Raw genomic sequence first — 288358 nt, 5'->3', positions numbered from 1 at the left:
ACCCCTTCCTCCAAAACCAAGGGAAATGCGCTGCCCAAAAAATTTTGCCCTGAAGCCGTCTCTTTGCCCTCTTTGACTGATGCCCCTGACAGACATCATAGCACTCTATTCTGCCAGGTGATAGGAGCGCTATGGGGACGCAGCACATAGAAATAGCAGAAAACTCTCCAGCTGGGTCCTCCCTAAAACAAAAGTTATATTTAGGGTGGACTTAAACTCGACCACTTCATCAGCTGTGCACCAGCTAACTTAGGGCATATCTACGGCTATAGTGGCACACCTGTGCCACTGTAACATCATAATGTAGATGCTTCCTACATTGACAGAAGGGGTTTTTCCATTGATGTAGTTAATCCACCTCTCCAAGAGGCAGTAGCTAGGTTGATGGAAAAATCCTTCTGTCAACCCCAGTTTAGATCTGGATAGGTCAGGTTGACCTAACTACAGCACTCGGGGCATGCAATTTTTCACACCCCTTAGCAACATAACTAGGTCAACCTAAATTTTAGGTGCAACCTAAATTTTCATGGAGCTCCTACCCCATGTCTGCACTCTCCCCAGCCCTGTCAGGAGTGCTACCAGACAGCTATACATCCCCACAGCTACAATAGACTATTGCCCTCTTCTACTTGCACAACAGACATAACTCAACACAGAACTGAGGGGTTCCTGATTCTTTTGGGTGCAGACACACCTCTTCTCTTATTGCAGCATGAGCTCTGGCAACCTCCTACAATTAATTTTTACCCCAACCGATAGAGCTGTCCCTAACATAGTGAAGGGCATTTGTATCTGGCTGGTGAATCTTGCCCATATGCTCAGGGTTTAGCTGATTGCCATATTTGGGGTCGGGAAGGAATTTTCCTCCAGGGCAGATTGGAGAGGCCCTGGAGGTTTTTCGCCTTCCTCTGTAGCATGGGGCATGGTTGACTTGAGGGAGGCTTCTCTGCTCCTTGAAGTCTTTAAACCATGATTTAAGGACTTCAGTAGCTCAGACATAGGTGAGGTTTTATGTAGGAGTGGGTGGGTGAGATTCTGTGGCCTGCGCTGTGCAGGAGGTCGGACTAGATGATCAGAATGGTCCCTTCTGACCTTAGTATCTATGAATCTATGGATTGTGTGGAGACAAATTCTTACACCCCCATGCCCCCCCCGGGGGTTCCCTGGGAAGGCAGATCAGCACTGCATATTGCTAACGCTGTTGCAAGCATTGCAAAGAATTTTGGGGAGGGTCAAAGAATTTTGGGGAGTGGAAGATTCCTTTGCAGGCTTCAAGAGGCCAAAGGAGGAAGTGAGCAAAGAATGGGTTAACTCAACACTGCAGCTAGCAAGCTCAGTCCGACAATAAGATGCTGGCCCCAGTTCAAGGTCACGGCGCTAGACCAAACGTCTGTAGATGCATTTATCTCTCACCCAGCCACAGCCACCCACGAGAAAAGAAAAAGTACACTGAACCAGGGCTGCAGAGATGGAAAACACAGGCAAGACGCTGAGGAGGGGAGCAAAGCTTTACGTCCATGGAGCCGGTGTGTTTTTAAAAAAGCGAAGGAGACCACAATAAGCCGGTTTAGACCAGTACAAAGAACACCAAAAACAAAGGTGGTGGAATGGAACACCTCGAAAGGAACCCAGGACTTAAAACCCTCCTGAGAGCTGGAGCAATTTGGAGATCAACAGCGGACCCTGAATGACCTATGCGCACAGGACAGAACTCTCATCCACCCTTCCCCCTCTTTTTCTTACATTACACCCAGGCCTGGTCAGCCTCGGGTAGTGAGTGTATGAGTATGAAAGTGGGTTAGGCCATGGGGCACTATCACTTTCTTCCTTCCTCTAAGTAACCTGGGGAGCACTCATCACTCTCCGCTGTTACTTTATAATTTTATCAATAAAGCTTTAAAACTCAGTTACATGATGTGCTCTGTCATCTCCTCCCTAAAGATCCTGTGGCCTCAGCCTGATCACCAGAGGCCCCAGGCAGATTGGTAACATAAATCTGTCACAAAATGACAGAACACAATTCTATGGAATATATCACTCCCCATAAAATGGTTCATTTACATAATGATTCTTCATGGCTGTCTTATCATAGGGCAGCCCTGCTTGATACAGACCTAAAATATATTCCCAGTGACTCTTGCCAGCTATACTGGGCAGAGTTAAGATTGCAACCTGGTAGGGCTGGTGTGTACCCTAACTCTGTGTTGTTAAAGCTTTTGGATAGAGAATTAATTATATACAGTGATAGTTAAAGAAGAATAGGAAGAGAGAACATCAGTTTTAGTATTGAAAAACAGATCAGGAGAAGAAACAATGATTTCTTATTATTCTTTTCAAAGGCAAATGGCATTTGAAAAGTCATGAAAGGGGAACCTTAAGGATATTTTGACAGCATATAATTAACTGTAAAGGATTTCACAGGGCCATCTCTACAGATTGTAAATGTTCTAGGTAACATTTCTAATGGCTTTTTTTGTATTCATGTGCTGTAGATGAAATAAAATGCTATAGCAGATTATTTAAACTACTTTTCTGTGTCCCCTCTATCTCTGAATAGGTTCCAAGATTTTTGTTTCTTGAACTAAAATTTCTCACACAACATACTTTGCAAGAGGTTTTTAAACAGTTTTCCTCCTCCTGTTAGGAAAATGACAATGGTGACATCTACTGTTCAAAGAAAAAGAACTACTTAAGTAAGTACTAACCTCAAATGACTTATCCTTTGTACTTGTTAAGTTATTAACAATTTTATGCACTATAACAATCTGAAAACAAACGTGGCATAATAATAAACTAAAGGATTTAAGTAATGCTGTGATATTTTAGCCCTAGTGAATTTTAGGTGCAAACACATTTATGGAAGGTTATACTCGGCTAATCTAATATGTTACAATAACAAAGGTACATTCAAATTGTACACATTCATTACAGGTGAACATTTTCTTTCTCTTGGGAGACCTCTAAGGACACTTAAACACTAATTTCCTTCTAGATTTTAGGGTTTTTTTTTTCCTGATTAGGTTTTAAACTGCTCCTTTCATCCAATTAATACTGAAATCTTGCTTCTCATGCTGAGAGACTTGATGTGCAGATAGGAAATATGTTTTATTTCCTGAAGCAGAAAAAGGAAGAAACTGGTGCAACTCACCCCACCCAAAAAAAAGATTGCAAATGAAGATTATAAATGTGTTCATGACTCTGCTGTGGTATCACTGTCATTAATGACACTTAAGTGGAAATTGTGAATCCCTTATTGTGTACATTTTCTTAACCATCTTATGGTGAGGATAAACTGAAGCAGCAGACCAAAGAGAACACAAAGAGGGAATGGCAAATAATAGTATTGGTAGAGCTAATGGGTATGTATGCATTGTAGAGGTTAAAGAACATGCCACATTTTAATGCCACCCACAATATTGAGCATATCATTTTAGTTATTTTGTCCATTTCATTCCTCAAAGTTTTCTTCCAAATAACAACAATAACCATAAATCTGCTAGTTTGCCAAATTTTTTGAGATCATCAAATAGAAGAGTTTGTATGTGGTGAATACATGATTCTGTCCCTCACTGTCCTTTTTATTCTTTGCTTTCTGGATTTAGGGTGTTTTATTTTATTTTTATTGTTGGAGGGTAGAAGTGGTGAAAATGGACTGTGCAAATTGTTTTTTTTATTGATAGTTAATTGCTTTTTGAGATGCCATATTGAAGCTATGAGCAATTTATTAACTGGCAGTAACAGTTATTTTCACGAGTATTTCTCAGGAATTGCTGCCAAATTACACATCAAAGAAAGGCAGTTACCATGCTGAGATAGTACCCTGTGAATGGTCTTCTGTGATGGGCAGACTATTTTTCTCTTCTAACTCAACCCATATCCTTATGAAAAGTTATGGCCCTGGTTTTCCTCTCATGCAGAGCTATGTAAATTGGAAGTAACTTTATTGTATCCAGATATAAAGTGTATTTAATATTTTAAAGAAACAACAAAGTAAGGACTCGATGGTTGATTTAACCCATGGTCCATGCTGAAGGAAGATGGGACCGAGCCATGCTAAAGCTCCAGAGACAATTCTGGCAATTACAGGCCAGCGAGCCTAACTTCAGTACCGGGAAAATTGGTAGAAACTATTGTAAAGAACAGCATTCATACACATAGATTAAACATGATTTGTTAGGCAAGAGTCAACAAGGCTTTTGTAAGGGGTACTCACCACTTTATTAGAATTCTCTGAGGGCCTCAACAAGCATGTGGACAAAGGTGATGCAGTCAATATAGTTAAGATCCAAAAGCTCTTAATGAAACTAAGTAGTCATGGGATAATAAGGAAGGTTGTCTTCTCATGAATGTGTAACTGGTTAACAGAGAAGAAATAAAGGGTAGGATAAATGGTCAGTTTTCACAATGGAGAGAGGTAAACCATGGTGCTGTTCAAAATATTCAGTAATGATCAGAAAAAGGGAGCAAACAGTGAGGTGGCAAAGTTTGCAGATGATACAAAATTACTCAAGATGGTTAAGTCCAAAGCTGACTGTGAAGAGTTGTAGGGAGATCTTATAAAACCAGGTGAGTGGGCACCAAAATGGCAGATGAAATTGAATATTGGGGGGGAAAAATAATCCCAACTACCCATATGTAATGATGAGGTCTAAATTAGCTGTTACTACTCAAGAAAGAGATCTTGGAGTCATCCTGGATAGTCCTCTAAAAACTTCTACACAATGCACAGCAACGATCAAAAAGGGTAACACTATGTTAGGAACTATTAGAAAAAGAGAGAAAATATCACAATGCCACTATGTAAATCTATGGGGCTCCTACCCTTGAATACAGTGTCCCGTTCTGGTCACCCCATCTCAAAAAAGGATACAGTGGAACTGGAAAAAGGTACAGAAGAGGGCAACAAAGATGATCAAGGGTATGGAACAGCTTCCATACAAGGAGAGACTACAAAGATTAGGGCTTTTCAGTTTTAGAGAATAGATGAGTGAGGGCGGATATGATAATGATCTAAAAAATCATGAATAGTTTGGGAAAAAGTATATGCAGAAATGTTATTTACTCTTTCCTACAATATAAAAACCAAGCATCGCCTGATGAAATTAATAGGCAACAGGCTTAATACAAACAAGACCAAGTACTTCTTCACCCAGTGCACAATTAACCTGTGGAACTCTTTGCCGTGGGATGTTGTAAAGACCAAAACTATAACTGGATGCAAAAAATAATTATATAAATTCATGGAGGATAGGTCCATCAATGGCTATTAGCCAAGATGGTTAGGGAGGCAAACTCATGCCTGGGGCAAACCTAAACCTCTGACTGCCAGAAGCCAGTAGCAGAATCCAGAGGTGAATATTTCCACTCTTGCCTTGTTCTGTACAAGACAAGGAAAGGAGAAGTATTTATATTATAGTAGCAACCCCAGGGCCCTAACTGGAAATTAAACCTCATTGTAGGGGGAGGTATAAACACTGAAAAAAACCATTCCAGTCCTGATGGTCAGACACTCTAAAAGCATAAATAGACAAAATAAGGATGAGGATACAACATACAACATACAAGCAAATGAACCTGGTGAAGAATTGGCCTAGCGTTGTTAGTTACAGGGATTGGGGTTTGGAGGTGCGGGTTTAATCAGGGGCAGAGAGAGGAATGGAAAGAAGGGGAAGAGGAATAGTCGCAGCTTGTCACCCATCTAGTCATGATCAGGCTGGGTTTGTGGGCACCATGGGAGACATGAATCTTAAGGAGGAATTTGAAGGAAGATAAGGTAGTGACTGACTGGATTTTCTGAGGGAGATTTTCCTATTCATACGGGGCAGTGTGATAGATGGCATGCAGTTGCATAGCTTCTGTCCTCTTCTCCCCATTCCCACTTTTGCACCCATGGAGAGCCATCCACAATCTAGCCCTCCAGTCCCTGTCACAATGCTATTGGGATAATGACCTCGTTCTATCTACCATGCATACATGAACTTGTCCGTTACTGTCTGAACATCAGTGTATATAGGATCCACTCATCCCCTCTGCTTTTGTGGGTGAAGTGGACCCAGACATGATGGAGCCTGGAAGTGGGGAGTTCTAGCTTTGTGTTTTCATCTGGGCTACCGTGGATGCTTGAAGGAGCTGCTCTGTGGAGATTCACAGATTTGGGGCTCTGTGGAGTTTTGAGGGCAGGGCCTGTCTACAACATTCACACTTCCAGTGTCAAGGAACTCGAGTGGACGCCTGAGTTAACAATGCCAGATGTTGCACCTGCAGCTCTCTGAGAGGAAACATTTTGCTCAGGAATAGGGTGGCTGTCTTCTCCCCACTAAGAGCATGACTCTTGAAGGGAGACAGAAGGACCAGAGAGACAGCATAGAGAACCCAATCTTCTGTGGGACCAAGGATCTCCAGATTTCATCAGAGTGGAAGGCTGCATGGCCCTGCCCCAGACTCCTCCCTTTTAGGGCATTTCAGAAGGAAGTTTCTTCGTACCTCTACTCCCTTCCCCTGGATAGTTCCATGGGAGGTTGAATTTGGACTTCAAATACCAACAGAGAAGGAGCAAGCCCTTAGTTTGCTCACAATAACATTCACATACAGGAGCAGTTAGACTGGCACGGGAAGCTGAATAGTCTGGGTACTTATGTGACCCACAGCAGGAAACAGCTGTGCTACCAGCAGGAAACAAGATGACAACTAGTGTGATCGTAAAATCAATGCAACAGATAGGGCTTAATCTGAAGGGAAGCCCTGCTCTTCAGATCATAATATTAAAATAAAAGCAATAGTTGAATAAATACAGTACAGGAAGAAAGACCGAGACAGATGCATTTCTCTCCCCCGTCCCATATTTTAACAAATATCACTCAAACTCTCATCACAGACCACAGTAACTTAAAAAGGCTGACCAATTGTTATGGGAGAATGACTACATGAGGAAAATATTGGTACAGATCCTGAGCTGCTATAAGTCAGGGTAGCTCCTCTGAATTCAGTACTCCTACAATTTACATAGGCGCCTTCCAATTTCACTGACATTTGGTGAAGAAGCAGATAATTCAAGGCAGTGATATAATCCCACTATAGCTTTTAGTGTGTGGGGTAATGAACATCTTTAGTTCTTAAAGATGCTGTGCAAACCTGCAGGGCATGTGTGAATGCCAAGATTTTTATGAAAAGGGTGGTTTTACTGCTAGCAGACTTTAAAAAAATCCCAGCAGTTATATTAATAAGAGTGGATGTTATTGCATTTCAGAAGTTACTGTGATTTATAAAGTACTTCCTACGCAGTGTGTACTGAAAACACTTGGCTCTCAGTTCCAGTAACTAACAGCGGATGATAATCACTTTATCTCAATAGCCAACTTGACCTGGAACCTTCTATCATTTCTGGTGATTTTAGCACTGCATTCGGCTTTCACCTTTTGCTTAGGATAGCTTTGACATTTTTTTCCAGTTTGGACCCCCCAAAAAGTAATTCTTACAACAAAAATAATTGCAATATTCTACAATGATGATGCAAGAATGCAGTGTTTTGTATTGTTTTGCATAAGGGTTGCTTTGTAGATTCAACCTGTTCTCCTTTCTAGAATTTGACACACACCTTGAGGCAAAATACCAAAAATGCAGCAAAAGAGAAAGGAAGGAAAAGCATAGAAGGGGGATGATCAGTTTGAAATAAAAGTGTAGGCTATGTTCCATGGGCCAGAACTAGTGCATTCATTCTAACTGTGCTTCACATCAAAACAGGTCATAGTGCTAAGAAAGAGTGTTAGGGAAAAAGAAAAGAATATGATTGGTTTGGAGTACTGAGCCTTATTCTAGGACACCTTTCACATTCTGAACAAGGTCATGTTTTTAGATGGTTGTATACATTGGGTCAGATCTCCACTATACTGTGGCACCTTTGTGCCAATCTCTTTGGTCAAATAGGCTGTATACCCAATGGATCTGGTCAACCAAGGATTCCCCCAATGTGGAAGAGACTGCAGGTGCAATACGGCTGCTGGAGTTGCTCTTATGTCACCACTATCCCCCTGGCCCTGGCTGTAGAAGTGTGGCTGGAGTTGCTACATCCCAGCAAACCCTAGCTGCTGGTTATGGCCTCTTGGTGCCATGGGCAGCAGGCATAACTTGTGATAGCCCTAAATGCAAAAGTAGAGGGCTATTGCTCTGGGCTTCCCCAACTGAGCAGGAAAGCAGACAGGATCTGGATAGTGATCACTGGGTAACAAGAGGAACCCACATCACCCCAGGAAACAAACATCAGAAATGCCCATGCTATTAGGATGGGTCAAGGCAATCTTTCACATCATTCACATTGCTCTTGCTCTGGCTAGCTGCAGGAGAAGTGTTGCCAAAAAAGAATGTGCACCAGATAAGGGGCCACTGCAGCATTCTTTGTCTGAAACAGGATACACGTCCAATAAAATGGGAAACTCGCTTCAGGAAACACCGATTACCTGCATATATCATGCTGAACCTGGGCACACAGGTACCCACAGCATGGTAAATTCTAGACCGTTTTGCATGTGGAACATTAAATAAGGGAAGGATAGGATCTGAAAGATACTCTCCCCTCATTACTGACCCATCCAGAGAACAACTAGGGTGCTACTTGCAGACAATGCTACTCAGCATTCCCCTGCCCACCAGAAATCATTCTACACCATGTTCAATGAGTCACCAGCCAAATTTGCACTCAGGTTGTTTAAAAGGATTGTGCCCACATCACAGCGGAAATAAAGGAGGGTATGAAGGAAGCCATGGTCAGGCAAGGAGGACTGATGGTCTGAAAGATAAAAAGGTATAACAAGATCCAGTGACTGGAAGTTGAAGCTAAACAAATTCAGACTAGAAATAAGGAGTATAATTTTTAACAGGGAGGGGGATTAATCATTGAAAAGGATTCTCCATCACAGGCAACTTTTAAGATTGGAATTTTTTAAACATATGCTCTTGTTCAAATGGAATTATTTTTGTGGAAAGCCTATTCCCTGTGTATGGAGGAGACCAGACTAGATTATCACAATTGTCCCTTCTGGCCTTTTGAATCTATGACTCTCCTGGCCACGCAGATGTACCAGAAATTTGCTTATTTCAGCAGCAAGAACAGGTGATGCAGCCCCATGCAGAAACCCAGAACTCAGACCCCTCTGTCTTCTCCTGACTTGTTTTGGCTGGCCAGTTGCACACACTGCAGCTCCTCCTTAGCCTTCCCTCCTACCTCTTCCCCCCCGACAACACTTGTTCTCTGTTCTCTCACTGAATCTGGCTGTCTCTTTACACTGTCTCTATTTGGGGACTTTTTTAAACATACAGAGATTGTGTGTTGTGTTATGCAGTGCAGGTATAGAGTGCCTGGCCTTAAGGGCTTAATTTGTGCCGGCAGATGTAATCCTACTCATGACATGGCTAAATCAGAAGCACCTCGGTGACCCCATGGTTCTTGAGCATTATTGAAATAGCTGACTGAGCTAGTAGCTCCTTAAACATGGCCCAAACCACCACAGAGCATTTGGGGAACTTAGGCACAACTAACAAGCTGTTCTAAAACTCTGCCGAGCACCAGCTGGAATGCTCAACAGGCCCACCCAAACACTTGAAGATACTGGTTCTAATCCTTCTGTGGCTAAATTTCCACTTTGGTAATGGGAGGCTGGATATTTACCAGCCTCACAGGCATGTGACCAGCATGGTGATAGTGACTGTGGAATGCTCAGGGATATTAGAGAGGCTATACAAATAGACAGCTCCAAAATAATGGGGGATTTGAACTATCCCCATATTGACAGTGTACATGTCACCTCAGGATGGGATGCTGAGATAAAGTTTCTTGATACCTTAAATGACTGCTTCTTGGAACAGCCAGTCCTGGAACCCACAAGGAGAGAGAGAATTCTTGATTTAGTCCTAAGTGGAGCACAGGATCTGGTTCAAGAGGTGAATATAGCTGAACTGTTTGGTAATAGTGACCATAATATAGTTAAATTTAACATCTAGGGGGGAGAGGGGGGAGTGGCAGACACCAAAGCAGCCCACCACAGTAGAATTTAATTTCACTAAGGGGAATGACTCAAAAATGAGGGACCAAGTATTAGAGGGGTAGCCATGTTAGTCTGGATCTGCAAAAGCGGCAAAGAGTCCTGTGGCACCTTGTAGAATAACAGATGTATTGGAGCATAAGCTTTCGTGGGTGAATACCCACTTCGTCTGATGCACGTGGCATCCGACGAAGTGGGTATTCACCCATGAAAGCTTATGCTCCAATACGTCTGTTAGTACATTTGTTTAGTCTATAAGGTGCTACAGGACTCTTTGCCAAAAATGAGGGAGTAAGTTAAACAGAAATTAAAAGGTACAGTGCCAAAAGAGAAATCCCTGCAAGCTGCATGGAAACTTTTTAAAGACACCATAATAGAGGCTCAAATTAAAAGTATGCCCCAAATTTAAAAAGTGCCACTGTGGCTAAACAACAACGTAAAAGAGGCAGGCAGAGGCAAAAAAGCATCCTTCAAAAAGTGGAAGTTAAATCTTATTGAGGAAAATAGAAAGGAGCATAAACACTGCCAAGTGAAGTATAAAAATATAATTAGGAAGGCCAAAAAAAGAATTTGAAAGTAGCTAGCCAAAGATTCAAAATAACAGCAAAAAAAAAATTTAAGTACATCAGAAGCAGGAAGCCTGCTAAACAGCCAGTGGGGCCACTGGACGATTAGATGCTAAAGGAGCATTCAAGGAAGAATAAGGCCATTTAGGAGAAACTAAATGAATTCTTTGCATCCGTCTTCATGGCTGAGGATGTGAGGCAGATTCCCAAAACGGACCCATTCTTTTTAGATGACAAATCTGAGGAAATGTCCCAGATTGAGATGTCATTAGAGGAGGTTTTGGAACAAATTAATAACTTAAAGAGTACTAAGTCTCCAGGACCTGATGGTATTCACACAAGAATTCTGAAGGAACTGAAATGTGAAATTGCAGAACTACTAACTGTGGTACGTAACCCATCATTTAAATCAGCTTCTGTACAAGATGACTGGAGGATAGCTAATGGGATGCCAGTTTTTAAAAAAGATTCCAGAGTCGATCCCAGCAATTACAGGCCAGTAAGCCTAACTTCAATACCGGGCAAATTAGTTGAAACTATATTAAAGAACAGAATTATCAGACACATAGATTAACACAATTTGTTGGTGAAGAATCAATATGATTTTTGTAGAAGGAAATAATACCTCACCAATCTACTAGAATTCTTTGGGGGTGTCAACAAACATGTGGACAAGGATGATCCACTGGATATTGTGTACTTAGATTTTCAGAAAGCCTTTGATGAGGTCCCTCACCAAAAGCTCTTAAGCAAAGCAAACCATCATGGGATAAGAGGGAAGGCCCACTCATGGATCAGTAACTCATTAAAAGATAGGAAACGAGAGGTAGGAATAAATAGTCAGTTTTCAAAATGGAGAGAGGTAAATAGCGGTGTCCCCCAGGGGTCTGTACTGGAACCCATCACTGCTCCCTCTAAGCTATGCGCATGTGTATCCTAAACCCCGCACACACAGCAAAACACCACACGCACAAAAATCTGCACAGAAGCACAACAATTTGCACAGAAGAAATTTTTTGCACACACGGCCTGTCAAAAATTAGAGGGAACTTTGGAACCAATACTGTTCAACATATTCATAAATGATCTTGAAAAGGGGGTAAACAGTGAGGCGGCAAAAATTTCAGATGTTACAAAACTACTCAAGATAGTTAACTCCTAAGCAGATTGCGAGGAGCTACAAACGGATCTCACAAAATGGTGACTGGGCAACAAAATGGCAGATGAAATTCAATGTTGATAAATGCAAAGTAATGCACATTAGAAAACATAATCCCACCTATACATATAAAATGATGGGGTCTAAATTAGCTGTTCCCACTCCAGAAAGAGTTATTGTGGATAGTTCTCTGAAAACATCTGCTCAATGTGCAGCAGCAGTCAGAAAAGCTGTTGATGTTAGGAATCATTAAGAAAGGGGTAGATAATAAGAGAGAAAATATCGTATTGCCTCTATATAAATCCATGATATGCCCACATCTTGAATACTGCGTGCATATGTGGTCACCCCATCTCAAAAAAGATATATTGGAATTGGCAAAGGTTCAGGAAAGGGCAACAAAAATGATTATGGGGAAGGAACAGCTTCCATATGAGGAGATTAATAAGACTAGGATTTTTCATCTTGGAAAAAAGATGACAAAGTGGGGATATGATACAGGTCTATAAAATCATGACTGGTGTGGAGAAAGTAAATAAGGAAGGTCATTTATTCCTAAAAACACAAAAACTTGGAGTCACCTAATGAAATTAATAGGCAACAGGTTTAAAATAAACAAAAGGATGTAGTTCTTCACACAACACACAGTCAACCTGTGGAACTCTTTGCCAGAGGATGTTGTGAAGGCCAGGACTATAATGGGATTCAAAAAAGAATTTGATATGTTCATGGAGGATAGGTCCATCACTGGCTATTAGCCAAGATGGGCAGGGATGCAAAACCATACTCTGAAGTGTCCCTAGCCTCTGTTTGCTAGAAGCTGGGAATGGGTGACAAGGGATGGATCACTTGATGATTACGTGTTCTGTTCATTCCCTCTAAAGCACCTGGCATGGGCCACTGTTGGAAAATAGGATACTGGTCTAGATGGAGCATTGGTCTGACCCAGTATGGCTGTTCTTATGTGATAGTACCAAATTAACAAATGCTTGTAAAGTATTTGAGATCCCTGGATGAAGGAACAACCCATGTAGAAAGTATAGAGATGTAAGATATAGTTACACTATATATTAGTAATACTGTATAATGCTATAGCCCAGCTGGCATTATTCACATTGGAAATAGGTCAGAAGTCAGCACAGAGGGAAAAATACTGTGTTCTAGGGTCTAAAATACCCAGGAAGATTTGGCCCAGATCTTCAAAAGTATTGAGGCGCCTATCTCCCATTGAAATCAATGGGAATTAGGTTCAGATGGCAGTTAGGTGCCTGCATACCTTTTGAGGATCTGAGCCGTTTGTACCTTCATCCATTGCGAATGTGACATAGCAAAGCTGGGTAGCTCAGGGCTAGAGTAGAAGTATAGAAAACGCTATTCTACAGAACTATTATAGCAACCACAGGAGACAAATACAGAGTAATTTAAAGCAAGCCTTCCTCTAAAACATGAACGGGGAGTGACCACAGATGCTTATTGGAGATGTAATTGTCTTTGTCAGCAAAGGTCATTATCTATATAGAAACATATGTGCTGCTTTTCAGCATAAAAGTGCATATTTCAAGAGACAGTTTGAAATCTGAATCTCTTTAGTGTCAAATTAGAGAAGTCTGGCCTAATTTTAACTATACTAGTCAGTTACTGCCTATCTATTGTATTGTGCGGAGCAATGAGGATCACACTGCTTTCCGAAGCAAAGGAAACAACGTTGTGAAATTCAGTATGCAACTGTGATCCCTATAGAAATGTCAGCACTTGACATGACTTAATGCATCTTAGTGTGGCAAATAGGAGTCCTTACAGTGATTTCAACGGGCTTTTTTGATCAGGTCCCTAGAAAAGGATGTAATTGTGGAATAACTAAATAACTTTGTAGCATCTCAGCAAATGTTGCCTTTTTAATAGTTTCCTCTGTCTTATTAATGTAAAGGCTCATATATATATAAATAAGCAGCCTGGTTCTCTGTTGTCCTTCACATTTAGTCATTTACAATAGCAGAAGCAGGTATGATGCTACCCGCTCACTACATTCATTCTTCGCTGGTATAAGTAGCTGTACAAGACCCAAGAGGAAGAAATGATTTCCTCTGTGCATTCTGGCATGGTGTGTCGGGAAAACAGGGAGTAGTCAGCTATTTCCCTAATGACATTCGCCAAATAAATGAATTTCCACCCACGCTTGATGTGAAGCATAAACCTTTTTCTTAGTAATGATAGAGACCCATGTGCTTCAAAGAATGGATGTGTTTAATGTTGGGAGTGGGCATAGAAAGAAGAGCCTTTGAAGTATGAATTGAAAGATAATGGGTTGGGCATGGAATGAGAAGCGGGAATATCCTGACAAGCAGAACAGGTTGAGTGAAAAGAGGGAGGGTGAAATTTTTTTAAAGCTATACTTTCAACATTAACTCAGTACCTGCTCATGTCTCTCTTTGCTGCCTATTCAGATTTAAAAATATTCATTTATCAGAGTTCTAATGAATGGATGTGTACTCTAGTTAGTCAGGTGAGTAGATGTGGGTGGGTGGGTGTGATTTATGCCGTAGTGGCGTTGCTAGGAAAGTTATTAATTGGGCAAGTGATTGTCAGGATCCAATGATATTCTCCACCCTCATGAGCAGAGGTCAACTGAATCAAGCTGGGTCAGGAACAAGGGAGTAATTCCACCTCAAAAGCATATTCCTCCTTTCTGTCCCAGCCCAACTCTCCCGTAGTCCCTCTGCGCTTATAAAGGCAACAAGACAGGCAGGGGACCAGCAGCTCTCCAAGGCATTGTCCCCCTCCGGTACCCTGTGGAAAATTCCAGGCCAAGTTAACAATAACCGTGTCAGCATTACCTTACATAACCTCTGCAGCATTGAAGTTGCTTGGAAGCAATGGTTGACATGGGATAGAGTGAGATATACAGGAGAGCTTGGAGTCAGTATGGAAGAGCATTGCCTCACCTTAGATAATCCAGCTCTGTGGCATCCCTGACATTCAGGGGTTTATATCCCCCACAACACAGACTGAAGATGAAACTCCACAAGTACAAACTTTTGGGGCTTCTTTTTTTCCTAGAGCTGAAGAGTGTACCTAAGGGAGCACTGGAACTTAAATTAGGGCCAAGCACTCCCTTTTGTTAGCTTTTCCCCACAAATGGGATGGGAGTCAGTTTCATTAAGCCTTTTCTCTTGAGGTGAAAAGAGGCAGAAGGAACAGACACGGAGGGACTCCATGCAGAGAGCCTGCCACCTAGCCCATGGTGGCACATGACTGACCGGAGCTGTGTTCCCTTGGACTCCCCCAGTGTCCTCTTCCCTCAGTCCATCCTCAAGGGGAGCAGGTAAATGAATGTTGACAGTGACAGCATTCATTCACTCACTGCTTTCCCAGGGGGTAGGTGGGAAACGGCTACTGCAGGTACTAACCAACCCTACCTGCTGTCTCTCCACCTCTTCCTTTTATCTTTGATCAAGAATGTGGAAGCTCAGGAAGGATTTAATATTGTAAAATACATTTTAAGGTTTTTAGGTGTACACACCCAAAAGCCTCAGAGCACTTTAACAAACACAGCATTTCCAACTCTCACAACTTCTGCTGTTTGGTGGTTTCGGTAATTACATGACTCCAGGAGCTGAGGTTTTATGAAGAATCTCAGCTTTCATTTAAAAAAAAAGGTTTTGGAGGAAAGCTCAAAAACCTAACCTTAAGAAAGATAACATAAAATTTTAATTTGTGTGTGTGTGTGTGTGTTAAATCTCCATGATTTTTATGATAATCTAATGCAGTGTGAATACTTGGGTTCAGCAACACTGGAAACAACAGAATTATATGGTTAAAGTCTTTAAACCTTCCCCCCCCCCAGAATACCCCAAAAAGAAACTGATCCTACAGTTGGCTTGTATGTGGATTGTTACACACTTGAGGACCCTACACAGCTCTCCTTGCACCCTCTGCAAGTAAGGTTGACAAAGCTTCAGAGTAATCAACACATAGGGCCCCATCTGCAGTTCTTACTCAGACAAGACTCCCTTTCAGAATCAATGGAAGTTTTGCTTCAGTGGAATCAGAGCATCAGTTAAAATTGTTTCTCAGAACTCCAGTGTCAACTGCCCAATCTATTGTTTTCTAATATGAAAAACAGGAGAGTGTGTGTGGTATTGAACAATACCTTGTTACCAGATCAATACTGCACATCAATACTGCCTAATGAATCTGGCCCACTTTTACCACATATGAAAGAAAATACTCTTAGAAGTCCCTGAGTCATTATTCAATGGGCAGCTTAGATCTTGTTCAGTGTGAACTTCATGCATGGTGCTATTCTAGTCTAAACAGGTTTTATACCACACTCTTTACCATAGCATCTGAGCATCAGTACTTGTTTCTTTCATGCATATTTTTATCCACTCTCTTACCCAGAATTTCAGTACTGCCCAACAAAAGTATTCACAAGTCAATTCCCCCCAAAATCACAACATTTTAAAAAATACATTTTGGGGTTATTTTTCTTCTGATGTTCACACCCTTAAGGGTCACAATTTCAAGCTTTTCCATCTACTATGAGGGCCAAAAACTTACTTTCCCTCCTGCACGCTCAAATAATAGCTGAGTTTCATAACTCCAGGTCTAGGGTTTGAAGAAAAGCCCCAAATATCAGAAGACTAGTACTAAAATCACAAGAGCTGGCAAGACTGTAACACATACAAGAATAAATATAAAACCAAGACCAAAAAAGAGAGCAATAAACAACTATTCTATTTTCACTGGTTGTGGGGAGCCATGTCTCAGTCTTTACAAGTCTGACCACGCAAGCTGTTGTCCTGTAAATTCACTCCATGGAAGTCTAGAATGAATCTGGACCTACTGAAATCAACAGGAGCTTTACTATAAACTTCAATGAGAGCAGGGCCAGGCCACGCCTGTGGGAGTCCAGTATTGGTGACTCCAAGCCAATCTGTGTTTTTTTTCCTTGTGGGAAGTCCTTCCTGTCTCCTCTGGCTAGTAGAACTGATGTAGGGTCTCATGGATAGCAGACTTTTCAAACTTACCACCACTTGCATGACTACACTAATAGCTTTGTAAGGTCCCTATCCTGAATTGAGAACAGTGCAGAGTGGACTCCTGCAGAGCATCATAAAAGCCAGTGCAGAGGGACAGGAACAAGTTGCAGGCTTGAGGCCTCAGGGGAGGAACTGATCAAGAAAATACCCTAGAAAGGGGAAAGAATCAGGCTTTACTGCGCCTTAGAATACTCCATGTTCTCCCCCAACCTTCCACACCCTGAGCATTGAAAGAGACACCAGAGTTAAAACAGTGGTAAGACACCCAACCAAATAGATACACAGAGTGAATGCAGAAATCCCAGGTTCAATGTGCATACTGATTTGGTCTAGGTGCTTGCTCTTACCTGCAGTTTAGACAAACAAATCAAACTAAATACATATTAGATTAACGTGGGTATGTGGGAGAGAAAGAAAACAAATACATCTTGGGCCTGCTGCAGATTGCTCTGTGGGATGAATGGCTTTCCCACCGATATGAGTGATTAATAACATTTTGATTTTTCCTGGTATTATGTTTTTCTAAGGCTCAAAAAAGGGACTGGAACTTTTTTTTTTAAACCAAAACAACCATTCAAACCTCCTTTGTGCATCATATTGAAACCAAAAAAGGCACAAGACTAGTTTTAAAAGGAAATCCTCTGCAGGTCACCTTTACTGGACTTAGACCATGGATTCCAACTACTGTAGCACTGTTAGCCCCAAACATTCAAAATCATGAGTCAGGCCCCTAGAATTGTGAGATTGTCTTAAAAATCATGAGATTGAGAGAGAGACGGGTACTCTCCCCTCCCCCCCTTTCTGATTTTTGAGCCTTTATGATGCACATGGATCACATTGTCAGGTTTTTCTGTAAACATGAGTGCTAGAAATTTACATTTTTAAACAAATGAAAGCTGAGATTCTCACATAACCTTTTGCATCCATGAGCTAAAGTGTTAAGAAAAGACCAAAAATTGTGAGATTTTCTATTAAAAAAAAATCATGAGAGTTGGCAACAGTGTAAAGTTATCATGGTAATTGCTTTCAGTTATAAATCCAGATGGCCTTGCATAGTAGCAGCCTGTGATGCTTTGCCCCTCTCATCACCCAGTGTGCTGTTGGTGTGTAATATTTTATCATTTAGTTAGTTTGTAAGATCCTAGAGGGCAGGACTTACATCCTTGATGTTCGGTAAAGTGCACTGTTGATGCTCAGCAATCAGTAAATAATGTGCCAGAAATAACAACAACCAAGAGCCTATTGTCCATAAAGGAAGAAGTATTTCTGTTCTAAACCTCCTGTATCAGCATTAATACTGCGGAAGCAGCATGGTCTGGATGATAAGGCACTGGGCAGATCTGGGAGATATCTGGGTTCTATTCCCACCTTTGCTACTAAACTGCTATGTGATCTTGCACGAGTCACTTTACTTCTGTTTCCCTTCCAACAGTCTATCTGTCTTGCCTATTTAGACTGTAAAGTCTTCAGAACAGGGACTATCTCCTGCCATGAGTCTGTAGAGTACTTTCCACAGTGGGGCCAAAATCTCAGCTGGGACCTCTAGATGCTACTGTAATAATTATTATTATTATAATTTTGTACTAGGAAGATTCTATTTGCAATATTGGATTAGTCATTGCCCTGATCATTTTCACAAATATGCAGTTTGTCCAATCTGCCCAGATTCCAGTAGTAGGGCATTCACCTTCCCCCACAGCTGGATGACATTCCAGTCCAATTATAGTCCAGGTAGAAAGTCACACGGATCCTAAACAAAGTCATAAATCTTCTGAAATCCCACGCTTGCTTGATCACCTATGTGGAGAGTTAGCTCAGAGCACTTGGAATATTTGGCGTGCCCACTGAGCATTAAAGGTCTCTGTGATAAAGAGAAGATTTATCAGGATGACAACAAATAAATTTGGTTTGCTGGCCAGACATTCATAGCTCAGGGCTGTACATAGTCAGTGGCTATCAACCTTATTAGTGATATTATGGTAGAGCTGGGGGACACCAGTTGAAATCAGTGACCCATTGTGCTAGGTATGGTACCTTACATATACTAAGAGAGTTTCTGCTAACAGACAAGAGGGATAAAGTGTGGGAGGAGAAACAGAGGTGAAGTTTGTTGCCCAGCGTCATGCAATGGCTCAGGAGCAGAGCTAGGAATAGAATCCAGATCTCCTGATTTTTAGGCCAGTGCCCTATTCACTGGATCACACTACCTCTCAACGCTATGTTCCACTCAAGCCCTGAGTAAAACATTATATTAGGCCAGTAAAAATTGTGATGGAGATAACTTCAAATTTTACCCAACCTACTTTATCTCTTATTGATTCTTAATAATAATAAATGTAGGGTTGGAAGAGACCTCAAGAGGTGATCAAATCCAGCCCTGCACTGAGGCAGGACCAAATAAACCTAGACCATCCCTGGCAGGGGTTTGTCCAATCTGTTCTTAAAAACCTCCATGGGGGGGGGTTTCCACAATCTCCTTTGGAAACCAATTCCAGAGCTTAAATACCCTTATAGTTAGAAAGTTTTAATCTCCCTTGCTGCAGATTAAGCCCATTACTTCTTGTCCTACCTGCAGTGGTCATGGAGAACAATTGATGACGGTCCTCTTTATAAAAGCCCTTAACATATTGGAAAACTGTTATCAGGTTACCCCCCTTAGTCGTCTTCTCTCAAGTTTTTTTAACCTTTCCTCATAAATCAAATTATCTAAACATTTGATCATTTTTGTTGCTCTCCTTTGGGCTCTCTTCAATTTGTCCACATTTTTCCTAAAGTATGGTGGCCAATATTGGATACAGTACTCCAGCATTGGCCTCACCCCTGCCAAATCGACAGTTACCTCTTGTTTGTTTCTTACAACACTTCTGTTAATACACCCCAAAAGATATTAGCCTCTTTTGCATCTGCATCACATTCTTGCTGAAGTCTGGACTGAGTTACTCCAGCAATGAAACACTGTCATTTGGCAATAATGTCATGTTGCTTTTGCAGAGGAGGTACGTCTCCTGCCAGAGGGGCAATATGAGGCTGGTTGTTTTCAGACACATTTACTTAGCATCTATAACGTGGGGAAATTGGCTCATTGACATGAAAGTGATGATACAATTAGATTAACAGACATGGGCACAAACCATGAGATTGCTTCTTTCTTATAAGTTTTTAGGTTGGGGACAGGACTCCTGGTTGGGAATTTTCAACCATAAGAGGAAAGCATTATAATAAACCTCCACCTTCTTTCACTCTGGGCCAAGTGCAAGGCCATCTCATTACAAACATTTGCTGGACAGCCTGATTTGCTATCAAATGGATACTACGGACATACAAATGCATTCTGAGACCTATTCTTACCCTGGTGATATTTCTGCTGAAGAAAGTCTTTACAGGCAAAAATCAAAGTCACTTGTATCTGTTCCTTTCCCAAAACCCCACAACCCCCGCTACTTTTGCTAAGCTGTTGTGAAAATTTAAATTTAGTAAGAGATAACCTCAAAGGTTATCAATTTCGGATGTGCTAAGGAAGAGAGAGATTGTTCCTTCTTCCCGCCCCACCCCCCTGGCAAGAATACGGCACAGAAATGGCATCGTTCTGTGATTCAACTCAGACAACGTGATTTAACTCAGACACCTCCAGGGCAGGGATCACAAAATGCGTAACACAATATGTTCATAACAACTTAACTAGATGCTAAATATTATGAGACACAGCCAGCCCTGCCTTGAGTAAAATCACTTAGAAAGGGAGGATTGCCTCAAAACAAGCAGGGCTTCTCTTGCCTTGAAGTGGTGTTACATTCTTCCCTCTGTGAGGCCGGGCTGGAGTTGAGAAGGAACTGGCAGGGCTTGTAGTCTGTCAAACATGTGGATGCAGAGGATGTGGTGGAAGAAGCAGATCCCAAACCACACGGACCTTGGGCCGTGTGCCCACAGCTGGCACCATAGCTGGCTCGCTTGCTCTGATGTTACTAGAAGGGCTTGTATACTTCTTGGATGACATTCTGAGGCCGTGTCATGGAAGTTTAATGCTGCCTTTGGCAATATTATAAACTGGCTTTTCCAGTGTAACGTGTGTGCTGCTGGGGGAGTTTGGGAATGGAGCACTGCTCTGTGTGGGCTGAGCCTTCCCAGTTAGAACCTGGGCATGACCCAGGGATCTCCTACCTGGGCATCTGACTGCAGTGTCAGTCTTGCAGGGTGGTTAGTCTGCTTTCACCCACACAAGGGATCTTCAGACTCATTTTGTAGCAAGTTACTGGAGAAGTCTTTCCACTGCATTATAAACCTGAGAGGATAATATGATCCTGTGGGTCTGCTAGGTTCTTCTGGGCATATCCTATCTAATCAATTTCCTGCCATTACTGGGCCTCAGGTATTGGTGGTGATACATCGATCTCTCCTGTTCTCTGCCTGTGGCGCACAACCATTTAGTCTCCCAAGGAATTAAATATTTTAGTGTAACTAAAGATAATGGCAAAAAGAAAAGGAGGACTTGTGGCACCTTAGAGACTAACAAATTTATTTGAGCATAAGTTTTCATGAGCTATAGCTCACTTCATCAGATGCATTCAGTGGGAAAAAAAAGATAATGGGGTCAATATAAGGATAACTGGGTGAAATTAATGTCCTATGTTATACAAGAAGGCAGACTAGATGGTCTAATGGTCCCTTCTGATCTTAAACTCTATGAATCTATGAAAGTACACATGGCCCTCTGTGTGTTCGCATATCTTATGTAAACAGTAGAATTAGTGTAGATTTTCTACTGTTGAACTCATATTCTAAGAGGGGTAGAGAATGAACTGTGCAGCCAGTAAAATCCTGAACCTTACTCGCCTTTCATTAAGTGCCTGATCTGCAGTGCTGAAGTAAATGGAAGTTTTATGACTGACCTAACATAGAAACACCACAAAGAAATAGTGCTGCACTCAAAATGAAACAGTTAAATTAGGAAAATTGAAATTGCTCCATTCAAAATAAATGTAAAATCTGTTTGGCTTTTTTCACTGCTAACTAATGCAATGTAACTCCCAAGTTACACATTCTTAATGGCCAAAAGGTGGTATTGGCCATACTTTGTCAGTGATGTCAGATAGAACTAGCCAAAACTTTTTGAACTTTAATTTTTAGATTGAAATTTTTGTTAAAGACTGGTATTTCAGCACTGTGATCTACCAGGGTACACTCCAGACTAATGAGCAGCTGTGTTACCCCCTGCCTGCAACTTTGGGTGCCTTACAATGCCTTGCTGAGCTAACTCCCACTTCAGCTGCTCCCAAACAGCCTTCCAGCAGGCAAGCCACATCCTGAGTGTCTCTGTGTAACTGTAGCCTGCCCACCATTCTTGGATTACACTCTGGCTCTCGCCAGCCTTGGTTATACTGCAGGGTGACTCCAACACATCCCAGTCTTAGATTTTTACCCCCAGTCATGAATATCCTATACTGCCCAGCCCTCTCCTGGACAATACAAGTTATATTAAGTCTTATTTCCTTAAAATAATAGTATGCACACAGTTTGTTACCACACATGGAGTTTCCCAGATGTTTCAATTTAAACACACTGTATTAGATAAAATCTCCCTCTTTGTAGTTAATAAACTTGTTTGATTGTTTTAAGTGAGTACCAGTAATGAGGCAGAAAAGTCATAAATGAATACAAGAAACATAAAGATAAGACATTTACTAACACCTCGCTTAACAAACTATATCAGATTCAGGCAAAATTTCTTACCACATGCTTTTAGCTGTCTTACTGACCAAACCCTGTAGGTCAGGACCCCTTCTCCCAAAATCCAACAAATCTTTTCTTTGACATTTCAGGTGCTGTGAATGTGATGGGAAGGGAGAGAGGGAGGGGTCCCTTAGGGTGTTTGTCCCTCCTTTTCATAGTTTGTCCCCTTCTTGAAAAACATTTCTAGCTGAGATTCAGGAGATAACAAGTCATGTGGAAGGATGTTCCCTGATGCTTTTTATCACCTGTTTGAGCTTCCTTTGTTTCCCATCCCATCCTCTGTTTACTGCTTAAATGCAAATTAAGCAGAGCATACATTTCTTTATTCAGGGTCGATCTGTTTACCAAGTGCTGTTTGGGCAGGGCTGTGGGGTTTGGAACGTGTGTTAATAACATCATACAGGGAAATCTTATAACTTCACTTACAGGGTTGCCACACACATTTTATCAGGACAAACCATGTTCGGCCAATTATGAGTTTTCAAATGATACTTTACAAGGCATACTTTGTACAGAGATTATTATAATAGTGTGTAGGGTGTGAATACAGGTGTATATTCTGTCACAAGCACATACACCATCTTCTCTCCCTCCTGAAATATGTTGATAAGCTTTTTTTTCATGGTTTTTGGCAAGCTGGTTGAAATTTTTTAGGTTTTGAAAAATGTCTTTGAAATTCAATTTTTGTTAGTGATTTTTGAAATCGAAAAAGGTTTTTTAAAAAAGAGCAAATATTGTTACTCTCTAGATGAGAGTAGCTAGCAATGTTAAGAAGTGCATCTTAAAGTCAGTTTATATAATTATTTGAAAATGATGGGTTTGGAAATGTAGTAGCAGTTGCAATGGAGATCAGACGTGTGTGTGTGTGTAGTTAGTTTTAGTTATATAAAATACAGATAATACAAGAAGTCAAAATACATGGGGCTACTTTACAGTGGTCCTGGAAGACAATGGATTGCCTTATAAATGTTACAACATGGTTCACATGAAAACTGATGCTAACGGCTATTATTGGCAGTCTCTGCAGAAAAGTCAATGATCCCCAGTTCAGCAAAGTACTTTAGCACGTGCTTAACTTAAAGTACATGAGTAGTCTCATTGGAGTCAAAGGGACTGACTATTCATGAGCGTGAAGGTACTTAAACATATGTGTAGCTTGCTGCTTAGGGGATTTAATGAGCAAGAAAACTGAATTACCTTCTTGTCCTTAAAAGGAGCCACAAAAGGTTAGCTTTAAGGAATCTTGACAAGCTGGGTGAAAGTTTGTGTTCCCATATTTGGGATTTTAACTCCTAAATTTCCATAGAGGCTTTAGTCTTGTGACTCGTGGCTGTTAATCAAATTTTTGAGGTTAAATCCCAGTCCACCTCTTGGAAAATATAAGAAATCACCTGTACTAGAAAAATATGGTTTATAATATTACACACAAGAAATCCCAGCTTTCGACTGTTAGAGCATATCTTACCCTGAGAAGCTCAATGGAGATCAGACCTTAAAACTGCTACAGCTCCAGGACTGAATATAACAAATATAATTATTAGTCCCTGCTCTTGCCTGATCCCAGGGGCCACCTGTGAAAGAAGGGAAAGGTAATGTTGGGGTTTTGTTTGTTTTTGTTTTTAAAGGGATGGCTATGTAGAAACGTTGATAAGCTGAGACTGTTGCATGGTGTCCCCACAGAGCTAGGTCTGTGGGTAAAGTGTAGGTGAGAAAATAAATATGTTTGTTTCATGCTTAACACACCCACATACTGACAAACAAACGTATACTTAGAAAACAAAAAGCAAGCTACCAGTGCACATTGGTGATGTGTTACTCATTAAATATAATGTAACAGCTAATGTATCATGTTTCAGATGTCTATTGAATTTCCTTGATTATACATGGAATTAAATATACATTGCCATAACTATATATACACATGAAAAATGATGTTTACTTATGTGTGTATACATATAATCTTGTGTGTGTGTGTGTGTGTGAATATATGGATTTTATTAAAGGAGCAAGTTTCAAAATGAACTGCCCAGGCATGTGACCAACTAACAAGATTTCTAGCTGTGCTTTCTAAGCTAACGTTAAGTATAATGGTTTGGAGCATAAAATAATTGCTTGTAAGGGCGAGGAATTATTTATTATTGGTATTGCAGTAACACTTAGGAGACTCCAGTCATGGACCAGGATCCTATTGGGCTACACACTGTACAAACACACAAAAAAAAGACAGTCCCTGGTGCAAAGAGATTACAATCTAAGTATATGACAAGAGACAACAGACAGAGATGAGGGAAGTACAAGGAAAATAAGGCAATATATATCAGCATAGAAAATATTGGTTTGGATACATTGCTCCATACAGTGTACTAAATAATTGGTGTAGTGCATTGTTAGCAGTTTCTTTGTCTGTGAAGCATTAGGCACTGGCTACTTTCGGAGGCAAGATGCTAGACTAGATAGACCACGTTTGAAGATAGGCATCTTTATATCAGTGGCCTTTTTTTCAAAGGGCTGAGCACCCACACCTCCCATTGCTAACCTTAAGCACTTAAGTTTGAAAATTTTGGCCTCTATTTCTATATCTGCTACTATGGTAACTGAGCCATGTCTGCTTCTAATCTGAGAAGTTATAGGCCCAGAGCTTTGGGCAGCACAGAAAGGGTAGTGTGGAAAAGTAGCGATGGCACTCCCCCAATTCTTGGAGCGGCTCTATACTGGGCTGGCTCTCCAGAACAGCTTCCCCTATAATAACATAAAGATTGAAGATGCTTTAACTTAAAGTTGCCTGCCATTGCTGCCAATGGCATCAGGGCTGTTATGGTGGCCAAGGGTCACAAGTTAACAAGGAAGCCTTGCCCATGTCTCCATGCCAGCAGGACTGGAAGGAGTTACTCTGGCTCTATTCCCCTATACTGGGGTGAAACTCCTGAGGCTTGTGACACCGGCTTTGTGCCTATGGTGTAGTGCAAAGTGCAACAACATAAAATGAAGGCAGTAATGTAAACATTATACAGAATTCCACTCTGTTTATCCAATGGTCATGGTGTGCTCCCTAATAAGTTAGTTGAACTCAAAGTAATTAATTGAAGTGGAGCCCATGTATAAGTGTTTGTGTCCACAGTAATTAACTGAAATGAAACACGTGTATTACTAATCTTGCACACTGTGTTTAAGATAGAAATGAAGATAGCTATCAAATTGAATATTTCTTTATTAGCAAGGCTCAGGGACATTTTTACAGCTATGTAATTAATTTTCATTACGTATGTGAGCATCTCCTATTATAGGTTTAAGTGAGATATTATATCGTATTCTGGGAGGAAGGAAATAACTATTAATATATAAGAAAGTACACAAAGAGTAAAGATTTAGTGATCTGATTTTCTTTAATGTTTTCTTTGATTTTTTCCAAGGTAATACAAAGAGAAAAATCCTTCGTGAGTATGTCTTTCTTCACTAAATAAGAGATCTTTGTACATTAATATGTTAATCAGACTGTACTGCACAGTCTTTGGCATACATTCAACAAGGTAAACAGGACAGGAAATTTCATTGGAGGAACTTCAACTTTTGTATTTCACATTTTTTTCAATTAGAACAGTAACTTAACCTTTGCATCAGTATTTTTTGCAATTAATTTCCCTGCTTTTTTTTTTAAGGACAAGGTTAACAATCCCTGATAACTGTGTTTGGGATTTAATGCAGCACATCCATTTAAACATAGTAAGTTGGCAATAAGGCCCCAGTTCTGCCTACATGTATCATTGGCTTCCATGAGATTATTCATGTGAGTAAAGTTAGGCATGTTTGTAAATGTTTGCAGGATCAGTGTCAAAGGCTCAGATATTTAAAGGTATTTAGGCATTGCCCCACTCAGCATTGAAATACCTAACTAGCTTAGGAACCTAAGTTTCATTGAAAATTAATGGCATTTAGGTTCCTAAGTGCCAATGTCACTTTTGAGAATGAAGTTAGGCTCCCAAGTTTGTTAGGCATTCCAATGCTGAGCAGAGAAATGCCTAAATACCTTTGAAGGTGCTTATGGTGATATGACCCATTAGTTTCTGATTCTGAATGGTGTCCAGTATTTACACCTCTTATTGAACCTCCTAGGATCAGGCCCCTAAGGTAATAAATGTGCTACTATGAAAGGCCACATGCATGTGCAGGGCATCTCTATTGGTCGCATACTCAGAAGTGTTAAGCATTGGCCTGACTCTGCTCCTGTTGAAGTCAGTTAGGCTAATGTTGAGCACATTTGACAATCCAACCCTGAATGTGGGCAAATACTCTGACTTGATGTAATTTTCTGGTACTCAGACACTATAGCCAATTTTTTGTTATTTGAAGCTTTAAATTACTAGCCAAGTCATTATTGTTTTCAGATTTGGTTCTGGACTTACTCCTCAGTACTGACTACTTATATGAGGACTATTTACCAAGTCTGAAAATTCATCTTTGAGTTACCTATGCAAGAAGGTAGTGTAGCTATATATGTACCATATTAGAATGAAGAAAAGAGGGATATTCCACTCTGGCTAAATTAAAAAGAAATGACTGAAGGGGGATTGTTCAAAGTTTCAACAACAATAATCTTTGTCTAGAGCAGTGGTTCTTAACCTAGGAAGTGACCTACTTCAATGATTTTTGATAAGGGGTGCAAGAACATATTTGAGAACCAAAGGGGTGCAGGCTGCAGTAAAGGTTAAGAACCACTGGTCTAGAGAGATCAATCATTAAAAAAATTCAACCTAAAGAGTAAATTTCTGAAAGTCACTGATACCAAACAATTATCTTCTTTGCAACCCTTTCTGTAGCATTCACGACCAAGTGCATATCTCTAGATAACTGCTATATTAGAATTCTTCCAAGTTTTTTTTTCCCCCTCCCTAATTGATGTGATTTGGAATTACTGCAAGAGGAGATACGGCTAGGTACATTTTTAAATCAGGTGTTGTCTTTCTGGTTCAGAGTTAACATAGATTCCAAGGCCAGAAGGGAGCACTGTGATCATCCAAGTTAAGATTTGGCAAACGGTTTAGCTTGTCGGCTGAATTGATGTCCTACTATTTTTTTAAAACAGGGGGAAAAAGACAATGATCTCAACCTATTGGAAGAGCATGTCTATAAATATACCTAGTATCTATGAGACATTCTGTAATGTATTCTCAGTGAGGATATTTACGATCACTAATATTCACTGGCCACCTAATTTTGGTCCATTTACATTTATTATCCCATCCTTGATTTCATTAGGTAGTGTGCAACCTTTAAATATTCTGAGGGGGATTTTAAAACACATGAATATGTCCACAGAGAGGTAGTCATAGCACAGAGAGTAGGTCTCATAGCTTTCTTCTGTTCTTGTCTCTGCCATTAAAATGCTCTGGCTCCTTGGAGAAGCCATTTAACTTCTCTGCACCTCTTTCCCCAGTTGTAAAATGGGGCAAATATTTCCTTATCTCTTCAGAGCGTGGTAGTGCTTTGAGGTTCTCCGAAGAGCCTGTAGTAGTATAAAGCATTAATCTTTATATGCAGCATGAATATGATTGAGAAGCAGTATGGCTAATGGCTTGAGAACTGGATCCATGGATCTCCTCAATTCTAATTGCTGCTCTGCCTATGACTGTTTGACTATGGGCAAGACCTGTGTCTGCTGCTCCTCCCATTTGTAAAACAGGGATAATCCTTCAATATTCCACAAGATTATTAGTTACTAGCTACATACTAGACTATTAGTTAATATCTGTAAAGGGCTTCAATATAAAATGCTAAAATAACTGCTAAGTATTATAAACAAACACGATACATAATTAAAGCTGCACTGTGCCCTTTCCTTTTGCACAGAAAACGTTTACTCTGTATTCCAGCCTTCACTGCACTAATGAAATACCACCTAAAAGTGACAAACTATGCTATATTTCTAATTGCAGCCCAGCTTCTGATCAGATGTGTATTTCTAAAAGAGAACTGTGGCTTTGTGCGTATTCTGTGTTACGTTATTATTCAGTAAGTCCTAAACCACAAAGAGCTCCTAGGGGAAGAGTCATGGTAGCATTAAGCACGAGAGACGTAGGGGCTGGCTCACTAGCAGTCACAGGCAGGGTGCTTTTGTGTTTTTATTTTGCTTGTTGGTGGTGGTAGTGGGGGGGGCGTGTGTGATAGAAAACAGTTTGACATACAGTTGCATGGAAAAAAAATAAAGAAGCGACTGACCGCAGACTGAAGCTGTGCAGCAGAATGGAGGTTTTTAACGGCTCCCCTCCGACTTCAAACATCTCCCCAGTGTGCAAAGAGCAGCCACAATGTAAACTTATCAGTCTGATAATCATCTAGAATGAAAGGGTCTGGTGCAGGCTCCTCTCTCTCCGAGAGTTCCCCTTGCCTCAGAGCAGTGGCATGCACAGAAGCAACTCATCTTCCCATCTGCCCTTTTACAGGAACTTTTTTCCCCAACATGCCTTACTGTGACTGGCCCCTTAAATTAAGGCTACAGCTGCTTGGCAAGAAGAGAGTCCGTTTTGTAACTTGCTGCTGTTTCCCACATCTTCCTCACTTTCAGCTAATAAATATTCTTAGAGAGGCTGTGTGCTCCAGGGGAAAGAGCACTCAGCTGGGGATCAGCATTCTGTCCTCAGCTCAGCCACTGACCTTGGGCAAGTCACTTCACCTCGGTTTCCTCTCCCATCCTTTGTCTCTTTTCTCTTCGGGGCAGAGGCGGTCTATTCACAGCCGGAGCCTCCTGGTCATCGGAGGACACCTGGGGGTCATAAAACCCACCTCTCCAAGGAAGCCTTCTTGCCCTATCACATCTATCCAGATGTGGAAGATTATGGAGGGACTTCACAGGGGTCTGATTTTTCTGTGCCTATCCCTCCGCTCCAGCATTTCAGCATGTCTGGACAGACTGGCACCATGCGGATCCATCCATCCTTTGCAGCCACTGGGGAAGAAAGAAGGAAATATTTGTTACTAGTGAAAGGAGAAAAGCAGAAAAGCAGAATGGCCACACCAGCATTCCCCTGCCACTTCCTCCTTAATTTTAGGAGGTGCCTGTGCAGCTTTCCGTCCTCCTTTGTCCACTTCTTCTGAAGAAGGAGAGTGTTAGATTGCAGGTGCTTCCTAGAGCAGGAAAGGGGTTGGTGCAAATTGTGACATAGAAAATATGAGCAGCAAGCTGCCTCATCCACACTTAAAAAGAAAAAAAAAAGGCATTTCCAAACTGTGGGCTGTGCTGAAGTTATGTAGCCCTATTCTGATGTTGGAATGGAAGGGGAGGAAAGGGCCATACAGAATCCTAGAAATCCAGGGCTAGAAGGGACCTCAAGAGGTCTTCTAGTCCAGGCCCCTGAGGTGAGTCAGGACCAAGTAAATTCTCAATCCTTTCTCATTTGCAGACCCCTAAACTATTTCAAATGGAGATTCAGACCCCTTTGGAAATCTATTGCCAGCATATATAGTTGAATTCTATACAGTTTTCAGTCTAAGTCTTTCATGGACCTCTTAGACATAGTCTGCAGATCCCGGGAGCCTGTGGACCACTGATTAAGTACCACTGACCTAGACTATCCCTGGAAGGTGTTTGTCCAACCTGTTCTTAACAACCTCTGATGATGGGGATTCCACAACCTCCCTTGGAAGCTGATTCTAGAGTTTAACTACCTTGATAGTTAGAAAATTTTCCCTAATATCTAACCTAAATTTCCCTTGCTGCACATTAAGCCCATTATTTCTTGTCCTACCTTAAGTGGCCATGGAGAACAGTTGATCACTGTCCTCCACAGTCTTTTTTTTCTCAACACTGAACATGCCCTGTTTTTTTAATCTTTCCTGGCACAACAGATTTTCTAGATCTTTTATCATTTTTGTAGCTCTCCTCTGGACCCTCTCCAATTTGTCCACATCTTTCCTAAAGTGTGGTGCCCGAAATTGGACACAGTACTCCAGCGGAGGCCTGACCAATACTGAGCAGAGTGGGATAGTTAGCTACCATGTCTTACATATGAAACTCCTGTTTAATGTACCCCAGAATGATATTAGTCTTTTTTGTAACTGCATCACATTTAACTCATATTCAGTTTGTGAGCCTTTTCAGCAGTACTAGCCAGTTATTCTTCATTTTGTAGTTGTGCATTTGATTTTTCCCTTCCTAAGTGAAGTATTTTGCACTTGTCTTTATATCCTTATATGTAATGGTGAAGCCATTGTGTTCTGCATATTTTTCAGATATCTTGTTGCACTCTGATTAAAAAGTCTCTCTGCAAAACTTCCAATGTGGCAGGGATTTAGGGTAAAATTTTCAGACATGCCAAAGTAATGTAGGAGCCTAAGTCACAATTTTCAAAAGTGTCTTAAGCACTTTGGGCCCAGATTTTCAAGGGTATTTAGGTACTTGAATATGCAGATAGGTACCTAGTGGGTTTTTCAAAAGCAACTGAGCATGTGGGGCGCTTTTGAAAATTCCACTGGGAGCCTATCTGCAGTTTTGGGTGTCTATATACCTTTGAAAATCTGGCTCCCAAAGTGCTTCAGACACGTTTGAAAATTGGATTTAGGCATCTATATGACTGGCATTTTTGGAAACTTTACCCTAAATTTCACTTTCAAAAGTGTCTTAAGCACTCTGGGGGCCAAAGGTATGTAGACGCTTTTGAAAAACCCACTAGGCACCTAACTGCATATTCAGGCACCTAAATACCTTTGAAAATCCAGCCCTTGATCTTTTAAAAGGACTCATGCTTGAGATGTATATGAAGAAACCTGGTACATTATAGATCTTATGAAACTGTTGCATTGAATGAACTCAGAAAATTACTTTATGTAACTCTGACAAAGGAGTGGGGTGTAATTCTCTATATATACACATGTACATTTGTGCACATTGCTGGATAATATCCACACATCATAATCATCAAAACTGCATTTATTTCAGAGATTACCAGGATTGTGCAGGGGTAGAATTTTATAACACCCTATATAGTAACATACTTGAAGTAAAATCCTGACTTCATTGACTTCAGAAAGCCCAGGATTTCACTGCTTGGTGTTTTAGGACCCAACCCTGCCAGCTTAATTGCTACATGTAGTACTATGCTGTGTGAGTAATCCCACTGATTTCAATGTCCTTATTGCATTCCTGGATCTGGAACAGTAAAGGTTATTTTGGGCAGAAATTCAGTGATGTCTGTGGCCTTGACAGTTTCACTGTATATCCACAACTCTTGGCATTTTATCTTGGCATCTGATTTCCCTGTGATTTTACCTTGAAAACTGCCATGATCAAACCCTCAGCTAGGTTTCAGCATAAACAATAAAGGGAAGTTTTATAATGGTTTTAGACCACGAAGCCTTCAGGCTCAGGACTTTTCTTCACTCTAGTTTCCGAGAATCGAATCTATTTCTTATCTACTTTTCATTAAGATCTGGATCCTGCACAGAGTTCTCCATGACCACAGGGACATGGCTGTGTGGAGCAAAGTATAGATTTCAGCTCAGGATCCTGTTACAAAAACATTCTAGAAATACTGTGAGCAGAAACCTCCACTAAACACCCTCTCAAAAGTAACAAATGGACTAATAAGCATATAGGCCAACATTTTCTAAAGTGACCAGTGATTTTGGGTGGCTCAGTTTGTGGGTAGACCTTAAAAAGGTCTGATTTTCCAAAAGTGATGAGCATCCACCCTCTGAAAACTAGCCCCACTGAAGGGGTCTCAAACTGGGCATGCAATATTGGAGAGATCCATGGTCACTAATTACTTTTTAAAATTTAGGCCATAATCTCACTAAAATGATAATAAAAAGGGAACAGGTATGTTTCAGACAGTGTATTATAAAATCTATTTAAGTATGTCTGGTTTTGAGAAATAACAGAAATGCAGTGGTGTCATTGCATAGGTTGTTCTTTTGGCTAAGAAAAAAATCTTTATGCAGGGAATTCCATAGTTTCAAAAATAGCTGGTTCCCTAATTTGTGTCTTTTTTTAAAAAAAAAATACATCACTTGTGCATTACATTTTATTGATGTTATTGTAAATACATATTTGTTTGCATTCCTAATTGGGAAAGCACAGATGGCAGTGGCTTCTGTTAAAATGATATGCTCTTTAAAATAGCTGGCAACATTACAGAAAAGTATAGTCGTTAAAATGACTGTCTGTGCGCCTTGTATGGAGCAGGAGTTTCAGTCTCTGGAACAGGATGCTATCTTATTTTAAGGAAGTAGGCCTTGATTTAACCCTTGTTCATAATAGTACTTGAGACAGTGGACTAAATTCTGAGCTAGTATGAATGGGTAGAACCTCACCGACTGTGTTTCGTTTGACTGAATGGAAGACAAGCATCCAGGATGGACTGAACACTTTTCTTCACATATAACACTGTAGCTGCACCATTGTAGTGCTTTAGTAAAAGACACTACTATGCAAATGGGAGAGCTTCTCCTGAGTCGTAATTAATCCACCTCCCCAAAGACGGGACCTATGACAATGGGAAAAGCTCTCCTGTCGATATATTGCTATCTGCCCACGGGGTCAGGTCAGTATAACTACATCGCTCAGGGGTGTAGATTTTTTTTCAAGTGATGTAATCATACCAATATAAGTTTGTAATGTAGCCCTGGCCTTAGCCAAACTTGCATGCATATTGTACATAACAGGGCTCTGGAGTTGATTGTTTTTTTAATTTAAATATGCCTTGGTACTTTGTTCCTTGCATACAGAACAAAGTAACAAAGTATGGTGGTGTCTTGTCCCCCTCAAATGGTTACGTCATAGTCATAATGAGGAAAAGATAAAAGGAGTTTCAGTCCAGGAGATCCTCTAAGCTTGGCCATTGGAATATCCATCGTGTCTTTACAACTGGAAAATCAAGTGTGTAATCATGATAATTCATCATCTTCTGAACAGAAGGGAAGAAAAATCATTAAAAATTATCAAAATCAGGCTGTCATGAGTGACCGTAGCACAGATGAGCAGCATTGTAGAGAGCATCTGTACTCTACTCACATAGGTGCAGATCCTCAAAGGGATTTAGGCACTTAACTCCCATTGAAATCAATGGCAGTTAATCGTCTAAGTACCTTTGAGGACCAGGGCTGTAGTTGTTTCTTCTTACACAGACAACAAAATGGGGAAAATCCCCTTCTCTCTATTAAAAGAAAAGACGAGAGAGAGGCAATGTCTGCAGGGAGAGGCCTCTGAGTCTGAGAAATTCCACAGGGTATCATACACATCACAATGCTTGCGTTCCCCACTGCAGTTTCCTGTTCCCAAGGCTTGCTTGAATTGATACATTTTATGATTGTCTCCACTGTACATTTCCTGGAGCAGATTTCAACATCCAACTCTGAACACCAATTCTGACAGACATTCAACCACTATAAGAGGGTTCATATTTCAACAGCCTTCATCAGAGTCAGGGACTGTATGATTTTTGTGCTCTTAAAGGTCCTGATTCAGTACAGTACTTAAGCACATGCCTAACTATCAAGCAGGTGATTAACCCTGTGGTCCTTAATAGGCGAGAGCTTAAGTACTGTGCTGTACCCATCTGCAAAGCCACTTCATTATCCACCTTCAAATCTCTCCTCAAACTTTCCTTTGCTATGATGCCTACAAAAATCTTGCAACTGTTAGATTCCTGATGAGCTAAGCCTATCATACTGACCAATATTATCTCATGATTTATTTGTGCCCCTATCACTCTATAGCAATTTGTTGTCACCAGTCTTATACTTAGATAGTAAGCCTCCTGGGACAGGGACTGTCTTTTTTTTCTCTGTTTTGCACAGCACCTAGCGTCATGGGGTCCTGGTTCAGGACTAAAGGCTCCTAGGTGCTATGGTGATACAAATGATTCATAATACTAATGTGTCAGGCTCCCTGACTTCCGCCTCTGGGGAATTTTTGAGAAAGAGCAAGGAGTTAATGAATGTGCACTCACACATACAGTTGTACAGTTTTTTTTTATCTTAAGATCATCTCCTAGTGTTTTTGCAGGAAGCTTGTGTGAATAGCAATGATAACAGTGAAGGGATAGAAAAAACTAGATTGGTGGGTTTGCAGTATACCCTGCTCCCCCAAGGACTAGACTGCCAAGGCAGTACAAGCCAAATTCAGTGTTGCCAACTCTTGTGATTTTTATCAAAAGTCTCACACTATGTAAGTGTTCACAAGTTTTGGAATGTAACTCATTGACAGCAGACTGTGGTTTGGATATACACCAAAAAGGTCTATTTTCCACTTCTGGTTCAAATATGGCCAATGTTTCAGGAGAATAACTAAGACTGGAAGGATGATACTTTAATAATCCTAGCTCAGATACCTTTCCTTTCTCCCTCACAGCAAGCAGTGCTCTTTCATGCCAAAACCAAGGAGTGCAGCTAAGTACAGCAGGACGCTTTGAAAATATGTCTCCAAGCTTGTACAGCAAGAGGGAGAGACCAGGCTGGGGGGGAAGGCATGCAAACCATGCCACCCCACTTCCTCCCCACTAACTGCACTACTCCCACCTTGTTGTATTTCCTCTAATGGAAAAAAAACTGCTATATAAGAATTTCTAATAACGGGGTTTCTCTTCAGGGGTTAGAAGCAGTGTTGAATGTGCCATAGGGGGCACCGTGTTTGTAAACAAGACTCATTGTTTCACATAAAGTCTGATTTGTTGACAAGTGTTTACTGTCTGTGGCTGGATTCAAGAACAGGGAGGGGGAACAGGCAAGTGAACACTGGTGAAAAGAGCACTTCCTCAGAGCAGCACGGTTTTATATTTGCATTTTGGAGGGGGAAAGTGTTTAAACGCTGGGAGGAGGTGCGGGGAGGTGGGAGACAGGAACTTGGGAAGATGTTTGAACAATGAAAACCAGACCATCTTCATTCACATGCTATTGCTATATGATCCTGAGACCAGAGAGAGGCAAAGAATTTCTCTGGATTAAGCTGTGAGGCCCAGAGAATTACTTCTCCCTGCAATGCACTCCTGCTTTTAATATAAAACCAGCTAATTTTTGTGAGGTGAGAAAAAGATTGGCATGAAAGAGGGAGAATAGGAAGTGTTACACTGGGTACTGCTGACACTGTATCCAACTTACTAAAGGCAATTAATGCACATTTAAAAAAATTAGCATCCAAGTAGCAGAATTTCATTGTGTAGTTTTTGAAATTTCCTTCTTTTATACAGTGCAATGCATGTGCTACGTTACAAAGATTTGATTCTTATAAGATTTGCAAGTTTCACAGCATCGCTACGTGCGCTATATCCCACAGCTGCTAAAAATGTGTTGCTTTTGATGGAAGAGTGCACCGAGTTTGGCAACTTGTCACACACACACAGTGGATCAGCAGCTGTCGTGACAAACCAGTGGCATTCAGATGTTGTCTAAGACATCAATACATTTGCAGTCAATCTTATAAAAAGAAAAGGAGTACTTGTGGCACCTTAGAGACTAACAAATTTATTAGAGCATAAGCTTTTGTGAGCTACGATGCATCCGATGAAGTGAGCTGTAGCTCACAAAAGCTTATGCTCTAATAAATTTGTTAGTCTCTAAGGTGCCACAAGTACTCCTTTTCTTTTTGTGAATACAGACTAACACGGCTGCTACTCTGAAACCTGAGTCAATCTTATAGTTAATGCTGTAAAGAAAAGAAAAGAACTATGCTCACTCAATAGGAATCTTTCCATTGACTCCATTGGACTTTGGATCAGGCCCTTTTAGTCTCATGGAAGGCGAATAGTCAAAAAATTAAAAAGGAGGCAAAGAAGCATTCACAGTCACATCTGCTTTTATTTTTTAATGACAGTGTTAAATTTCGCCTTGGGCAATAGCTGAGGCTTGTCGATAAGGCATAGGAATGCAAATATAGAGCCCCCAGATATGGAAAACATGGCTATCTGAATTTTTCAAGATAGCCAACTCACTGCTTGCAAATTAGGAGCTTTGTAGCCTCCTTAATAAAATGGCCTTTAAACATGAGCAGGTTCCTCTTGAGCAGAGGGCTTAAATTCTCAAAGAGTATTTCCGGGAGCCCCCTCTGAGAGGCGATGGGGCTTGGGGTATCAGTCCTGTGGGTTTAAAAATATTTACCAGAGCTCCACTCCACAAAGCTTCAGCTGAATTTAAGCCCTGGCTAATATGATAAGCAGCTTCCTTCCATGCTCACATGACAACTGAAAGACAGGAATGCAGTATAACCTATGACATAACTTACGCAATATTACTCCAGGGTTGAACTTTGAACGCTGGTATATAGTCTGTGTACAATCACTTACCCATACGGAAAAGGCCCGGGATGTGTAAAACAAAGAGTCAATGGAAGACACTTTGTGCTTCTAGAGTGTCTCATAATGAGTGTATTCACATCCATTTATTTCTAACCAGTGCTGCCACATTACTTCAACAAAATAAAATCTGAGGCCATCATCTTTATACATCATTAAGAGCCCTAAACCAAAATACTTTAGTTTTGGCTTTGCAGTTCATCTCAGAACAAAGGGAGCTATGCCCAGGACTGTAGGATTTACCATACTGCATCAGACACTAGTCCATCTAGACAAGAAAGTACCAATGGCTCGATTTCTGAAACTAACTGATGTTCCCAGCTGAATCAGCACAGCAGCACAGAGTGCAGATACAAATTAAAACAGGTTTGCAAATATTCCAAGGTGATCATTAAAATCTCTAACAAGGGGGGGAGTGGGTGTGGACGTGGAAAATTCGTTCTCCTTTCCCCACCATGCATCACAATTTCTTAATTGATTTAGCTTTGTTAGCCGCTGCTACCCTTTCCCCTTCCAGGGTAATCAGCTGGCACAAATCACAACTTGAGTTCCACCAGTGTGTAAATTAAACACCAGGTGCAATTCCAGGCGATGAGGAGAGAGAAAAAAACCGGCAAAATTAAATGAAACCAGATTAACTCTTCAGTGATGTTAGCAAGTTTCCAAAGTACATGCATGTGTTCTCTGTATCTTAGGACATGTCTACACTACAAATTTAAGTCGACTTCAAGTAAATCAACATCCAGCCACAGTAATTAAGTTGGTAGTGCATGTCCACACCACACTTCTTGTGTTAGTGGATTGCCTCCTCACTAGCAGCGCTTGCATGAATGCAGAGAGCAGTGACCGTGGTTAACTATCCCACAGTGCAACTCGCCGCAGGGGGTTTTGAGAAGGGCTTGCATTGCCTCATGGGTCCAAAACATTCTCGCAGGGGAGGACTGGGTACATGGCTTCAACATCCCATGATGCAGTTTTCTCCCTCCCTCCCCTGATTTCAACTGCAACCCATAATATTTCACACTTTTTTTTAAAGGCTGGCATAGCCTTGTGTACCCCATGTCCCGAGAAGTATGGACCCCACTCAGCTGTGCACTATTGTTGTGAGCATTACAAACACCATGCCCTTTATCCTGCGGTATTTCCAGTCACGCAGCAGCTGAACATGGTGGAGCACCATTTCTGGTCCCGAGAAACAAGCACAGATTGGTGGGATCACATTGTTATGCAGGTATGGGAGGATGATCAGTGGCTGCAGAACTTTTGTCAGGCACAAGGCCACTTTCCAGGAACTGTGTGTGGCACACTCCCCAGCCCTGCAGCGCAGCCACACTAAAATAAAACCTGCTCTGACAGTGGAGAAGCAAGAGGCAATCACTGTGTGGAAGCTTGCAACACCAGACTGCTACCGGTCAGTGGGAATCAATTTGGAGTTGGTAAATCCAGTGTGGAGGTTGTTGTGATCCAAGTGTGCAGTGCAATTAATCACCTTTTGCTAAGAAGGGTTGTGACTCTGGACAGCGTGTATACGATACTGGATGATTTTTCCATGATGGGGTTCCCTAACTGGGGTGGGGCAATAGATGGCATGCATATCCCAAACTTGTCACCAAACTACCTTTCCAAAGAGTACATAAACAGAAAGGGATACTTTTCAATGATGTTGCAAGCACTGGTGAATCACTGGGGCCATGCTACCGACATCAACATGGGATGGTCAGGGAATGTGCATCATACACACATTTTTAAGAACACAGGTCTGTTCAGAAAACTGGAAGCAGGGACTTTCTTTCCCAAATGCAAAATAACGATGGGTGACACTGAAATGCCAAAAGTGAGCCTCGGAGACCCAGCCTACCCCTTACTCCCATGGCTCATGAAGCCGTACACTGGACACCTGGATAACAGCACAGATTGGTTCAACAATAGGCTCAGCAAGTGAAGAATGGTGGTTGAATGTGCCTTTGACCATTTAAAGTGTCGCTGGCACAGTTTGCTTACTAGTTTAGACCTCAGTGAAAGCAATATTCCCATGGTTATAGCTGCCTGCTGTGTACCTCATAATATCTATGAGGCAAAGGGAGAGATGTTTCCACAGCGGTGGGGCATGGAGGTGGATAGGTTGTTTTGAGCAGCCGCATACCAGGGATATAAGAAGAGCTCAATGTGAAGGATTGAATCTCAGGGAGGCTTTTGAAAACCCGTTTCAGTAATGACCCACAGTAATGTGCGCTGCTTCTCTGTATTGGGCCTTCCTATAGTGTGAACCTAGCTCTGACTGCTGGGTTTTTCTTTCCAGCACAACCCCTCTGTTGCCTCAGTTTCCCGGTCTCCTCTCCTCCCTCCCTCCTGCCTGATAAAGATAATTTCATTCACAAGACATGGACTTTTATTGCACAAACATACTGAAACTTAAAGATCGCAAAAAGAATTTAACCTTGGAAACAAGGTGGAATAAAATTAGAGAGGTAAAAACACATTCATCTTGTCTTTAAAAGCACAGTGGCCTTGCCAGTCACACATCATTGTATGTGCAACTTTTATTCTTAGGACCCTCCTGCGGGGTTGAGTGGAAGGGATATTGCATTTCCCCCCCTCACTTCCTGGAACATTTGAGAGAGGGAGAGGGGGAATATAGCGATGCTGGAATGCCATTCTGCAGGGGCTACAGAGGGAGCCTTGCCTCCAGGTCAGCCAGACGCCTCAGCATGTCTGTTTGTCCCTTCAGAATCCCCAGCATCTTCTGCTGCGTGCTATGTTCACTCCATGCTCTCTGGTTGGTGTCTGCTGTCCCAGAGGCATTTATAATCTCATTAAACATGTCCTCGTGCATTCTCTTTCACCTTCATCTTATCTGGGAGAACCTCTCTGCCAGTGTTGAGGAAGAGCTGAAGACCACACTTTCAGCTGTAAGCCATGGAAAGCACAAAGCAACCTTGTCAGTGGAGAGCCAGGGTCTAATGCAGAGTTGCCATATAGAAATCATTCCCTTATTTTACAGAAGTTTAAGGCAGAACATTTTCATTGAACCAGTTTACTGTCCCAGCCATTGTGAGTACAGCCCTAGATCCTGGGTGCTGGACCTTCAGCAGCACTGGGTGGGCAATCCGCAGAAGGACTGGAGGTGGGCAAGGGGCCGTGCCACCTTCCCTTTATAACATGGACATTGTCTGGAGATCAGAGACCAGTGTTGACCCACCCAAACTGAAAGCCTTGGCAGAGGATGCACCTGAGAGTGCTTGTGGCAGAGAGTGGGCACCACAAAAATTCGCTTCCCTTCTTCCCCACTACAGTGCTGCTGCGGCTAGCCATCGCCCAAGGCTTGCAACTACTAAGGTCACCGCTGACCCCTGCCGCCCAAACCACAGCCATGTTTTGGAAACTGGGTGAAGGGGCAGAAAATCACAATGGATAAGGGGGAGCACAGTCACTGGTTGTGATTCAAGCAGTTGAAATGAAAACTATCATCGTCTCCCTTGGTGACCCTCATTGACCTCGATCTCCTGAGGATAACAGAGGTGGCAAGGGAACAGATTCTGCAAGCACCCAGGTATAGACCGGGTCCTATGCTGCCATGATGCGATGATGCCGGATGAATTAATACGGGAGTGGCATAGGAAAATGCCCTGCCATGGTGGAAGAAATAAGGCAGCCCTCCCCAGAAACCTTCTGCACCAGATTGCAGAGTACCTCCCCAAAAGTTTCCTGGAGATCTCTTTGGAGGATTCCCAGGCCATCCCTGTGTGCATAAACGGTCTTTTTTGTGGGGACCTCTGCCTAGCTGGTGCGGGCACTGGGAAGCAGATAACCACTGTACCTCACCTTGTTAATTTTAATTAAAAATAAAATATAAGAATGTGTGACCCCAAAATATTATTTGGAATTGCATACTCCCCAGAAGTTCCTTCCACGGCATCACGCTTGGCTACGATGCTGTTCTTCAACTGGCTGGACTGCTCTGGGGTTACAAACAGCTCCTGGCGCTCTGGGAGAATGGATCCTCCACTGGCCTGTCTCCTATTCTCCTCCTCCTCTTCCTAGTCCGAGACCTTGTCCTTGGTGTTGCCTGCACTGGCCCAGGACTCTGGCTCTTCAGAGATATCCACGCTGCTCTTGGGGGTCCTGCTGGGGTCGTCCCTGAGAATCGTGTGTAGCTCCTTGTAGAAGTGGCGTGTGCGCTGTGCTGCACCAAAGTGACTGTTCGCCTCCCTTGCCTTCTGGGACGCCTGCCACAGGTCCCTGATTTTCACGCAGCGCTGCTGCATGTCCCTGGTGCAGCCCTTCTCCCCCAGGCTCTGCGCGATCTGCTCAGAGATGTCTACATTTCTATGGCAGGATCGGAGCTGTGACTGTACAACCTCTTTTCCTCACAGATCCAGAATATCCACCACCTCCCATGTACTCCAGGCTGGAGCGTGCTTGGCGCTTGGAGCCACCATGATCAATAGAGCAGAGGAGCTCTCCATGGCGAAAATACAGGAAATGGACATTCAAAAGTTCCCAGTCCTTTAACAGGGGAGGGGCTGTTTCCTATGTACCTGACTGCTGTGCAGCAGAGATGAAAATGTTTACCAGAGCGGTCACAGAGGAGTATTGTGGGACACCTCCTGGAAGCCAGTTAAGTCAACATAAGCAACAAAGTGTCTCCACTGCATCTACATCAATCTAACAATATCAAATTAAGCACTACAACTCTGGCGGAGATGGAGTAATTAAGTCGACGTAGCTGCCGAGTTACATCGGCAGAAGGGAACTGGTAGTGTAGGCACGTTCATTATTAGGTTGACATAAGGCAGCTTACTTTGACCTAACGGTGTAATATAGACCAGACCTTAGTGTCTGTGAGGAGAAGGGAATGCGGGACAGACCTATTACAGAAGAACATAACAAAATTCTCAACTCTGCATTACTGTGGGACGCGTTCCTTAAAAACCTACAAAATCTTATCAAATTTAAAGACTTTCTTTTTGTTTGGAATGGAAGGTCAGATTCTCTGCACAGGCTCCAGCAGCATAAAAGAACTAGGATCTGGTCACAGCTGCCTGGTTGAGAAATTCCTCAGCTGGAGGGAAAGAGACCCATCCACTGACATACACATGGCAGAACCAGTTTCTATGCCAATCGCTGCCCCCTTAATGTAGGGGGCAAGCTAGGTGCAGAGCAAAGCACAGCCAATTCTGACAAGTCATAACTGTCCTGGCGTTCCCTAGGGAGAGCAGCTAGTTGTCATAAATTAGAACATCCCCAAGGCTGCTCTAATTTACATCAATTCAGGGGCAATTTGAGAATCAGGACCAGAATCAGGGAGCCTTAACCAGTTCCCTGACAGCTCTCTCCCCCTTTTATGGCTCTCTGAGCAGGCAAGAAGCTAAACTAAGCATGTATTTTCTAAGTACTTGTCATCTTGTGGCAATCAGAATCATAGAATATCAGAGTTGGAAGGATCCTCAGGAGGTCATCTTGTCCAATCCCCTGCTCAAAGCAGGACCAATCCCCAACTAAATCATCCCAGCCATGGCTTTGTCAAGCCTGACCTTAAAAACCTCAAAGGAAGGAGATTCCACCACCTCCCTAGGTAACGCATTCCAGTGTTTCACTATCCTCCTAGTGAAAAAGTTTTTCCTAATAGCCAACCTAAACCTCCCCCACTGCAACTTGAGACCATTACTCCTCATTCTGTCATCTGCTACCACTGAGAACAGTCTAGATCCATCCTCTTTGGAACCCCCTTTGTCTGGAGAAGTGTGTCTTTATTTGAATCCCCAGATGATGCTCTGCAATTGACCAGCTTTTATTCTCTTCCTGAGTTCTTCCGCCATTCTTCTCTCTTCCCCCAGCCCTCACACATATCTTGTGTCTTGGGCTGAACTTCAGAGTAGAACCTACGTGAGTCTCTTTCCCTCACACTATTATGACAACAAACGAAATGTCAACTTTAAAAGTTGCACATGGTGTTTGAGTGAGATGAGTGAAACATATTGTTGTACTCTGCTACACAGGCCTGCATCAGATGTTGTTGCTCTTTGCTTATCTGTACATGCTCTACTTCTTTTCACTATTCATAAAATGTGCATGTTCCTTTCAAGCTTTGCCTACATTCAGAACTGCAGAGTTACAAATTGCACCAGCAGAACTGAACTGGTGACAATGGTGTAGTGCTACCAAACTGCCCACCCTGCTTCAGATGCAGACAATGGACCACACCTGCCCAGCATGCTGTCTGCAAGCATTGCGGGGCCTGTAGAGTCTTGCACATACTCCAGTACTTCTCTCTAGAGCAGGTGCACCATGTCTGTGGCCCACGGGGTGTATCTGGATCTGCTCACACTGTTTGGTTTGGTCCAGTGGATTTTTCAGAAAGGTTCAGTCCTGCACTTATATATGATGAAGGGCAGAGCCTATGCCCTGCTGAAGCCTGACACTTACAGATGCCATGGGGGGTCACCAAGCTATTGGCAGACAGACAGACTTATATTATTCCATGGTGCTCGTGCTTGAAGATTTAGGAAGCTTGAATCTGTTTGTTTTTCTCCTAGAAACATTATTAACAATGCTGGATTTAACTTATTTCTCTGTGTCTGTCTCTGCTGCTCTGTGATTTGTATGAGGGGGAAAATGGAGAACTGAAGAAACAAAACCAGCCGATTAGTTGCTCACCTGAACTCAAACTTGCCTTGAACAGGTTATTGAGACTGGGCAGAGCCGAGAGCAGCTGACTGCTTCAGATGCTGTCGAACTGGCCAGCAGCTGGTAGAGGAATAGCTTGATAGGTGACAGTGACAGTGCTCTGAGCTGTCACCAATGCAATGGCGGGACCACAGTGGGAACTTCAGTGAGAGAACTGATTGCACCATTACAGCTGCAACACTTGTGTTTCCTGGCCCCTTTGGCTCTGTAAAGGCACTGAGTGATGCCTTACATCTTGCAACAATGGTGAACCTTGACATGTTCCCTATTGCAAGGAGGTTTGTGCTTAGATGCAAGATGTGGAACAGGTATGTAAGGGGCTTGCAATGCCAAAATACGATTGGTGTGGACAAGGCTTTAGAATGGATGGGGCTTAATTCAAACACCCTCCTTCACCTAGTTGTGTTTAAATGAACTGATCTCAAAAGGAGCTAGCACAATTAGGTTCTAAACGCCTATAGACTCCTTTGAAAATGTAAACCTAAATGTCTAGCAAGCATGTTTAATTCCTTATAAGCAATGCTTTTTCTTTTTTCTTTCTGTTTCTCACTCCTCATTTTCATCTTGTTTTTCTCTCTCACTCGCTGACCTGCCATCCTCATTGACAATCCACTCCTTTCCCCTCCTGAAACACAAATGTCCAGAAAGCAGTTCATGCATCCCCTTAGGTCCTGCTCCTTGAGGAATTCTTGTGGCACCTTAGAGACTAACAAATTTATTAGAGCATAAGCTTTCGTGAGCTACAGCTCACTTCATCGGATGCATTATGCATTATGCATCCGATGAAGTGAGCTGTAGCTCACGAAAGCTTATGCTCTAATAAATTTGTTAGTCTCTAAGGTGCCACAAGTACTCCTTTTCTTTTTGCAAATACAGACTAACACGGCTGCTACTCTGAAACTTGAGGAATTCTGCAATTGAGTCTAAGGTACTCAGGTTACTGTCCCTCCTGATGGAGTTCTCAAAGCAACATGTGTTAGAGTTTAAAGTCTATGCACGAAGCCACTGCTTAAGAGAGTTTGGTGTTTTTTTGCTAACCACAATTGCAACGGGAAAGAAACTAATTGGATACAGTTAGCATTGCAAGCTAACAGGTGTGAAATAACATATGTGGGAGATCAACATCCTCTTTACCATAGCAGCTTTGTGGTGGTTTCAGAAATACTAGACACTAACTTAATTTTTACCCTTTGTGCTCTCACAAAAGGCCTTCACACATATTCACTGCAGCCTCCTTCCCAGCCCCCACCCTGCACGGCTTGAACAATGCTAAATTGAACAAAAGTTAAACGGTTAAGATTTAGAGGCACAGTCCAATCCTAGAATTCATATAAAAATTGCTCCAAGGTTTGTTTTAAAATGCATCTTTCAATCATTTGGGGGTGGTGAGGGAAACCCACAAATTCTAAGATATTAATTCAAAATGCTAATGACTCAGCTGGTCAGAATTTTCCATAATATATCATCCTCTTATTCCTTATGTGATCACCTGCTACTTCATGCAGCAGGAGTCATGTACATTTCACTTTAATATCTCCCTAGTACAAAATGCAGCAGCCAGGGAGCTCCTGGTTTTGCTCATTTTCATGATTTTTATTGCAAGTCTCGCAATAGTTTCTTATTTTTCTTAAAACCTCGGCTCCTGAAGTCATGTGAATATGTGAACATTTCTCTGTTCATTTAAATAAAAAAGTAAGTTTGCAGAGAAAATTTTAAAATGTGACCTGACCGTACATCTAAAACCAGAAGGCCAACTATTTTGCCTTAAAAATCAGGTTTGTTTTTTTTGTTTTTGTTTTTGTTTTTTTATCTCATGGCTTTTGGGGTCTGACTCCTGATTTCTGAATGTCTGTGGTTGGCAGTGCTGAGTGCTGCTAATCCAAACAAAAGAAACCCACTTTATTGACTTGCATGGAGCCCATTCTGAGCATCACGCAGACCAAACATCAGTGGTAAGGTAGCTGTCAGGTTATATTTCCACAAAGAAAGAGGAGAACATTTACTTTTGGTCTAAACTCTCTATCATTGTTCATTAAAGAAAACAAGAAAGAACAAAGGTGAAGTCTCTACCACCCAATTAGCATAGAGCTCTTCTTTCTCTCTGAGCATGAGGCCTGGTCTACACTACAGAATTAGGTCGAAGGAAGCAGCCTTAAGTCAACCTGTTAATATATGAATCTACACTACCACCGGGTCCTTTACGTTGACCTAAGTCGCCTCTGATATCGACTTCTGTAATCCACCTCTGAGAGAGGCATAGCACTTAGTTCGATTTTCATGGGCTGACTCTGCGGTAGTGCGTATGCAGCGTAGTGTAATTCGATTTAATTTGCCTCCAGGTGGTGGCCCACAATGCTCATCTGTGACCGCTCTGGAGATCATTCTCACCTCTGCTGCACTGCAGCCAGGTATACAGGAAACAGTTCCTCCCCTGCTAAAGCACCGGGAACTTTTGATTTCCCATTTCCTGTTTGATCAGCCTTGGGAATGTGCCAGCTTGAGCACAGCTGATCATGGAGACTACACACTCCAGCCTGGTCTGCACAGGAGGTGGTGGATCTCATCGCTGTGTGGGGAGACGAGTTTGTACAGGCAGAGCTCTGATCCAGCAGAAGAAAGGCTGACATCTGTGCAAAGATCGCTCGTAGAATGCGGGAGAAGGGCTACATGAGGGATCAGAAGGCATACCAGAAGGCAAAGAAGGTGAACAGTCGTTCTGGTGCTGAACCCCACACATGTCAATTCTACAACGAGCTGCATGCGATTCTCAGGGGGTGACCCTACCAGCACCCCCACAAGCAACATGGACACCTCACAGGCGTGTGAGTCTAGGGACAACAAGGAGGATGATATGGTGGATGAGGAAGAGGAGGAGAATGTGAGACAGGCGAGTGGTGGATCCATTCTCCCCAAGAGCCAGGAAATATTTTTAACCCTGGAGCCCTGTGGGTTGCAGGACATCACGGTGGCTGACTGTGATGCCAGAGAAGGCACCTCTGGTGAGCATACAGTTACAGTAAAAGTCCAGATAAACTTTAGCGGGCGCACAAATTCGGTGGTATTGCATGTTTACTGTGAAGAAAAAGCGAGGTGCCGTGGTTCTCTGCCTACAAGAGGCTGCTCCAGCTACGCAGAGGGTGGCCCCCGGAAAAGACAGTTTATGTGGACTGGGATAGCCTGGGAATCCCCCATCGATATCTCTAGGAAACTTTCATGGAGGTACTCTGCAATCCTTTGCAGAAGGTTTCTGGGCAGGGCAGTCTTATTTCTTCCACCATGGTAGGACACTTTCCCACACAACTCCTGAATTAATTCTGCTGGCATCAGTGCAGTACACAGCATGGCAGCATAAGGACTGGGTCTATACCCAGACACTTGCAGCATCTCCTTCCTTTCCGCCTCTGTTACCCTCAGGAGACTGATATCACATAGGGTGGCCTAGGGGAAACGGGGGAAGTTCTCATTAAAAGTGCTCTAACGTGGAAAAAAAGGGCATGTCGGCACACCCGGCCCTGCCATATTCCAGATCGCCAAACCACACAACCACTAATATGCCTTTACTGTGCTTGGCATGGTCGGCAAGTAGATTGGGGACTGGGGCCCCACATGAAAGATTGTGAACATTCTCCCAAACGCCATTCACAAACAGCTTCCAGTGATGCTATGAGGAAGGGCCATTGTTCAACTAGCTACATCTGCTCCTGACATAAGCCTGCCATAAACTTCATTAAAAGTGTGGTCACCCATGACCTGGGGGACCTACTCACCATGGCTGGAGCAGCAAAATGGCACAGTGAACGGTTATGGATTCTGATTATGTTATGGCTGCACCGAGTGTAATAAGCTGTTTTACTTTTATGAAAACGGCCTTGCTATGGAAACATTTGATTCATGTACAATGGCTCCTTTATTTTTCCCCTGACTGACAGCTGGAAATGTGTCCTTCAGCAGGTCATCAACACCTGAAAGCAGACTTTCGGTGATTAGAAGGAGGAGAAAGAGAATGCGGGAGGACATGTTGACCAAGAGAATGAACACCTCAGGGAGAGCTGACACAGAGCTGAAACTGTGGAGGATTTCACTGTCCGAAAAGTTAGACATGGACATGGAGAGCAGGAAAGCTTCTAATGAGCGAGAGTGTGCGGTGCAGGATGAGATGCTTCGGATTATGAGGGACCAAACAGACATGTTGAGGCATCTGGTTGAACTGCAGGAAGAGAAGCAGGAGGGTAGAGTCCCTCTGCAGACCCTGGTGGACAGCCAGCCAGCATTGCCTGGCACAGAATTACACTCCCCCAAGGATTCCATGAAGTGTGGGCAAAAAGTCCATTATCCCTTTCACTTAACTCGGTGGGGTGGGGGGTACAAGGAATAGAAGGCTCCCATTCACTGACCTCTGATGGTCTGGAATGCGGTGTTATGTTACACAGCTGAAAATAGAACAGGAGGACTTGTGGCACCTTAGAGACTAACAAATTTATTTGAGCATAAGCTTTCGTGAGCTCCCATTTTACAATCCCTTTTACCCAAGATTACCTTTTCTTTCTGTTCTTCCTCTTTACTTATGTTTGTTAAATAAAGTAAATGGATTCGAGAAATAAATGTTCTTTATTGAGTAGAAGCAGTGGGCTTGGATGGGGGGTTGGCTTTACAGGGACAGTGATACAAGCCAGGTGAAGGTTTGGGAAAGCACTTTGCAGACAAGCAGCTTACATTACTGTGACTCATTATTGAAACAGCTTTTCAAAGCCTTGAGGATACGCAGCACTCCTTGCTGTGCCCTTCTTCTTGCCCTGGTGTGTGGCTGCTCAAAAATGGCTGCCATGTGATCTGTCTCAACTGCCCACCCCTGTGGAAAATTTCCCCCCTTTTTTCACAGATATTATGGAGCAGACAGCAGTCAGCTATAACCATGGGGATGTTCTGTTCACTAAGGTCCAACCTTGTTAGTAGACTTCTCCAGCGCCCTTTCAAAAGACCAAAGGCATATTCAACCACCATTCTGCACTTGCTGAGCCTATAGTTGAACTGTTCCTTACTGCTGTCCAGATGGCCGGTGTATGGCTTCATGAGCCATAGGAGCAACGGGTAGGCTGGGTCCCCCCCGGATAATTTTAGGCATCTCAATATCGTCAATGATAATTTTGTGGTCTGGAAAGAAAGTCCCGGATTGTAGGTTTTTGAACAGACCCAAGATGCACGCATCTTGAACCTTTCCCGACCATCCTAAGTTGATGTCGGTGAAACGCCCCTTGTGATCCATCAGCGCTTGAAATACCACAATAAGGGAACCCCATCATGGCAAAACCATCCACTATGTCCTGCACATTTCCCAGACTCACTACCTTTTGTAGCAGAAGTTGATTAATGGCCCTGCACACTTGGAGCACAGCAGTTCCTACGGTTGGTTACCTACTCCAAATTTCAGAGTAGCAGCCGTATTCACAAAAAGAAAAGGAGTACTTGTGGCACCTTAGAGAGTAACAAATTTATTTGAGCATAAGCTTTCGTGAGCTACAGCTCACTTCATCGGATGCATTCCATTGTAGCTCACGAAAGCTTATGCTCAAATAAATTTGTTAGTCTCTAAGGTGCCACAAGAACTCCTTTTCTTTCTACTCCAAATTGATTCTCCACTGACCAGTAACTGTCTGGCATTGCAAGCTTCCAAACAGTGAGCGTCACTCGCTTCTCCACTGTCAGAGTAGCTTTTATTTTTGTGTTGCTGAACTGCAGCACAGGGGAAAGCTCTGCACAACGTTTCTGGAAGGTGGCCTTCTGCATTCAAAAGTTCTGCAGCCACGCTCATTATCCCATCCCTGCAAAACGATGTGGTCCCACCAGTCAGTGCTTGTTTCACGGGATCAAAAATGGCACTCAATAGACTGTAGCAGCTCTGTGACTGCCAGCAGCAACTGTGAATTGTTTTTTTCAATGGCTTGCCACAGCGCTGCTTGCAGGACTTTGCTGTGTTCCGTGCGGCGGACCCGATTTTGGCTCTAGAAATACTGCAGGAGAAGGCGAGAGGTGTTTGAGATGCTCACAGCAAGAGTGCCCAACTGAGCAGGCGCCATGCTTCTGGGGTTATGGTGTACATGCAGCGGTTTTAAGAGGCGAAAACCACTGGGTTGTTTGCAGTTAATATGAGGGAGGGAGCACAGTGCATCATGGGATGCCGACGCAATGTTCCCATTCTCCCCTGCGACAATGGTTTGGTCCCATGCACAAACTTCCCAAAACACACTGCAGCAAGTTGTACTTTGGGATAGCTACCCACAATGCACTGCTTTGTGCATCGATTCAGGCGCTGCTAGTGAGCACGCACTCCATGGAGACAATGAGCATGGTGTGGCCATGCCCAATTGCCTTCATTGATTCGGGGGCTCAAGGTCATATTAGATAAAGTCAGCATCTTTTTGTAATGTAGACAAGCCCTCAGATTTGTTTGGCCTGTCAGCGACTGAACCCCCAAATCTAACACATGAGAAGCATTAGCTTACACCATAACTGTATACTATAGCAGCCAGGCATACCTGGTGTGGACGGAGCGTATACTGGCAAAACTGCACTTTTGGTAGGACAGATTATTTTGCTAAAACAGCAACAGTGCAGTTTTCCTGGTATAATGGCGTCTACTTAAGGGGCTTTTGCTAGCAGTGCTGCATCGGTCAGGTATCACACCTCGTCATGCCCCTGACTGACATATCTATGCCAGGAAAAGTCTGTAGTGTAGATGTGTCCTAACTCCTATAGCTGGAAGCAAACACAAATCTCTCTTGCAAACCAGTTGCTAAAAGAGGATGCAAACCCATCTTCCTGAGTGTTACAAGGGCTGGGTATGAAGAGCAATATCTGTGTGTGTGTGTGTGTGTGTGTGTGTGTGTGTGTGTGTGGTTAGTATATCTAAACATCAGCATCTAGTGGTATGGAGGAACAATATCATCTTTTGCTCATAATTTTGTTCATAATTGTTTATTGTAGGTTCAATAAAGTTATTGTTATACACAGCAAATGGCTTTCTGAATGCAACTCTTAATATCTAGTTTCTCATTGTATTACCTGTTGTCTCCCATCCTATGTTCTTTCCCCTTATGCACTTCCCATCCTGGTTCCTTGCTATTGCCCCTTCCTGCGTTGGTTTAGCTCATGCTCGCTTGGAGCCAGGAGGGACATTTTTTTGAAGGGGAGCAGAACTTAGGAAGTGGAGGGGGCAGAGTTAAAACTCCCTCCCCATTTCCCACGGCACAGCTCGAAACTCCTCTCCTTCCCACCCTCCTTCCTTTTTACACTTTCCAGTTGCTCCACCCCTTGTCTGCAGAAGTGTAGGGATTCAACTGCAGCAAAAAGAAAATGAGTACTTGTGGCACCTTAGAGACTAACAAATTTATAGGCTGTTGCCTGTTGTTAATTAAGCTAGTCTGTGATTAAATGCCTCTGTGGTATATCCCAGTCCAATTCCCTTTCTGAACAAAACTGGACTCTTAAAATGTCATAGGTGGGGCTCAGGTGAGTTTTACAGCTGCAGTTTGTACCATTTTTTGCAACATTATAATTTTTATAGAAAGCAAAGCTGGGGATGGGATTTCATTAAAATGGTGCTTCTTTCATATTGGCTAGAAGAAAAAAATTGAAGTAATCTTTACTTGGAGAAAGGTATTAAAACAACCTTCCTCAGGTCTTTGAAATCTTATTACTTCTGCATCCAGTTAGAACTTCAAGATGAGCCAAGTGCAATTTTATAGCCCTGATTTTTTTGATCCTTTGAAACAATACCAGCCTCTCTTTGATAAATGATTTAAATGATGGCAGTTTTTGTTGTTGTTGTTTTTAATGAAAGGATCACATTAATTCTGCAGCCATGCACCCAGTGTAAATCTATTCTTATGATTGTTAGCCTGCGGCAAAGTATACTAGTATAGCTCCACCAGGATAATGCACTAAAAAAAGTGATGCCTGCATGTAATTAATGCAATGACAATAGAAGTCTATCTGTGTAGCATTTCCTTCACATCCTTTGTGCTGTCAATGTCTAAGGACCACACTGTGTCCTTTTCTGATATTAATTCTAGTTACAACGGTGGTTTTTTGAAGAGTTATTGCAGCAAATATTATGGACAAACTTTGTAGATATAAGATTTTATTCATCCTCTGGCACTGCAGATAATGAAGTTTTATCAACTCCCTTTTATTACAGTGATCTAAAAAAATGTATCCTGTAATAGGATCATAAACATTTAATGAAACTCAGTGCTGTACTGAATTTAAAGAAAGGAGGGGGAAAAAGAGATTTTTAGGGTGGACAAGTAGGTCACAGAAAACAGAAATCAAAGTAACTCATGCACCATGAGTTCAGAACCCCAGAGTACAGTATCATATGCTAATTTATGACAGGACATCATGATTTATTGCATCCAGTCCCTCACTTTATTACTTAGTTATTCACAAGCCATAAACCGTATTAAGGATCTGGCTTAAAATGATGAAGGAAGTGCAAGGAGTTAAAAGTAGAACTTCAAGGGAGTCTTTTCTACTTTTCGCACATGTCTGTGAATACCATGAGTGTCAACAAGTGGTTTACCTCCCAAGAGAGCAAAACTAGAGCCCTTAAATCATTGCTTTCCTGAGTGTGCCTATTGCAAAGGTGGTTGAACATGAGATGATTCCACAGACAGCATCAATTGCTGTAGTGCCTTGGCATGTAAAATATGAACCCTTGAGTTTCCGACAAATGTTGAAGTCAGTCTCCATAATTTTGCTACATGTGCTTGGTTATTATAATGCAAAACTAAGGCCCCAATTCGGCAAAAGCTTTAGCCCATGCTTAACTATACAGGCTGGGAATGGCCCTGTCGATGCTCCCAGGGCATAAAGTATAGCATGCTTATTAGTCTTGGCAGGATGGGGAGCGGGGGGGTTTATGTACCCAGATTAATGAAAAATAAACATGTAATGCACAAAAGCTACTTCCCCCCCATCTCTCTCCTTTTTTCTCTTCAGATGCTGAATTGACTTCAAGTCCTGAATTGACGGCAAAAGAAGCAGTTGTCTTTTGCATATCCACAGAACAACTACGACTTAGGCAGTATGCTAGTTCAGGTTTTGCTATTCTGTCCTGCCAATGTGTTTCAGTGGCAACCTGGAGGAACCACCTCCATGAGAGAAAGGATGGTTTGGCCTCCATTATTGCTCAGGTCCCAAATCAGCAAAGCACCTTTGCACATGCTTAAGTCCCATTGGCTTCACTGAGGCTTTAGCACGTGCTTAAAGTACTGTCATGAAGAGGGCTGTTTGCCTGAATCAGCGCCTCAGGCCATGACCTCTCTGAAGAGACTTGAAACTAATGTCCGGTAGTGAGGATTTGGGCTGTAAGGCCCCACTGGGTCTCTGCATCTCAGTGCCATGTTAAATTTTTGTGGGCTCTAGCATCTAAAGGAATCCAGAGCACAAGGTATGAATGCTCTGAAAAGAGTTGTAGGGTCATTGAAGTAAATGGAGCTGCATCCATGTAGGTAGATGAGGATCTGTCCCTACAGTTCTTTTATTTTGTCTGCAGAAGAGTGAGGGGGGATTTGATAGCAGACTTCAACTACGTGAGGTGGGGGGTTCCAAAGAGGAGGGAGATCGACTGTTCTCAGTGGTGGCAGATGACAGAACAAGAAGCAATGGTCTCAAGTTGCAGTGGGGAGGCCTCGGTTGGATATTAGGAAAAACTATTTCACTAGGAGGATGGTGAAGCACTGGAATGGGTTACCTATGGAGGTGGTGGAATCTCCATCCTTAGATGTTTTTAAGGCCCGGCTTGACAAAGCCCTGGCTGGGATGATTTAGTTGGGATTGGTTCTGCTTTGAGCAGTGGATTGGACTAGATGATCTCCTGAGATCTCTTCCAACCCTAATCTTCTATGATTCTATTAATGGTATGGAGAGCTAGAGGCCAGAGTAGTTCATGGGGGAGGAGTGCCAAGATCTCTGAAGGCCTGGCAATGGAATAGGCCTCCTTCACTGAACTGATCTAAGCATTGGGTTTCATTTAGACCTATTCTTATTTTGGCTTCATGGAATCCATACATTTAACCTCCATATTCTTAAGTTTTGTCCATCATTGTTTGAAGTTCTGTGTACAGTATAATATTCTCATTACCTCCCTTCCTGTTCAGAAAAGCACCTAAGCATGTGCTTAAATTCCTACGAACTTCAATGGGACTTAAGCTTGTCTTTAAAGTTAAGCATATATTTAAGTGCTGTGCTGAATTCAGGCCCTAATCTTTATAATTGTTGCGATGCTCTAGAGTTTATAACCTTTGTTGATTAAAATAGTCTATTCTATGGATATCTTTACTGTATTGTTTCATCACATACTTTAAAAAAGAAAGTTTGCATGGGGTGTTAATTACTTTGCTACCATAAAAGGCATGAATTACTGTCTAACTGACTTTCCCCAGTGCATTTCAAAGAGCAGATGTATATTATTATTGCACGTCACTTACACTGAGTCTGTGCAGTTCCAATAGGAAAAACTGATAACAGACATCTAAATTACCTGACTCTCACCACAGAAAAAGAAAAGATAAAGTGTAGTGGAAAGTGTTTTGTTTTTCTTAAAAATAATTACATGCCTCCCCCCTACTCTAAACCTTTCAATGGGGAAAGATTTTTTTAGACTGGAGAATACAGCAACCAGCCCACACAAGACATAATTCTGCTTTGCTCACAAAAGAAGCATATACACAGTTATTGTGAATGTAATTTCTTATCAGAGGGTTTTATAGGGATAAATTCATGAATATGCTCAGATACTATGGTGATGGGGGGGGTGGGGTGGGCCATGTAATACCCTGGATTGACTGATCTTTAATTGACAAAAGGCCAAGTAAAGACAAATGGTGCAGTCATCAGTTGCTGAATTAATATAAGGTAAAATATTGACCACAGTGAAGTCAAAGGCAGAACTCCCATTAACCTCAATGTGTGGCCAAGATTTCATCTATATATATTACGGCCCAGATCTTCAAAGGTATTTAGGCCACCTATCTTTAGTGGGTGATATTCACCCATATCTGACCTCTGACCTTTTTCCTTTTCTTTCAACAAGTTTACAGCTTTTGGACTTCTGCAAGGCAAAACTGCAAAGATTTGAACCAGGACTCCTGTGTGTCTCATGCAAAAAATTACAGGAGAATTTACTATATTCTTTACAAATTTCTAGTGACTTGTCTAACAGAAGGGGAAATCTCAAAACCACATAAAATAATTTGCTATCCTGCCTTGAAAAATGCACACTTTGCAGAAGAGCCTAAAAGGGCCTGTCAATAATTCTCCATGGCAAGACTCTTGGTAAAGCATAAGATACAGCACACATCTGAGTTATTGTAACTATGGCCTTCACCATGCCATAGGAAGCTTGTGACATAATATATCCTCGTGGGCATATTATGGGCCAAGGCCATGTGTTGTGTTTGTTTTCACCACTGGCAAAAACACAAGAGGCCATAAAATTCTATAGTTCCTACTGCTGTCTCTTGATACAGGCTAAAGCAAAGCTGTTACATGATGCTTGGGTTATATTTGATATACAATATTGCGGGCAAATTGCCTGATGTAGGCTATGATTTTGGCCTTCCAACAGAACTATAAATGTATTTTAGCTAATATTAGTCCCACTGGTAATGTAACAATGGTAAAGAATCATGGAAAAATGCTTTCTTCTAACATTAAACAAAGGACTTTATTAGAATAAGGGAAACAAAATTCTCCCTAAAGCTACTTTGTGTATTTCTCTCTCTCTGATTCACTATTGATCTTTTGTCTAGAACAGGGGTGGCCAAATTTACTGACCTTCCGAGCTGCATAAGACAATCTTCAGAAGTTCGAGAGCTGGAGCACACCTACTGGGAGCCAGAGCTCGGGGCTTCAGCCCCATGCCTGCTGAAGCCCCGATCTCCAGCAGGTGCCCCCTGCAGGGCTGAAGCCCCAGGACTCTCGTCCCCCCTGGACAGAAGCTCCTACCACACTGCAAGGCAGAAGTCTCAACCTCCCCCATCCTAAGTCTGATAGGTGGAGAATGGAGGGAGGTGGGGTGGGGGGCTTGTGAACCACACTTTAATGGTAAAAGAGCCACATGTGTCTCACAAGCCACTGTTTGAACACCGTCCAGAAGCTTCTATAGTTTCCACCTGATCCCCTTGCTTCCTGCTATGCATTTAAAGAAAAAGTAAATATTTAGGGCTGGTTGAAAATATTCCATCAAAACTTCTTTTTCAAAGGAAAACTAGGGTTTCAATGACATTTTTCATGAAAGGCAACTGTTTCCCCAAAACATATTGATTTTTCATTAGAAAACCAAAAATGCGTGGCTTAAAAAAAAAAGAGATTTGCTTGGTTTTTTTCGTCAGTTTTTGGCTGAAAATCTTCTGGTTTGGCTTGGCAAAACAAACAAAATGGGGTGGCTGTTTTTTGATGAAAAATTGAAATTTTCCATTGAAAATACAGATGAAAATGATTGTTTTTTTGTATCTGTTTCCCATCCCATTCACTGCTCAGCTGTGGAATTACTTACCCTCTGTGGAGGTTCCTTCCCCACTCTGAATTCTAGGGTACAGATGTGGGGACCTGCATGGAAAAAACCCCTAAGCTTATTTTTACCAGCTTAGGTTAAAACATATAGATTCCATTCAGCACAACTTATTTTATCAGCCATTTAAACAAAACAGAATCTAACGCATATCTAGCTAGATTACTTACTAAGTTCTCAGACTCTATTCCTGTTCTGTTTCCGGCAAAAGCATCACACAGACAGAGAGAGACTTTGTTTCTCCCTTCCTCCAGCTTTTGAAAGTATCTTGTCTCCTCATTGGTCATTGTGGTCAGGTGCCAGCGAGGTTATCCTAGCTTCTTAACCCTTTACAGGTGAAAGGGTTTTGCCTCTGGCCAGGAGGGATTTAAAGGTGTTTACCCTTCCCTTTATAGTTACGACACCCTCACATATGTGAAGACGTATCCCTTTGTTCCGGTGGAGGGGAGCTAAGGAGCGAGGTCTGCATTTGCCTGCGAAAATAAGAGACGGAGAGGGAGATTTTCCTCGGCAGAAATCGCACTAAGGTTGCATCACTGCCATTTGTCCCTTAGAAAATTTCCCCCTGGGAACCTTCTGTCGCCTACATCTATGCAGAGATAGATTTCTAACTATTAGTTGGGCACTGATATAGGAGGGGAGTGCAGTTCTGGAATCTCCCCCATCTCTGAGGCAGAATTTCAGTCAAAATGAGACTCACAGGCAATGGAGAAACCCACAGGAAAGGAGGATTTTGCCCTAAAACTTATCTTTGTTTTGAAAAAATGACACTATTTAATGTTATTAATTAATTGTAATGTTATTAATTAATTTTATTTATTAATTTTAATTGTATTTATTTAATTAATGTACTATATGTTACATGCCAACGTGGTACCGCCCTTGAACACACAAAAGTCCCGTATCACAGCAGGGCTAGAGCTTCTCCCTCCTAAGATCGGGGTCCCATTGTGGCAGGCACTGTACGAATGCATCGTAAGAGAGAATCCCTGACCCAAAGAATGCACAGACTCAATACAACTTTGAGTTAAATCAGAGCTACATACCTGTATGGGCTGCAGGATCTAGCCCTCACAGTTACTTTATATGTAAGTTCTGTTTTTCTTTTTTCTTTTTTCAATATGGATGCAAACTTCATAGATTTTAGTGTGACCTTCTGTGCCATATAATTCCATCCAGTTACTCCTTTATTGAAACCAGCTTATTACAATAGCAACAAGGTAGTTCAATGTTTTAGGGTAAATAGTTTTAAAATATATGATGTATGTAAGATGAAGCTAGATTCTTTTTTTAAATAAACACCTTTCTATCTGTTGACATAACCTCTATGGACCAGATCCTCCGCTAGTGTAAACTGGCATAGCTATTTTTTTTTATTTCTCTTTTTCCAAGCTAAAGCTAATGACAAATATATTAAATCTCTCACTAGCCCTCATTTTCTTAAATTATATACTTGGTGCAATATAGACTGAAAAGAATGTTGTGTTGCTGAGAGCAGAGTTATGTAATCTTTATATCTGTCTGATCTGAAAATATCATATTTCATGGGTATTATAGGTTTTCATTTTTTTCCATTTTGTGAGTGTCTGGAACCAGGTGAACATCAAGTATTGTTGAACAAGAGGATAATTTAAAAATCTCATGTTATCTGGAGGTGTGAGCGAATGAATTATCAAAGCCAACTCTCAAAATATATATCTGCAAGTGTTACAGTCCCACACATACATCTGCAAGTGTTACAATTTCACACATTTAAAAAGTAAACCGTAGTAGTTTTAAGAGAAATGACTCCTGTTATTTTCCACCAAGGAACGCAATACATAGTACTGCCACACTTATGGGTTATGTCTACACTGCAATAAAATACTCACAGCTGGCCTGTGTCAGCTGGCTTTGGCTAGGGGGCCTATAAATTTGCAGGTGGGAGGGTCCCAGAGTCTGGACTTCAGCCTGAACCCAAACATCTACACTGTAATTGTATAGCCCCACAGCCTGAGCCCTGTGACCCCAAGTCAGCTAACCTGGGCCTGGTGGGTTATTGCAGCGTAGATGTACCGATGATGTCTGAGCTCCAAATTTCCATTATTTATGAATGGGCAGAGAGTTTTCACAGTAGAACTCCAATTTCACGAGGACTCTGATAGGTCATTTTTTTCAGCTAGCTTCCTTTTTTTTTTTAAACCAAATTCTGAAAAAAATTGATTTGATGAAAGAGAGAAAATATCATATGAGTTATAAATATTCGTAAAGGACACAGTTGTGACCTTTGCAACCCAGAACATATCATGTTCTCCTCCTTCAAATCGCTTCTTCAAACTCTCCTTTGCCATGATACCTACACAAGACCTACACAACGGTTAGGCAGCAGGTGTGCTGAGACCACTGCCTGGCATGATGAGCAGGTTTGTCTCATTGTTTTCTTGCGCATCCTCATTTGTCTGTATCCACTTATCATCTCTTGCGATTGAGCGGTCTTTGGGGTGGGAGCTGTGTTTTGTTCTCTGTTTGTACAGCACCTAGCACAATGGGGTGCTGGTCCAGGACTGGGGCTCCTAGGTGCTAGTACAATACAAATAATAAATAATTATTTATTTGGGTATCAGCAGGAGGGCAATTTCTGTGGGACTACTCCCACTCAGGTGGGTGGCACCTTGGATCTGCCTCTTCCAATCCCCCATTTTGATGCCCAGCACATAGGAGCCAGCATGAAATCACAAGCAATCTGTGCTAGGTATAGAGCAGGAGCCACGAGGAACCAAACTCTGATTCTGACTCCTGGTCCGCTCTCAGGGCAGTGCAACGATGTCACTTTTTTGTCCAAAATAAAAGCCTGCCTTGTTGGAAGGATGTTGCCAGTTAGGACACTTTGAGCCAGGGTTTAGTGTGCTGGTTTTTCATGTGTGTTAATTGCAGGTTTAGGCTGGATTTAGTGAAACACTTAAATAAGGGCTTAAGTGCTTTGCTGGATCAGGTCATTAAAGTGAAAAATTAGAGAAAAATGTCTATGTGCCCCATAATTAGGAGGTATGCCACATGACAAAGAATTTAGATAATTTGCTGGTCAGTCTAATACCAAAGGTGAACAATGTAGTTTCACACTAGAAAAGTAAGCGTTGAGGCAATTATGGAAGCATTGGTCATGAGTGACTCCATAATGAAGCTTGCATGGAAAATGCGGTTAAAATTGGGATTTATTCCGTTGATTAAGGAAAATAAAATATTTCTTCCCCAAACTCGGACCATTTAAGGAAGATATCCAGATTAAATTTTTATGTAAGTTTTAAGACATTCCACTGAATGTGTGAAAAATTAGAAACACATCACAGTGACTAAATCTTGACATTTTTAAAATGGTTTAATGTCTTCAGGTCCCTCTCATTTAATATTGAAGACGTGTAAAACCTGGACTTTCTGCCTACATGCAGATGGTGTACATAATAACTTTTTATCCACTAAAGGAATTTTCACCATATTGTTTCCCTCTACATCAGTGGTTCTCAACTGTGGTCCACTGTTTGTTCAGGGAAAGCCCCTGGCAGGCCAAGCTGGTTTGTTTACCTGCCGCGTCCACAGGTTTGGCTGATCGCGGCTGCCACTGGCCGCAGTTCACCACTCCAGGCCAATGGGGGCTGCAGGAAGGGTGGCCAGAACATCCCTTGGCCCCCGCCACTTCCCGCACTCTCCCCATTAGCCTGGAGTGGTGAACTGTGATTAGTGGGAGCCGCGATCGGCCGAACCTGCAAACGTGGCAGGTAAACAGACTGACCCGGTGCACCAGGGGCTGTCCCTGAACAAATTGTGGACCACAGTTGAGAACCGCTGCTCTACATCATGATCAACATTTAATATTTTCATTTAAGAATATTTTCATTGCCAAGTATATATGTCATCCGATGGATGCTCCAGAATCTTAACCTTATTCAGGCCTAGTACAAATCAGACTTGGAATATTGTATATGCCTGATGGTATGTGGATTTGGATACCACAAAGCAGGGCACATAACAGCTTACATGGCTGCAGATGTATTATCACAATATTAGTCTAAGAAGCTGAAATAATTGCTTGGTAAGAAACCGACTAGACCTCACTTTCACTGTGCCTTTGCAGAGGTCTTAAAAGGATTCAGTCTGGTCAATATTTTAAAATGTCAAACATTAAGTCAACACCATCTACTTCCTATATATCTGGGAATTGAGCTCAGTTTGTGCAAGTGTGGCTCTGTGCTATGACTTGCACCCAGACCAGTGTCCTGAGTCCTGTAGTTGGCAGGAGCTCAGTTTTCAAAAATGTCCCATAAAATTTCACACATGCCCATTTACACACACCTAACCTATGTTTGTGCACAGACATTGAGGACCCGAGTACCTAACCACTCATTTACAGGCACAACTGCGGATTTTGCATCTGCAAATGCCATGTTTGTGCAATTTTGTGGATTGGTTTTTCAGAAGTCGCTTTTGAAAATGAAATCCTCCAAGTTAAACAAGGAGATGTTGATCAATATGAAACCAAATAACTGAGAACCAAAGGGATAGATCTCCAAAAACAAGCAAAGAAATTCCTCATACTGAAAGCAATTTAATAGACAAAAACCCACAGCATGTGTGTGGGCATGTACTAAGCTGGGGACCTACTCATATTCTAATCATAACCCATGATCTCCTAAGGTACATATGGAAAATCCCAGGCCACTCAACAGAATGCGTTATATTTTTTAACATAAAAGCAATTTATAGCAGAAAGCCTGCAAAATGACAGATTTTTTTGTATGCCTGAAATCATGACTAGTTTTAAGAACTGAAAATCAATAAATGATGTGTAAGGTGTGCAGGGTGGCCTAATATTAATTTAATAATAATACTGTGAAGAGGAAGAGATTTTATTTGTCTCAATCAAACATGGTGGCCATTGCCTTTGTGAAATGACCTAGGACAGGAATTCATGTCTCAACATTCTGCAGCTGTTTAACCAATACTTTGTACATGGTTATACATTTTATCTCAGTGTAAACTCAAAATCAAGCAACCCTAGAAAAATCAAGTTTGCTACAGTAAGGCATGTTGCTATAGATTGTTAGGTGGTGTAAATTGTCATAGCTCCACTGAAGTTCCTGCTAGACCTGGCCCCTGACCCGGCCACTTTGTACTGTCAAACCCAACTCCCACCTTTCCCCATCTGTGCACTCTGTTGATTTGGTTTCTGTGGTGAAGGCAAATAACGTTCAAATAGCCACACCCAGAATGGGCACAGGGGCTCGTCTTTCTACCATAGACGCGATACCTCTTCCAGCTCAGCCCATGCCAAGAACTGCCTAATGAGTGGCAGAAACCAAATTAAAATAAAATATTTGTGCTAGCTCCATTCAAGTCAGTGGAACTCTTCTGATTTACCTCATCTGAGAATCTGGGTGAAATCCTCACACCACCCCTGGCTCCTTTACACTGGGTAAAGGGGCCTAAAGGGGCCTGAGGTCTAAAGGGGCACTAAAAGCACTGTATCTGGCCTTGGGAGGATTCCTCTCACCCAGGCAATGCAGAAGACAGTAAGGCTGTCTTCCCAGGACTCCCTCCCAAGCCCTGGCATAAGGGATGTCGTCAGGAGGGGCATGATGAGGACCAGGAGACAGCAGGCAGTACTGAGGAGATTCTGGGCAATGCTGTGGCCCATAGGGTAGTCCAGAGAAGCTGCTATAACTTAGACAGGTCCCCAGAGCTCTCTAAGGGTAGGCCCATGCTGTGTATGGGACCTGGGCTTGTGGACTCAGTGTTTCCAAGCCCTCGTTTGAGAGTCCACACTGCATTGTAAACCTCGATTTGCAATTGCTGGCACTGGCTCTCACAGCTGTGCTAACACGTCCATACTGCACTACACAAACCTTCTGAGTCAGGGCTGAGGCTTGACCTGCTTCGGCACTGCAAAATGAGAGGGCTTGGATCTAAGTCACAGCAGGACTCGGGCTGTGACCCACCCCCAGCAGGGTCCTAGGACCTGGGTCCTGAGGGCTTGCTGGTCCAAGTCAAACTCATTTGTGTGTGTACCAAAGGCGGGCTTGGGCTCAAACCTGAGTCAGAGCCTGGGCTTGGCATGCAGTATATCCATACTCCAACGGCTGCTCCAGTCCCCAGAGCAGCCCAAGACTGGGAGGACACAAAGGTGGTTTAAAGCTACCATAACCCCCCCAGCCTCTGAGCTTGATATTATTATAAAGCCGGACCATTGGTCTGTTGCCGCAGTGTTTTTAGTTGTCCAATTCAACTGTATACTTTTTTTTTAAAGTGAACAAAACCAAAATACACCTGGAACTTTTATTGTGATAAGTGGTGCAGCACCAGATCTCACCCTCTGCCTTTTGGGTCAGATTTTATAATACTTATGGGTGCATTTATAAATAGCTTATAAGGGTTAATAAATGACTTATAGCTACTGTACATGTCATGTAGTCATGTACACTACATGTTATAGATGATTAGAAGCACATTAGTAGAGAATTATCAGCCATGGTTATAAACAACGTATTGACCTGCTGGATTCTATAATAATTCATTAACCAGTTATTAAAATATCTACTAATAATTTATTAGCCCTTTATAAACTAATTATAAATGTTCCCTTAATATAAAGCATGACTGCGTTTTGATTAGATCTACAAATTAAAATGGAAAGCCATTTGCAAATATTAAAAAAATGTAACAGCATCAGTTTAAATAGGAACTATAGATCTGAATAAATGTTTAGTTAAAAATAATAAAACTGAAAAAGTAAAGCCCCGCTCTCCTAGGTAAGAATTTTATGGGCAGATCTGAATATGAGAGACAGAAAGGGAGAGAATGATTATTTGAACTTCTTTTTTTCGGTAGCTGAGTCGAATTAGGTAGTGCTGTAGGCAGGAATGAAAGACGACAGAATGTTAATGCGTACGGGTAACATTTTGTTGCTGCCCAGTATAAAAATTTAAGACGCTCGACACTGCCTGGCAACTGTGATAAGAAACAGGACAGCATTTTAAAGATCCCCTGCTTTAAATTTTGAATAATATACTATCATGCTGTTTTAAAATAGCTAAAGTGCACACCAATCACACAAGCTTAAAAGGGTGTACTGGTTACATAAAATATAATACAGTACTGTTCAGCAAAGTGACATGTTCCAGATAGACTATAAAGCACAATATGAAATCAGTAACATATAACAGTGTTGGGAAATGTTTCAAAGACCCGCCAGGACCAAGAAATAACAAAAAGAGCTACAGTCGGATGATACATGACATGTGCAGGAAATAAGAAAATTAGATTTGGGTCGGGGACGAATGGAAGTTATGCATGAGGGTTAGCCATAAACACTTCTAACCATTCCTTGAATCCTGCCCAGCTCTTGAACTCCGTGGCAATGAGTTCCACAGCTTAGTTATGCATTGAGGGGGGAGAGGGAGGGGAGTAGTTTCCTTTTACCAGTTTTTAATTTTGTTGCTTTCACTTTCATCAGCTATCTCATAATATCAAGTAATTTACCCTCTATGCCATTCATTGTTATGTACCCTTAATGTTTTTTTGCGCTAAGCTCCATTACGATGGGCTGCTCTGCCTGCTTGCAAGCCCCCAGCCCAGGAACAAAAGACTGAGTGGTGTCAGGCAGTGTCAGAAGCTTTCCCAAGCGTGCAGCAGGAAAAGATAAATCTCAGCGCCTGGTTCCCCTGCTCACCTTTGCAGAGTGCAGCACGGCAGGTCCGTGCAGAAAAGAACAGGCCTGTCCCAGTCACGCCTGACTACTTGGGGTGGAAGGCGTGGGAGGTGTGTGTGTGTGTGTGTGAGGGTATGTACACACACATGCTTGGGAGAGCAGCTGCCTGAGTTGGGGATAGGGGATCAGAAAGTAAGGAGGATAGACTCTTTCAGGCAGGGTGTACCAGGTATTATGAAACTCTGCTTCAGAGGCCTGCAGCTGCCCTAGACAATGTGTGTGTCCCTCCTCCCGTGCTCAGGGAAGGTGTAATAGAAGGTTGGGGATTTCTTGCCACAACCTAAAAGACTGGAGAAAATATGGGGCTACTTGTCTCCAGCTGCCTCTGTGGGTTGCCGTGTCCTGATGTCCAGGTAACTGTTCCCAGTGCCTGTTTCAGATTTCTGTGCCGCTCCATTCCTGCCCCCCGCAGCAGGGGGCTAGGGAGTGATGAGCGGGACAGTGCCCCAGAAGAGGGAGAATAAGTACTGTAATGACGGTTTGTGTCTTTATAGCCCCACCCCTCCATATAAGGCCGGAAGGTTCCTTGGGCACGCTAATTCAAATTCAAGCCAATGGTGCGAAGGAAGATACCTGTGGCCATCTTCCCAGCTCAGAGACTTGGTTCTGAAAGGGGCCTCCTTGCTACCAGTCCTTCCAGGGCAGCCTAGTCCAGGCAGGTGTCACCTCGGCCCCCCTCCTACGGGGATGAAAACTCTCGGCCAAGGAAAATATGAGCTGTCGTCGGGCTCCTTGAGCATCCCCGCAGGCTGCCACCAGCGGTACTGCCATGAGTGGGCACTATTGCAAATACGGGCCCTCTCGACTTGCCAACCCCATAGCCAAAGGGATCTCCCCGGAAAAGAGAGTGGGTTACAAATGTTTCACATGGATATATGGAGCTTGCTGCTTCAGGTTCAGACAAATCAGTTCCCAACGACCCTAATGACCCGATGGGAGACCTTGTGGGAAGTTCACCTATTGAGTCATCAGAAAAGTTGACTGACACTCGTGACTCCTGCCAGACCCTGTGGAAAGGAATTGGGGTCCTGTGGCAAGTTGATGAAGGCTGTAAGGACAACAGGTGGAAATACCGCTCTGCCAGTGGTAGCTGGACCAAGTGCTTGGCCAGTAGCTGCCCTCTGTGGCCTTAGCTCCATCTGCATGTTTCCCAGAGTTAGTAGAAAATTTATCCATGCTTACCTGGAAATGTTGTTTTTGAGTGATAAGATTCACAAATCCAGTGCACCCTGCAGACAAATGGATCATCCAGAATAGAGGTGGGAATTGACGTATAAAGATTTGGGTTTGTTGTCATTAGGGAGAGTTTTTCATCCTGTGCAGGAGGAGATATTGTTTTTTTTCCTTCGAACTACATGTAACATACTCCATAATTTAGGACAGTAGAATTGAATTATCCTTGTTGTGGAAGTTCCCACAAGTGGAGAGAACTTTGGGGGACGGGGCCATTCTCTGATGCTAGTGGCTGAGAGTCTGGGTGTACCCCCAAGCTGCAAGCTGGCTGAAGTATCCAGCGTAACACAGCTGTGGCCCTTATTACGGGAGAGTGGTGAAGCACTGGAATGGATTCCCTAGGGAGGTGGTGGAATCTCTTTCCTTAAAGGTTTTTAAGGTCAGGGTTGACAAAGCCCTGACTGGGATGATTTAGTTGGGGTTGGCCCTGCTTTGAGCAGGGGGTTGGACTAGATGACCTCCTGAGGTCCCTTCCAACTCCGATATTCTATGATAATCTGAAGCACAGATATTCAGGGGGAGGGAGCTACTTAGGAAGCAACAATGCCAAAAAGATACCTAAGTGGACAGCAAATCAGATATGTACTTGCAGTGTAATTGCAGAATACATGGATAAATGCCAATGTAATTTTGGACTATGACTCACATCATAGAATTGGGAGAGAACGGTTCTCTGTATCGCATTGGTGAGAGGGCACCTGATATACGGCAAGCACTTTGGCGAACCTTGATGGTAAGCTGTCTGCAACTAGAGGGAATTCACAGAAGAGTAACCAGAACGATGATTGGTCTGGAGAGATTGCCTGTGAGGGCAGAGTGATATTGGGAAATATGTTCAGCTGGGCTAGTTACTATTAAAGGCAGATAAGTTTTTGATGGGTGTAAATGTAACAGACCCTGCTTGGGGTAATGGGATCAAACTGAACAAATGAAAGTTTTTGTGCTGAAAAAATCATGAGGTCAGTTTGACTGGAATCACCTCCCAAGGGAAGCAATAGAAGCCCCATCTAAAATGGATGTGTGAGGAGACATGCTTTCAAGAGTACTGTGTAAGGAATGAATCCAAGGACCAGCCATCTGCATGATTGTGCCTTGCACAATTCCAGTCCAAGTCAATAAGAGTTGTGTGCGTACATCTAATAAGATGACTGGGCCAGTGCATTGTGAAGAGGAGGGGGACAATATGAGCAATAGGGCTCTCCCATCTCTAATTTCTGTGGTCCTACTGTAAAGCATGAATTATTAGTTAACAGCACCGTAGATGGCCACTGGGTGGCATCTTTGCTCTGTCAAAAGGCTGTTGGAGCACCACTTATCTAGAGTTAAGAAACTTACTCTTAAAGGATATCAGACATGATTCAGCTCCCACTGAAGATTGTGAAGAGTTTCCCATTAGAAACTATGGGGCTAGGCCCATAGTTCTGAAGATTGTTTTTTGGCTAGCCCTGCTCGTTACAAGAGCCATGCAATCACAGATAAGAGAATTGTTGTTATTATTACAACTTTAAAACAGGATAGGCATGCTATTTTATGTGGGGGAGCTTGCTGCCAGCTGGAATGGTCAACCAGATGCCAAGTCCTGACTCAGAAAAGATGGCTGTGTCCGTTTTAATATAAAATAATAAACAAGGCATAGCCTCAGGGTGATATTTTAAAAAAACACCTCACTGATGGCCAAACTGCTCCCATTAAAGTCCCCAGTAAATCTCAAAATTACTTCAATGGAAACAAAGTTAAGCCAAAGATGCATGCTTTTGAAAATCTGTATCTGGTGGCTCGCTATATAGAAGAAGTCAGGATGCCACAATCTAAAGTAAACAAGAGCCCTGAGAATCTTGAAGTGAAAATATCTTGTACAAAATTTCATAGGACACAATATATGATAACTTCACTGGAGGAATGTGATTCTGTTGTTGTTCTGTCAAGTTAACTCAGTATAAGATGGCAATCAGTTTAAAATCAGATCAGCTGAATATACCTGCAGCTGCTTTGTCTGAAAAATTGGACAACTCTTCTGGAAAGGTTCTATAGCATTTCAGAGAACATTACAATTTTAATTTTTTTAAATCATCCTATAGAATTTAATATACAATCAGATCCCTGATAGAAAATGCTACAGAAGAGTTAAAAAATACCCCAAAGATTTCATTTCTATTTAGATGTGTAAATTGTAAGACTGTTTTTCCACAGGGTTTCAGCCCTAATAAACTCCCGTTCGGCTTATCGATATGGGAAACTCTTGTGTAAGGTGAATACTCTTCAGCAATGGATGGATGTTATTGGAATGCCCAATGGCTGAAGCAGGCTAAGGGCAGCCCAGAGCTGTGATCAAGTGGTGCAGGAGTGGTCAGGTATCCAGGAGATTAATTGGTAGTAGAGGCAGTTCAAGGCAATGGTCAGCATTCTCATAGGGGGTCAGTAGCTAAGAGATTCAATCCAAGGAGCTGAATGGGCAGGTTAGGTGGGTGAGGCAGCAAGGCATGGTCAGGCAAGGCAGCAACCAGCAGGCAATGGCCTGTTGGTCAGGCAACTTCCTTTTCCAGTTGGGGTCTTTACAGAGTCAAGTTATCCAGTGGGAATGCTGCTTGTCCAGCCAATCAGTGACTTGGGCTGTGGCTGCTGTGAAGCTATAGTCCCTGCTGGTCAGGGGTAGTGAGTCAGCATTGCCATGGCATGGTGGCTAAGGGTGATGCCTAGGGGCCTGAGTTTGATATTGAGGTCCTGACAGCCATAAACTGAGACAGGCAACCCAAAGAGGAATTTCAAAGACCAAATAAATGGCCTTCCAGGCACAATGAAGGCCATTAACAAAGGCACAAGTCTTTTTATTTAGGTTCTGATTCATTACTGATTGAAGTCAACAGGAAACTTTTGACCTTAATGGACTCTAAATTAGGCCCTTAAGGATCAATCCTGCTGCTGCTGAAAATCAACAGGTAAAGTTCCTGTTGATTTTAGTGTTGCAGGATCAGGATCTTGCATAGAAAATTTGATTTCTGAAGTGTTGAAATTACACTTAATCAATGACCCTACAAGTCTAGGAAAGATGGACAAGATCTTGGTTAGGAAAATCACCACTACTGTCAATACACAGAAACTACTTGCAATTCCAGACATCAAAGACCATGATAGGATTTTGGCAGAAGTCAGGAAGAAAAGATTTGTTTTATATTAATAGATATGGACTTATGCTCTTCTCTGATTTGTCCTCAAAAGAAAGCTAAGAGAAGGAATTTCTGCCTTTAGAAAAATAAATGGTTACAACAATGAGATTTAAAGAGGTCTTTTCCCCCGAAAATTGTCTATGGGTAAGGTCTGGATGTAAGCAAATTTTATTTCTTTTCTGAAATAATAATAATTGTAAAAAATCCTCTGAAAAAATAAACTAATCCTTCTCACAGTATGATTCAGACTTGTAACAAAGGCTCTGAACCATTCCATCAACTGCATTGTTACAGAGAGCCAGCTGAATGGTTCACAAAATCAACATGCAGCTTTAAAAGGCTGTGGTCAAATATACTTTAATGTACTATCTGCAGAAGTGTCAAAAGAGGTTAATAAATGTTTAATTTTCAGGATCTGAATTGTTGCCTATGGTTAATTAGCATTAATGTGGCTTCACTTAAAAAATGGATGATTGGTGCATTTAATTTAAGGTGACCGTATCTTCACAGTCTAATGCCAGAACACTTTTGCGGTGACACTTTTTTACTGGCATGAAATATTCATGCAAAAGAATACTTAAAAAAAAAGTCTATCTTGGTACTTGTATGGACCCCCTTTACTTTATTATCTGAGCATCTCACATTCTTCCATGTGTTTAATTATCTTCAACATCTTTCCACTGTGGCAGGGAAGGGATGTCATCCCCCTTTTATAACTGAGGAACTGAGCCGCAAATGACTTTTCCAAGGCCACACAGGAAGTGTGTGGCAGAGCAGAGAATCTAATGAATCTAAGTCTTGCAAGTCCCAAAGTTACACTCTGACTATTGGACCATCCTTCCTCTCCTACATGAGGTGGTGTCATGATTGCCAACTTTTGACTCAACAGTGACATATGCCTGTTTCTCAGAAGGGAGTGTTTTCTTTCCGTTAATTTTATGTTCTGAATGAGTTTGTCCTGAAACACTGAGCAAGTGTCATTATCCTTCCCTTTGAGCAAAAGAATGGCTTTGATAGCATTTACGCTCATTCGACTTTTCACTGAAAACCCTTTTCATCACACCAAACACTCGTTCCATTGTGCCATTTGCTTCAGGTAAACAGAGTAATTTTATTCTTTAGAGCAATACGTCTTGACCAAATGTTTTTGTAGACATAAAAAGAAATGTTTTGAATGATGAAATAAAAAATCAGGACATTTCAGGTGTCCTGAAAGATGCTCCGGGAACACCAGGATATTGTCTGAAGAAGTGGAACTGTCCAAGTAAAACTGAAAGGCATGGTCACTTGAATTTAGTTCTTCAGGGTTGTAATGGGCCTTTTGGGTTAGAGTCAATGAGAACTTTAACTTTGCCTCCTAAACTTTTCCCCACTTTTAGAGCAGAACTCAAATTGCAATTCTTTTTGCTGGTCAGAAATGTTTGTACAGCAGGTGGTTTTATCGATTCTGGTTTCCAGGCAGGATCAGGACCAAAAGTACTGAAAAACCATAAATACGGTCATTCTTGCAGTATTTCTCTCCGCAGCCAGAAGAGTAAGTGCCAGATTTCTTTCAAGAAAGTCAATTCTCATTGTCTTAAGAACCCAGTTTGGTAGACTTGAGAAGTTCAGAACGGCTTTGTGACTTTGGATGCTTATCTGAACGCCTAACCTTTTCAGGTTCACCCAGAAGTCATCCTGTCAATAGAAGTGGAGTTCACCTTAAACAGAATTTTCAGACGAGACAAAATTGTGATTCAGTTCAGTTTCCATTAAACATTTCCATTGCACTTTCTGCAAGAGTATACATGTTGACATCTATAATTTGGCCAAATTCCAAGTTGGTTAATAATTGTCCGCCTACCAAAAAATGCCTCCTGGAACTCTAAATGGATTTGGTGCTCTTTCATATCAGATACTGTGTGATCTGTTGTGCTACCCTATTGGGGACAGTAAAATGCCAACTATATTTCACCCTAATGATAGTAACATTTCAAGGGTAAAGTGATCTTTATTTTTAATTATTAATATTATTATTTGTATTAAGGTAGTGCCTGGAGGTTCCATTCATGAACCAGAAGCACGTTGTGCTCGATGCTGTACAAACAAAAAGATGTTCCCTGCCCCAAAGTGTTGTATCTATAACTAGTACAGTAGTTTAAATTTGTAAAACACGTTGGGATCATTTTACATGAAAGATGCTCTATGCATGTAAGTTTATATATTGATAGTAGAACATCAAATATGTAGGTTTTTATTATTGATAGTGAAACATAAAATACAGCACCATAGGGACAGCACTTCCAATGAAGCAATTCGATTGGGCACTGAGGTACAAGGAAAAAGGCATTTCAGTGTGCATATGTATATTTATGTGCTTTATCTTGTCCACTTGACAAGCAATAATGCAATAAAGCAATAATGCATTTTCTGTGTCTCACACAGAGGATGTTGAATTCAGGTGAGGAAAATGCAGCAGAAGCCGGTGTACTTTTAAGAACCAAATATTGAGTCTCCATGAATAAATCTTTAACTGTAAAGGAACGAGAAGAAAAATACAGAAACCACAGGATATGCTAGCAGAATGTTTTACAAAGTTCCCCACAAAGCGTCGTTTGCTCTTGAAGGCCTAACTACCTCTAGTATGGGGAGCTGAGGAACTATTCACAAATTAAGGATTCAGATTCCATAATCTACCTTTTCCCCAGTTCTACATACAGTGTATGCATGTACAACAGTAATAAACACAGATCTGCAGCTACTGAGTTCTTTGAGCTATTATGAGCATTGTGCTTCACCATAAATTAAATATGTTGGTCTGGAAAATATCAACTGTTTTTAATAGGCATTAATCTATCGGGTTTTATTTCCGTGACTACAATGAGTACAGTATGTTGTGCCTCTCTCAGAATTAACAGGCTATAGCTTGCAGATATGCCAGGATGATCATTATTTTCTTTATAGTTCTCTTTATTCATGCTGGTGCATATAAATAAAAACCAGTGCCTTTGTGTCGTAAGAAGAGAGGAGTGCATAATAAATAGATTAGGGTTTATGTAGTTTTAGGTAGTCTTTGCAGAATTAGGTAAATAATAGTCTATGTATGTTCTCTTGAAAATATATTAGGACTTGAAGCAATTTGTCTTGTATGAATAGATGATTGATGATTCAGTCCAATAGTAGGTAAGGGAGGCAGTATGTCTCAGTGGCTTGAGCACTGGACTGGGTTCTATTCCCAATTCTGCCACTGGCCTGCTGGGTGACTTTGGACAGCTTTCCCTCCATGTCTCAGGTTCCCCTTTCTAAGTGCTTTTCATCAGTGGATCTCAGAGCACTTTGATAAGAGCGTGGTATTATTATAAAGCCGATCCATTGGTCTGCTGCTGCGTGTTTGTAGTTATCCAATTCAACCGTATACTTTTATTTTTTAAAGTGAGCAAAACCAAAACACACCTGGACCTTTTGTTGTGATAAGTGGTTGCTTGGAGGGCTAATACCTATTACATTGAATTTGAGGGCTGACATAAATTCTAATATAGATATTTTACCTATTGTTTTGAAGAGTGACTCCAAGAACTCCTTGACCTTACATAGCCGCATAGCAAAGGAGCATTTGGGGATTTATCTGAAAGAATTCTGACAGATGTTCGGAATGATTTTGTGAGTGTTGCTGTATATATACATAAAGGTAAAATCGTCTCTTCTATTCAGGTTCTTATGCTGGGCCTATCAATCGAATATTAAGTGCATTCCTGAAATGCCTTAATGAACTCATCCTCACAACAACCCTGTGTAATGGGGAAATACTATTATCCCCATTTGAAAGACGATGAAGAACTCAGGCACAAATATGGTAAGTGCCCATGGTCTCACAGGGAAACTGTGGCAGAGATCTCCTGAGTCCCAGTCTCGTGCCTTAACCAAAAGATCATTCCAACTGCTCCACTAAGTAATATTTATAAGTGCTTGGTGTAGAATATTATGGAAACTCTAGTCTCAGCTCCTAAATTAAGGCTGAGTTGAGGTTTGCATTTAGAGCATGGATTCTGCCTGTGATGCCAGGCAATAACTATAGGATTATGACTGAAAGATTTTAGTGTTCATGGTCCCAGATTAGATTAAACTGATTTTAAAGGCACATTTGTTCTTTTTTTACTTTTACTTTTGCCATTCTTTACTTGTTCAAAATTACTTAATGTTTGAGAAGTTCCAGGGCATCAAAAGCAAAAATAAGAAAAAATTTAAAATGATTAAATAAAAGGCCCTAATTTTCATCAAAATTTCAACAACAACAAAATTAGGAAGAATTTTTCACTTACATTTATTTCACCCCCTGCAGAGCTGATCAAAGTTTTTGAAATGCTAATAAAATTTCAAATTTAGAAACTGAGAAAAATTAATTCCCAACCCACCTCACCCGTTTTTGACCCACTCTAAGTATAAAGCTTCTCCATCTGGAGAAACAGTGTAGGGCTTGTCCACAAAGGGAAACTGACCAGCAGACCTATAGTGGTATAATTATCCAGCTGTAGCTATGCTGGAATCTCTCTCTCCCCATGTGGACACTATATTCCAGAATAAAAGTGATTTATAAAGAGCTGATTTTATAAAGTGACTTACAAAATCACTTTTATTCTGGAATAGAGTGTCCACATGGGGAGAGAGAGATTCCAGCATAGCTATAGCGGGATAATTATACCCATGTAGACAATTTCCCTTTGTAGACAAGACAAGTCTGTAGGTGTGGCAGTCAGAAGATCTGCTTTCTAGTCTCATCTCTTGACACTCAACATGGCCTTGGGCTAGTCACTTAATCACTCTATCTTTTCCGACATAAAATGAGAACAGTAAAACTTACCTACTTCACAGGTGTTTTGCAATGATTAATTAGCTAATATTTGCAAAATGCTTTGGAGGTATAAAGAGCTATATATAGATGTTAGCCTTAACATAGTGCCTTTGATTTCTGTAATCGCTTCTCTGAAGTATTGTCAATAAATTATCTTGATTCAGAGAGCTAGACAACAAGGTGCTTTACAGCGTAATAGTAATTTTTGCAATGCTATCATTTTAAAAAGTGGAGCTTGATTTGGTGTGGGATAGTTATGCTATCAAATCTGGGTGACTAGGATTGAGAATGGAAATACCAACTCAACATGAACTACTGAGTTTTAGACACCATAGGTTTCAGAGTAGCAGCCGTGTTAGTCTGTATTCGCAAAAAGAAAAGGAGTACTTGTGGCACCTTAGAGACTAACAAATTTATTAGAGCATAAGCTTTCGTGAGCTACAGCTCACTTCATCGGATGCATTTGGTGGAAAAAACAGAGGAGAGATTTATATACACACACACAGAGAACATGAAACAATGGGTTATCATACACACTGTAAGGAGAGTGATCACTTAAGATAAGCCATCACCAACAGCAGGGGGGGGAAGGAGGAAAACCTTTCATGGTGACAAGCAGGTAGGCTAATTCCAGCAGTTAACAAGAATATCAGAGGAACAGTGGGGGGTGGGGTGGGAGGGAGAAATACCATGGGGAAATAGTTTTACTTTGTGTAATGACTCATCCATTCCCAGTCTCTATTCAAGCCTAAGTTAATTGTATCCAGTTTGCAAATTAATTCCAATTCAGCAGTCTCTCGTTGGAGTCTGTTTTTGAAGCTTTTTTGTTGAGTATAGCCACTCTTAGGTCTGTGATCGAGTGACCAGAGAGATTGAGTGTTCTCCAACTGGTTTTTGAATGTTATAATTCTTGACGTCTGATTTGTGTCCATTCATTCTTTTACGTAGAGACTGTCCAGTTTGGCCAATGTACATGGCAGAGGGGCATTGCTGGCACATGATGGCATATATCACATTGGTAGATGCGCAGGTGAACGAGCCTCTGATAGTGTGGCTGATGTGATTAGGCCCTATGATGGTATCCCCTGAATAGATATGTGGACAGAGTTGGCAACGGGCTTTGTTGCAAGGATAGGTTCCTGGGTTAGTGGTTCTGTTGTGTGGTGTGTGGTTGCTGGTGAGTATTTGCTTCAGATTGGGGGGCTGTCTGTAAGCAAGGACTGGTCTGTCTCCCAAGATCTGAGAGAGCGATGGCTCGTCCTTCAGGATAGGTTGTAGATCCTTGATGATGCGTTGGAGGGGTTTTAGTTGGGGGCTGAAGGTGATGGCTAGTGGCGTTCTGTTGTTTTCTTTGTGGGGCCTGTCCTGTAGTAGGTGACTTCTGGGTACTCTTCTGGCTCTGTCAATCTGTTTCTTCACTTCAGCAGGTGGGTACTGTAGTTGTAGGAATGCATGATAGAGATCTTGTAGGTGTTTGTCTCTGTCTGAGGGGTTGGAGCAAATGCGGTTATATCGTAGCGCTTGGCTGTAGACAATGGATCGAGTGGTATGATCTGGATGAAAGCTAGAGGCATGTAGGTAGGAATAGCGGTCAGTAGGTTTCCGATATAGGGTGGTGTTTATGTGACCATCGCTTATTAGCACCGTAGTGTCCAGGAAGTGGATCTCTTGTGTGGACTGGTCCAGGCTGAGGTTGATGGTGGGATGGAAATTGTTGAAATCATGGTGGAATTCCTCAAGAGCTTCTTTTCCATGGGTCCAGATGATGAAGATGTCATCAATGTAGCGCAAGTAGAGTAGGGGCATTAGGGAACGAGAGCTGAGGAAGCGTTGTTCTAAGTCAGCCATAAAAATGTTGGCATACTGTGGGGCCATGCGGGTACCCATCACAGTGCCGCTGATTTGAAGGTATACATTGTCACCAAATGTGAAATAGTTATGGGTCAGGACAAAGTCACAAAGTTCTGCCACCAGGTTAGCCGTGACAGTATCGGGGATACTGTTCCTGACGGCTTGTAGTCCATCTTTGTGTGGAATGTTGGTGTAGAGGGCTTCTACATCCATAGTGGCTAGGATGGTGTTTTTAGGAAGATCACCAATGGACTGTAGTTTCCTCAGGAAATCGGTGTTGTCTCGAAGATAGCTGGGAGTGCTGGTAACGAAGGGCCTGAGGAGGGAGTCTACATAGCCAGACAATCCTGCTGTCAGGGTGCCAATGCCTGAGATGATGGGGCGTCCAGGATTTCCAGGTTTATGGATCTTGGTTAGCAGATAGAATACCCCAGGTCCTGGCTCCAGGGGTGTGTCTGTGCGGATTTGTTCTTGTGCTTTTTCAGGGAGTTTCTTGAGCAAATGCTGTAGTTTCTTTTGGTAACTCTCAGTGGGATCAGAGGGTAATGGCTTGTAGAAAGTGGTGTTGGAGAGCTGCCTAGTAGCCTCTTGTTCATACTCTGACCTATTCATGATGACGACAGCACCTCCTTTGTCAGCCTTTTTGATTATGATGTCAGAGTTGTTTCTGAGGCTGTGGATCGCACTGTGTTCTGCATGGCTGAGGTTATGGGGTAAGCGATGCTGCTTTTCCACAATTTCAGCTCGTGCACGTCGGCGGAAGCAGTCTATGTATAAATCCAGGCTGCTGTTTCGACCTTCAGGAGGAGTCCACCTAGAATCCTTCTTTTGTAGTGTTGGCAGGAAGGTCTCTGTGGGTTAATATGTTGGTCAGAGGTGTGTTGGAAATATTCCTTGAGTCTGAGACGTCGAAAATAGGATTCTAGGTCACCACAGAACTGTATCATGTTCGTGGGGGTGGAGGGGCAAAAGGGGAGGCCCCGAGATAGGACAGATTCTTCCGCTGGGCTAAGAGTATAGTTGGATAGATTAACAATATTGCTGGGTGGGTTACGGGAACCATTGTTGTGGCCCCTTGTGGCATATAGTAGTTTAGATAGCTTAGTGTCCTTTTTCTTTTGTAGAGAATCAAAGTGTGTTTTGTAAATGGCTTGTCTAGTTTTTGTAAAGTCCAGCCACGAGGAAGTTTGTGTGGAAGGTTGGTTCTTTATGAGAGTATCCAGTTTTGAGAGCTCATTCTTAATCTTTCCCTGTTTGCTGTAGAGGATGTTGATCAGGTGGTTCCGCAGTTTCCTTGAGAGTGTGTGGCACAAGCTGTCAGCATAGTCTGTGTGGTATGTAGATTGTAATGGATTTTTTACCTTCAGTCCTTTCGGTAGGATGTCCATCTGTTTGCATTTGGAGAGGAAGATGATGTCTGTCTGTATCTGTGCGAGTTTTTTCATGAAGTTGACAGATTTCCACTCTATACGGCTAAATTCAGTGCCTTGCATAATCACAGGTTTCAGGTAGCAGCCGTGTTAGTCTGTATTCGCAAAAAGAAAAGGAGTACTTGTGGCACCTTAGAGACTAACAAATTTATTAGAGCATAAGCTTTCGTGAGCTACAGCTCACTTCATCGGATGCATTTGGTGGAAAAAACAGAGGAGAGATTTATATACACACACACAGAGAACATGAAACAATGGGTTTATCATACACACTGTAAGGAGAGTGATCACTTAAGATAAGCCATCACCAACAGCAGGGGGGGAAGGAGGAACAACCTTTCATGGTGACAAGCAGGTAGGCTAATTCCAGCAGTTAACAAGAATATCAGAGGAACAGTGGGGGGTGGGGTTGGAGGGAGAAATACCATGGGGAAATAGTTTTACTTTGTGTAATGAATCATCCATTCCCAGTCTCTATCAAGCCTAAGTTAATTGTATCCAGTTTGCAAATTAATTCCAATTCAGCAGTCTCTCGTTGGAGTCTGTTTTTGAAGCTTTTTTGTTGAAGTATAGCCACTCTTAGGTCTGTGATCGAGTGACCAGAGAGATTGAAGTGTTCTCCAACTGGTGTTTGAATGTTATAATTCTTGACGTCTGATTTGTGTCCATTCATTCTTTTACGTAGAGACTGTCCAGTTTGGCCAATGTACATGGCAGAGGGGCATTGCTGGCACATGATGGCATATATCACATTGGTAGATGCGCAGGTGAACGAGCCTCTGATAGTGTGGCTGATGTGATTAGGCCCTATGATGGGATCCCCCTGAATAGATATGTGGACAGAGTTGGCAACGGGCTTTGTTGCAAGGATAGGTTCCTGGGTTAGTGGTTCTGTTGTGTGGTGTGTGGTTGCTGGTGAGTATTTGCTTCAGATTGGGGGGCTGTCTGTAAGCAAGGACTGGTCTGTCTCCCAAGATCTGAGAGAGCGATGGCTCGTCCTTCAGGATAGGTTGTAGATCCTTGATGATGCGTTGGAGGGGTTTTAGTTGGGGGCTGAAGGTGATGGCTAGTGGCGTTCTGTTGTTTTCTTTGTTGGGCCTGTCCTGTAGTAGGTGACTTCTGGGTACTCTCCTGGCTCTGTCAATCTGTTTCTTCACTTCAGCAGGTGGGTACTGTAGTTGTAGGAATGCATGATAGAGATCTTGTAGGTGTTTGTCTCTGTCTGAGGGGTTGGAGCAAATGCGGTTATATCGTAGCGCTTGGCTGTAGACAATGGATCGAGTGGTATGATCTGGATGAAAGCTAGAGGCATGTAGGTAGGAATAGCGGTCAGTAGGTTTCCGATATAGGGTGGTGTTTATGTGACCATCGCTTATTAGCACCGTAGTGTCCAGGAAGTGGATCTCTTGTGTGGACTGGTCCAGGCTGAGGTTGATGGTGGGATGGAAATTGTTGAAATCATGGTGGAATTCCTCAAGAGCTTCTTTTCCATGGGTCCAGATGATGAAGATGTCATCAATGTAGCGCAAGTAGAGTAGGGGCATTAGGGAACGAGAGCTGAGGAAGCGTTGTTCTAAGTCAGCCATAAAAATGTTGGCATACTGTGGGGCCATGCGGGTACCCATCACAGTGCCGCTGATTTGAAGGTATACATTGTCACCAAATGTGAAATAGTTATGGGTCAGGACAAAGTCACAAAGTTCTGCCACCAGGTTAGCCGTGACAGTATCGGGGATACTGTTCCTGACGGCTTGTAGTCCATCTTTGTGTGGAATGTTGGTGTAGAGGGCTTCTACCTCCATAGTGGCTAGGATGGTGTTTTTAGGAAGATCACCAATGGACTGTAGTTTCCTCAGGAAATCGGTGGTGTCTCGAAGATAGCTGGGAGTGCTGGTAACGAAGGGCCTGAGGAGGGAGTCTACATAGCCAGACAATCCTGCTGTCAGGGTGCCAATGCCTGAGATGATGGGGCGTCCAGGATTTCCAGGTTTATGGATCTTGGGTAGCAGATAGAATACCCCAGGTCCTGGCTCCAGGGGTGTGTCTGTGCGATTGTTCTTGTGCTTTTTCAGGGAGTTTCTTGAGCAAATGCTGTAGTTTCTTTTGGTAACTCTCAGTGGGATCAGAGGGTAATGGCTTGTAGAAAGTGGTGTTGGAGAGCTGCCTAGTAGCCTCTTGTTCATACTCTGACCTATTCATGATGACGACAGCACCTCCTTTGTCAGCCTTTTTGATTATGATGTCAGAGTTGTTTCTGAGGCTGTGGATCGCACTGTGTTCTGCATGGCTGAGGTTATGGGGTAAGCGATGCTGCTTTTCCACAATTTCAGCTCGTGCCGTCGGCGGAAGCAGTCTATGTATAATCCAGGCTGCTGTTTCGACCTTCAGGAGGAGTCCACCTAGAATCCTTCTTTTTGTAGTGTTGGCAGGAAGGTCTCTGTGGGTTAATATGTTGGTCAGAGGTGTGTTGGAAATATTCCTTGAGTCTGAGACGTCGAAAATAGGATTCTAGGTCACCACAGAACTGTATCATGTTCGTGGGGGTGGAGGGGCAAAAGGGGAGGCCCCGAGATAGGACAGATTCTTCCGCTGGGCTAAGAGTATAGTTGGATAGATTAACAATATTGCTGGGTGGGTTACGGGAACCATTGTTGGGGCCCCTTGTGGCATATAGTAGTTTAGATAGCTTAGTGTCCTTTTTCTTTTGTAGAGAATCAAAGTGTGTTTTGTAAATGGCTTGTCTAGTTTTTGTAAAGTCCAGCCACGAGGAAGTTTGTGTGGAAGGTTGGTTCTTTATGAGAGTACCAGTTTTGAGAGCTCATTCTTAATCTTTCCCTGTTTGCTGTAGAGGATGTTGATCAGGTGGTTCCGCAGTTTCCTTGAGAGTGTGTGGCACAAGCTGTCAGCATAGTCTGTGTGGTATGTAGATTGTAATGGATTTTTTACCTTCAGTCCTTTCGGTATGATGTCCATCTGTTTGCATTTGGAGAGGAAGATGATGTCTGTCTGTATCTGTGCGAGTTTTTTCATGAAGTTGACAGATTTCCACTCTATACGGCTAAATTCAGTGGCTTGCATAATCACAGGTTTCAGAGTAGCAGCCGTGTTAGTCTGTATTCGCAAAAGAAAAGGAGTACTTGTGGCACCTTAGAGACTAACAAATTTATTAGAGCATAAGCTTTCGTGAGCTACAGCTCACTTCATCGGATGCATTTGGTGGAAAAAACAGAGGAGAGATTTATATACACACACACAGAGAACATGAAACAATGGGTTTATCATACACACTGTAAGGAGAGTGATCACTTAAGATAAGCCATCACCAACAGCAGGGGGGGGAAGGAGGAAAACCTTTCATGGTGACAAGCAGGTAGGCTAATTCCAGCAGTTAACAAGAATATCAGAGGAACAGTGGGGGGTGGGGTGGGAGGGAGAAATACCATGGGGAAATAGTTTTACTTTGTGTAATGACTCATCCATTCCCAGTCTCTATTCAAGCCTAAGTTAATTGTATCCAGTTTGCAAATTAATTCCAATTCAGCAGTCTCTCGTTGGAGTCTGTTTTTGAAGCTTTTTTGTTGAAGTATAGCCACTCTAGGTCTGTGATCGAGTGACCAGAGAGATTGAAGTGTTCTCCAACTGGTTTTTGAATGTTATAATTCTTGACGTCTGATTTGTGTCCATTCATTCTTTTACGTAGAGACTGTCCAGTTTGGCCAATGTACATGGCAGAGGGGCATTGCTGGCACATGATGGCATATATCACATTGGTAGATGCGCAGGTGAACGAGCCTCTGATAGTGTGGCTGATGTGATTAGGCCCTATGATGGTATCCCCTGAATAGATATGTGGACAGAGTTGGCAACGGGCTTTGTTGCAAGGATAGGTTCCTGGGTTAGTGGTTCTGTTGTGTGGTGTGTGGTTGCTGGTGAGTATTTGCTTCAGATTGGGGGGCTGTCTGTAAGCAAGGACTGGTCTGTCTCCCAAGATCTGAGAGAGCGATGGCTCGTCCTTCAGGATAGGTTGTAGATCCTTGATGATGCGTTGGAGGGGTTTTAGTTGGGGGCTGAAGGTGATGGCTAGTGGCGTTCTGTTGTTTTCTTTGTTGGGCCTGTCCTGTAGTAGGTGACTTCTGGGTACTCTTCTGGCTCTGTCAATCTGTTTCTTCACTTCAGCAGGTGGGTACTGTAGTTGTAGGAATGCATGATAGAGATCTTGTAGGTGTTTGTCTCTGTCTGAGGGGTTGGAGCAAATGCGGTTATATCGTAGCGCTTGGCTGTAGACAATGGATCGAGTGGTATGATCTGGATGAAAGCTAGAGGCATGTAGGTAGGAATAGCGGTCAGTAGGTTTCCGATATAGGGTGGTGTTTATGTGACCATCGCTTATTAGCACCGTAGTGTCCAGGAAGTGGATCTCTTGTGTGGACTGGTCCAGGCTGAGGTTGATGGTGGGATGGAAATTGTTGAAATCATGGTGGAATTCCTCAAGAGCTTCTTTTCCATGGGTCCAGATGATGAAGATGTCATCAATGTAGCGCAAGTAGAGTAGGGGCATTAGGGAACGAGAGCTGAGGAAGCGTTGTTCTAAGTCAGCCATAAAAATGTTGGCATACTGTGGGGCCATGCGGGTACCCATCGCAGTGCCGCTGATTTGAAGGTATACATTGTCACCAAATGTGAAATAGTTATGGGTCAGGACAAAGTCACAAAGTTCTGCCACCAGGTTAGCCGTGACAGTATCGGGGATACTGTCTCTACGTAAAAGAATGAATGGACACAAATCAGACGTCAAGAATTATAACATTCAAAACCAGTTGGAGAACACTTCAATCTCTCTGGTCACTCGATCACAGACCTAAGAGTGGCTATACTTCAACAAAAAAGCTTCAAAAACAGACTCCAACGAGAGACTGCTGAATTGGAATTAATTTGCAAACTGGATACAATTAACTTAGGCTTGAATAGAGACTGGGAATGGATGAGTCATTACACAAAGTAAAACTATTTCCCCATGGTATTTCTCCCTCCCACCCCACCCCCCACTGTTCCTCTGATATTCTTGTTAACTGCTGGAATTAGCCTACCTGCTTGTCACCATGAAAGGTTTTCCTCCTTCCCCCCCCTGCTGTTGGTGATGGCTTATCTTAAGTGATCACTCTCCTTACAGTGTGTATGATAAACCCATTGTTTCATGTTCTCTGTGTGTGTGTATATAAATCTCTCCTCTGTTTTTTCCACCAAATGCATCCGATGAAGTGAGCTGTAGCTCACGAAAGCTTATGCTCTAATAAATTTGTTAGTCTCTAAGGTGCCACAAGTACTCCTTTTCTTTAGACACCATAGAATCCCAAAATGCAACATGAAAAAGTGATAGCTTTTGGCTGTCTTGGTAGGATAACAGCAGCCCTCTGTTAACACAGGTGGAGTGAAAATCCATATGTTGCAATCAGAAAATGTAATTCAATTATAAATAAAAGAAAATCCAAAATATCTTGCGTAGACCGCATAGACTGTCGGTCCTTCATCAGTTGAGACTGAGCCGATCACAACACGTCTTCCAATCTTCTCTTGCTCTGGCCATCCTTCGCCATGCTTGTCCATATCTCCTCATTAGGAAGTCAGCCCAGCTCTTTGGAGGCTGACCATGTGGCCGATTCTCTTCTCGCAGCTACCACTCAGATATAGCTGCGGTCCATCTGTTGTCGCTGAGTCGGGCCACATGTCCCACCCACCGCATTGAACTGCTTTCAACAACAAAGTCTCACACTCTAGACTGCTGCGTAATTATTTCATTGGGGATGTGATCGTGGAGCAAAACGCCCAAAAATTTTCATTCCATCACCCTCTGTGTGACAGACAGTTGATGTTCTTCAATCTTTGTCAGCAACCATGTTTCGCTACCATATAACATCGCTGGAAACACGGTCAAGTTAAAAATATTTGCACGAGTTGTTTTGCCAATCTTTCCTTGGAGGATGTCCTTGATGTCATTGAATGCGCACCATCCAGCTTTTTTTTCTGGGCAACAGTTCGCCTTTCTGATCATGACGCATGTTGACTTCCTGGCCCAAATAATCTTAGGAAAGAATTATTTCTGATGATGTTATATTAAAAGATGTGTATACACAATATTTGAAAGAAATTTTATGAGAAGCTCTTCATTATATTTAAATAAGCTGCTTCTCCCTCTCACAGTACAGAAGATAATAGCTGAATATTTTCTGAATTGCCTTAGAATAGTGGATGATATTATTTCATCAAGCATCAAATGCCTTTATATTCTATGATTTAGTTTTTCATAACACACACAATGTATTTTCACCCCTAAAGTGAAATCCTAGCCCTACTAAAAAAAATGGGAGGTTTGCTATTTACTTCAACAGGGCCAAGATTTTACCCCTTGTGTCAAATTCTGTTCACTTCCCTAACATGAGTCCCGCCATTGGAGTCAATGGGCCATATTCTGATATTACAGTAGTAGTACCATTGGTTTCAGAGTAGCAGCCGTGTTAGTCTGTATCCACAAAAAGAACAGGAGGACTTGTGGCACCTTAGAGACTAACAAATTTATTTGAGCATAAGCTTTCATGAGCTACAGCTCACTTTATCGGATGCATGTAGCTCATGAAAGCTTATGCTAAAGTAATTTGTTAGTCTCTAAGGTGCCACAAGTCCTCCTGTTCTTTTTAGTAGTACCATTATAACTCTCTGATTTACACCAGCGTCAATGAGATCAGAATCTGGTCCAATGAGAGTACATGTATAAAGCAAACAGAATTTGATCCTTAAAATGAAGAAAACATTATTTAATTTGCATTTTTATTTTATTGCTTATAATTAATGTCTCTCTATATACATTATAGGCTGCACTGATAGCACCACCGACAATTGCCTATCACTTCCCATTATAGTACCCTGTTTCCAGTTGCTTATACTTTGCTTTCAGCCCCATTTGGGCTGAAATTTTCCATACCAGGTGTCTGCCTCAGACTGATTTTTGTTCAAAGTTTCAAAGAATGAAATTTGGGGATAATATGTTGTTTTGCTCATATTGGAAATAATTCGTATGACTGTTTCGTTGAGAAGCACGAGTGGGGACTCGAAATTTGGCACGGGAAGTCTCCCTGGTGTCAAGAATATGCTGTTTCCTGTCCTTATGAAAAGATGCCCAAGTTTGGCCAAGTTATAAGTCTCTGAAAAAGTCTCTGTTCACTCATGCTCAGTACACATTTGTTTGACAGCTAAATTCTCTGAAGATTTCATCTTCACAGAGCATGCTTCAGCCAAGAATGACAGGGGCTGAGCAAGACTTCTCTGCAACTGCTGCTCCTGGCTGCTGGGGGGCCAGGCACCAAAACTGACCCCAGGGAGAGTATCTGTACTATACTCCCAGTTCTCCACCAGCTTTTGCCTAGGCAATGTGATGGATGGAGTTTGCCTGACCACAATGCAGAGGGCACAAGAGCTGCACCTGTGGGAGGAGGGGGAGGCAGCAGAGGGAGTAGATTGTGGCCAGGACCCGGATTAGGAAACTGAGGCGTGACGGGACTGAGATTGGCTGGACAAGGAGACTGGAAGGTAGGGTGGGGGACAGGGTGGGACACTACGATTGGATAAGGAGCCCAAGTGGGGGAACACTAGCACAGGGGATCAGGAGGTGGGGGTAGGGGGAGCCTGGGACTCAGTCCAGAACCATGGAGGAGATAACTGGGGCTGGGCCAAAGATGCAGCGGGGAAGGGTGGAAAACAGAGGACTGTCCCAGGGCAGGCTGGAGGGGGAAAGGGTCAGGCTTGAGGGATATGGGCACAGGGATCTGTGACCGCTAGCCAATAGTCCCCTCCGGAACCTGGAATGGAACCCAAGCTTCCTGAGTCCATAAACATGCATTCCGGAAACATACAGCAGTGTCTGTGTGTGTGTGTGTGTATTTTATATATGCACAAAGAGAGAGTGATACATACACACACATACACACACACACATAAATAAATAAAATATTTCCAAAATAAAACACTCCCCTGCACACACTTCATCTCATGGGGAGAGGATGAGAGATCATGTGACAGGTGGTAGTCCCATTGCCGAACGCACTGCTGGAAAACACACAGATAATGCTACGGTGCTGAGCACGGTATGAGAACCTAAAGAGAATGGACTAGAGCAAGGTTGGCCTCCCCTGGAATAAAGTCTCACATTGCTCTGCTGTCAGCAAATATCTGTGAAACCCTCTGGCGTCTCATTCTCCTCTGGTGTACATAAGGTCTGACAACCAACTACTATAGCAGCTACTCTGTTAGTTCAAGTGGCTGAGGGTGCACGGGCCACCTGAATTCTGGCATTTCCAAGACGCTGAGTGTTTAACTTTTCAAATTTAATGTTCTTTTAATGCAGTCGTGTGTGTAATACAATATACATAATACAATGTAGATGGCATATAAACAATAGCTCAGAAAGTAAGTGTGAATTGCCTCCTTTCATCTCACTGGACCATTAACCCTGACACCTAATGATGATATTTCAAAGTCCATCATCAAATTAACTAATTCAATATTGATCAAAGCATGAAAGAACAAAAGGAATGATCATGTTGGGCCTGACCCAAAATCCATTAAAGTCAGTGGAAAGACTCCCATTGTCTTCAGTGGGCTTTGGATCAGGCTCCATATCAAGACCTGCACAGTCCAAGGTGAGTGGCATCAAATTTTCACATATTATTTTAGCTTCACATGATGGTGAGGAGAATAGTACCAATTCCCCAGCTAACCAATTCCTTTCCCCATATATGACTTGAGGATGCTAAAAAAATGACAGGTTTCAGAGTAGCAGCCGTGTTAGTCTGTATCCACAAAAAGAAAAGGAGGACTTGTGGCACCTTAGAGATGAACGAATTTATTTGAGCATAAGCTTTCGTGAGCTTCAGCTCACTTCATCGGATGCATTCAGTGGAATTCACTGCTTGCATCCGATGAAGTGAGCTGTAGCTCAGGAAAGCTTATGCTCAAATAAATTTGTTCATCTCTAAGGTGCCACAAGTACTCCTTTTCTTTTTAAAAAAAATAATAATGTATCTCACACTTACAATGAATGTCCAAATAAATAATAATAATGGATTGAAACATTTCTCTCCTCTTTCTTTCCTTTTGTTTTTTTCCCCAGGCATTCTCATTTAGACTGTAATTGGGACAAAGCTAATAGACGAAATAGTTACAAAATTAAAAACCCAATCTAGGACAGTACATTGAAATTGTATGGGATTATGGGCACCAGAGATTGTTCAGTTTAAGGATTTGCCTTCTTTTTACTTACACCCCTATTTGCACAGTGCTATCGCCCTGTCTGTTACTCTGCACTGACACGAAGTGGCTGAGGTTTTCACGGCCGTTTAGGGGATTGAGACGCATAACTCACATTCATCTCAATAAAAAGAAAAGGAGGACTTGTGGCACCTTAGAGACTAACACATTTATTAGAGCATAAGCTTTCGTGAGCTACAGCTCACTTTTTCCACCAAATGCATCCGATGAAGCGAGCTGTAGCTCACGAAAGCTTATGCTCTAATAAATGTGTTCGTCTCTAAGGTGCCACAAGTCCTCCTTTTCTTTTTGCGAACACAGACTAACACGGCTGCTCCTCTGAAACCATTCATCTCCATGGAAGTTGTGCCCCTAAATCCAGTATCTAAATCTCTAACCCGGAAAGGCTCTTTTTCGTGCACAAACCACAGGCTCGCTCCTGCGGCTGTGATTGCACCGGGCGGAATCTGGGAGAGAAAGAAAGTTCAGAAACAGAGGCGCTGCATCACGGAGCCGCAAAGCAGGTCCCTCGAGGCTGCAGAAAGGCAGCCCCGGGGGGTGGCTCGGCTCCTTCCTCCCCGGCTCCGCGGCTCGAAACGGCTGTGCCGGGCGGGCAGCCAGGCGCACCTCGGGCGCGGGGAAGCCACCTTCCGCTCCTCAGCGGGGAGGGAGCCGGGAGGGTGTGCGCCGGGGAGCCGCAGCAGCAGCACTTGTCCTGTAATCGATTGCCGAGTGTGCTGAGCAGCCCCGCCGGCGCAGAGACGCGCTCCCAGATCCCATCCCTGCCTCCCTCCCCGGCTCCGGGTGTCTCTGAGAGAGGCTGCCTGGGTGTGGGTGTGGGTGGGGGTGCGTGCGGGTGCGTGTGTGCCAGTGTGCCTTTGCCAGATCGGTTTCTCGGGGTTTGACCAGCTGTCCCAGGCTAACCCTGCTCTCTGAAGATGGAGGAAGTAAAAGCAGGATTACCCTTAGCTACAGACCCACTGCTTACAGTTTCCATGACCAACTGCAGTGCCCAAACCCACAAGCGTTAGGCGCAGAAAGCAAGGGAGAGGAGACACTAATAAAAACACAACACCAAAGGGTGATGGAAGTGAGGTACTGCATGCACTGCTGAGGTAAATCTTCGCTTGGCATTTTGTTTTTCATTGGGGGAAGAAAGAGCTGTGGGTTATTTGTGTGATGGCTCATAGAAATCTCTCTGGTGACGTCTCTGCTTTGCAGGGGTGGGTGGGGGCCGTCTCGAAGTGTAATTATGTAGCATCTCTCGCGCTGTGATGTGATCAAATGACTTGTTGCTGTTAACCAATAATAATAATAATTAACAAATAAATCGGTCTGTATATGTGTGTTTGGAGGAGGGGGAAGATTAATATTATGTGTTGTAGGTTTAGCATAGTGGCTGGCTCTACGGGATAGGACTGGCAAGGGGTTTTGGGGTTTTTTTTTAATAATTAAAATTCTGTTTTCTGGGATGTTAATCGATTAATCAGTTCTCAGCTCTGGAAACTGACAACAAGGGTTTGAATTGCAACTTGCAGCTGCTTCCTATTTTAGCTGCAGCTACCTGGGAGAAAGTGATCTACATCCCTTTTTAGTATTATTCCTGGCATGACAGACACGATATTGAATAAGGCAGGACTTAAATTACTGTGACAGGTTGTGCCCTGGGCGGGGATTGACGGAGATGAAATTAAGATCTCTTCATTTTGCCAAGGGCCAAAAACAATCCTGTGAAGTTGGCCTAGGTTTATTGCTCTGTGTGGGTGGTTTTTTTTTTTCTTTTTTTAACTTCTCTGTTCCTCCCCCCCCTCCCCTCGAAGTCCCCCCTTTCTTCCTCTCCTCCAGTTTTCTTGTCGATTCTTAAGGAACCGGTGGATCAAGTTTTTCTCTCTCTCCTGGTTAATCGCATTGCTGTAGCACTGGCTGACCTCTCTCCCCTTCTCCCTCCCTCCCTCTCTCTTTTTGTTCTTCATCTTTCCTGAAAGTATGTGCCATTCCTGAGTGAGTTTCTCAACAAGACCATCCCAAGGGAGGGAGACCTCGCTCATTTTTTTGTTTCTGTTCAGTTTCCCCACCGATCCGTTCGCTCTGAATGTTCTACTTGTAAGTTTCAGGGGACAGACGGGGCGGGGGAGAGGGGATTTTAATTTATTTTTTTGTTAACTTTTCCCATCTCGCTATATCTTCAATACGATCACAACTATCTCTCCATTGGTGGTGGGTAGGAGGGGGTTAGCAGCTGGGGATTTGCCCTTACAGCTGGACATGGTGATCAAACTTTTTTTTTCTTTATTTCAAAGAATCAAAGAACATTTTCTTTTATGTATATTTCATTCCTTCCCCCTCCACCCTTCCCGTCCTTTCCTTTCTTTCCTTCCATTTCATTGGCTAGAATGATCTCCTTTCCCTGTTGCTTCTGACGTGTTCTCTTCCCCCCCCCCCGCCCCGTCTATCTACCTGTACTAGGGGAAAGATAAGGTAACATTGAAAGGGCTTGAGGAAGCTGCTTGTCTGGTTATTTATTTATTTATTTTAAAAAGTGGTCTCTAAAAGTTCATAGAATATCTCTAAAAGTTGTTACAATTGTGTAAAAATCAGAAAGAGTTTGATAGCAGCTCTCCAGTTTGAAATGTATGTGTTATGTGTACTGAGTGCTTTGGGAATTTGATCTGCCTTATATGAGAGAGGAACACCGAGAAAAGTTGTTTTTTTTAGGGGCCGTGAGGTAGGGGAGAGGGAAGTGGTTTTGGAGACAAGACGTGAAGCTGCCTGTTTTCCAGTAAGTAATGGAGAAATTCCAGGAGCCAGGGCTAAATATACTTGGCAATCAATACAGAAATGGCTCATTGTGAATAATTTAGCTGCTTGGTGCAGTGAGAGTTTTGAAACTAAAGGCAAAAAAGAAGCTGTAGATGGAGAGAGGAAATAAAATTCTTCTCTGATCATGTCAGTTTCTTAACTTTTCCACTTAAAAGAATTTAGTTACAATTATTGATTCCTTCCCCCCCCCGTTTAATCAAATGAAAGCTTGGGGGTGTCATCCAATACAGTTACTTGAGTTTCTGGAAAGTAATAGCTTGTACTATGTCAGCAAAGTGCTTCCAGAAACTTTGAGATTGGTACACACCACAAAATGCATGGTCTAGAAATATTAAATATGACATTCAGCCCATAGGATGATAGGTATGATTACAATGAACAGGTGCATGCACAGGTGTCTGGGTGTGTGAGTGAGGGTGTTCGATGGCCAATTGAAGACAAAAGGCTGTAATAACTCTGAAAGGAATATAGACAACACTGAAGGGTTTTATTTTAGTCAGAACATGATAAGCCATCATGGAATAAGTATGGAAGGGGCAATATTTATAGTATCAACATCTTGGAAGCCTGCTGTGGCTGTGAGAACTGATAAAGCATTAAAATCCCAGTGAAAACATATCTGGTCCAATTGGATCCTCAAAAAAAAAATCATTAAAGCATGTGGAACTGTAATTAAAAATTAAATTATAGTCTCAACACAGCTCATCAAGATGCAGACTTACCATTTCTACCCCCATCTGCAGCAGCTTTAGATCATTTGCCAAAAGAGTTCAGTGACTTTCAGTGCACGGTGTGTGCTCATTTGCATGTTTCTTAGGTGCTGGTTGCAGTGGCAGTAGCAAAAGAGGTAACTACTAATGACTTTAAATAAGTTTTAAGCATTTAATGGCTGATACTTGCAGGCATCTTTGAGTGTGTATTCTTTTGCCTTGTAGCACTGCACTTTGACTATGGAAGCAGAGGCTACTGATGGATATATAACATGTAAGTACTTTTATTTAATTTTGTTGGTTTACTTGTGAAATCTCCTTTGCTTTCCTTTTCACAATATCTCTGTAGAAAGTAACAGCCACAAGTATTCCTTTTCTTTTTGCGAATACAGACTAACACGGCTGCTACTCTGAAACCTGAAGAAAGTGTTATTCCTCCCCCCCCCCCCCCCCCCCCGAAACTCTTAACTTTCTTTTGTGCTGTTATTAAACTCCATATTGTAAGAGAACGGTGGAAAGATCCCATTTAACACTAAACTTTAGTAGTTATTTAAAAAACCACTATCTTGTATGCTTAAATATTTGCTTAAATATTTTCATAAGAGAGCAATGTTTATTTTATATAAAACATAAATGAGAAACAGGACAGAATCTAAATCATTTTTTACTGTGAGGCTTTTTAGTACTATGCATTGCTCCCTTCTTGTCCATTAGGGGAAAATACTTTACTTTGTTGAACTGTTATAGCTTAATGGCCAGCTACATGAAAACCATGAATCAAAATTGGAGCGGAAGATCCTTACAGCAGAATGATACACCACTCTGCTCCATTTCAGTCTCTAGTCTGTTAGCACCTCAGTATGTAGAAATGGGCAAGTAATTCTAAGTTCTGTTAATGGAGAGCAGCCAGAACAAGATTTTCACATGTACTTTTTATAATCTGTGAGGACTGGAGGATACTTTTTATTCTCAAAAATAATAATTCATGTTTGTAGTCACTAGGAAGCTAATTTTAGTTGACCGTGGAGGAATCTATTAAAATTGGAAGGAGGGTGGGTAAAAAAGAAGTTAGCAAGTCTGAATACTGCATAATTGGATAATTTTATGGAGCCATGGGACAGAAACCTAAGTGTTTTATTTTGTGAAAACAGGTGACAATGAGCTTTCGCCCGAAAGGGAGCACTCCAACATGGCTATTGACCTCACTTCAAGCACACCCAATGGGCAGCATACCTCACCGAGTCACATGACAAGCAGTAAGCCTTCTTTTTGTGTATTTCTCTCTAGCAGCATATTTGGACTAATTTAGTCTGTGGGGTCTTCATCTTGTTCACTCGACCAAAGCCACTGCCATAGATTTTGCTAACAAAAGAAGAAAAGGACGGGACAGATTTGATTTTGTTCATGTTAGTGTCTCTTCTAAACATGAGTCTGATTACTAGTCTGAAGTATCCCAAGGTGGCCTTTGAGAGCTGGTCCTTACCTGTACCAGGTAGGAAATGCTAGGTTTTACTAGTCCTTGTTTTGCTTTGACAGGTTTTGAAATCCAAACAGCTTTTTAGCAGGATTCCAAAAAGTAGTCTGAAATGGCTTTATCTAAAAAGCCAACAAGCTTTTATTTCCAAAAGGCTTGACTCAAGCAAAATCTAAAGTTACACTATGTGGGCTTGATGGCAGGATATATTTTACTGTTCTGAATGGAAACTTTAGCATCCTGTTCGTTACCTTAGCTTTGCTTTGAACATTTCAGAAAATGGCCAGTATAAATTGGTAATTTATGGAACTCTCTCACCGTGGAGTTTTTAACAAATTGAAAGGGTTTTGTTTTAGAATGGCAAAAGAGAAACTAAGAAAGTGCAGAGGGATCTGTGAGTCTAACACTGAGAGTCAGGTGTACTTAATATTTTGATGATGGATTTTTTTTAATTATTGTATTCAAAAGTAATTTAAAATGTATTGTTTCCAATATACTTTCAGTGGGTTTTTTTCTTTGTGATACTCATTTTTTCTCTCTCTCTTCCTCTCGTGTGTGTGAATATATACAGTAAAAAAAAAAAAAGTTGTACATTTCTCCAAATATTCTAGAAGAAAAATAAGGCATTAAGAATTAGTTTGTTTGTAATAATAACTGTATTATCTTCAAAGCCTTTTTCACTGGGAGGAAAATGTTACTTGTCCTTAACAATTTCTCTTTGCCTCCTGCAAATTACGAGTAAAATACAGATTTTATGAGCCTTTAAACCTGAGGGTTATTATGAAGATCTCCAATTATATACATGTTGCTAGAGAATGTGATTGCTAACACTCTGGGCTGAACTTTACGTGACACCCTGTCCTAATGAGCAGCTTTAGACAATTCCAATCCTGCTGCACTGGGATTCTGATTTTTTTTAAATTATTTTATAAACGTTTTACTACTCTCTTTGTTTACATTTTTATTAATGGGAAGGCTTCATCAGAGATAAGATTTAAACCAGTGGTTTTTTTTTCTTTATCAGATAGCTTTACTCATTAATTAGACCCTGGTTTTAGTCTGTCTGCTGAGTTCACGTGAGAATATTTTAGCATCTAATTTCACTGTGCAACGATTTGCAATGATTATTCTTGTTTAATCTCATTCATGCCTGCAACATGCATGTTCAGCATATGCACATGGCTCCTGGTGTTCGTGAAAATTCCTGAATATTTATTCTTGCGTGTGTGTCAGTAACTTTCACTGTTGTTGGCCTGTTTTAAAGATATGTTGGTGTGGACAAATGTAGGGCTCTATCCAGTGTTCTGGAGGCAGGCAAAATTTGATTTTGGATGCAGGGCTTTTGCCTGTGTGATTGGAACCTTAGAATATGACCCCCTTTTTCATATAGAATTCTTCTTCTTTTCATTACAAAACTAGATTTTCTTCTGATCAAACATCACATGTTTTTGAACGAGGAGCTTTATCCCATGTCAAAAAAATCAAAGATGTTGATTAGAGGCTGTCAGGCTTTTGTTGCAGTTGGATTGGTTAACTTACACGTAGGGCCAAATCTTCAACCCCAGTGGATACAGGCCAAAGAATGAGGCTGTGCATTGGGGGTCCACCATATGTTCCACAGTCAGAGCGCTTTAGTAGCCCATGGGCCTCTACGTTTTCCTTCTGCAGGGAGGAGGATGGTTATTGGAAACTGCTGAGTTGTGGATTTTCTTGCCTCTCTAAATTCCTGCTGCCAGGATGGATGGGCTCCATGGTAGGGAGGGAGGACGGGTACTCTGTGTGCACAGACCTTGGGTCTGAGTAGAAGTCACTGAAAAGACCTTGGCACACTGCTGGCCTGCCTGTTTATCTTGGTACAAAGTGTGTGTAATTTGATTTGGTAGTTCTTTGCACTACTTTTGCATTGGTGTAAGTAGCGACACAAAGTAATGGGCAGTGCTGTATTGGGGCTGTTGCCTTCAGTGGGAGGTGGATTGGGCCCCCAAATCTTTCACTCCCAGATTTACCCACTGATCCCCCGAAGAAGTGGAACCTGCATTAGGTCTTCTGGGTCCGCAGGGGTGAAGGTCAGGATTAGGTCCTCAGTCCTGTGTTTGATTGGATCATTTTGAGCCACAGCTCTTATTTCAGCCATGTCCAGTTTAAACAGAGATGAAAGGCAAGGCATGACAAGGCAATCTTCTTAGATATTTTATGTACAGTAAAGAGTGCAGAGAGCAGACAGTGCAAGACTTCTGAAACAATTAAGCAGTTCTCACTCAACAGTAGTAAAATGCTTGGTGAAGAGGTTCTTCATATTTATTAGCCTGTGGCAATTCCATGTTAGTAAGACTTTTGGCCAGGCCACTGATGTTTTCAGCTTCTGTTCCAAACGGTTGCAGGTTAAATATTTTGGCTCATGTTGAAGACAGTCTATTGCTTCCTTAACATAGTATCACTTTGCAATATCAAAGTTACATGCATAGGTTATAGATGGGGCACAGACCCACTTTTCTTCCAAATGAAATGATGCTAAAAGATAAATCAGAGTAGGTTGCCTGTCATAGCTAACTAATGGTATTACGTATATCTTACAATATGCATCTCCCTTTAGCAAAGTACTAGATAGATATTGGCAAATACTCAAATACTTCTAAGTAACTTATTGTAACTAAATTGTAAGTAGCCAGTTGATAAGCAGACTGTTTTCCTCCATCTCCAGTTCAAGAAATACTGTATCCAGTAGCATGCTTACATTGAAGTACGTGTTTACACTGGCCTAAATCTGGAAGTCCTAGTTCGCCGGTTACTCAGTCCTTCCTTGGGTAAACTCTCACAAGTGCTCTGATCATGCATGAGCTTGATGTGGATGGATGCCGGTGCTTGACAGATCCCACTGACTGACCTCAATACCACCCGTCCAAAGTTCATTGTAGAACAGGGACCAAAGAGCCCGATCCAAAGCCCATTTAAATCAGTGGAAGTCATTCTGTTGACTTTGGCAAACTTAGAATTGGAAATAAAATGGGCAGGGACTTGTCAAAACTGAACAAGATTCTCTGGAGAGGGTCCAGTGTACTAATGTAAAAGCAGGTGAAGCAGACAAATAAAGCAATTTTTAAAATAAACAAAACAATTCCAATGTTTTCCCACACTACATTCTTGCTATAGAATTTGTCTAAGAGGAAACACTTTTTCGAGGTTACAATGGGCTCAGAAAAAGTCCACGGTAATACAAGGACTCGGTTGTTTGTTTAGCTGACTTGATGACCACTCTGTGTAACATGAAGGATATTTCTCTAAATCCATTGTCTGATACTGTATGGAAAATTAATAATGGCAGCTATTGGCGTCTGACCATGCCGGAGGAAAGTTCCTCTTAAATTAGAGAATTAAACGGTGCTACAATGGGTGTTACAGATGGCTTTCTTATTTCCAGGTCTAGATTAAAATACACCCTAAAATAGACGGAGTAAGAATAATAATAAGTACTAAAATCCGACAATTTTGATATTTGAAAGTGATTACAAATTCAATGCACTTTAAAAAATGTTTGTATAACAATGCAGGAAAAGTATTAAAGAATAAGAAGTAATTTGATAAGAAAATAATTACAGTTGCCTGAGTCAGTTGCTGAACATAATGACTCTAGGAGAGTCCTTGGCTTTGGGAAATAATAACAGTAGCTGACTAGAAAGCTTTTGGGATGATTGTACCAAGTGAAAGGAATTCAAAAAGAGTCTTCAGTTAGACTCTGTTATAGAGAACTCAGACAAGACATTATTCTAAAATAACCTATATTATATTCCAACCAATCAAAGAAGACTATTCTGCACCATCGGTTGTGTCCCTTTTTTGTAACCTTAAAGCTCAAAACCTTGCTTGGTAGCTTTAATTTTCCTTATGAATTGGAAATTTTAGCACAATGCTTGTGTCACCTCAGTCATTTTCCCTGAGCAAAATGTTGCATTTACTGTAGGTGTATCAACTTCACTTCCCACTCACATTTGTTTGAATAAACAAACACATCCATGGATTCTATCTTTTGCAATGAAACTTCCTGAAATTAAATCAGCTTTGATTTAATCATGATACAACCTTGGAACTTTTATTTATTTAGTCTTTTGTAGGTAATGAGCACAGCTGTTAAGTTCTACAGGATGGCCAATGCCTAACAACATAAAGCAGTAGTTCTGGTTTCACAGGATGTCGGCCAATGAAGTTTCTTGGCAAAGCTGATTTTAGAGAGAGGAAGGTTTTGGTTTTGTTGTTGTTTTAAAGAAATTTTGGAAAAAAAATTAACCATCCTCATTTTTAAAAACATTTGAGCCACCCAAATCCCTCATCCAATTAATCTCAAACTTCTCAAGAAATATTCTCCCTGGCAGAAAAATATACGTGAAATTTTAGGCAAACTGACGAGAAATTTTAGGCAAACCAGTTGAATGTTGATGCAGTTGTGGGGGGGGGGGGAGGCAGCTCATGCTTTAGACATAAAGCTAGGCTTTGTCTACAAACAAAAGTTGTACTGCTTTAGTACTGATAGTTTAAAGTTGTAGGAAACCTTGCCCCCCTGTCCGGACACGGTTATACTGGTATAAAAGTTCTTCTATAAGAAGGCAAATAAGCTATAATGGTATAAGGCATCTTTTTACTGGTGTAACTTAATCCATAGTAGAGGTTGTACTGATAAAACTATTTTGGTTTAAAAAAAAAATCACACTCCTAATCAAAATGGTCATACTGTACTGTGTAGAGCGCACCTTAGTCACACCCTGAACTATCCTGAGCGAGTGCTGTCTGTAACTAGCAGGCAGGTGAACCTAGCTTCACCTATGTATACTCTTTCCCAGTATCACTCCCTACCGTATCACATACTTGGCAGTAAAAGCATTCCTCCCTTTTGGTGAATGTTATAATGAGGGTGGAGTGGAATTATCAGCTAATCTTGTTTAAATACTATTTTATTCATGCCAATGGACTCTTTTGAGAGGTCACCTTCCCCAGCTTTGTGACAGGACACGCCCGCCTTCTGGAGCTTCTGTAATATCCTTTGACTGTCATCTTCAGTTAGCTCTCCAGCACACACCCTGTTACAGCACTCAAAGTTCTTGAGAGCTATAGTCAGCAGGTTTTAATACTTCATTCTGGTTTCTTGTCAGACAGTCATGAGAGGGAAAAATCCTCAATGTCTGTGGAATATAGTAATTGTCCGGTGTTTCTCAAAACTGGATTAATAGAAATTCAGTAGGCAGCATTTCATTTTTTCCCAAAGACAAACTTGGGGCAAGACCCAGCTCTCATTGGAGTAAATAGGGGCCTTTCCATGGACTTGAATGGGAACTGGTTCAAGCACCGGCTTCCTAATCCTGCGAGGTGCTGAGCTCCTTCTACTTCCATAAGTCAATGGAAAGTTCTGTGCTGAGCATCTTGCAGGATTGGGCCTTATAGACGCAGGACTGGAGTTCTCTGCATTGGCCATCGCTTTAGGTGCAGTGGTTAAAACAGATTGAAACAGTAGAGGGAGCTGCGTGCTCTCTCTCTCTCCCAGCTAAGGAAGAAGGGGAACTTTGAGGGCAGGGCGCTTATATAAGCCAAGGAGAGCAGGGGAGCCCCCAATGCTTTTAATTAAAGAGGCGAAGGAATGGCTCTACTGCTTCCTACTTCCTCTCACCTTACAGGGTTTGAGTGTGTGGAGGCTCAGGGAGTGGTTTAATTGGCTAGGTTCTTCCATACCATTAAAAGAAACACTGTATAGGGTACCTAATAGGATCAGGGTGTTTTTTGCCAATATGGAACTACCTGCTCTGGTCCAACTCAACTGTAACCACAGAACTGGTCTCTTAGGAAAACATGCCGAAATACTTTCCCCGTTCCCTTCTGCCCGGCAAGGTGCCATACTTATTGATGGCTTCTTATGCTGAGCATGCTCCATGTTGTCTCTCTTTCACTGAGGCAGAGAAGGTTTCCCTCTACCACCATCCGTTTGGAAGCTGAAAATCAGCCTTTCTATGGCCCTATCCATGAGGTTTTTGAACAGAAGTAGAATCCCCAAATGCTATCACAACTCACTGAGAGGCTGTGTGGGTTCGTAAATCTGGGAGTCTGGAGACCTAGTTTTGTTCTCTGCTCTCCCAGTGATCAGTGTGTAGGCAAGTCACTTCGTGTCTCTGTGTCACTGCTTTTCCTTGTACTGAATTGTAAAGACTATAAACTGTTCCGGAGACAGCCTCTGCCTCATGTTGTGTGTCTTAGGCTTGGTGTACACACAGATACTGTCCTAGCATAAAGAAAAGGAGTACTTGCGGCACCTTGGAGACTAACAAATTTATTAGAGCATAAGCTTTCGTTAGCTACAGCTCACTTCATCGGATGCATTTGGTGGAAAAAACAGAGGGGAGATTGATATACACACACAGAGAACATGAAACAATGGGTTTATCATACACACTATAAGGAGAGTGATCACTTAAGATAAGATGGCTTATCTTAAGTGATCACTCTCCTTACAGTGTGTATGATAAACCCATTGTTTCATGTTTTCTGTGTGTGTATATCAAACTCTGTTTTTTCCACCAAATGCATCCGATGAAGTGAGCTGTAGCTCACGAAAGCTTATGCTCTAATAAATTTGTTATTCTCTAAGGTGACGCAAGTACTCCTTTTCTTTTTGCGAATATGAACTAACACAGCTGCTACTCTGAAACCTGTCCTAGCATAATTATTTCTAATCTTTTTTTATGAGTACGTACAACCACTAGTGTGGATGTAGTTATACTGGTATAAAGGTGCCTTATACCAGGATAGCTTCTTTCCCATCCCACACAAGAATAGATATACTGGTTATAAAAGTACCTTTATACTGATAACAGTCTCCACTCTCGAGAGGTTGTACCACTTTAACTATACCGGTGTAGTTACATTGGTACAACTTTTTTATGTAGACAAGCCCTTATTTGCAGTGCCCAGCACCATGGTGCCCAGATCTGTATTGATGCCTCTGTAACACAAATACATTGTAATGATGGCATACACGGTAAAATAGATTTAAAAAAAATTGTTTAAAAGTTTTTGGTTCATTTTCTATCTTGGCGTGCACAGTTGGGTGCATTTTTAGAAGGTATTTCAAAAATCTTATGGAAATTTAGCACTTTTTTTAAATTGTATTTCACTTTCCCTACCCTTCTTTTTTGCTTGTTTGTTTTAAATTCCATTATGCGCTTGATCCCATTTGGATGCCACAGGACTGAACCCCGATGGCAGTGAATTTGGTCTTTGTCATACCTATATCTACCTTTTTCAGTAATTAGCATTCTGTAGTTCCCATAGTTCTTAAGCTCTATAGGAGCCCAAGTCTGCCCTCTGATGCACAGATGTAGTTATCTCCCTCTGAAACTAAATTTGCCGAACAAGTTCTCTTCTGTTGCTCTTAGCAATTTGGTAAATATGCGTAGCTCTTTATCATGCCAAATTGCTCTCTCTGCTTATAGGTTTGGAGGGGATGAAATGCGTGCAAGTACCAGGAAGTAGTAAAATAAAAGGGAGATTGTCCACAGGAGCATGCACAGAGACTTCTGCATGCGTTGTGCATATTTTTGGCTCTGTTTTACATGGGGGGAGGCATAGTGATGCGTAATAGGAAGTAGAAGGTGCCCTGGTGCTCTATGCAGTAGCATCTCCTGCTTGCCTGTGGAAAATGCTGAAGAATTTTCCACAGATGTTGACGCTAACATCACTGAAACCTGGCCCTGCACCTTATATCCCATTACCAGAGGGGTGTGTGGTATGACTCTGGGGACAGTGGAAATAGGTTTCCTAAGTGGCACTACACAAGAAGATGTAGTGGGATGGGCTAGGAAGTAGCACAGAGGGCAAGAGCCCTTTTAGTTGGCTATCCTTTTCGTGCAGAGGACTTGAGATATGCTGACTTCTCAAGACAGCCAGTGCTTTAGAGGATCATGTACCCTGATCACTCTACAGGGATTGCAAATATGCCCTCTAATGACACGATTCCATGAAAACTCTGTGGGCAAGATCCTTACTTGACTTGTACCAGTGAACATCTGGCCCAGTAACTTTAAATTCAGGAGTGTAAACTTTTCAGAGTATCTTTTTCTCTCCAGCAGGGATTGTCCTGGTGCACAGTTCATCTCCAGCTAATGGATGATTTAGGAAAATTGTTATGGAAGAGATGTTGTTGTTTTTTAAAATTAAAAAAAAAAACTCTACTAAACGTAAACACTTTGTGGGGTGGAATGTACCTTTTTTCTCCATCCTAACCCCATCCACTTGGACAAAATAGGTTTCTTCCTCAGAATCCATATGTCCTGGGCATCCACATGGGCTCTGTGATCCCTCTGTTCAGCTTCCAGGAAATATAACTTCATTGAAAATACATTGATACCACTTCTACCCCAGGAATTCACCCTCTCTGCTGAAGGCCATGGTAACCATTTTCATGGCTCCTATTTGATTTAATGAGTTTAGATCCTTGATCCCATGGAGGGCTGTCTGTGGTGTCCAGAGTAGAGAGGGGACATAGCCTACATGTCCCTTTTCTTGTTTTATGGCCAGTTTGTGGGAGTTCATGCAGCCTTGAAATTCTGGTAGCATGAATTATACACCAGCATCTGTCCAAAGGCTGACAGATTAGTAACCTGATGGTAGTCTTTGAATTCCGTTCTTTGAAGTTGAAAGAATTTACCACTCTTTTGTATGAATATATTACAGCAAACCTGTTTACATGAAACATGTGGTCTATTCTCTTGGATGGTTCAGAAATTTCCAGGGAAAGTTACATAAGATTGAAGTAATTAGTGTAGCAGTTATTTGATAAGTAGGAGAAAGAAGTTGCAAAGAGAAGATTTAGGATAGTTTGGGGTTTTTTTCCTCCAAAATTCGTCTCATGATTGTATGTGAAACTCGTATTATAGTTTTATTTCAGTCCTGCATCAATCTGTGTATTTAGTCATGTTCTTGTAATGCCACCGGAAGAAAAACAAATCAGTAAGGAATACTAGTTATCAATTCTACATTTTAATTTTTCATAGTGCTTATTGCTACTTTTTCTTGGATATGTCCTGTAATGTATAATTCATACATGCAGTATTTTGATAACAAGGAGTCTCTTCTGGGAACTGTGTTGGGGGATGGGGGGGCTGAAGGAGGAACTTGTCTACACATGGAATTATTCTGGAATAGCTCTTATTCTGGAATCCACTTTGACAGTTAAACAAGAACAAGACACTCTTATTCTGGAATAAGAGTAATCACACATGGAATTATTCAGGCACAGCTATTAGACTTTTAACTCCGATTAAGGTAGGGTGTCAGCTTTTGTGTGTAAGCAAGCCCTATATGTATATTGTTGTATGGTTTAAATTCTCAAAGTTAGGACCAAATCCTGACGTGTTCTGTGTGGGCAGATCCCAGCATGCCCACAAGCACCCCTGAGGTCAGTGCATCTCTGCATGGGTCATGTGGGGAAACTGAGGCACAGAGCTGAAATGACGTGCCCAAGGTCACCCAGAAGGGTATTGAGCTGGAACCCAGCAGGCAAGTGGGGCAGAATTGGAAATGGAACAGTTCTCCTGAGTTCAGCCCAGTGCTCTGTCTACTTGGCCACACTGCTTTGCTTTGAAGTGAAACCAGAGCATGTAACACCCAACACTATAGTATTTGTATGCTATCCAGATAAATTAAATTTGCATGGCTAGGTTCCTAATGGACTTTATCATTCATTGATTTTATATATCTAAATAAAAATGCAATGTACCCTCACATGTCTTAAGCTTTGAGGCTAACTTAGACATGACGGGCATATGAGAACATTGTTACAGCCATGCATCTGGGGGCGTTAAGTGGCTTGTGGACATGACAGACTCCTGAGAAATGTATGTAATGTTGTTCACAGCTTTTCTTTCATTTATACTTGGTCAGTCACACAAGAATTTATTTATTTTTTATTTCTACAAAACCCCTATGCAAAACCTCAGAGCTGCATGTTTAAATATCACACACACAAAACTACGTCGAAAGAATTTCCAGGTTGCAAAGTCAAGCACGCCAAAGCTAGGAAATGGCAGAATTAAGATCGCCTGGGAAACTCAAAGGGTTAAAGTTTGGCAAAGGCATAAGCAACTGAAAAAAGCATCTGATAATGAGAAGTGTCAGGCAATCTTCATGATAAGTGGGGCTACCAGCACTGCCCAATTCTTGTGTATATATATAATATTAAAGACCCAAGTTTTAGTGATTGTATTTTTAAACACTTGTAGTCTGGTTAAAAGACAGTTATGAAAAACAGCTTTTATGGTAGGGTTATGGCGTCAAAGATGATTCAGCCAATTGTGATTTGTGTTCACTTACATACTATAATTATATAAAATTCTGTAAAACTTGTTTTGAGTTTATTCCTCACACTTTAAAGTTGTCATTTGCATGAGTCTGGTATCATGGTTACTTAAATATAGCTTTTGACTAATAGCTCTTACATATAAAAAATTAATAGATGATAGTGAGATTTTTTTGCTGTAATTAATAAATATAAATATGTATGCTAATACAAAACCAAAACAAATGGATTGAATGAAATAATCCATAAATACTCTTACATGTATTCTATACCATGCTTAACAAGTTTTATATAGAGATCACCGTACCTGCCAGTCAAATGCAGCCACTTCTGGAGTGAAACACAACAGCTATTTAACAGCACAGAGCAATGTTCTACAATATCTGAGACAAGAAATTGATCATAATTGTAAAGTAATTACTAATTAAAAGTACAAAAGATAGGCAGATTGTAATTATCTGAGGATCACTAGTGATCACAAACAGAGAGCGCTGATTTTACGTCCCCGCCAAAAGATAGCACCTCCAGTTTCGAAGTGCTTTCCTAACACCAGTCTGGAGCATTAGTTCAGTAGTGCTGACTCACATGGGTGTGTATCACTTCTGAATCATCAGCTCCACTTCCTGTAAAATGTAGGCATTCCTTATAAATCTCCCAACTAAATTTTGGCCAAGCCCAACATACCCTGCTTCCTCTGTAAGAAACAACAGGACCCCAAAACCATTTGGTATGGCTGCAGCTGTATTGCCTACAGAAATAATAGTGCCAAAATAATATGAATTAGAAAATAAAACACCATCCAGATAGTTATCTTACAGTTTTGTGTATGCCATCGCCATAGTTCTGAGTGTCTTCCATGTAAAATCAACAATAGCAAAATCCCTAGAGGATTTCATGGAGTCTCTGGCTCTTCTCCCTTTATGGGGTCAGAACTCTGCTTGGGATGGGCATGGGGTTTTGTTTGCTAGCTTTACGAAGTTTGGGAATACAAGAAATGATAGAATTGTGAGTGTCACTTATGGTGGAAAGGCTTTCTTCAAAGAGGAAGGCTTGGCAGTGTTTCCTAAAGATGTTCAGTTTTGGGATTAGTCTAATCTCCTCTGGACGACTGTTCCACAGTTGGGTTCCCTTGTCAGAGAATACTTTGTTCCCAGCTCTCTCATGGCTTTTCCTGGGCTTTGATCTGTGTTGTCCCAGAGGAGCACAGTTGTCATGGTGGTTCACAGATCAAAATTTGGGCTTTGATGTAGCTGGGATGTGATCGTTAATGGTTTTGAAAATTAGGATTTGAGCATAAACCTGATGTGCTCGCATGAGTGATGGAGAAGGTAGGCAACCGTGTTCTGTGCCAGCAGGAGCCTGTGCAACATCTTCCCATTCATCTTTAGATACAATGAGTTACAGTAATCCAGCCTGGAGGTGATAAATGCGCAGCCAGGTCCTCATGCATGAGAAAGGGATGAAATTTCCTAGCAAGCTGAAGGTGAAATTATAATTATAATACGTTTATAAATTATAATGTATAATATAAACAGTTTAATCCACTATATACAATTTTATAACCCTTGATGCTTTCAGGTAGTGACAATCTTCTGTTTGTTATTGGCTGGAGTTCCAAAACTTTTTTTGTCAACATATGCACGTGCTGTGAAAAACAATTGTGTGTGGATGAGGCAATTATTAATTCTCTTCTATTACCTCTCAAATAAAACCACAACTAATTAACTAAAATTAATTGCAAATAAAGCTGATCTATAGGTGAGGAGAATAATTATAGCAGTAATTTTGTAACGACTATGCATTTAATTTAAAAATGGAGATTCAAAAGCTACTGTTGGAGCGAAGTGTCCTGCAAGGAAATGCGAAGCTTCGTGTGTTCATTGACTCCTTAATTAGCTGTAGGCCAGACTTTTTTTTTTTTTTTTTTTTTTTTTTTCAAAAACGCTCAGCGTTGTCCTAATTGTGCTCCCATTAAACTTGAGAAGAGCTAGGCCGAAGCTGAAAGCATTTGGAAGTACTACCCAAAAAGCCACTGCTTGTGTTTGAGGTTGTGCCAGGGGACACTACTCCAGTGGCAATATGTCATAACATTGGTAAGCTCTGAGATATGGGAATATGGGGGCCGTCAAAACTGAATGGTGACTTTATTAATAATAATAATGAAAAAGGTTGAACCAGTAATATTCCATGCAGTTTCACCACATTTCATCTGCCATAAGGATTATTTACTGTAGAGTAATTTGCACTCACTATTCCCTATACTATCTGGAATTTTAATAACAAAGGAATTGTTAAGATGTGGCAGAACCAGGGATTTAAAAAAAATGTTTTATATCAAAATGTCAATGGGCAATATATTTTGACATTTACAGTTGTCAAATCCTCATTTGTTCCCGTTCTCTTGCACATATGACCTACTAGCTTTCTTTTCACCTCACTTTGGTCAAATTGTAAGCAGCACTGTCATTATTTTTTTAGCTCATAAATTGACCTACCCTGCTAGAGGTCCTATATAGTTTACGTTGAGTTTCTTTTAAGAAACTGATTTGAACTATAAACAAAGAAGCAAACATAAGGTGTGATATAGCTTTTATTGTCATACTTTACAGTAAACTCAATAGTTCATAAGCAGACACTGTTTGTCTGAAAGGTGAATTGCAAAATGGAAAACACGGAGTTAAACTTCAATTATTATACTGAATGTTCTAACTAACCAGGTTGTAAGAGGACATTCAGCATAGAAATAAGTTTGATTTCCTTACGTGAACTCCTCTTGGTTTTTCCTGCTTCACTGAAAAAAAACATCTTTTTGGTGACATCACTATTTCTAGAATCCAAGTACTTTCGTGAATAGATTGTGTAAGTCAATATTGGGCCAATCCCAAGTACTCAAAAATCACGAATGAGGCATCAATCATGATGGACTTAAAAATCATGAGATTTTTAAAAATTAATATATTTTGGGGTTCTGTTTATTCACTTTCTGGTTTCTGAGCCATTAGTTTACACTCAGGTCATGTTTCCAAATTTTTCTTTGCAAAGAGGGGAGAGAAAATACTTTATTTTAAAATGAAAGCTGAGACTTTCTTGTTCTTATTGGACTCAAGAATCTGGAGCTTTAAGAAAAATATCAAATGAAATGATTATGGCAATAAAATAGCAAAGTGGCAACTCTAGTTAAATTTAATGAAATTAGTTTGAAATTATTCAGAAATTTCTTCTCTGACTAATTCTTGGTCTGCAGATTACAAGAAATTCATTATTAAAATCTACAATCTGTGCTCAGTTATTTAGTTTTGCAAATCTATGTGAAGTTGTTTCCTTACACAACAATAAAGCCTCAACTTAAATGTATACACCAAATTGAAAAACATAGGAACAGAACCAAAAAAAGTGCCACCGTGGCTAAACAACAAAGTAAAAGAAGCAGTGAGAGGTTAAAAGACATCCTTTAAAAAGTGGAAGTTAAATCCTAGTGAGGAAAATAGAAGGAGAATAAACTCTGGCAAGTGAAGTATAAAAATATAATTAGGAAGGCCAAAAAAGAATTTGAAGAACAGCTAGCCAAAGATGCAAAAAGTAAGAGCAAACTTTTTTTTTTTTTAAGTACATCAGAAACAGGAAGCCTGCTTAAAAAACAGTGAGGCCACTGGACGATCGAGGTGCTAAAGGAGCACTCAAAGACGATAAGGCCATTGCAGAGAAACTAAATGAATTCTTTGCTTTGGTCTTCATGGCTGAGGATGTGAGGGAGATTCCCAAACCTGAGCCATTCTTTTTAGTTGACAAATCTGAGGAAGTGTCCCAGACTGAGGTGTCATTAGAGGAGGTTTTGGAACAAATTGATAAATTAAACAGCAATAAGTCACCAGGATCAAATGGTATTCACCCAAGGGTTCTGAAGGCACTCAAATGTGAAATTGCAGTACTACTAACTGTAGTTTCAGAGTAGCAGCCATGTTAGTCTGTATTCGCAAAAAGAAAAGGAGTACTTGTGGCACCTTTAGAGACTAACAAATTTATTAGAGCATAAGCTTTCGTGAGCTACAGCTCACTAATGCATCCGATGAAGTGAGCTGTAGCTCACGAAAGCTTATGCTCTAATAAATTTGTTAGTCTCTAAGGTGCCACAAGTACTCCTTTTCTTTTAACTGTAGTTTGTCACTCATCATTTAAATCCACTTCTATACCAAATGACTGGAAGTTAGCTAATGTGATGCCAATTTTTAAAACGGGCTCTAGAAGTGATCCCGGCAATTACAGGCCAGTAAGCCTGACCTCAGTACCAGGCAAATTGGTTTATACTAGAGAACAGAATTGTCAGACACGTAGGTGAACATAATTTGTTGGGGAAGAGTCAACATGGTTTTTGTAAAGGGAAATCATACCTCAGCAATCTTACTAGAATTCTTTGAGGGGGTCAACAGACATGTGGACAAGGGGATATAGTGTACTTAGAACTTCAGAAAACCTTTGACAAGCTCCCTCACCAAAGGCTCTTAAGCAAAGTAAGCAGTCATGGGCTAAAAGGGAAGGTCCTCTCAAGGATTAGCAACTGGTTAAAAAATAGGAAACAAAGGGTAGGATTAAATAGTCAATTTTCAGAATAGAGAAGTAAATAATATTGTCCCCCAGAGATCTGTACTATTCAGCATACTTCAATGTATTCATAAATGATCTGCAAAAAGGGGTAAACTGTGAGGTGGCAAAATTTGAAGATGATACAAAACTACTCAACCTAGTTAAGTCCAAAGCAGACTGCAAAGAGCTTCAAAAGGATCTCACAAAACTGGGTGATTGGGCAACAAAATGACAGATGAAATTCAGTGTTGATAAATGCAAAGTAATGCACATTGGAATGCTTAATCCCAAGTATACATATAAAATGATGGAGTCTAAATTAGCTGTTACCACTCGAGAGAGATTTTGGTGTCATTGTGGATAGTTCTCTGAAAACATCCACTCAATGTGCAGCAGCCGTCAAAAAGTGAACAGATGGTTGGGAATCATTAGGAAAGGGATAGATAATAAGAGAGAAAATATCATATTGTCTCTCCATAAATCCATAGTATGCCTACATATTGATTACTGCATGCAGATGTGGTTGTTCCATCTCAAAAAAGATATATTAGAATTGGCAAAGGTTCAGAAAAGGGCAAGAAAAAAATGGTGAGGGGTATGGAATGGCTTCCATATGAGGAGAGATTAATAAGACTGGGACTTTTCAGCTTGGAAAAGAGGCAACTAAGGGGGGATACGATAGAGGTCTATAAAATCATGACCAGTGTGGAGAAAGTAAATAAGGAACTTTTACCTACTGCTTCTCATAACACAAAAACTAGGGGTCTCCAAATGAAATTAATAGGCAGCAGGTTTAAAACAAATGAAAAGAAGTGTTTTTTTTCCACACAATGCACAGTCAAGCAGTGGATCTCTTTGTCAGAGGATGTTGTGAAGGCCAAGACCATAGCAGGGTTCAAAAGAGAACTAGATAAATTCATGGAGGATAGGTCCATCAATAGCTATGAGCCAGGATGGGCAGGGACGGTGTCCCTAGCCTCTGTTTGCCAGAAGCTGGGAATGGGTGACATGGGCTGGATCACTTGATAATTACCTGTTCTGTTCATCCCCTCTGGGGAACCTGGCATTGGCCACTATTGGAAGACAGGATACTGGGCTAGGTGGACCTTTGGTCTGACCCAGTATGGATGTTCTTATGTTCTTTTCCTGACTGGATGACTTATGTAGCTAATCAATACAAGTTAGAGTGCAAATTATAAAATCTGAGATTCATTTTTTGGAAAATATAGAGTTTTAAAATGAGCATTTGGTGATAGTTTGAGCACTCATGTTGTCAAATTGACACAGTTGTGGTGTTGGATCTGAATGCATTGTAGGGTTTGGACAAATATTAATTGTTTTTAACTGATCCTTCAACTATAGTTAACTCCATGGTGTGCCGTGTATTGTGGTGCCTATCGCAGAATGATAGAATTTGTTTCTGAAAGCTTCTGCACAAAGCAAGCACTTGTGTATGCTAAACAGCTGTGTTCCATCCCTAGTTACTTATTTGTGTGTATATTATATATGTGTAATGTATATAAGATGGGAAGGATTAGATTTGTGTTGGTAAATGTTGATAAATATTGATTTCACTGTATACACAGAAACTGATGAGAGAATATTTCCATTGATGATGATGATTTACAGATAGGCAGAGTAAGAAAAATTCTTACTTGAAACTTATAGTTTGATTTTAGGGATATTTGCTTTATATATTTTGACATGTGACATTAACAATTTGTGTTTTAATGGTTGCAAAGCTTTAAATTTTTGAATTTCGGTTTCCCCTATCACTAAATAATTGTCTGATTTCCCAAAACTGATAAAAAATGCTTAAAAATAAACATTGATATTTTCCATAGAAATGATATATATAAAATCAAATTCTGCCAAGCCTAAACATATACTAGTATGTGTTCAATTTAGGCCCCAAGTTTTGAAAATGTAGCCCATTCTGGTCCTGATTTAGCAAAGCACTTAAACATGTACTTAACTCCCATTGACTTTTGTGAGACTTAAACACCTGCTTAATCAGAGCCGCTATACTGTATCCACTTAGCTTGTTGTGTGGTGGCAATCAGCACATACTGCCACAGCAGTGCGAGTTTTAGTGCAAAGATTTGTGGGTCCCCTCGAAATTAAGGCTAATTTTGCTTTGACTCATAACATGGGTTGTTTCTTGATCTGAAACTCCTACTGAATTCTATTAAAAACCCCAATATAATTATATGTATAAAGTTTAAAGAATTTAACTAGCTTGGCAGCAGACTGTTTACATCAAATCTGTTCAATACACTTTTGAGATTGAAGAAACGAAAATATGCATCTGAGAGCACCTCACTGGAATGCAAATGTCAGCACTGATAGATGTCTACGGTAGCAAATTTGTATGGGAGTAATAATTTAGTAATAAAATAGGTCAAATTAATTCTTATGCTGAAGGGGATCCCTGACAATAACCATTTTTTGTCATTTTATGCCTGACAGTTTTCTGTGAACTATATGAATAGGTGGAGCTGAGACATAATACATTTCCAATTGTAAACAAGATTGCATTAAGAACTACTGAGTAAGATACATGTTGGCTGACTTGAAGCTGAGAGGTCTTTTGAATATTAATGTGAGCATGTGTCTTGAGGTTTTGGTTTTGATTCTTGGATATCATCTCTTGTCCTACTGAAGTTCTGAAGATCCCCCCAACTTTCCTCAATTTACATCCATATTTTTCCAAACCTCACTTTGCAGCCACTGCTAAGTGAAGTCAATTGAAAGAGCTGCAGATCAGGCAAGTTGTTTGGTTATATTTTCTGTACTCCATCAGTTATGGCACTTTATAAAGACACTTTCTTTGGGTTTTTTTAAAAAACATACATATATATACTAAGTAGCTTACACTATTTGAGAAGTTATTTTTTATTGTATTTGTGCCTAGTTGCCTTTCTGGGTGAAAGGCACCTTACCAAATTACGTTGTGGACACTTCTTTATATATGTCTTAGACAGGAATAGTTGTTGGATGCTGATGACATTCTGATGGCTCGGTAGCATCTTTATTAGTAATTTGGGACTGTACGTTTCTGCCAAGCCCATTAAAGTCAATGGGAGTCTTTGGATCAGGCCCTTAACGTGCAGGAAAATCAGATGCAGTGGTAACGCTACATGGAGCTACATGGAGGAAATATCTGACCATTACATTGCACAATCTACTTTTTGTGAACTTTGATGCAGTGAAACTTTGTATACAGGAGAGAGGGAGTAGCAAAATTCACATTCGAACTTTTCTGAAGAGTTGGTTCTGACCCTGTCTAAAGCCTGATTTACACTGCAAATATTACTTATTGCGTACAGTTGGTATCCACATTGGGTGTAGCTGAAGTGATGTTGGACAGGATTTAACTGCAAATGTTCACCATTTGCTAGGTGTTGAGCAGCATTTCCGAAAATTTGTTTTGTGAAGGTGATGCCTCTGTAATGGTGCTGGTCGTGTTTTGTCCTGGTCTAATGCTTGTAGTTTCTGGAGAGGAGAGAGGCACCACCGGGATAAGAGAACCATCAGTTGAAACTCTGGGAACTGATGCCCCATGGGATACGTAGCTATAGAATGTTTGCAGTAAAACCGTGGGCTGCATCTGTTGCTGACACCTGTTGCTTATAGTGCATAGCCCAGATCAGGTGCTGAGGACAGATTCAAAGTGTAGATCCAGATCTGACCTTTCCCAAAGCTCAAGGGGTAGGTCAATCTACTGTAAAAAAAATTTTCAGGTCCATTTTTACTTTATATAAAGTTCAGGTGGTTTGGAGGCTAGATCCAAAGCACATAGAAGTCAATGGGAGCCTTCCCCCTGACTTCAGTGGGCTTTGAATCTGGTCCTAAGTGCTTTGCAACATGTGATACAGCTCATGCAATTCTGCTTTTAACAGAGTTGTTCTGTGGACAAAAAAAAACCCCTTTGTTATAAGACCTTTGTTGATAAGTTGATCAAATGTATATTTGTACGGCTCCATGACTAGGTCTCCTAGGTACTACTGCAATACATACAATAAATACATAATAAATTACTCTCATCCCAATAAACTTGTAATTTATGTGTGGGTCATTATCTTAAGGACAGCAGATTTATTATTTATTTAATGAGCTTTCAAAAAAGGGTCAGTCTAATGCAAGTTGACGGAAGGAAGATATGTATTGGGCCTGTTATAAACTATGCCTTATACTAGTATTTATTTTTAAGTAGCTCCTTGTAATGTGGTCGGAGCAGGAGATATTGAAAACTGGCCATTTCCCGGCAGATAGCGATACGTTTCTACTCCATCAGAATGCTCTACACACTGTGATACGTTTATAATTATTATCCTAAGATTGATGTTTTTTGGGGGGAGTGTAAATTTGTGCAGCAGTAATCCATTAAGAAATCAATAATCATTTCATCCTGAAATGCAGTTTCTGCACACCATTATAAATGCACACTGAAGGCTTGATACTATGTATGCCTTTCTTTTTTCCTGAAGTTCTGTTTCAATGTCCTTGGCTCTATTGGAGAAATAATAAATGAGAGGCTTTGGTTTTCCTGTTTAAGAGGCAGAAATGGTCTGGTGCTCTGAGCACAGGACTGAGAGCTAGAAACTTCTGAATTCTAATCATTGCTCTTACGTCCACTCTTTCTCTGGTCTTGGACAATTCGCTCACCTCTTTTCGTCTGTTTCCTCATTGTTAAAATGAGAGTGGTGACAATTAATACATTTGTTTGTAAAGAACTTTGGAGATGAAGTATTGTATAAGTGCTAAGTATTTCCAGATTTCCTCTTCCAAATCCTCAACTTCACTCAGTATCATTTCTCCACATAACCTCACAAAGATCTAAATACGGAAGTCTAATACATCCCCCAAAATTCCCCTCTTCTCTCTGAATTTCCCTAGATGGGCAACTGTCCTTCAGAACTGCCATTGAGAGTCACCCCCTGCCTAGAGATCTGGAAACCAGTATCATCCTAAAGTAAAGAAATAGGATGTGGGTGTGTGTGTAAAGAGAGATTGACTGACTATAACATGCATTTCTCATGTAGAAGCTTAGATTATAACCACTAAGTCACTGGGCTAGTCTGGTTTTGATATTTCCAAAATAGTTCGGGGAGGAGAGAATGAGGTCGGGCAAGTATTGACTATATGGGCCTTATCCAAAGTCTACTGAAATCAGTCGAAAGACTCCCCTTGACTTCAGTGAGCTTTTGCTTAGGCCCAGGAGCATGAAGTGGTGTTGTGATTAAGTTTCCATCTTTGTTTTTCATTTCTGGGGTGCCCTATGGGAATAGTACTGTATTTTCACTAGAGCTGGTTGACAAACAGGTCAAAATTTTTATGAAAATAGTGAGAACCTTTTTTTGTTTTAATTTCAATTTTTTTCCAGCTGGTCAAAAAATGGGACATCTTCATAAACATGTGGACCCTTTTATTTCAGTGATATTACTCAACTGGCTCTAAATTTCACCCCAGATTTCTCCACCTGTCTCCATAAAAGGCCCCATGTCATGGTGACCTTGCTACTGACTTGAGATGGCTAGAAGTGTCAACATCCTCCTATTCTTCTAGCGAATCCATCATGTAGAAGAGCATTGCATAGACATTCATCAATGAGGTTCTACAAGCCTTTTCAGTTTTTCAAGGGAACGTTAGGCCTTTCATTGCTTTTGTGCTTCACATGACTTTCCTTCTAGGATTTGGTAATCTCAAGGCATAGTTAAGCCATCTGGCAAGACACAGAGAGAAAACGACTTTAAAGCCTTGATCTTGCAAATGTTTAAGCAGGTGCATAGCTTCGGTTATATGAAGTTGAATACTCACATGACTAAAATTATTTATGTAGTTCAGTGTTTGCAGGGTGGAATTTTGAGTGAAATAAAAGAAGAAATGGTGATGAGAAGAAACTGGATATACTGAAGCTGAACATAAATTCTCAAGTGCCTACTTATTCTAAAATTACTTTAGGCCCCTATCATGGTAGATTTGCCCATTGTATCCAGCTTTTGCATCCAGTAAGAGAACTTTTGTGTGTGACTTGATTGTTGAACAGCTGGAGTTTACTGGTTTACAGCAAAACACACAGAGTTTTGGTACTCGTGGGGAAAGGCTTGTCAAGGAAAAACAATTGGTCCTACCTACTGTCTTTTGTAGGTTTCTGTTCAGGGCTCATTCATACTAGTGACCTTTGCTGTCTGTTGAATCTTACTTGATCTTTTTAGACTTCTGCCTATGCCATCGAATGTAAGTCTGTCCCCCTTTTTCCCCTCAGTCAAGTGAACTTCCTCATTAACCTAAAAGTTCCCCTTTCCCAGATGTGGGTAGCCGGAGAGTAGCAGTGAGCTATCTCCCTGTCTGCCAGCTGTGATGTAAAGAGTCTCTTGAATTAAAGACATTGAAACCATCATCATCATCATCATCTCACCCTCACCCCTGCCAATTTGTCTCCTGCAACAGCAGGCTTGTCATTCTTGAAACATCACCTTTCTCCCTCTGGAAGACTTGTGACATGGAAGCAGCTGTATTGATAGGTGGTGGTTCTGCAATGATTCGCTCAAACAGATGCAAATGACATGTGGCTTTTCAGCGAAATAGGAAGATTTTGGGTTTTACCCATGACCACTTTTTTCCAGTGGTTTGTAGAATGACAAGTGCTAGCGACCCGAGATCAGCTCACAGGATGCTGCGTCTAACAGATAGAGCTTTATTAGCTCTCAGTTGTTTGCCTTTGCTTCAGAACTCTCTGGTTTGAGTTACCTGTGAAAGATTATTTTCCAGTGTGGTTTTCAAAGACAAACCTTGTTGTTTTTAAAAAGTTAAAGTATTAAAAGCTCACCATTATTTATATAACATTCAGCAGACTCTGTGTGTGTCTGTCTGTCTGTCTGTCTCCAGTGATCAATTTCCAGCTGCTACTGGAAGAGAAAGTACCACATACCTGTTGTTCTAGGCACAAAAAGTATGCTGTAAAGACCAACGTGAATTCCTCCCTGGAAAAGCTTTAACAAATGGCATGATTAACAGATAACTCGTTAATTTAATATTGATTGAGGGGATAACTGACTTTGTACAATGTGCTTTTTAATTACTTATCTTTGAAGTTTGTGTAGAGTAGATTTAGAACTTTCTTTCTCAGGTCTCATGAGGCCATTGGTAAAATAAGTTTCATGTCAAACTGTCTGAACTACTAAAGCAGCTTTGTGCTTATAGGTCATGATCGAAATCCCATGGAAGTCAGTGGAAAGACTCCTTTTGACTTCAGTGGGCTTTGGATCAGGCCTTTTATCCCAAAGCTCATTTTAAAGGTGAGCAAGAATTATTCTCCCCATCTTACACAGAGGGAATCAAAGCAGAGAGAGTGGTACCAGACAGATGGTCAAAAAATGGCCACTGACTTTTTCGGTGCCTGACGTCAGACATCCTGGGCTTGGTTTTTTAGAGGTGACCTAGATAGAGCTGGGTAACATTTTTCAGACAAGTATTTTATTCGCCAAGAACTGCGGTTTTGAGGTAACAAAATTAGCGAATTTCAGTCAGATTTGGGGAATAGTTTGCCCAGATATAATTTTGTTTTTAAAGGCAGCATGTTTACTTCCACCACTTTCTAAATGAGACATTTTGACTTTTCGTTTTGTTTTGAAAATTTGGTAATCTTAGGAAAACAAAAAGAAGTTTTAAAAAAAACTTTCAACTAAATAATGTGGGGGAAAAAAATCTCTTTCAGGTCAAATGAAAAGTGGCATTCAACCCAGCAAAAAAAATTTTTTTTTTTTTTCGTTTTGGTGAGAGGGAAAATGGAAAAATTTCCATTTTTGGTTGACCTGAAATGAATTTTTTAGTATAGCCACAGAACCAAAAAGTCAAGTATTCTCTCAGCTTTAGAGGTGGATTCTCGGCCCCTCTGAAATTCAGAGTGTGTGTGTGTGTGTGTGTGTGTGAGAGAGAGAGAGAGAGAAACTGGGCACACACAATCACAGGCCCCTTCTGAAAATTGGGCCTCAGTGACTCACCAAGGACACATTGCGAGTCAATGACAGAGCTAAGAATAGAAGCTGGATTTACTGATTTCCAGCCACAAGCTCATTCCACCAGACCAAACCAATTGTAATAAATCTCACCCTGGCCAGTTCACACCATTCATATTTTATCAGATAAAGAAAAAATGAAGACAAAATTCTTGAGCAGGTATTCCTCCCATTCAGTGGGAGCTGCGTAAAATGACACTATTATGCGTTTTTAAGCTAAGAGAGATACTTGGATGTTTCAAACTGTTGTGATGCTTTACGAGATGGTTCAAAACTCTGAAAGAAATATCTCCTTAGCTCTTCTCAGCTGTGAAGTTCAACAATGACAGTTAAAGCCCACGTGTTGGCTTATATTTAAATTTTTAGAAGGATTAAAGCTCCTCGGACCATGTCTTCCCCTGCCTGTGTTCTGCCTCTTGCTCAGTTTGGATGCTACTGTAATAGAAGTAATGCTGCTGTTAGCGCAGGTTTAGAAATGAGGGAGTGGGTTGGCTAGATGCATATTACAGCTGTATGCCAAACCCAGCAAAGCGAGCTGAGATGAGTGCGCTGTTCATTGGCGCAATTAATGCAATGGCTGTGACTGCTGCTACTGCTTTGGTTTATTGCACCCACCCCCCGCATTGTGCTCACAGCTAATCTATGCCAAAACCAACTATTATTTCGATAGCTGTCCACTACCTCTTCCTCCCCTTACTTTGTTCTTTAGGCCCTGGTCCTGCAAACGCTAATACTTAGTGCAATGAGGGCTCAATACTTCAGGGTGCCAGGCACTCTGACCATGATCCAGCAAACACCGGGGTTGAGCATCCTCAATCCCAAGAGGAGGCGGAATTAAGGTGACTCAAAGCCACCTTTGCACCCCACCAATCCTGGACTGTTCTGGAGGCTGAAGAGGTCACCAGCACAATCTAAACAGCTCTGGGGTGCCGTCTAAATTACAGCAGGTCCCCTCTCCCCAGGCTGCCAGTACTGTGGGCTGCAGCCCAAGCCTCAAGATGCCTACCCTACTTCAGGCATGTCCCCGGTGGTAGGGAGTCCTCAGAAAGCAGCCCTATGACTGTTGGCCACAGTTCCTGGGCTGAGGGAATCCTCCCCCAGCTGAAACCAGGCCATTCAGGGCCTCTTCAGACCACTCCCACCCTTTCACCCGGAGCAGGAGTGAGCATTTCACCCTCAAACTCCTGCATAAACATTGGCAGGATTGGAGCCTTCAGATGATAAACTATTCAAGGGAAAGAGTGTCACTGGTGGAGCTCGCGCAGGTCTTTGACTTAGTCCGATGGCATTTCTATCTCTGTCCGGAGCACAAGAACTTTTGAATGCTGCATCCAAACAATGCCGACGTTTCAGGGAATGTTCTGAGCGTCAGTGGCCAGAGCTCTGTTGATTTCTGGGGTAAATCAGGAAACCAAAAAGGGGAGAATGGGGGATGCATGAAGCCCCTGTCAGCTTGTTAGCAGTGCCACTGCCTCAAGTACCTGCACAATTGTCTATAGATCCAACAGTTGGTGGCACCCACTAACACCTTCCAACATAATAGTACCCTGCTCATTTCTTCCTATCCTTAGGAGCCTATCCATAGGCTCTGACACGTTAAAGCTGTTAAATGGCTGATCTCCCAGACAGAAAGAAGAATGATGGTGGGGAGGATTGGAGGCATGCACACAGCCTCGCATTGGGAGTGGGGGGAGAATCGAGGACTCTGATTTGAAGGAAGGGGAGCATAAGGCACACAGAATTTCTGGTGGGAGAACAATATGGGGGAAAGGGTCACACAAAGTCCCTAGTACGGGGGAGGAGGGAATGGGCGAATGGAGGAGGTGAGGACAGTTAACATCCCTGAAATAGAAGAGGGTGGGGTGGCCCCAGTGGTGGTGTGGTTTTTAAAAAAAAAAAAAAAAAAAAGGATAATCTGACCTAAATTGAATTCAGTATTCCCCAGATGAGAAATGGATAAAACCCATTCGCCCGTCACTCCACTACTGGGTGGCTCATAAGGAGATTGGGGGTAAATGCCGGGATGCTAAGAGCCTCTGCTGTGTGAAATAAACTCGCCCAACAAAGTGTGCGCCCCCTAGTTTGTCATCTGTTTGTATAGTGCCTCTGCCCCCTGGTCGAGATTGTTAGACAATATAAATAATAATAAAAAAAGCTTGCCGGTGGCTCTCAAACCATTTACTCTTGCAGGAGGAGGCAGTTACACAAGCTACGCCCTATTGCAGAAAATGGATTTGAGCTCAATATTATAGGAGTACAAAAAAAAAACTTTTTTGTAACACTTGTTTAAATTACGGCATTAATAAGCACATTATATCAACCAATTTATCTTGCAGTTCTGCTGGCTCTCATTAGAGATTTTCCTTTTGTTCTTTTCGTTGGAATACATTCTGCCCTCAGTTATACCCTTACTTTTCCATTAAAGTAAGCACGTAAATGAGGGCAGAATTTGGCTCTCTCCTCCCCTTTCTATCCTAAGGGGGGAGAGAACATATCTATGCACTTTTTTTTTTAACTGTTAAATTGGTATCTTCTGTCACATTGTACCCCAGATGGTATTTTCCAGTTGAACATGATTGTTACACAATGTTAAGTAATGTGGTGTTTGGGTTGGGTTTTCTAAGCAAGAAGTATTCCCTTGGCTTGTCACAAGAAAGCTGACACATGCTCCTGCTTCACTCAGGGAGCTTCTGCATCTGTTGACACTTCAGACATAATCAGTTTAGATTTCAGCAGCTGATTAGTGCTTACCTCTAACCAAACTGAGAGGCAGCATACACTAATTAGTTCTCTACACAAAAACCTGGGAGTCTTAGTTGATCTTGAAGACCTTTTTGTTCCAGTCCAGTAACGTTACAGACTGTTGTATCAGCATTTATGGTGCGCTTTTATTTCCCTTACCTCCAAATGCCTCAAAGTACAATTAATTACATATCTGCAGCTAGGCATTAGGTGTGCAGCAGTAGGCCGCATACAGTCATGAACATTTCATTAGTGCCAGTTAATTTATGTCTGATTATGAAAGCAAGAGAAGGAATGCTGGGCAGGACTCCAGGATTATCCTCCATGACTTGTCAAATAGTTTCACAGGGACTCTTAACTTCCACCTGACCATCCACTGGAAAGGGGAAGGCCAGCTTGCAGTACCCAATGGTGCACTGTCAAAGAACTAATTTGCTTAAAATAGGAACCCAGTTCCTTCTGATCTAGCAGAGAGGGAATAAGAAAGAGCAACAGAAACTGACTTTTCTAGTGACTGTCTGATTGTGACAGCAACAATTTTTACCAGGAAGTTTTATGCCTTTCTGAGTATGACTAGCTGGTTACCAAAACATGCCCTTCCCCATAAACTAAATTGTATGTACTTCCTCTTAGCTAATACTGTTTAATGGGAACTTGTGTTCAATTGATATAAAAGCCCATGCAAAGGCTTAATTTAATAAATACACGCTTAGCACTTGCAGAGATGGCAAATAATCTATTGGCATTTCTCAGAACAAGGAAAACTTTTTCCCCCTGAGAGTGGGTGGATTTGGAGATACAGTATTTGCATCCCTGCTGGGATCCCTGAGGACTTCTCTCTTCCCATCTTTTCAAAGCTATATGTCAAGTCCTGTGTCAAGCTCTATCTACATCAAACGAGTCAGTATCAACCTAAGGGCCAACGTTATCTGTGCAGCTACACAAGGCCCTGATTTTACCTGTTCCTTGAACCATGTGAATGACATTCCAGCAGGAGCATGGTCCCTGTTCCTTGTCCATGCCCCCATCCTGCTCAGAAGGAAAGAGTAGCTATCATATTCATTGCCATAAATGTCCTACTCGTCTACTTGATTGGAACGCTGCATGACAGCTCTCCTTCCTGGTTATCTGGTCCACGAAAACCGGAGGCTGCAGAGCCTCACAGGCAGGTGTGTGTGTGTGTGTGTGTGTGTGTGTGTGTGTGTGTGTGTGAGGTGAGGGGGTCAGCATAACTAGAACAGAAAGACAGGGAAGACGCAGTTGATGGTGGTACCTGGGGGCATCGCTATAAATTGGGAGTGAGCTACGTTAAGGACCTTCATATAATGTAGTGTACCTAGGGCTGGCCTGGCCTCTAGATATTTTGAGTCCGGTCACTTGGTACTATGTCACAAGGCAAGATGGTGGAAGCATGCAGTGCAGGAAGTCTGATTCAAGCCTTCTTCTCCCCTTAGCTCACTTAAGTGAGCAGGGGAGGATTAAAGGAGTCTCACAAAGCTCCTGCCATGGGAGGCTGGATGGGCTCCCGCCTTTTTGTTGCTTGTCGGTGTCACTCCTTTATAAGCCTTACTGAACAGCATGAGACATACCCTTGCTTCTGCAGTATTTTGTTTCATTTTCCCAATCCAGGGACATCCACTCCACAAACGAAACACACTCCGAAAGCATAATTAGTGAATTTAAGTAAATGTAAAAATCCACCAGTGTTCAGACGAAAGACATTTCTTTTTGTCTTTTTACATATATGGTTTTAAGCCTGATAGTTTCCATGGCAATTCACCAGATGAAAATTGTTTGGATTATACCCCCTCACAATTACAAATGTGTAAGTCATACTTTCATGATGTTTCGTATATAACGTACACCCACACGCTCAGACATTACAGTGATGGGTGCCCTACATACCTAAAAAGGGTTAGATTGAAAGGATAGTTCTGAGGATTTAGTGTCTGTCACTTCTGTCACATGGCCAGAGATGCACATTCTGAATACCTAACCTAAGGGCTAAATCCTGCTTCTGCTGAAATTGGTGGGAATTTTTGCCATCACTGAGAGCAGGATCAGGCCCTGCCTTAGAACTGCAAATACCCCTAATACTTGACTTTAGGAAGATAAGTAGTTGTATAAATCAAGGTTCAAGTTTGCATTTGGGACACCATAAATCATAGGTCTGATTCTGCATATAGTAAATAAAATTCCAGTGAACACTCTGATCTTGCCAAAACCAGAAATAATTTGCTATAAAATAGTGTAGACTTGGTATATAATTTCTAGTTGATTTGAATTTTATTTTAGTGACGAGGCCCTAGTCACTCCCTTTTCAAATGTACAGAAGGCTCCCATGCTGCTGAGGGTGCTGGGAAGCTAAGAGGATAATCGAATTAGAAAACTGCACTTGGTCTATTGGATAATTTAATTTATGGGACAGTGTTTATTTTTTGGATATAAAATATTTGTATGTAATTATAAATTACTCTGTGTATGTATGTGGAGGAGCGGGATAATTTTATGTAATGAATAGTTCCAGGGACTATTCACTTGTACACATTTTTGTAGGCTCAGAGCCAAAATAAATTGAAACCATTTATTGAGCCAGATCATAAGCTGGCGGTAGCTCCATTGAAATGGGTGTAGCAAAGCTGATTTACATCTGCTGAGAATTTGGCCCATTAACTTTCAGTCACTTTTAATTAACTCCTTGGATGTTTTACTAAAAGATCTGTTCTAGAAATTCGTTTGGGGCAGTTCTATGGTCCATGTTTTATAGGAGGTCGACTCGATGATCAAAATGGTTCCTTCTGGCCTTGAAATCTGTGTAAATTCCAGTACTATGAATAACAATCAATTGTTTTCCGTTCTTCAGTAATAAAGAATAACGTTCTTTTTCTTCTTGTGATGTTTAGAATGTTTGAAATAAGGAACTGATTCAAGCAATGAAGATATGATTTTTTTTCAAACTTCTGTTGAATAATCTCTTCTATCCTGTACTCCTGTAATATTAAATTGGATGGTGTAATGTCTAGTATGTATTACATATGACAGATGCATTTTGGGTATTAAACCAGGCAAGAGATTAATTGGAGATGGCTAATTGGAGTTTTTGGACTATAATCTATTGCTCAGTGTTTGGTTGGAATGAATTAATCCTAGGATTTTGGAGACTGCTAAATGTATGTGTTAACTCTAAGGGATACATTTTCAAAGCAGTGTTCACTAATCCTGTTAACAAATAATGGGATTTGTGCATGTACCTCCCATTTACTGCTTTGAAAACATACCCTCAAGTGTCAGAAGTTTTCTGGAAACATGTTAAAGATGTGCTAATTCTTTAAAGGCTCTGAATAGCAACTTCCTGATGCTATAAATTGCAGTAGCATTTATAATTCGCTCTGGAAGTCACTTCAGAATTTTGTTTATATTAACAGGCTAACTAAAAATTGTCCCGGGTTCTGAAGTTTAAATTAAAACCCACTTCCAGGATGTCTGATTTGAAAAGAGAATAGGAATAAACCTGTATTGTGAGCTTGTTAACTTCAATAGAAAAGCAATTCGAAGCATCATTAACTTGAGACAGGTGAATCTTATTCAAACAGAGTGACAATTGGTGTCACGCAAACCTCTGGAACGCAATTCTTCAGCAAGATGTTTTTTGTAAGACGGCCCTAGATTAGGGTCACCGCAGATGGGTAGCTGCTTATGCTGGAGTCAGATCTCAGACTGTTATAGCTCGATAGCTCCTATGTGGTATAAAGAAGAGGGAATTGATCTTTCGTACCTGTACCCATGTAAGTAACCCCCTAATCCAGTGATACTCAAACCTCAGTGGTTCAGGAGCCAAATTAGCGATCTGCATTACCTGAAAGAGCCCCAGTAGTGTGAATTCATTGTTTCATTTGTTATAGTACTAGATGGTCAATCATTTTGCTGTGAGAATAATATATAGAAAGAAACTAAATATTTCCCGTCATACTGCTTAAATATGACTAAGTATTATTATTTTATTAACTACAATGGGTTAATAACATAGTAAAAGCCTCCTGATTGGTTGTTAATTAAATCACACAGTGTTTTAGTTGCATGTGCTGCAAAGAACTGCAGGAGACACTTTAAAGATCCACTTGTGGCTCTCACGACATCTCCGCTGAATAAAGTCACTTGGCAAAATGCAGTGGCACAATACAGAAGCTCAAAACTGTACTTCTATATAAGGTCATTTGGGGAGGTCAAAGGCTAGATTGTAGCATGGATGTAAGAAGTTCTGTATAAGAAGAACTATATAATAGGTCTTGCTCTCTGCTGCACTGCACTTTGTGTAGTCCTCTGCACACATCCAACTCAGGATGGTGGCATTTTACACCCGCTGAGCATTGGGTATAAACTGCAAGACAACAGAATACCAGGCTCAATACGTTTTAGGGAAAGGAAAAAGTCATCTGGACTTCCTTGCTGTCAGCTTCTTATTTTTATTCTACTTATTTTTAACCCTCTCCTTTGCTGGAAACATGTCTACAGGAGAGCGAGTTTCGACGAACTCACTGAAAAGCTTTACTTCAGTTTCCTTCCCCTGGTCACTTCTCCTGGTGTAAAAGAGATTTGCCTGATCTGCTATTTACTCCTAGTTTCCTAATTTTGTAGGTTGGCCTCTAGTTTGGGAGACAGTTGCTGGTATTAAATGTATCTATCCTTTTTCGCACTGTTGAAAACTTCTATTAGGTCACCTTGGAATCTCCTCTTTTCCACTGGGAAATAATTCCAGCTCTTTTAATCTTTCTCCATGATTGAGATTCTTGAAATCTGGTATCCTCCTCATTGTCCTACATAGCATCCTCCAAGACAAATACATTCTTCCTGTGCGGCAGTTAAGATTGCATGTGGCAATCAAGATGGGGATCTAGGAAGTGCCTTTGGTCCCAGTTCAGCTGAACTTATTAAGCACAATGCTTAATTTTAAGTAATTCCATTCCTATTTAGCAAAGCACATAAGAACATGCTTAAGTCCCCTTTGGCTTTAATGGGATAGCACAGTGGTTTGAGCATTGGTCTGCTAAACCCAGGGTTGTGAGTTCAATCCTTGAGGAGGCCATTTAGGGATCTGGGACAAAAATTGGGGATTGGTCCTGCTTTGAGCAGGGGGTTGGACTAGATGACCTCCTGAGGTCCCTTCCAACTCTGATACTCTGTGAAATTAAGCTGGTGTTTAAGTGCTTTGCTGAATGGAGCTTTATATACAGTAACTATCTCTACTTCGTATTCTGATAATCTAACCAAACACCCTGATTGCCTTTTTACTGCCTCTTTGTAGTGGGCTGGTGGCTTTAATTAACTTTCTGCCTTGACCTCATTTTCTTGAAAGTGTGCTGGAGTATGGCATGATTGTAAGTTTGGGTTCTAGAGAAAAGAAAAACCGCCACAATGCTTAGTCACACATAGCCATTAAATGTCATTTGTTGTATTCCCTAAATGATCCAACTCCCTTTCAGTTTGGTTGCATTGTTTTCCCTGCTAACAGTTGTAATGTCATATATGAACTTGGAGATCTTGTTACTTCCTAACATGAGCGGGGGGAACCAAAACTCCTTTTTATCTGTGTTAAACTCAGAGCCAAATAACAAGGGCTTGTCCAAATAAATGCATATAGATCTATATTCCGACTTACTGAAACTGACCACTGAGGTGCTCCACTTCTCGTCCCTTTCCAACATGAAAAATGTTGACTTCTGGCTCCCTTTCAGCTCCTGCTGCTTGCCCTGTTTACTATGCAGGCTTCTACTTTAGAGCCTATTCCAAAACTCATCACCTTTGCTGTAAATCTCTGATGCAGAATCTTGAGCAATGCTTTTCTTTAAAATCTAAGTACACAACATCCCCTGGATTTCCCTTATCTCTCATGGCAGTAATATCCTCCAAGAATTCCAGAGGGTTAGTTAAGCATGACCCCTTGTGCCTTGATCAAACTGATTTTCCACAGTTCTCCAAGCACATTGCTCTTAAGAGACTGCAGTTTCCAAAACTTTCTCCCCACAATGGATTTTAAACAGGCTTGTTACTAACTTTATGGTTTAACTGTTGAACCTGTTGGGGGAGGGGGAAAATAAGTAAAATGAGGGTTTTTTTTGTAATGTAGTTCACTAAAGCTGAAAGTCAGTATGCAGTGATTGTGTTGCAGGGGTAGCTTGAAGCATAGCATCACACTTGAGATGCAAGAGTTACAGCTGAGAAGACACTTTTAATATGAAGCTCTGTCTTTTTCAAGCACTGTAGTTGACATGGATGAAATGACTTTTGGTCTGCTCCTCAGGAGGGATGTAAAATCATGCCATTCCTTGGAGTTTGATGGATGATACCGTCCAAAACAGCGCCCTCGGCCGATTTTCTGGTTTGCAGAGAGAGCACTTTAGAGCAAGCTTGATCGTGAGCCAAAGTTTCGGAAACCTTAAAGTTGTGGTTAGCAGACAGCCACTTTAGGAAATTAGGTCACCATTACCTCACCCTTAGTTTTCATCCAGTCGTCTATCTGCCACACTTTTGCCTTCTTATTAATCACACCCAAGTTGGGTTGTATGGGAAGATGTCAGGAGTAAAAGGAATAAGAGGCTTTGACTCTTTAGGGAGCTGTTGGAGACATGCGGGATGGGGGAAGACAGGATTTTTGGAGGAGCTGCTGGGAGTGCAAACAGCCATGCGGCTGCATTAGGCGGGTGATTGGGCCCTTTGGGGGAAAGGAAGGCTGTAGTCTAAACTGGTTTTTGACACTTGTGGGAGTTCGTTGGGTGTAGGCGTCTGGGTGGCTTCTACAGTTCACAGTGTGGGGCAGTTCTCTTTGGACTGGACTTGTTGGCACTTGGGAGGGGGCGGGTCTCATTTTGTCAAGGAGAGTGAGTTGCAAGAGATTTTCGCCTGCGTTAGCGGGTTATTTGCCTCTGCACTTTCCGATGTTGTTGCCTTCACTGCAGCAGAAATCTTTCTAGTGTGAGTGGGGGTGGTCTATAAGCACAAACGCCTTGAAACTATAAACCTATTTATATATGCAAATGAATTCTGATTTCCTTCTTTTAAAATGCTATTATCCGAGTATGGGAATAGAGCTGCCAGCGCTATTCCCATCTGTTTTACTGTAGGTGGCTGTTTTAAGGTGTGACCTTATCAAAGCTGCCATCTAAAAACAAAGTAAATTCAGGACAAGCTTGTTCTAGTCAAGGTTCCTGTCCCAAGACCATTGCAATAGGAAACGATGGATACATTCTTCTTCAAGTGCGGTTATATCAGAAAAGTGACATGTAGAAATAACCTCTTCTTACTTAACAGTCTGCTCCTTGTGCTTTCTGAGCCCTATTCACTTTACTCATAAAAAAGAGAGCTTTTTACTTTAGGTAGAGTATTATCAGAGCCAATGCAGCTATAGATGCTTGAGTGAACTTAGGCATTAGAAGTGTATACATTATTTTCTTCTCTGTGCACCATCGACAATATTGTTTAAGTTTCAGCTGCAGAATATTTATTATTGGAGGTGGTCCATATGCCAGAGACAATCCGGTTTGAATCTCCAATTCTAGGATAGGCTTCCAGGCCTAGAAGTAAGGAACGGTTACGTGTGAGCTGAGTACTTTTGCTGCAGAAGTCCTTTTGGGAAGGAACAACGGATGCAGAATTACCCAGTGCTATTTTTTAGTCACTTTTCAGGGTATAACTGCATTTTGGGCATCCTGCAATGCTCACACATACTAACCCAGATTGGTAAAAATGCTCTTAAGGGGCAGATTGTATATTTCTTGCTCATGCTGAGTAGCATCTTATTACTCAAAAAGCTCACTCTACTGAGTGCAAGCACTAATGGAGTAAGGTACTCCTCAGTGTAGGTAAGCGGTAAGAATCTCACCCTAAATTAGCACCAACCTCTGCAGTTGCATTTTAGTTTATAATGAAAACTTTTCCTCCCTAGTGCATTTTGGTGTCTGAACTTTGCCCGTCTGTTTAATTGTATATTACACGACAGGGACCATATTTTGCTTTCTCCTATATACTGTCGAATATATGGTCAGTGCTCAACAAACAATAAAGCAGCCTTCCCTTTTTAACTGTGTTGCAACACATTGAGTTTACAGACTTCACTCTTCATGCGGAAATTTTAAGGTGGGACTGAATTTGCTTTTTTAATATACTTTGGATTGGGAGAAAATTATTTATACTGTGTATATCACTTTAAAACCTCAGAATAAGTGATTCACTCCTACAGACACAATTTCTAAAGTTTTTTAAATAATGTGTAACTCGACTCAGAAAGCAAAGAGTGAGGGTAAAGGCTTTGAAGGAGTTTTTGTGTGTAACCTTACTGGGAATTTAATGAGCTAAGTACAGCATTGTCGGTACAAGCTGTAAGCTGAGAACTCCTCCGTCTCAGGAGATCCTTGCGGATATGCCCTTGGGAGGGTTTTCGACTGCTAGAAAATGTGGAAAAACAAGAAGGTTGCACTGCAGGGATGGATATAAAATGGGGAGGGGTTGGAGAAAAAATAAACCCTCTGCCCCTCTTCATTATGAGAGTAAAATGACACTTTTGGCTAGAGGCCAGTGAAACCTGGGAGATCTGGGATGGTGCAGACAGGACTAGCAACAAGTTTGTTAAGGAATGGATTGGATGCATACAGTTTGCCTCAGCTCTGTGGTTTTTGTTTTGAATGCACAATGTTAACTCTTAGCTCCCCGCCACTCGCAAGGAACAGAAATGAGATGCAGGCACTCAAGGTGGAAAGTAAAGACAAAAAGTTGCTGTGTAGAATTTTTAGAGAAGAAATGAACGTGACTGCTTCTCCTTAGATGACATTCAGGATTCTAAAGGAGCTTTCTCTGTGTTGCAATCATCCCATTTTATGCACCCAGTGAGAACTCAGCTCTGCTAGGGTTGTGAGGCAGAGACTTCCTAATCCTTGAAAGAGCATTTACAAAAATAAGTTAATTTAAAAAAAAAAAACCCAAACCCTGGAAATTAAAATTTCACACTCAACAAATCTGAGAGATGGCCAGTTTTAATCTCAGGTTTCAGAGAGCAGCCATGTTAGTCTGTCCGCAAAAAGAACAGGAGTACTTGTGGCACCTTAGAGACTAGCAAATTTATTTGAGCATAAGTTTTTGTGAGCTACAGCTCACTTCATCAGATGTCCACGGCATGCATCTGATGAAGTGAGCTGTAGCTCACGAAAGCTTATGCTCAAATAAATTTGTTAGTCTCTAAGGTGCCACAAATACTCCTGTTCTTTTTGCAGTTTTAATCTGAAATTTTAGCATGTCCCCTCAAGTGCCTCAGCCTGCCAAACATACAGCTAGGGTGATGTTCTCTCATAGAAACGTGGAGAGAGCCATTGGTATAGAAAGCCCGGATGTGTCAAAAACTCCCACTGGCATGTCACACCGATGGAAGTCTACAGTTTTCTCAGCTCTCTCAGAAACGATTGGCTGACAGTGTTCGTCTTTGAAAACAGACCCTGGGTGCCACATTTTCCAAAGAGCTCCGTGCCACATAGATGCTATTTAATCACCCGACAAGGGGGCCAGGTTTCCCAGCCTTTTGAGCATCTGGAAACTGCCATTGAAAGCAATGGGGGTGACAGCCGCAGGCTGAGGGATGCTTTTGGACATCTGGCACTTAGTGTTTTCAGCTTGTTGCATGCATGGACTAAGTTCTGCTCTTGGATGGATATGGACCATTTCTGTTTGTTTTTTCAGGGGAACACGTGCGCAAGTATCAATCAGACTGCAAACCTTAACCTATGGATAGACTCATGGTTGAGTGGATCCCTTTTCAGAATAAGGACTGGGCAAAGCCATTTGCGTTTCTTTGGTTAGGAACAAATTAAGGACCCAATTTTGCAAAGATTTACACCCATGTATAACTGTAAGGTCCTGATTCAGCAAGCAGTTAAACATGTGTGTAACTTTAAGCAAGTGCTTGAATGCTTTGCTGAATAGGGATGACTTAAGCACATCCTTAAGTGCTTTCCTGAGTCAGGGTCTAAGTCCGGGTTGACAACCCTCCCAGTTTCGCTGGGAAGCTCCAGGAATCGGGCTCTATCTCCCAGAGGCTACTGAAGCCAAATCAGGCGATTTTATTTCGCTAAAAGTCTGGTGGCACAGCGGGGCTCCCATGCTGCTCCCGGAAGTGGCCAACACGTCCCTGAGGCCCGTGGCGAGGCACAGGGTCTCTGCGCGCTGCCCGCGCCCCAAGCGCCAACTCCACAGCTCCCATTGACCGGGAACTGTAGCCAATGGGAGCTGCGGGGGGCGATGCCTGCAGGCAGGGGCAGTGCGCGGAGCCCCTGCCACTCCCAGAGGGGCTGCAGGGATGTGCTGGCCGCTTCCAGGAGCATTGCACAGAGGGGGCAGTGTGGAGTCACCTGGCCCCGCTTACCTCAGGCAGCTCCCGGGCAGCAGGGCTAAGGCAGGCTCTGCTCCCACAGCTCCCATTGGCCGTAGTTCCCGGCCAATGGGAGCTGCGGAGTCGGCACTCAGGGCACAGGCAATGCACAGAGACTCCTGCCTCCCCCCAGGGGCCTCAGGGAGGTGCCAGCTGCTTCTGGGAGCGATGCGGGGCCAGGGCAGGCAGGAAGCCTGCTTTAGTCCTGCTGCACTGCCGCCCGAAGTAGGCGCTGCCCGCACTCCCTCCTGCACCTCAGCCCCCTTCCACACTCTGAATCCCTCGGCCCAAGAGCCTACACCCCCTCCCGCACTCCTGCCCCAGCCTGGTGAAGGTGAGAGTGCTGTGGAGAGCAAGAGCGACGGAGGGAGGGGGGCTGGAGTAAGCGGGGTAGGGCAAGGGTGTTTGGGTTTGTGTGATTAGACAGTTGGCAACCCTAGTCTGTGTACACAGGATATCTCAATGAGTTCAGGAGGACTATCCACATGTGCTTAAAGCACATGCATAAGTCTTTTTAGGGTTGGAGCCTAAGGCTTATTGTTACAATCCTACATTTTACAATTTTGTGTAAAATGTAAAAGCCTGAGTTTTGTAGTTTAGAACAATATATTTACTTACCATATCTAGGAATCTCAACTATATTGACTCAACTCTGCCATATTCCTTAGATATTCCATATCTACCCCCCACTCTCTCTTTTAGTACTCAGTTTTTTTTTTAAAAAAGACTTGCACTGTCAACTGTTCTTTGTATCTGTTATGTATTGAATTTTGAAGTTTTGTGCACAACTGGGTGGGTTTGTTTCTCGTTTTATTTTGACTCTAATAGCTTCTGATTTCATCCAAGTCAAACTGAAAGTAGGATTTTCTGCCAAGAGTCTTTTTCCATTTTCAGACTTCAGTTGAGAAAAATGTGTCACAGTTTATACAAGTCTGCATTGGGGTTGTTACTAAATTTTTAATTTAATACTGAATCCTGCTAATTTGGTAGAAAGAATGAACCGTTACTTTAGTTACAAAACCGGACTAAACCATTTGGAATTGCACTATATATATATAGTATTTGTTGTGAAAAGTAGTATAGAAAAAGACTGTAGAGAACAAACTGTATCTATTGTAAAGGAGTACTTGTGGCACCTTAGAGACTAACAAATTTATTAGAGCATAAGCTTTCGTGAGCTACAGCTCACTTCATCGGATGCATCCGATGAAGTGAGCTGTAGCGCACGAAAGCTTATGCTCTAATAAATTTGTTAGTCTCTAAGGTGCCACAAGTACTCCTTTTCTTTTTGCGAATACAGACTAACACGGCTGCTACTCTGAAACCTGTATCTATTGTGTGTATCTCCACACTCTTTCTACTCTCTTTTCCATAATAAATTCACTATGTGCTCGTGGCTATCTTAATTAAATTTGATATTTCCAAAGAGGAGGAATCAGTAGTTACATTAGAGATTACAGGTTAGCTGTAAATCAGCATAGCTCCATTAAAATCAGTGAAGCTATAACACCAATTGATGATCTCGTTCCACAAACTGCCTTTGTTGTGATGATCAGCCTTGCCTTCAGATGCTTTCAGTGACAAAAGAAATCTTTAAAATGTTGGTAGAGTTAAAGATTTTATTGCCATGAAGCATTAGTCTTGCAGCCAAGCCTTGGGTTATATTATGTGAATACCCTGGCAAATAGTAACTTTGATGAAGGTTTTCTGAAATTCATAATAGCAATTTGGTAACAGAAGTGGTCTAAAGTTGCTGGCATGGTTTTGTTACCAGTGAATAGATTTTAATTTCACACACTGTAGGCTTCTTCAGGTGTTGTGGGGGAAAGCCACTGCTTTGAGTCAGGCGCTTTCTTGTACATATTGCTGCATATTAACTCCAGTCTGAACACAATCTTACACCTTTGCCTACTCACTTTCAGATGTAGTCAACCTCCAGTGTTCCCATGTGGTTCATTTAAAATCAAACCATGTCTTTGAATCCTTGAGTCATTTTCATTAGGATTGTTTCATCTGTGCAGTATTAACTATATCTGCCTTATCTACTAGAATAGAGCTGAGCTGAGAGGTAGTGCAGTCTGGAATAATGAGCACTGGGTTGGGAGTCTGGCAGTCCTGGATTCTAATTCTGGCTTTACCACTGACTCACTAGGTAGACTTGGACAAGTTGATTCAACTTTGTTTCATTTTCCTCTTACCCACCTGCCTCCCAAGGTGGTTGTCAGGATAATCAATTAGTCCTTGCCTGTCCAGCACTTTGAACCTGTAAAGGGCTACAGGATAAAAATGTTAAATATTCTTATTAACAATTGTTTGTGTATCGTTAGGTGTACTGTAGCTTCTGTATAGTGCATGTTCATTCCGTGCTTTCCATCTATCTGATCTTTATCACATACAATTCTGGATTAAGAGATGTCTATAACAAAGGCCGGTTGGTCCTGCCAAACCTTCCCTTGTACAGATGAATCTAGTCTTGGCTTTGCAGTCTCTCTCATTTCTTTCTAGTTGTTCTGGATATACTGATTGTTCAGCATGCTGGAAATCCACATGTCCTTGAATATAGAACATTCACTTGGGGGAATCTTAACTATCACCCATTGTTCCTTGCTTCATTTGTAGTTTACCTTATTAGCACCTTTACTCCTGTTGGAAAAATTCTGGAGAAACAAGACACCTTAAAACATGCTGATAAGGACCACGACTTGGCCTTCCTGAGAATAATAATCTTTGTTCATTTCCTATTGCAGTGAGCACAAATCTCTCTTATAACTCCATTCATTCAGGCAACAATGAAAAACCTCAAACCTATTGATGATCGTGCCCATTGGAATTCTCACTAAACCAGAGAGCAATCCTTGCTGTCATCAACTAAACAGTCTGTTTCAAAAAAAAAAAAAAAAAAATGTGGCAGAGAAGAGCTCTCTCTTCAGTTTTGTTGCAGGAAGGAGCATTTAGTAGAGCTATTTTAAAAATAAAAAGACAAACTACTCCCTTATTCCTGCTTTGCCACTGTTATGCTTTTGGGGATCAATTTGACTGTTGTTCCTTTAGGGGTTAAACTAACTGCCTGTCCTTAATCCACTTACGTTTTGGCATGGGTTGGAGGGCTGGAGGGCCTTTATGAAATTGGTATTGGCATATGAAGCCTTTCATCTTGAGATCTCCAGTTAGAATCTGGCTGAAGTCTGGTAGTGACCAAAACTCATTACCACACCGTGGCTGTAGGGTGGTCTGTATAAATGGGTTGATGATCTGAGTACAGTTCCCAGTAGATCTAAGAACAGATTTAAACATTTTATTAAAGTTAATGTTTAAAATCAAATTCACACGAGTTAAGAGGGAAGATACTGTACATCTGGGGTCAGGCTTGCAAGTATCGGCTACAAGGGGGGATTGCAAGTATCGGCTACAAGGTTCACAAGGTATATATATATCACAGAACCAGCATAGATCCAGAATGGGAGTTTTTAAAGCGTCAGTGGATAAATGGGCTCAGGTACGCCACCCATGGAATGTATTAAGAGTCCAAATCAGTATTGGTGTAGAGAATAAGTACATGGGTGGGGTGTGTCCCTTGGTTCGTCAGGGAAGGAAATGGGTTATTTCCCTGGTTGGCGGTCTCAGTTACTCGACCTGGTACTGGCGGTGTCCTGTGATGTGTTCCGTGTAGATGTCTCTGGACCATGTAGATGTCGGACACCATGAGCCTCCCATGAGCCAGGCGTAGCATCGACCGATTCCGCACGCTCTCAGTACCGGCTTGTTGTGGGGGTCCCATGCACCCAGGGCTCCCACGACCAGGGCATGGATCTGGACCCTGTAGCCCTGGGCTCTCAGGGTTTTGGTCAGCGGGGTGTACTTCAAGGGCCTTCTGTGCTCGGGCCTCATGGAAGACTGGTGACCTGTTTTCAAGTGGCACCACACACAACCAGGACTGGCACCCTTATTGACAATCTCTGCAGAAGGAGTGAATGGCACACAGAGGCTGCGCTGCGGACCTATCCCCAGGGCTTCCTTATGGAAATGTCCTGCAGTATTTAATAGGGATTTCACTACTTGGATTCACTTTTATTTAGGATCTATAGAAATTATTCTTAAGATCCCATATAATTTAATAAAGAAGACTTCTTTTTTTTTTTAACATGTTTTTGAAGTACCATATATAATACGATAGCAGGGATATAATTCCCTGACTAATTTCTATGGGTTGTTTTTAAAAAAAACTTTAGAGAAGTTATTTTTTCTATCGGCTGCTTCCTCCAGTGCTGGTTGAGGCACTGTGGTGTGTGTCATCTGCAGACCCATTACCTTTGCTGTACTCTGGATAAACAGATGACTCCGATTTCCCAGGCTGTCAATCTGACACCTTTCAGGAGCACCCTATTTAATCAACACCGGGGGCAAACCTTATTTTCCTTGAGTTTGATCTCCAACATGGAAGCCTGTGTGACAGAAAGAAAGACTCAACACAGTGGAGAGCCAAGTGCAACAATGTGTGCCCTTGTGTTTCAGGCCCAAGGTAGTATCAATCACATCACTGCTGTATGAAGCCTGGATTGATTACAGCAGCCATTGCCATAAGATACCCAGCTCTATCCTTGGGGAGAGCTGTGCACTTAATGTGTTTGTCATTTATCATGGAGTGAAATGGACTGATAGAAACTGTGAGCTGGTACGTCCAGGGAGCTGCACATAAGGGCTTCAGTGGGACAGACAAAGATAACAGCTGCAAACTATTGGGCTTAATACAGAAATCACTGCATGAAATTATCTGGCTTGTGTTATGCAGGAGGTCAGATTAGATGATCATATTGGGCCCCTTTTGGCCTTAGAAGTCTATGGATCTCACCTTTCCTATGAATTTCTCTCCCCACATAATTCCTCTCATGATGTATAGTTTTATTTCCTTGTTTATACAGTGATCTGTGGCAGGAGTTGTTTGATTTTGCAAAGGATTGCATAAAAGTCTGTCATTTTGAGGCAGAAGTGACATATTACCAGGGCTTTCCTATGAACTTTTTCGTGTGTGTGTGTGTGTGTGTGTGTGTGTGTGTGTGTGTGTGTGTGTGTGTGTTGCCCCTGTTGTTTCTTGTGGTTCTTTCTCCTCATGGACATGGGGAGCTGTGCACTTACAAAGTTCTGTTTTTACCACAGCAGAGTGCAGGAATATGTCTCTGGCATGATTAGAGCCAGCACTGGAATGGTGCAGCTGCATTTGGAAGAACAGTGCAGTTTGCAACCCTCTCCATCTCCCTCCCCCCTACAATTTTAAATATGTATTCATTAATCCAAGGATCAATATAGTAATTTGTATGACCGTTACCAGGGCAAATTCTCTGATGGTACATAAGTGGGCTCACCATCTGTGAAAGAGAATCTGGTGTAAGGAATTCTAGTAATTTAACATAGTGTGCCCCAAAGCCTGTGAGATCCAGACAGGACTTTCTGCATTATAGGAATCACAGGACTACAGGATCATGTGAAAACACTGATATGAAAGCAAAGTAGGGGACGGTTCAAGTTTAAACCTCCCACTAGTGTAAACTGCTAGTTTAAACCTTCCACTCAGAGGCCTTTAAAGGTGAACGCATTACAGTATGTTCATGTGCTTTATCCCAAACTCTGGACAAGACTGCAGGGCTATATTCTTTATAGTCAATGGCTTTAGTTAAAACATCTAGTAATACATTGTCTAATCCATTTCTACAGGATAGTCTATGGCCTTCTGCATTGGATGGAACTCTCTCCATGAGTAGCAAACTGTGATGTGGTGATGAAATGACTATGATGACAGGTTAAGACTGATGGCTGGAAAACTTTTCGTGTGTAAAAATATTGATTAGAAAAAGGTGTACATGAAAACTTTCATGGAACTGGGATACTGTGAAATCTCTCTAATATTGATAACTTGCAAGAGTAATACTGACAGGTTTCAGAGTAGCAGCCGTGTTAGTCTGTATTCGCAAAAAGAAAAGGAGTACTTTGTGGCCACAAGTACTCCTTTTCTTAAGAGCAATACTGTGGCATTAGCTTCAACCAAGTGTAATGAAACATGGCAGTATGCAGACACTATGGTCATCAGCTGAGATCAACCAAGACACCACAACTACGGGCTTCTGTTACTCAAGCTAACAGAGAACTCCTTTATGTGTGAGAAAGTAGCAGGCTGTTGTAGTTCTGCAGACAGCCATTAGGGGGTGACATAATTTCACACAGGACAGTTTATTGCACAAGCTTCAGAGGTCTAGCTACCATAAGGGTGGCGACAATAAAGCTGTAATGATTAGGCTGAGAAACTATTTATATCATTGTAATGCCCGGAAGCCTCTATCTAGGCTCACGTATTGATGTGTGCTTCTTTACATTTAATATATAAAATGTGTCTATAATGAATGTTGTATAAAATTGAATATATTTTGATTGTTTACTTCTCCCTCAACCTTCATATTCTGCTAGTCTTTTGGAAGGGGGTGAGGGGATAATGGAACTAAAATCCCTAATGCCTATTATCATGTCGGCCACTTTATTTTTATGTTGCATGCTACTCCCTCTCCCTTTGTCTGCCCTGTCTGTTTAGATTGTAAATTACTTGGGGCAGGGTGTCTTTCTCGGGCTGTGTTTTTATAGTGCCTATCATAATGGGGCCCCAATCTTGAATGAACCCTCTTGGTGCTCCTAGAATACAAATAATGAAATAATGATTAGACCCATACTGGAAAATACTGCGGTTTGGGGTAGATGCCTTTTTAAGTACAGTTAAATATAAGCTACAAAACATCTTTTTGTCTGTTCACCCCATTGGGCTTTACCAAGCAAATCAAAAGCACATCTCCATAGGTTACATGATTTAACTCCACTTTAGTCATGAGGTAAAGTGATCACTCAGTGATATGCCATGTCTTGATCAGTATCGTATACTATTCTGTGCGAATCAAGTTACTGTGTTTGGCATGTCCTGATATCTTGTGGGGATTAGTCAGATGTTAACTCATCCCTTGCCGCAATAACCCAAAGTCAGCTCCTGCCAGTGTATATATTTTGAGTGTCGTCTCTTAAAGACATACTGATATCTGGATATACTGTAGTTCCCCACAAGAGAGAGGCTGCGTGACCCCAAGCTGGTGTTTTCTGCTGCCTTGAGCCTGCATTTCATAACAAATGCCTCTGTTCTGTAATCCTAATGTTAAGCTAGGTTTACATGTATGTTAAGGGTTTACATGTCTTCAGAGCAATGGCTATTTTTGTTGTGTTGGTACAGAAACCCAGAAATAGTACCTCCATGGAGCTGCACATTAAGAACTTCAATTGGTTAAGCAAAGAACACCGGCACAAGTTACAACCTCAATCATAAATCAGTGGGTAAAGCCCTAATCTTCAATGGGTCCTCCAGGTGCTACTCATGCTTTCTTGTACTTACACCAGGTGTAGTTTCACTGAAGTCAGTAGGACTACTTGAGGAGTAAGATTATACTCAGTGTAAGTAAGGGCACCAGAATCTGGCCCATAAGAAATAATAACATCCTCTTGTTACAGCTCATTACGATAAAGCAATCTGTATCTACACTCTGTAGCTCTGTATTCTACAATCTGTATTCTAGAGTCAACTGTGGCTTCTGTAGGTTCGATTGAGATTCCAAACTTGGAGATGCTAGGCCTGAATCTCCTGTCTCTCAGTCCAGTGCAAATCAGGTATAACTCAATGGAAACCGGCTGATTCACTCAGGGGAAGTACTGCCATCACTGAATCTATGAAGTCTCAAACTTTGGTCCTGTTAGTGAATGAACTTCGAAAGAATGAGATTCAAATACATTATTGTGTCCTGCAGTCCACTGCCTGTGCATATACAACACATTTTGTATATGGCATTTTTGCTCCAGATGTGTGAAAGATCCAATAAAAATCTAGAGAGGAGGATGGCCTTTTTAATCTTGTCGAGTGCACTTCCCACCATCTTTTCCATATCTCCAGTAATATGTATATGGGAGACAGACTAGATGACTTAAGTGTCGTCTTCCCTTTCCTCCAGTCCCTTAAACTTTGTTTATCCAAATTGCTGCAGCACTGAGGGGTTTTCTTTTGTTTTGTTTTTTTTACATTGGGACGCATCCATATTCTACTGGCAAATGCCCTGATGCCCAGCCACGACAAATAAACAACTGGCTTACTGGGAATACTACATTGGTTATAAACTACCTTGCCTGAAGCTCCCAAGTTGTCTCCACAGTCCCTCAGGAGGGTGAGAGAGCTCGTTCTTCCAAAATGAGCAGAGCTAGTGCAAGGCATTGTGAGTTTTCCAAGAAGTCACTGCAGCTCTTGATCAGCTATTAGCAATCTTTTATCATCTAAAAAAAAAAAGGATTGGGAGATAACAAAGACAGGTTTGGAACAAGTGAATCCTTGTTTCTCTGCCCTTGAAGACTGTAGAGAATGGAGGGACAAGTGCCTACATGTGTTGGATTTTGTTGGCTGGGAGTTGTAACCTGGAGTTAACGAAGGTCACGTACTCGGCGGGAAGGCTGGGAAAGCAGGAGAAGCAGCAGCTTAGCTGGCTCATCCCCAGACAAACTGGTTTGAACCAGGAAAAAGTCAGAGAATTCTAAGGAACTTCTTGCACATCACCTCAGGCAGTTGGGTATTCTGTTTCCAAGTTACCTTTTTTCCTGGTATCAACTGAAGGGGAAAAAAAATAAAATAAAGCATTCCTAAAAATAACCCTTTCATACCTTGGGCCGAATTCTGCTGTGTTAGAACCATTTAGATACAGAACATCTCTGCTGGCATCAGTGGAATCATTTCAGCTTTATGCCAGTGCAGCTGACAGCAGAATCAGAACAGATGTGCTTTTGCTGACTGAGGACTGGAAACAGGAGCTTGATAACTGTTACATGTATTTTGCACTGCACTGTGTGGCAACGTGGTCTAGTGGAAGAGGCATTGGACTGGGAGTCAGGAGACCTATGCTCCATTCCCAGCTCTGCTACTGACTTGCTTTCTGACCTCGAGTGAGTCATTTCCTCTGTGTGTGCCTCTATTTCCCCTCCTACCTTATGTCTCTGTCTATTTAGACTGTAAGGTATTTGGAGCAAGGTCTGTATTTTACTATCATAGAATATCAGGGTTGGAGGGGACCCTCAGGAGGTCCTCTAGTCCAATCCCCTGCTCAAAGCAGGATCAATCCCCAATTTTTGCCCCAGATCCCTAAATGGCCCTCTCAAGGATCAAACTCACAACCCTGGGTTTAGCAGGCCAATGCTCAAACCACTGAGCTATCCTTCCCTCCATGACTATGTATATGTGCAGCACCTAACACAATGGGCCCCCAATCTCAGCTGGAGTCTCTAGGCACTACTGTAATGCAAATAACTAGTAGTACTAAATTGGCCCAAACAGTACCTGATGTTTAAAAAATAAAATCTAGGAGGAAGGATATCCTGATGGACTGGTACAGAGGAATGGGCCCCTGCAACTCCCAAAGGAGTTAAAGTATTTGGCTGATGATGTGATTGCTTAAGCCTCAAGACATTCAGCAGTGATTCTGAATTGTCATTTCACTGGTGAGTTTGTGATGTATGGCTGTCTCACGACAGCATCTAAGGAGGATTTGGGGGTGTGTGTTGTCAAATTAATTTTTTTAGAATTGATTCTCTGAAGACAAATGCCGTAAGCTGCACAGACTGCACACTCTTGGCTTCATATCTGGTGCTACTTTCATGGGGTGTTAACAGCCACTGGATTTGCTTATAGTGAAACCAGGAGCCACTTCCATAACCTCTGCCTTCTACACCACCCTGTTTGGAACTGTCATAGCGCGTTCCCGTTCAATATGCCCATACACACTAGGGTAAATTCAGGGTTGAGTGGGTGTTTGGTGGGCCCTTTGCAGTGTGGCGAATTGTTCCTACAATGCGTAGTTTTGCTTGTCGCTAGCAAGTGCTGTAAGTGCCGAGCACCAACCAGCAGCTCCCAGTGTCTTTGGTGGGCTTTGCAAGTGTTCAATAACTATAGAAATCAGGCAGTAGTGACTAGAAGCAAAGTGTCTTATTCCGAGAAGTGCTAAGCACCTGCAACTCCCACTGAGATCAGTGAGAATTGCAGCTGCTCAGCACCTGTCTGGATCAGAACCAAAGTGTGCAGAGCATTGCCAGTTGGGCTGAAAAAAACCCGATCGAGTGGATGATGATGGTAATTGCCACTAGAAATCACTTTTCGTTTCAAGGCGCAATAGTTCAGCTAAAAATCATGGGCACGATTTTCAGAATTGTTGAGTGAATTTTTTTGGATGCCCAGCTTGAGACACCTTAAAGGGAGCAGATTTTCAGGTGTCTCCTCCATTTGCCCCTTGTAAGTTACAGAGGGGTCTTTTGCCTTCTGGGCTGAGATGGTATCCAGGATCTACTGGCTTTTGCATGCCCCAGTTTCCTTTGCACTTGTTGACATGGCTCCTCTTATGATATGCTACATAAGGCACTGAAAAGGATCATGTTTCACAACTAAATCCTGAAGATACTGGTGCACAGGGTCTCTTTGATGCGCTCTGGCAGCCAGTGCAAAGGACTGTGGGCTAACTGATGCGAATTTATGACCGGCAAAGATGCCAACTGCTGCAGCTCGGCAGGAAACCACAGTTCTCTCTGAGAGCTAAAAGTTGGAACACAGCAAGATGACTGTCCCTTTAAAAAAGTATACCTAACCCTCATCCCCTTCCAAAAAAAGCCAGAGGGAAGGCAATGATCCCATTTCCTGGATTGCAAAACAGACCAGTTGACCTAGAAAATGTTGTGTGAACTGTTTAACCAGTGGTATGGGTTAATATTTCAAAAACCTGATAAGTGTCCAGTCCAGCTCCCATTTCATGACTGCCATTCACTTGAATGATAGTTGGATCAGACATCAAGTGGCCAGTAGCATGTTAAGTTGGTGCATAGTGGAATTTATTTTCTTCAGGGTTCTTTAGTGCTGGTTCAGACAGGATGCTTAAATCCTCATACCAGTGATGGAGACATCCTAAAAGCAAAGCTGATATAATCCCCCCCCAAGACAGCTGGCTGATCTTGTTCAGTCAAGGCCCAGTTCTGAGGAACTTACTTTAGCGACATACCCATTGGTGTCGATGGGAGTTTTACCAACGTAAATACCAAAGAAGGCAATGGGATGTTACCTGACTAAGCATCGTGCTGCTTGACACACATAGGTTTCACAAGCAATTAAAATTCCATTATATTTAAAAACAATGCCAACCAAACCAAAGGGAGTGAGAGATCCAGCCTCGCCCACAGAAACAAACCAAAAAACATCCTCAAAAATGATTTCCCAGAAAACAGTTTAACAAAAAGGACATTACCATTTGGTCCTATCATCCTGCTAGTCAACTGGACTGTGCTTATCTACCAAAGAATTTAATAAAAGGTGTATCAAATATAATAGGTCATATTTTGTTGCTTTTGCGTCCATTAAGGTAATTATTCTACAGGATATATTCATTAGTTGTCCTTCCTTTGCCCCCAGATTATGTTATTTAAGATCAGTATCTTGTTTTAACTTGCGATGCTAAGAAAAATCAGACTGACTTCTTCTTTGCAATGTAAAAGGGACTTGCTATAGTGACGCAAATTAATTTTCCTATTCATCACCGTATCTGGCATGATTTTCCTCAAGCCTCAGTGGAAATAATGACTCATGAATACAACAGCATGTGGCATGTCCTTTGCAAGATATGTGTCTTCTCTGCATGTGCTGGCATGGCCATGTTATAAGACTTGAACACTGGATTTTTTTTTTACCCTACTCGTTTTGAACAATTTCTCGTTGGTATGAGCACATGCTTCTCAGTCCAGATGGCTGAAACACCTACTGTTCTAGTCTTGAGTTTCCTCTAAGCAGTGAGTACCAGTTACACTGAGTGAGGACCTGGTTCTGCTCCTACTGACTTTATCTCCTGAAAGTCTCGCAGACAGTAATGATTTTATAAACACTCCCTTCCCATATGATTGGGAAGTATCATCCCCAGTTTATAGATAGGCAACTGAGTTTAGGACCAGATTTACAACGCTGTTTAAGTGCTTAAAGATTCAGGCAGTGGGATTTACCTTAACTGTCTTTCAATGGGAGTTTGATGTCTAGCCTGCTTACGTTCTTTTGTAAATTCCACTGGGCACCTATTTTTGTCATTAGGTGCCTTAACTGCCTTTGTAAATACAGCCTTAATGGACTTCTCCAAGTCTCCACTACACGGGGAGTCTCCAAGTCTCCACTACACGGGGAGTCTCCAAGTCTCCACTACACGGGGAGTCTCCAAGTCTCCACTACACGGGGAGTCTGTGGAAGAGCCAGGAAATGAACCCTGGTATCCTGAGTCCCAACCTAGTGCTATAACCACAGGACCAACCTCCCTGTCCTTTCTCTTACATGGTGGGTGCACATAGTAGTGGGGATCCAAGGACAGAGTTAAGGTTATTTGGGGTGCCTTTCTAAATTCTACACTTCCGTGCTTTCAAATGGTGTGTATGTATTTCAAATGTTTGGGATTTTTTTTTTAATTTTGACACCCATCTGTGCTCCAGCTTCCTGATGTAAAGTATTAGATCCTGAATTGTTTGGATAAAGACCACCTTCTGGGAGCTGACAAGCTGTGGCTGGTTTCAGGAACGGCCGGTTTCAGGAGCTGGTGTGTAGTGCCCCATGTACAACACATGTATTCTTATACACACACCACTTCGTTCATCTGCCATGTGCCAGGACTAGATCCACTGGTTCCATTTGGTGTGTTGTACATGGGGCACTACACACCAGCTCCCTGAAGCCTGGGGAGGCTCAGATTTGAGCACCACAGCAGTTGAGTCAGGCAGGGATCTGGTTGCAGCTGGAATCATGCAGGTACATGCAGTTGATGTGAAAGTGGCAAGAGAAAATTGAATGTAAAGTCTCCTAGGCAGTTAATAAATTTGTTTTATGTCTTTATCTCTTCCTCGGTTGACAATTAGTTCAGTGCCAGCTGAAATACTTTCTGGTTGCTGTAAGCTAGTGTACTCGGTGACCTACTGTAAATCCTGTACTTAAAAGAATATTTAGTGTGAATTTAAGACAAATTGAGAAATTAATGCATTCTACTAATAGAGATTTTTATTTGTGGCTGGGGTTTCACTAGAAGGCAACTGAAATTTCTTTATTGGCACCACCAGAACACACACTTTTTTGTTTAAACTTTAGTGAATGCAAAGGGTTACCTCTCTGATCCTTTTATATTCTTAGTTGAATTTAATGGAGTGTTTACAACACCACATTGATATTAGACTATATCCTTACTTGGCTATGAGTTTTTTATATACTTACAAGATTGCAGGGCTTGATGACAAAGAGACGTTTATTATTTTTTATAATACCCAAGTCTGCTGGAAAAAATAAAGAGAGATCCTGGACTAGGAAATCATGTACTTAATGCAGAAAGAAAACACTTTTTACATACCAGGAAATTGTTACAACTATCTCTTATTGTACATAAATGCTCACTAGTTATCTAAAACTCTGTTGCAGACAGCAGCATGAGCAGACTAGCATAGTCTCTGAGATCACACTAGACTCTTCTTTTTTGAATGACTGGGATGTCCTAATCTCACCACCCTTTCCTGCGTGTTATCATCAGGGCGGAGATATTTAATGTTCGACTTCACTACTCCTTTCCTGGAGGCTTTTAGTTCTTCCCATACCATGTCCTTCCACCACTTCTGAGAGTTGGAGCGCAGCAAGGAGAAATTCAGAGTGGTACTTAACCATGTCCTTAAGGACATAAGCAGATACTTAAAGTTAGGCAGTTGCCTAAGGATTGTCCTGAATAGGGATGTTTTCCTGATTCAGGGCACCAGGCATGTACCAGTTTTAGCACAAATTACCTTGGGAACCCCAGCATTCCCATTTCTAGGGTGGGAGACATAGTGATGTCATCCTCTTAGGTTTTCCCACAGCACGGTCTGAGACTCCTGTCCAGAAATCCTCTAGCACAGCATAGGCCCTGCTACAAACAAACAACAACTCAGAGCTCTGTTACACTTGTTGGTGCTTGTTACAGTATTTCTATTACTGTAGCATCTATGAGCCTTTGTCATCGACCAGTGCCCCAGGGTGCGAGGTGCTGTACAAGCACAGAATGAAGACATGGCCCCAGCCCCCAAAAGCAAAATCTTAAAATATAAAGTAGATTTAGCACCAAATTTGCAAAGCAGGTTATTCAAAAGTGCACATGCAAACCAGGGATTTACATCCTTCCATTAGCACGCATGCAAACCCAGCTTGTGTTTGCACTGGGGGTTGCACGGGCCTGAGCTGAGTTCACACAAAAGTGCATGCACGCTGTTCCATATGCCTCTCTTAAAAATGTGATGGTTTTCCTCACTGCATGTTATTAGCACGAAGATATCTAATGCATCCTATGTCCAATCCAAGAACGTGTAGAGAAAATTACTTTCAAGGCCTAGCAATGTAGGAAGAGTTCAGGTCTCTGTGTACATAATCCAGTTAATGACAGCATTGTTGTAGTAAACAGGTTCTAGTCCTGGGGATCTCATTTGAATTAAGGAAGTTTGGGGCTCCTGTTAAAACAATCGGTATCTTAAATTATGATACCAAAATGGTAACACATTCTTTCCTATTTTCTCTTCCAAGGGGTCCTATGAGATCCCTTCTAACTAAGAGGACATTCCAAAATAGGGCTAAAGTGGGACTTAATATGGGTGGTCGCCTTCATCCTCAATGGGAAGTTCTGATTGTGGCTTTATATGGAGCCCTTCTGTGTTGCTCCTTCTGTTTGGTAGAGGAGGTAGATGGAGAATGACAGGATTTTCCCTTTCTCCCCCTTCAGAAGCCATACATGGTTCTTCCATAGTGCTTTAATATCCTGCCAGCCCAGGGAAAGAGGCACTATTTATAAATATTTCTGGTAAAATAGTAAGTACTTTCCCATGTTTCACTCGCTCATTTTCTGTACCCAGAAATCTATCCAAGCGGAATCAGTTCACTCTCTTTTATGAGCAGAAAGAGATCCAAAACAATTAAAATTGATTTTAAAAAAAAGTAAGCACGATGTATTATTGACTGACTGTGCCCATATTCACATTGCTTTCCAATCCATGGATAATTACCTCATGGAGGTTGTGTGCTGTGTACAGTGTGGTGATGGAATGAGGCACTTAACTGAGCCTTAGTGAGCATGCCAAACTCTCTCTCAGGGCAGTAGGTAACCATTTTAAAAGGCACGAAACCCATCCCCAGGCTGGGCAAAATGAAGGAAGGTAATTCAGCGTTAGATAGTATGAAACACAAGAGAGACGAAAATTATTCCAACGGTGTGTTACTCTCCATCTCCTACTTTGCACCAGCTAAAAGCACACTCTGTACAGGGGATTCAATACTTTATAGAATTAAAAACGTAAAAATAGGACCCAACCCTGCTCTAGTAACACCAGTGTACGTGTGAGCAGATGTTGCCCTGCAGAATACACAAAGCACTTAAGTGTGTGTAACCCACACACCTTCTGGGTGCAGTGTTCTGTCCCATCTGGTGGCAGTGAGACCACTTAGAGAGAGAGAAATATGAGTCTGCTCTACAGCCTTAACTAACAGCCAGTTGTCTTTTAGCTCATGCTGTAGAGGCTCATGCACTAAGCTCCAGAGGTCCCAGGTTTGATCCTGCCCACTGACGACCAGGGTCTGTCGGCGTTACGCCTGTACTTAAACTTTAGCATTGTCTCAATTCCCACCCTACGTAAGCACGTGATTAAGCATTTTTCCGATAGCAAGGGGGTTATTCACATGCTTAAATTCAAGACTGTGCCTAAGTGCTTGGCTGAATAGGGCTTAATACATTAGATACAAATCACATACAGTTAATTACATTTAATATAATTACACAAAAAATACATTAAAAGGACATTATTAAGGTTGCAAAGTCAAGCACACAAAAAGCTAGGAAATGATGGAATTAAGGGTAGCTTGTGTAACCTTCGTTCGGCCTGCTTGTGGGTATGCTTTATGATACAGTCTTTAATTCCATGATCATACACTACTTTTTCTTCAGGACCTGTGCCTCATTCAGAGCACAGGATTGACGGCACTCACTTAATTCAATATTTTGTTGTCTCTTTGTTCATTGTGTGGCCCCAGGCCTTATTTAATACACCCCAGAAACTCAGCAAAGGGGAGGTCCAGGCCCCTCTCCCCTGGCCAAAGATGCTAATACAAATTCGTGGTCCCAGTCTCGCCAGCAGGAAAGAAATGGAGGGAGGGAGAGGCTCCCCCCTTTGCATTGCCACATGTATGTCCTTGGCTGGAGCAGATCTGGAAGTGGAAGAGGTGGGGGAAGTACCATGAGGAGATGGCTGTCTAGGGTTCTGAGAAGTGGAGAGCCCCAGACATGCCTGCATGTCTCTCAGAACGCAACATGTGCATAAAGCAGATCCCACCAATAAGGAAATTTGGGAATGTAGCGCATGCTACCTGGATCCCTGCCTTAGGAAAATTCTGGTGGCACTCTTGCTGCACACTGCTCAAACCATGCGCTGAAGACAGAATGTTTCATTTCCTGCTGGGCTTTTCGATGGTGCTCATCACAATAGTATCCAAGTGCTTCACAAACATAAACAAATTTATTTTCACACTACCCCTATGAGAGATGGGGGTGCTGTTATCCCCATTTTACAGATGGGAAACTGAGTTACAGAGAGATTAAGTTTAAAAAAAAATTCACTAATTTGGGGTGTCCAATATCAGATAGCTAGGACCTGTTTTTGTTTTGTTTTCCAGAGCACTTGGCATTATATAAGCACTTTATATGTTCCTTCAGTTGCAGCTGCGAGTCCTCATCTCTTCTTCAAATCAGACCTCAAGGTCTCAAGTGGGGCACCCAGAAAATGATGAACATACATTTAGTGACTATCTGTGAAAAGTTTGGTCTAAATGTCTTACCCAGCAACACATAGGAACTCCATAGTAGAGGCAGAGAGAGACCTCAGTTCTCCAGAGCAGCATTCAAATGTCATACTTTTCCTTCCTGCAATCCCCCGTCTAATGCGTTACATGCCTTCCAACTTCTGCAACAAATGAGTCAGGAGTTCCTACAGAGAATAGGTTTGCTGCGCAACACTGATTCATCCCCAGAGCAAGTCCTTTCTGTACATCGAATGAGAGCAGGGGGTCTTGTGGAACAAATACTATGTGTTCATGTAATTAAAGTAGGAGATTTGTGTGTAATTTCCTAGTTTTTTTTTTAAAAATAGAAAACTAAAATAACCAGAAATTCCATTATATGGTATCATAGTGACACTCATTTGGTTCATAAGCATGGATTACAACTATTTCGATCCACTGCACAGACCTCTGACACTTGCGTTAATGGAGTAACTGATAGCAGCAGTAGGTTGTCATCCTCTTTGAGAACCAGCAATAGAGAGGGATGGACACTTTAACAATAAGTTTCACAGATATTTGCTGACAGCAGAGGAATGGTGAGGCTCAGGAATGTGCTGTTGAGGGCGCAGGCTCTTCTGCCTGTTCCCTGCTAGCTTGACTTCTTCTGCTACGTTCCCTCCACAATCTCCAAGTCCTATCTCTTTCCCATCCCAGGTTCCTCATCCTGGTACCCGTCTCCACACTTTAGGCTTTTCATCTCATCTCTTTAAACTCCCCATCCCACTCTTGCTGTCCTTGCAGCACACACTCATTCCAACTCTCCTTGCCCAGCCATTCCCAGTCCCACCTCATGCCCTGGCTTCTTTCCCCAACCACTGTCAGTTGTCTCCCCAGAACCTGGCCCCATGTCAACTCTGTCTCCACACCACCCCCTTCCCCTGCCCTTCCTAGTTTCTTTGCCCAAACAGTCTGTCTCCCTCCAGCTCCTCACCTAATCTTAGTCTCCCCTCACCTACTGACTCCTAGTCTCCCCACATTGCATCCCTGGCTCCCAGACCTAGTTTCCATACCCAGCTAGTCCCAGTCTCTCTCTTCTCCCATCTTCTAGTCCCAGTCACCTCCCAGTCTCTTTATCCTAAGTTACTGCTCTTGACCGTCCCCCTCACCACTTATCCCCACAGGTAGGGCTCTTCTCCCTTTTGCATTTGAGTCAGGCAGCTTGCTCTTCCACACTGCTTGGGCATCAGCAGAGAAGTCATTGAGAGCATAGGAGAGATGGGCTCCTGGGTCTTGGTTCTGGTACCCAACCCCATCATGGCTGGGAGCAGACATTGCAGGGAAAGTCTGGCTTAACACTATATCCCTGGGTTGGAAGAAGCATTCTCAGTCATTCTGTAGAGATGGTTCATGTGCATGGTCACTGGTAGGAGCTGTGAAAGGCTAAAGCACACACAGTGAAGATGGGAACTAAAGAGATTTTTGCTCTTAAAATCAAAAGTCTCTGCTGAGCATGTGCAAACTGTGATTTTTTGCCAGAGACTTATAACTTAGCCAAATTTGGGAGATTTTCACAGCAAAAGACACATCCCTGATGCATAGCACCCCTCTTCCCTCTCCCCCTGCCAAATTCCAAGTCATGGGGGCACTGGAGCTTTTCAAAGAAAAGGTTGCCAGAATTGTTTTAACATGGTAAAACAACATATTTATTTTTCCCTAGCCTTGTTCTTGGAAGTGAACCATTTTGGCTGATTTTTTATTTTTTCCCCAAAATTCAGCCTGAGGCAGATACCTGGCATGGAGGATTTCAGCTCAAACAGCTAAAGTTTGACAAAGTAACAAGCAACTAAAAAGGGGGGACTTATAATGAGAAGTATCAGGCAATAATAGGTGATTGCAACCAGCCCTGCCTGTAATAAGTGCTGGCATGTAAATAGCTTTAGATAAATCCATAGCCCAAGGAAACAAAATATTTCAACACCGAAATGACTTAGGCCAGGCCTGAGTTTGGCCCTTTGGCCCTACAGCATGACTTGGCATTAAGGCAGAAATCTTTCTGAGTAAATAGATTTTAGTTTTCCATGAGATATTACCAGGTCTTTCAGAGATCAGTGCTGTCTAAGATACCGTCAGAGTAGCTGAAAAAGAAATGACCATTTGTGAGATTAGAGTTGAATATGCAAATACGGGCAGAGCTGCTGTGTTTCTTCCAGGTAAAATTCTGGTCTTCCATCTCCGCTATTGATTTCTTCTTCTCCTGTCAATTTCTAGTGAACATGTAGTGACTGCAGTACATGCTTCTGTTGTATAGTATTTGTGCTGTTGTAGTACCCCCAGGTTGCCATCAGCATCAGGGCCTCATTGAGCCGGGGTTGTATGCATGGGTGTACACAGTCCCTGCCCTGGAGGGCTTGCTGCACTTCCATTGACAGCAGCAGCAGCAGCTCCATGCATAGGATGGGAGCAATAGAAAACAACAGATGCAGCAGAGAGAAGATTGTAATTAATATGCAGGAACTTTAGTCTCCATAAATCTGCTAGCTCTCTGCCTTTCTGAACAATGCTGAGCCCTCTGGGAGAACACTCAGGGTAGAATTTCTCAAACTCTTCATCTGTTTGTACATTATTGCACCTCTACAGTAGTCTAAAATGTCTCCGATTTTGGACCTAGTCCCCCAAACATATAATCCTTACTTCTCTGAGTAGTCCTATAAAAGTCAATGGGACTATTTGTTTGCTACTTTATTGGCACAATGTTGAATAATATGATGTACAGTTTGGCTCTGGAAGCAATAAAAAGTGAGAAAATGATTTTTTTTGCTTTAAAATCAGTAATCATTTCTTTATCTGACAAATATTTAGATTTCCATGTATATAATCACCTTCCCTTCCCTTCATCTTTCCTTTAAAAGGGAAAAATGTACAGTTGATGAATAGCAAATCTTCTCTAAGAGTTATTCAGGAATATTTACCACAAGGATTTGCTTTTGTTTGCCTTTCTTGAGAAAAGAAATGTGAGGCAAAAGCTTTTGGTTTGAACACCGTTAGAAAATATCCAGAAATTGCAAGTTGCTACACAGATGCATAGATTTAATGAGACTGTGTAATGCCAGTTCTTTATGCTAAAGAATCTGACACACATGCTACTGAAATAAGTTAATACTCCGAGAGTTATTTTATATCTTTTTCCATTGCCATCTGTTACTGCCTACATTAATAATACAGGTGAAAGTGTAATATTTCTAGATTTTTTTTAAGGGATATTCATTTAAATATTTCTCCAGTTTAATATCTGGTTTGTTTTATGTTGGTGGAGTTTGGGCCCAATCCTGCAATCATAAATAATCCTTGCACAAATGAACACTCCCATTGATTTCAATGGGGCTTCAGACATGGACAAGTATTACCTGTGTATATAAGAATTTTCAGAATTAGACTCAGCAGGTCTAACTCTCCTCTCACTTAGACAATTTTACATCTGTGAACAATATTGGGTTAGATTCTCAGCTGGTGTAACTAATCCACTGAAGTTACATTGATTTATAGCAGTTTAGGATACTCTGTAGCAGAGTAGTTAGTTAAATTTTAACCAGTATAAATGAGATCATAAATTGGCTCATAAATTGACTTCATCCGATCAAGTGAGCTGTAGCTCACGAAAGCTTATGTGCAAATAAATTTTAGTCTCTAAGGTGCCACAAGTCCTCCTTTTCTTTTTAAATTTACTTCAGTGGCCTAGTTACCCCAGATTTCTATTACTGTGACATCAGAATCTATCGTGCAGTAGAAAGGAGTTGGACCTTTAATATCTAATTTCTGATGTAAATAGATAACTGAAGTTACTTTTAAAACAGAGTTCAAGGGTAAAAGGATGTAAACAGTTATAGTCACGCTTTGTCCTTTTGAATTTGCAAAAGTAAGGAAATTCAGGACCAGATTGTATTAATCTTACTCAGGTTCATCAGTGTTGCATTCTGTGAATAGCCCCTTTGATAATTGAGGAAGAGTAGAAGAATTTGGCCCTTGGTAGTTGCACTCCATCCTTGGTATGTTACATAGTTCTGACTGTATGTGTTACTAGGGTCTCGGAGCATAAGCGGAACTCTCTAGTTCCCAAGAGTCCAGTACCTTGACCTTCATGGACTGTCTGAAACCAACAAAGTGAAAACGGAGAGAAAAACACATTTTTTAAATTATGTCCCATGAAACAGGTCTCTTAAAGCAGCACAACTTCTTGTCGGAACTCTGCAAATAAAAAAACAAACAAATGTTTTAACTGACTTTGGAAACTTTTCCACAAGAACTGAGTAGTACACACAGCCATATCATGCTACTTATACAGAATGAAAAAAGGAAGACAATGCATAATGATCACATTCGTGGGCTAACACACTAACGATACAACCATTCAAGGATTTTCAGCGGCCCACAGAAATTTGTTTTAAGAGAACACGGGGTGCGTAATAAATTAGTTTGCTCATATTTTGTCATGTTGCTGTCCTGATCCTCAGCTAGGGGAAATCTGCAAAGCTCAATTGACATCACTCGATCTTCACTGATTTACAACAGCTAAGGATCTAGCCCCATTATTTTTAATCCAACGTGGTCAATTAAATGGGAAGTTGACAAGATGCAGGAAAAGCATTGATTAAAGTAAAGAAACAAAATGAAAATGTTAAAGATTCCTTTTGCAGTTCATAGATGAAGGCATACAAAACATTTCTGTGATTGTGACAGGTGCTTCTCCAATAATTTTTCCGTGGTTGGATGACTCAGTGGAGGTATGTCCTGTTGGGGAGAAGTATCTTTGCTGTGTCATTTATAGTTATTTCCTAGAAGAGGACATAGATAGATCAAGTCATATTAAGAGCACTTAGAGTTTCGTAATTAAAAACAAAGCAAACTTGTTTCCATGAGCTTATACCACTTGAGTAGCCCAAAGGGTGTAACTTGTGATGACAGCCTTACACTTCTTAAAAATACTAGTTTTAAAACATATACAATAATAGACACAGAAAATGAACTGACGCTATTTAAGCACCTGATCCAAAGCACATTAAAGACTATGGGAATCTCTCTAGGCACTTCACTTGGCTTTGTTTCTGTTAATTTTTTTTTTCAATTTAGTGCAATTCCCCTGGTGGACAGGGCTCTTTATAAATGAAATCCTTGTTGTTATTATAATTATTATGAGTTGCGTGTTTTAGAAAGCATTTAGGAAGTCACAAGCTCTTTGAGAAGTAGAGATGATAAGTGAAACTATGAGGTTTTGATAATTTGAAGTGATGCTATATATATTTATTGATGATCCCGATATAGCTGTAGTCTGTCAACATTTCCATTACAAATTTCTAAGTTTTGGGGTATAAAATTCACAGTAGGATCTTAACAAGTCGCTTGGGAGTGAACGTTAGCGGATAGTGTCACAGGTCAATGAGTAAGTGCTCCTTATTATAGCTCAGAACCAAGCTCTTAAAAAAAAAGTGTTTGAAGTCCTTAATGTTAGACCAATGCTGTAAGATTTGAGAAAACTCACTATAAATATTCGGGCTGATTCTCTGGTGTAAATCAGGAGTAACTCTACTAAAGTAACAAAGGTTAAACTGAGCTGAGAGGGGAATCATGCCTGCTGGGTTCACTACACATATTGTAGAAGGTCCAAAGGCTTGCCTTGGATGTGAACATGCAGTTCTCATTCATCTAGTTACATGTGTGCATTTTAAGGGCAAAATTTGACCTCAGGATCTTTTATGGAAGGTTTGCCCAACACTGAATGATTATCTATCTATCTATCTATCTATCCTGTCATATCAGTTGCAAAATCTAGGCACAGAGGGTCTAATCCAAAGCCCATTGAAGTCAATAGATAGAGTCCCATTGACTCTGAAGGCCTTTGGGTCAGGTCCAAAATTGGGGACAAATTCTGCCACCCTTTACTTGTGCTGAGGAATTTCTTCCTGAGTAATCCCTTTCACTGCAGTAGGACTACTCACTGAATAAAGTGCTATTTATGGTGAGTAAAGGTGTCAGAATTTGGCCCCATTTTAGAAATGGCATTTCATCTCAAAGCTGAGCTTGTTGGGAGTTTGTGGGTTTAAGTCCGAACACTTCTCATGACTATAATGTTTTTTCTTGTCAGTTGGAATAGTTATATAAGCTTATATAGACCGCTATGAAAGTTGTTCCACTGGTTTCACTACCACAGTCCCCACCACTTGTATGTGGCATTGGACAATCCGATTGGGAGAAAAAGGGTGGTGTTAAAAACCGAGCAATCAAAACTCTGTTTCGACACTGCAGAGAAACCAGTTTAAACCAACTGGGTATAACAGAACTGTAAATGAAACTAGCCCCTCTCACAGACCTGAAATACGTGGCCCAATCATGTTCCTATTTGAATTCAACAGAAGCTTTGCCATTGATTTTATTGGGAGCAGGATTAAACCCGTGATTCTTCAATGTCCTTATAAAATCCTTTTGTCGCCTGGGATTTTGAAAGGTGCCTAAATTAGGCACCCAATTCCCATGGACTATGGGCACCTAGTCCCTTTACGCTTATTGATAAATCCCAGCAATAGTGTAGATAAAAACTTTGTAATCTACTTCTAACAATTTGAGTCAACGTGGACAGGTGAAGAAGCATTTGGGTTGTGGTATATCTCGACAAAGCACTATTGAAATCAGTGATGTCGCATGGATTCCCACCATCTGAGGACCTGGGCTGTCATGTGCACAAGAGCGTTATCTTGGTAGCTCATGCTTTGTCAGCTGGTGAACAAATCTGACAGTCAGTAGTGTAGTGGGAGAGGCTTTTGCGCATGTACAAGAGCCTCTACTTAAAACTGAAAGGAGAGAGGGGTAATTCCTCTTCCTTTGTTCATGGAGTTCACCCTTTCCCTGGATACAGCTCAGTCAATTCGGCCAAAAATGCACGGGGCCTGATTCTCCTCTTGCTTACACCTGTGTAAATCAGGAGTGACTTATCACTGGGGCTTTTTTTTTTTAAAAAATACTATTCGAGAGCAACTGGACTTCCCTTTGGAATGTACCAATGTGCACAAGTGTCAAAATATTTTTCCAGAAAATTTCCTGCAGGAAGATACCACCCATAGACACCATTGAAATATCTTCATTTTCCCTTTACTTCCCCATTGGATATGTTGAATGCTGCAGTATACTATCCATACATTCAGCGGGCCTGATTCGCCTTTCTTGTCAACATTCACCAGTGTAGCTCTACTGACTTTGGAGTCACTCCTGATTGACACAGGGGTAAGCAAGAGGAGAATCACGCCCCGTGCATTTTTCAGGAACAAAGTATAAAGTTTCCAGTAAGTACACTTTTTAATATAAGTCTGTTTGCCAAGTGGAGTTGCCTCCCTCCTTGACTATGCGAAAACAGATTAATAGATTCCCTAGTCCATTATCCCTCTGCTCTGTCAGGATACACATTACTTTCTAAGTGAGAGAATTTTTGTGGGCGCTCCTTGTTTAAACCTTTGGCAACACATTATTGTTAGAACCAAAGTTGATTATAAAGCCTCTTTAATTAAGGGCCAAATTCTGCCCTGAAGAAGAGGCTCAGGGTATGGGTCTTCTTTATAATGAGACCCCTTTGCATTGCTCCAGCATCAAATTCTGTTTACACTAGCATTAAAACCTCTTTGCCATTCTGGCAGTGTAATCATGGGATAAGAGGGAAGGTCCTCTCATGGATCAGTAGCTCATTAAAAGAGAGGAAATAAAGGGCAGGAATAAATGGCCAGTTTTCGCAATGGAGAGAGGTGAGTAATGGGGTCCCCCAAAGATCTGTACTGGAACTTGTGCTGTTCAACATATTCATAAATTATTTGGAAAAGGGGTTTAACAGTGAGGTGGCAAAATTTGCAGATGATACAAATTTACTCCACGATAGTTCAGTCCAAAGCTGACTGGATCTCACAAGACTGGGCAACAAAATGTCAGACAAAATTTCATATTGGTAAGTGCAAAGTAATGCACATTGGAAAAAATAATCCCAACTATACACACAAAATGATGGGGTCTAAATTAGCTATTATCACTCAAGTAAGAGATCTTGGAGCCATCATGGATGGCTGAAACATCTGAAAACATGTGATCAACATGCATCTAGTGTTTGTTCATAAATTGGAAGAGGGAAAACAAGTTTGCCTGCTTTTTCAATTCCTAATTGATTATTTAATTTTGAATGAACTAATCATTGAACTGAACTACTTGAATAAACTGAAATGAAGAAAATATTCTCTCTGCACCTGCAAAAGAGGCTACTGCTGTCAAAAGTTGTTTAGCACATCAACAAACTCTGGTTCCTCCAGATGCTTAGCCAGTGACTTCCACCAGTTCCATGGTTTGTCTTTCTTTAAAACTTGGAAGCAAACATGCACTATTTAACATTTTTTAATTTAATTTAAATTATTTTAATAGATAAGAAGTTTAGGTCTTAACATAGACAGTCAATTTCAAATGTAATTTTAAATAGGTTTTCTTTTTTAAAAAAACCCACAACGGTATTTGATTAAAATTTTTAAAAAAATCAGATTTAAATTAAAAATCCATTTATTTTTAAAAACTGATTTTTATCCACCCTGCTCCTGCCGCCCACACAGAAAATCCTCTGACCCAGTTTGGAAGTGCATTAAACCCAGGCTTGCTTTCCCAGTTGCGGTGTGGGTTAGAGCCCAGGCTCTGCTTTAATTCAAGCCGGAACCCATCTACTTTGCAGTGAGATCGTAGGCTAGAGACCAGTCAAGTTCTGCTAGTCCTCCCGTCCCCTTCTGACAGATATCCCCTCCATACTCAAAGGATGGACAAGGTCTCCTAAAATGGACACAGCTGATTGGGGAAGGAAGCCTAGAGTGTCTCCGCCCAAAGAATCAGGGCACATGCTCCCAGACACACGTGAGGGAGTGCAGAAACAGTGAGGACCTAGTAACTCAGGTAGGGCTTTGCAGTGGGGATGCTTACACTCCGCTGGGCTGACTCAGGTGTTTGGACCCGGATTCCAGGCTCCTGAGTTAACTGTGCAGTGTAGACATAACTGTAGAGTTAATTGTGAATCAGGCCTTATTGTTTGTTTCCAGGAAAAAAAAGATACTTGTGGCATTTTTTTTACCTTGAACTTTCAGAACCATTTCAGGCTGAAACGTCCTCTTTTTTCTTCTTCTTCTTCTTCAAATGTAATGTAATTGGCAAAACTGTTTTTTGTCTGTCTTTAGTGTCATAAACCACTTGCTGTTCCACCGCCCATGTTTCTAAAATTAAATCTACCTCTCCCCCACATACACCCCCTCTCAATTGGATGGACATGAGGCACAGTGCTTTAATGTAGTAATCTTTCAGTCCGTAAGCCCAGGTTCAGATGTGGAAGGAGTTAGGTCATTGCATGATCATCTGTGGCTGACAGCTGGCCATATCACCAAACCACTACGCGTGAATTATACCTAGGAGAAGCTGGGACTGGAACAGACCAATTGTTATAGATTGGGGTGGCCAAACTGCCACTCATGAGCCATGTGCAGCTCTTTTGAAGTTGAAGGATGGCTCCTGGAGCTTTCCACACCCACCATTCTTCACCTACCAGACTGGGGGCAGAGCTAGGGCTTCTGCCAGAGACGACTGCTGCCTGTAAACGTTGAGGGGGGGGGCACAATTTAAAGGTTTGGCCCTGCCAACAGCTTGAGTCACACACACCCAGGCACACTCACCCTCTTTCCCTCAGCAGCCCCTCTCTTCAGCTCCCAGCTATTAGCTTTGTAGGGAGAGGCAGTGGCAAACAGCGGGAAGGTCCAAGGAGGGGTCTCTGCTTTAACTCCTTGGGGAGTGGCAGCAGCTGAAGCCCCGAGCCTCAGCAGGCATCTCCCGCAGGGCTGAAGCCCCAAGCCCCGGCAGGTATGCCCAGGCTCTTCATCTGAAGATTGTCATATATGTCTTGGAGGGTCAGTAAGTTGGCTGCCCCTGTTATGGATCATTGAAAGGACTTTATGGAAAAGCTCACACTGTGCCTACCTGTAATATCTCCTTCTCTAGTTAGTGCTTTGAGTCTGTCTTACCCGAGTAACCCGAGTTACACTGTCGCGGTGGAGAGATTGTACTGCGGTGCTTGTGTGGGGTGAATTGAAAACTACTATTTCTTTTATACATTTTTCCGGTGCAGATATTTGAAATGGAAATAGTATTAGGTGGGCACTGTGCACTTTGTGTTCTGTGTTGTGGTGGGAATCAGTGTATTTGAAAATGTAGAAAAACATCCAAAAATATTTAATACATTTCAATTGGTATTCTATTTTTTAACTGTGCAATTTTTAATTTTTTTTTAATTATGATTACTTTTTTTATTTGGGGTTGAGAAGGAATTTTCCTTCAGGGTAGATTGGAAGAGGCCCTGGAGGTTTTTCGCCTTCCTCTGTAGCATGGGGCACAGGTCACTTGAGGGAGGATTCTCTACTCCTTGAAGTCTTTAAACCATGATTTGAGGACTTCAATAGCTCAGACATAGGTGAGGTTTTTTGTAGGAGTGGGTGGGTGAGATTCTGTGGCCTACATTGTGCAGGAGGTCAGACTAGATGATCAGAATGGTCCCTTCTGACCTTAGTATCTATGAATCTATGAATCTATCTATGAGTAGCTGTATTTACTAACTTTTACTTAATTTCCTCAGGTCTTTGAAATGTTGAGATAAGGCGGGCAATATATCCATGACTTTGTCCACTGTGCCTGGACAAGGATTTTTAGAACAAACACTGGGTGAGCTAATTTGGCATCTGCTCTACCCCGTTTAGATCCATGCTAAGTTAAGAACACATTTTGTCAGCATTAACTTAGAATTTCTTTGATTTTGTATGTTACACTGTATCTGCCCCATGATATTCTATCAGCAGGAGTTTTTGTGCCTCCCCTTATCTTACAGTGGGGTGCCACTGTGCATTACTACTTCCTTGTTTGTTTTTTTTTTTAAATAATGACCTTTACTTTTCAATACTGTACCTTGTAGCCCCAGCTGGGGATCAAAATTTTTAATGAGACACTAGGGATTTTCTAAATCTCATTTTTGGGGGAGATAACTTCCATAATAGAGGATAAAATGCACAGCACGATCATCCTATAATACTCAAGCTCGAAAAATCATTAAAATAGGAGCATAACATCTGCTAATATTTTGCTGGTGATCGTTTTGCTTATTCATGGATAAAGAAAATATTTTGGCGCTAAGGACTTACCAGAGCACTGCTTAATATGGCATTGTTGATTAATTAGCACATGAGACAAGATTGCATTATCCTGAGTTCCCTGTAGAAAATAATTACTCTTCAAGTATAAGCTAGAGTCAGTTGAATACTGATACTTAGAAGGAAAGAAAAGCAGTTGTGTGCCCCACTGAATGCATGCTGTTAGGTTTATGGGTGGTGCTTTTATGGTGGGTGATTGTCTTAATTTGTGTCAGGAGGTGTTGAACAGTACAATAAAGTGAATGGTGATAAAATGAAGAAAAGTTAAACTGGAAAAACTTCTGTATTCAGGTTTGAAGCTCCTTGAAAAAAATCTGTTGTTTTTTTTTTTTTTTAAATTATTAGTTTGCAGTGTGGTTGTAGCCGTATTGGCTCCAGGATATTAAAGAGACCAGGTGGGTGAGGTAATATGTTTTATTGGACCAGCGTCCATTGGTGAAAGAGACAAGTTTTCAAGCCTACAGAGAGCTCTTCTTCGGATCTGGAGAAGAGCTCTGTATAAATGCAAAAGTTTTGTCCCTTTCACCAACAGAGGTTGGTCCAATAAAAGATATTACTCACACAGCTTGTCCTTCTGGATTGTGTTTGACATTTTAGACTCATTTGCTGTATTGTTGTGATTTGTAGAAGAGGTGCTGAAATGTTTCAACTTTGATCTGTGCATATGTATTTATCGCATATCAAGTGCAAGAATGACCGCAGTTTTCAGTATGTATGCAAAGAAGAGCCTTTTGGTGCAGTTTACCTGTAGACATTATACAGTACAGGATAGCACCAAACTCTGCTTTATACATCCTTTCTCTCTTAACATAATTCTTTTATTTGTTAAATTTGTGGCAATAGGTGAAATCAAAGAGAAGGTTATGTAAATAGCTCTTGTCTTCGGGCTGAATAAAATAGAAGAAATAAATACACCCCCATACTGTGTGTGTTTGTAAAGTATTGTAGATGTCTGCTATATGTATCCACAAGAAGTAAAGCAGCCAGGATGACTGATTAGAAAGTCCTCATGAAGAGCTGAGGTGATCCCCACAGTAGCAGCATTCCCTTCCTTGGAGACCTGCAACTCTCCCTAGTCCCAGCTGAAGAGGGAACCTTCACAGAGCAACAAACACATGATGCCAGGTTTCTGAAAGCAGCAGGGACAGAGTCAAAGGGGATGTGGGTATGAACTTTTGTCAACAGGCTGAACAGTTCTGCACAATAGCCAGAGTCCTTTTAAGTGATGAGATGGAATGAGCAACTCTCAGTATACAGCCTTTGGAGGGTTCTATCGAGCTGTGTTTTGAGGAGTTGAGAGGGTTGTGTGTCTGGAAGATTGTTTTGCAGCAAACAACTCGCTCTGTTTTGTTTTGCTGTTTATCCTACTGGATGCAAGCCAGCATTCAACAGAAGGCAGCAGAACTCGGTTAAGATAAAATAAGACACTGACAACAATCTCCCAGTTTCTAAGCACTTCTGACCTTATTTTCAGGGGTGCTCAGCAACAAGGGGCTCCCATGGACTTGAATGGGAACTGTGAAGGCTCAGCACCAATGAACGTTTATTGTACCAGATACAATAAATACAGTCGAGATACAGTTTATATAAAAATACACCCTGGATACAAATTACACTCCTCTCTCTTGCATGTGCACACGTGCACACGCAGTCACTCACATAGGCATATACCCCTGCACTTGGTGCAAAGTGTGTTGTGACTATTTTACATATTGTTCCTACTCTACAGGGATAAAGGGTAATCTTGTGGTTAAGACACAGTATTTTGAGTCAGGAGAGCAGTGTCCTACTCCTCACTTTGCCACAGACTTCCTGTGTAACAAACCCACATAGACAGCAGACATGATTAATTTGGCCTTGTTGCGCTGATACCCTGACCACCCCCAGTTCCAGTGAAAGTCAACAGGAGCTGCTGGTTCTCAGCACCTTTTAATAATTCGGCTCTGCATAAATCATACACAGATACTTTCAAAGACAAGGCAGGATTAGAACCTGGCCCTTTCATTCCCAAAGCAAAGACCTTGCAATGAACTATAACTGTCTTGTGTGACTTGGAGCAAGTCAGTTAGCCTTGCTGGGCCTCTGTTTCTTCATCTGTAAAATGGGACTATGGCACTGCCTTGTCTTAAAGGAGTGTTGTGAGCATAAACACATTCAAAGATTGTGAGTCGCTTTGAGTTCTGATATAAAGTACGGAGTAAGAACTCGGCATAATTATGGTGATGGTACAGTGTTTTTCATCTGTAGATTTCAAAGTGCTTTACACTGGAGGTCAGTATCCTTTTACAAATGGGGAAACTGAGGCAAAATGAGGGCCATGACTTGCCCAGGGTCTCCCAGCAGGTCAGTGGCATAGCTAGGAATTGATCCCGGGTCTTTTGCTCTTAATTTGTTACCTTGAATCATTTCATGTCATTCAAATAAACAAACAAAACTGGGGCAGGTTGGAATTAAAATTGAAATTTGCAATTTTGATTTTTAAAAAAAGTGAGATTTTTATAAAATGTTCTTGAAAATGTCTATCTTCGTGGTTTCTTTGAAAAACTCTGTATCAAACATAGGAATTGTACATATTTGGGGTCAGATTGTGGTTTGTCCTTCACGTCCACACAAGTGAGTAAAGAGTAATAAGGCTTCCCCTTATTCCTCTGTGCCAGTTACCCATACCATAGCTAGCAGCATGCTGGAGAAAGCTGCTTCTGTGGGCTGCTATATTCCTGCTCTCTCCTGTGCATGGGGAAGGGGCAGGGAATGAGCGGGAGCCCAGACCCAGAACTTGAGGCAAAGTCACCGTTTAGCCTCAGTTGCGACATGGTGTCTTTGTATCAGCAAATGTATCTTTGTGGAAATAAAATATCATTTCCGTTCAGTAAATAAAGAGCAAAAATATTTCATAATGTAAAACGCTTAATATTTTGATGGCTGGATTTACAATGACGTACCGCTACCATGGTCGATCTGTCTCCTTTTTCTGTATGGGCCTTACTTCAGTATATTCATTCCTTGGCTCCCATTAATGCCCTGGTGAACAGTGGGAGATGTATTTCGACAATTGTACAATTAGAAAGTCATCTTGGGAGAGTTCATTTTAGTGAATTGACTGTGTAGCATTCTCTATCTGGAAGACTGCTATATATAGTTTGATGTGCAACTGCTAGAACTAGGTGCGAGGGGAGGAGTAAATATTTTAGCTGCTCATTCCCTGTGATACGTGACTCTTTGTACTCCTTGCATTCAGTGGATCCATGAAAGGAAGAATGATTTTGTGGTCAAAGCAGTGGAAGATCTGGATTCAGTTCCTTGTTCTTTCACAGAATTTCTGGGTAACCTTGGGCAAGTCATTTAATTTCTCTGTGCCCTAGGTTCCCGTCTGCAAAATGGGAATAAAAATGCTTCCTTTCTCTTACCGTTTGTCTGTTTAGAATAGATTGTATATGCTTAAGGTTGGGGGGTCCATCTTTAACTATGTGCATGTACAGCACCTAGCACAATGGGGCCCTGATCATGTTTGGGGCCTCTAGACATTACTGTAGTCAAATAATTAATAATAATACTAATTGGTCACAGTATTAGTTAATTGGTAATGTGGAAAAGACTGATTTTTTTTTGTTTATATATTTTTTAACATTTCAGCAAATTCAGTAAAGCTAGAAATGCAAAGCGATGAGGAGTCTGACAGGAAGCCCCTAAGCCGTGAAGATGAGATCAGGGGTCATGATGAAGGAAGCAGCTTGGAAGAACCCCTCTCTGAGAACAACGAGATGGCGGACAACAGAAAGATCCAGGAGCTGTCAGGCGAGGGAGGAATCCGGCTTCCGAATGGTAAACTGAAATGTGACGTCTGTGGCATGGTTTGCATTGGGCCCAATGTGCTTATGGTACATAAAAGGAGCCACACTGGTAAGCAGCTGAAAGAAAAACTGCCCGTGGCATCTGATGTTAATATTACCTGACAACTCTTCTCTTGCCTTTGTACTCAAGGGTGACAATAGAGGACGTTGGGGTGGGGTGCGGAAGGGGGGATTGGGGTTTGATTTGCTCTTTCAAAATTCTGGTGGCGCTCTATTGTTGGCAAGCAAAAAGCTTTCTTGGCATTAAGTGCCGGCCTTCCGTTCTTAGGAATAGCAAAGAAAAGAAGTCTGGAAATCAGACTTTATCATTCTTGCCTAGCAGTAATATGGTGAGTGATCAGCACAAATAGGATTGACAGGTGTCATTCTTTTCCATGTCTTTAATGTGTGTTTCAGAGTAGCAGCCGTGTTAGTCTGTATTCGCAAAAAGAAAAGGAGTACTTGTGGCACCTTAGAGACTAACAAATTTATTAGAGCATAAGCTTTCGTGAGCTACAGCTCACTTCATCGGATGCATTTGGTGGAAAAAACAGAGGAGAGATTTATATACACACACACAGAGAACATGAAACAATGGGTTTATCATACACACTGTAAGGAGAGTGATCACTTAAGATAAGCCATCACCAACAGCGGGGGGAGGGGGGGAAAGGAGGAAAACCTTTCATGGTGACAAGCAGGTAGGCTAATTCCAGCAGTTAACAAGAATATCAGAGGAACAGTGGGGGGGGGGGGGGGAGGGAGAAATACCTTGGGGAAATAGTTTTACTTTGTGTAATGACTCATCCATTCCCAGTCTCTAGGCTCTAGTCTCTATTTCCCCAAGGTATTTCTCCCTCCCACCCCACCCCCCACTGTTCCTCTGATATTCTTGTTAACTGCTGGAATTAGCCTACCTGCTTGTCACCATGAAAGGTTTTCCTCCTTTCCCCCCCCTCCCCCCGCTGTTGGTGATGGCTTATCTTAAGTGATCACTCTCCTTACAGTGTGTATGATAAACCCATTGTTTCATGTTCTCTGTGTGTGTGTATATAAATCTCTCCTCTGTTTTTTCCACCAAATGCATCCGATGAAGTGAGCTGTAGCTCACGAAAGCTTATGCTCTAATAAATTTGTTAGTCTCTAAGGTGCCACAAGTACTCCTTTTCTTTTTAATGTGTGTGTAATCCCATACATTCTTCTTCAAAGCTAAGTGGCTAGAGTGACTAGGCTTCAAGATGGGACATGTGTAAGTATCTGGGGAAAGCCTTGGGTTACACTCAGATTGGGACCCCAATTCAAGAAAGCACTTAAAGCATGTGCTTAGTGTACTGGGACTTAAGTATATGTTTAAAGCACATACTTAAGGTGCTTCATGCTTTCCTCATAGATTCTTGGAAGAAGAAAGTTCTTTCTTGCCTTATGCCTTTGATATTGTTAATGGTGTGACAGACAGTCCACACTCCGATATTGTACTTAGGAACTAGTGGGGGGCAGGGAGGTTAGGAAGAGTAAGAAAAGACTTTGTATTATCCCTTTATGAACTGAATAGTTTGCAGTTCAGTAATGAGCAATTGATGACAAAGTGATCAATAGAACTTTTGCACAGAGCAATACTATACATATTATAAGTAAGGATATGGTTTTGTCATGGAGGACCTGGATTCCATGACTTTCCAGGACCTCTGTGTCTTCTTCTGGGGCAGGGTTGGAGCAGCGATCAGCCCCTGAGCTGCAAGAGAAGCGGCCACTAGAACAGCTGACCGATGGCCAGTCCTGGGCCGCTGAACAGCTGGCTGGCAGCCGACTGCTGGATCACTACACTGTCTACCTTGGGTGCCCAAATGAGACATCCTACATTTTATGTTTAGGCTAGGGTTGCCAACTTTCTAGCTGCTAAAAACCGAACACCCCCTGCCCCGCATCTTCCCAAAGGCCCTGCCCCAACCCCATCTCTTCGCCCAAGGGGCCAGGGTAGCTGGGGCACAGTGGGGGCTGGTCCCTGGGACAATCGGGGAATGGTGGAGCAGAGGGGGAGGTGGACAGGATCCCCCCCCCCCCACCCAGGCCAGCGGCACCTACCTTTGCAAGCCCAGTCCCAAAGCCTGTCACTGGTCTCTGTCAGATGTCAGCAGCTGAGTAGTTCCTCCACGTGGCTCCAGCTGCTGCTCTTCCCACCCCACAATGGTGGAGGCCAGTTACGGCGACCAACCAGACTTTTAGTGACCAGTCAGAAAACCGGACACCTGGCAACCCTAGTTTAAGCTCCTTATTTAAAAATGGCCTGAGGTTTTGAGGTGTTGAGCACTGGCAGGTCCTTATTTAGGTGCCTCAACATACGGGTGATTTGGGTGCCTAACTTTTTAGGCACCCACATTTAAACAACAACATTTGCCTTCTACTGTGCAGACTAATGCAACTCTATGTGCACATGTAGCTAAGGATTACATAACAAACTGCTGTTTTTGTAAAGCCATTAGAGCTTCTCTACAGTGCTCCGGCTCTTTGCCCCTGGGCAGAGAGGCTGTGATGAACCGCTCTATACAGATGATTTCGAGCATATAGAAATGGGCATTCCTTTCACTGTGTAGCTGGGCACGCTGCTCTTAGTGAACCAGCTGGCCTGCTGTTTTATTTTAGATGCTGCTGCTTCACTGTCTACAGCGGCAAGTCCATAGAAGGAGGAATTTGCTTGGATGTCTACATCCTTGTCTTTAATGGCAAAAAGCAAATGTTAAAAATACTGGAGCAAGGCTAGTATTTAAAACATTGTACTGCCATTTCATCAGCAGTAGCTATTAATGGGCTAGACTGAGCTTTTGGACTCAGCCCTCTTAGGCTATGTGTGGCTGTGCAGCCCCAAGGGAACTCTGGAGTGGAACCGTACTCCAGAGACACCTCCCCTTTTCCACTGGCGAGGGGCAGAGGGTTCTGTATCAGCCCTTCCATGACGTAGCATGCTCCTCATCCCACTGCCCCCCAGCCAGCTCTGCTAGCCAATGCGTACGTGGGGGCTTGATTCCCCTTCCTCTCCTGCCTGGCCAATATGTCCCTTGTACTGCAAGGCACAGTCTGGCCCACTGTTTGCCTTGCAGAAACTTCTTCTGTCTTCCCCTCCAGAAAATGGTAGATTCCGTCCCTAAAGCCTGATGCCATTCTGCCCCAAACACTGCAGCTTACCGTAATAATCATAATTCACACACAAGGCAAAATTGTGCCTCGCCCAGGGGAAGGGGTTGCAAGATGGCCCCTTACTCTTTGGCATGGTCTGCTTTAATCATAAAGGGCACAACAGCCTCCCCCTCCCTTTCTGGTGAGGTCCCTTCTGCCCCCACAGCACACTAGCCAATGCATCTGAACAGACGTGGGAAGAGAGCAGTAAGCTGTGACAGGCTTAGGGCTGGCGCAAATTTTTGCTCCTGTGACCACACAGTTTCACGATGCCCCTGATTCAGGGCTTGTGGTAACCCCACAATGGAGCCCATAATGCTCCTGCTGAGGTAGCAACCATTACTGCAGAACCCTTTTAAGGCATTGATAACTCAGGTAAAGCAAGTTCCAAATGCACAAGGGCGGCTTTTTCCGTTTGTTTGTCATGTATCAGTAACATTCGGCATAGGGATGCGATGCGAAGGTGGAACAATTTCACTGAGCTTCAGCGTTCCAGCTCATTTCACAAGAGCACATTAGGGCTAATTTCTTTTCCTCTCCTTTCATCCTCTTTTTCTTTTCAGTAAAAACCTCATTCTCCATGCTGTTGTGTACCAGGGGAGGGGGGCTGTAGCAACATCTTTCTAAGAGTTTTGTGTTACTGCAGTAGTTGGATAATCAGGTAATATTGTCATCGGGTACTCCAGGCATTCTTGTTTGGCGGCATCGGGGGCGGGGGTAGGGTCAAGAATCCAATTTGTCTACAGAAATAACAAGGAATTCTAATGTGTTAAAAGTGAATTTGTCATCCCTCTAGGCTTGGCCCTTTATGGGAATGAAAAAAACCAAACCCTCTCTTATCTTCCCGCTTTCAGCAGAGCTGATACCATACTGTGTACATTGATGCTCTTCTGTAGCCATGCTATAGCCTCAGTGAGGTTTGTGAGACCCTTACACACACTGAATGGTAACTTAATCCATCACCATAATAACACTTAGCTCTTATCTAGCACTTTTCGTCAGTAGATCTCAAAGTGCTTTTTCAAAGGAGGTCGGTATCATTATCCCCATTTACAGATGGGGAAACTGAGGCACAGAGCGGTGAAGTGACGTGCCCAAGTGACCCAGCAGACCAGTGGCAGAGCCAGAAATAGAACCCAGTTTTCCTGAGTCCCAGGCCAGTGGTCTATCCAGTAGGCCATACTGCCTCCCTTCAATGCGACTACTCATATTGCAAGATACTATTCAATGTGGATGAGGGTATCACAATCTAGCCCACCTATGTTAACCTACTTTTCGCCTTGGCGAAATTTTGCATTTCTGCTGTTCTGGGTGATCTCCTCTGGAAACTCTCAAGCCTTTGGTTTCACCCCACCTGCATGTTAGTACCGCAATGTATATTTGATGTACCAGGGAAGGAATTTTTACCAAATCCTACTGTCACATTCATAACATTGCTGATGCACATACAGAACTTGGAACAACTGAAAATGCTGTTTAACATTTTTTTTCTTTTCTGCAGGGATAAGGCTGTTTTGGCACAATCGATTTGGGACCAAAAAACCCAATTGTGCTATTCGGTATTCAAGACATTCATCCTTAATATAGTTAACCACAAACAAATTTAAATAGATGGCCGTATTCCCTGGTTAGAATGAATTTCATCGGACTGTCAAATATTTGTATAGAAAGGCTTAATTTTGTTTAATTCCTAGACTACTGCCAACTACTGCCTCTTGCATCGTGATATTATTTCGCACTGGTTAAATGGAGCAAAAGTTCTAGGGCTAGATTTTCCAAAGAATTTGGCATCTTCTGTTTAGCCATCTAAATAAATGGCCAGATTTCAGAAGAGCTCAGCTCCCATTTAATACTTAAATGAAGAGGTTGGATTTTCTAAATAGCTCTGTGCCCAACAGCTCTTATTGTTAACAATGAAAACTGGTGTTTTTTTTTTTAAATGCTGTCCCTTTATTTTAAGGAGTTGAGCTCTTTTAAAAATCTGGCCCAAAATGTGGGTACCGAGTGCTCTTGAAAATCTAGGCCCTTAAACTGTTTGAGCTCAGGAATTACGGAGAAATTATTAACAGAATTCAAATAAAATCTGCCCCAGAGTTGGGATTATCCAAAATAAAGGCAAATAAAACCCTCAATTTCCTTAGTCCTGTGCTTGTTCGGTAGTTAAACAGGGTTCCAAAGTGATGTTTAGCCCCCTCGCTTAACTAGCTAATGGAATACAGTGCAATAGATAAACATCTAGACCAAGAAGCTCAGAAGGATTCAAAACAACAAATATGGAAATGGGATAAGTTCATCCACTTTTTATTTTGCTCAGATTAAGACTGATTTCTCTGCTTTCGCTGTTGATAGATTAGCAATACAGCTACCGTTTCGTTTGTGCTCCCAGAGAAGTTGAGGCAACGCACCCAAAACAACTTTATGTGAAAAATTAACGTTATCATTAACACTAAACGAACACTTTTTTTTCATACCTCCCTGGGCATAGCAATTTAGCATGAGGAGGTAAAGAGGGCTGTTTTGTAAGTATCTCTCTTTCGCTGCGTAATACATTCTTTTAACAACAAAATTGTCTGCAAAATAAACAATTGTCAAAATCAAAATCCTTTTATTTCTATAGTCCAGACTTTGACACCTTTATTCAGTTTGATCCTGAGTCTCATTTACACAAAGGCTGCTTTATACCATTCTAGTAGGGAAAAGGAGCCTGAAGGGCAGGTGCAAAATAATTACATTAACACTCACTTCAATTAATTTGAATTAATATAATTAATTAACATGCACTGCTCTAGCCATGTAAAAAGGTCCTTTGTGCAAATGAGAATTAAGCCCATTGCTTTAGTTTGCAGACAGTTCTGTTGACTTCAGTGAGACAAGTTATGGAGAGACATGTTGCTCATTGTTAACAGACTGGTTAGACTCTAGCGCTAAACTGGGCTCAGAGTATGCAGGTATAATGTGTTTGGAAACCTATACAACAGCAATTTGGTACAGCAATGCCTCCATCTCATTCATTCCCCATTTAAAATCTCCAGAATGAATGGAGCTTTTTTAAAAAGCAAGTGGCAGTTCTGTGCAGGAAGCAATTCATTGAATTTGAAGGAAACTTATTTTACTTGTCTTCTTATGCGGGCTACTCATATTGTCTTCAATACTTTGCAACTGTTTGTATTGGAGTCTCACTAAAAGCAGCAGATCAGCTTGGATATACCCCTGGTCCTCAATTAAACTGCTGTTTTGATGCTGAGAATGTCATGGTTGTATTTCACGTTGGGATGAAATATAAAGGAGGATAACTCAGACTGAAACTCCTGCCCATCACTTGCATGCTTAAGTGATTAGGGGGAATGACTGTACGTGGAAGCAGTCCAGTTAAGCAGAGAAGGAGCGGGTTTGCTTCTTGAGAATGTTTGAACTATTTATATTGTAAGAGATTGAAAACATTAATAGGAAGTTCATCAGTACATTGTCCTAGTTTCAGATTGTATAATTTCAAATGATCAGCAGTACTAATTTGTGCTATTGTAAAGTCTATAGCAAAGGGGTGGACAAATTTACTGACCCTCTGAGCTGCATATGATGATCTTCAGAAGTTCAAGAGCTGGGGTGCACCTGCCAGGGCTCGGAGCTTCAGCTGAGCCCCGGGAGGTGAGCTCAGTAAGGCTGAAGTCCTGAGACCTCCCTCCCCGCTGGGTAGAAGCCAGAGATGACGTGGGGGAGGAGGGCATGTGGACTCACATGCCCACTCAGATTTTTGCTAGGGTTTGCTGGCCCCCCTCGGTGACATGGTACCGCCAGGCCACCTCCCATCATGACAGTTGGGAGCTGCAGGGAGAATTGCTGCTCTTGCCGCTGCCTTTCCCCAGGAAGCTAAAGAAGCTGCCCCTCCCTGCAGCTCCCAGCTGTTTGCTGCTGCCTGTCCACAGGGAGCTAGCACGTGGGAGCTGCAGGGAGGGGCCACTAAGGGTAAGAGGGGGAGGATGCTTGGAGGTGGGCCCAAGCTATAGGGCTTGAACTTTTAAATTGTATCCCCCCCTCACTTTCAGGCACCAGTCATCTCTGGCAGAAGCTCCTAGCGCCATCACCCTGCTGCAGGACACAAGCCCCGAGCTCCGCCCCCCACGATCTGGTAGACAGAGAGCTGCACTTTAACGGTAGAGGAACCACATGTGGCTCAAGAGGTGCAGTTTGGCCACGCCTTCTATATATAATATAGTTACAATTCATTACGAAGGGCCACAGCCTGCCAAATCCACTTGGTCCAAATTCCGGGGGTCCAATTCACCTTACACCTTGTGCAGTCATTTACACCAGTGCAAAGTGGTTGTAGAACAGTAACAGATCAAGAGTGGTAACATTTTATATCCACTTTGCACTGGTGTTAATGATTTATGTAAATTGCAGGTCAACTGTGAATAGGGCAGTAAGCTTCAGTGGGAGTTTGGCTCATGTAAGGAGTTAAATATTTAGCCACATGACTGTTGGCTTGAGTTTTGTCTTTGTAAAAGCCAAAGAATTTTTGAGGTATCATCGGACTAGTCCACAAGCAGAAGGGCCTCAGAAAAAGGAGTAATCTGTAACCATTACCTAGTCTATTTCTTCTTTGTGCCAAGGGGTTGAAGTTAATGTACGGTACCTACAGTTAATCCAAGAGCATATAGACACTTCAGTTTACTTTTTCTAGGGAACCACACACTTCAGAAATTTGGATTGTTAGTTTGTGTTTTGGGGGCGGGGGCTATGTCCAAGGTGTGAAAAAATATTTCAGAAAAAATAATCCAGTGGTTTGGAGGAGTTTTAATTTTTTGCTTGGGATGAGGGCGAGGGGATGTTTTAAAAAATGTTTTGAACTTCTACAAAAACATAATGTATATTTAACAGTTTTTTGGTACTAGAAATCTTTTTTTGGTTACACTTGACATTATAAATATATATAAATATATTTATATAAATATATATATATATATAAATCCATTTATAAATAGTTTATAAAGGGTTACTAAATAATGAATAGAGGTTTTAATAAGTGGCTAGTCAATTATTATAGATAATTATAGAGTCCAAAAGATCAAGAGATTACTTATAACAATCTATATTGCCTTCTACTGACATGTTTATAACCATCAATAATATATACAACTCACATCTGTAACATGTTTATTGCATCTATTACTCGTTTATTAACTCTTCATAAGCCATTTATAAATAGAATCTTAGACTTCTCAATTGTGGGTGTTCAGCACACTATTTCAACCTTGCTGAGAGAAAAGTAACACCCAACCCAGTCCCTAAAGCACATTGTGAAAGTTCAAAAAAAAAAAAGTCCCCAATTACCATCAGCGGTTGGTTGATTGAAAAAATGAGGATTTATGGCCTAGCTTCTTAATAACACTCAGTCATGCTCTCAGGAAGATTACATTTCGAAATTGGTATCCAACATGCATGATGGAATTTGCAGTAGACATAAGAAGTAGTTTGATGAAAACATAGCATGCATTTTATGCAGCGAGGGGCCATTAATCTTACAATAGCAATTGACGAAGGTTTTAGAGGGATGTGACAGATTACAGGTTGATGACAGTCCTGTTGCAGATGCCATGTAAATGTGGGTTAATGTAATTAACAACAACAAAATGGAACCACACACAGCAAAATTGGAAAAATGATTCAGTGAAGCTATGGAACATTTCCATTACTTAGCCAACATGACAGATCCTAAATACAAAGGTCATACGTTGAGCCCAGAATGGGGAGAAGAAGCTGAAATGTGGCTGATGGCACATAGTTTCCCTCTCTTTTAGCATTTACAAATGAAAGTCAAGATTTCTGCCCTAAATCTATGTCTGGGAAGGAGGTTGCGTCACAGATCATTGCCTCAAAAGGGGGCAAAACTGTGGAACTAAAATACTAGAAAACTGGACAATTGATTACAGAATGCTGTCAATGTTTTTTTTAAAAAAAGATTAATACTCCCCTCTAGCTAGCTCATTATCAAACTAAACATGCCTTTACCACATTGGGACTGATTTGGCCAAAGCTTTGTAATAGGAGATGAGCTTTAAAAAATAAACAATACTCCTTGCATGCCGAAAGTTAGGTATATCCTTAAGTATCTTGTTGAATCAAGGCCTTAATAAAAGCGTCTCAGTGTCTAAGACCCCAATTCACTACAGCACTTAAGCATAGGGTTGGCATTAAGTACATGCTTCGATCCCATTGACTTCTTTTATAACCAATAGGGCTTAAGCATGTGATTAAAGTTAAGCATATGCTTAAGTGCCGAGTTGAATTGAGATAGACTAAGTATGTTACAAAGTGGATCACATAGTGTATGTTTTGTGTTTCATTTCACAAAACCTTTGTGGTTTTTTTTCAGGTTTCCTACTTTATTATTATTATTATTTATTATTTATTTAATCAAAAACTGTGTCTTTTAGGTTGGGAACAAAAGCACAACCATTCCAGGTTAAATCAAACCTTTAATGGCAACACAAATGCATTTATTAAAGGCTTATTAATTTCTACTTTAAGACAAAACTCTCATAATAGAGAGAACTTTTAAATAAATGTTATTTAAAAACCAACTCTGTTTATTTCTCATTTTTCTAGGGTGCAGCTTTTCTCACCGTGTTTGCTTCTTACCAAAGCTAGTTGGGCCAGATTCTCATTTACACCAAAGACCCTTTGCATGACTCTAGCAGAGCAGAGGAGCCTTAAAAGGGGCTTTTAATTATTTAAAAAAATAAGAAAAAATGTGTAATTTGTTTTACATTGATACGGTGATATCTATCCAAATTAAATTTTTCTGACTGTTCTAAACCCCTCTGAGGATGGGGCCTATAATAAGCATATTTGCAAGCCAGAGAGATAGCAGCACAGCAGTGGGCTTAAACTTTCCATGGTGATTAGTGGTTTTGGTCGCCCAGCTTGAGACACCTTTTTTAGGGGGTGGATGCTCAGCACTTTCTGAAAATCAGGCCTCTTAACACATCTCAGGTTGAGTGCCCAAAACCACTCTTGAAAACATTGCCAACAATGATCATGAAGTGCAAGCCCCTAGCATCAGCAAGTCCCATGTTACAAAGATATTAGACAAAGAATTTGTGGCGGGTTAAAATTGGGTGATAGAGTGGATTTAGATATGGCTACACTATATTCCGTTACAAGCAATAGATTATTGGGTCTGTGTGTTCTGTGTTCGATGGTTTCTTGATGATTCTCTCCACTGTAGGTGAGCGCCCCTTCCATTGTAACCAGTGTGGAGCTTCTTTTACGCAGAAGGGGAACCTGCTGAGGCACATCAAGTTGCACTCTGGGGAAAAACCATTCAAATGTCCCTTCTGCAGCTATGCCTGCCGGAGAAGGGATGCCCTCACAGGACACCTCAGGACGCACTCTGGTGAGCCTCGAATGTCTCCTCTTCCTTCTTGTTTCCTTCCTTGTAATTGTTAAATCAAAGTAGGTTATGAAATTGCAACCACGTTTCCTGGTGAATTAATTCTGGGCTCCCTGACACACCGAGTCCTGAACTCTGGGGAAACCCAAAATCCAAATCAGAACTTTGTGGTTCAGACCTACCTCTTGTACAAATGAGCTCCTGCATGGATGCTGACACATTTCCCTTTGTACATCTCGTTAGATGCATCTTGACTTCCACGTTAGATTGCATCGACATCTTAAGCCCTAAGCATCTGTAAAATCTCAAAGACTGATGAGAATAAATTAGTTCATTTTTATAATGTATTTTACTATTCATGTCACATTCCCTCTCGGCACCTAGTAACTTCCATACGTTGGTAAGATTTATAGATACTAATTACTGGTAGGCCTCAGACATGCCATTAAGCCACAATGCTTCCTAAAGCATAAGGAGGATACAGCAATTGCACCCCCATTGTAGAGAATGCATTGTATGCTCCCCCCATTCAAACCAGCTCCACTGAAGCTATGGTCACATCCTTTCAAACCCCTATTGGCTCCCCCTAAGGAGTCCAGTGCTGTCAGTGGCACTTGACTATAGCAGTCCCTGTGTTGAGGGTCATGCATGTTGTGTCTGGCCCTGCACATGGGCATCTTAAGGGGCCAGACTATTTGTACCCTCTTTTCCCAATTTCCTCACTTATGGGGTAGCCAGACACAATCCACCCCTTAACCCTTGAAAAAGTGAAAATCCTCCACCATTATCTGTTCCCCTAAAATGTTCGTCTTTTGGGGGGATATCATTTACAGGAGACACTGTTTTAATTGTTGAATGACCAGAGATAATTAGACTGTCTGGAAACTGTTCTACTTACCTTTTTACTGATGAACTTGTTTAACGAATTGTAATATGTGATTCTTGGTACACAGAAGTACCCAGCAAAAAATACATATGGAGTATCATGCAATGTATTTCACACATTGTTCTGACCGTAACCGCTTGAAATATAGTAGAAAGAACAAATATTTTTATTTTCAAAAATGAATCATGACAAAAAATAACCCATATTACAAAAACACACTCATTATGGTTTAAGATCATTTTCATAAGATGACTATAGATATTGTTACCTAGATATAGATTCTTCTCATTTCCTGTGTGAAAATATAGGGCGGATCTTGTACTTTTTGCATGAGAATGAAATGTTGCTGTTCAGTGGTGAGACTTTTAAAAATTGCCTAAGTCTTGTGCTCCTCAATGATTCACTTGCTCTTGCAAGTTCTGCCTTTTTAGTTTTGAACTCCAGCTTCATTTGAGGGAGTGTCTTCTATCTAAGAGGTGGGTTTTTTCATTTTGTTTTTTACTGGCTCCCCTCACTGCACTATATGAGCACCAACGTATTAATTATATGTTAATAGACTGTCCTGATAGTCTAGAAAAATAAGCTGATCTAGAAGGTCTAACAGAAGTGTAGTAGACTTCATAGAGTCTTCGCCTCTTTTCCCTTCCCTAGTCATAAAACTAGATACATCAGAAGTGAAACCTGGGAATGAAGATCATGATGAAATATGAGACCTCAGTCTGGTCTTAAGTGAAAGCACTACACTTTGAGCCAGATCCAAGTTGGGCTGGTTTAAATCAGCATTGCTCCACTTAAGCATAGCTCTCTTGACTTATTTGCACTGCTGAGGATCTGGCCCATTATTTCAAAATGTGTGAAACTCTTATCCTTAAAATGATTTTTAATAATTAAAAGGGCACCATCAAATTAAACATCACATTTTTCTCTAAAATATTGTTTACATACTATTCATAACAGGAAATACCCAAGAGTACTATAGGAGAAAGAGACTGGTGAATTTTTTTAAAAACCTAGTTTTTCAGCTTGTTTAGTCTGCGATTTTGGCGGCACTTTGTGTTTATGACACCACTTAGTCAGTTTCACTGTTTCCCCTGTGTACTCTGTTAGTCAGTTTTCCCCTCTTCTGTGTGTGGGTCTTTCACGCAACAAAGGAGGAAAGGAAGACATTTAAAAAATAGGAAAATGTGATTGTAAACCCATAGAAATTAGCATCTCAGCGGCAGCTAAAGTACCTGGAACTTCTTTAAACTTTTCTTAAACTAGATTTTGAGTTCATATCTTTTATTGAGCCAGTGGTGAGAGAGAAGCTTTCAAGCCACATACAGCTCTTCTTCAGGTCTGGGCAAGGTACTCTGAGCATCACACCTAAGTGCATTTAGCTGTGATGCTTGTTTCTCTCACCAACAAAAGTTGGTCCAATAAAAGATATTGCTCCCCCCCCTTGTCTTTCTAATATCCTGGGACTGACACAGCTGCAACTGCACTGCACATAGATTTTTGAGTTGACAGTTTTTCCATTTTATTCCTTTTTTTTTTTTTTGGCATTTCTGTTTTCTTTGTACTTGCATAGTTCTTAAAAACGTTAAAAGCTATACTGTGCCACCCTTATTCACTAGTACTTTATAATGCAAGTATCCCCAAAATGAAAGTATTACTCAACGCATAGGTACCACTGAAGATGTGTAGTACTGGCACAATTTAGCCTTAAATAATTAGGGGTTTGAGCCTACAATTATGTTTATTTATCTTTTACTGACATTTGCAGTTCTTCTAAACTACTGTGTATATATTTTCTCCCATCTGTAGCCCCTTTGATTTCAGGAAGGTTATGATGTCCATACCGGATATCCATAATCTTATGCATGGGAGTACACTCATGCATTGGACTTCACTGGGACTAGAGAGACTCATGGGAATTCAATAGGATAGTAACTATTTGGAGTATTGGACCCACAGTCCCACAACACTGCTGTGACACAGGTATATGCTATTCTATGCTCATTTTGCAGCTAAGTAAATTGCGGCACAGAGAGGTTTGTTGTTCCAAGATGTCCAACAGAATTGGGTATAAAGCCCAAGAATTCTGACTCTGGGCACAGTCTAAACACATACTTTTCTGTACAGTTTATGTACCCAGGGAAGACTTCACATGAAATAAAGGTGGTGCCATGGCAGTGCTAGTCAGGAGCCTTGGGTTCTGTTCCAGGCTTTTCCTCACACTTCTCCTAGGACTTTTGGGCACCTAGTTTATAGCCTGATTTTTGAGATTCTGAAAACCTAGAACTCCTATTAAACTCACTTGCTAGGCTGATACTCAGCACCTCTGAAAATCAGGCCATAATTAACTTCCCTATGGCTTAGTTTACATTTGTACAAAGTGGCATAATATTGTCTTACCTCTCAAAGGTGCTGTTAGGCCAAAGTAGTGTTTACCTAGTGCACTGAGATCCTCAGGTCTGTGTTATGCATTTTACCTTTCCCTTTCCCCCCCAAAAAACCCCCATATGTTAAAAGAGCATTCAAGTTGCAAAGTCAAGCATTCAAAAATTTGGAAATACCAGAATTAAGATTGTCAGGGCAACCTTAATGTGGCCTCCAAGGACATACACATTATAATACTGTCTTTTAATTACATGATCGTATACTGTTAGGAATTCTGCCTCATTCAGTATGTGGATGGACTTGCTCTGGGGATGAATCAGGGTTGTGCAGTGAAGGAGGCTGTCGTCTTTAAGACCCCTGCAACATGTGTTGCAGAAGCTGGCAGGTGAGTAGTGAATGAGGTAGAGGATTACTGGAAGATAATGGACGATCTCATGGTTAAGGCAATTGAATGCCATCCTGGAGAATTGGATTCTATCCCTGCCTCTGCCGCAGAATTCCTAAATGGTCTAGACAAGTTAAACTAACATTTCACAGGTAGTCATGAACACTGTGTTCCTTATTTTCTGGGAGTCTGATTTGCAGAAGTGCTATGCACTCATAGCTTCAATTGAAGTCAATGGGAACTGTGCCTTGAACATATAAAGTGAGATTCAGTGCTAAGTACTCTGAAAAATCAAATCCTCGGCATCTGAAATTGGGCACCCAAAATTAGTTCATACGTTGGACCTTAATCTCTTTGAGCCTCAGTTCCTCATCTGTAAAATAAGGATAATAGCACCCCTTCTCTCACAAAGGTGTTTGTGAAAATAAATTCATTAATGTCTGTGAAGCACTCAGATTCTCTAGTGATGAGTGCCATAGAAGAGCTTATGAGGAAATTCATACTTCTGTCTTCAGAGTAGGGTTTGAATTGTAAGTAGTAAATAAGGCCTGGGGCCACATATAGAACAACAAGGAGAAAACATAATATTGAATAGCTGCTTTTTAAGCATCCATCTTATGCACTGAATAAGGCGCAGGGGTCCTGTGGAAGAAATAGTATGCGATCATGTAATTACAGACTGTGTCATAATGCATATGCACAAGGGGTCTGACTTAAGGTCACACAGGCAGCCTTTATACTGCCATTTTCCTAACTTTTGAGTGCTTTGACTTTGCAGCCTAAATAATGTTCATTTTTGTGTGTTATAGATAACAAAAGAGCCTACTTTTATATATATATATAAAAATATATTTTATATATATTCTTTGCACTATATAGATATAGAGAGATATAGATAAGGATATAGCATAAAGAATTACTGCTGGAAATGTAAAGTATGCTTCCAAGGTATTTTTTGCATTTTTTAAATTTTTATCATGATTTTTTGTAACAATATTTGTTGTTTTTTTCTTCCCCTATTGTACTTGAATGCTGGCTTGTTGTTCTAGAGCTGTTCAATAGCACTGAGCTAATGGTATCCTTTTTATTTGAGAAAGGAAGCCAGTGGAGCATTTGTTTTAAAAAGAGCAGCACAGAAAAAATTGCATGATCTTAGCAAAATACATACAGCATCTAAGAAAAATGACATGCCTGATGGAGAGGCTCATTAGCCATGAAAATATCTGTTTACAGAAAGGCAGTTTTCTTACTCTGCTTTACACTTCTTGAGTTGCAGTCTCATTTTTTAGGGCTTTGATTGCGACCCCCTTACTCATGTTGATGAACATTCACCATGCCAGTAATCTCACTGAAACCAGTGGGTCTACTGGCATGAGTTAGCATTCTTCAGGGAGGAGCAAGGGCTGTCCATTTCAGCCTTCTGTGACACCCTGGGCTCTAGTAATTGGAACACGCTCACAGTGGAATGGAGCAGGTAAAATTTTGGGTATGGGCATGTATGGACAAGGAGCTAGGAGGAATTCTAATTCTTCCTGAGCTAATGACTCAGTCTGAGTTTTCTAGTGTCTCAATCAGTCCAGCTGGAATATTGCAAGAACAAGCACAGCACTGAAAAATAGATCAACCAGAGGTTAGGAGTCTGTTACAGGAGTGGGTGGGGGAGGTTCTGTGGCCTGTGATGTGCAGTAGGTTAGACTAGATGATCATGATGGTCCCTTCTGACTTTAAAGTCTCTGAGTCTATGGTGCTGTTGCCACTGTGGGAGATTTGCTATTGACGTCAGCGGGGCCAGGATTTCGCACAGTATTTTAAGCTGGACTTGCCTGTGTTGAATACATTATGGATGGAAAAGAAGTTACACATGAGCCAAGAGCCAACCCTATGGAAAAGAGAAGAAATATGTGATATGCATGCAGGGGTTGTTCTGTAAGGCTCAGTTCCTCCAAGTTATGTACGTGTCTATCTCTTGTTTCTTTCAGTGGGAGGTAGGTGCCTATATACCGTTAAGGAACTGCTTCCGCCACCAACTAACAGTGTTTGATAACTCGTTGAGAGTTTGTTTTGATGATCTAATGCATGTAGCTCTATTTACAGGGTGCTGCTTCTGCAGAATGAGACAGGTCTCTCTCTCTCTGCCTGTTTTGCTTGTGCAGTTTCGGTTAAAGTCAGTGGAATTAATCTCTTACCCTTAATGAAATAGCTTTGTTATTTGCTTGTTAGTCTTTGGATTCCTAAATACGCAGCATTGGGATGGCTGCTGTTTTCCCATTAGTGCTTGCAGTATCTTCTTCGGTCAGCCTTGCGCTCAGTTGTAGTGTCTGTAAAACCTTAGGTTTCCTGTGTGCCTGGTTCCTTGTTTTAAATATGAATTGAAAAGGTGAAAGAATTAAACTATGTTAAAAGGAAGAGGAGTTGATTTGATACAAGGCCTTCCATGCTCCCGGCATCCCAAGGTGAAATTCACTCCTGAGCAGAGCTCCAGAACAAGGCTTATACTTCACTTGTTTCCAGCTGAGACCCAATTTTGAAGGCTTAAGTGGTGCATGACCCTCTGCACAAGGAGGAATTTCATCCTCCGAGTACTTTTATGGTAGTAAGTATTCGTAGCGCAGCAACTACCCTAGCACGAGCAGCCATTATGTACTGAGATATATCTCCCATACTAAATTGTAGTAATTCCCAGATTCTCAAAGGACCAATTAGGCTCCTAACTCCCATTGATTTTTCAGCAGAAATTAGGAGCCTAAATAAGTTTGAGGATATGGGCCTTTGAGCCTTTTCTCTTGAGTGGCCATATTGGCAGGACACATAGCATCACACACCACTGTTTTCTAAAAGTGTTACAGGAACCTTCACCCAGCCCCAAATAAAGCACATTTTGATTTTATTGTACAACTTTTTCTGAAGGAGATACAGTTTCACCCCAAACTATAAGACTAAAGTTTATTTTGCTTATTGTGTTTTTAAAAAGATAAACCTTCTTAAAGATTCCCTAATAGTTGCAGAAGTTATGAGTCAATTGCCAGCTGCTAAACCCAGAAGATCTGTTTCTTACAGATAAGACAGACAAATAGGAGAAGTGCCTTGGCAAATGAGGGCAGTGCACTGTGGACTGGGCTTACCAGACACTTGCTTTCTGGTAATGATGAGTGTTGATTTTAAGAAAATAAAACATCATGCACGTTTGGGCTTTAGGGGCAGGGGGAGAGATACCTGATACTATTCAAGAGTCCAACAACCACTCCCCTCTTCCCCCCGGCAAATCTTCTAAGGATCATGATCCTGCTCATAAACATGTGTTACCTGGCTGTGTGGTAAAGGCCAGGTAATCCAAAACTCCTCTGGAAGGCCATTGGGTCAGAGAATGGATGGGAACAGCAGCCAATGCACAAAACGGGAGTTATGGAGCTGGTTGGTGCACTGGTAATGCTAAGCCAGATTCTCTCCTGCAATCTGTTCTGCTCAGCATGGGGAGGGTAGATCCAAGGAGCTGGTTATGGCTCCCTCTCAGGTTGCCCCAATCTAAGGAGGGGCTGCTCTAATTTACAACAGCTGAATATGGTCTCTAAACGCTGTTTGTAACTTGGCAGAGAGGTGCGGCACTCTTTTCTGCCACCATCATGTCACTCACTACCTTTCAAGTTTCAGAGTAGCAGCCGTGTTAGTCTGTATTCGCAAAAAGAAAAGGAGTACTTGTGGCACCTTAGAGACTAACAAATTTATTAGAGCATAAGCTTTCGTGAGCTACAGCTCACGAAAGCTTATGCTCTAATAAATTTGTTAGTCTCTAAGGTGCCACAAGTACTCCTTTTCTTTTTACCTTTCAAGTGTCATTCCCTGCTCCCCACCGCCTGTGCCAGCACGGGTAAAGGCAGCTGGTATAGCTGTGGTCTCTGCTCGCTTAGTGCCAGCTGACAGTTCCCCCACACGCACACCTGGGGAGTTCTCAGCCTAGCAGCAGCAGCAGCCAGATTCTGACCACTTTGCATTGCTCAAGCAGCACAAAGGGCTGCGACCAGGGCAGACAGCTTGGCCCTTGATCCCTTGCATGATTTTGTCACACTACTGTTAGAGCTGTTGTTTAGATAGAGAATACGGGGCCTCACCTGACTCACCACTGGGTTATATCAGCTTTACACCAGTGGGACCTTATAACCCAGTAGTGAACCAGGCCCAACAAAAAAAAAAATCTACTTATGCGGGGCGGGGGGAGTTGACCGCTGTAAACCAGTTTAAATCTTCCTCTTCTGGGCTTTTGTGCTACCCCAATACAGTATGTGTAATTTCAGTGGGAACAGACAGACAAAGGAATGTGATCAGACTGTTACCTATGGTGCAGGGGCCCTTCTTAATATGATTAGATATTCTATCTTTAACATTTGAAGTGGTTGGGCTTCTATCAGTTCCCTTGGGATGCCAGGCCCCTACCCATCGACTTTTGCAGCTATGAATCTCTTCCTAATATTTAACTTACACTATCCCTTCATTAGTTTCGGGTTACTGTTCCCTGTAATATCATCATCTGGAACTGTGAATAATTTCTTTACCTTATTTATATTGTGATTTCAGTGGCTTTTACAGACTATATCCTCTGTGCCCCTTCAGTTATCTCTGTTCTCCACCCTATACATTCTTTGATCTGGTCTTCTATCTTATCTCCCAATCCTTTTACCTTTTTTGTTGCCCTGTTTTAAATTTTCTCACTTTTGTATTTCCAGCCGAGACTGGGGGCTGGGCAGCAAAATAGAGGTGGTAGCCCTGGAGGAAGGATGGTCTTGTGGGTAAATGCTGAGCTAGAGCTAGCTCAGACCCAGGCTTCCTCTGTGACCTTAGACAAATTAATTTAATCTACTCTCTGCCTCAGTTCTCTGTCTGTAAAAATGAGGATAATATCACTTCCCTACATCACAGTGGCGTTATGAGGGTAAGATGCACTCATGATTGTGAGGTGCATGGATTCTGTGATAAGGAGAGTCATATAAGTGCTTAAATATTTCAGTGTCTGTTACACCAAGGCTATGAAGAGCTATGTATTATCTCCTTAGTTTTATATATCCTTGGTGCAACAGTCATATGCATTAATTACTAAGTTGAAGGAACTTCATAGTGTTACCCTCACCACTTCAGTATTGTACTCTGATAACTGGCTGATTATCTCAGGCAAAATGGTAAAGATAGTTATTTTAAATAATAAAGTACTTAGGCTGCACTTTTCATCTTCAGTCACTTTACAACCATTAACTATTTAATCCTCACCAGACCCATGGGAAGTAGATACATATTATTACCCCATTTTTGCAGATAGGGAAAATGGAATTGGAAAATCTAAGGATCTGATCATCTACAGTTGAAATCATGAGGAGCTGGGAGTGTTCAACACCTCTGAAAATCAGACAGTTTATCTCCCTTAATTTGGATTTAAGGGCCAGGTTTCAGCCATTCCGGTTTAAAATATTTGCCTTTATATATACAGGGCCCACTTGTCAAACATAGGCACCTAAGGAGGATTTGTATATTACGTGTCTCTCCGTGTGCCTGATATTTAAAGGACAGTCTCTCAGCTAGAAGACTTAGGGACAAATTTTAAGAGGGCCTGAGTCCTTTAAGTCAAGCTGTAGAGGCTCTGGGGGATGTAGGGGTCAATTGTTGGTGGGAACCAAGATGACAGTCACTACACAAATGTTGTATTTGAATGCTCAAAATGTCATGTAAGCACATAAGCAGGAATTTGAAGCTCCTAAATGCTGCTCTAAGCATTTGCACATCTTGTATAGGGCCCTCTTTGGAGATTTGGGCTTGTCATTGCACTAAAATTGTGATAGGCTCAATACACAGTCCTGCCACACCACAAATTTCTTATCTGGCTGTGGATGCTTTTTCAGAGGAGACAACCCCAGATGGCATTAATGAGCCTGCCCTTGTTGTTGTTGATAAAACATGGTTTTCACTTAAATAAGCTGAAGCAAAGGGAAAACGAGACATTTTCTTGGATCTGTCCCATCTGAGCAGCTCAATGCTACGGCTGCTTTGAAAGCAGGGAAACGTTATTTTCACTGGGAAAAGCCTTTCTCAGCATGGCCTATGTTGGGAGCAAATCTAATATGTCAGCTGGGCTTTGACAGTTCTTGCAAGCACCTGAAAAACCGCTCACTTTAGGACACTTTGGCTCTGGATCTGAAGTGTGTGTCTTTGGACCCAGCTTTCACTGCTATGACTTAGCCATTTTATGGGGCCTTGTAAAATGGAGACCAGAAACTGTTCAGTGACTCTGATAATAAGCAAGACCACTAAGGTGAGCGAGGTATTTTTGCCATTCTGAGGGAAGCTAAGAGAAATTGGAGAAAAAAATTAACCTAGTTAACATCATACCACGGTGGAGTTGGACAAGGCTTCTACTGATTTATTCTCCCATGCACTCAGCAACCTGCTGTTACGAATTGCCTCAGGGCTAAGATATTGATGGATATCACTGGCAAAGGAAAATGAGAGAGAGAGAGAGAGGGAGACGTGGTTTTTATAGTGAACCTGTTGTGAACCCTGTGTGACTCTCTGCATAGCTACTTGGAATTGTATGTGAAAAGCAATGAAATTTATCCTGAAGGTTTGCTCTCAGGGGAACTATATTTTCACCGGATTGTACCTCTCGGGCTAGTTTCCCGTTTTCTGTTTGATCTAACTGTGAATTCTCCCCACCTAATGCCCCTTCTTCTTTCCTGGAGGTGGTTGATTACACTGCGGATTACACAAGAGGTGTCAGTTGCACAGATGTTTTGCATAACTCTGCAGTACTGATTTCAGATATAGTGCACCAAGTTCTCCTCCATGCTTTGCAACAGAGTGGCAAGATAGATATCTTCATTCCTGACCCAAGAGGAACACTGCTTACACCATGCCCCATTGAAATTTCACAAGGAGCACCTGGTTATGATTATACCAACCAGACAATTATTCATAGGCTGCAAAATGGTTGTGGACTTTGTTTTGCTTTTTCCAGAAAAGTGATCATTAAAAGATGTCCATTCTTTTGATTTTTTTTAAAAAAAGAATAAAACACAAAAAATACCTCTATATGGGTTCTAGGCACCCTGACAGTTATCAGCAAAGATGTCACCCAGCAGCACAATACAATGAGAAAAGCTCACATTCCAGCCTGTGTGGCACAACGCCCCACCTTCAGCCCATCCCAGAAGAGAGAAGGTTTTGTACTTGGGCAAGTCACTCGCTTTCTTTGTGCCTCAGTTCCCCCATCTGTAAAATGGGTATTATAGCACATCCTTTTCTTTCACCTCTTGCCTATTCAGATTGTAAGACCATCTCTAACTGAGGTAGTGTAACATGGGAAGATGGATGCTCTCCCAGACAGGCCGATCCCAGGCTATTTTGGGCTTCAAACTCCTACTGGAAGACCGGCCCATTACCTGTAAAGAATACATTGCTGAGAAATTGATGATGGAGTTTTTATATAGAAAGGCCTTGGGTCCATAAAATCTTCCTCATTTGTGTGCTGTTCATCTGCGTGCATTTTGCTCATCTCCTTGGAGATTGTGGCTTGCATCCGAACAGCTAACCATGACTGTAGAAGGCCTGGCATTTCTAGTGTGTGGGAGGGGAACGAAGCTGGAGCTCTGCTGCTGTAACTTCCAATGGACATGAAGTGAAATTTTTGTACGATCTAATTAGAGCAAAAATAGTTCTGTACAACGTTCTCCGTTGAACATCTTGCCCCGTTACATCCCACCTTAGCACGTCTCGCGTATTTCACATGAGACGTGAGGGGTTTTGAGTTTGTTTCATGGCTAATCCCATCCCTCAGATATCAGAACTGTTTTTGAAACTCCACCCAGTCTTCTTTCTGTCCAAATAGCTGAATCTGCGGGATTGGTATGTTTGGAACTCTGTGGCAGTGGCGAGGCTGTGTGCCAGCTCCATTACTCACTCTGTCTCCAAAGGAACACATTGCCTCTCTTTTCTTTATACTCTCCACCCTCTCCCCTTTCTTTTTCCTACTTGATCCGTATAGGAGAGTCAGAGAAACCTGCTCATCTACAACCTGTCCCTTCTTGCCAAATCTTGGAACAGTGCTCGTCATTCTTGTTAGGTGTCAGGAATAGATTATGAAAACAAAAACTCTTGTCCACAGTGTATCCATGTACAGCTATACTGTAAAAGGAAAGTCAGTGTATGGTAAATACATGATTTAAAAAATGAGCCCAATAAAGACAGCTAGCTTTTGGAAGAGGCTTTTTATTCTGAATTTCATATTGCAACACTGCTCTTTTTCCTCTAAAGTGCCAGTGTGGAATGGGGAAATGATTTAAGACAAAAGTAAAGCACATTCATGGAGATTTGAAACTTAATCTTAACTATGCTACATCTTAAAATGACAGGAGGAAGGAAGGGATAAGGTATTTACATAAATCTTTTAAACAGAAGGAGTGATCTGATCTCTATTATGGTTGGGCAAATCTGAAAAAAAATCCATTGCTTTCAATGGAATTCTTCTGGTTTTGAAGCACTGCAAATCCCAAGTGTTCAAAAATCAAGAGTCAGGACTCTTAAAATCAGTGATGGGCTTAAAAATTACGAGATTGTAAAATAATGCATTTGAAGTTCTTTTTATTGGCCTTCTGGTGTTTGAGCCGTTAGGGTTAACATTGCCAAGCTCTTCTCCACAATTCCATGGGTTAAAAACTTCCTTTAAAAAAAATGAAACCTGAGATTCTTCTATAATCACCTAATTGCAGGAACTGGAACTTTACGAAAAACACCTATTATTGTGAGACTTGCAATACAACTGCAAAGAGTTGGCAATAGTGGCATCAGATCTGGCTCAATATAGGTAGCTACCCCAACCCTGGGAAAAATGCAGGGATACATTTTCAGCATGATGTGTGGAACGAAACCACTTGACTCCTAGCAGCGGAGCATCTCCCAGTGAAGCAACATAGCCAAAACTTTATGCACCACGGTGTAACTGTTCACATTAGACATACTAAGAGAATGCAACTCCATTGATGTCAGTGGTCTTATGTAAGGAATTCATTTGTTCCAAAAGGGTAGTGATGAGTGAGCCACAAAGGATTTGGAGTTTGGGTTCAGTTCAGATTGCAAGAACAGGCTCTCTCATAAGGTTGCCACCACTTCTGCCATAGTCCATGCTGAAAATACAATTAGAACAATTTTTCTAGTATTATTTGGGGCTTTTGGGTCCAATCGTGATTGAAACGTCTATGAACAGACCTATGGGAACAATCCAGAACCTTCTAAAAAGTTTGCATTCTGTTTAGTTCTTGAAAGGAGGGATTGGCAAGTCTTTTTGCAGAACCAATTAATCCATTCCTAATTAAAGGTTCTCAGATATTCATATAAGAGCCAGATGCTGGCCTCCAGGAAGGGCGAACCAGCCTTAAACCTGCTCTCACTGGTGGAAATGAGTTTCAGTCCACCATAGAGACAGCAGCACCATGATCTGCTGGCCACTTAACATAGCATTGTGCCAGCGATAGGACAGGGGCATGCTGGAGGAGGACGATATGCCTGGATGTCACTATAGTCCGATAGTTCTCAGTCAACATTAGAAATTGGCATAGGCTACAGCAGCCTGGAGGCCTACCCTTGACTTAAGTGAGCCAAGTGGTCCTCTGGTGCAAGTGAGGATCTGACTCCTCAGACCCTGCCAGGTGGTCCCCCTCTCTCTGCAACTGCCTGATCAGCTTCAGCCTTTATTTTTGTATCGCCGATGAATTGAAACATCCATGCATCTCTATATGCCTATTAAGGAAAGCACAAGCAGGAGCAAATGCTTTGGTGGAGAGCCTCGGTTTTTGATAAAAAGAAGAGTGTATATCTACATCCAAATTCTGTGTGGCCCACTGGCCACTGGCATGCTGTGCCCAGTTAGCCCTTGGGCAGGCTTGGTTTGCAGCTAAGGAAATAAGGTGATGTAATAAGAGCACCTAAAAATGTAAATAGCTATAATATAAGAGCATTTTTTCTTAAGTCACAGCTCCTGAAGTCAGATGATCACAAGAGAATCACAGTGTAAATGTTCTTCAGGTTGGTGGAGTTAATACAAGCCAAGCTCCTACTGAATTACTGTTGACTTCAGTATGAGTTGGTGGTGCCCAGTACCTCACAGAATTAGGCCCTTTGTTTTGAATGTGTTCACTAACTAAATTATTATTATTTCTATTACATTACAATCGTGATTATTATTTCTAAAGTCCACAAAACAAAAGCAGGGCCCCATTCTGCTAGGGGCTGTACACACGCCTAGTGAGAGACGGTCACAGCCGAAAGAGTTGACTCTCTCCCTACAAAAAAAAGGAAAAGGATAGGAGGAAGGAAGGCTCATTATCCCCATTTTACAGGTGATTCACTGAGGCACAGATGTATTAAGTGACTTGGGCACACAAGGAGTCTGTGACACAGCTGGGAACTGAACACCGATCTCCTAAGTCCCAACCAATGCCTTAACTGCAAGACTACTTTTCCTCAAACTTTAATTTAAAAAAAAAAAGTAAAATAGGAAAGAAGACGAAAGAAAGCCTGGTGGAAGCAAAGATGTTTTACCCCCTCAGCATACTGAGGAAATGATAAGCTTTATACTTTCCTTAATTTTAAATGCAGTTTGAGGAAAAGAAGCAAACAGCTCTGAACTTTCTCATGGAAACTTCTCCTGTGCATATTTTTTTAGCTGTTCCATGATCCTGAAATTCCGTTAATTCATTAGTTTCCTAAGTTCTCTGTTTTAACTTCTGTGCTTCCACACACTGTACCAATGGGTTTAGAGTTCTCTGTTTTGTTTTCTGTAACTGCCCTGCCTTAACTTTCAATGCAGACAGTTTCATGTGGGAGACGGGGGGTTAGTCTTTTGGTTTAATTTTACACCTGTATTTTATTTCCTTTTCCTTTGCAGTTTGAATTCATCTAGTGCTTGTATTGCAAAACTAATTGCATTGGTAAGCAAGCAAACTTTGAATGTTTTAAGGAACTGCAGATTCTCCAGAAGAATTGGTAAAAGTATTAAGGCTAACAGGAATTGCTGCATTTTATTATCTGATACAGATTAATGTTGCCTTACTGTCAGAGATAGGCACTTGATGTAGAGGTTTTCAGGAGAACAGAGGCTGTCCGATACCCAAGATTCATTTTTCATATAGTTAAGAGTCTGTCCCCCTTTTTAAAATATGTCTTTCTTGTTTCTGTTCTGGTGGCTCCACAGAATTAGACCCACAAAAGCTGATCCTGATTTTTCTCGCAAGTGCTGCACAACCTCACTCTAGCACTGATCCCATCTGGGGTTTTGTACTCAACACCCTATGAGTAGCAGAGGGATTCTGTCCCTAGCTGTCTGTGGTTTATGCTCCATATGCCCTTGCCCACACATAGCAAGGAACCCATCAGTAATCCAGTGCAATCATCTGAGCGTGCTTAGAGAGCACTTCCATGCCTAGAGCTAAGGGAAGAGCTTTCAGAAACAGACTGCTTGTCAAGATCAAAGCAACAAGCAATATTAAAAATGAAATGCCCAAAGTCATGTGCCCTCGGTTCATGACTGTGGGCACTGTGCCTTCTGAGCACACGCATGGGTTCTTCGCTAATTCTCTATTTAGAGAGCACTGTTCCAAGCTGGACCAGTAAACTACTGGTTATATCCTAATTGCGCTTCCAGCAGCAGATAAGAGAGCTCAAATTATTGCTGGATGAACTTTTAGAGTGGGATTTTCAAAAGCTGAGTTAGGTCCAGTGCTGAGTGCTCTTGAATATTCCACTTTAAAAAAAAAAATTCCCTGTAGTTTTGCCTGGTCCATGTATTTTTATGAGATCTGTTTGCCGAGGGCAATTGGAATGGTGGGTTAAGGGCGGAGGGACTCAATCAGATTGGTTTCTCTTTGACCTGATTTGACACATGGAAGAGAAGACAAATATGAATGCTTGAGCTGCTGATGTTTGTGAGAATAACTTTGTGTTAAGCTGCTCATTGGGCGGTGGGGGGAGAGAAATTATAATTATAGTCTCTCCTGTTTTTGGAAGCAGTGCTGGTTTTGTTGGATTCCGTCCTTGATCAAAGTAGGTAAAAACTTCCTAATCTACTGCTTAGCAGAAAGGAGTATCTGGCAATATTTTCCCTGTCACTGTCATCTCCATGACAACTTGTTAAAAATCTGTTTTCAAAACTGATCTTTTAACTTTGGGAAGAGGGGAAATGAAGCTATTGAAATGAAAACCAGAGCATGAAGATAGATCTAGAGTGTCTGTTCTCCCTGTCCCAGACCACAAAAATAAGGGTACATTCAGTGAAACTGAAAGACAGCAAGTTCAAAACTGATGCAATGACATATTTTCCTTACAGAATGCTGAATTAAGACCATGGAATTCATTGTCACATGATGTGATTGAAGCTAAGAATTTAGCAAGATCTAAGGAAGGGTTGGGCATTTCATAACTAGATTATCCAGAGTTATAGTGCTTTTTAAAAAAATATTTTGGAAGGGCTAAGACCATCACAGAGGATAGATTATCCAACATTTGCCTACTGCACCTTATTCTGAGACAGCTGGTACTGGCCACTGTAAGTCAGTGGTCAGAGCTTTCATTTCTTGTGTCGCCAATTAAATAGTCTCATTATATAGGCCTTCTGTATTCTGAAAACACTTTGGACCAGATTTTGCTACCCTCACTCACCTTGAGTGGTACCTTGCTTGAAGTCAGTGGGACTGCTTGTGGAGTAAAATGCTACTCAGCTTGAGTAAGGGTGACAGAATTTGGACTTTAACATTTCTTTTTGACTTTGGGACAATTCACTGCCCAGAATTGTGAGGGCAGCAAACATACTTGCTGTGGACATTATGGTAAAGTGCTAAGGGACTCAGTAAGGCATACAAGAGATTAAAGAAAAAGGACCAGATCCTTAAGTGGTGTAAATTAACTCCAATGCAGCTATGCCAGTTTATATCACCTAAGTATCTGGACCATAGTCTACATTTGTTTCTCTAAGAGAGAGAAAACCACCTGTCAAGGAGTGTTTGTCCAACAGCATTCCTGATATGATCTGCGGATTCCACACCCTGCATTGCATGCATGAGCAGTTCATCTCCAGTTGGGACTGGCCAACGCAAACCTTCAGTTTCAGATGAGGTAAAGACTCAGCTCCTTAAATTCCTTATAGGTGGATGCACTAATTACACAGACCAGAAAAATAAGTCAGCCAAAGCACTTTCTTTCTTCCTAGCTGGTTTTTGCTGAAACTGGATTAAAACCAAAAGAAGCTCATTGGTCTATTTCAGAAGGTTTATTATGTAAATAGATTTGCAGCATGCAACATCCACAGTACTATAATGCTAACGGTCTGAACTTCAGTAGACAGTCCAGAGCCAGGAAATTGCTAAGGCTTCGTTTCTATCCTTAACCCCCTCCTTCCCATGCACCTTTGGTGCCTAAGAATTGTACATAGGGATGTCACTTGCTGTGGGGAATGCCAAATTTTAAATGATCCTATATATGCCCTGCAATGGTTCTCCAACTTCAAAGGAAAGTTATAGCCAGTAAGAAGAAATCCCACAGCATTTAAATAACTGTCATCTTGCAATCTGAAAAATGCCCAGTTACTTAGGAACTTCCTGGTTTTTATTAGTTTATCTCACAACCTTAGTGCTATTTAAACAGCCGTTTTAATAGCATTTAATCTTTTGAGTGTCTGCTATAAAATTCATGGGAGCTTTACAGAAGTCGAATATACCTGAGAGACTGGGAGAATGTTCTGATCTGGCAAAGAATGAGGTACTGTGTTTGAATCATACTCACTAAACCTTTGGGTTGAGATCTTCCTAAACTACACAGGGGATTTGGGGGTCTGATTCTCATTAATTGTGAATGAGACAGGAGCATTGAGATCCTTTAGACAGCTTTGAAAATCTCCCTCTTAATACCGGGGGAGGGGAGGGAATTACAAGCAATGGAAAATACACCGGAAGAGTTTCTATCCATTAAAAGGCATGTTGGATGAGTGTAGCTACCTTCAATGGCAAATCATATTTAAAGCCTCTGTGGTCCACTGCAGTTATTTAAAACAGGGAGAAAGTAAACTGTGAGGCTGCTCTTTATTCCTTCCCTTTCCCATCTTGCTTTGCAGGTATCCAGCTGGGTGGGAGCATCCTTGCCCGTCTCCATCATGAGGGATCAGCAGAGACTTAATTCCCCCTGACCTCTGCCGTATGCTGTCACAGAATCCCCCCCCACCCCCAAAATGGATCCAGCTCTTCCCACGCCATCAGGCCTGTCTGTCCACCCTTCTGCCTAATTGAATGGAGAACATCCCTGTGATGAGCTCTCTGCCATTTACACCTGAGCTGTTCACAAGACATTTCCCACTCTGGTCATGGCAGTGTAATCTTAGACACCACATAGCAAAGGCAGACGCAGAGGGGAACTGCAGGACCTTTCAGGAAATGCAGGTTACCTGGCATCCCCAAAGCTGAAGCATTGCATGTCGTCTTTCACCTGGTAGTGTCACAGCTAATGGTAAAATGGATTCTTTTATCTAAACAAACACTTTGGGGACAGAATCATAGAATCGTGGGAGTGGAAGGGATCTCGAGAGGTCATCTAGTCCAGTCCCTTGACCTCAAGGCAGGACTAAGTATTATCTAGACCATCTCTGACAGGTGTTTGTCTAACCTGCTCTTAAAAATCTCCAATGATGGTGATTCCACAACCTCCCTAGGCAGTTTATTCCAGTGCTTAACCACCCTGACAGGAAGTTTTTCCTTATGTCCAACCTAAACAGCCCTTACTGCAATTTAAGCCCATTGCTTCTTGTCCTATCCGCAGAGGTGAAAGAGAACAATGTTTCTCCCTCCTCCTTTATACTAATCTTTTATGTACTTGAAAACTCATGTCCCTCCTCAGTCTTCTCTTCTCAGACTAAACAAACCCAATTTTTTCCATCTTCCCTCATAGGTCATGTTTTCTAGACCAGTAATAATTTTTGTTACTCTTCTCTAGATAGTCCTCGCCCTCCACAAAGAAAGTGCTTCTATGCCTTTAGTTCCACTAGGGAAGACTCATGAATTTGAGAGGTAGAACTTTCACAAGAGCTGGATCTAAACTATGAAACCTACTTCCATAACAGATAGGAATGAGAGCAGATCTCCTCATTTTCAGAACTAACTGCAAAATTCATCTCTTTGACTCAGCTTTCTCTCACTAAGTTCTTTGTAAGCACCGCTCACAGAGAGACAGCACATACAAACACAAAGCATACAAACAAGCCAGCCTAGAAACTAATCAAGCTATTTCTCCTTTGGCCTGGAAAGGACAAAGAGGTGGCAAGAGATTATTAGAGTTCTATTTTAAAATATTTAAGGAGTTTTCGGAGATTGGGTGATAGAGACCATGTAAGTATCTGGATGGATAGACAGATATAGATACTTAGAGGAATTGTGCCAATGAAATGGATGTTTGTTAATTTTTTTTTTACTTTTGGCATGCACTCCACCTACTTGTTTCTATTCCTAAGGGTAGTTGGGATCATTTTTGTATCTCTAAAACAGTGCAGATTAATTAATGAATAAACATGTAATCTGATTAATCAGATTAAATAACAGAGCTAATAATCCACAGCAAATGCAAGCAAAAGCTTAGAGTAAAATGTGAATGTCTGTAGATGGAAGTATCTTTAAAAATAAATAAGGGGATAAGTAGATCCTGAATTATAAATTGGCATTGGCACACACTGATTTACACCATCTGAGAATCTGGCCCAGATATTTTATATAAAGAAACTATTGTTGTTTGAAACAATGTGTTCTGAACAATATACTTTCTTTCTTATTTTTGCTTTATCAGTTCATTCTGCCAAACTATGGCAGGGATAAAGTTTTCAGAGTTAATATATAACCTGATATTTAGCACCTCTCCTTGCAGAAGATCAGGCAGGACTAAATGTTGGCTGTACAGTATTTCACAGCTAGCCTGCTTGGTTTACAATACCATAAACAACTGCCAGGTAAGCGCAGGTGTCGGCTGCTGTTTTGTGCCCCAAAGGTATTTATAGACAAGGTGGGTGTGTCTAGAAAACAAAAGAGTGAAAATAAGTGTAAATGTTCCGTCATTGTTTTAATACAGGCTACTGTACTACAAGTCTATGGATGGTGTTATAGGACAGATTGCACTATTCCAGGATAGGATTGCTAGGACAGCATGTAGTAATTAAAGACCAGAATCGTGACTTGTTGACTCTGGTACTGAAAGTTAGGATGGACTGTCTTTCAATTGCCAGCAAGGGCATGAAATACAGAACAGCCTTGTAGTTTGCAAAGCATTTGTGAGCCAAGTAATTGATATTAACTTTCAGGTCTGTGACACTAGGCCAGGAAGTAATAGGAGTTCTCTCTTTTTTTCAAGCTCCAAGTCAAGAAAGTTGTTGCAGCTGCATAAACTGTGTTTAGGGCTACAGTCTTTGTAATACTACACTAGAAATTTTGAACCTGTACTTTTAGAATTAAACTTCCCAAGTGTGGAGAAACTCTGCATTATACACCCAATTTAGAACAACACTGAAACTTTCAAAGGTGAAACACCATCAGTCCACTCTCCTGAATTAAAAGAAAACAACAACAAAAGCAAATATAAACGCCTTGATCCTCCAAAGCCTCACTCATGTGAGTAACAGTTTGAAAAATTGGCCCATGTTTTAGAACCTGGTATAAGATTTTTGTTATCTTTTTTTCCTAAGCAATGCTATGATATTGCTTTCTTGTGTTACAATTCATTAATAAGCAGGTCTTTTATTCCCAACTCATGCTCTTGTGCAGTGATGGGACTAGTATGTGTTCAGAGCTAAGGTTTTTTTTCTTTGATCCACATTGTGGAACAGAATAGCCTTAAAGTGATCCGCCAGGTGGATCAGACATTAGAATTTATCGCACAAGTTGCTACCTCGCTTTGGACTGACAAGTGCAAAACTTTAACCCTTTTAAAAATCACCAGCCAAGATTTTCAGTACAGACTAGTGATTTTGGGTGCTCAACACACGATGCCTTGTAAAACACCTGACATTCAGGGAGTGCGGGCTCAGCACTTTTCTGAGAATCAGACCCCATTAAGGACGTCTTAAACTGGATGCTCACAAATTGAGGCACCCCAAATTACTAGTCACATTTCTGTATGTTCACATTTATTTGCTCTGTAAACTTGCCAGCTTCTGGGTGCAGATGTCTTGAATCTTGCAGATTGGTGTGGGTATGTAATCTCCCAGGCGAAAATCAAAGAGCCCCCATTAATTTCAGTGAACACATTTACAATCATTAGGGAGCAGCAGCTGGTTGTGAAGGGGAAACAGGAGTGTACTGTGTACTGCTCAGAGCCCGAGTGCATTCAGGTTTGATTTTAATTTTTCGATAATTACTCAGAGTCTGTTGTTCGTGCAAATATTTGTCTGTGGGAAGCTTTGGGGACATGCAGCTAAAGAAAATAAAGTGTGTTTTAATTACAGGCCAGAGATATTGTACATTACTGGGAAGGCTTTGTTATCTTATCTTGACAATGTCTTTCAAACTAATCCTTAGTACCCGCTAAACCATATGACCCTTCCCAGCTTAATAGGACAATGTGTCTGGAAATGTTTCTGCTATTCAGCCTAAATTTTTTTTTTCTAATCCAATCCCCTTACTCCTGCTCATGCCCTACCCTCAACTGTAATACCCTAAATGTTTCCTCTTCCTGTTTGACGTTTACTCCACTATCTGGTATATTGTTGTTATCTCTCTCCCTTCTGTTTAAGTCCTTGATTTGGCAAGCTGTAGATATGGTCCAAATTCTTCTACATCCTTGTATGACCCCCGTTTCCTTAGTGTGTGAGCAGCTCACAACTTTCATAAACTTATATTCATAACACCTCTGAGAGGTAGAGAATTATCTCCATATGGGAAACAATAGCAAGGAAAGACCGTGGAACTTTTGCAAGGTCACACATCAGTTTTTGCTAGAGCCAGGAATCAACCCTAGGTCTCTAGAGTCACAGGTCCAGACCTTACCCACAGAACCGTACTTCCTACCTTTGGTAAAAACTGATCTCAGTAGAGTAGTTCTAGTTTTACACGGGTGTAACTGAGTGCAGAATTCTGTCCAAATCATTCTTAAAATGTTAAGCCCTCTTATCAGAACTCCCTCTTTAATTGTCACCATCTTTCTTATAAGGAAGTGCCCAGGACTGAACACAACTGAATGTCTGATATTTATTATAATTATCAAACAATGATGTCTTATAGACGTTACACTTGGGGGTGTAAGAACAGTGTCCTTCATTTTCCTCCCTAACATCTTGTAGGGTTACAGTTCTGATGTGCTGTGAAACAGCTGCCAAATCCCACATCTGAGGGAGCTACATTTCAGTGTGCTTCTCAAACAATACACAATCTGTAGAAGTAAGTTTGATGAAAGGCTCTGTTTTAAATGTAAAGTGATACTAATCATTATGCACTTCATGCTGACACATTCCTGAATGGAAACTATTACATATGCCCTATTTGAGTAGCATTATTGGAATTGCCTATAGCCACGTTACCTTGAATGTGGTTCTAAAAATTCAAGACTTTACGTAATTATTCTCTTTGAATCCGGGACTATCATTTACTATTTGCACAGCAGCAAACACAAGGAGGTGCAACTTGCTTGTGGCCTTAAGGTGCTACTACAATATAAATGTTAAATGATGATCATAGTAATTCACAGCTGTGACCCTGTTCCTGACAATGTGTGCTGCTAAAATTAAATGTCTTGAATATTTTTGCAGTATTGGGCTGGTTCAACAATGGTGATGATGATAAAATAGCAGCTGCAGACCTTCCATGAGGAATCAGGGTTTCAGTTGTAGTTTAAACTTCACCACCATAGATTCATAGATACTAAGGTCGGAAGGGACCATTCTGATCATCTAGTCCGACCTCCAGCCCAGTGCAGGCCGCAGAATCTCACCCACCCACTCCTATGAAAAACCTCACCCATGTCTGAGCTATTGAAGTCCTTAAATCATGGTTCAAAGACTTCAAGGAGCAGAGAAGCCTCCCTCAAGTCAACCATGCCCCATGCTACAGAGGAAGGCGAAAAACCTCCAGGGCCTCTCCAATCTGCCCTGGAGGAAAATTCCTTCCCAACCCCAAATATGGCAGTCAGCTAAACCCTGAGCATATGGGCAAGATTCACCAGCCAGATACTACAGAAAATTCTTTCCACCACCAGGATGTGATACGAGCAGAACATCTCAAGCCAAAAGCCAGACAACTTCAAATTTTAAGGCTGCATTCAGAAATCCGGGAACCAGGAGCCAGGAACCGCGGCCAGGAACTACAAACCATGGCCAGGAGTAGGAGCCGGGAATGGGACCAGCGCTGCAGCTGGGCCCAGGGTCGGGGCCAGGAGCTGGGCATTGTGGTCAGGAGCAGAACCATGGCCGGGGGCAGAGTGGGGTTGGGTGGTTCTCCCTCCCTGCCCCCACCATGGGGGCTGGCCCAAGCCAAAGGTTCATATTGGATTTCAATATGACATTAAGTGGGAAATCTACTGTATACTATTGCTTTTAGCATCTTTTATAAGCCTTGCAATTCAATGGGATTTGGCCACATAAACACCTTAGACGTCTTTGAAAATCTCAGCCTCACTGATCATATGCAATCTGTCAAATGGTCCTTATGAAAGTGGGGAATGCAAATGATAACTTGGTCAGTTTTGCTTGTTCTTGTTATAATTACAGGAGTCAAGACATTATCTAATGTCTCAGAATTATAGCAAAAAAATTGAATACACTAAGTAATACATCTAACAAATACTAGAGACTTATGCTTCTTGAGAGTTGAAGGTACCTGGCCTTTTTCTTCATGCCTTACAGTGCATATAAGGAATCTGATTATCTGGATTAGCCAAATTGTTTTACAATGTGTAATTGCTTAGATATTTGAACTTTTAAAAAACTGGAGGTCAGACTCCGTGCTAACTCAAATCAAAGTAATCAATCCCTTTGACTTCAGTTGGCCCTGAGTGCAATTTATTTCTCAGGAAAGTTACCAGAGTGTAGGAAACTGAAGTCTCTTCCCTACAGAACAAGGATAGTATGAGTTGTGGTAAAAGAAGCTTTCCTATTCTGTCCAGCCAAGGTGTTCTATAGGAACCGCTTCCAGGAGTGAGAAGCTAGTTTAGTGTCCATAAATATTTGCGGCCTGGTCCAAACCTATTGACTTCAATCAATGTGTTCCATTGACTTCAGTAGGCTTAGGGTTGGCCCCCAAATCCTTGGTCTCAGCTGAGACTACCAGCAAAAGTGCCAGTTACAATGGTGGTGTAAACTGGTGGGCAAACTCACCTGCTGGGATGTAAGTAGAATAATGCTCATTAACAACCATTCAGTCCAAGGCCTTTTCCTTAGAACTGCCTTTATTTCCAAACAGGAATTCCAGCACAAGGGCAAACAAACTCGCAGTCCTGGGTACTAACTAGAGATGGTTGGAATTTCTTTTTACCCTGCAAAAAATTTTGATGTTTCATCAAATATATTTGAGGAAAGCGGAGACTTTCTGGAAAAAAATGTTAATTTCATTGAAAACCCAATTTTCTATTAAAAAAAAAAAAAGTTTTGATGGAAAATGTTTGACCACCTGAGGCTTTCCTTGCTTCCACTAGCCAGGAGGGGAGAGGACACACACTCCCTTTATTTGTTGGCTACTATGGAGAGAGACCCTCTATGACCTTCCTGACCCCATGTCTCTTCCATCTGCTGTCTCTGCCACAGAGACAGGAAGCCTTTTATCTGGCTTTCTGTAGGGAACATAAGAACGGCCATACTGGGTCAGACTAAAAGTCCATTTAGCCCAGTATCCTGTCTTCCGACAGTGGCCAATGCCAGGTGCCTCAGATCAAATGAACAGATGCTTACTCCTTGTAATGTACCCTACAACTATAGCTCCCAGTTTTAAAGGACCCAGGCCAACACATTGGGGTACATCCGTACACCCAAATACCCAGGTGCAGGTGGGTTTTATGCTGTGGATACCTCTTCAGTAAGAACTGTACTGAGATCACCATTGTACTTCCTGTGAGACACCCAACAGTCATGAGATGGTAATAGTAGCTTTTGGCTACAAGTAGTAGGACCTTGATTTCATTTGGTAATTGAAAGGTGAAGGACTGTATCCTATTATCAGGCCCGGGAGACATCCACCCTCCTATACTGGGACAAACATTTTGAATACACACACATTATCCCAAAGAACATATTTGCCTGGTCTTTGTTTAGGTCTTAAAAATTGTGACTTAGATTTTCAAAGCTGCATAAGGCATTTGAGAATTGAACATTCTAACCCCCCGAGGCAGCTTTGAAAGTCTCCATCTAATGTGATTGCCAGACCTCCAGTACTGAATAAATAGCCCTCTAGTTATTAGACAATATGTTCATGTTCTACATGTACTATGTATTGTAAAAAATTATTAACATGGCTTTGGCAAAATATACCATTTGGCTAGCTTTCTGGCTCTAGGATTAAGCTATTCTTGTGGTTTCTTCATGACATGCTATGAAAGGACTTCACTGTACTAGGATCTGGTGCCAGGTCTTGTGCATGTTAAGACCTTTGCCAGATCATGTTGCTCTTGAGTGAAACTAAAGATAATATAGGAATTGTCTCTTGCCTTCATTGAGTCTGTTTTTACTGTGGAGCCTCCCTGGTTGTGTGTTTGTCATTTTCTGTTTTTGTTTTTAATTATCCAGTCCTTATATACCCTTGGTGACTGCTCAGTTCTGACATACCACAAAAAATGGAACCAACTCGCTGTTGTCTCTTTCTAATTCTCACCTTATTCGTTTTGGCAAAATGAGGCCAACCCAAAGGAGACCTTGCTCATGTCACGTAACTCAGTCCCCACCACTTTGACGTTGCAGTAGGCCAGCAAGCTTATGTGAGGGCAAATGCTGACTCTATGGACAAAATTGTTTTGAGGTTTTCCCACCAGCGTTGGTGACACACAGTCATAGGCTGGTTGTGGTCCAGCTGCTTGTTTCTCCTCCTGGGTGCAGTCTACTTATTGGCTTTGCTACCAGGAAAACCTTTTTGTGAATGTCTGATGATACTCCTTTTCAGTGTGAATAATCAGTAGGGTGATGTGTGTGGGGGAGAAGAGTAGATGGGTGGAGGTGTGTGGGGGGTGGGAAAACAGGGCAAGGGGAAGAGGGTTCGGACTTAAATGACCTTTGTAAATGTCTTTCCATCTCCTTTGTTGCTTGCAATGGAGATGTAACGTTGGTGCAGATGACAATTTAACCGAAAGCTCTGTTCTTTCCACAGTGGGTAAGCCTCACAAGTGTAACTACTGCGGCCGGAGCTACAAGCAGCGCAGTTCACTGGAGGAACACAAGGAACGCTGCCACAACTATCTTCAGAATGTCAGTATGGAGGCTGCTGGACAGGTCATGAGTCACCATGGTGGGTGGAAACAATGTTCAGGAGCCTCCTGTACCTTGGAGTGACTTCTGCACTTATTTCATGTTTGGTTTTCTCCATTTTTTTTTCTATATTTCAAATAACCTCATTCTTCCTAAAACAGTTACATTTAAATATTCTTAAGGACAGAAACCATGCATGAAATCCTGGCTCCTCTGAAGTCAACAAAACTCCCTTTGACTTCAGAGGAACCAGGATTTCACCGTGTGTGTGTGTGGTGGGGGGAGGGATTACACTGTGTGGTTTGTGAGTGGGTGGGTGGGTGGGTGTGTACAGCTATATGGATGTGTGTGTGTGTGTGTATGTGTAATATATATTATATGTTTCATAATTGTGTGTATATGTACCTATATGGGGGGTTGTGTGTGTTTATTTTATACATGTGTGTATATGTGTATATATGAAATCAGCCCTGCAAAATTATCAAGAAAAAGTGATAAGACCAAATATAAAATGTGTTATTTGCCCACCCTTTAACATAACTAATTATGAGAAAAACTAAAAATATTGTAGTCTTTGTAAAAACAAAGCTTCCCTGTTGCAAGTATGAAAGTAGCATTTGGCAAGATTGCTAAATGTAATATATATAAAATGTGTATATGTAAATATTTTTACATAATAGGCATACTGTATGTGTAAATAGTATATTGAAAAAGATTGAGGCTTTTTGTGTAGTATAAAGAGCTTGCAAAAGAAGATATAAAAAGCAGGCTATGAGAATGTGGTTTTATCTTTAGTGGGTTGTAAAATTTAAAAAACCATAATTTTTTTCAGATTCTCAAAATTATTTTTGGTTTTAGTTTTTGAAGTGGAATTTTTTGATTTTTTTTTAAATGTTCATGAAATGGCTTATCCTTTTAAAAATATTTTTATTGATAATTTTCTTTATTGATTTTTGGTAACATATTTTAAAAATTTGGTTTTAAAAAAAAATCCTACCATGTGACTGAGCTAACCAGTCAAAATTTGCACCATTGCAAAATGAAAAAAAGGAAGGAAATTAAAAGCAGCCTGCTTTTTTCCTTTCTGTTTGTTTTTTGCTATTGTGTAACTTTTCATTGGTCAGTTTCATCAGGTGGTGGGATTTTTATTTACTTAAAAATTTAAAGAAAATTTTTCAAAAATGTATAACAAGAAGCCAAGGACAAAAATAAAATTAAATTATTGATTTCTAATAGAAAATTTTGGTGGGAAAAAACCACAAGAATGTTTTAAAATGGGTAATTTTTTCATGAAATATTCTTTTTTCACAAAAAAACTGCACTGGAAAAATTTCAACTGCTCTGTTCAATAAATTCAATTATATACCACCACCATAAATGACATGGAGAAGAAAAGAAGCATTTAAAATCTGGTACATTCAGAAAGATTGATGTTTGTGACTAGACATTTTAGGCCTGATCTAATCCTCATAAAAGCCAGTAGAAATAGTCCCTCTGATTTCAGTGGTCTTTGGATCAAGGCTTTTTTGTACCTTGAGTTTCAGACATACATGATCTTTTTGGACACATGGTGTTTAGTTGGAAACTAAGAGTTTACCCAGCTACACCATTCCCAAGAAGAGTCTTGGGCACCAAGCCCTGCAAAGGCATACACACCTGTGACTTCAATGGGGCTTCTTTCAGGGGTTAAAGTTAAGTTGGTGTGTATAGTTCTTTTGAGAACTGGGTCTTTAGTGAGCTTTCTCCATAAAACACAGTTATGAAAGCTACAGGTAAGTGCTTCAGGGATTGTGTTGTGAGAGATCTCTCCAGATTCTACTCCAATTCTAGTCAAAAACACTTATCTTTGCCAGTGTTAGGACAGTTTTAGATTTGCTTGGAAGGAACTACTTAAAGGTGAAACATAGACTGTGCCAGCCAAGTTCTTAGCCTTTTCTACACCTAGAAGTTTCACTGGTTTAACTTAAATCAGTTTTTCAACCAATTTTAAGTTTGCCCTGTCCAAACCCCTGTCTGAACACTCTTAGGGCTTTTGTACACTACCGCTTAAGTCAACGTAAGTGACGTTGCTCGGGGGGGTGAAAAAAACACCCCTCCGAGCAACGTAACTTACATCGACCTAAACTGGTGTCTCATGGAGGTGGAGTAATTATGTCAATGGGAGAGCGCTCTCCTATCAACATAACGCGTCTTCTCCAGACGCGCTAAGTCGGCGCTGCTGCATCAGTGCATCAGGGTCACCAATTTAATGTGGTAGTGAAGACAAGCCCTTAGTCTGGTTTAATTTAGTTTGTCTGTTCTTAATGGGTTTAAATTAATCTGGAATAAGCCTGGTTTAAAGTCAAATAAGAGCATCCACACAACCTTACCACTGGTTTAATTAAATTAGTTTAAAATCACACCTTAAGTGAATCCAGCACAACTTTCTCATGTAGACAAGTCCCTTGTGTTTAAATCTCCTGCCATGCAAGTGAGCAAGGGAGTACAAGGCCCACCCCACTATGTGACTGACCTGTTTCTGCTTTGGGCAAGGTGGGGAGGAGCTAGGTCAACAGGCTCTTTGAATCCACAGCTTGACCCAACAGTGAGCAGAGTCTGGTCTACCAACATGCCTGCCAGTGTAGCTTAGCCAGCAAAAGAGGGGATGTAATCACTGCCCTATAAAAGTGACTGCAGCAACTTACCTCCTCCCTGGAGCGCAGGGGAAACCAAGAATTTGTGACTGACTGGGACACAATTCTTTCTCACAGCCTCCCCGAAGGCGGCACAGCTATGCAGTGCCCCTTACGAAAGGGCTAAAAATTAGGTCTCAGTCTACCCCTAAGAATGTATTGTGCAAAAAATGTGCCCGTATTTCCTTCTGTCCCTTGGCATACTGTGTATTTTTCAGGATCGGTATTATTGTGAGCTAACTGATTGGGGCGTTTGATATCTTAGAATTACTCAGCACCACCCTGGACTTGAGCTTTCTTGTGTGACTTTGTAACTGTTTGTTTTCTCATTTACTATGTTTCTGGAGGTACACCCAGTATAGGATTACCCCGTGCTTTTCTTAGCTTATGTTACCAGAATGAGCCATAATATATTTGCCTGGATCTTTGAACCACTGGAGCGTAACTGACTCCTACCTACAATTAGCAAAGTGATTCTCTGGGGCGGTGCTGCGATGAGCTTTTTATAAAAAGCTGGGGTTGGGGATTTTCTGGTCCCCACAAGTGTCTTGCTATGGGAGGAAGGGGAGCCCAGCTGTTTGTGCTGGGACCCGTGCATCCTTGCCAATGATTAACAAATTTTTTTGCCAAGGTGAGCTGTTCTAATAAGCTGGGGGCACCACTTGGAGGGGTGTTTATGCATTCTGCTCAGTTTGGTCCTTCATTCATTCGTTTACTCATTCATTCTCACAACAGCCCTGTGAAGAAGGTAAGTATCATTGTCTCTGTTTTCTAGATAGATAAATCACCTAACTAAAGCCACAAAGTGGGTTAGGTTATCAGAGCATGGGTTAAAATGCAGACGTTTCTGGCTCTCAGTCTCTTGCTTAGTCCACTAGCATGCTACTGATGTGCCCTTCCTTGTGGCTAGAACAGCAAAGCAGATAGCTCACTTGTAGACAACTTGCCAGAAGAAAGTTGCCATGAGGTAGCAGGCTGGGCAGTGCTGGCCCTCTCAGGTGAAAAATTGGTCTGGGGATCTCTAACTCTAGGTTTCCTGAGTTTCAGCCCTGTGTGAGTATAATGGAGACCAGTGCTGGATGTCTATAGCAGTGATCATGAATAATCTGTGATCTTTAAGAAAAATCAAAGACAAACTTTCAACCCTAGCTACACATTTGCACCAGTAAATGGTTCTAGCTTAAAACAAACAAAAGGAAGTATTTTTTCACACAATGCACAGTCAGTCTGTGAAACTCTTTGCCAGAGGAGGTTGTGAAGGCTAAGACTATAACAGGGTTCAAAAAAGAACTAGATAAGTTCGAGTATAGGTCCATCAATGGCTATTAGCCAGGATGGGCAAGGATGGTGTCCCTAGCCTCTGTTTGCCAAAAGCTGGAAATGGGCGACAGGATGTATCACTTGGTGATTACCTGTTCTGTTCATCTCCTCTGGGAAACTTGGCATTGGCCACTATCAGAAGACAGGATACTGGGCTAGATGGACCTTTGCTCTGACCCACTATGGCCGTTCTTATGTTCTTATCTTCACAGAGAAAAAGGCTAGAGAAATTCTTCAAAATAGATGCTTCATGGTTACTCTGTTTGCTTATTTAGGACCCCAAAAATAAGAGAGAGAGGGAGTCCAGTCCTCTGCACCTTCCAAAAGTCAGCTTGACACGTTACAGATGATGGGTCCTTTTATTCCTACATAATTGAGTAGAATTTGGGTTTCAATACTGACTCCAGGAAGTTCTTCCCACCAGGATCCATGAGAATTTTCCCTGTCATATTTTTTAATATCGTTAATGTGAGCTGAGCAAAGGAGGCTTAGGGTCAAGAGCCTCAGCTGATGTAAACCAGCATAGTGTTACTATTTCCAGCAACATTCAGGGACTAAATATGTCCTGAGTGACTGTTTTTACTTTTGTTATGCAGTGTTCTCTGTTGCTTGAATTATACACAGACTCTTATTACATGTATGTGATTTCATACAACTAAAAAAAAACCCCAAACTAAAAGTTGCTCTGAGTCCAGCCTTTTGATCTACAGTTCCCTTAGTTTCAAGGAAATGGAGGCTCTGAAGCAGTGTTTCTCAACTCTTGTCACCCTGAAGCCTGTCTAGGTCTGTGTACTGAAAGGATGGGCTAACAAGGTAGTGATACTTCTAATATCCTCTCTTGCAAATGTCAGAGGAAACTCATCATCTTTGCTTAGGATCCAGTTCAGGAAAGCACTTAAGTGCCTGCTTAAGTCCATCCCCTATCAGAAAATCACTTAAGTATATCCTTTGCAGGACTTTGTCTTTGTTGAATAGAGATGCTTTGCAGACCTTGGGCCTTAGTTGTAAGTGTGTGTTATCTTCCTTGGTTTGGTTTTCTATTTTATAACACTGATATTTCTCAGTGAATTATGTGGACTTTGAGTTTTGGCTTTTACTTGGGTATTGATTTTTTTCCCTAAAATTAAAAGCAAATCCAAACAGGGTGCCTCATGTTACAGCATACAGGAAATAGGCATAATCACTTGCCAGTTGTTTCTTAATGTATATGATGCATTCCTTTTTTTAAAGAAAAAGTCAAATAATAGATCTCGATTTTAAATATGGCATGATGTTCAGTTTCACCCTTCAAGTTTCCACTCTGGCAACATCTAACCAATCTAATCTTGATTTGACTGTAGTTTAACAAATTAAGGGATTGGTTGTTTTTGTTGCCGTTGCTTTTTCTGAAATCTACGTAACCAATCACATTTTGGCAGTTTATCTTCCCAGTAACATAAATATTGGAGAGGGTCAGAAACAGTAATGTTTCCACTTGGAACTTGACTGTTTTGGCAAAGGTCCCATGCCCTAGTCTCGTATTGAACCAGATAATAGTCGCCACCTGTTGTTAAATGTGAAGCAACTTTCTCTTACTATCAGTTTCAGAAATATGAAAGCAGGTACTGTATTGACTGTGATATTCCACAGAGGAGTCTGAGCAAAATCCTTACCTAATTTATTAATTGTAAGGAATTTTAGTGAAGACTTCTCGCTTTCCATGGAAGAAATAAGTCCAGTTGTATGTTGCTCAAATTTCACCTAGGAAATTTCACATACCTTTTTTCAAGACAGGGGTGTTGGCACTTTTTTAGCTAGTATTTAGCCTTTATATGATATATCAATGAATATGATGAGCCTGGGACTCAAGTGACTATTAAAGTCAATGGAGTCTTTCAGGCCTATGTGGATGCAATCCTGTAAAGTGCAGAGTGCTCGTAACGCCCATTTACAATGGGAATTGAGAGCCCTGAGCACTTCCCAGGATTTTCCCCCAAGAAAGTCTTGTGTAATGTATAGCAGGGGCAGACGGTCATCCGTTTATCTTAATAGAGGGTGTGATTCTGGCCCCATTGAAGTCAATGGGAGTTTTCACCCGTAGTGTACTTAGAGACTTTTTTTTTTTTTTAAGCACAAAGCGCAGCCCGGCACCCAGTTCCTATTGAAAATCAATGGGAGAGGGTCTCCTTGCTGCCACTTGTGTCTTTGAAAATCTCCCCATGTTTTCAATACATGCCTCACTAGGCCTATTGTAGGTTTCTTTGGAGCAGCCCAAGCAACCTAAGTAGTCTTCCTCAATCCAGTCTGCTGACTGTTACCCCAAGCCTCAAAGTCTGCACTGGTTATTAATTAGGTCACTTGCATACCACACACCATTTTTGTAAACATTGGTTTCATTTTGTATTTGTGCTGTTTCTCTTCCATTGTTTTCACTGGTGCCAGCAGGATTCCTTGGTAAATGAGAAATCATTGTGCTACTCAGTAGGAGCATCCAGTACAAAAAAAAAGGCGGCAGAGTAAATCATTTTACAGCATATGCTGAATTCTAAGACTCAAAGCATTCAGCTTTCCCTAGCAGCACAAACACAAATGGAATCAAGGGAATAAATTGTCCCGTGTTCTTGAATGTCTCAGCTGAGAAGTTCACCAGAACAGGTCTTTTATTTCATAATTGCCGGGTATTTGCTCTTCCTTTTTAGGAGGCAAAGGCAATGCTTTTACGACCTCATTTTAATGTGTATTGTGCTACCAAATAGCCACATGTTTAAGAATAGGAGATTCATTAGCACTGATGTCAGTGGAGTCACAGTGGAGTACTGCAGTGCTGAATCGGGCCCAATCTTGTGGTCTCCACACACACTACACTCATGCATGAGGCGTACACGATAAAGTCCTTGGGAACTGAGTCTTAAGGAAGTTGCCATGGTGTGAGGAAAAAGAAGGGAACAATACAAGATTTAGGGTCCAATCCTGCTCTCCTTATTCTGGCAAAATTTCCTTTGACTTCAGTGGGAGTTTTGCCTTAGTAAGGAGAGCAGGATGGGGCCCACAGGTCATACAGATGAGAGCAATTGTTTGCTCTGCCATTCCAGAAACCTGTTTCGGTTTGCTACCCAGGAATCTTTAAGTATAAATCATAACCATAGCTCCTACTAACCTCCAACTAGCACAAGGACACTGATGGTTGAACCTTTTCAACCAAAGCTACCTTCTGTGAACAAATCCGGGACAATGAGTCTGTCTATTAGATTCAATGCTATGGAACAATTGAAACAACTGGCATTGCCTTTTGTCATCCATAAATTCTTCAGCCTACTGTGATTAATTGGAATGATTCAGAAATTGTGGGCCTGATCCTCAGCTGATGACGGTCGGATAGTTCCACTGAAATTAACTTATCTTCTTGTGCTTGTAAATAAGAAACCCCAAGAAAACCAAGTATCACTCAAGTATTAGGTGAGCAGTCATAAGGTTTGTTTTTTTTTCAGCTAGGCATATAAAAGTAATTAGTGGTCCATGGAGTACTTGCTGTTCATGTAACTTCTGGTTCCTGCCCCTTATTTCCAGCTGAGAGAATCATACCAGGCATTAGATGGAGGGTGAAATAAGCAATAAGAGAAGGTGTCATTAACTTCTCTTTTTTGCTTCAAAGACAGCTGAAAATACATACCTATTTTCCAAGTATTTCACTTCCATGTAAATAGTTCCGGTAGCTGCCACAGGGATGTTATTCCGTGGGTAAGGAGGTTGTCCGCAGATTGCAAAGGGTGGGTAGATGTCCACAAGGGAATCTTGACATTCATTGGTGATTGAGGCTGTAAAAATGTTTAAGAACCTCTGTTTTATGCTGCTCATCTGAACTGGAAAACTATGAGATGATGATCTTATAAATTAGATGCATTATGCCTGGAAGAGTAGCATGGAAACAGGACATATACACTAAACCCATATTTTCAAAAAAGGACTTTGATTTTGTAAGCCTCCATTTCTGGGTGCTCAACTTCAGTCAGAAGAGGCCTGAATCTCCATTGCCATGCATCTTTTGACATGGGAGCAAAGGGAGTATAAAATGCTACGAAGACAGAAGGATAGCACTTCACTCTCACTATGCACTGGTGTCACTGAAGACACAAGGTGGAAGGCAATGGAGAATCAGGTCTCAAGGGTGATTTTCAAAAGTGCAGCACACTTGACAGCTCCCACAGGGAAGCACTCAAAATCAGAGGCCCACGTTTGAAAATTTGGCCCTAACTGCTCAAACTTTAATGCTATTTTATCGCCAATTGTATTCCTTGCACCTTGTTTCACTGGTATTTTAATATGCACTGTAGTCTACAGGGCTCAAAATAGTTAGTGCCATCTCTTAAGTGTAGACAGACCTGTCTGATGTGACTTTTTGGTTTTACGTAGTACCTCCTATGGAAGATGGTAAGGAACAAGAGCCTGGGATGGACAACAATATTTCTCTGGTGCCTTTTGAGAGACCTGCTGTTATAGAGAAGCTGACAAGCAACATGGGAAAGCGTAAAAGCTCCACCCCACAGAAGTTTGTGGGTAAGCTTGAGAGAGCATTTTTATTATTCTTAGTGAGTAGGAATAGGTTATTTGTTAACACCTAAGAACAGTCAAAAGATCAAAGGGGAAAACTGCACTCTCAGAATTGAGCATGATTGGGGAGGTGGGAGGGGGAAACAATTGAGAGATGATTAAATCAAAGCAGAAAACAACCTGAAAATGACTGGATTACAATATTGTCATCCCTAAAACTCATGAGTCAGGCCCCCAAAATCTTGAGATTTTAAATTTTACCTTTTGGTGTTTGAGCCTTTAGGGTGCATTTGGGTCACATTTTCAAACTTTTCTCAGTCATTGTGAGGGCTAGAGACTTTCTTGTTTAGTGAAAGCTGAGATTCTCATATAATCACCTGACTCCAGGAGCTGAAGGCTAAAAAAAACTCCTCAAGACTTGTGATAAAACTCTGAGAATTGGCAACGTGGAAATTGCCTCCCTGGTATGCACGGGTGTGAAAGTGACATGTTGCAGCTTTTATTGAAAGAAGCCTATATTCCAAGTGAAACAGCACATTTATTGATCCTTCAGAGCTCATACACAAGTTTTTGGGTTCAATACAGGGATAACTGGGTGAAATTTAAGGACTTATAGTGGTATTTAGGAGAAGGTCATGAAAGCATACGCTTGAATTTTCCCATGCTGTATCTATCACAGCTTTTCTGCACTTTTGTGGTCAGCAGTCTCTGAGGAGCCTTGGTTATGGATCACAATAGGTGCGCTCTAACTGAAATTTCAGAAGGAAGGGAAGAGGTATGCTGCAAATGGTGCTAGTAATTGCTGAGAGAGAGAATGGTTGCACCCAGTGTTGAGGCACAGAAGTTCTTGAGAGATCTGTTGAAATAGTGGAGGTATACAAAATAACAAATTGTAAGGAGAAGGTAGATAGAACACTTCTATTCACTTTCTCTCATAATACAGGAATGAGGGGGTCGTCAATGAAAATAAAAGGCAGCACATTTAAAACCAATGAAAGGAAACTCACTTTCACACAATGCAAAATTAGACAGTAAAATTCATTGCCACATGATGTCATTGGCGCTAAAAACTAATCAGGATTCAAAAGAGGATTGGGCACTTGTATGGTTTACATAATATCCAGCATAGTTATAGTAAGGATTAAATAATACACAAGAGTTTCAGAAAACATAAAAATTCTCATGCTTCAAAGCATAAGCCGACCTATAGTTAATGGGAGTAAGGAAGAAACTTTTTCTGTGGTTGGGTTATTCCATAATTGCCTATGCAGGGTTTCTTGCACCTTCCTCTGAAGCGTCTGGTACTAAAATATGATAGTGGCCTAGATGGAGCACAGGTCTAATCCAGTATTGCAGTTCTTATGTTCCTTGATCTGGCTATAAATATATGGTTTGTTTGGTAATACACAGTAAGATAATTAAGGGATAAACTGTTTCATCTTTCTGTTAATGTAGAGTGAGCATAATTGGAATGAAAGATCTCATAGTCCTAAAGAACCTCAACAGATAAATCTGACAAGTTACTTTTCAATACTTATTTGACCAAGAAGAAATTATTTTAAAATGAAAGCCATGTTAACATGTGTTGAAATGGGTGTCAAATGTTTCTTTTCTATTATGTGGCACATATAGTGAATTAAAATGTACTGTCCCTGTACATTTTTGCATTATTATTTATTTTTGTATGTCAAGTTCCCTTTTTAAAACTCAGCCCAAGATCTTTACAGTTATGGTGAAACATTCTGGTTCGTAACTGAAGGAATAGAGCAATACAGGTCCTAAGCATCTTGAGTGTTTGCTTTAAGTCTGGTGAAGTTAATCAATGAGGCATGTGAAAGGAACAAAAACGAGGTCTGAGGAGCTCACCACAGAGCAAGATAATAATCACAACTGGCAGCAGTTTCAGCGCAAGGCTATAATGTCAATTTAGAAAATCCTGCAGTTGGTAAAGCCTAAAAAGAGACTTTTTGATGGCAACCAACAAATCTAAAACCTATTGTATAATTAAGCCAATCATTTTCCTGTGCTTTACCTCTCCTCATCCTGTTTCTCTGACATCTACATTGTTGAGTAACTGGAGTATTTTATGCTCCTGTTTTTTTGTTTTTGTTTTTAATGTGTGTGCTAAATTATAACGTCACTGTGATCAGCCTTGGAGAACCATAGTAAGGCTCTGATTCACCCCAGGTGCTTTAACTTGTTGCCTGATTTGAAGCAACGAGTAATGCCATTGAAGTCTGTTGGACTATTTGCATACTTTAGATTAGGCACATACATAAGTAGTTTGCTGACTCGGGATCTGAGTTCCCAAGCATAAGTGATGTGCAGACTCTGAGAATATAACCTAATTGTTCCATGTATAATGTAAAACCATTTCTCTTTATATACATCATTTTAAGACAAGGAAAAGGGAGTGGAATATCTGGTATTAATTATTACAGGTGATGAAAATAAAGTGTTGCTATATTGAAAGGTACTGATGCCTTTCATGAGAGTTGATATTGTGGCTGTTTCTTTCGTGTGTATGCTTTTTCCCCAGGCAGATTTGCCAAAAATTGAAAGAGAAGTTTGAGGTTTTTAAGTTCCTGGACAGACAAAGTAGTGACATTCGTGACTGCCTGAAGTAATTTATTTGCAGTGATGAGGATACATGTGTTTCTGTCGAGTGATAGAGTGGGATGTGGTGAGAGAATGAAAACAAACAAAGTTGTTTAGTTTATAAAATCCACTATCCAGTATCTTTAAAATATAACCTTAACTTTTCAACTAAAAAAACAGAAACAAAGCTTTTTAAAGAGCTGTTAATTGACCTTCCCATTTATATGATGCCATACAATAATATAATTGGAAAAGAAGTGGGGCCAGATTCAGCCTACGTATAATTAGAAGTAACACTATTCATATCAGTGGAGACGTACCTTGTGTCAGAACTAATTTGCCCCATAATTGGCATGATTCACCACTATGTTGTTCCATTTTTACACTGCTGTACCTCAACTGTTTTAACAGGGTCTACATTTGGAGTAACACAGTGGTAAATCTTACCTTATAGACTTGACTTATGTCAGCAAAAATTATACTCATTTAGCCTCTGCTGTGGATAAACTAAACTAATACATGTGATTTTTGTTATATCAGTAACCTGATATATAGAGGCTGTGTTTTCTAAAAGAGATGTTTCTTTCTGCCTGAATAGTTGAGTGAAATGCAAAATTCAACTCCAACCTAGGACCTGTGGTTTCAGCTCAGCCTCACACTTCCTGCATCCACTACTGTAGTCTATGGGCAGATGCAACCTCCCTTCACCACCTCTGCAGGCCACTGCATCTGCACACTTGCAGGTCTGGAGGTTTGTTAGGCCCCAGTATTTCTGTCCTGTAAGGCCATTGTTTAGACATCCCCCTCAATACAGCCCCACTGTGAGATGTGAGCCATGATGGGTGTCTTATGCAGATGCCTTTGCATCATGGCTGACTTAATCTTATGTTGAAAAATAAAACACCTTTGGCTTGATAGTCAGGTGGTATAAACTGGTGTAGCTCCATTGATGTCAATAGAATTACGTTCTTTTCCATCAGCCGAGGAGCTGGTCCCATATTTCCTCATTTGGAGCAGAGAACATCATCTGATGGTTTCCAGCAGTCTGGAATTCATGCCAGCCATAGGCTTATCTAGAGTGAAGACTCAAGACTGCCTGCGCTGAGAGTGCAATTCCATCTCTGAGCAGAGGGCTCACATAAGATCAAAACACCATAAATAGAGCTGAAGTGGCACTTGAATGGTGCCTGGTGCTGTCCCTCTGCCCATGGCTGAATTTCACCCTCAGTCTAGAACACAGCCGGTTATCTGCAGGGGACAGTGAGGGATTTTTTTTTCTCCAGTGTATTCTGTGGTTTGGGGTTGGTTTTTTGGTTTGGTTTGGTTATTGCTCATTCCTCTGAAGCATCAGAGATGGCCACGACCTCAGATGGACATTCAGCTGAATGGGGAGGTGCTCTGAGGTAGTACAGAGCTCTTTTTTTTTTCCCCCTAGGTGCTCATCTAGCTGGTTCTTGCTTACATGTTCAGTGCCTAACTGACTGCCATCTATGGAGTTGGGAAGGAATTTTCCCCCAGTTCAGATTGTCAGTGACCTTGGGGGATTTTTGCCTTCCTCTGCAGTGTGGGGCAGGGATCACCTGCTAGGATGATCTTGGTATATCTCACTTAATCCTTTCCCTGCCACTGCAGAGGTCTAAGCGCTGGTGCACCTTGGTCCCTCCTGTTTTTTGCCTGTGGCCTACCATAGTTTAGTCCCCTGAGGGCTGTGATACCTTGGTCTAATTGTTGGGCTTAGTGTGGAGATGGTTAGGTGGTGTGTAATGGCCTGTGATATACAGGTCAGACTAGATGATCAGATGGTTCCTTCTTGTCTTAAACTCTGTGACTAACACAGGGTTCTTCTCTGTTACAGTTGAATGTCTAGGTGACTTTCTTTTTCTCATTTATTTTGTTCTTACCTTTAGGTGAAAAGATCATGAGATTTGGCTATCCAGATATTCACTTTGATATGAACTTAACCTATGAGAAAGAGGCTGAACTGATGCAGTCTCACATGATGGACCAAGCCATCAACAATGCAATCAACTACCTTGGAGCTGACGCACTTCACCCCCTGATGCACCATACACCAAGCACAATTGCAGAGGTGGCCCCAGTCATCAGCTCAGCTTATGCTCAGGTCTATCATCCTAACAGGATAGAAAGGCCCATTAGCAGGGAAACAGCTGACAGTCATGAAAACAACATGGATGGCCCTATCTCCCTCATCAGACCAAAGAGTCGACCCCAGGAAAGAGAGGCCTCCCCCAGCAATAGTTGCCTGGATTCTACTGACTCTGAGAGCAGCCATGAAGACCGCCAGTCCTACCAAGGAAACCCTGCCTTAAATCCCAAGAGGAAGCAAAGCCCAGCTTACATGAAGGAGGACACCAAGGCTTTGGATGCCACAAAGGCTTCTAAGGGCTCTTTAAAGGATATCTATAAGGTCTTCAATGGAGAAGGGGAGCAGATTAGGGCCTTTAAATGTGAGCACTGTCGAGTTCTTTTCCTAGACCACGTCATGTACACCATCCACATGGGTTGTCATGGCTACCGGGACCCATTAGAATGCAACATTTGTGGGTATCGAAGCCAGGACCGCTATGAGTTCTCATCGCACATTGTTCGAGGGGAGCACACATTCCACTAGGCCTTCTCATCCAAAGGGGACTCTTATGAAGTAGAAGAACTGCACATGAAGAAGTACTGCACTTACAATCCCACTTTTCATTGACCCACCTTTTTGTTGTTGTTGTTGTTGTTGTTGTTTTGTTGCTGTTTAATTATTATTATTAACCTTATTGTATGGACCCAACCTCAGTGTCTCTGCCCAGTTTAAGAATGGAAGGAAGGAAGGGAAGGGATGAGAGAGTTTTGTGTTGTTGCTGTCATTCTGTTTTGGTGATCTGTCTTGCATATTTTGTGGGAATTGAAAGGCAGTCCATTTCTGTCACAGTTAGCTGTAAATCATGTCATATGTTGGATATCGCTCAACTCTGGTAGGTGCTTTAAAGTCCTAATGAGTTACCACCCAACTGTAGATTAATAATTTCAGGCAAATAGGTAGCAACATTTCAGAGGAAAGCCCTTTCAAATGTATAGCTATGGTGGGGAAGATGGGGGGAGTGGGCAATTGTATTCTACAGAATGAACAATTATTTTTAAAGCAAAACTTTTATTTTAGGGATTTAGGAGCACGAATCAAAGTCAATATTCCTTGCAAAATTACTTCGGTGGGTGAGCTATGTCCATGGCTTCTGTGTTTACTTCCCCTGTGGAATGTATACAATATATATGTGTAACACTGTACCACATAACAAGAGTTTAGTTTCATAAGTCTTGGGACCTCCTGTGGTAAGTTTGAGGTTCTGTGATGTTATTTTACTTAACTTATGAAGCACGTTTTTAGAATTGCTGATTTGCTATTATTCCATCATTGTGTTGACTCACTGGCTTCTTATAGACCTCCTAGTATCCATACCTAGTTAGTTGCACCATGTGTTTTTAAGAAACAGCATTTTCAAATAACACTTTTTTACCTAGCTTCTAGGGCAGTAGATATCCTAGGAGTGAATACAAATTCTGCAGTTTACTCAAGAGGTTCTGCTGCTGTGAGCTCCATTGACTTCAATGGAATACTCTGAGCTACACCAGCTTAGGATCTGGCCCTAGCTAGCCACCTCTCCAATGAATCCTTTGCTTTGTGATTTGTTGAATCAGTGACTACCTAGTATCCTTAATTCCTCTTTATTTTTTGGATAGAGGCCCTTGCAGATTTTGATGCACACCCTCTGCTCTAGGAGAGTGTGAAAGCCATGTGGAAAAACAGTTGCTAATTTGATTTGATATCACTTCGCGTTTTAGGAAAATGGGTACATGAGCTAGAGGCACTAAGGTTAGTTTGATTTAGTATTATTGACACTTACTAATTCACTGCAGGGGAAAAAAAAGCTGGCGTGATCAGGCCATTTAGGTACAGACCAAACAAGAACAATACAACTCTCTTTCTTTCCTTTTCTTTTTCTGACAATGCAAGACAGAAGCCCCTGACCAAATCCTATAGGTTGAGTTGATTGCTCTACAAAAAGTAAGCTTAAACCCAACATGAAACTCAACTCTTTTTATATCAATCATTATTGAAATTGAACTGCAAAAATAGAGCTTTAACCTGGAAACATTTGCACAAGTGCGTAGCCTTTTTCCTCATGGGTACCTTCGTTGAGTTCAATGAGAACTTTTCACATGAGTAAAGTTACTTAAATGCATACGCAATTGCAGGATGAGGCCATAATGAATCCCCATTTGCTCATTTCAGTCTGTTTTTCTTATCTTGCCAGACCTGCAGCATTAGAAAGTAGGAGCTGAGTGGTATTGATTGAAATCTTTTTATGGCGACACACTTGGCAGTTAGAACCTGTGTTTAGAAAGGATACAGTAGATCATGGCCAGATTACCTGATGACTGTTTCCCGGCACTGAAATGCTATTAAGTAGGAGCTGGTAAAGTTTAGCAGTAGCCTATTAATTATAATACAGTATAGATAGAAATGTTCCCTTATGTAATGTGAGAGCTATCAAGGATGGGAAAGAATGGACTTTGAAGAGACGGATACAAAGAGCTGGTTCCAACATTGTCCTTGACATCTTTTTTTTTCTTTTGCCCTTATTAATTTTGATACAATAAAGCTCAGGCAAGACTAGCTGCCCCTATTGCTCTCATTCTCTTGTGCCTGGCACAATCAGAGTAGCTAATATCCTGCTCGTGACCACTGAACTCTTTCTTTGACTCCAAGGTTAGTTTTTAAAGGGCATACATTCTCCTCTATTAATGGGAAAAGAGGAGAACTGCAATCGGCCAGGGGATGTGGAATAGGATAGTAGTTCCTCCTCTGCCCCACCTTTGCTCTGTAGGGTTGATTCTCTGTGGCTGTTGAGGTTGTGCGCTAGGAACAGGACTGAGAGATGGCTGTATTCTGTGACATCTTCCCCATGAAAACCCATGGGGATTACCTTGCTGGAGATGGCAATGATCAAGTTAGTATTGTGTCCTCCGGGTTCCCCCTTCACACTCTGAAAACCCCACTGTCTGGGCTGGGGGTGCAGGGGCACGGTTTGGGCACAACCACAATGGCATAACTCCAGAAGCAGCCATGTTCCCATTGTGGAGAGGGAGGAACAGGAAGCAGTACATTGACAAAGGTATTATATGTGGTTGTCCCCACCCTTTGCCCATAACCTAAGATCCATGTGATTTCTCTCATGACGTGACCTGTCCCTTGCCTCCTTTGTAGAAGGCAAACCCTATCCCCAATGTGACAATTGGGATGTTCCCTGAATGGTTTCCTGGCCCCATGTGGATTTTCCCTACATTTTTCTCCTCTCTTTTAAAAGGTAATCATGAATTCTGCCCAACCATGACAGCTGCTTGAAGAACAATCTGTAAAATAAAAAGTTCTTGAAGTCGCTAACCCCGTGCTGGGGGCAGTGTGGAACATGGAAAAGCATTGAGAAATGGCCTGCCTGAGCTGGCAAGAATGGAGGATGTCAAGCCCATTGCTGCACCTCTAAGGGAGTGCACACTGTGGTCGCTTCTGTAGCCAGGGTGACGGTGGGCCCCTTGGGATGGCTAGCACAAGAGCATAGGAGTGTAAGGAAGGGAAAGGAGTGGGAACATCCCATTGTGTATGCACCCAGGAACTGGCCATAATCTGACAGAGCGTGAGCTAGTACACTTCTTAATTGATGATGCATTCTCCACAGCCCAGTGTGTCTCTTGTCCCTTTCAATGACCTTAACCCTTTTTTTCCTCTTTGCAGTCAATGCAGTTTATAGGGTGCTATTCAAGAATCACTTGTCAAGTCAGTGCAGCTCTGTGAGATCAACCCTGAGTGCTGCCATTTTAGAAGCTGTCACAGGGAGAAGTGCATATTGGCAGGAACGCCCCGTGACATAGCACTAGCCCCTAATACCACAGAGACGCACCAGAGAACATCTTTGTCATACTGGAGTTGTGCAGGAGTGTCAGAGGGACAGCATAATTTTAGTCATCACCTTTTGATAGTTGCAATTCCTGTCTAGACCAAAACCGCGGGGGGGGGGGGACATTAACGTATTGTCATTTTTTCTTAAAACTCACTATTGTTTTTCATCTCTTCAGGGTGCTTTTAGGGGGAATGATTTAAATTCAGTTCAAGTTTTGAGTAAAGGTTTGGGCTAAATCTTATTTTAGCATAATCAGCAAATGCATGTCTATGGGGGATTACAGTGAAGAGAGTAGTACGCAGTCAATAACATAGGCTCCAGTTCTGCAAGCTCGCATACCAAGGACGACTCAATGGAGATTGCAGTGGGGTTCCATACGGACTTACAGGTCTGTCCACAAATCTGAGCCTGCAGGATTGGGACCTCAGATGATGATTTTTTCTCTTTTGCTGTTAGCAGATTTCTAAGAGCAGCTATTGACTTCATCAAATTCAATGGTTATTCAAAATTATTTACTAAGAAATTTCAGCAGATAAGTCTTCGTCTGGGGATTGTCCACTCACAGAGCAGTTGGCTCCAAGTATTTGCTATTGATCACTAGCTATTTGTTCAAAGTATGTGCTAAAAGCTGGCTAGTTTTGCGTAGACACGCATAAGTCTTTTGACTCAAAACTCGATTCCAATACTTGTGTTTAAAAATTCAGAATTTGCTTTCTGTGAGCATTTCCCATATTTGGTTACAAGTAGATTTTTTCCTCAAATGTCCCTGCCAATAAACTCTTTACCTAGATTTGTAAGGGGGAAAAGAGCCAGATTCAGACTCGGTCTAAACAGGTGCAAGTTCTGGTTTTGATATGACCCAGGGCTGGGTACACAGAGCTTTCGTTACGTTTCTGTCCATCATTGTGGCTAATGAGTTTTATAGCCAAAGCTCTTTTAACTGATTTAGGAATCCACAACTAAATATATAGGATTTTTGTATAAAACCAGCTCTTTACCATGTACTTAAGGAGATTAAAGCAATTGCATTCTCCTTAAAAAGTGCTTCCATCGATGAAAGATGTCTCAGCATTAACCTATATTGGGCTCTACTTAGAGAACCTGTTTTTGTAAATCATCCTGACTCTTACCTGCAGTATTAGCCTCTCTAACTTTAGGGCACCAGTCACAAAGTTCATACACCACCAAGTACAGAAATTCAACATTTGTCTAACTCTCCAAATTGCTGTTTTAAACTTGTGCTTTGCTGGATAGGGGCCAGAATGCGCACTGCTTTGCAGGATCCAGTCTGAATTAAATTCAGTCCTTTGAAATTGGGCTTTTATAGGACTTAAGGTGCTGGCCTTCTGCACTTTTCTTACGGATGCACAGGGGAAAAAAGAGTCCACAAAAGAACAAACTGCTTCTAACTCCAAAAAGTGATTTATTCCAGTTGTACCTACCAGAAGATTTGAAAGCTGAACTTTAAGGGCCTGAGTAGCAATTATAAGGTTCCATAGTTGGTTAACTTCCTTTTACCTCACTACTTCAAAGCAACTATTTCTTTTAATTTCATTAAGATATGCGGGAAGAAGAAGGATAATATTTGTTAACAGAGTAGCCAACATTGCAGACTCTTGCAAAAGTGAGATGAAACTGGCTCTGTTTTAGTTGGCTTTTATCTTTAGTTTTATATAGTCTTATTTTTTTTTTTTAAAAAAGTTAACATCAGTGATGATATGCCGCATAAAGCATCTGGAGATTTATGATTCTGAAATAGTATATACACTGTATCATGTCATTCAAATAAGTTTTATTGTATACGTGCCTTTTTCAAATGCATTTTGAAAGCTGCTGTTTCATATCATAGCCTTTCACAATGCATTTAAAAGAAACACTAATGTTACAGAGTGGGACAGAGGAAGCTGGGGTTTCCCCTTGAGTAGGAAAATCCCTGAGTGGTGTAGCTGGCTCTACACTAGCTGGTCTTGGGAAAGGGAAGGGGTGTGGAAATGTCCAGGGCACAGTGTGCTCCAGCAATCCCCAGCTGGCAGGCAGCACCTTTTGGGCCATGGATAATGGCCATAGTTTAGAAACAGTTTCTGACGCTGCTCTAAACAATGCCAGGGACTGAAAAAGCTCCCGCCTGCCCCCTGAACTTAAGGGGTTTGGGGCAGAAAGTTGGTGTAATACCACCTTTCTCCTTTCTCTGCACCCCATTGCACCAGGGCTGCAAACTTGAGAATCTAACCCTCTGTGTATTTCAGTGCTATATTGCACAGCATCAAACAGCATGATGGAATGAGAATATACTTTAAAGTAGTGTATCATTGCAAAAGTTTGCTTAGCTTAAAAAAAAATACAAAAAAAAAGGAGGGTGGAAGCTTGAGGACTACGGTACCACTGCTATGCCGATTGTTCAGATAGGATAAGAGAGTAAAACAAAACTCATCTGTGAAAGGCATTAGGGAATGTGATTTGTTTCTCAAGCCAGGCGGAGCTGTGTTTCATATTCGGGGTTGTATTAGCAGAATACTTTGGTGAAAAATTCAGTATTTTTTTGGTACTTGCCGTATGGGACCGGTGACCTAGTTTTTGACCCATTCCTGACACTTTCCCAACAGTTTACCCTGCATTGCTATAGGGTTGGATTCTAGTCCCAGCACACAGCCTGAATAACTGAAGTGTACCACAGAGGTCAGTAGGTCAGCAGTCCTTCCATCAGACCATAGGGCTTTCCATAGCTGCGATGGTAGCCTCAAGGATCTGCAGCACCCACGTACATCCCTCCCCCTCCGCCCCCCCCAAAGGGCTGGCAGTTCCCATTGGAAACATGTAGAAACTGATCTGCTGATCTACCCTGGCTCTGCCCCAATTTCTCTGTGTGCTGGGACATAAGCAGGCCCCACACAGAATAAACACAGATGTTCCCCTGTGGTCAGGACCCTCCATGCTCACAGTGGCTGGGTGGGAAATAAATAAAAGATTTTGCCCCATATAGCAAATATTTGACCTCTCCTGGAATGTAAAGTTAGAGCCCTTACATCCCATCAGGAACTTTCCTGTAGTACTGTATAAAAAGAATATCACTTGGTGTCGTCTGAGCTTCATGCAGAACTTACATGATGTATTCCTGGGAGGATATGATTTATTTTCCAATATTAATCACTTAGACTATGAAACGAGCACAATAGGCTCATGAGGTGGTAATATGCTAACTTTCCTCCACTCCAGGTTATGAATACTAGGCCAGTGTAACAATAAAATTATACCTCTATAAATGGCTAAATTGCTAAACCTTTCACTTGGTATTCATGGAAACGTGTGCTCCTGCCTCCGACAATTCACTCGCAGTCTTACGAGGGTGGAGAGAAGTAATCTCACACAGGCATTCCATTTGGGAATAAATTCATCACCCTCTATCCTTATATGGGATCTTTTCCCTTTCATACATACCGTAGAACCTAGCTAATCTGCATACAAAAAGACTCTCTCTCTCTCTCTCCCTCCCTCAACAAAAATGTAACAGTAGGTTGCTGCAGTGAAGTCTATCATTACTCAAGCCTTCAATATTTTTACAAAAAAATACTATGCTATATTTACTAGCACGTTCTGAAATATTATGAAGTCCAAGTGAATGACAGATGTCAAGTTAAATGCTCAAAGCATGTTCTGAGGTGCTTTGGCTTTTTTTTTTTTTTTTTAATATCGCTCACTTAGGGCCTAATCCAAAGCTCATTGAGTATGTCTACATTGCAATGAAAGCCCAGGGTTAGTAGAACTCGAGTTAGCAGACTCTGGGTTTGTTAACCTGGTGCTTGAGTGTCTACAAGCATTTGTAACACCAAGTTAGAAATGGGGCTCCAGAATCTACATTGCATTATGCAGCCTCGTGTCCAACCACCGATATTCCATACTGGAGGCATCCTCCCAAAATGTGGCTGCTGTACCACTTTGTTCAAGGTGCAGTGTGGAAAAACTTGACTTTCTACCAGACTTGACTGGCCAAAGGACAAAGAAAGTTGGCCTATGGGATCGTGGAATGTTTTGGCATACTCTCAGAGCATGAGTCCAATGGAGCTGCATCTACATTACAAGGCAATAGGGCTTGAAGCCTGTTGATTCAGGCTTGGACCCTCCACTGCCACAGGCTTCTAGGACCCTGAGTTTCAGCCCAGGGTTAGCACAGTTGGTATGTAGATAGGAGTGTGGGGTAGGCTTGAGCCTGAGTTCAAACCCTGAGTTCACACTGCATTGTGGATATACCCATTGAAGACAATTGAAAGGACTCCTTCTGACTCCAGTGAGCTTTGGATGAAGCCCATATGCCTTAGTCCAACAAAACATTTCATCACATGCTTAACTTTAAGCACCTGAGCAGTCCCACTCAAGTCAATAGCCCTACTTGTTAAGGACTAAAGTTAAGCATGTGCTTAATTTCTTTTATTGGATGAGAGTTATTTGCTAACTTGTAAAGTTCAATCTCTTTGGGTCTCAGTCACTAGTACAAATTAGTGAGGTTCTACGGTAAATATGTATTCATTTAAATTTGTGTCCTAGACTTCACCCCATCCATGAATGACTAGTAGGCGGTACTTTTCATTGTGAATCAAATGTAAAATATGTAGGCCCACTGCAAAAGCCGAATCGAGAGCATGACTCCATAGTGGGAACTAAGGAGCAGGGAATTGGGCCATTTAGTTTTTACCTCAAGTGACATAGAGTAAGAAAAGCTTTGTGAAGAGGCAGAGATTACTGAATCCCCTACTATGCACTTACTGAGATTTGACATTACTTACTGGAAATGGATGTTCATTTCTGAACATACTGTAACAAGGGAAGGACTTTGGGTTATTTTTGTAGTAGTTCAAACTTCTGAAACTGTGATCAATTATTTGACTAATTGTCAAGCATTCTCTGAGCTTGAACATCTTCACTTCCTGTTTCATGTAGCAAAGTTTTCTTTATTGCTTTCTCTTCCCCTCCTCCTTCTCTTAGCTTAAAGACTGGGCCAGCTCTTATCTCCCATAGCTTTGGCCCATCTAGTTTATTATTATTTTTTCTGTTTGTTCATTGGCTGTACAGGCTGTTTACATATTTTTGTACTCAAGGGTAGTTTTATATTAAAAACGGGAAAAATATTTGATTTGAGAAAAAAATATTAAGGTACATAATCTTTGTAACACTGTCAAAACTAGGGTACCTAAAGAGATGACTCCACACCTATGTACTTGTAATACTGTATATTTGCCTTCCTTTTTAGTCATTTTTATTTTCGGGTTGTAATTTTTTCCCCTAAAATGTATATCTTTTTTATGTGAGACTGGAAACTTTTAATGCAAATGTTTGGAAAGATTTAAAATTGTAAAGTAAAAGTCATATAACTTTTTTTTTTCCTTTTGGAAAAAAATGCTTTAAAAGAAGTTTTGCTACTGTTGTATTCCAGGGTTGAGGTCACTGACCACAAAATTGCTCTTGATGCTTCATTCTTAGACCTTGCTTTCAGAACGTGCTTCCTGCAAACATGGAAGATTGCTTATATTACTCAGTTTAAAAAAAAAAAAAAAGACAAACAAAAACTTTTGGTTATTTTTCTGTTCAAGTGCAATATTTTCCTGACGTCTTAAAAATGTACAGTAGTTTCTTTTTCTTAGTCAACTCAAATTAAAAAAACCAAAATTCTCTATCTTAAATCCCTTAAAGGATAAGATTCAAATATTTACATACATTAAAATTGCAAAGCAGACTGACAAAAGGTGAGAAACCAAAAGCTAAGGCTAAAACCCATTTTTTATTCCCTGCTTTTGTTTGACATCAAAACATATACAATGGTTTGAACTAAGGACAGACATTTTATTGCCTCTATTTCTCTTGTTCCTTTTTAAATACAGTTTTTCTTAAGAAAAGCACTTAACATGGACATTTATAAAACACGTGGGTCCTGATCCCAAGCCTACTCAATAGAAAGACTCCTATTGACTTTCATGATGGGCTTTGGATCAGACCCTAACCTCTTAGCTAAGGCAAAACTCCCATTGATTCCAGTGAGAATTTTGCCTCTATAAGAAGTGCAGGACTTGAAACCAGAAGAGCTTCTTTAGAGCGGATGTTGTCTTATATAAGTGTAGATTGGGCTTGTTTTACATATCATACATATTTATATCTAATTTTTAAATGTCTATTTCCCAGTAGACTGAAGCCGCTGTTGTGTAAATATGTATTTAGGTATTAAATAAAAAATCCCTCTGAGAGTTCTTGGACAGGCAGTTATGGCGCATGCACAGGAGCCACTTCTGTCTTTTCCATTTGTATTTAAGATGTTTCCTTATAATAATAGCAAGGGCAATCGGAGTTTATCATGCTCCAACCGATTGTCAAAATTATTTCCAAGACGCTTTTGAATTAAAAGAAGCAAAACGCGTTCAACCTTGTGAGCTCCACAGGTTATTTTTCATGCTCGTAGGGCCAGATTCTGATACCCAAGGCATTTTGAATAGCCCCTTACTCCACAAAGGGTCTTGTTAAAGTCAATGGGATCATTCTCGGAGCACGAAGCTGCTGAGCATGAGGAGGAGTGTCAGAATCTGACCCTGAAGCTTGGTACATATGAATGCACCTTTAATCACTTCTGTGGAGTTCTACCCTGCTTACCCTAGGGCTGAATTTGACATCTGTCATTTAGGAAGAGGCAAACCAATTGAGCAGTATGGCAAACAGCTTTCCTCCAGGTTGAGTTCCAATTCTGTGCAGAAGTTTAAGCTCGTTTAAACATCAGGGTTGAGACCTGATTGAAAGTCATTGCGAATCTTCCTGCTGCCTTCAGTGGACTTGGGAATATGCCCTTATGACAGAAGTTCTGAAACAACCCTTACAACAGTGGTACCCGTGAGCCACTCTAATGCAAATTTATACACCCCTGCTAAACAGTTTTGCCACTGCAGACTGAAATATGGGACTTGTATTTTCTTTTCCTTCCCTTTAGTGTATGTGCATAATATGGTTCCATCATACCTGTGTGTGTGTGTGTGTACTGTGTACGTGAGTGAGTGTTGTACAGCAATGTGAGAGTGCGAGTCTGTATGTGTGTATAAATACAAGAAGAAGCTGCAGAAACTTTGTAATACTTTGTGAAAAGAATTATATTATAAAGGTTTGTACTGTCTGAGTGCACAGCTACTGGAATAAACGTAGGGAATCTCAGGAACAAGCACATAATTTGTCCAAGACTTATTTCTTCTCAGAAGTGTAAGTGCAGTTTTTAATTCTGTATATTATTTAATATTTTACCAATAAAAATAAACTTCTGACATGAAAGGGTTTTCCATACAAACTTTCTGATGACATTGGTGTTCACATATATTTCTTTCCTACAACTGAAAACATCAATAGCTGAAGTAGTGTAGTAGGAATCACACTTACATATGATGGTGAATCTTATTCACTAATTGGAAAGAATTCTCATACGGTACAGAAAACATGAAAAAGACTGGATGGGCTATGAGATTGGTAACTAGGGCCCTGCTTCAATGCCCATTAAAGCCAAGGATAGTCTGTCCATTGTCTTCAGTGCATATAGGTTTGGGCCCCCTCTGTTCAGGGCTGTTCCCTTTGAGAGCAACAGTTCACATGGAAGCTAAGCTGGTGGCAACTGACAATTGTTGTTTGGCCAGCAGTGTTTCATATGAGTTTATCTCAGTCCAATTCCTATTGGACTTGCATTTAAATTAGTCACCATATTGGCATCCTCACCAGGGAGGCCACTTGACTGGATTTGGAGGTAGAAATATTCCAATATCCAGATGTGCTCCTGCCAGGTTGGCTTGGTGGGGAAACTTGCATTGCCTGCACCTTTTCCTTACTCCTCTTGATAATATAAAGGACTTTGGTTTTCAGAGTGGTCTAGCCAATAGCTTTCACAAGCACTAGATTCACTTTCAAATAAATGTTTTTAAAAATAACATTAAAAAGCCCATCTCATGAAACTCCATAAGTTGTGGGTTGCTTTTGTTTTTAAAGATCTTATAAAATGTTGGTTCCATTTATAAAAAGCATTCATCCTGTCTCCTTAAGGAGCTCATCAGTGTCGTCATACTGGTAACAGCTCTGAGCATCCCCTGGATGAATCTGCACCTTAATTTAAGTGCTGCTGGTGGATATTGTCTCAGAGACACATGCTTACATTTAATTAGCAAGGTTTTCATCTGTGTTTTGTTATAGTGTGTTCATTACTGTTAGTTACCGGTTTTCACTTTGAAAGATTCCACAATCCAGGGACTGTTACGCTCTAGGCACATATTTTCACTCAACAGTTGCCCTCCCAGCTGAAAGAGAAGTTGTGTCACACTGTGATGAGATGGAGAAGGTGGGAGGGGCAAAATAGGGGCCTGCTCCAAAGCCCATTGGAGTCCATGATGGTCTTTCCATTGACTTTGGGTGGGCTTTGGATCAGGCTATAAGAGGTTAGGGGAAGAAAGAAAAACCTGAAAGCCTGGTGAGTTCTTATTTAAATAACTTATTTAAGCAGGGTCTCGGGTCATTAAGGAAGGGGCTTGAGGAAGTCTACTATCAATGTCTTAAGTACAGTATATTATTACACCTGCATACGTTTTTTGGCTGAGATTCAAATACTGGTGTAAGAGTGCCCTTTTCTGATGCCTTCCCTGACAATAGCTAAAAGCAAAGCAGCAGAACAACCCTGCTGTCTCCACCTTAGGTTAGGCATTAGGAAATAAAGTCTGTAGGACTGAATCTTTTTCTGCATCACTTACTTTTCCAGGGAACCAAGGAGTTTTTCAATCTACTTAAAAAAGGCCTCTCCCCTGCTCTCCCAGAAAGGATATTATAGTGGCAAAAGTATTGTGAAGTGTTTGCAACTGTAATATTGAGCCATTGTGTGACCTACTTGTGTCTTCAGCACAACCTCATTCTGTCTGCTGCAGGATGGAAGCCTTGCTATAGCTCATGGTCCTGTCTTCTTTTTCTTGTTTGAATCAAACATAACCATGCTTAGTCCTGCAACAACCAACCTCCTCTCTTCCTCTTGATGGATGGGAGCTCTTGTGCACCAACCATCCCATTCCATTGTTCGCTCCCATAGTATGTATATATAATACATGTCTGGCTTGCCCGTCCAGAATATTTGTATCCAAGTGAAATTTTTCACAGTTGTGGCCGATGAGTCAAGGCCTTTCTGAGCTATTTTTGTTAGTAAATATCCATGTAGTGCTATTGGTGTTCATGCCACTTTAGACAAATAAATAAGGAAACTAGAATCCTGACTTATAAAAACCCATATAGTGTAACGATCAACCCAGCAAATGACAGCTTTGCTAAAACTACATAGTTGTCCCAATCAATAAGAATTAACTAAGTCTCTGGCTTTCTTCCCTCTGGCACCAATGTTTCTAACATGACAGTATCTTTGTTGTGTAGCAGGCCAAGAAAATGACCAGAACTGAACCTGGATGTGTATTTGTGTCCTCAAAAGTGGTGAGTGGGCAAAGAGATTTTTCCTTTATTTTATCTCTTTATTGGAACATTAGCTCCCTGAGTACCTATATTGAATCATTTTTAAGTACGACTCCACAAGGAGTACAAAAGAATTTTTTTTTATATAAGGGACCGATATGCCCTCTACATTCACTATTGCAAAATTTGGAATAATTGAAGGACTAAAAATAAATTTAGCTTGGATTGCAATTTGAACTTTTTTTTATGTCAATCCTAATGTATTTAGTCCTCAGTAAACTCCACTTTTACCCTCCTGCCTTTCAGAACATATTTTTGTCTCTTGCTGCTGTATCATATGGGCAGACCATGATTTGCAGCATGGTATTATCAGTGCCTAATTTTTCACAGCAGAGTATGTTGCAAGCTATAATGACTTTTGGATACAATGAAATACGAGTTGAAGGGATTAATGTGTAAGTTTGCTTGCAACTTGGGGCTGGAATGAAAGCTTTTTTAAAATTAATATGCTTATGAAATAACCTGCATGTCCTATTAATGCCTATTACAAGTAATACTGGTGAGGTATCTGAATAAAACATTTACCAGCGTTTTAGTGCAGAAAGAAAGGCTAACCCCTCTGATGAAACTATAGAAGTGCTAAGTATTATCTCATTATTGTTATTTATTAATTCACACACACCTGTAACTCCACATTACAACCCATATTCAGACTGAAGTAGGAACAAGATATCCAAGACTTCCACATAAGTCTAGAACCTCCATTTCTCCACAATCTGCCATCAAAACTCATCCCAGGGCATGGGGGACCATCCCAACTAGACAAGGGAGAAAGATCTTGATTCATCCCCTCTAACCCTTATGCACCATCCCTAGTTAAGGATGTTTAGTCCTTGTGCTTTCTTATTGGCTAAAACTTTGCCCTCTCTAATATTGAGGGATGGTTGAACTTTTTCTGTCTAAACTGTTGTTCAGTTTTTTTCCCAGTTAAGTGAAGTGTCTGCTTTTTTTCAGAAAACATTAAACCTTTCATTGAAAAACTTGAAAACATTAAACCTGCAAAGCTTTCTGGTTTTGGCCAGACACTCCTCAGTTTTTTCAATGAAAAGTCAACATTTTCCTTGGGAACCACCACCATTGACCACTGTTTTCTCACCAGCAGTAATAGTATCAAGTGGCCACTCAAGTTTCTTTCTGTACTCCAACTTGCTAATCCTTATTATTTCCTTTTGGTTGCGTACATCAGCGTCTCTTCCAGCTTTAGGGCTGGTTATGTTTAGTTCACTGTGACACTGTAAGATCCTGCAATGAATGAAGAATATTGCATAGATGTGGCAGCCATTTAGGTCTGACTCCTGTTTTCAACCCTTCTAACTGTTTATTTTGTGGCTTTTACTAGCCGATCACTATCTTCACAGCAGAGGAGTGTTAGATCTATCAAGTAGAAGCCTTATATTCATAAAATAAAATAAATTCTAAACTGACCCTAAAATGTCCATCTCTAAACATCTTATTTGAAGCTTTCACCCTCTTTGAAATAAAATTAACTTGTTTCTATCATATATTTTTATCAGGTAGTTGCAAAGTCCCACCACCCTTCAACTTGAAGCTTCTCAACAACAATATATTTTAATAGTTGCCCTTGACTTTAAAAAACCAATCACCTCGGCATGTTAGTCACAATTAGTAAGAAGCAGGGGTAATACAAGAGAAGAAACTTTCGGAACTAGAAACTAGAAAAAACCTAGTCTTCTCTTGATGCTGATCTTGGTTGCCATTTCACTTTCTATTCCTTAACAATAGTTATGTTAGGTATGTCTAAAAGTATTGGTATGTTTACAGGAATGTTTAGATTAGCTTTTGAAATATATTTTAGGAGGTACTTTCTATGTCCCAGTATCTACCCAAAATTAATTTTAGACACATTTCCGGCAAACATTTTTCTTAGTGTTATAACATGGTTTTATAGTTATTGTAATGCAGTTGTGAGATCAAGAGCTTTCATAATGGGAAGTGAAGGAGAAGTTCACACAATGGGCCAGATTCTCAAATCAATGTAGCTCTATTGACTTCAATAGCAATGTGTCGATTTATACCATATGAAGTTCTGTCCCAGTGTCTTACAGGCTGCGTTCTTTCAGTATTGCACCATATGCAACATGCATATTGCAAACACTGTGTACTTCTTATAAGATGAGCTTTATTAAGACCTCTTATCTGTGCATGGTATATATGTGGATTATATCACATATATGAGCTACTTAAGTGGTCCTTTTGAGATCACAGCTGCACATTTTCATGTAACTTAACTTCTAGATTCCAATCAAAATTATGTCATAGATGCAGAGGCAAAAATTATAAAGACTTATTTTAGACTCTCAGTTTCTGGGTGTTCAACTTGACACCTAGGGCCTGACTGCCTGTCATTTTGCCACCTGTAGCTCGCAGAACCTCTGAAAATGATGTTCTAAGTATCTCAGATTAGACACCCAAAACGAGTGGACACACCTGCAAATTTTGGCCAGTATCATTTGAAAAGCACAAAGATGTAGAATAGCATCAATATGTATATCCAGATCTAGTGATATAAAAATCACATTTACTGCACTTGAAAATATCACTGTGGTACCTGAGGCCCAGATGCTCAAAGGTATTTTGAAATCAATGGAAATTAGGCACCTACATACTTTTGAGGATTGAGGCCTATGTGCCTCATATAAAAATGGTCGCATGTTGTTCACTTAATTACCACAGTGCTGCATATAACAATGGGAGAGGATTAAAAGGGCAAGGAGTGTCATTGAGTCTTGGCAGGGTCAGAAATTGTAGTGGCTAGGCAATGTGCTGATTAATGTACATCTGGACTATTTCTCTTCGTTGAATGGATCCTGCTCAGTATTTATGATAATATCATACTCTAATGGCTGGTCCACAAAGAGGCTGATTTATGAGCCCTAATACTCCTGCTAGCTACTGGAGATTGTCTGTTTGCTCAAGTGGTCGAAGTCTGTGATTTTTGGCCCAGCCGTTCCTCAGTTCTATTCCCCATCCAACTTGTGCAGATACAGTGCTGCCATTTACTTGTTACAGCAAGGTGCAAGTGATACTTTCCCTGGATGGCCTTTTAAACTCACGTCTTCAGCCAAGTAATACAATTCCTGTTGTTCCGAACTTGTTCGCCATGCACTCTTTCTTAGGGAATGGAGAAGTTAGTACTACTCTGTAGTACAGATTGCCAAACAGAGATGAGCAAACTGCTCTATATTATTATTTATATTACAGTAGCTCTGAGGAGCCCCATTGTGCTAAGCACTGTACAAACATATGACAAAGAGAGGGTCCCTGCCTTGAAGAGTTCACAATCTATAAAAGATTGAGCTTTTTTAGTGTCTCATTGTAAGGCAGTCTTTTCAGACCTCAGATTATTCTTGTATTTCTTTTCTGAGGCCTTTCCAAGATGTCAATGTCCTTTCTAAAGTGTGGACACCAGTACTGGATATGGTATTCCAGAATTAGTCTCACTAATACCATATACAATGATAAAAACTGTTCTCTATTTTTATTCAGTATTCCCCTGCATTTGCATTTACTGCTTTAGCCACAGCATCACACTGTTAGTTCGTATTTAGCTGATTATCCACCATGACTTCTAAATCCTTTTCTGATTCCCTGCTTTCCAAAATAGAATCCCATATCCTATAAGTATGACCTATGCTCTTGGTTCCTAAATATGACCTTGCTTTTAGCTGGATTGAAACATAAGTTCTTCAAGTGAGCCCAGGTTACCATGAGATCTAGATTGGTCTCTATAACTGTCCTGTCATTATTTATCTCTCCTCCAATTCTTGTCACCTGTAATCTTTACCAGTAATGCTCTCATGTTTTCTTCAGATAGTTAATAAAGATATTGAGTATCATTAGGCCAAGAATGGATTTATGTGGGACCCCACTAGAAACATCCCCCACTGGATGGTGGTTTCCAATTTCCAGTTACTTTGCAAGATCTATCAGGGAAGCCAGTTTTTAATCCGTTTAATATATATGCATTGATTTTGTCCTCTCCCATCAGAGAGAGTGAGAATGGTACTGACACTGAATTCCATGTTTATAATGGTCAGATCAGCTAGAAAACAACTGGAAGATCAGTTTCTTCATTAATCTAGAATGATGCAACCTAAACACTCAACAGTTTTAAGAGACACCTTTATAAAACTGATAAAAGCTGAAGGTATTCTGGTTTAGTGTGCATACAGTCTTAGACATCTTTGGTAAAAGATAACCAACCTGTTAAGGAAGGAATGGTTCTGAAATCTGCAACACTATTCATTACATATTACAAAATTTAAAGTCACTAAGTCGTCAATAGCTCTTTCATTCTCCTACAAGGCAAAATGGAGGCAAATACAATATCTACAGTGCACCGTACTTTACAAGAAATACTCATATTAAAGATATAATGTTTCCATGCTGTTTAGAGCCTCATGCTATTAAGGAGAATATGGCAACATTCACTGTTCTTTTAGTTTGATCTGTATATGGCCCTAAGCTAAGGCAATTGAGACAGAGGTTGAATAAGATCATGGAAGCACAAAGCCTTGATGCAATCTTCCCTTTAGTGGTTTGCCGCAATTCCACGGTGAGTCCCCTATCCCAAGCTACACATCAGCAGAATATCCAATCTAACGTTTATCAAGATGGAAACAAAGCCAGGCCTGCACTTCTAGATAAAATGTTTAGCCTCCTAACTGCCTAGTGGCTTATCTGTTGTCCTGCAGCAGCATTAACCATAACTCTTTTCCTGACCCATTTCACTTCTTGTTTTCAGCAGAGCTGTGAGGACTTGTGGAAAAAAAACTTGCTTTCTGAATAAGTTCTCTCTTTTGCAATGTTAAAAGCTCTTCCGCCTCTCCATGCTTACAAGCATTGGGGCAGGGGAGAGGGGCGGGAAAGAGTCTCTACTCATAATCAGCAGAGAAATCATCTAAAGGGGAAACCATTAAGAACTTCTCTCTCATGCTTTGGTTCATACAATCTGGTTTTCTGTAGCTCCTTTGGATCTCCACTCTCAAACAACAGGAATCTCTTTAAGAATAGGACTTGAGCACACTTATCTGTCGGGTTTTTTAACCTTGCCTGGGTTTAAATAAATTGATTCTGCCCCTAATGATATCCAAAATGGATTCCATGAATTCAATGTACTATCTGGTGTCACGATCTGCCTTTCTTCCACTGAGCCTCAAATATAAACAAAGAGGACTGGACATTGATAATAAGACAGAGAGGGCCTCTACTCTCTAGGATGTCATTTGGCGATGACTGAAAGATGTAGCCAGCACATACTTGTTTGGTAGCCCATCTGACATTAAGTCTGAGGTCTTAGATCACTTCACAGTGAATGCTCTCCACCAAACAAAACAGCTACATCAACCGGCACTAACTAGAGTTACTGCTTGCAGTCACTAGAAGATGTGCTACCTTTTATGAATATATAAGCATGGTGGGAGCTGATTCACTACATGACTTCCAATTAAAAAAAACCAGTTATTACAAGATATAGAATGGGTAATTCAATAAGTACCACTCTTCCCCACTGGGCCTGTATGTAATAAATAACTCAGGATGAGAGGTATGGTGCTGCTAGAGTGTTGTCACACTGGATGATACATTAAGCACAGAGTAGAACGTAAATGCTGCCATACTGGGTCAGACTATCGGCCATCTTACCCCATATCCTGACTCCAAAGGTGGTCATACCAGAGCTTCAGGGGGATGCACAGAACAGGGCAATTGTGGAGTGATGCATACCTGCCTTCCACTCCTTCTGGTAATCAAAGGTTTAAGGTTGCCCCAAGCATGGGATTGTGTCCTAGACTATCTTGGCTAAAGGCCATTGATGGATGTATCCTCCATCGACTTCTCCAGTTCTTTTTTAAACACAGTTATACTGTTGCACAATCACCACATCCCATGGGAATGAATTCCACAGGTAGGTTGTGCATTATTTGAAAAATACTTCCTCTTGTTTGTATTTAACCTGCAGCCTATTAATTTCAGATAACCCCTGTTTTTTGTATTATGTGAAAGAGTAAATAACACTTCTTTACTCACTTTTCTACACCATTAATGATTTTATAGACTTCTATCGTATCCCCCCTTAGTTGTCTCTTTTCTAAGCTGAACAGTGATAATCTTTTTAGTCTTTCCTCATATGGAAGTTGTTCCATATCCTTGATTATATGTGTTGCCCTACTCCGAACCTTTTCCAGTTCCACTATATCCTTTTAAGGAGGGAAGACCAGAACTGCATGCATGATACAAGGTGTGGGCATATCATGGATTTATATAGTGGCATTATGATACTTTCTGTCATCTTATCTATCCCTTTCTTAATAGTTTCAAACATAATGTTAACCTTTTTAACTTCTACTGCATACTGAGCAGAAAGTTTTCAGAGAATTTGGTGACTTCAAGACCTTTTTCTTGGGTAGTAACAGCAAATTTAGAATCCATCATTATATGTATAGTTGAGATTTTTTTTTCATGTGCATTACTATGCACTTGGAAACACTGAATTTCAACTGCCATTTTGTTGCCCAGTCACCCTCTTTTGTGAGATCCCTCCATGACTCCTCACAGTCTGTTTTGGACTTAACTATCTTGAGTAATTTGTATCATCTGAAAACATTGCCACTTCACTGTTCACCCTATTTTCCAGATCACTGATTGATTGATCAATCATTAATGAATATGTTGAAAAAAACAGGTCCCAGTACAGATCCTTGGAGGACCCTTCCTGTATAGCTCTCTCCATTTTGAAAACTGACCATTTATAACTACTCTTTGTTCCCTATTTTTTTTCAACGAGCTTACTGATCCATGAAAGGACCTTTCCTCTTATCCCATGGCTACTTAGTTTCCTTAAGAGCCTTTGATTTGGGACTTTACCAAAGCCTTTCTGAAAATCCAAGTGCATTATATAAATTGAATCACCCTTATCCACATGCTTGTTGACACCCTCAAAGAATTCTAATAGATTGGTGAGGCATGACTTCCCTTGACAAAAAACAAGGTTCTGACTAGTTGTGGTTTCTAAAACCTCCACCATATTTTAAAAACAAAACAAGTGATGTTAACCTTGGTGTCCCCCATCAAATTTATATTTAATAATATTTAAGATATAGGTTCCAATCCTACGATAACATAGGCAAATATTTTCTTTTACATCTCAGAATAGCCCCATTGAAGATAGTACATACTATAAGCATGTGCATGAATCTGTATGGGTCTGGGACCTTACATTGTAAATATGGGACTAGATCCTCAGCAGGTGTAAATTTGCATAGCTCCAGGAGAGTCAATATAGTTGCACCATTTGTAACAGTTGAGGCTCTGACCGTTTATCTTTAGATCTCAAAGTACTTCACAAATTTTACAGTTTCTCTGTCTGAATATTTTTCTTTAAAAATAATAAAACACTTTGTAATGACATGAATGGATATTATTCCCAGTGATTTCCCTGTTACTTTAAACCTGTCCTTTTGGTAATAAATTCATATTATTATCCTGCTTTGGCTTGGCCATAGTTCTGGTTTCCCCTCTTCACCTGACCAATGGGGAAGGCAAGAAAATATGAGTATGTTGTGTAGTGATTTATGGGCTAGGAATGATGATGGAGTCAGGTGTTTTGTTCAGGCCAGTGCCCTAAATATGCTTAGATTAATAGTTATATATTGTAATTAGGACAGACCAACAGCATCATCTGTTGAGAAGTTTGTTATACAGAATGGGCTGTAGTCCAATGTGGTAAAACATACTAGGATTCTAGTGCCATCCAAGTAACTTCCGAGGTAATATGTACCACCACAGCTTAGGGGAACGCATGTTTGTAGTGCATGAAGCTATCAGAAATCTGGGGTGACTGTGTATGCTTACCAAACCCCTGAAGTCTGGGACACTCTGGATGTAGAATTCAGAGACTCATCATGGTGCCTGGAGCTGAAGCTGGGAAGTGAACGTACGAATGAAGTGGACTGGACATAGCTTGTAAATATGGACACTCTCACTCTATCAACATGATTATCTTGTGGTTCTGACTCAGTACAGACATTATAGTTGAATTAAAAGTCACGATTGGTTGTCTGACTCTTCAAAGTCATAAGAGGAGAGCTAGATGAAACTGGTGGAACATTTGTGTGAAAAATATCATCAATTAATTTTTCATGCCTGAAAGTTGGATTTTTTCCCCTCAAAAGCTGATTTAAAGGACCTTAGCATGGACTGAGGATTTGGCTTATAGACACTAAATTCACTTTAGGGTTACCATTTAAGGGAACACGGAGGGGGGTTGGGGGGAGGATAGCAAAGTGAATTTACCTGCCCATGGCTAGTTTTCACCCAGCTCTGGTTTTGACATGTTTGTAAAGAACTTCTGTCTTACAACAAAGATGAGCAGTTGAGAGAGGGCAATTAGAAAACTAAGCAAGCAAGCCAGTCAGTTGCAACCAATGAATGTCCTGGGAAGACGCATGGCCTTTCACACTATCATATTACCCCATATTCTGAAGTTGTCACCGTTCCACCCTCCATTTCCCGTGTATAATCTCTTCTTGTCAGTTTTGATTTTTCCATGTGCTCCATTTTTAGAAACTGTACTTAGCCACTTGTAGAGTCATTATATCACCATCCCAGCACATTGAGTTGCAGTCATGTGTCACAAATGCCCTGTTCACTACCTCCCAAGGTCTTACCACTCTCTGTCTTGCACCCTTTTATTTGCACTACTTCGTTGCTAATCACTCGCTCCTCCTAGCAACAGCCCTATATCTTCTGCAAGCATGGCACAGCCTGATGTTTTATTTTAAAAAAATTATGCATAGAAATCAATAGAATTGATACCATCTTCTATGAAAAAAGAAAAGGAGTACCTGTGGCACCTTAGAGACTAACAAATTTATTAGTTATTAGCTATTATTATTTTATTTATTATGCTCTAATAAATTTGTTAGTCTCTAAGGTGCCACAAGTACTCCTTTTCTTTTTGCGAATACAGACTAACACGGCTGCTACTATGAAACCTGTCATCTTCTATGAAGTATTTAACAAAGCAGGGAACTCTTTGGACAGTCATCCAAATATTGCACTGTACCTTTGTCTGTAAAGATAAGCAGGAAGAGATAAGGAGTTCTTGGGGGGCAGAGGCCATCTTTTTGTTCTGTTTTTGTGCAGCACCTGTCACAATGGGGTCCAGATGCATGTCTTGGGCTACCGATATGCTACTGTCATTCATATAATAATGAGAATATCAGCTGAAGGAGCATGTCTCCTGAGCATGTCTCATTATGTTTGGCACTTAGCAGTTGAATTTGCCTCATAAAACTAATTTAGGGGGAGAGCTTCAAAGGCACTATATGCAGTTAGGGAACCAGCTCCCATTTGTGCTTTTGGAAAATCTTCCCTTTGAAATGCATGGCAGTGCATTAGAAAAATATCCATTTGAATGATAAGCCAAAGCCACAGAAATGGAAACGGTAACAGTTAAAGCATTATGGCCTTTCTGTGCCTCAGTCCACACTTTCAGTTCTCTTGACGTGACGAAAAGATAAGCTGAAGATAACATCGGTCAGAGTCTTAGAAAGGAATACGCAGCAAGGATGTTTGCAATGTTGGGAAATAGGATGTGAATGTGGAGTAACTTAACATATCGTATGCTGGCTGGATAAGATCAGGAGAGATTCCTTTTTCAGTTGGTGTCCATTACTGGGTAAGCAATGACATATTGCCGGGCTATTTGTTCATAGTCAGTGCAGTAGCTGGGAGAGTGCTTATCTATGGGACCAAAGCAAGAAAGCCTCAAACCACTGATGGAACATTTTGAAATAGACATTTCATAGAATCACAGAATATCAGGGTTGGAAGGGACCTCAGGAGGTCATCTAGTCCAACCCCCTGCTCAAAGCAGGACCAATCCCCAACTAAATCATCCCAGCCAGGGCTTTGTCAAGCCTGACCTTAAAAACCTCTAAGGAAGGAGATTCATAGATATTAAGGTCAGAAGGGACCATTATGATCATCTAGTCTGACCTCCTGCACAACGCAGGCCACAGAATCTCACCCACTCACTCCTGCGAAAAACCTCTCACCAATGTCTGAGCTATTGAAGATCTCAAATCATGCTTAAAGACTTCAAGGAGCAGAGAATCTTCCAGCAAGTGACCTGTGCCCCATGCTACAGAGGAAGGCGAAAAACCTCCAGGACCTCTTCCAATCTGCCCTGGAGGAAAATTCCTTCCCGACCCCAAATATGGCAATCAGTTAAACTCTGAGCATATGGGCAAGATTCACCAGCCAGATACCCAGGAAAGAATTCTCTGTAGTAACTCAGATCCCACCCCATCTAACATCCCATCACAGGCCATTGGGCCTATTTACCATGAATATTTAAAGATCAATTAATTGCCAAAATCATGTTATCCCATCATATCATCTCCTCCATAAACTTATCGAGTTTAATCTTAAAGCCAGATAGATCTTTTGCCCCCACTGCTTTCTTTGGAAGGCTATTCCAAAACTTCACTCCTCTCATGGTTGGAAACCTTTGTCTAATTTCAAGTCTAAACTTCCCAATGACCAGTTTATATCCATTTGTTCTTGTGTCCACATTGGTACTGAGCTTAAATAATTCCTCTCCTCCCTAGGTAACCAATTCCATTTGTTGTCCCACAGAAAACATAAAAGGTGAATAAGGTCCTTGAGGCCTCTGGAAGCCTGTGGTGACTAGAGCTAGACCTGCACTTTTACCATGTTCCCAAGGCAAGTGTGTCACGTGGTATAATGCAAACTAATTTTAATCCCTCATTTGGCACCATGCTGCTTCTCTGTCCTCTTCACCATTTTTTATCTCTTTGCAGTACCTTATAATATCCATGCAGATATACTGAAAGGCACAGCAAGCTGGAACACACCAACACTACAAACAGGGATCAAAACAGAGCTCATGGAAACATAAGAGAATACTGGAAAAAATTCTCAGCATCTAGAGTATGATGCAACACCAGGAGAGTCAGTAACACTGGATCAGACCCACACATAGCAACAGAGCCAGATAACATTCATGCCATGGTGTCAGGGGAATTACCAAACAAGCTGATGGAACCACTGACAATTCTTTTAAAAAAATTTCTTTTTTAAAACCACTTTAATTTTAATTCAGACAAACAAAAATAAAGTAACCCTGTGGAATGGGTTTCAGCTCACATACTTTGTCTGAGGAAAGGGTGAGGGTGCACATAGAAGCAGGTATTAAAATAGACTCATGTTGAATGAATAGAAAATACTGAAACTGAGGAAAATATACTATCATTATTTACATAGAGACATAACCAAAATGGGTAAAATTGGGAAACTCTCTACATTTTCTTCAGAGGTATGAAAGGATGATAGACTCTCTGGATTGGGGATACATATATTGAATGCAATAAAAATAATCAACGGCCCCAAGGATGGAAGATAGTATGGATATATTTTTCTTTTTAGAGAAGAAATTTGCCCTTGTGTCAAGGCCCTAGAGAGGGCAATGTACCACTCAAATCTCATTTTTTGAGGGCTTTAGTGGCACTTGAGTTGATGCCTACGCCTCATATTTGCCCTATACACAGGTATAAATGGCAGCCTGACAGAAAATTGCTCCATTGTAAGGATGTCCTATACTTTAATGAGAAGTTATGGAAAATTGAGAGGTACCAAAAGACCAGAGAAGGCAAAATGGATTTTACAAAAGAATCTTCAAAAGAAAAACTGGACGGAAGAGTGCCCAGTATCGGGTAAGTCACACTGCTATTCCTATTACAGTAATGGAACAAATGGAAAATGAAGCGGGGGGGAGGGGAAATCACTAAACATCTAAAAGTTAACGGAACCATGAGCCACAAGTAAACTGAGTTTATAAAGAATTATAAAATTTGCCAGATACACTTGATTGCATTAGATAAAAAATAAAGGGCTAGATTCTGTAGGAGTGTGAATCAATGTTAATGGAGTCAATGAGATTATGTTGATTTACAACAGTTAAAAATGTAGCCTGAAAGGTAGATGAAGGGAAAGTGGTAGATCGTCGTAAAACACTTAACACAGTGACTCCTGGAAATCCTCTGGTCAAATGAATTCAGCTTGTGGGGACAAGGACACTGTCGTGGGGACTGAAAAAGGCTATAGGACTGTAAAGAAAGAAAATGATGAATTGTAAACTGTTGAGCTGTGGGCTGCCCAATGGGGTATTGTAGGAATTGGTGTTACTGCAATCTTGATATCATTCAATGTTTGCACTGCTGCTCTTTGTGTTAGATCTGTTCTGTGGCTAAAGAACAGTCTCCACCAGTGGCAAACCATAAGTTCCAAGTATACATAATTTTTATTTTCATTTTTTTTATGAATGGATTTTAAGAGTTATTCTATTCTTCTGATTTTTAGCCAATGCCAAAGGAATGCATTCTGCTGGCACCATTTCTATTTTGATAGTCTGTGTCAGCAGGATGAAGTTTTTTGAATTGTAACAACTCCTATATTCTTTGAAAGCTAATTGCTCACTTTGTTGTTTAGACCTTTTCAGTGTTCTCTACTAGGAATCGTTGGCCATCCACCTGCTTCTCCTGTTTACAGCTTGTGACACCAGAAAGGATGAGGTCAAGAGGAGAGCCAATGAAAACGTGGACTAATGAAAAGGTCAAATATATTATTAAGCATTAAAATTCTGAGAACTCCCTGTTATGAAAGAGGTTGTGACGAGAAGAGGAAATAGCACAGCATGAATTCTTTCTGATTAGTGTAAAGAGCAGAGGAAATGAAACAAGAGTAATCTATTTCCATGATCGTAAGATTCAAAACTCCTTGTCTTAATCTGGTGTTCTACTTAGGGTCCAGACTGAGACAAGAACTGGAGTTTAGTTAAACTATGAAATCATTTTAGCTATTTTAATATTTACAAAATAATGTGACAATTCAGTGTAGTGCTTATGAAAATGCTCTGGAGACTCATGTCCTCTATCCACACTGCAGGTACAGTACGAGGATGCAGTCTTTCCCACATGGTTCTTCCAATATGTTTGACACCTGACCTGGCAAGATCACCTTTAGGAGCGAGAGGTAGTTCAATCTTTATGCTTATTGAAAACTCAGCCCCGCTGGGGCTGATGCCGGGTACCTTTGGTGGCCTGAGTGAGTATGAGAGCGAAAGATGTAGACATCTGTGCCCCACAGTGGCACCGAAGTAGAGATATCTATCAATTAACAAGAAGTGGTGACCAATAGAGTATAGAGAAAAATTCCGTTGGGCCTAGTTTGTGAAGGGATTCATAGATTCTGAAGCACCTGTAATTAATGTGCCCCTGGCTAGTCTTACCTGATTGAAATATCTAGTTCTGTACAGAAGCCCCTAGCTGCTGTATCTGCCACTAGCAGAAACTTATCAGTTAAATCATTTGGAATATTAATAAAGAAAACATGACAATGATCAGTTGTGATAATCAGTCACAGCACAATCTGCCATCCATGCATCTCAAATACTGAAGGCCTGCTTGCTGCATCAGCTGTTTTCTCACATAAAATGATTAGCCTTTGCTTTACCCACAGACCAAGAGAAACTTCAATAAAAAGGACAAGAAGGACCAAGCTTCACCTGTGTCCATCCCCAGAGCAATCATGAGGAATTAATGAGGTAGCTTACCACACCTGATCTCAACAGAGGAGCTGAAATGGCAACAGCAACTTCCTTATCACCCGCCCTCAACCTTGTCCAAAAGAAACCAGCACTTGGGGTGAGAAGACAGCAGAGCTTCCTCACAGGTCCTCATCCAAAGCACGAAGAAGTAAATGAAAACAATGCCTTCAATGGGCTTTGGGTCTGGCCCCTTAGAAGTTTTACCTCTGCTGAAACAGCAAACAGTATTAGTTGTGTTAGGTAGTGGCTTTTTCCCAGGTCAGCACCTGTTCATGATAAAGTGGACTGGGGAAAAAACCTAATTCCACTTAGTTCACCCAACAGCCGCAAGAGTTCGGCAGCTTTTGGTCACTCACTGCACCCCTGGGCAGGGTTGGCTGTTTCATCCGTGCATACAGTTTTGCTCTTGGTTGAATAGAGGTGGAGTCATTGCAATATGCCATGAAAGGCATATTGTGAAGGGGAAGAGTGTGGGGGGGAGTAGACATATGCAGTAGACACTGATTGTGGGGGAGGGATAGCTCAGTGGTTTGAGCATTGGCCTGCTAAACCCAGTATTGTGAGTTCAATCCTTGAGGGGCGATTTAGGGATCTGGGGCAAAAATTGGGGATTGGTCCTGCTTTGAGCAGGGGGTTGGACTAGATGATCTCCTTAGATCCTTTCCAACCCTGATATTCTATGATTGATGGCACCCTGGTATATAATAATGAGAGCTAGTTAGAAATATGTCAGCTTTCTAAAATGTAGTTAGCAAAGGAAAAAAAATCCAGGCTTTTCTCCCTATTTCCCAGCTAACTCTATTAATATTTTGCACGTTGTAAAATGCTACTTACACAACACTATTAATTTGAGCCATTTTCACAAACATTTGCTAAGCCTGCCTGTCATGGGCTGAGCAGGCCCTTTACTGCATCAAGTGAACTTCTGAGGTAAAGGGAATAAGCCTTGGGGTCCCGCGGTAAATGATTGGGACTCAGAACCAGGCCTGCTGGGATATAAAGGGCAGCCTGAGTTCATGGAGCAAGCTAGAGACAAGAGAGGAGCAGAGGATCTCTTTAGTGCTGAGGTAGGCGACTAAGGAGTGCAACCCTGGAAGGAGCTGGCTGGAAGGCAGTTTTTTAGAGGAAAACTCCAGCAGAAGGGAGAAGAGAAACTCTCCTTAACCCTCAGGCATTAAGCCGTGCAGGGTGTAGAGAGGCTCCTGTAGGAGACCCTAGGCCAGGGGAAAGGCTGTGGTTTACAGGTGGTTTGTCCATTCAACTGTCTTATTTGGGAGAAATAAGCCAAATCCTGAGGAAAGGGCCTGAAATCTAGTGGGTACTGAGAGTTCCATGAGGCATAGGCTGGTGCGTTGGCCCACTGGTTTACACTCCCCTTTTATTCCTACTTTAGGTATAGCTAAACTGAGGTGCAGGGAAGTGAAGTAGAAGTAAATTACCCAGGCTGATTGAAAAATGTGAAAGCAATTTTCAAAATAAGTTGACACATCAAAGTTGATTTAGTTGTGCAGGGTTCAAAACAAAACAAATTTTTCAGAACTTCTTAGTGAAATCCTTTTGGGAAAACTTAACATTTTCAATTTTTTGTCTTCATCCTTTTCTCTTCCATTCCCCCTCACCCCACCCTGACACACACTTTTTTCCACAGAATGCAATAAAATGAGCCACTGTGAGGATTTTTTTTCTTTCCACTTTTTCATTTCATTTTACCGTTTGCTATGGTCACTCTCTGGAGAATTTACAGAGGGGCAAAGCGAAAAATGAAACTTTTTAAAAAAGTCTCCAAATATTGCTAAGTTCATGAAGGGAAATGATGAACAAGAAAACTCAGACAATTACACTTTAAGGGGTTACAATTTCAGTGCCATGTATAAAAGTACTGACCCTATTGTAAGCTCTTTGGGGGCAGAAACTGCCTCTTGCTCTGTGTACATACAGGTATTAGCACAATGGGACCCAAACGTGGATAAGGGTTCGAGGTGGTACTGGAATACAGATAATAACCTGTTCTGATTCTACTAATGAAAGCCAATGACCCCTCTATTGCACAGTATTTATTTTTAAACCATCATACAGCCATTTTAAAAAATGTAATTTTAGCAACGGAGCTATCAAACAGAACTTTGTTTTTGCTTCTTTTATTTCTTTCAGGGGAGGATGTGCATAGGTCAAAACCTTGAAGGTTGTCTCAGGTGGGAGCCAGTTAAACAGGAATTTTCTTGCCCTGTGGACAAATGGTTCGCCTACTTCAAAAATTCCAAGTAATTATTATTGTTCTTTTCTGCCATGGGAAATGTACCTGCAACTTCTCATAGAATACATCTTGTGGCATAACAACAATCCCATCCCGTTGCCCCAATGCACAAAATATAGTCAGGTTTCAGAGTAGCAGCCGTGTTAGTCTGTATCTGCAAAAATAAAGGGAGTACTTGTGGCACCTTAGAGACCAACAAATTTATTTGAGCATAAGCTTTCATGAGCTACAGCTCACTTCATCAGATGCATGCAGTCGAAAATACTGTAGCTTATGCTCATATAAATTTGTTAGTCTCTAAGGTGCCACAAATACTCATTTTCTTTTTGCGAAAATATAGTCAATCGCCTTATGCAAAGAGCAATTTCTCTCTCATCTGTTTATTGCTCTGCCCTTTTTTGCGTGTCGAAATGCTTGTTTTCTTTGTTTTATTTTTGGTGATGATTAATGCTCATTACAAAGGTGGACTAATAGCATTGCCTACAGCCACGCAAAGTGGAAGTCAGGTGCTGTACAAGATTGCACAGACAGCTCTGCCAAACGCAGTTCAGTCCTTACCTGCAGCACCTCTGCTGTTCTTGTTCTCAGCCTCCTCTGGTGAAAGCTGTCGGCTGTGACAAATCATGGGATGCCTTTATGGGTCATTGAGCTAATGTATCCACATGCAAAAGTCACTGACTTTACCCAATATTGGGATGGATGAGCTGTGTCCTGGCAAAGCCTATTCATGGGTTTTGGTAACACACCATGGCAGGCTCCCTTGGAAGTCTGGATTCTGTTTTACCTTTCAGCAGGCCTCATGCCCAGAATACCCTCTCATTCCTTCCTAAAGCCTGGTGGCCCTTTCGCTGGTCTTCAGAAGGTGGTAAATAGCTGCTCTCCAAACTTCTGATATGGGATTAATAGGCAGGTAGGTAAAGACCACTTTTTCCCCATTCCAAAGGAGCTCTGGCAGTAGAGTGAGGTATGTTCCTTACTTTGAATTCAGTGTGAATGCCTGTTAAAATCCATATTATACAAACCACATGCAGTCTGGTAGACTCTGCTCAGGAGTGGACCAGGCCCAGAACAGCAAGGGGATATTTCAGGCAAAGCCAGAAGAGCCTTGATACTGAGCTGTATGGGAACTGGGACATGGTGTCTGGATCCAACATGCCAAGCTTTTCTCAGTGCTATCTGCCCATCACTCACAACCCCACTAAAAATCATGCTAATGCTGAAACAAATAAAGAAAAGCCTTGCTGCTAGGTGGCCAAGTACTTGTGAGTATCAGCACCATACTTCAGTAAGTCTCCAGTCTTTCACCCTTGGGCCATTTCCTTTCACTCCTGGAAGGAGGGAGTGCCTCAACTCATTCAACAATGACTCAGTTTGGCAGGTCAATGAGAGGTATTAATGGGCTCTGAAAGAGAGGCTGGCTTTTCTTTAATTATTTGTCTGTAGAGGAGTGGGAGGAAAAAATGCCAAGGGGAGTTACATATGCAATGGTTAAATTTACAACATGCATCTGAAATACTTCCTTTCCCTGATACAGTCAGTCCATTCAAAACTTGTTTCTTTCCTCTCTGACAAATGATTACATGAACACGCAAATCTACTCCTCATGGAAAATAACCTGAGAGATGGCAGAAGTTCTCAGCTGTTTTCTGGTGACTTTGTTTCAACAAATGATTAAATTCCTCAGAAAGGAAATGGTTAAAAGGTGATCTTCAGCAGCAATCACTTTGAAGTTATAGATGCCAAACTATATAGTTCAATGGGGGAAATAACAAGGCACATCAACTTTCTGTGAAGGCAGGAAGTGGCTTCCATGAAAGCCTTATGAAATTTTGCAGAAACATGGGCATGAAAAGGTCACAAGTCTTACCAACCATTCACATTTGTATTCATGTACAAAAATAAATATATTTTAATAGCTCCAAATACTCCTACCCCAACTACTGTGCTGAACTGCTAATATAACTCCAGATAGTAGGCTTTAAACTTGTTAATGAAAGAGTTTAACACAGCATTTAAATGAACTCACCACTGGCAAAAAGTAGAATGGTATTTCTGAAGACCACTGTTGTATTGAAATGAGACTTGTCTGTTTCAGGATTGGAAATCAGTTTTAAATCAACGGACTGATGCTGATTTACACGAGCTAAGGATCTGGCCCTGTTTAGTTACATACCAAGTGTGAACATTTAAAGTTTATCAGTTTTTGAGTATCCCCAAACATTAACAAAGCAGTGGTCAAAATTATGCCCACACATTACTAATTATTCTCACAACTCCAAATTTGGATGAGGGAGGGAAATGGTTGTCTAAGAGGTAGCAGGCACTATAATTAAGTGGTGAGAACTTAAAGAAGAGAGCATTTAGCTTAACATGATAAATATTGCAGTTGAAAGTTAACTATATTTTTAATACAGGATGGACCAAATGATTAATCGGTTCTTAGCTATAATAGATACAGCATTTTCTTGTTAATGTCCTTGTTTGTTATCCAAGGTGACACACCTTACTTTGTACAACAGGGTAAGCCTGCATTTGACTTTTTCCAGATACAGAAATGACTAGCAGCAGGCAAAACTAGGAAGAAAATAATTGGCAGTGGTCCTGTTTTGGTCAGGATGGTCCCTTAGGTGGTATGTGGGGGGCAATGGAAGATTATGAACAAGGATACTCTAGAATGGTGTATTATTTCTCAGTACACAGTAATTACTAAGGTACTCCAGAGTAAACTTGAGAACTGATTTATTTTACCTCAACCACAAAACATAATTATTTGATACACATGAGCCTCCTTCTCAGAAATCTAGAAGCGACTCTCTCTCCAAGGCTTGACCTCTCTTTTGCAAATCTTAAAGCATGGGAAAACCTGCCTAGCCACATTAATTGTCTCATGACATAAGAGGAGAAGGATTTGAAGCCGAAAGGAGGAATACAGAAAGTGCTTTTTGTTTCAGTCTTTTGCACTGTAAATTCTTGGGAATACAGTCCAGACAGGCCCGCAGCACACTCTGATGATTAAGTAGCAAAAGATCAGCGAGGTCAAGTTTTGTGTAGACACAGTAACAAACTTGTCTTTTGTCTTGTAATTTTAAATTGTAGTGGGTAATTGAGAATCTGAGGTGATTTAATCCTGTTGAGGCTATAAAGTCAAAAGTCACAGAAATGATATTGGTAGCTTCAACTCTAAATAACTAAATAGTTCGATTTGGATGTTATGTGACCAGTGATTTTAAAATAAAGCTTGCAAATTAGTGAACAGAATGCTGGCTGTCATTTTCAGAATTGCACTCCACCAAAACAAAATCCTTCTCCTTGGCACTGTGTTGAACATAAGCTGCCATTTCAAGACCTCCATGAGTGGAACATCCATTGATGGTAATGGAGCTCTGTGTACAGAGGGCTTACATGATACTGGCCTTATTGCACTGTGTGTAGGCCCTATTCTCACATGCTAAAACTAGACTCTCAGTGGTTGTACCTAAAAGAGTTTCATATCCATGACAAGAACTTGTGCGAGCTTGTGGTGAGAGCCATCTTTTTTTTTTTTTTTTTTGGTCCCAAGATCAGCACCGTCTGCCCATGTCATCTGGCTAGATTCCAACTCAGTTAGTTAGCTTCCTCCTGCCTGAATTCTACTCTCTCAGTACAGAAATGACACTGACTTGCTTCATTTTTGTAGGTGATTTAACCTTTAATTCTGAGACCCCTGCCATAACAGCTCTGTGTGTATGCATGTGGTACAGATTGAGTGACACCCATTAGTAAGAACTCCACTGCGGTTTTGTGGGTCACGTCTTTACAGTTAACACTTAAAAAAAATACTAGCATGTATTTTAAAATATAGAGTATCAGCTGGAATGGGAAACTTTTAATATGAAAGGGTAAAGTTTGGATGGATTAAGGGTAAATCAGACGCTCAGTTTGACCTAGATACCTGGCCAGAAATTCGGTTGGGTCTGGAGTCGTTACACAGGAGTTCCTTGCTCTCCAGTTAGCATAATGTCAATAGGATCCTCCAGTTAGCACAATGTCAATAGGATCGTTGTTAAGCAGCAGGCTGGTAAACACAAGAATGTTTTCATTAAACAGCATTGGGATACAAAATTGTTTATAGTGACCTTGCTTTCCAACTCCTCGGAAGCCCCCAAGGAGATATTTTGAGATTCTACAAGAGATCAAGGCCCCTCATTCCATCTTTCCCCCCAGTCTATCAGAGTAGTTGCATGAAACATGAGCATTTGTTCCTGTGGAAATAATGGGGATTTCACAAGGTAGAAAAAGTAAAGGGAGCTTTGTTTCACAATTAAGGGCCAAATCCTGCCTTTCTTTATCATGCAGGCATGCACTCCATTGAAGTCAAGGGGGTTACACATAAATGAATTCAGGTTTGGCCTCTTAAGGTTACCTTAAAGAACTTGTTTAACTTGTCTAACGTGAACATTAATATTTTGGGCCCCAATCCAGCAATGAGCTCGATGCAAGGAGACCCCAGGGCCTGCCTGGGACCTTGTTGATTCTGCTCTGTTGTTCTGGATTTATAGTAATGTAACTCCACTGAGGTCAGTGGCATTATGCTGGATTTCGGTTGCTGTAACTGAGAGCACAGTACAATTCTTCCAAAGTTACAGTGTAATTTTGTGATGGTTATAATACTATTACTTAAAACTCCTGCTTCATGCCATAAGGGTTCCAATCTTGCAGACACTCAGACCCTGAAAATGCTGAAGCCTGTGCATAACTTTTCTTAAGTAAGTAGCCCCATTATTTACATGAGCAATGTTAGATATGTCCAAACTGGCCACCTTTACACAGAAACAGGATAGTCCAGTTATTAGGGAATTAGCCTGGGTAGACCTGAGTTCAAGCCCCTGCTCTACCATAGAATTCCCATGTGACCTTGGGCCAATAATTTAGCCTCTCTGGCCAAGAGGTATTTTGTGCTTCAGTCACCCGTTTGTAAATTGGGGATAATAGCAAATCCCTCCCTCACAAGAGTGTTGGGTGAATAAATATATTGTGAGGCGCTCAAATGCTATGGCGATAGGTGCCATAAAAGTACCTTATCCGATGAAGTGGGCTGTAGCTCACGAAAGCTTATGCTCAAATAAATTTGTTAGTCTCTAAGGTACCACAAGTACTCCTTTTCTTTCTTAGATAGAAAGCTGATTAGACGTTATGGAGCGCAGCTGGGGAGATTGCCTTATGCTCAGTTAGTGTGACCAACTCTTGCTATTTTATTGTGAGTCTTACACTATTTGGTTCACTTCTTAAAGTCCGAGTTGGTGGAATCAAGAGATCTTGTGAAAATCTCTGCTTCTGAGAGTAAGTTTTGAGCGCCCGAGACGAGGGCAGTCAGACCTAGTGGGTAAGAGCAGGAGTCAAGAGTGAGGTACTGGGAGGTCATAGTCTGAGACAGGCTAGAGGGCAAACCAAGAGTCAGGCAGGTAGGGTCAGGTTAACAAGAGATCAAGGTCAGGCACCAGATAACAGACAGCAATCGAAGAGGAGCCAAGGATAAACCAGGATCAGAAGCTAGAGTCTGTGGTCTATCACAGGCAGGGTTTGGAGCAGAGGCAGGCAGGCATTCTGCACTGTTGCTAAGACAGCTTCCTAACATGACTTCCTGGTTTAAGTACTGGTACCAGCCATTCAGTGGACTGCAAGGGGCTGTCATTTAGGTCCTGTTGGTGGTACTTCCTGCCAAGCCCAGCCTCACAGGGTCCTCCTATGGGAGCCCCACCTCAGCCTCCAGTGGTGATGCATGGTCCCAGGTTCCAGCCCTGCAGCTTTTTTATACCATTGTTGTGGAGAAAAGCTTGCAAATATGACCCTAGTGCACCCGAAAAGTTTTAAAAAAGAAAGTACATTTTCTGACTCCCGCCCTCAAATGTATTATTTTTCAGGGCCTGTTTCACAGCTCGCCCATGGAGGATGAAAGGTACTGACTAATCTGATGTTCTAATCTGAGATGGCAAAACTTCTTTAAGCATAATGAGTGGGATTTTCAAAAGCACCTAAGTGAATTAGGAGCACACATCTCATTGGAAGCCAATGGGGCTTGTGTTCCTAACTCAAATGATTCTGATAACCCCATCTGAAGTGTCCTAGTAATATCATTCATATCTTGGGACCAACACAGTTACAACAACACTGCAAACATTAGTAACTGAATGTGATTTGTTGTCTATTTTAAATTTTCTTCCTCAGACAAATATTTCATATGATCAAGGAGAAAAACAACCACATGAATCATGGATTCATATAGACCAAGGCCAGAAGGGACCGTTGTGATCATCTGGTTGGACCTCTTGTATAGCACAGTCCATAGAACTTTCCCAAGATAATTCCTAAACCATAACTTTTAGAAAAAACATCCACTCTTGAATTTTAAACTGCCCGTGATGGAGAATCCACCAGGCTCCTTGATAAATTGTTCCAATGGTGAATTACTCTCACTGTTAAAAATGTACAGTGTCTTTCCCGTCTGAATTTGTCTAACTTCAACTCCCAGCCTCTTTCTCTGCTATACTGAAGAGCCCATCGGAGACAAAAGTTACCATGTGCATGAAGTCATGAATAACAATCTATGTGCACATAATTGCAACAAATAAATAGCAATTGAGCAGTTCATCGCGAAAGGCAATCTGCGCTTCTCAGTGTTTAGACCTGCCGATGTGGGGCCGTGCAAATGGCTTGCCTCTAAAAGTGATACTAAACAGTGTTTTGTGAAATGGCACCTTGGATTTTGTATTCACTTTAATGGAGCTATTCATTACACTTTGGAAAATGTAATTAAAAGTGAAATAATCCATTTGCCATACAGTTTATTGGCCCTGTCTAATTAGAGTCTGCCTAAGAGAGAATAGCTTTAGTAAGTGCAGGTGGAATTCCTGTGAAATCCTACACCTGAACTGCTTTCTCAGGGCATGTCCACGCCAGAAGGGAGATGGAGTACAGCAAATTATTCTGGTGGAAGGAAGCAGGTGAAATGATTTCCTATGACTTCTTGTTTGTTACCCCCAAAGATGTCCCGAATAAATCAATGTTGGCCTGTAGCAATAGCACACACTAATTAATCTCCTAACTTTGTTCAGAGGTGACACGCTTATAAATACTTTATACTGACCTTATGAATCTGCACTGCAAAGGAGCTGTGTAAATGTTTTGAGGTTGCCCTGCAGTTCATATTCTTTCAGCCTTATTATAACTCATGCCTTCAGACACACACAACTCCCTGGCAACTCATTCAGTCCTTTTTAGATCACTCTTGTGCTTCAGATTCTGATGGGAGGGTGGGGACGGTGTTTGGTGTATACATTTGATATGTTGAAGCATGTCCAGGAGTAGGACATTTTGAATGTTGATTTCTTACAGTGCTAGGAATCTGATGACACTCCATAGGTAAGCCTCTTTCCTATGGAATAGATTTGGTGCTCGAGGCAGTTTCTAAGTTGGAATCCTTCCTAGAGAGGAAGGATCGTCCAGTAACTAGGTTGCTGACTTGGGAGACCAGCATTCAAGTCCCTGCTTAGCAACAGAATTCCTGTGTGACCTTGAGCAAGTCACTTAATCTCTCTGTCCCTAAGTTAGGCACATCTGTAAAAAGGGTACAATGGTATTTTCCTATAGTGTTGTGAGGAAGAAATACATTAAAAGATTGTGAGGCACTCAGATGCTATGGTAATGGGAGCCATTGAAGTAATTTCAGAAGCAAAATCCTGAGTAAACTACAGCCACCATTACTTTGTTTTATATGTTATGCAAATCCACCCTGAATGCATTATATTAATTTAAATAAGCAATGCGGGTACGTCATGCATCAGAGTGTGAAGAAACATAGCAGATATGCAGGGCCACAGCAGTCAGCTCACGTCTCTGTTCCCAGCATAGCACAGAAATTCTCACATTGCATGGGCAGAAGTGGAGGCAGATGTCACTTGCACTATCAGAAAAAAAATGAGTTTTATTGCCGGGTTGCCGACACTCATGATTTTATTGTGAGTCTCGCAATATTTGATGACCCATCCACTGTACTCTGCAGACTGCACTGGAATCTCAGCTTTAATTTTAAAAGTACATTTCTAGTCCTCATACCTGCAGAGAAAACTTTGAAAATATGAAGAGAGCCCACTTGAACGGATAAGAAACCAGAAGGCAAATAAAAAAGAACCTAGTATTTATTTTCTTTAATCTCATGGTTTTTAAGCCAATTTCATGATTTTTGAGGCTTGACTCACAATTTTTGAGTGCTCGCTGTTGGCAATGTGGTTGTTCATGTCTAGCTTGGAGTTAATGAGCTAAGCTCTTTCCCTTAACATACCTTGTGGGAGGTGAAGTGGCCATCAGCCACCCAATCCATGGGCCCTTTCCCCAAAGCTACTCCCTCCCCAGCCTTTCCACCAGACCCATCTGCCTAATGGAATTACCCTTGGGGTCTGTCTACATTGCATTATAATCCCAGGTCTGGGGGACCCACACTAGAGTGTCCACGCTGCATTGTAAACTGGGTTTTCAATTGCTGGACCTGAGTTTTACAACTGTGCTAACATGTCCATACTGTACTATGCAGACCTTCTGACGTGGGTCTGTGGCTTGAGCTGTATCCACACTGCAAAATGATAGGGCTTGGACCCGAGACTCAGCAGGACTCTGGCTGAGCCCCCTCTTGCTCCTAGGTAGCTATCCAGATGACTGGAGGATAGCTAATGTGACACCAATTTTTAAAAGGGACTCCAGAGGTGATTCTGGCAATTATAGGCCAGTAATCCTGACTTCAGTACCAGGCAAACTGGTTGAAACTATCACAAAGAACAGAATTATCAGACACATAGACGAACATGATTTGTTGGGGAAGAGTCAATATGAGTTTTGTAAAGGGAAATCATGTCTCACCAATCTATTAGGATTCTTTGAGGGGATCAACGAGCATATGGACAAGGGGAATCCAGTGGATATAGTGTACTTAGATTTTCAGAAAGCCTGTGACAAGGTCTCTCACCAAAGGCTCTTAAGCAAAGTAAACTGTCAAGGGAAAAAAGGGAAAGTTCTCTCATGGATCAGTAACTGATTAAAATATAGTAAACCAAGGGTAGCAATAAATGGTCAATTTTCAGAATGGAGAGAGGTAAATAGTGGTGTGCCCCAGGGGCCTGTACTGGGACCCAGTACTGTTCAACGTATTCTTAAATGATCTGGAAAAAGGGGTAAACAGTGAGGTGGCAAAATTTTTCGATGATACAAAACTACTCAAGATAGTTAAGTCTAAGGCAGACTGCAAAAAGTTACAAAGGGATCTCACAAAACTGAGTGACTGGGCAAAAAAATGGCAGATGAAATTCAATGTTGATAAATGCAAAGTAGTGCACATTGGAAAACATAATCCCACCTATACATGTGAAATAATGGGGTCTAAATTAGCTGTTACCACTCAAAAGAGAGATTTTGGTGTCGTGGATAGTTCTGTGAAAACATCCACTCAATGTGCAGCAGCCGTCAAAAAAGTGAACAGAATGTTGGGAATCATTAAGAAAGGGATAGATAATAAGAAAGAAAATATCATATTGCCTCTATATAAATCGATGGTACGCCCACACTTTGAATACTGTGTGCAAATGTGGTCGCCCCATCTCAAAAAGATATATTAGAATTGGAAAAGGTTCAGAAAAGAATAACAACAATGAGTAGGGGTATGGAACAGTTTCCGTATGAGGAGAGATTGATAAGACTGGGACTTTTCAGCTTGGAAAAGAGATGACTAAGGGGGGATACGATAGAAGTCTATAAAATCATGACTGGTGTGGAGAAAATAAATAAGGAAGTGTTATTTACTCCTCCTCATACATAACACAAGAAATAGAGGTCACCAAATGAAATTAATAGGCATCAGGTTAAAAACAAACAAACAAAAAAAGGAAGTGTTTTTTCACACATTGCACAGCTAACCTGTGGAACTGTGCCAGAAGATGTTGTGAAGGCCAAGTCTATAACAAGGATCAAAAAAGAACTAGATAAATTTATGGAGGATAGATTCATCAATGGCTATTAGCCAGAATGGGCAGGGATGGTTTCCCTAGCCTCCGTTTGCCAGAATCTGGGAATGGGTGACAGGGGATGCATCACTTGATGATTACCTGTTCTATTCATTCCCTCTGTAGCACCTGGCATTAGCCATTGTTGGAAGACAGGATACTAGGCTAGGCAGACCTTTGATCTGATCCAATATGGCCGTTCTTATGTTTTATGTTAGGGTGGGTTCCAGGAACTGAGTCTTGAGTGCTTGCTGACCTGAGTCAAACAGATTTGTGTGTGGATGGCAGCAGGATTTGGACTCAAACCTGAGTCAGGTCCTGGATTTACAATGCAGTTCAGACATACCCTTAGGCAGTGGTTAAGAGCAGAGCTCTTAAGTGAACCAGCCAAAGAGGAGGGGTAGATGTGGGGAGCACTGTGTATCCAAATCAGGGTGAATCTGGGAGAAGATCTTCCTCTGCTTTTAGGTCTCCCTGTGCTCCCTCCTGCTCCCCCTTATTTTAACCCTTGCTATTACAGCTGCTCCTGCTGTATTCTACTCCTTCAGAGCGCTAAAGCCAATTTTTGCACCTCCTACAGGTCCGGATGCTGTTGCTCCATGGACCACCAGCCCTGGATTTAGACCTATGGGTGTTAGGATATGTTAAACTGGCTCAGGGATAGAATACCCTAGCAGGAAAGGAGGTGGATTAACTTTGAGACCTGTCATTTTGCAGTATATTCCTGCTACAGCTCACACTAATGCCTGGTATTATTTTAAAGTAATAGCAGACATTGTTAATTATCATCTTCCCAAGAGTGCAGATAGCATTTTTTTAAAAGGAGAAACAGTGATTTCTCATCAGGCTCATGTCTGCAAACACACCAACAGCTCTAATCCAGGTTTTCTGACATCTTACTACACATCCTGATGTGCGGTAATGCCTGATCTTATCAGTGGGATGAAGATTGGAGTCGTACGTAACTTGGATGGCACAGGAGAAGCCTGGAGCAGTTTAAGACCTCATTGTAGAAATGCTGCCTGACCTTCCATCTCCATGGAGCCACTTATCTACCACTAACCAGTTCTGCATGAGTCACTCCTTGTTAAACAAAGCCTCCCCTGCCTCAGTTTTGTGTAGCGACAAAACTACAGATTATAGAGGTAAAAACTGTGCCCTGGTGTGTGTGTGTGTCCTCTCAGCTCAATGATCTATAGGGTACTAAATGGCCCAGGACCAAGCTACCTGAAGGATCTCTTCTCCCCCACCCCACCATGCCATACTGCCAAAGCTGCAGTCAGCCAAGGCACTCGAGCTGGATCCTCTAGTTATGAAAGAGAGAGGGCAGCTGCTCAGATGGTCTCTGGGACTCCAGAACTTGCTCCCACCTCTCCCTCCGATCTGAAATATTTTAAATTTGGCCACCTTCTAGGCACACTGCAGAGGACACCTGTTTGACAAAGCTAAGGGTTTGAGTCCAAGCTGATGAAAGGATGGAAAGGAGTTCTTGGAAGTGACTGGCTGGCTGAGTTCCGGTTTGAATTGATTATTTTAACATTACTGAGATTAATTGTACTGTTAATGGTGTGATATAGGATTTTCAGCCTTGGATAAGCCTCCCTTTAGTTATTATTTACCTCAAAATAAATAAATTCCAAGCTAGTGCCTGAGATTTCCCTGAAATAAGCAATATCTACCCAAAACATGACTGGCTCAGGAGTAAGCCCGAGAGCAGCTTTCTGTTCTGTGCAAGGCAGCTGTAGAACTAATGAAACACGGTAGGCTTCAAAGCAGGACAAGATACGCTGGAGCAAGTCAGTTAAAACCAGTGTAGCAAATCTACGCTAGGCGTTTTCACTGAGCTGGAAGCACAGGTGGCTAAAACCCCCAAATGTAGATGAAAGGTAAAGGTTTATCTGGACATTCTTATTCCATGCTAAGAGTACCTTTGTGCAGTAAGAAAAGGAGTACTTGTGGCACCTTAGAGACTAACAAATTTATTAGAGCATAAGCTTTCGTGAGCTACAGCTCCGATGAAGTGAGCTGTAGCTCACGAAAGCTTATGCTCTAATAAATTTGTTAGTCTCTAAGGTGCCACAAGTACTCCTTTTCTTTGTGCAGTGCAGCTTAGATCCACTTTAAAGGTAATTAACCTAAACCTCCATTCCTCAGTATGGAATAAGAATGTCCGTATGAGGGATTTAGTCCAGAATAACAATTGCACTTTAAATTCACACTCTAGCTTATTTCCAGCAACTTCCCCATGTAGACAAGCCCTAAATCAGAGACAAATTACAGCACTTTAGGGAGAGATTGTGCCTAGAGAAGAACTCAGCATCTTATTTCTCCTTTTTTTTGTCCAGGATTCAGTAGAGGTTTTAGATTTAAAGCAAGAGCCCCTGCTGCCTGAGTTAAAAGGCCCAGCTCCATTAACCAAGGCTGTAACAGGCTCATAAACCTCATATGACATCTTGCTACACAAGATGTAGCCACCTCTAGAGGGGAAGAGAGCACCGCACTGAGGGGTGTGGGTCACACAAGCAGGATATATTTCACTCATTGGCCTGATCTCTTTGACTGTATTATTATATCTGTTACAGAAGTGCGTTTACCCTGGCTTTCCCACCAGACAAATGGTGGAAAGGGAAACAGAGGCAAAGAGAGGAGAAGTGATTTGCTCAAGGTCACACAGTTGGTCAGTGGCAGAGCTGGGAATAGAATCCAGGCTTCCTAACTGCTGGTCCAATGTCCTGTCCATTGTGACTACATCATGCTGCCTCAATGCCCTAGCCTTTTGCCACACACTTCATCTGTTTTGTCTTTTTTAGAATGTGTTTTTTCAGAACAAGGGTCTTTTCACATCTTCCTAATGTGTATAAACAGCTGGTGTAAACCAGTTTAGCCAGTGGAGTTATGCTGATTTACACCAACTGACTGACTGGCCCTTCTTATTATGTCTATACACAATCTAGTATATTTGGGGTATTGCAACATAAATGCATTTTATTTTTCAAAAAAGTAATATAAGCTATTGGCTTTTCAAGATCTAAACTATTAAAAGACAGTAGAAGAATGGAAAGATCATGGGATGATATGTGGCATATGATGGCTATCTTTTGGGGAAAGTCAGGGAACAGTTAAAAATCAGACTTAAAATAGGATGCTAGCTTCCATTCTAATTACAGAGCAGCCACCTCTGCAGGAAATCCAAAATAAAGTATAAATGATCAGAGACATGGTTATAAAAAGCCCAAGTAGTGAGAAAATACACCAAGAAACAAATCAGGTGCATAGCTGTGTTACTGACTTTTCCAGAATGATGGCGTAGCTTTCACATCACAATGAAGTAATCTGGAATAAAAGTCAACAGTGTAAAGGATTCTTTGGTTCAGGCATTGGTTTCTTTCAGTCTTGCCCATGCGTGTTTTCAGTTCCATCCATTTTATTTGAACATATTTAGTGCCACTGATGCATGGAAAAATCCCACTCTCCATTTGTGCTGGCGTTTTCCTTTGTTCTTCTTGCAGTCGCTCGCAAGAAATGAAAGGAGTTTAGGATTGTGTCCCAAACGTGTCTGTTGTAAACTGACTTCCTCTTTAGGGACTTGTCCACACTGGGACAGTCAGAAAAATTAATCCGAATACACTAAAGGTGTGAATTTAAAGTTAGACCCTGTGCAGACACTTTCATTCAGAATTAAAGCAGCATTAATTTGGTTTTGTGTAAGCCTTTAGTTTAAATATAGTTTAAATTTAGTTTAAAAACCCTAAAGCAGCTAATAGTAATGAGGCATATGCTAACTGCTACATGTGTTTTCTGAGCATTCGGAATTATTGCCTTCTTGAGATATGAAGATTCCCTGTATGACCCCTTGCTCAATCATTTTGCAGCGTGCAGAGTAACATCAACAGCAGAGGACGAAGAGTGGCTTAAAGGTACCCAAAGCGGCATATCTAGAGCAACAGTCTGAATAAAGTAGGGTCATGTCAGCTGCATTTCCAACCTGTGCTTTGAAACTAGTTAGCTGCTGGGCACTGCTTCCTGGTGGGAATTTATTCAGTGAATACCATATTAAGTGTCTAGTCCATATTAAGTCATTTGTAGCTCCCTTTCAAAAATTAATTCTCTCTCTTCTCTTAAGAGCCTGATCCAGACTCTAAAAAACTTCGCATTGACTTCAGCAAAAAGGGGCAATTGTCAAAAAGGAAACTCTATAAGAAAGAAAATAACTGGAAATCACATGACAGCATATTCTCCCTCAAGGACTCCTAGCCGAAGATGTTTTTTCTAAGAGCTAATACACCGCACACAGCTTGGAATCTGACTATCAAGGGCAGCTGTTCTATGCCTCCATCATCACCTGTGGTATAACTTCTACTGCAGAATGCACAGCCTGCGTAGGCGAGGATGGAGTTCAGGCCGCTTCTCGTTGTCTAGTTCTGATGCGTGGCTTATGCATGGGACCCTCTCTAATGGAAAAGATGGAGAACTCTGGTCTATAACTCTGAGTAGGAAAAAATGAGAGGGGTGCAAGTTGTTTCCAAACGGAACCTCTGGTGATAACGGTCCCATGCTCAGGCACTTGTGCTTACACTTTAATGAAATAGTTTTATTTTTGAATGAGCATGTGTATTTTTATGGGTTGTAAAAATAACAGAGGAAGTCCCCGCTCTCAGAGGATTCTCTCTTCAATCACCCACTTAATACTGCATTTATTCCTTCTGTCCTCACAATCCTTGCTTCCAGCTAAAGAGAATGGGTCAGAGCTGCCTGCAGAGCCTGTCAGCAATGCTCCCTAATCATGCAAAAGGATCAACAGCTGAGTGATGTGAGCCACTCCCTTCTCCTCCAGGCACTGAGAATGCTACCTAATCTGCATTCCCAGTCTCTGCTGGCTCAGCGAGTGGGAAAACAAGGCAGGGGAAATGTCAAACAGGAGCTTTTAGGGCAGTCCAGAACACCTATCAACAGACAAGGGGGCCCATCCAGGGGAAGTTTAATAAATAGAGAAATGATTTCCCTTTTCCGATTAATTTTTTGTCCAGAAATTATTTCTGTTAATGTTTGTTTTTCAGCTGAGCATCAGGGGAGAAAGCTGAGTCAATGAAATGAAAGGAAGAGTTCTTTTTTGTAACTAGATGATGGTCACAGACTGTGCACTCTGTTGAGAATTAGCAGGCAAGTTGCAAGCGGAACATGCTCTCCAAAATATTATTTGGTCTTTTGGGGTTCCCCTGTTCCTTCTGAGGAGGATGCCTGGCCCTTTTGGGGCTCCTTGCCCCTCTTCAGGTCCTGCCTGGAAAGGGAGACTAAAAATCATTGAATATTCTGTCTCCCCTAACTTAATAAAATGTTATTACCAAATCACTTGGAACCCTTGCCACCCTTACTCCATGAATTATCCCGTAGAACTCAATGGAGCAACATCCTACTCAGCATGAGTATTAGCATCTAGCCCTTAAAGAGAAAATCCAAAATACTGCTTGCCATGGGTAGAGAGATGGGAAGACACAGAAGCAGCCCAGAGTTGGAAAGTAGAGGCTGACTGTATGGATTCATACATCTCCTATAGGTCATTTTTGTTATTCACCTGGTTTGACTGCTCTGCGTTGCTCCATCCTGGGGGAAGTGGAGCAGTTAATAGCTTATTCACCTTTCATGTGACCCCTTCACTACCACACCTTTGAGTGACAACTACAAAAACAGTGCAGAGAATTCCCAAAGGGTGAGGGCAAATTAATCCCTTCAGAACTACACCAACCTGATACTTCATGGGTGGGTCTCTGCTAGTCTCAAAGTAAATTAATGTCTCTTCTCTTCCTCATCCACAGCACTCTCCCTTTTTGTTTACAGAGCGTGCAATCACGTGTCCCGTGTGCCCATGGTGACTGCTCTGCCTGCCCTGATTAAAATGTTGCTGCCTCAAACAGCAAGTAACAGTTGTTTTACCCTCTTAAAGACCACTCCTTTTCTCTCTTCTTCCATTCCAGTGTATAACTGGGGACAAATTGCCTACTAGTGTAAATTGGGATAGTTCCTTTAACATCAGAGTTGCTACACCAGTTTATCCCAGCAGACAGTGATGTTGCCTCACTGTTTAGCTTCCTCTATACCAATGGCTCTCAACCATTTTTTATATGAGGGTCCCTCTTCCATATTGAACCCGTCCCTTCTGTCTAGCTGGGACCGCTCTCCCATTCTATCTTAGGTACTTGTATGACCCTCATCAATGCAGTAATGGATGTTTTCCATCATCTCTGTGAGCTTTGGAAGCCTTATCCCCATTTTTGCAGATGAGGAAACAAGGCATGGCGTAGATTAAGCAACTTGCCCAAGGTCACACACTAAATCTATGTTAGAGCCAGGCATTGAACTCAGGTCTCTTGAGCTCCTATCTTCTGCCCTCTTCATATAGAGCACCTTTCCTCGGCTCCTATTTAGCATTATGGAAAGGGCAGGATGCTCATGACCCCTTGACACTTCTGGTTACAGTCTCTATGTTGAGAGATCATGAATAATAATAATAAAAAAAAAGATAAGACTATTTCTTTTTATACAGGTGCAAGGTTCCAGATGGACAATTCTGGAAACTGAAGGCTTCTATTTATCAGAGAAAAGGCAGAAGGGTAAAATTCCACACCACCAAATTCCAGCTCTGTCCTACAGATGATGACCTAGGTGGGCTAGTGGGTACGGTATACGAGATATTTAGGTAATTTGTGTCATAGCACTCTAAGAAGGACCTTTACAGCTCTGTGGTTTCAGTGCAGGCATGCACTGCCGTAGAGGGCACCGAGAAATGTAACTGCCTCTGTCCGTGTGGCTTAGGGCAGGTGGAACACCTACCCCATTATTTAGTACATTGTCATTTGTATTGCCATGTAAGATCAAAATGGCTTTCTGTCTTTTTTGTCCTGGATGCCTTTTTTCTATGTCGTCGAAGAAAATAAAACACTTGGTAGGAACTGACAATGGAGCGTGATTTGAGGGGTTGCTCTGTTTTCAAGGGCAGCGGCTAAAATAAGGAAAAGGCAATGGCCTGGTGAGCGTGCACAGTTAATGGTGTACATTTTTCTTGATCTTTATTTGTAAGTATTGTAACATTTTATCAGTTGAGATTTAGTTTTAAATCTCAGTGTAATATGTTTTGGATTTTGCGCATTGGCGTCAGGCTAAATCGATATAATAAGTGTTGCTTTGCTTTGCTAGTGGTTACATCAGACTCTATAACCCTTCCACTTTTGGCATCTAGTCTGAGAGTGTTTGTTCCTCCACACAGGCTACTCAGGAATCCTCACATGCTAAAGCTTTTGATCATGGCCAACCTAGGTGGGATTCAGATTAGTAATCTAGAGGTACAAAGAACATTAATCCCCTGAGCTGTTCTGTCATGCTGTGCCCTGGTTATTCTTCCTAATGGAAGTGGTTTAGCCTGCACCTGCTTGTTGAAGAAAAGACAATGCACCTGCCTTTGTCCCTGTGAGGGTGTGTAATCTCCACAAGAGCACCGAAAGGGCTGCAGTAGGTCAAGTGGGCCCAACGAGCCAATTAAACTGCAGATGGGGGAGGAATATAGGCTGTGTGGAGGGAGCTAATTAGAGGGAAGCTCACCTGTGAGGGAACAGGTGCGGCTTCTATAAAGCCAGGTGGCTGGAAATGGTGCAGGGAAGCTGCATGGAGGAAGCCTGCAGTCCCTCTCCCTGAGGAAAGGGAGAAGTCTGATAGGAAGGAGTCCAGGGGTGAGTGCAGTAAGGTTGGGATAAATGCAGACCGTAACTGTTCATTTCAAGGTCCTGGACTGGAACCCAACATAGAGGGTGGGCCTGAGTTCCCCTAGCAACCGCTGCAGGGTGCTGTTGCTAAGGGCAGTGGATATGAAGACTGCGGGAGTCACTGTTGAAGTAACATAGCCAGGGCGGCGGGCGTGAGGACTGCCTGACGCTGCCTGTGGAAAGAGACCTTTAAAGACCATCCCAGAAAGGAACCTGCAGAGTGACCAGTGAGTCATGAAGAGGAAGCGGCAGCTCCTGGAGTGCGAGAGGGGCTGCAGACAGAGTGATGGAGTGCAATCGCAGGAAGGGGTGTTGGCCTGGAATTCCCAGAACCACCAGGAGGAGGCATCATCTCGCAGTGAGTGGAGCCCCGCCGCCCCCACATCGCCACCTCCCACTCACATAGGGGCACGCACCCTGCTCCCAGACCCACGCTTTCTTCACAGCGCTGCACCAACCTCACATTCAAATCCAGATGAACACATCTCTCTCAACTGGCTTGGAAAAACTCATCAATTATGTTACTGATTTTGATTTTGATTTTAATCCATCAAGACCCTGGTCCAGCTGAGCAAATGCCATTGAAGTTCATGGAATTACTTGTGTGCTTGAAGCTGAGCATTTCCTTAAGTACTTTCATGGACTGTCTGTGGCCTACGTTCAGAAGGAAAAAGCAGTGTAGAAGGTGAAGGTTTAGTAGTTTGATACACTGTAAAATCCATCAGGGATAGACACACCGAGGGAGCCCAGTACAAATAGTGGAGCAGTATCCAGTGGAAATCAGTGATGCACATTCACAAGCTGCTCAAAAGGTGGGGTTTTCCAAGCTCCTGCAATACTAAACACAGCTTTCATTTCTGCGCCATGAGGACAAGCTTAATGCCACGAGGACTCCTTTTTAGGCCTCTCCTGCCCGCTTATGCCCAGCAACTCCCACTGCACGGCAATGCTCTAATTTCCAATTCCTGTGGTTAGAATGGCAATTCTACTCACTGTGGTAACCTACTAATAGCTAGTGTGTGTGTGTATAGACACACGTGCAGGGGAGGAAAAGGAAGGAGCTGAGCTTGGCTGGCTTGCAACAGCTATTGCTTTTTAAAGCACAGGTACCACGTTGTTCAGCACTCAAAGCTGCTGTCTCAACTTTTGTAAAGTCACTCTTCTTGTATTTCTGAGCAGCTGTGAATTAGGGATGGATCGCTTCTTCATCCTGTCCATGATAGCAAATAATTAAACAGACAAACTAGTGAAATGATTGTCAGAAGATCTTTAATTATGGCTTGTAAAATTACCAGATCAGTGAGTGTATGAGGGATACATGGTGGAACGCAAAATCATTTTAACCTCCAGTTTGCCAGTAGAAACCCCAACTAAAGCAAAAAGGATATAGAGTGCCAAATCCAGTCAGAAACTGTTTTCTCCTGCTCTTGGGGACAAAGCAACCCATACCAGATCTATGATCTGGTTTCATGGGAGCAATAGTTGAACCATGTTTCAACATTGTTTTGAAACATGGCAACTTCATCTAGACTAGGATCTACCATTATTCATTACATATATCTTTCACTTCCACTCTCAGCTTCTTCAATAGCTTCCAGATACACATGGGGCTGGTTTGCTAAAAGCATGATATCCTCTTTCTATTCTCACTTGGTGTCACACAGCAGAAGTGTGTGTGTACGCTAATTCAGCACTTTCATCAAGAAATAGCAACCGTAAATGGTTTTCCCAAACAAAATTTACTGTTCATTAATGGTTATTAATTGATATGTCTCACCAACTGTATTCCATTAAAGGAAATATTTAGAAATAAAAATAATTGAAATAGACATGGGTCAGAGTTAAGGTTCTTGAGATGTAATATAGTAGCACTTCATGGTTGCACATTTAGTCATTTTGCTATGGGTTTCCTAGTCATTAATGAGAATTGCTGAGGTCCTGCTGTGTTTGCAACTGTGAAATATATATATAATATATAAACAGAGAAAAAATGTCTATGCACATATATCTGCTTAATTTAGCCAAACATTTTATAACAAATTTTAGTTTCCAATGACACCGAAGTGTAGCATTGGGAAAGTATGAAGACCTTTTTTACAAGCTTACAAGGGGGAGTCAACATCAGCTTTCTAACAGGGTTTCAGTGCATCCTTAACTATGGAAAGGCTATAGAGAAACAATTAGACTATTTTAGGAATAATGGGGTAGTTGAGTCTCCCCACTGTGCATCTTATATCCATATTCTCACCAAGACATTAAATTATTTGCCATATATTTTCTCTGAATAATTCTTAGTCTGTAGCTGGCTTGCAAGATATTTGATGTGAGAAAACTATGAAAAATTAGAACTGTCATGATGGCACACATCCGATGAAGTGAGCTGTAGCTCATGAAAGCTTATGCTCAAATAAATTTGTTTGTCTTTAAGTGCCACAAGTACTCCTTTTCTTTTTTCATGATGGGATGTAATTCATGTTGTATTATAATTAATATGTATTTGTTTGCCACACCACTTAGAAGCCATAATCATGCACTAAGCCACAATTGTACTAGAAGCTGTACAATCACAGAACAGTGAAGTTTTTATTGCTTGGAAGATTCAGTGTAAATCTTAGAATCAGTTTTATGGTGTTAATATTTGTAACTGCAAATATGAAATCTGTTTTCAGTGAATATTCTTCAGTGTTTAAAAATTTATGATGAAATCCTAGCTCCCACTGAAGGAAATGGCAAAATTCTTGACTAGGGCTAGTCAAAAAAATTCTGTCAAAACTGTTTTTTATGGAAAATTGGGTCTTGGATTAAACAATTTTTCTTTCTCAGAAAATTTTGACATTTTGTCAAAATACTGAAATCCTCCATATTTCTATACAAAATGGCATGGCATTGCCTTGCCTCGTGGGAGTTCTAGTCCTGTGTGTCCATTCTCCTCCATTGGCTGGACTTTCTGTGCAGACTACATCTTCCATGATGCACCATGTTCTGTCATGTGGGTGAGGGGAGGTGGTGAGTCATAGGAGTCCTTGGCAGTGGTGTATCATGGAAGTTGTAGTCCAGCAAGCGAGTCCATCCTGTGGAGGAGAATGGGAGGGAGCATAAGGAATGTAATTCCCATGATGCACCATAGTGTTGTTTTGAATTAAAATATTTTGGGTTTTGGCCAAAAGGTTTCTTAAAAGAAACTAAATTTTCTGCAGAAAATTTTAGGGAAAAATGAAAATGTTTTTTCAGAAATTTTCTGTGGGGGAGGGAGGAATATTTTGTGATTAGCTATACTGCTGGCAGTAAACTTGTTTCTAAAATAGTTAACTCAAAAGGGGCTTTACCATAACCACAGTAAATTAATTTAAAAACCCAGATGAATTTTAGTGGAAAATCTTTTACAGTATTGATCCAGTTCCATGACCTTTGAAAATTTATTTTGCAATATTGAAGCTGTATACCCTGAGTTACTGGGCCAGATCCAGAGCTTGTTTAAACCTTTGAAGCTCCATTGCTGTCAGTTCAGATGCACTGACAAAAATCAGGTGAGACTTCTGGCCAATAGGTTTATTTTGCACTATGTTGTAAAGTGAGGACTTGTTTATATGCAAAAGTTGTACCACTTTAATTATAATGATATAGTTAAAGCAGTTGTGCAACCGTCTCATATGGATCTATTATATCAGTATAAATATGCTTATAGTGTTCTAGCTTATACAGGAGTCAGCTATACTGATTAATTATATCATTATAACTGCTTCCCCACTAGGGGATGGACTATTTCAGTAGAATATTGTAACCCTAAGGGCTTGGCTACATTTGCGAGTTACAGCACAATAAAGGAGCCCCAGGCGCACTAGCTACCTGTCCACACTGGCAAGGCAGGTAGAGCGCTCTGATTCTGCAGCTACAGCACTGCTTGTATGCCACCTTGGTGAATGGAATAATGTTTGCTGCGCCCCCGCTGGAGCGTCGCAGCACCAGTGTGAATGAGGTGCTGTTTTACTGCACTCTGATCAGCCTCCGGAAATGTCCCATAAACCCCTTAAGTCAAGTGGCCACTCTTGTCATTGTTTGGAATTGGCTGTAGGAATGTGGAAATGCTTGTTGAAAGCTCCGTTTCTGACAGCTGGCTGCTTATCTTCTCCAAGACAAAGCAATCATTACTGTGGAATGCTGTGTGTGTGTGAGAGAGAGGCAGCGGGGAGAAGGGGGTCTGCTACTATCTGAACTTACAAGACAGCATGCTGACATGCTCTCAGCCCCCCAAAAACCCACTCTCTCTCCCCCCACATAGGCACAACACACTCCCTGTCACACTCCACCTTACCACCCCATTTGAAAAGTATGTTGCAGCCACTTGCATGCTGGGATAGCTGCCCATAATGCACTGCTCCCAATGCCGCTGCAAGTGCTGCAAATGTGGCCACACCAGTGCACTTGAAGCTGTTAGTGTGGACAGACTGCAGCGCTTTCCCTACTGTGCTCTCTGAAGGCTGGTTTAACTCAAAGCGCTCTACATCTGCAAATGTAGCCATGCCCTGAGCAAAAGTATATGTAAACCAGGCCTACCTGATTTAAAAAGTGTAGGCTTTTCAGTTAAGATGTTCCTTCAGGAATGAGAAAACAAACCATTCAGCTTGAAACAGGCTGATACCTGAATCCATGGAGACAGCTCCACAGCTCTGTTCATTGTGTTTATATAGTAATTAAGGGTGGGTTCTAAAAGAACTGGAGCCTGGCATCTCTGACTGCTCTTTCCATTCAGAAACTGGGAACATGAAAGCCACATTGTTACATTTAGCCAGTGGCATTATCCTAAGTCAAAATTGTCAACTCCAGCCAGTAGGACAAGGTGGAGCTGAGAAAATGTAGACTGTTAGTTTCCACCGTCACTCACAAAAAGGGGACAGATTAGTGAATAAGTGACAGTCAAGGGTTTTTCAAAGAAAGTCCATTTTTATATGGTTTTTGGAAGGTCATTAAACAAGGGAGCTTGACACAGAGGATCTTTGCCATGAATGAATATCTTCAGAACAACTGCAACTCTTATTAGTATTGAAAGAGCCCCTCAAAGATCTGGATTAGGGGCCCAGTTGTGCTGGGTGCTGTACCAACACAAAGGAAAATGCTGTCCACCCTGCAGTGCTTGCAATCTTGTTTAAGTCATTGAGTCATTAAGTCATTAAGTCACAACAAGCAATTGTAAAGATAAGAGAGTAGTGCGGAGGGAGTGCACTCTGAATGTGACCCATTCAGGACCTACACCATGTGTCATACAATATTTGCTAAAGGGGCACTCCAAGCCTTTACTCCAGGGTTTGGGTTTTTTCTTGCTCCACAAAGAGTTAATTACAAGTGAGAAGGATGTATTTCTTTTTGGCATTACCCATTGTGTCTCAGTGCAGTGAGAGATTCCCTGTTCTCTCCCTCGTTTTCGTTTAAAATTATTAGTTCCGTCGTGTTTTCAAAGATATGGGGCTTTGGTGCAATTAAAAGATTCCGAAGTGGCCACCCAACACACCAGTAGAGCAAGATTCCAGCTTTCCATGGTAACAGCCTCATAGTTTGCCAATCCCTCTAGTCCACCCAGACAACCCTAATCCTACCTTTGCGGTCACCCTGAAAAGGCACCCAGCTCTGTTATCAGAAAAGATCTCTCTTAAGAAAATATTTACAAGAGTGTGCTTTAGGGGTTTTTTTGGTTTCTTTTTTTGGGAGTGAGCAAATGAAGGTTGGTTCCACTCAAAGCCCTAGCATCACATGTCATGGAGATGATTACAAGGATATACACAGTCTGCACTCCAGCATTTACTGCCCAACCTACATGTGGGTTGACAAGGGGATGACTTCCCTGATGAACACAGAGCTACGGTTGCTAAGGTTGACCTGATATTATTCCTTATTGCCGTGAGTTGCAAGTTCCTTGCTGTGTTTGGCAGATATCCAGAAGCATTCCTTGTTAGTTACAACATCTTTCCACACACAATGGCAGGCCTTACCTTTTCTTTTGCTCCCATGAACTTTTAAAATGTCAACATGATTCACATGGGAGGAGATGATCCTGTGCTCCCCACTGAGGGACTTTGCATTGGAATATGAATTGATGTGATGCTTAGCCAGTTGTTAATGTGCTTCATGTCTAATATCACTGTATTATTGGTTTGAAGGCAGCAAACTGGTTGGTTTGTACAAAACAAATGATTAAGAAATATGGGAGGGTTTCAGTTTATGTAATGACGTTGTCTGTTCTGGCAACCTGTATCACTGAGCCTTAAATAATTCCTCACTTCTTTTGTGAAATTGGTCCTTACCCATAAGGCCATCCTATCAGGGGACAAACACTCCTACATGTGCTATGCATGTCACTGAAAACCCAGTGGAGACAGATCTCTGTCCAAGAACACTTGCATTCTGGACATGACAAGCAAGTCATGACAAGATACAACATGTCAAGACAAGATACAACATACACAACGAAGGGAGCAGGGCAAAAAAGGATGCAGGTAACAGCTCCATGGCCACATGTTTGCCCCATGTAAGCATGCATACATCTCAGTGGTTCAAATATTTCTTTGTCAAATCTATGCCCTCCCCTCATTGAAGTAACTACAAAACCTCAGCTTCTGTAGCATCACCTAAAAAAAAAAAAGTGTTTACTCTTTAAGCAATCAGCTTCCAGAGGCATCGAGGGCTGTGTGGAAGAAGAAACAGGGTTCTTTGTGTGAGCAGATAAAAAAGAGGCATGGCAGCTGGTGTCCCTGGTAGAGCAGTAAATGGGAGGGAAACCTAAAAGGAGGCCAGGTCAGAGAAATGGGTCCAGGCTGTATGATGTAGGGGTTTGATTGCAAGGATAAGATACATGCACAGCACCATGTAGTGCCAGGGAAGTGGCTTGAAGAGGTGTGCTCTAGTTAAAGCAAGAGGCGAAAGATGATTTTGGCAGCAATATTTTCTGATGGAATGGAGGGAGGAAAAATTTGGCACAAAATGCTTCCTAGCTGTGTGCCTCAGTTTCCTCATCTGTGAAATATAAACAATATTGGTAAACCCTGACTTCTAAACCCCAAATATCAGTGTCTCTGAATTATCAGGTTTCAGAGTAGCAGCCGTGTTAGTCTGTATCCACAAATAAAACAGGAGTACTTGTGGCACCTTAGAGACTAACAAATTTATTTGAGCATAAGCTTTCGTGGGCTACAACCAACTTCACTGGATGCATGCAGTGGAAAATACAGTAGGACGATTTTATATACACAGAGAACATGAAACAATGGGTATTACCATCCACACTATAACGAGAGTGATCAGTTAAGGTGAGCTATACCAGCAGGAGAGAAACCCCCCCCCCCACCTTTTGTAGTGATAATCAAGATGGGCCAGTTCCAGCAGTTGACAAGAACATGTGAGGAACAGTGGGGGGTGGGGGGAATAAACATGGGAAAATTGTTTTACTTTGTGTAATGACACACCCACTCCCAGTCTTTATTCAAGCCTAATTTAATGGTGTCCAGTTTGCAAATTAATTCCAATTCAGCAGTCTCTCACTGGAGTCTGTTTTTGAAGTTTTTTTGTTGTAATATTGTGACTTTTAGGTCTGTAATCGAATGACCAGAGAGATTGAAGTGTTCTCCGACTGATTTTTGAATGTTATAATTCTTGACGTCTGATTTGTGTCCATTTATTCTTCCCCCCCCGCCCCCCCACTGTTCCTCACACGTTCTTGTCAACTGCTGGAAATGGCCCATCTTGATTATCACCACAAAAGGTTTTTATTTTGGGGTTGTTTTTTTTTTGTTTTCACTCTCCTGCTGGTAATAGCTCACCTTAACTGATCTCTTTCGTTATAGTGTGCATGGTATCACCCATTGTTTCATGTTCTGTGTATATAAAATCGTCCTACTGTATTTTCCACTGCATGCATCCAATGAAGTTGGTTGTAGCCCATGAAAGCTTATGCTCAAATAAATTTGTTAGTCTTTAAAGCGCCACAAGTACACCTGTTCTTTTTTCTGAATTATCAGAAATTCATATCCAGTCTTGTATCTGAAGTTCATACTGAAACCAGAAGGAATGTTTTAAGAAGGTTTTTGAACGTGCTTGAGACCTTAAAATCAGGGTTTACTTGTGCTTAACTACCTTACCAGGGTGCTGTGAGGCTAAATTAATTGTTTGTGAAGAACATTGAGGTCTTCAATGAAACCGCAAAGTACTCTTTGAAAAGTAGCAGGTTCCCCATCAGGAAGGCTGTTCCAGTGGCTAGAGTGCTATCCTGAAACTCTAAAGAAGTGGATTCAATTTCTGTTCCATCACAGACTTCCTGTGTGACCTTGGGCAAGTCACTTAATCTCTCTCTGCTTCAGTTCCCCATCTACAAAATGGGTGTGATGTGTGGCTAAATGCGTGAAAGCTTGTGAGGTGTTCAGGTATTACAGTAATGGTGGGAATATCCATGTATTAGATTAAAAACCCATAGATCACTTAGCTGTAGGTAGATTTATCAATAACTATTCAATCCACATTAAAATCACTTATTAGTGGGTGTAGGATTAGGAGTATCTGAAGGAATGAGAGATTGTGTAGGAAAAAAAATTCCAACAAACTTTAAAGCTATCAGAGGCACCCATAGAGTTGGTGAAAGACCACCCCACTCCTTTCCATTCCCTCATACCCTCTCCCACACAGTGGGAGGGGATAACCATTACACATGCTGTTTTTCAGTACAATGGTAATGTTATAGGTTAAGTGCAGCTGGAGCTTAGATCAGTTTTTATCTTTCTAAACCACCCTTACCTTCCATCATGCTCCATGAGGTTCAAATATCACAACCTGTTTTAAACAGGAGGCATTTATCAAAGAAAAGAACTACAGACTAAAGACACCAAGAGGATTCCACCCAGCTTGACTCTCAGCTTTGTCTCCTTTCTTTACCATGAACCACATCCTGTCCAGAACTCCTTGTGGCACACAGAGACATCTAGTGGCTGAATAATATACTTAAAGTAAACATATTATTATAATATAGTGCACAAACATGTGAAATACAACATCAGAGGAACACAGCTCTCTTTAAACAGATTGGCCTCCATTAGTTAAAAATTGGGATATACCTTGCAAGTCAGAAAGGTTGCCAATGCCATGATTTAAAAAAAAAAATCTGGTTCAGATGCAGATCCAAACTTTACAGCTGGCCTGGATGTATATGCAGTTGAATTTGAGGGCCTAATCCTCAACTAGTGTAAATTGTCACAAGTCTATTGAAGTCAGTGCAGTTACCTCAATTCACCCCAGAGAAAGATTTGGATCCATCAGGGTATTAAGGAAGCCATGATCCAAACTCTCCCAAATTTCAGAGAAGTTTGCCCCTGGATTCGGTTCCATAACTTTTTGGCTCAGATCCATTTCTGTTTATACACAGCAGAGATGGTGTAAAACTAAAAAGGGGAAAGAAAAAAGCATGCATCACATGTTCTTCTTTGACAGCAGAATTGCAACCTGTGAAATGATTGAAAACAACCATTGAAGCACCAATCACCTCTTGAGTAATCATCTTGGAACGATGTTGTCTAATAGATCAACTCGCTGAACAACTTTTTCAGTGGTACTTGTAAAGTTAACCAAAGAATGGACAACTGCTCTTTGGTGACTTGGCTCATTTTGTCTCTCTTAATAGACTCCGTATGTAGGGGTGATTTTCATATTATAAGTTATATTTGTGTATCTTTGACAATTTTGCTTGTATTCACTCCATTACTCCCTGTCCACCAGGACTATGCCTAGTTGAGCACCACCAGACAGCCTCCATTATCCCTGTTAATGTTCTAAGTATATTTTGCAAGTACCCATATGATGACTGCATGTCTGAGATGTTTGCATTCAGAGTCAAAACCCCAGAGATATGTGAGCAACTTCCATTGACTTCAATGGAAGCTGTGTGAATGTACATCTCCTGAGAGACATGGGCACCAGAAAATCATAGCCATATAACTGTTTGACTTCTTAGTAAGTATATTCCACTTAGGGAGCCTCGACTTTATATACACCTACAAGTCTCCCTAGATTATAGGCCACTTATGTGTATGTTCCTTTGAAACTTTTCAGGTACTGGTGTGTGGGATTTCAAAAAGCACCAAAGTGATAGAAGAGCTCTGTTGAAATACTCTTATTCTGGCAGGAGCAGAAGATATTCGGCTTAATGGGAAGGGGGGAATTAGGGGAGAGCTCCTCATTAAAAAAGCTTTAAGTTCACTGGATAGTGTAGAACAGAGATCCTCAAACTGGGAGGAAATGGAAAGGTGTCACAATCACTTTCCATACTGTTAGATGGGAAGGGGAACCACCTGGATAGATGGGAAGGGGAGCCTGGTATGGAAAAGAGGGTCCCAGAATAGCAAAAGTTGAGAACCACTGGTTAGGAGTATTAATAATGGGACAGAGCCTTTCACAGCTACGTCATTAGTTCTAATGTGGCTAAGGTAAGTGACTAAAAGTTGTTACATGCTAAAAGTTGTTGGCTGTTTCAGTGGTTTATGTGGAGAGAGTCCTGTGGCACCTGATAGACTAACAGACGTACTGGAGCGTAAGCTTTCATGGGTGAATATCCACTTCGTCGGATGCATATAGTGGAATATCCAGAGGCAGGTATAAATATAGCAAGCAAGAATCAGGCTAGGGATAACAAGGTTAGTTCAATCAGGGAGGATGAGGCACTATTCTAGCAGCTGAGATGTGAACACCAAAGGAGGAGAAGCTGCTTTTGTAGTTGGCGAGCCATTCACAGTCTTTGTTTAATCCTGAGCTGATGGTGTCAAATTTGAAAATGAACTGAAGCTCAGCAGTTTCTCTTTGAAGTCTGGTCCTGAAGTTTTTTTGGTGCAGGATGGCTACCTTAAAATCTGCTATTGTGTGTCCAGGGAGGTTGAAGTATTCTCCTACAGGTTTTTGTATATTGCCATTCCTAATATCTGATTTGTGTCCATTTATCCTTTTACATAAAGAAAAGGAGTACTTGTGGCACCTTAGAGACTAACAAATTTATTAGAGCATAAGCTTTCGTGAGCTACAGCTCACTTCATCGGATGCATTTGGTGGAAAAAACAGAGGAGAGATTTATATACACACACACAGAGAACATGAAACAATGGGTTTATCATACACACTGTAAGGAGAGTGATCACTTAAGATAAGCCATCACCCACAGCAGGGGGGGGAAAGGAGGAAAACCTTCCATGGTGACAAGCAGATAGGCTAATTCCAGCAGTTAACAAGAATATCAGAGAAACAGTGGGGGGTGGGGTGGGGGGGAGAAATACCATGGGGAAATAGTTTTACTTTGTGTAATGACTCATCCATTCCCAGTCTCTATTCAAGCCTAAGTTAATTGTATCCAGTTTGCAAATTAATTCCAATTCAGCTGTCTCTCGTTGGAGTCTGTTTTTGAAGCTTTTTTGTTGAAGTATAGCCACTCTTAGGTCTGTGATCGAGTGACCAGAGAGATTGAAGTGTTCTCCAACTGGTTTTTGAATATTATAATTCTTGACGTCTGATTTGTGTCCATTCATTCTTTTACGTAGAGACTGTCCAGTTTGGCCAATGTACATGGCAGAGGGGCATTGCTGGCACATGATGGCATATATCACATTGGTAGATGCGCAGGTGAACGAGCCTCTGATAGTGTGGCTGATGTGATTAGGCCCTATGATGGTATCCCCTGAATAGATATGTGGACAGAGTTGGCAACGGGCTTTGTTGCAAGGATAGGTTCCTGGGTTAGTGGTTCTGTTGTGTGGTGTGTGGTTGCTGGTGAATATTTGCTTCAGATTGGGGGGCTGTCTGTAAGCAAGGACTGGTCTATCTCCCAAGATCTGAGAGAGCGATGGCTCGTCCTTCAGGATAGGTTGTAGATCCTTGATGATGCGTTGGAGAGGTTTTAGTTGGGGGCTGAAGGTGATGGCTAGTGGCGTTCTGTTGTTTTCTTTGTTGGGCCTGTCCTGTAGTAGGTGACTTCTGGGTACTCTTCTGGCTCTGTCAATCTGTTTCTTCACTTCAGCAGGTGGGTATTGTAGTTGTAGGAATGCATGATAGAGATCTTGTAGGTGTTTGTCTCTGTCTGAGGGGTTGGAGCAAATGCGGTTATATCGTAGCGCTTGGCTGTAGACAATGGATCGAGTGGTATGATCTGGATGAAAGCTAGAGGCATGTAGGTAGGAATAGCGGTCAGTAGGTTTCCGATATAGGGTGGTGTTTATGTGACCATCGCTTATTAGCACCGTAGTGTCCAGGAAGTGGATCTCTTGTGTGGACTGGTCCAGGCTGAGGTTGATGGTGGGATGGAAATTGTTGAAATCATGGTGGAATTCCTCAAGAGCTTCTTTTCCATGGGTCCAGATGATGAAGATGTCATCAATGTAGCGCAAGTAGAGTAGGGGCATTAGGGGACGAGAGCTGAGGAAGCGTTGTTCTAAGTCAGCCATAAAAATGTTGGCATACTGTGGGGCCATGCGGGTACCCATCGCAGTGCCGCTGATTTGAAGGTATACATTGTCACCAAATGTGAAATAGTTATGGGTCAGGACAAAGTCACAAAGTTCTGCCACCAGGTTAGCCGTGACAGTATCGGGGATACTGTTCCTGACGGCTTGTAGTCCATTCATGTGTGGAATGTTGGTGTAGAGGCTTCTACATCCATAGTGGCTAGGATGGTGTTTTTAGGAAGATCACCAATGGACTGTAGTTTCCTCAGGAAATCGGTGGTGTCTCGAAGATAGCTGGGAGTGCTGGTAACGAAGGGCCTGAGGAGGGAGTCTACATAGCCAGACAATCCTGCTGTCAGGGTGCCAATGCCTGAGATGATGGGGCGTCCAGGATTTCCAGGTTTATGGATCTTGGGTAGCAGATAGAATACCCCAGGTCGGGGCTCCAGGGGTGTGTCTGTGCGGATTTGTTCTTGTGCTTTTTTTTTTTTTTTTTTTTTTTAAACTTAGGCTTGAATAGAGACTGGGAATGGATGAGTCATTACACAAAGTAAAACTATTTCCCCATGGTATTTCTCCCCCCCACCCCACCCCCCACTGTTCCTCTGATATTCTTGTTAACTGCTGGAATTAGCCTACCTGCTTGTCACCATGGAAGGTTTTCCTCCTTTCCCCCCCCTGCTGTGGGTGATGGCTTATCTTAAGTGATCACTCTCCTTACAGTGTGTATGATAAACCCATTGTTTCATGTTCTCTGTGTGTGTGTATATAAATCTCTCCTCTGTTTTTTCCACCAAATGCATCCGATGAAGTGAGCTGTAGCTCACGAAAGCTTATGCTCTAATAAATTTGTTAGTCTCTAAGGTGCCACAAGTACTCCTTTTCTTTTTGCGAATACAGACTAACACGGCTGCTACTCTGAAACCTGTCCTTTTACATAGGGACTGTCCAGTTTGGCCGATGTACATAGCAGAGGGGCATTGCTGGCACATGATGGCATATATTACGTTGGTGGACATGCAGGAGAATGAACCGGTGATCATGCGGCTGATCTGGTTAGGTCCTGTGATGGTGTCGCTGGTATAGGTATATGGACAGAGTTTGTATTGAGGTTTGTAGCATGGATTGGTTCCTGAGTTAGAGTTACTATCGTGCGGTGTGTAGTTGCTGGTGAGAATATGCTTCTGGTTGGCGGGTTGTCTGTGGGCGAGGACTGGCCTGCCTCCCAAGGCCTGTGAAAGTGAGGGATCGTTGTCTAGGATGGGTTGTAGATCACTGATGATGCATTGGATAGGTTTTAGCTGAGGACTGTATATGATGGCCAGTGGAGTTCTGTTGGTTTTTTTCTTGGGCTTGTCTTGCAGCAGAAGGCTTCTGGGTACATGTCTGGCTCTGTTGATCTGTTTCCTTATTTCCTGATGTGGGTATTGTAGTTTTGAGAATGCTTGGTGAAGATCTTGTTAGTGTTGGTCTTTGTCTGAGGGGTTGGAGCAAATGAGGTTGTACCTCAGTCCTTGGCTGTAGACAATGGATCATGTGGTGTGTCCGGGATGGAAGCTGGAGGCATTAAGGTAGGCATAGTGGTCGGTGGGTTTTCAGTGTAGGGTGGTGTTAATGTGACAATCACTTATTTGCACCATGGTTTCTAGGAAGTGGACCTCCAGTGTAGATTGGTCCAGGTTGAGGTTGATGGTGGGGTGGAAGCTATTGAAATCGTGGTGGAATTCTTCCAGGGTTTCCTTCCCATGTGTCCAGATGATGAAGATGTCATCAATGTAGCATAGGTAGAGAAGAGGCGTGAGTGGATGAGAGCTGAGGAAGCATTGTTCCAGGTCAGCCATAAAAATGTTGGCATATTGTGGGGCCATGCGGGTGACCATAGCGGTACCATTGGTCTGGAGGTATATATTGTCACTGAATTTGAAATAATTGTGCATGAGGATAAAGTCACATAGCTCAGCAACCAGCTGTGTTTTGGCATCATCAGGGATACTGTTCCTGTCAGCTTGTATTCCATCTGTGTGTGGGATGTTTGTGTAAAGAGCCTCTACATCCATGGGTGGCTAGGATGGTGTTTTCTGGAAGATCACCAATGCATTGTAGTTTTCTCAGGAAATCAGTGGTGTCACTGAGATAGCTGGGAGTGCTGGTGGTATAGGGTCTGAGTAGAGAGTCCACATATCTGGACAGTCCTTCAGTGAAAATGCCAATGCCCGAGACGATGGGACATCCAGGATTTCTGGGTTTGTTTATCTTGGGTGGTAGATAGAATAACCCCGGTCAGGGCTCTAAGGGTATGTTGTTTTGTTCCTGTGTTAGCGTAGGGAGTGTCCTGAGTAGATGATGCAGTTTCTTAGTGTATTCCTGCCTCTGGAAATTTCCACTACATGCATCCGATGAAGTGGATATTCACCCACGAAAGCTTATGCTCCAATACGTCTGTTAGTCTAGAAGGTGCCACAGGACTTTTTGCCGCTTTTACAGATCCAGACTAATACGGCTACTACTCTGATATGTGGAGAGAGTTGGTTCCTAACAAAGAGAGAGAGAGATCATAGAAACCACCAACACATTAACGGGTACTCCCAACAGCAAGGACAAGGGCTGAAGTGGCATGGAGGATGAACTAGTCACTAAATCCCCACCTCCAGAATATATAGGTAAGGTGCTGTGTGGGATACTCACCCAGCCATCACCTCAGCTCTTAATAGCCAGAGGATTTCAGCCTCCAGCACTGTCAAATTCGGTTACCACAAAAAACCTAATCCAGACCCTTTGGAGTCAATGGAAAGATTCCCATTGACTTCAGTGAGCTTTGAATCAAGTGCAATATTCAGAAAGAATGAAATTTATCCCTGTTAAGAGAAGCAAACCAAAGCCTATGCCCCACTGAATTCCTCATAATAGGGGGAAGTGAGACATGTGTGTTGTATAAAATTGTGCTGGCTGTCTGCATACTGGTGAATTTCACCCCAGAATATTTTTTTCAAACCATCTATTCAAATTAATACTTGCTTATTTTAAAGCAAAGAGATATTTGACCAATTTTCCCTGAAACTAAAATAAGATATAGCTTATTCAACATATAAGGCATTGATAAACAGGGCTTTTGTAAGGACAAGGTGACTCATTGCTCCTGAATGCAGAAAAAAGTGAACATATAAGCAATTACAGGGGTGTGAAATATTTTGTTCCTTAATAGCCTGACAGTTTTGACAGCTCTTAGATGATCTTCCCAAAACTCTCTTAAGCTTTCCACTTCAACATTAATTTTTATTGTACTTTTCTATTAATAAAATCATTTATAATTGGACAAAGTATATGTGATCTATAGACTGAGCTATTTAAAACAGTGCAGGAGCCTTTTCTTCCTAAGGAAAAGAAATGGTAACAATATGAAAATTACACATAACATTCCTACAGGTTTTTGTTTTTAAGTTCTGTTTTTAAAAGCGGACTGGGAAAATAGCTACTGTTTCAGTCTTTTCTATTGCTTCAAAATTTCCCATTATAAATTAGTGTTTTAGCACGGTCAGATTATTTTATTTTTAAAGGTGCATAAAAATAATCTGATACTATAAATGTGTAAAATTTGTTTTATTGAATGGTTCTTCTACAATCCAGCACATCACTAATTTGTTGGTTTTGTTTTTATTATTTATATTTCAGTAATGCCACTTAGAGGCATTATGGTCTAATGGTGGACTGAATGAAGCAGGGATACTGTGGGAAGGGGAACAAAGCATGTGATCATGTAATTATGGACTGTATCATAGTGCATACACACAAGAGGGGCAAATTAAATTTGCATGGGCAACCTTAATGGTGGTATTGCCTAACTTTTGAGCGCTTAACTTTTCAACCTTCGTGTTCTATTCAAATAGTTTTATGTGGGTAATTGTTATATTACACTAATATCTAGAGGTTGAGCTGGGGCCCAGTCTTGTTAGGTGCTGTGCGAACATAGGGTAGGAGACTGTCCTAACTCTGAAGAGCTTATAGTCTAAATAAACAAGACAGACAAAAGGTGGAACGGGAAACAAAGGCACATCTCAGGTCTATTAAACCCCGTCCAATCCACTGAACCACACTCTTACAAGTTGCCTTTTAATGCCTTTCAATCAGAGCTTTATGAAACTCCTTTTCCTCTTGGAGGTGAACTATGGTGGGGGTTATTTATTTCATATGTGTTAGACTCACTGAGGGTTAGTTTGAGTCTCAGGTCCAAAGTGATGAGTTTCTTATGGTTAATTTCCCACCAAAGTTATAACTCCATCCCCTACATTTGTGGGGTGTGAGGAGTTCACCCAAAACTCAGCAAACATTTTTCCCAAACCTCAGCTCAGATTCTCAACAGCAGAGAGAACCCAACCATCCTCAGATATGGGGGGAATTTAGATTTCGAGCCAGACTTTGAAGTTTAGGGCAGCTTTATTTGTTTGTGCTTTCAGAAAAACCTTTAGGCAAACCTGGTCAGAATTCTTGGTTTGTAACAACACCAAACAAGACTAGTTTCATCTGGGTCATGTTTCCTCCAAACTTTAGCACACATTTAGGTAAATAATTGACACTAATAGTTGCAACTTCTAAAAGTATTACTCAAAAAGAAAATTTCATTTGCAACTGTGGGCTTGATTCATCAACATCCTCGTGCCCTTTCCGGCTAGCTTGACAGGTGCAAAGGATACAGAGGGTAAACATGAGCCCCTGGGATGCAAGAGGCTCCTATGCTGGGCAGAACTGCCTCTGAAGAAGCTATGGGTGGCAGGATTGCCCCAGAGTAGGGCATAGGCCAGGGTGGGAGTACTGGATGTAAGAGGAGGTGTGGATGGGTTAGACCTGTATCCCGGTCATTGTGCACGGCTATGATGGCTCTTAAGAGCCATTGCAACAAGAGTGCAAATTCTGGGAGCCCCCAGGATTATTCTAGCATGTGTTGGAGGCTGCTCCAAACCCCATAAAGGCCTGAATAGGAGGGAGCTCAAGCCACCTCCTCCCAGTTCCTTCACTGGTACCTGCAACAGTGAAGGGAAGAATCCCATGTTCCACACAGACACATGGAATAATGGCCATACACTGCATTTTTAGCTAGAGCTTAAGAAATGTCCAGCATTGTAAGGGTTAATTGAAAAGCTTCCCCCCCCCCCCGCACTTGATGACCACTTTAAGTTTGTTAAAGTTCAGTTGAGTCCCAGGACTTTACATTTTACAGAGGTGTTTGGCAGGTCTGTTAAAGTCTATCCAGAAGGAATTTCATTACAGCTACTAGACAATAATCCACTAAAGCTGCCACACCTCTTTTGGGCTGTAAAACATTGAAGGATTAGATCAGTTGTCTTGCCTCTACTGGATTTCTGGAGAACCTGGACCAACCCTTGCAGATTGTGTTGAGTTCAAAAGGGTTAATTTTAAAAGAACCAGCATATAGAGCAAATAAAAAGATTCCAGTCAAGTTGTTAATGTAAATAATTAGGGATTTTTTTCTCTCCAATAGTTTTCATCTGTTTTTTTGTGAAAATATTACCCATGGGATTCAGAGTTGTGGTTGCCAATGCGGTGACGGTGTCTAATATACTGTATCAGCATTTGTATTGCAGTAGTGCCTAGTAGCCACAGTAATGGACCAGAACCCCATTGAGCTAGGCATTGGACAAACACAGAAGTTTGTAATTTAAGTAGTATGGAAAGCTTTACACCAGCTGGGATTATAGGCATCGTCTTGGTGGAAGAGAAGAGAAAAATCCAGTCCAGGATTTACCTGTGGTGGTCACAAGTGAAGAGTTTTAGCTAATCTGGTTTGCAATGCTGTGAGGCAGGTGTAGGGCCCTGCCATCCCATAATTCACTTTGCAGTAATTTGTTAGCTAAGTCTGACTTATCTCTTATGACTGTCTGGCACAGGTGAGGCCTGTGTCTGAGTGATGTGTATTTTGCCTGCCATTCCCCAAACACAGATTTCCTGTGACCTTCCCTCTAGGGTTTTAGTATCAGGTTCCTTCAAAGAGTCCACTTCATACCTGCACACAAAAATGCCCCATTGAGCTGTGAATATACAGCATCAAAGATATCATCAGTAGCTGCATTCAGAGCAGCCCAGTGAAGTTCAGGCTAGAAGACTATACAATTTTCTGTAAATGAGATGTTTGGAAAAATAGTTGTTTAACATCTTCAGTGACAAATAAGCAGAGAAAGCTTGATAGTTATGGGGTGATTGTGAGCAGTAATCCTGTTTACCTTTCACTTTACTCTAACCTGTATTCACCGTGGCTTGGATTCCCCCCTTTAGCACCTCATTAATAGGTTTTCACATTCTTGATATCCAGGGTGTTAATGAAAGATGTGCCTGAATTCTGGGAGTGTTTGGATCTAGATGTGATCCTGGCACTTGCTCCTGTTTCTAGAACATATTGAACCAAAAGTCCAGATCCACATCTCCCCAAGCTTTGTGAGGTTAGGATCTGGCTCCAGGTTTGCAGTTTGCATCTCAGCCCCATAATAAATAATAATTATAATTTTTAATACTAAGGAAGCTTGTGCACGGTGCTGGTTTACAGGAGATTCGGGATGTAAGATTAAACTTTTATAGCCCCTTTCCCCAACACAACGTCCACTCCATTTGTTTCCTAAATATGAAGGGTCAGTAAAATTTGTAAATGTTTTGTATTAGTGTTGACCATAGAAGGTGCTGTGCTACATAGACAGCGTTGCATACCTCTAGCTCTTCTCTGCCACTCGCAAATACGGATATGATTTTGCAGTACACTTGTAGTCCAACAGAAAGAGCCTGGCACAGTTGCTAAGTAGGTAGTATTTATCAATCTTTTGGGGGTTTTTTTGGTGCCTCTGGGGTGCAGTATTTGTGGGTTACACTCAATCCTGACAGAAAAGGAAGATTGTTTTCCCCAGTTCAATTGCTGATCTTTACTTTGTGATTAACCCTTTCCACCCTCCCCCTACCATGCATGGTATGAAATCAGCAAGCTGCAGAGGTCCCCCTTTGTCTAGCTTTGAGTTCAGGTGTGTTATATGGGTTACAAAGATTGTGAAGGCATTAGAGTTATGGTAATTTACACCAGCTGAGGATCTGGCCCATTACTTTTCTCCACCTGCATATTTAAGGAAAAAGTAAAGACAGAAGGAGGAAGTTAAACCTGGTACGTTCTAGTGATGTCCTACAGCATTTCTCGAGTCAATTAGGTGTTGTGGGAAGACTAGAATCCCTGCCCAATGATGTTTATGGATTGGAACATAAATTACCTACCACCTTCTGAGCAGCTTGGAATGCCTGCACCACTCGCTGATGTCAGTGCTGGTGCTCATGGTTAGGCCCTATGTTAGTTAAGGAGAAGAAAAATGGCCCAGTGATTAAGGTGCTAAGCTGGGACTCAGGAAACCAGGATTCAACTGCTTATTCCACCCCATCTGAGTGATCTTGGGCAAATCACTTGGGGTATGTCTCTGCTGCAATTAAACACCCATGGCTGGCATGGGTCAGCTGACCTAGGCTTGCGGGGCTGTAGAATTGCAGTGTAGACTTTCGGACTCGGGCTGGAGCCTGTGCTGGAATGTCCACACTGCAGTATTACAGACCCACAAACCCACATTAGCTGACACAGGCCAGCTGCAGGTGTTTTATTGTGATGTAAACATATCCCGAGCCTCTCTTGTCCTTCAGTCCCCTGTTTGTGAAACGTGGACAATAGCATTTCCCTACAGTACAGGAGTATTGTGAGGCTCAGTATAATAAAGTTTGTGAATAGCTCAGACATTAGTGACAGCTTTCTCCAGGCCTGGGTGGTGCTCAACCCCCTGCTCTATCCCAGGCCATGCCCCATCCCCACTCCTCCTCCTTCTTCCCAGAGCCTCCTGCATGCTGTGAAACAGCTGGTTGCAGCGGGCTGGCAGGAGGCTCTGGGAGGGAGGGCGTAGAGTTGATCATGGGGGGCCCCGCTGGTAGGTGGGAGGCACTGGAGGATAGGAGGGGAGCTGGCTGCCAGTGGGTGCTAAGTACCCACTAATTTTTTTTTCCGTAGTTGCTCTAGGGCTGGAGCACCCACAGAGTCAGCATCTATGAGCTCAGTTATTTGGTGATAGAGGCAATATTAGAACCCAAGGCCTTGTCTTCACTACTGATCTACATCGGCGCAGCTGCACTGATGTAGCCACACCGATGTAGCGCATCTAGTGAAGACATGCTATGCAGACAGGAGAGTGCTCTCCCATTGATGTCATTACTCCACTTCAAAGAGAAGCGGAAGCGATGTCCACAGGAGAGTGTCTCCCACTGACTACTGAAAGTAGACATCTTTAAGTCAATGTTACTTAAGTCGCTCGGGGGGGTGGCTTTTTCACATCCCTAAGCGACATACGTTACATTGACTTAAGCGGTATTGTAGACAAGCCCTAAGATAGATAGAAGTAAGCTGCAGAGATGAGTGAGAGTATTTTTTTTCTTCCTGCAAAAATTGTCAATATTTTGAAATATTTTCCTATCCTGATTTGGGACAAAAAGTCAATCTTGGAAATTTTCATGAACTCGAGGAAAAAAACCCCTAGTTTGGTACAATCAGAGCATTTTGTTTCAACAATTTCAAACTGTTTCATTTTGACTTTGAGCATTCCATTTTTTAAAAAAAAATCTTACTATAATTAGCTTAAATTTCTAAACAAAGTCAAATTTTTCATTTTAAAAAATGTGCAAATTTTGAACCTTTTTCTACACTTTTTGAGTTGAGAAATATGTCGAAACTAAACTGATCCTGCATGAAGTTTCAGGTTTGATGAATCAGCATTTTCTAAAACTAAAAAGGTTTTGTCAAAAAATTCCTGACCAGCTCTTTTAAAAAAATAATTTGGAAGTAAAGAGAAAATATGAAGAGAAACTAGCCCAAAGTATTATGTTACATTAAAACAATGGTATTAAGGTTTCAGGATCAAGCACTTACATGGTAGGAACTTCCAGGGTTAAGATTGCTTCTGCAAACATAGTTCTACCTCCTTGTGTGTACAAGTTATAAAACAATATTTAATTACATGATCACATACCATCTTTTCAATTGGACCTGCTACAGGTTTCTCCTATAATACTGAAAAAGAGCAACATTTGTGACCATAGACCCTCTTGACCAGCAGAGAGGTAAAATTATTTTCAGCAGTCGTCTATCTGTCTCAAGAGTGTATGTTAGGGAAATACTTATCTCACATGCATTTCTATAGCCAATGATCATGTGGAACTCAAGGGAGAAAAATTTAAGTGAGAGGTAATGGAGCAACTTGAAAATCTCATGGGGAATAAATCACCAGACCAGATGGTATTCATCTGTGAATACTTTTCAGAGTAGCAGCCGTGTTAGTCTGTATTCGCAAAAAGAAAAGGAGTACTTGTGGCACCTTAGAGACTAACAAATTTATTAGAGCATAAGCTTTCGTGAGCTACAGCTCACTTCATCGGATGCATTTGGTGGAAAAAAATACTGTACAAGATAAAATACAAAGCAGCCAAGCTGCTGATAAAATATGTAACATAGCACTAACAACCCACATTCTATTTATCTCTATAGTGTCTGAACAAAGAACAACCAACTTAGTTCTGCGTTCTGACATCCAAAGTTGACTTCATAGAGGATTTGTGGTGTTTAGATGTTGCTTGTAATTATTAGAATTGGGAGCACTGGCTGTTGGGAGTCTGAAAGGACAGGAAACGGGAAGGAGCGGGGAGGAGTTGAGAGGCTGGGAGAAAGCTACAGATGGTGCAGCAGCAGCTTGGTAAAGAAGTTTCCACTTTGAAAATAAAGTCCCGTTGAAGCTTGGTAATACCTTGCCTGGTTGATACAACATTTTGGCAATGAGGATGGGATCTTCTGCCTCTGAACCCACCTGCACCCTTTCTGCAAAGGTGAGCCTCCAATTGCTTTTACTACCTGGATCCATATGTTTGAGACTTATCTGCTTGCAATCAATGCTACAGAGATTTCTGAAGTTAGAAAGCATGCTCTGCTAATCCACTGCCTTGGAGCAGAAGGGCAGCATATATTTTACACTTTTCCCCTTGCAGATGATAAATATGAGACTGTACTCACCTCATTAAAGAATTTTTTTGTGCCAAAAGTGAATGTAGTAGCTAATAGCTACAGATTTTGCCAGTGTGAGCAGAAACCAGGGGAAACTATAATGCAGTATATTGCTTCCCTGAGGAGTCTGATTGTAATTTGTGACTTTGGGAATATGGCAGATGAGATGATTAGAGACCAGCTCATTGAGAAAACAACCATGCTTCATGTAAGAGAACACTTACTTCTAGAACCACAACTTACACTAGAAAAAAGCAATAACCCATTGCTACTCAGATTGAGTCAGCTATAGCTGAAGCCAAAATAATGAGCATGGATACAGGAGGCACAGTCCAGGCTGTGACTCCTTTGCTGAAAAGTTCACTACCACTGCAGACACACAATTGCAAGAGGAAAACTATTCAAAAACTACCGAATCAGCAAATTCAAAATACAGTAAAAGCATGTTTTCTCTGTGGATCCCCACAACACCTTGCAAGCTACACAGGGTGTCCAGCAAAAGTAGCTCAGTGCAGTCATTGCAAAAAGATTGGGCATTTTGCTAAAGTATGTCGCAGTAGCGAGTTCAATCAACAGATGCATGCAGTTACAATACCCGATGTTACTGTGCTGAGCATGGACAAAATCACTACTGCACATATTCCAGAACAGATAAAGTACACTGTAAACGTTTCTGCCATACCCTCTGGCAAGCCACACTCTATTCAGCTAATGTTGGACACTGGCTCAGCAGTATCTATATTACCTGATTCCATCTATCTGCATTATTTTAAAGATGTGCCTCTTACTGATTCCAAACTTCACTTGGTGTGCTATTTGAAAAACCATATTCCAGTACATCGCTGCCTACCAGTAATAGTTACTTTTGGTGATTGCTGTGTAACTGCAGAGTTCTACATTGTCCACAAAGGCACTCCTATTCTTGGCAGAGATTTATTGGCTGCTTTAAATCTCAGGCTAATTAATGGACAAATTGATCTTCCTCAGCAAAGCACTCTTGCGGTACACATACCAGTTTCAGCTGGGACGCAACACCAAGTTGAGGAGAAACTCGGCTGTGCTTATGGGTTTCTGCATAAAGTTAAAATGCGGAATAATGTGATGCCTACATGACAGAAGTTACGGTGCTTACCATTTTCAGTCAGGGAAGCTGTTTCAGAGGAATTTAGAAAACTTGTTCAAAAGGACATTATTGAAGAGATCAACTCCTCGGAATTGGTTTCACCTAAAGTAGTGACGCAGAAGAAGGGTGGAGGCATTCGCCTTTGTGTGGACTTAAGGGAGCCAAATAAAGCTATTGTGATTGACAGTCATCCTCTTCCTCACATAGAAGAAGTATTTGCAGAACTCCCTGGAGCAAAGATGTTTTCTACTCTTGATTTGCAGAGCGCAACCACCAGGTTATGTTGCATGAAGACAGAAGAGACCTAACAGCATTTATTACATATGAGGGACTATTTAGTTTTAAACGTGTTCCATACGGTCTCGCATCTGCCCCAAGTGCCTTTCAAAAAATGATGTCATTGATTCTGAAGAATCAACATGGAGTTCAGTGCTGTCTGGATGATATTATCGTGTTTGGAAATACTTCGGAGGAGCATGACAATAACCTGCAGTCTGCACTAAACTGCATCAGTACAGCAGGCCTCCAGCTCAATAGGTCCAAATGCAAATTTAGACAAACGGAACTCTCCTTTCTGGGGCATACAACTTCACAGGCTGGACTAAAACCTGATCCAGATCATATCCTGGCAATTTCAAATGCTGCTCCTCCAGCAGATTTGCAAACCTTACATTCCTTCTTGGGTCTTACCTCCTGGTATGCAAAATTCATTCCCAATTATGCTTCTGTCATTGAACTGTTACGGGAATTACTACAGAGAAGTTCAACCTTAGTGTGGACAACAGATGCACAAGCTAGTTTTGAAACGGTGAAAGACTTGATAGTACATAGTCCAGTACTTGCACTATTCAATCCTGCGTTGCCCACAATTGTAACTACTGATGCTTCTTATTATGGACTTGGGGCTGTTCTCACACAACTGCATGAGGACAACACAGAGAGGACTGTTGCATTTGCTTCAAGGACACTAAGTAATGCTGAGAGAAAATATTCTACAGTCAAAAAAGAACCACTTGCTTGTGTCTGGGCTACTGAAAAATGGAGAACTTACCTGTGGGGTCGCACATTCAAGTTGCGCACAGATACAGCCCTTTGATGACGTTGCTCACCGCAAAAGGACTGGGAAGAGCAGGAAACCGTATTCCTCAATGGTCTGCAAGACTACTCCCTTTCAATTATGAACTGGAATATAAGCTTGGAAACCAAAATGTGGTCGCTGATTGCCTTTCTCGCCAGCCTTTGCCTTCACCAGATGGTCCACTGGAGAATGAGGATGTAGTGGTTGCGCTTATTACAAGCACTCTCACTGCAGTTACAAGAGAACAATTTCAAGCTGCTGCTCAGTGTGTCCAATTCAACAAAAAACATGGGAATTTCTGACAAAGAGATGGCCCAGTTACCCTAAAAACCTTGACCCAGTTTTGCTGCCTTATTTTAGAGTTCGGGATGAACTTTCTTTGTTTGATGGCTGTGTGCTATGAGGTACACACTGGCGTCTTGTGCCAGAAGAATTACAGTCAAAACTCATAGACCTGCTACATGATACTCATCAAGGAATTGTCAGAACCAAACAACAACAACTGGATCTGTATTGGTGGCCAGGGATGAACTCTCAAACTGAAGCACTCGTAAAATCCTGTGTCACTTGCCAAATGCATGATAAAACAGCAGTGACATGTACCCCTCAATGACAGCCTGGTCCTCTTCCTGAATCTGCATGGGGAAAAAAGTGGCAATTGACATTGTAGAACCCTTGGATACTGCTCCAATTGACTGCCATTATGCCATCACTTTAATAGACTATTTCAGTAAATGGCTTGAGGTAGCGTTTACATTGCAAATCTCTTCTACTACAGTAATTAAGTTCCTCTCTTCAGTTTTTAGCAGGGAAGGTAACCCCAAAGAACTGGTTTGAGATAATGGTAGTCAATTTACTTCAGTGGAGTTTGAAACTTTTCTAGCACAGAGGAACATTTTACACAGAAGGTCATCCCTATATTACCCTCAAGCCAATGGAGAAATTGAATGGTTTAACAGAAGTTTGAAAGAGTTTGCAAATACCTTCACTACTAATTTCTTGCAAGCATACCAGGCTACACGACATGTCACAATGCAAAGATCACCCGCAGAGTTACTGCATGGGAAATACATGAATATTAAACTGAACATTGCTGGATTGTTAAAGACACGACCTGATGCCCCAACAGGGGATGATGTGAGAAAAACAGTTGAAGAGAACCAAGCAAAGTCTAAGGCTTTCACCAACAAGCCGTGGGGTGCTAAGGAACCAAAGTTTGAGTGTGGTTCCTTCATTAGAATACGAAAACCTGGAATTTTACATAAAGGGGACCATAAATTCACAACTCCTCTTAAAATCATAGAGAAGAAGGGACCTTACACCTATCGACTTTCTGATGGGCGGGTGGAATGCTTCTTATCTTGCATCTGCCTATGCACCAAGAGGAGATTATGCCAACACCCAGTCTGCACTGGATGACTTCACCATAGTACCAACACAACAAGACATTGCACTGGAACTGGGGCTTGAGAGATGGCCTGTCAGACCCAAATGACCACCTGTCTGGACTAGAGACTATGTTATGTAGTATCTACAGTGTTTTTAGTGTAATATTTCTGCCAACAGTACAGTGTCTTGTTTCATATTTGTTCCTGTGGTTAGAACAATGTTTATTTTAATTGGGAGAGTTTCTTAAGAGAGGAGAGAATGTGGTGTTTAGATGTTGCTTGTCATTATTAGAATTGGGAGCACTGGCTGTTGGAAGTCTGAAAGGACAAGAAACAGGAAGGAGGGGGAGGAGTTGAGAGGCTGGGAAAAAGCTACAGATGGTGCAGCAGCAGCTTGGTAAAGAGGTTTCCACTTTGAAAATAAAGTCCTGTTGAAGCTTGTTAGTACCTTGCCTGATTGATACCACAGGATTCTTTTCTAGAACCTGGCTGGGTGAAGAAAGCTCAGTTTGGTGGGGTTTTTTATTAGCAGTCGGGAGACAGCTTTAATTAATTAAGTAGGTGGGTTCTGCAACTTGTTCTAAAATGAGTCAGACTTCGATTCACTCACCTCTCCACTGGTAACTCATTTCTCTCAACCAAGTATTCTTTATCTCTAGCTCTTGTGCCTTCCCCCCTAGGTTTTATCAGCTGCCTTGTCCCAAAGGAGTGCAACTGATTGATGGAAAAGCACTCCCTGGTGTAGCTAGGTGCTGAGAAGAATCAGGAGCAAGGCCTTGAGTTGACATCAGAAGCAGATTGTGAGCCAATGATGGCTGTTCTTGGTGATAAGGCCTGCTAAGGACCTGGCTGACCAAATTCTGCATAAGCTTGGAGCTTCCCGGTAGCTTCCGTCTTCAAAGGCTAAGTAGAGTTAAAATTCAGTAACCGAGAGCATGGCCTGCAGAGTGGCCAGCTTGATGCTCATCTCTATATTAGCAGCAGGGTGATCCACAAATCAGTTGGGTTCCATCTCATTTCCAGGAGAAATATGAATAATGAACCAAGTTATGAAACATTTGTAGGTTCTAATCAGTATGTCTTCAGCAAGGCTAAAACTTGCCTCTGATTTCTTAGAATGTTTTTGAAAGAGTTGACAGAACAGATTATAAAAGAACCCAGTGAGCAAAGCAAGAGGAAATGGTGGTGTTCAGTGCTCTAAACAAGGGCTTGAAAGACCTTGGTTCACTTCCCTGCTCCACCACAAACTTTCTGTGTGAGCTTGGGCAAGTCATTTAGCCAGTCTGTGCCTCAGGTCCCCATCTCTAAACAGTACTTTCCTGCCTCATCAGGATGTTGCAAACCAGGGAATTTGCAATTTTTTCTGTCCTTTTCATTATTAGGAAAATGTAGTCCATAATAATGAATAGCTGTGCCATTGGGAGCTCTTCCAGGGCTAGTGGTTACTGCATACAGACTCTGGTCCATACGTTGCTCCTGGGGAAGTCATGGCAGCTGCATTTAGGCATCAGTGCATCTTAGGTTCCTCATGGTGCTGATGCCATGGCTCAATAAGTGGCCTTGGGCATCAGAGGGGTGCTCATGTAATAGTGTTGGGGGAGAAAGTAAGTGCATATGACTTTGAACATACGCAGAGGGAAGAGCTACTGGCTAAACGGTCAGTGTACACAGCCATTTTTCAGTAGAAAAACTTCCCTTTTAAGGGTTGTTTTTCAGTTTTATATTAAAGCAAGAGACGTTTACTTGATCTCTTGCCACTTACTTGTTCACACAGTGTGTTCTATTAGGGTATTTGGCTTTTAGAAGAGGAAAATGCCTAAAAGTAAAGTGTGCTATAATATTTATTCATAGTAATTTCATGTTTGGCAAAATTATAGTTGTTTAAAAGGTCCCAGGAACCAATGAGTAGTCGACTGCAATTATATTCATGTTTAAATTAGATTTAACTAATTAAGGAACTCTTCTTGTAGAGGGCTATAAAATGCATATTTATCTCATATTATAGGCAGTCTGTACACAGATTTTAGTCACATGTTTTAAAAGCCTATATTTTTGATTTGTAGGCCATGTTTAGCAACATAGTCATTGAATGGAGAACACATAAAAGTAATGAACATATATATAACCCAACAGATTTCAACTACCCAACTTTTTTTTTTAACTCCCTTAACCTCAGAACAGCAGGATTTTTTTTTACAGACATGATTAGAAATGAGGAAAACTTTTTGCTTACATTTTGGTGAATTGGATGTTTTTAATTTATTTTCAATGTTTTTGCATAATTTTCAATTTACCTTTAGAGTGTGTTCGTGCAAACAAAGTTTTATGCTTCTGAGTGTGGGAATCAAACATTGGGTCCACATATTAGATTCCTTTTGTGACCGAAATGTTTGATTCTGGAGGATGTGGAAGTACTATATGTCCTTCCTTCCTGTCCCCGGCCCCAGCAAATGGCTGTGGTCTGTAGCTACTCGATATGACAGGCTGTGTGAAAGATATTATGCTAATGGTAACTATGGGCCTGATCCAAAGCCAATTGAAATCAATAGGAAGACTGACGATGTCAAAGGGCTTTGCATCAGATTGTGCATGTTAGGAATGTCCTCGGTATGTTCACTAAAAGGCAGGATAGAAGTGCAAAGTCTTAACACTACATCAAAGAATGCTCCTTTTCTCTTCATTTCGTTTACTGCTCTCATCACCATGAGCAGTTACCGCTGTCCCTTCATGGGTTAACCCCATGAAAACAGAGATTTTTAATCTGGGGGTTTTCCACTAAAGGAAAAAGCTGTGGCTCCAGTCAATCTCTGCTGCAATGCAAACAAAAATTGGATTAACTTGTTCTTTAAAATACAGTGTAATGGAATGACCATCACCCAATGCAAAGTGGTTTCAGAGTAGCAGCCGTGTTAGTCTGTATTCGCAAAAAGAAAAGGAGTACCGGTGGCACCTTAGAGACTAACAAATTTATTAGAGCATAAGCTTTCGTGAGCTACAGCTCACTTCATCGGATGCATTTGGTGGAAAAAGCAGAGGAGAGATTTATACACACACACACACACACACACACACACACACACACACACACACAGAGAACATGTTCTCTGTGTGTGTGTGTGTATGTATATAAATCTCTCCTCTGCTTTTTCCACCAAATGCATCCGATGAAGTGAGCTGTAGCTCACGAAAGCTTATGCTCTAATAAATTTGTTAGTCTCTAAGGTGCCACGGGTACTCCTTTTCTCAATGCAAAGTGATTCTTCTCCCTAGCATTTGCTTCTAATGCCAGATCAGTGTGAGAGAAGGTTTGTTGGCATAGCTACACCGGCAAACCCTCTTAGTACAGACATTGTTTGTACTGATGAAAAAGTGCATTTCATGATATAGTTTATATCAAGCCCCTGAGCAAGATAAACATTGCCAGGAAAAAGAACAGGAGTACTTGTGGCATCTTAGAGACTAACAAATTTGTTTGAGCATAAGCTTTCATGGGCTACAGCCCACTTCATCGGAGTCATAGAATGGAACATATAGTAAGAAGATGTCTATACATACAGAAAACATGAAAAAGTGGAGTAAAAGACTAATTAATTAAAATGAGTTATTATCAGCAGAAGAAAAATCTTTTGTAGTGATAATCAAGATGGCCCATTTAGACAGTTGACAATAAGGTGTGAGGATACTTAACATAGGGAAATAGATTCAATATGTGTAAAGACCCAGCCACTCCCAGTCTATTCAAACCCAAGTTAATGGTATCTAGTTTGCATATTAATTCAAGCTCAGCAGTTTCTTGTTGGAGTCTGTTTTTGAAGCTTTTCTGTTGCAAAATTGCCACCTTTAAATCTGTTACTGAGTGGCCAGAGAGGTTGAAGTGTTCTCCTACCAGTTTTTGAATGTTATGATTCCTGAAGTCAGATTTGTGTCCATTTATTCTTTTGCGTAGAGACTATCTGGTTTGGTCAATGTACATGGCAGAGGGGCATTGCTGGCACATGATGGCATATATCACATTGGTAGATGTGCAGGTGAACGAGTCCCTGATGGCGTGGCTAATGTGATTAGGTCCTATGATGGTGTCATTTGAATAAATATGTGGACAGAGTTGGCATCGGGCTTTGTTGCAAGGATAGATTCCTGGGTTAGTATTTTTGTGTGTGTGGTGTGTGGTTGCTGGAGAGTATTTGCTTCAGGTGGGGGGTCTGTCAGTAAGCAAGGACTGGTCTGTCTCCCAAGATTTGTGAGAGTGAGGGATCATTTTTCAGGATAGGTTGTAGATCTTCGATGATGTGCTGGAGAGGTTTTAGTTGGGGGCTGAAGGTGACAGCTAGTGGTGTTCTGTTATTTTTTTTGTTGGGCCTGTCCTGCAATAGGTGACTTCTGGATACTCTTCTGGCTCTGTCAATCTGTTTTTTTTCACTTCAGCAGGTGAATATTGTAGTTTTAAGACTGCTTGATAGAGATCTTGTAGCTGTTTGTCTCTGTCTGAGGGATTGGAGCAAATGCGATTGTATTGTAGAGCTTGGTGGTAGACAATGGATCATGTGGTGTGTTCTGGATGGAAGCTGGAGGCATGTAGGTAAGTATAATGGTCAGTAGGTTTCCAGTATAGGGTGGTATTTATGTGACCATCGCTTATTAGCACAGTAGTGTCCAGGAAATGAACTGCTTGTGTGGATTGGTCTAGGCTAAGGTTGATGGTGGGATAGTAATTATTGAAATCATGGTGGAATTCCTCAAGGGCTTCTTTTCCATGGGTCCAGATGATGAAGATGTCATCAATGTAGTGCAAGTAGAGTAGGGACCTTAGGAAACGAGAGCTAAGGAAGTGTTGTTCTAAGTCAACCATAAATATGTTGGCATACTGTGTGGCCATGCAGGTACCCATAGCAGGCCACTGATTTGAAGGTATATATTGTCCCCAAATGTGAAATAGTTATGAGTGAGGACAAAGTCACAAAGGTCAGCCACCAGATTTGCCGTGACATTATCGGGGATATTGTTTCTGACAGCTTGTAGTCCATCTTTGTGTGGAATGTTGGTGTAGAGGGCTTCTACATCCATAGTGTCCAGGATGGTGTTTTCAGGAAGATCACCAATGGATTGTAGTTTCCTCAGGAAGTCAGTGGTGTCTCGAAGACAGCTGGGAGTGCTGGTAGCGTAGGGCCTGAGGAGAGAGTCCACATAGCCAGACAATCCTACTGTTAGGGTGCCAATTCCTGAGATGATGGGGCATCCAGGATTTCCAGGTTTATGGATCTTGGGAAACAGATAGAATACCCCTGGTTGGGGTTGTAGGTGTGTTTCTGCACAGATCTGTTCCTGTGCTTTTTCAGGGAGTTTCTTGAGCAGATGGTGTAGTTTCTTTTGGTAATCCTCAGTGGGATCAGAGGATAATGGCCTGCAGAATGTGGAGTTAGAGAGCTGGCAGTGGTGGGATCTACTGCACCCCATGGACAGTGCTTCCTGCAATAAGTGACTGGGGAGCAATAAAATGAAGGGGATTCACGGGGATCAGGCGTGCTGGAGAGTCAGAGAGGAGCGGTTTCGGGGGGCGGAGGAGCTACGCTTAACCCTTGGGAGTGTGTGACCAGCGAGAAGGACTGTTGCAATAACAGGGTCCCCTTGGGCACAGCGGTGAGCAGTCTCAGGGGCAGAGGAGTCTGCGGCTTCACCCTGGGAGAAAGATGGTGACCTGGAGAAGGGCTGGCACAGAAGGGGTTCCTCCTGGGCACCGCAACTTGAGCACACAGGCCTGCAAGTGGCCAGCAGGAAGATGTATGCTAAGCGCCTTAGGGGGAAAATCCTGGTGGAGCTGTGCAGGCAGAGAGGGCTGCACATTGGGAGGCTCACCAAAGAACAGCTGATTGCCCAGCTGGAGGAAAAGGATCGCTCGGGTGCACCAATCCCTGCCTCTGAGGGAAGCAGCCCGGCAGATGCTGTGCGGGCCCCGGTGCCTGACCTGGCTGGAATGGGTCAGACTGCTGCCGAGGGCATCCTGAGGCCCCTCCTACCTATACCTAGGGGAAAGGCTGGGAGGAGCCCAGTGAATTCTGAGGGCACCCTGACCCCGGCAGCCAGCAGGGAATCCGCCCGGTGGACCTCCCCATCCCTGGAGCTGAGATGGGAGAGGGAGATAAAATTGAGAGTTGGAAGATCACGAAAAAGAGCGAGAGGATCATGAAAGGCAGTGTCAGCATGAGCTGGAGTTGGCAAGGCTGAGGAGCAGCGAGGCCCCAGCTGTGGTGAGTGAAGGGGGACCCAGGACTGCACGGAGCTTTGATAAGTGCATCCTGGCCCAGCGTAAGGAAGGGGAGAACATAGATGACTTCCTGAATGCTTTTGAGAACGTCTACGAGATGCACAGGGTTGATCCAGCAGACAGGCTCCAGTTTCTCACCCCCTTACTGGACCCCAAAACCGTGGCGGTGTACAGCCGAATGAAAGGGGCGGAGACCGGGGAGTATGAACTATTCAAAAAGGTCCTGCTACGTGAGTTTGGGCTGACTCCTGAGATGTACTGGAGAAGGTTCCGGAGTCAGCGTAAAGCCCCTGAGGGCACATATCTTTAACTGGCCCTCCGGATGCAGGGATATGCCCACAAGTGGGCAGATGGGGCCCAAACTAAGGAGGACCTGCTCTACCTAATCATACTGGAGCAAC

At 41.6% G+C, this 288358-nt stretch overlaps 1 protein-coding gene across 8 annotated transcripts; it reads left to right on the top strand.

The window, feature by feature from the left end:
* Positions 1-86493: 86493 nt before the first annotated feature.
* On the top strand, positions 86494-219684 carry IKZF2 (IKAROS family zinc finger 2). Of its 8 annotated transcripts, none has more exons than XM_038422389.2 (8): positions 86494-86718; positions 89359-89407; positions 90285-90389; positions 158466-158732; positions 169062-169229; positions 195214-195351; positions 203693-203836; positions 208336-219684. In XM_038422389.2, the coding sequence occupies exons 2-8, from the start codon at positions 89374-89376 to the stop codon at positions 209058-209060; spliced, it is 1581 nt and encodes a 526-aa protein (XP_038278317.1). In that variant the 5' UTR covers positions 86494-86718; positions 89359-89373; the 3' UTR covers positions 209061-219684. The 8 variants fall into 8 exon arrangements, with proteins under 8 accessions (XP_038278317.1, XP_038278323.1, XP_038278327.1 ...); XM_038422395.2 differs by lacking the exon at positions 86494-86718 and adding an exon at positions 88174-88382; XM_038422397.2 differs by lacking the exon at positions 86494-86718 and having other exon boundaries at positions 88949-89407; positions 158466-158654.
* Positions 219685-288358: the final 68674 nt, after the last annotated feature.

This window comes from Dermochelys coriacea, chromosome 11, assembly GCF_009764565.3.
Source record: "Dermochelys coriacea isolate rDerCor1 chromosome 11, rDerCor1.pri.v4, whole genome shotgun sequence".
Taxonomy (NCBI): Eukaryota; Metazoa; Chordata; order Testudines; family Dermochelyidae; genus Dermochelys; species Dermochelys coriacea.
This window is presented reverse-complemented; position numbering and strand designations above follow the sequence as displayed.

Excerpts from the sequence above, each read along its gene's own strand:
- IKZF2 (XM_038422389.2), top strand. The coding sequence starts at position 89,374 with ATGGAAGCAGAGGCTACTGATGGATATATAACAT. Across the intron at positions 90,390-158,465 it reads ACCGAGTCACATGACAAGCA|CAAATTCAGTAAAGCTAGAA; the intron begins GTAAGCCTTCTT and ends TTAACATTTCAG. Across the intron at positions 158,733-169,061 it reads ACATAAAAGGAGCCACACTG|GTGAGCGCCCCTTCCATTGT; the intron begins GTAAGCAGCTGA and ends TCTCCACTGTAG.